General features: G+C 45.4%; 1 protein-coding gene and 1 long non-coding RNA gene across 3 annotated transcripts; one reads left to right on the top strand and one right to left on the bottom strand.

The window, feature by feature from the left end:
* Nucleotides 1-45,738: 45,738 nt before the first annotated feature.
* ACYP2 (acylphosphatase 2) lies at nt 45,739-278,476 on the top strand. Of its 2 annotated transcripts, XM_077485550.1 has the most exons (5): nt 45,739-45,898; nt 59,608-59,624; nt 68,196-68,305; nt 77,199-77,325; nt 278,138-278,476. In XM_077485550.1, exons 1-5 carry the CDS (start codon nt 45,784-45,786, stop codon nt 278,180-278,182), a joined length of 414 nt encoding a protein of 137 aa, XP_077341676.1. In that variant the 5' UTR covers nt 45,739-45,783; the 3' UTR covers nt 278,183-278,476. The 2 variants fall into 2 exon arrangements, with proteins under 2 accessions (XP_077341676.1, XP_077341677.1); XM_077485551.1 differs by lacking the exon at nt 77,199-77,325 and having other exon boundaries at nt 45,747-45,898.
* LOC143987067 (uncharacterized) lies at nt 114,907-138,860 on the bottom strand. The gene is made up of 2 exons (XR_013276590.1): nt 138,749-138,860; nt 114,907-115,102 (listed from the first exon to the last, which is right to left on the bottom strand). It is a non-coding gene; the product is annotated as an uncharacterized LOC143987067 (long non-coding RNA).
* Nucleotides 278,477-288,358: the final 9,882 nt, after the last annotated feature.

The following is a 288,358-nucleotide window of genomic DNA, read 5'->3' as shown; positions in this document are numbered from 1 at the left end:
TTACAGGTTACTGGTTTAAAGTTACAGAGGAGGTCTAGTGATAGAATTATTGCTCTCACTCTAATGATGACAGCGATAACTCACATGTGTGGTTTGAACACCATATGTGGGCGCGACTAATGTATGCGTTCGCTTCTGCGTGCGAGCATGGAGGGACGGGGCGATTTCAATATTTTTTTTCTTATTTATATTACTTTTCTTTATTTTATTTATTTATATATATTTTTTTTTACACTGTCCCTTCAATTTTTATTTATTTTTTTGATCACTTTTATTCCTATTACAAGGAATGTAAGCAATGTAAGCAGGACAGGGCCTCTTAATTGAGAAATCTGGGGTCAAAAAGATCTCAAATCTATCATTTACCTTTATCATCCTTTAAAGGCCAAAAGGCGGAAGTGGCGTTGGATGTCGTTTCGGTCCTCCAAAGGCATAAAGCCGAGTAGGGGCTATCTTCCAGCTTTCTGCCCAGCCACGGATTAGCTCCGGGCTAACTGGCAGGATGGGGAAGCCCAGAGATGACCGGGAAGCTAGCTGCTGCCATATCAATGGTATTTAATGTCAAAGTACTGACGTATATATACCGCGGGCGGTCTGCAAGTGGCTACTGTACAGTAGATGTGCCCAGTTTCTGGGGACAGTCCCAGGACTGAGGACACTGTCCAAAGACCTTGTCTGTCCCTGGTTTTGTCCTCGTTCTTGTAGGGCCGATCCTGGGTGGGCAGTTTCCCGGGGGCTGCGTTGCTTGTGAGAGGAGCCAGCTTTGTGCACTAGTGCAGTAATACAGAGGGGCAGAGTAACTGGAGAGGAAGAGCTGGAACGGCTCCAGCCTGACTGTGTGCTGCTTGTAGCCACCACTCCTCCTCCGCATTTGTCAAGAAGAACTGCCGGATGCAATCCCGGGACACATGACCGCCCTCTCCCAGCATCCCATCCCTCTCATTCTATATCTGCTCCCTCCTCCCATCACTCTCCTGGCAGTGGTAGTACATAGGGGTGAGAACAGAGCACAGTGTTCCTCCCTCCCCTTCCCTCCGGTACTGTAAAGAATTAGGGGTAATGTAGTCCAGAAAGGCGGGATTGCCGTGAAAATGAATGGAGCTACAGACTGAGTGTAATAGCCACAAAGAGGAGGTGAGTTTCTGTTCCTTCACTGATGGGCTCTTATGAGGTGGCACTGATAGGCTGCACTGATGGGCATAGATAGGCTGCACTGATGAGGCAGCACTGATGGGCACTCATGAGGCAGCACTGGTGAGGTTCAAAATGTAGAGAAGACTGTCACCACAGGGTAGCACTATGGACGGTACAAAAAGGCATACTATGCCACGTCCTATTATGCATGATTAAACCCATTGAGAAACAAGACGGAATGGACTTTATAGGCATATTTAAAAAAGACCTGCTTCTACCTATTTCTAGTCTTCTGATCCCTAGAAATAGAGTATCAACATATTTTGAACTGGCTTTATAAAATACCTGGTTTATGATTGCAGGGTTATACCCCTTCAGGTAATGTATTATCCTCTTTGGGGTATTGTTACCTTTAGGCCTCTCTAGGGCCCTCCAGTTCAGTAAATTGAGTCCTTTGGGACTTTGGGCTGCTGGGTGGTCACCTGAGATACCAATTTGATTTTAGTCACCATCACCGATTAATGTGTTTTTTTTTTTTTATTAAAAATTCTTGTCAATGTGCTTTTTTCATATATTTTTAAAAAAAATATGAGCACTAATGAGGCGGCACTAATGAGATGGCACTGATGGGCACTGATGGACACTGAGAGGTGGCACTGATGAGGCGGCACAGATGGACACTGAGAGGTGGCACTGATGAGGCGGCACTGATGGGCACTCATGAGGCAGCACTGATCATGTGGCACTGATGGGCACTCATGAGGCAGCACTGATGGGCACAGATGAGGTGGCACTGATGGGCTAGGGGTAGTCATATCCCAATAAATTCTAAGAAGTATATATTTTTTTATCTCATGGATGAAATGTGAGAAATAATGTATATATCATGCAATCATTCCATATACACTGCATATATAATTTGAGGAAAGTATGCTTATAATATAGTATATCTCTATGACAGTGCATAATATTAAAGCGGGAGTCCGCCGGGACTCCGCGTTTTTTTTTTTTTTTTTTTTAAAAGCCAGCAGCTACAAATACTGCAGCTGCTGACTTTTAAAATAATGACACTTACCCGCCCAGCGCGCCCGCCATGTCGGCACCCGAAGCCGATCTCTCGATCGTCTCTCGGGTGCTGCCGCCGCCATCTTGGGTATGGGAATCAGGAAGTGGAGCCTTTCGGCTTAATTTCCCGGTTCCCTACTGCGCATGCGCGAGTCGCGCTGCGCAATAAGGACGGTCCCCGCTGCCTCTGGGATCTGTGTGTTTCCCAGCAGGCAGCGGGGGACTTTCGGAAAGGGGCGTAATCTACGCCCCTTTCCGCAGAGAGCTATCCCGGAAGTGGGTGCAGATACCTGTACTGTACAGGTACCTGCACCCCCTCCCCCCAGAAAGGTGCCAATTGTGCCGCCGGAGGGGGGGAGGGTTCCGATGAGCGGAAGGTCCACTTTAGGGTGGGCCTCCGCTTTAATATTATTAGTAGTAGTAGTAGTACTAACACCTTAACAACAAAATAAATAAGTAACAAATAACCCTATGTCAACCAGGAAGCTAGTTCAGCTAATACTAATTCTCATACAGCTAATGCCAATTCTTCTGCAGGTAATGCCAATTCTTCTGCAGGTAATGCCAATTCTTCTGCAGGCAATGCCAATTCTTCTGCAAATAATGCCAATTCTTATGCAACTAATGCCAATTCTTATGCAACTAATGCCAATTCTTATGCAGATACTGCTCATTCCCATACAGCTAATACTCGTGCACGTGTACCAGCACACAGACAAGCTCAGGCTAATATCCAGTGTGCACTTAGGCCTCTTTCACACGAACGATCCGATCAGGTCCACCTGTCAGTTTTTTAGGCGGACCTGAACGAATGCTCCGTAGACCTCTATGGAGCGTCTGATGTCATCGGTGACATGTCCTCTGACATCCAACCCGCTCCGAGAAAAAAAACGACCTTTTCATCCATCTGAGGATCGGATCAGGTGATGACGGACTCTATGGTCCCTCGTCATCCGATCCCCCATAGGGGAGAACGGCGCTCTGACAGGTCCGTCCCTGCACAGTGTTCAGAGACAGACCTGTCATCTTCCTGCTCAGCGGGGATCCCCGCTGAGCAAGCCGATGTTCACAGGGCGCATCATCGCGGATCCGTCCCGTGTGAAAGGACCTTACACGTAGGTTCCTCCTGACCACCCTGTTGTCTTACTGTGTATAACCCGACCCACCTTGACTATGTCCCTGACTTTAGCAGACACCTGCTATTAAGCTACCGGCACCTGGGCTTCTTTGAGCCTTGTACCTCTGTCACCACATTCAGGGAAGCCCTCTCGTCAGCTCGTCCTCCGTACATGACACCCTAACCTCAACTCCTAATCCTAGCCCAAACCTAACCTGAACTCTCACCCCTTACCCTAACAAAAAAAAAATTATAATAAATGAATAATAATAATTAAAAAAAATAAAAGCTAATGAAAAACTTCTCTATTGGCTAACAAAAAAACAGCAAAGCTCAAAGATGCTGTATAAAAAAGCGAACGTGACTCATAAAAACATGCCTAAATTGTGCACAAAAACATGTGACAAAAGCATGAAAACGCTCAAAGATGCTATGCTCAGGAGTGAATGCAACATCAACAGCATGGGGCGCATACTCTGCCTTATTTGGTAATCTGGCACTGCTCAACTCCATACGTACTGGCAACAAATTGTAAATTCAACTGACCTGACCTCTTACACAAATCTTTGAATTGATCCAAATGTTTGCTTATTAAGTATGATAAACGAGGAAGCTTTTCTATGTTTCTATCAGGGGGGCCTGTCCATTAAGGAAGCATGGGTGCCATCACCCCTTTCCATCGCCTCCGCCACCCCCTATTCTTGTGTCCAGCCCCTTTCCGGATGCCGAGCCCATGAATTAGTGGCCGTTTTTTTTTCAAGCACCTGATTAGAGCCAGAGGCTCTAATAGGCTTCAAAATAGGGTGGGCTAGGGACGTAGAGCATTGCTCTCGAAGGAGCCTACCCAGGTGTGTTAGAATAGGGAATGAATATTCTACACTGAATCGCCTCTCCACCAATCAGGAAGCGTGGGTGTGAGACGCGTTTATCGAATGGCTGAAAGGAGAAGCGTTCTGATTGGCCGCCGAGGAGGAGGAAGGAGACGGAAGCTGCCGAGCAGGGGGAGGAGATGCCCTTTTGACAGCGGAGGATAGCCGAGGAAGCAGTCCGTAGTTGAGGTAAGTGCACTGACCAACTAACTGACTCGACCGCGGGGGTGGCAGGTGCACTGTTTAGGCCCCTCCCCCAAAAATACCAGCAGCCGCTACTGGTTTCTATTATCAGATTATTGCTTCAGGCACCTATACTGCTTGCCCAAAAATAGATATCTTCTAATGTGGCCCCTTTCACACTGGGGCGGTGCGGGCGTCGGCGGTAAAATGCCGCTATTTTTAGCGGCGCTTTACCGTCGTTTTAGCGGCGGTTTGCAGACACTAGCGGGGAGGTTTTAACGCCCGATAGCACCCGAAAAAGGGTTAAATCCGCCGGGAAAGCACCGCTATATGATATTGATTTCAATGGGTATGAGCGGTTTAGGAGCGGTGAATACACCGCTCCAAAGATGCGGCTAGCAGGACTTTTTTCACCATTCTGCCAGCGCACTGCTCCAGTGTGAAAGCCCTCCGGCTTTCACACTGGAGTGAAAGGGACCGTTTTTTTCAGGCACTACACAGGCGCTATTCTTAGCGCTGTAGCGCCTGAAAACAGCCCCAGTGTGAAAAGGGCCAATGTGACATTTGAAGAGTCAAGAGTTCAAGTGTTAACTATAACATATATATATATATATATATATATGCCAAATACTTTTGAGAAAATCTGAAACCTTTTGCCTGGCAACCCCAGATCTATTACTATTCTCCCTGATATTTCATAGGATGTTCTCTTGAACAAAGAGACATCAATTTGATACACTATATTCTAAAAGTATTGGGACGCTGGCCTTTACACGCACATGAACTTTAATGGCATCCCAGTCTTAGTCTGTAGGGTTCAATATTGAGTTGAACCACCCTTTGCAGCTATAACAGCTTCACATTTTCTGGTAATGCTGTCCACAAGGTTTAGGAGTGTGTCTATGGGAATGTTTGACCATTCTTCCAGAAGTGCATTTGTGAGGTCAGGCACTGATGTGGGAATGGGATGTATGACTCGCAGTCTCCACTCTAATTCATCCCAAAGGTGTTCTGTCGGGGTGAGGTCAGGACTCTGTACAGGCCAGACACGTTCCTCCACCCCAAACTCACTCATCCATGTCTTTATGGACCTTGCTTTGTGCACTGGTGCGAAGTCATGATTTTGAAATTGTACAAAATGTCGTGAGATGCCTTAGGAGATCCCTTCACTGGAACTAAGGGGCCAAGCCCAACTCATGAAAAACAGCCCCACACCATAATCTCCCCTCCATCAAATGATTTGGATCAGTGCACAAAGCGAGGTCCATAAAGACATGGATGAGTGAGTTTGGGGTGGAGGAACTTTACTGGCCTCAAAAGAGTGCTAACCTCAAGATAGAATACTTTTGGGATGACCTAGAGAGGAGACTGCGAGCCAGGCATTCTTGTCCACATCAATGCCTGACCTCACAAATGTGCTTCTGGAAGAATAATCAAACATTCCCATAGACACCCTCCTAAAACTTGTGGACGGCCTTCCCAGAAGAGTTGTAGCTGTTATAGCTGCAAAGGGTGAGCCAACTCAATATTGAACCCTACGGACTAAGACTGGGGCCGCGTACACACGGGCGGATTGTCTGTCCAACTTAGTCCGCTGAACCGTGTTTCAGCGGACAATCCGCTCGTGTGTGGGCTTCAGCGGACTTTTTCAGCGGACAATCTGACGAACAAAGTCTTACGGAATTTCCGTAAGACAGTCCGTTCAAACTTGGTTTTGTCCGTCCAAACTTGGTTTCAGCGGACAGTCCGCTCGTGTGTAGGCAAGTTGGACGGACTAAGTATGGCGCATGCTCAGAAAGGATTTACACGGCCGAAGGTTGCATTGCAGTGTATTGGACGTCGTTTTTCTAGTCCCGTCGTACGTGCTGTACACGTCATCACGCACGCTTTCAGCGGACTGTCTGCTCATCGTGTGTGGTCAAGTCCGTTCATGCAAATTTTGAACGGATTGTCTGTCGGATTGTCTGACGAACTTAGTTGGGCAGACAATCCGCCCGTGTGTACGCGGCCTGGGTTTCCATTAAAGTTCATGTGCGTGTGTAAAGGCAGGTATACCAATACTTTTGGTAATATAGTGTATATAAGAGCTCAGAAGCAAGTTAAACAGACTTCCTTATGTATATGGCTGATCCCTGGATATCATCACCGGTTCACTGAATGATGTTATTTGGTGGAGTTGTGTTGTACAATGTAGCTCGGAGTCTGTACATGTCTTCTGAGCTCCGAGGGGGTAAAATCTTTGATGCTTCACAAGTGTAGACATGTTTCATTGAAGAACTTTCTATTTAATCCTCCCAAAATGTCACGCCATATTTTGTACACAGAGTACAGTCTTAAACGTTCTCTTATCCATCCAATCCCACAAATCCAGCATGTTTTTCGGCGTGGCTGGACATTTGATCGGGACATAAAAATGTCCATCATCATCATCAGTGACCACCTTTGCGGTGCTCAGAGAAGTCATGAAACGTGATACATTTTTGTGGCTGCTATTTCGAGAACACGAGACAACGGTAAGACCCTGGTATGTCTATTAAAAGTAACACATATGAAGCAAATGTTATATTTATGTGATAGCGACTGAATGCGGTATGAATCACATATGATTCTTATACTTGTTGTAGGTGGATTACATCAATGCATATCATTCTAGATGAGAAACAGAAGAGGTGGGTAATTCTTCATTGTTGGCATTAAAAAAAATGATAATAATACATTCATAAATAAACTTAAAATTGATATTGGAAATTACGGATGAAAGAACATGGAAGCTGACCTTCAAAAATGCTGCTTGAGTGTCTCTGGCTTCAGCCCTCTCTAGTCACAAATCTGGAATAAAACATGCATAACTTCGAGTTATGCCGCGTACACACGATCGGAATTCCAGCCAGAAAAAGACCGATGAGAGCTTTTCATTGGAAAATGCGCCCGTGTGTATGCTCCATCGGAATTTAGCTGTCCGAATTTCCACCTAGCCAAAAATTGATAGCATGTTCTCAATTTTCCAGACCGAAAAACTTTCCATCGGAAATTCTGATCGTGTGTATGCAATTACGATATGCCAAAAATCACGCATGCTCAGATTCAACTACGAGACGGAAGCTATTGGCTACTAGGTATTGAACTTTTTTTTTCTAGTCCCGTCGTACGTGTTGTACGTCACCGCGTTATAAACGATCGGAATTTGGTGTGACCGTGTGTAGGCAAAACAGCTTGAGCCGAATTCCGTCGGAAATTCTGTCGGGAAAACCATCAGAGCTTTTTCCGACGAGAATTCCGATTGTGTGTACGCGGCATAATAGTTACATAGTTTAACAGGATTAAAAAAATGGCACATGTCCATCAATTTCAACAAAAAAAAATAGCAACTTTTTATCATTAGACCCCTATACCTACAATTGATCAGAAAAAAGGCTTGAAAAACTTTTAAAGTATGGTCCAATCTGCTAAATTAACCACTTACGGACCGCCGCACTACGATATACATCCTTACTTCGAAGAGGAACATCGTTGTTATGGCAGAAGCTAGCTGCCATAATCTCAGTATCCTCGTCTTCAGCTTTTCGATAAGAGTGGTCTCTGCGGCGGAATCACCGCAAGATCACTTTTATCGGCAGCAGGAGAAGGACCCACCGCCCTTCCCGCCGCGCTCCGGTGCCCTCTTTTTTTTATTGCATTTGGCTGTAAATATGAGATCTGCGGCCTTTTTGACCGCCAATCTAATTTTTAAGAGGTCCTGTCACACTTTTTTTTATATTACAAGGGATATTTACATTCCCTGTGATAGGAATAAAAGTGACACAATTTTTTATTTTTTTTAAAGAAAAGTAAAAATAAAAAGTAAAATAAATATGAACATTTTTTTTTTTTTTTTTAAACATGCTCCAACTCGCTGAGCTCGTGTGCAGAAGCGAACACATACATGAGTAGCACCTGCATATGAAAACGGCATTGAAACCACACAATGTGAGATATCGCCACGATCGGTAGAGCGAGAGAAATAATTCTAGCCCTAGAATTTTTTAAACGTCGCCTATGGAGATTTTTAAGGGTAAATGTTTGTTGTCATTCCACGAACTGGCGCAATTTTTAAGCATGACATGTTGGGTATAAATTTGCTCGGCGTAACATTATCTTTCACAATATAAAAGAAAATTGGGCTAACTTTACTGTTGTCTTATTTTTTAATTCAAAAAAGTGTACTTTTCCAAAAAAGTGCGCTTGTAAGACGGCTGCGAAAATACGGTGTGACAGAAAGTATTGCAATGACCGCCTTTTTTATTCTCTAGGGTGTTAGAAAGAAAATGTATAATGTTTGGGGAGTCTAAGTAATTTTTTAGCGAAAAGAAATGTTTTTAACGTGTAAACAACAAATTTCAAAAAGAGGCTTGGTCCTTAAGTGGTTAAAGTGGAGTTCCAGGCTTATTAAAAGTCAGCAGCTACAAAAAGTGTAGTTGCTGACTTTTAATAAACAGACACTTACCTGTTCCACGGTCGAGAGATGCAGCCGAATGGGATGTCACTCCTCTCCGACGGCACCTCCATTGCCACTCTGGGCACCCGGCCGTGACAGCTTTTGGCTTCACGGCCGGGCATGCGCGAGTAGTGCTGTGCTCCCTGAGTGTATAGGCGATCTCCTGGGACCTGTCACGTGTCCCAGGAGATCGCCTAGAGGGAGGGGCTGCCTAAGGCGAAAAGGAGGAGTCGCCTTGGCGGTCCCTGGGTGGAAGGAGGAAGTGGGACAGGAAGTCCCCCTCCTAATGAAGCCCCCACTCCCCCCCCCCCCCCACCAAAAAATTACATGCGAAATGTGGCATGTAAGGGGGCGAGGAGTGCTTAAAGCGGAAGTTCCATTTTTGGGTGCAACTCCGCTTTAAGGATAAAATTCCTTTCTCTTCCCCAAGCAGATACCCTAGAATTGACATTCTATAAAGTTTGTTTCTTATCGAAAATAACCATTTATATTTTGTACATTTGGAAACACGTCTAACCCCATTGATTACTTTTTAAATAATACTAAAACCAGAAAAAATAAATAAATTCTGAAATTTCCAAAAACAAATAGATAAATCATCTATTATCCAGAAACAAAGGATATTGTGAGTATAAACAATACAGTATACAAAAAGTAAAAAGACAAAAGAAAAAAAAAAAAACAGGGAAAAAAATGTCTATTATGGAGTCATACTATTATTTTTATCATTCTGTATCCCAGGTCCTGAGTTCTGGAGAGAGACAAAAAGAGAGCCATGGGGTCCATGTGTTTAAAAACTGTTATGTTTTATAATTTCCCTGTGACAACAGACATTCAGGATCACAAGTGGCATCTAATTTCACCACCCATTGATGGTATCATTGTAGACTTCCAATGCCAAGGAATTACAGCTCTTGCTGTCAAAAGGAAATGCCTAAGGATATATTTTTTAGTTGATCTAATAGGGCCTGGAATGATAGGGAGTAATACTACTTTGGTCATATTATCAACTTGGGTCCCTGTTAACTTGCAGTACAACTTAACAATCGTTGTCTTTAATCGTTGTGTTTGAGGGACACTAGTTTGTAATAACGTCCATAATGGATCCTTGCCTCATCTGGACAGGTCCAGTGAAACCTAGGAGGAAACCACCTAGGGGGACAACATTTTTCTATCTTTGAGCCTCCTATCCCAAGGATTCCATCTATGGCCCTCAGTGGGTCTGGATTCTTTTTCACACACACAGGAAAACCCCTCATTTTGGGCTTCCCTAGGACATTTTGAATATTGATATCCATTCATACAAAATTGAACCCACATTTGTTTTATGGGGATAGAGGGGCGGCAACACCCTATGGCTGCGCTGTTTCTATTTTTAACCTACGTGGAGTAACTGTGTTTACTCAACTGTAACAACTAGATTTGATATCTTACCTAACCCTGAGGAAGGAGTGTCTAACAGACTCTGAAACGCATCGGGTAAAGGATATCTAAGCATCATGTTGCATAAGTTGTAATATCAGTTGTCATTGTAATGTATACTTCATGTTATTGGTTTTTATGATGCATTATCAGTTAATAAATACATTTTTTATGCTATTATGATTGTACACCCATTTAATGTTCCGGTAAAGTCCAAATCCCAAGGGGAAATATCTTTTCTATATCTTATCTAGGATATTGGCACTATGAATCAATCACTGATATTCTGTATATTTATAATTTATATACAATTATATAAATCAGACCTAAAGGAGGGACAAATGAGGAGGAAAGAAGGACAGAGGGACATTGTTCCAAATCAGGGACAGTTGGGAGCTATGCATATGAGTAGGTCAGAAGAAATACAGAGTATGGCAGAAGGAGCACATATTTTACACACCCAGAAGTGTGGTATACCTGCAGTGCCCTGGAAACAGGAAAGCGCCAGTTGCTGAAGACATGGGCCACCAGAAAGGTACGTAAAAATGCTTTTTTTTTTTTACAGGGTTTACTTGGTTTATAAAGGATCACTTTAAGCTCCAACTAAATATTTAAGTTTATACATGTGTAAAGGGGACCCCGCATAGCTGAAGGTGGTATCTGCACATTTCAGATATTCACCAATCCAGTGGATCCAGCGTTGTCCCTCGTAAATCCTCTCAACCCGGGGCCACAGCTCCGTCCTCCGCCACCATGTTCATTCTGACGTCATTGAGAGGCCCACCGGATCTTCCCGGTTCAGCAGACGGGCCTTTCAAATACACTCCAATAGGACCGCCCCTCCTCCTTTCTTTGAATGGATGGCTATGCCATATGTGACGTGCATATCCCGGGAGGCACAGCAGGCAGGATACGTGTCATTCGCCTAAGGAGAGTGATGTGTATAGGGAGAAGGGACTTTTTTCTGAAAAGAAGAAAAAAAAAAAGCCTGAACTGATACTTCTGCAGGATGGGAGGAGGGGTTTAATAAAGAAGCTTGAGGAAGAGGGTGAAGGTCATCTTTAAACTGTTGCTTTATATCAGGGGGCCCCAAACTACAGCTTGCAGGCCACATCTGGCTAGGGTTGCCACCTGTCTGGGATTCTCCCGGACAGTCTGGGCTTTAAATCATGTGCCCAGGTTTCATTCCTCCTGAAACCCGGACACATTATTCAGGCCAGACTGTGGTTGAGGGATGGGCAGTGTTTGGGTACTCAGTATCATTCAGGGGATGATGGGAAGGATGATCAGTGGTTCCCCTTCTCTCCCGGTCCCCCTCCCCGCAGTTTCTGGCTTTTCATCCTCAGGTATTGTGGCCAGACACATTATTCCGGACTGTGGGTATTGCTTCAGAGGGCCTTTGCCATCTCCCTGTCACACATTTACTAGAACCGATTGGCTGCATTTTACTTCTGTAGCAGCTCAATGTTGGCTTCTCCTCCTACTGGAATTCAGCTGCTGCAGGAGGAAATTACAGAGGATCTATTCTAGTAAATGCCACCTCCACTGCCCTTCCTGTCCAGCTTTCTCCTCTTTCTGCTGCCCCGGGGCTCCTGTGTGCTCCCCTTTGCTGTGTGCCTCTAAAGTGTTTGGGTTTGGCTTGAAGAAAAGGTGGCAACCCTCCATCTGGTCCACTACTAGATTTTATCCAACCTGCAGCCACTGTCCATGGAAGTACCACAGGCCATGATGGGCACTCCTGGATGTAAAGGAGGGATTATTTATACTTTTTTTTTGGCCCGCAAATAATTGTAAAAGCCGCAAGGTGACCCTCATACTGAAAAGTTTGGAGATGCCTGATTTATATCTATTCTTGATATATTTTGATTGAATGCGATTACTTTAGTCCAGACTGCAATCCGCCCCTTATTAACCACTTGCCGACCGCCGCACACCGATATACATCGGCACCATGGCAGCGGTGGGCAAATGGGGGTACCTGTACGTCCCCTTTAAATTGCGGGGCTAGTGTGTGCGTGCGGCAGCCGCGTACATCGTGACCGTGCCCGTGGGACCAGCAGACTCAATGTCCGCTGGTCTCCCGGTGATCGTGTCACGGAGCCGCAGAACGTGGAAGTGCCTATGTATACAAGGCATTTCCCCATTCTGCCTTGTGCCATGACAGAGATCATTGCTCCCTGTTATCGGGAGCAGTGATCACTGTCATGTCAGTGGAAGCTCATCCCCCCACAGTTAGAACCACTCCCTAGGACACACTTAACCCCTTGATCACCCTCTAGTGTTTAACCCCTTCCCTGCCAGTGTCATTTACAAAGTAATCAGTGCATTTTTATAGCACTGATCACTGTATAAAATGACAATGGTCCCAAATAGTGTCAAAAGTGTCCGATGTGTCTGCCATGTCACAGACACAATAAAAATCACTGATCACCGCCATTACTATTTTAAAAAAAATAATAAAAATGCCATAAATCTATCCCTTAGTTTGTAGACGCTATAACTTTTATGCAAACCAATCAATATATATATTTTTTTTGCCAAAAATATCTAGAAGAATACATATCGACCTAAACTGAGGGAAAAAAATGTGTTTTTTTTATGTAGCACTGACCCCCGAAGGAGCTGCTGATTTGAATTGGGCCTGCACTCTACTGAGAAACCCCCCTTCTGAATGACTCTGTCCTCTTGGCACAGCTGTGGTGCAATAATAATACAGTACAGTGTAAACAGTATAATGTACCTGAGTCTATCCCTCAGGATCCTCTGGCTCCACCTGGTGGGGAAAGACAGTAAACCACACACTTGTACTCTTAAACAGGAATACTTTTACTGAAAATATAGCAAATAGATGGTTACAGAGTTTGCACTGTCGTTCCAATGTAGAACGTCAGCACAACATAAGTCAACAGGCAAATACAATAAATAACATGCAAGTATGTTACTATCTAGACCTGGGAGCTCCCCTTATTTAAAGTCTACGTGAGGCCTCACTTAATGTATTTCTTCCTTTGTCTTCTTTCTTCGCTAGCTTAAATAGTTCCTCAAATAATTGTAATCCAAAGGGGTAAGTAGAGAAAGTTAACTTAGAACACTCCAGGTATAATTCCAGAAACTTGTAATCACACTTAGGTACTAAAGTGAAACGGGCCTCGAGCCTATTAAGTGTCAGTTGCTAAATTACACTTCCGTGGAACAACAGGTCCCAGCAAGGCCTATTAGTAAGTCTAAGTACGTGTAATAGATTAAACAGTGGGCCGCAACCCGCTCACCAATCGGATCAGAGTTCTCAGTGATGGCTTGAGTCCTACAACTGCAGCTTGCTTCCGCTGACTAGGCCAGATGCTCCGTGTCACTCCACCGGCTGGATCCGGCTCTCCGCTGCTCTAAAAAGCGTCTCCGATCCCCGTTGGTCTGATCACCAGCTCTTGGCTCCGTCAAGTCACCCAGCAAACAGTCCGGTTTGCACTCCGCGGTGAATATCTACCGATGCATCCGAGAACCTTACACACAGTTCTGCACAGGCAGGCAACGTGGTTCCAAGAGACCAAATATGGCCGCTGCAGTCCCTTTTATACCCTACCCAGCATGCACTGCATATCCAAGTGTTCATGGGTAGGTCACACAGACTCCTGGGAAGATGAGGTCAAATGACCAAAGTAAACACAGTCACTTCCTGTTATCTTTCCAACACCATGGAAAAGGAAAATAGCTAAAGTCCATTTCCAGTTTTGGTCACTAGATGGCATCCAATACTAGTGAATAACATTGTCCATAGAGTTACATTGTACTTCACATTAATTGCATTAATACACAATTATATCCCCGCTACATTTAATATATTTTTGGGGGATATTTATTATAGCAAAAAAGTAAAAAATATTGCTTTTTCTTTCAAAATTTATGCTTTTTTTTGTTTATAGCGCAAAAAATTTTAACCGCAGAGTTGATCAAATACCACCAAAAGAAAACTCTATTTGTGGGAAAAAAAGGACGTCAATTTTGTTTGGGTGCAACGTCGTATGACCGCGCACTTGTCAGTTTAAGTGACGCAGTGCCGAATTGCAAAAAGTGCTCTGGTCAGGAAGGGGGTAAAATCTTCCTGGGCTGAAGTGGTTAATGTGAGTTTCCAAAGCGTCAGCATTTGTCTGGTCATCTCAACCACTTCATACAGACGTGATCCTTCTTTTAAGCACAGTGCTAATATAACAATCTCTGGGCTCTGGCAGCATCAGACATACCAGAGACAGCATGGAATGTTCCATTGCCTGCCTCTGATTTACAATCTTTGTCTAAGTAATAATACAATGTACAGTACAACATCGCCTATATAAAGATGAACTCTGGACAGGACACAATCATACAAATAAAAAGCTGATTTATCAATGCTGATGAAATTTGTTTTAGTTTTGAACTGTATATCAAGAACACAATTCCTGCTTTTACAATGGTACACAGGGCCGGACTGGCCTACCGGGATACCGGGAAATTTCCTGGTTGGCCGCCTGCCCTGGGGCCACTTTGAGCGACGACTGCAGCTCTCTGCTCCCCTCTGCCCTCCGGCGCTCGTATATCATGGAGCTGGGTCTGTGTGCAAAATCCCGCCCCCCTAGACCGACTCGTGTGATAGTAGATTGAATCACTGTTCCGCCTATCACACGAGCCGGTCTAGGGGGGCGGGACCTTGCACACAGACCCAGCTCTGTGATATACGAGCGCCAGAGGACAGAGGGGGGAGAGAGCTGTTATCCAGAAAATGGTGAGGCTGACAGTGGGCACAGAGGCTGCAATTGGTGGGCACAGAGAGGCTGCAATTGGTGGACACAGAGAGGCTGCAATTGGTTGGCAAAGTGAGGCTGCATTCATGGGCACAGAGAAGCTGCATTGGTGGGCACAGGGGGAAACCTTTATATCAGTGCCCCCTTATATGATTGTATTCACTCCCCAATTACATCAGTGACCCCCCTCAGACTTGCCTGGTGGCACTTTAACTGACCTCCTCTCAGGTGCAATGGGCAGGGCTCAGTTAGACGGCTCCAGGTTGGTGGCTCTGGTTTTATCCTATAGTCTCCTCTCCACAGTCCACACACATCTGACTTCTCCCATGACCCCCATCCTGGTGGCACTCCCACTCTTAACTCCTCTCCAGACTCCCCCTCAGAGACTGCAGACATGATATAAGACAAGAGATGGTCAGAGGTTGCGGACATGATACAAGTGATGTTTAGAGACTGAGGACAGAATACAAGAGATGGCTAGAGACTGAGGACATAATACAAGAGATGGTTAGAGACTGAGGACAGGATACAAAAGATGGCTAGAGACTGAGAACATGATACAAGAGATGGGTAGAGACTGAAAACATGATAAAAGAGATGGCTAGAGACTGAGGACAGGATACAAGAGATGGGTAGAGACTGAGGACAGAATATAAGCGATGGGTAGAGACTGAAAACATGATACAAGAGATGATCAGGGGCTGCGGACATGATACAAGAGTTGGTCAGAGGCTGCAGGCATGATACAGTAGATGTCAGAGGCCGCAGACATGATACAGGAGGTGTCAGAGGCTGCAGGCATTGTACAGGAGATGGTTAGAGACTAAGGACATCATACTAAAGACAATCAGAAACTGCAGACATGATACAAGAGATCAATGCAGCCTCATCAGTGCCCATCAAACGCAGCCTCACTGTGCCCATCAATGGTGCCCATCAATGCAGTCTCACCATGCCCATCAATGCAACCTCTCTGTGCCCACCAATGCAGCCACACTGTGCCCATCATTACAGCCACACTGTGCCCATCATTGCAGCCACACTGTGCCCATCAAATGCAGCTTTACCGTGCCCATGAATGCAGTCTTACTGTGCCCCCAATGCAGCCTTCCTGTGCCCACCAAAGCAGCCTCCCTGTGCCCACCAATGCAGCCTCACTGTGCCCATCATTGTAGCGTCATGGTGCCCATCAAAGCAGCCTTTCTGTGCCCATCATTGCAACCCGACTGTGCCCATCATTGTAGCTTCATGGTGCCCATCATTGCAGCCTCTCTGTGCCCATCAATGCAGCCTCGCTGTGCCAACCAATGCAGCCTCGCTGTGCCAACCAATGCAGCCTCACTGTGCCAACCAATGTAGTTTCTCTGTGCCCATGAATGCAGCCTCACTGTGCCTACCAATTGCAGCCTATCTGTGCTCACCACTGCAGCCTCTGTGTGCCCACCAATTGCAGCCTCTCTGTGCTCACCAATTGCAGCTTCGGGGTGCCCACCAATGTAGCCTCACTGCGCCCACCAATGCAGCCTCACTGTGCCCACCAATGCAGCCTCACCATGCCCGCCAATGCAGCCTCACCATGCCCACCAATGCAGCCTCACCATGCTCACCAATGCAGCCTCCCTGTGCCCATCAATGCAGCCTCCCTGTGCCCATCAATGCAGCCTCCCTGTGCCCACCAATGCAGCCTCACTGTGCCCATGATTGCAGCCTTACTGTGCCCATGACTGCAATTGCACTGTGCCCACCAATACAGCCTCCCTGTGCTCCCCAATGCAGCCTCACTGTGCCCATCATTGCAGCTTCATGGTGCCCATCAATCCAGCCTCACTGTGCCCACCAATGCAGCCTCTCTGTGCCCATCACTGTAGCCTCTCTGTGCCCATCAATGTAGCCTCCCTGTGCCAATCATTGCAGTTTCACTGTGCCCATCATTGCAGCTTCATGGTGCCCATCAATCCAGCCTCACTGTTCCCACCCAGGCAGCCTCTGTGCCCACCAATGCAGCCTCTCTGTGCCCACCAATGTAGCTTCACTTCATTGCAGCCTCACTGTGCCCAACAATCCAGCCTCTGTGCCCACCAATGCAGCCTCACTGTGCCCACCAATGCGACTTCTCTGTACCCATGAATGCAGCCTCACATTGCCCACCAATTGCAGCCTCTGTGCCCACCAATTGCAGCCTCTCTGGGCCCACCAATTGCAGCTTCTCTGGGCCCACTGTCAGCCTCACCATTTTCTGGATAACAGCGCGCTCTCCCCCTCTGTCCTCCGGCGCGCCTTTATCACGGAACTGGGTCTGTGTACAAGGTCCCACCCCCTAGACTGTCTTGTGTGATAGTAGATTGAATCAGTTTGTTCTGCCTATCACACGAGCCGGTCTAGGGGGCGGGACCTTGCACACAGACACAGCTCCGTGATATACGAGCGTCGGAGGACAGAGGGGAGCGGAGCGCTGCAGTCGCCACTCAAAGCGGCACCAGGGTAGGCGGACTACCGGGAAGTTTCCCAGTATCCTGGTAGGCCAGACCGGCCCTGGTTAGAATCACTCCCTAGGACACACTTAACCCCTTGATCGCCCCCTAGTGTTTAACCCCAGTAATGATATGCCTAACTGCTGGCAACCAATTGCAATTTCTGCATGATCTGATACAGTAAACTGATTTTAAGTCTAGCTGCTATTTATTGTATTTCTCAGAGCAGGTGGAGAGTGAAATTGCATGGGATGGGGGGGGGGGGAGCAAGAAAATTTTTGCCCAGGGTCAAATCAATATTAAAGACAGCCCTGTTTATAGCGCAAAAAATAAAAACCACAGGGATGATCAAATACCACCAAAAGAAAGCTCTATTTGTAGGAAAAAAAGATGTCAATTTGGTTTGGGTGCAACATCGCACGACCGCGCAATTGTCAGTTAAAGCGACGCAGTGCTGAATCGCAAAAAGTGCCCTGGTAAGGAAGGGGGTAAAATCTTCCGGGGCTGAAGTGGTTAAAAAATGTTTTAAATGGTTATAATAAAATTGTGATTTTTTTTTTAAAGGAACATAGTGTAAGTTCCTTTCTATATGATCCATTTAAACTACATCTGCTTACAGTTACAAAAAATACAGGTGAAGTCTGACTGTATGTGGACAGTTTAATATGTTCTTCTTGTGAAGAGATTATACCTTTATAAACTGGTATGCACATTGCACAGCGGGCACCTCCAGGGGTGCCGCACATTAGCTCCATTTTCCCGGGGAGCACCTCAATTGCCCCAAAATCCAGGGTGCTCTGTTATGCACATAGTGATCAGTTTCTATGATTAAAGTTTGTGGACTTACCCCTCTTGATCCTCTCATAAGTGAGTACAGGCATACCCCACTTTTAAGTACACAATGGGGTTTATTTACTAAAGCTGGAAAGTGCAAAATCAGGCTCACTTCTGCAAAGAAACCAATCAGCTTCTAACCCCAGCTTAAGCTTTGGTAATAAAACTTGGAAGCTCATTGCCAATGAGTCATTGGTTTCTATGCAGAAGTGAGCCTGATTTTCCACTTTCCAGCTTCCAACCCCAGTGTGTACTTAAAGCGGAGGTCCACCCTAAAGTGGACCTTCCGCTCATCGGAACCCTCCCCCCCTCCGGCGCCACAATTGGCACCTTTCAGGGGGGAGGGGGGTGCAGGTACCTGTACAGTACAGGTATCTTCACCCACTTCCGGGATAGCTCTCTGCGGAAAGGGGCGTACATTACGCCCCTTTCCGAAAGTCCCCCGCTGCCTGCTGGGAAACACACAGATCCCAGAGGCAGCGGGTCCATTCTTATTGCGCAGCGCGACTCGCGCATGCGCAGTAGGGAACCGGGAAATTAAGCCGAAAGGCTCCACTTCCTGATTCCCATACCCAAGATGGCGGCGGCAGCACCCGAGAGACGATCGAGAGATCGGCTTCGGGTGCCGACATCGCGGCGCGCTGGACAGGTAAGTGTCACTATTTTAAAAGTCAGCAGCTGCAGTATTTGTAGCTGCTGGCTTTATAAAAAAAAAAAAAAAAACGCAGACTCCCGGTGGACTCCCGCTTTAAAAGTGGGGTATGCCTGTATTGTACTAATTAGGTAGTAAGGCTACACGTACAAATACTGTAAAGGCAGAGGGAAGACAGCTGGCACCCCCTGCTGGTGATATGGAAGCTGTGCACTGACAATAACCAGAAAGCAATGTTGGCTCTAGAAGAAATCTTTGGCTACCACCACCTGGAATTGCTTAGACCTTGTGTACCCTGGTTCGCCCAGCTCTTCTGAATGCCTTTTCTTCTGGCAGGAGAAAAGCAGCTGAAAAAATGTGCCTAAAGCAGCGTTTTGCAAATGCGTTTAGGCACATTTAGACGTTCAGTCATTCAATTGGCCAGAATATTAATTTATTCAGGCCATTGAAATGAATGACTGCACAAGGTCTAAACATGCCTAGGACTGAGAAACATTTATTTTTTGTTTTTGCTCAAATGCTCCTTTCCTGAACGCGCTGCTGATGGGTTTTTTTTCTGCCTATGAACGCTCCTCTTCAAATACACCTGTAAACACTTATGTGTGCAAGGATAAATAGGCTATCATGGAGGGACATTTGGAGACAGAACAGAAAAGCACCAAACACCTTTAAAAGCAGCTTTTATTTTTTACATCCCGTGTGCATGCAATGTGATAATCTCCTTTGCTACAGCAGTGGTCATCAACCCCGTCCTCAGGGCCCACTAACAGGCCATGTTTGCAAGATAACTGTAATACATTACAGGTGATATAATTTGCTGCTCAGTGATTGCAGTATTCTAGTCTGCATCTCCCTAAGGTAATACATAAAACGTGGCCTGTTAGTGGGCCCTGAGGACAGGGTTGATGACCACTGGCCTATACTATACGTCAAAATAACAGGTTCTCTTTACAGGAGTTACTGCAATCAGTCCTTACTTACTTTCACTTGACCACTTGACTCCCTCGCCAGTTTTATGCGTCTAGTAGAGATGCTATGTAGCCAGGCTGGCTGTAGGTCTTCCATGTGCACAGCCATGTAGTAGAGAACCATATGCCCTCTTTAATTCACTCCTGACTTGCATTGGTTGGATCTTAGGGCTCCATGAGGTGCAGTAGCCTCAGGTTCCTTCCCATGGTGCAATAACAGAGGCATCCATTAGGAAGGCCAACCAGCACTGGGGGTTGTCTGTCTCATACCATCCTCAGGTCGCAGGCTCCCACCCCCCCCCCCCCCCCCCGGTGCTATAACAGAGGCATCCCTTGGGAAGCCCAACTTGTACCGGACAGTTGCCTGTCCCACACCATTCTCAAGACTTAAAGCAGTGGACTATAATAGCAGGCCTTCTAGAACAAGGTTTTGTTTCCAGAATACGTTAGGTTAGGAGAGTAGCAGCCTTTGAGCTTTTTAACAGTTGATAACATTTTTCAATCCTTTAAACATCCGACAAGAGGATATCACAATCCTTCAGTTGTAAGCAAATAACAGCAGAGTTGGGTTAGTTGAAGAATAACCCATACCTCTTTAAGAGTTTGTCAGAGTCCTACATCCCATACCCAAGGGATGTATGTAGTCCTATTGTCCTGCATCTCTTGGCGCTTGCTTCCCCACTAGGGAAGATTTCAGGATATGGGTCCTCAAAGATTACATCTTTGCTGCTTTGGTCTACACATTGCTTTTGTTGACCAAGAGACCCCCCAATGGACTCCGGGCAGGCTATTTACCGTATTTACAGCCCTCAATCCAAGATGCCCACCACTGGCAGAGGGAAGGCTGGCACTCCCTTGTTATCTATGATGTACCCCACCTTACTACTCTGAGGAAGTTTACTGGCTACCCAGGCAGCTGCAGACTCTTCACTCCAGGGTTACCAACCCTAACTATGGTGACATCTTGTGGTCAATCTGAGGAACAACACTGGGCCCCTACCGTACTGGATCATACCTCCCAACTTTCAAAGATAAGAGAGCAAGATACGTTATGGCATTAGGTGTGTTAACAAAGGGCACAGCACAGCCACACCCTCAATAATGGCTAGATCCTTATGACTGGTGTACATTTTGGTGTTTCTACTGCATGAACAGAAATAGTCAAGAACAGGGGTGTTGCTAGGTCTACAAAAGATCTGGGGCTAAAGCCCATAGCAGCGTAGTAAAGAAGGTCATACACTTGGGTGGGCATACACATATAATATACGTGTGTGTGTGTGTGTATATATATCCCCAGAGAGCCCCCCCACTTACATCAGGGTCCCCAGAGAGCCCCCCCCACTTACATTAGGGTCCCCAGAGAGCCTCCCCCTTAAAATCAGGGTCCCCAGAGAGCCTCTCCTCCCCTTGGGGACCCCTACAAAGACTCGGGGCTATGGGCCCCAGATTCGGGGCTATAGCCCCAAAAGCCACCCCCTAGCAATGCCACTGATCAAGAATCACTCATGGGTCTACCTGTCTGTAACCACAATGGGAAATCTGCCACACTGGGAAAGCTGTACCCAACTCCCCAACTTACCTGTAGTTCTCTTCAAAGCACATACTCTACTCACCTGCACAGCAGATCCGCATTTGGGTGACACACAGTGGGTCCTGCGTTGCCACCTTTATCTTATTCATTTTGCTGCCTCTTTTGGGCGCCAGCTCGGATAAAACGCTGGACCTGCCCCCCCCCCCCCCTTCCCTGCCCAATTTGTGTGTTTCTCCTGCAGGCTCCTGGGAGATGTGATGTGCAGTGCCTTAAAAAAGTATTCATACCCCTTGACATTTTCCACATTTTATCATGTTACAACCAAAAGTGTAAGGGTCCTTTCACGCGGGGCGGATCAGTGCCGCACTCCCCTATGGGAGATCGGATGAGTGTCCATCGTCAACCGATCCGATCCGCAGACGGATGGAAAAATAGCTTTTTCCTCTGTCACACTTTTTCGGATCGAAGCAGGTCGGATGTCAGCGGACTTGTCACCGCTGACATCCGACGCTCCATAGAGGTCTATGGAGCATCCGTTCAGGTCCGCCTGAAAAACTGACAGACGGGCCTGAATGGATCGTCAATGTGAAAGGGGCCTTAAAGTGGTTGTAAATCCTTACAAACCACTTTGACCTACAGGTAAGCCTAGATTAAGGCTTACCTGTAGGTCCAAGAAATATCTCCTAAACCTATAAGGTTTAGGAGATATTTGCCCGAAGACAGGCACCGCTGTCTACGGCGCATGCACCGTAGACAGCGGCGCGCAGGCGCACTGAGCGCGGCATTTCCAACAAAGGAGCTGCCGGGTGTGTCGGCTCCCGTGCGCATGCGTGGGAGTGACATCATCGCGGCTTCGCCGAATGACAGCTGCGGAGCTGCGAGACCCCACCGAAGAGATGGATGCGCCGGACTACAGGGGACAGCTGTGACATCGCTGGCTCCTGTGTCAGGTAAGTGACACATAATGGGCTACTATACGATGCATAGTAGTCCATTATGCTTTGCCTTTGCAGGGAATGAAAGAGGAAGTAAACCCTTCAGGGTTTACTTCCTCTTTAATGTATTTTATTGGGATTTTATGTGATAGACCTACACAAAGTGGCACATAATTGTGAAGTGGAAGGAAAATGATAAATGGTTTTCCAAATTTTTTCACAAATAAATATGTGAAAAGTGTTGTGTACATTTGTATGGCGCCCCCCTGAGTCAATACTTTGTAGAACCCCCTTTCTCTGCAATTACAGCTGCAAGTCTTTTTGGGGATGTCTCTACCAGCTTTGCACATCTAGAGAGGGACATTTTTGCCCATTCCCATTCATACTTTTTCAAGGCAATGTAAGTATCCTAGGAAGCTGAAAGGCCAGGTACACATCATTATGGTGGCAAGGCTAAAAATGAAAAACATTTTAAAAAGTTGAACCAAAAAAAAAAAAAAAACTTAACAAGTCTGCTTAAGTAGGGAGGGAGTGTTAGGCTGGATTCACACCTATGCATTTTTAGTGCTTTTTGCATTTTGCACTACTGTCCATTTAACATGGTTTCCTATGGAACACGTTCTGTAGTGTAAATCTGCAAAATGCAAAAAGCACTAAAAATGCATAGGTGTGAATCCAGCCTTAAAGCAGAACTAACATTTTGGGAGTTCAGTTCTGCTTTAAGCATGCCATCATTCATCCTCACTAACCTACTCCCCTGACAGGGTCTCTTTGGAGGAAAGTGGAAGTCCAGACAGAGTGTTGAGGGCTTTAATAGGCTGCACTGGTATTTTATGGACTAATATTACTGATAGTTTTTTTTTTAATCCATATTTCTCTTATGCCCCGTAGACACGATCGGACTATCCGGTGGACTTGGGGGACAAGACCCCCGAAGTCGGAAGAAGACCCCCGGACGGCGGCGACAAAGAAGAAAGCCGGGCTCCTCCGCCAATAAAAGAGCTAGTAAAAGAGCAGAAGATAGCGGAGGAGTCCGGCGAGAAGACCCCCCAAGACGGAAGACCACCGGAGCTGTCTAATAAATTATTTTAAAAACTTGTGTTGTGTTTTTTTATTTACACTTTTTTTCCCAGGTGAATGGGTAGGGGTACATGGTACCCCATACTCATTCACATAGGGTGGGGGGCCGTTATCTGGGGGCCCCCTTATTAAAGGGGGCTCCCGGTTTCCGACAAGGTATTTTGGGGTGGGGGGCTGCAGGGAAAAGCACCCCCCGTGTTGAGGGCACGCGGCCTGGTGCGGCTCAGGAGGGGCGCTTGCTCGTCCCCACCCGCTTTCCTGACCGGCCAGGCTACGTGCTCGGATAAGGGTCTGATGTGGACCTTGGGGGGGACCCCCACGCCATTTTTTAGGCATAGGGCTTCCGCTTTAAGTCCATACCAGGTGACGGGCTAGCGACGTGTCAATCTCACCGATGGAGGCAGCGACATTCACTTCCTTCGCTAGTCCCGTCTACCTGGAGCCGCATTCAAAATGAACGGACTTTTCTCCGTGTGTGGGCAAGTCCGTTTATTTCAAAAGTCCGGCGGACTCCCGCCATAGTCCGCCGGAAAAGTACGGTCGTGCCTGGGCAGGTCCGCTCACTCAGAAAGTCCGGCGGGCCTCCGCTTCAAAGTCCAGCGGTTTGTACGCCGGACTATGTCCACCGGATATTCCGATCGTGTGTACGCTGCATTAGACAATGTCTTATCACTATCTTTTTATGTTTCCCACACTACAGCATCAAGCCTGACCAGTTTATTTAGATGATGATTGTGCAGCACCCTCTAGGTTGCTAGGTGAGTAAATATTTTTTTTTTTCTTGTGAAGAGAGGTAAATTGTCGGGCTTGGCTAGCAGCCAAGCTAGTGTGTGTTTTTTTTCTGGGTCAGGGTTGAGTGACTCAGGCAGAGCTGGGTGACTCATACCCAGCATCACTGACACCTCCTACTTCCAGACATTCCAACCTGCAAAAACTCATTTCAGGGAGGTGACGCGATGCCGCCCCCCCCGACATGTTAGTATGTGTGAACATTTTCTGTGTGTGTGTGTGTATAATGTCACTCACATGCAGCCTATGTTAAACATATACATCTCATATCACTCACACACAGCCTATGCATAGCTCCGAACTGTCCCTGATTTTGAGGGACTGTCCCTGACTTGGAGCAATGTCCCTCTGTTCCTCTTTCCTCTTGATTTGTTCCCCATTTTTTTCTGATCTATATAGTTGTATATAAAATGCACTTTTTATCTTTCTAAACCTAAACCTTTCATCCTATTTCTAAATTGCTGCATTTGTGCATTTTAAAAGCCAATATAAAGGAATATAGTGGTAAAAAAAAGCACTTGTGGATTTAATTAACCTTTTGTTTGGGGTCAATTCTTCTTTAAGGGGGTGTGTCAGGGGGCGTGTCCTATGCCTACATACATTTGCTAGTAGGTGTCCCTCATTCCCACCTCAAAATGTTGGGAGGTATGCCTATGTAGGCTGTGTGTGTGAGTGATGTGAGTTGTATATATGGAAGACAAACTACAGGGAATGATCAGAGACTCAGGACATGATACACTATTATTGTTATTATACATTTATATAGCTCTGACATATACTGCAGTGCTGTACAGAGAACACTGAGCCGGTCACATCAGTCTCTGTACCAGAGGAGCTTACACTCTAATTTATACATTCTTTTCTTCTCTCCTAGTGTCCGTCACTAGCAGAAACCCCTCTGATTGTTGTTTGGCAACAAATGATAAGAAGATCCCCTACAAAATCATCAGCAACTACAAGCATCAGGGTATGCTGTCCGGCGGCAACATTGCTGCTATTGTGTAAGTATCTGAAAACAATAAAATTATGATATGGGGGTGGGGGGGGGGGGCTCAACTGAAGCCACCAACATCACCGCAGGGCCACATATAAAATTCTGTGAATATCACTATCAGAGACACACAATAGGATAAAGTCAACAACTATGGGCATATACAGGAGATGATCAGAAACTGCAGATATACTACAGGAGATGGTCAGAGACTGCAGACATGATACAGGAGATGATCAGAGACTGCAGACATGATACAGGAGATGGACAGAGACTGCAGACATAATATAGGAGATGGTCAGAGACTGCAGACATCCTACAGGAGATGGTCAGAGACTGCAGACATACTACAGGAGATGGTCAGAGACTGCAGACATAATATAGGAGATGGTCAGAGACTGCAGACATCCTACAGGAGATGGTCAGAGACTGCAGACATACTACAGGAGATGGTCAGAGACTGCAGACATAATATAGGAGATGGTCAGAGACTGCAGACATCCTACAGAAGATGGTCAGAGACTGCAGACATACTACAGAAGATGGACAGAGACTGCAGACATAATATAGGAGATGGTCAGAGACTGCAGACATCCTACAGGAGATGGTCAGAGACTGCAGACATGATACAAGAGATGATCAGAGACTGAAGATATGATCAGAGACTGCAGATATAACACAAGAGATGATCAGAGACTGCAGACATTGTACAGGAGAGGATCAGAGACTGCAGACATAGTACAGGAGATGATCAGAGACTGTAGACATGATATAGGAGATGAGAGACTGCAGACATCCTACAGGAGATGGTCAGAGACTGCAGACATCCTACAGGAGATGGTCAGAGACTGCAGACATCCTACAGGAGATGGTCAGAGACTGCAGACATCCTACAGGAGATGGTCAGAGACTGCAGACATACTACAGGAGATGGTCAGAGACTGCAGACATACTACAGGAGATGGTCAGAGACTGCAGACATGATACAAGAGATGATCAGAGACTGAAGATATGATCAGAGACTGCAGATATAACACAAGAGATGATCAGAGACTGCAGACATTGTACAGGAGATGATCAGAGACTGCAGACATAGTACAGGAGATGATCAGAGACTGTAGACATGATATAGGAGATGAGAGACTGCAGACATGATATATATAGGAGATGGTCAGAGACTGCAGACATGATGCAGGAGATGATCAGAGACTGCAGACATGATATAGGAAATGGTCAGAGACTGCAGATATGATACAGGAGATGAGAGACTGCAAACATGATACAGGAGATGGTCAGAGAATGCAGACATGATATAGGAGATGGTAAGAGACTGCAGACATGATATAGGAGATGATCAGAGAATGCAGACTTAGTACAGGAGATGGTCAGAGATTGCAGACATGATACAAGTGATCAATGCAGCCTAACCAGTTCCCATCATGCAGCCTGCCAGTGCTCATCATATACAGCTTGCCTGTGTCTGGAGGCAGCCTCACCCATGTCCAAATCAGAGCGGCAATCTCCATGTGTCCTGGAGTTGTGAATTGAATTGCCCGGGCGGCTGCAGTAACAATGTCCCGCCTCCTGTAGTCACGTCATGCTGATTCAATGTCCCGCCATTGGATCCGTGTGCCGTCTGTCACAGGAGGTGGGACATTGTTACTACAGCCGTCCGGGCAATTCAGCTACGTGACACACAGAGATCGCTGCTCTGTAGGGAGGGAGGAGAGGAGTAGGGAGGACTGGGGCGAGTCAGGAAGACACCAGTGGGCAGCACCAGGGGCGGGCGCCCTCATTTTCGGCCCCATTATTGGCAAGATTTGCGCCAAAAACACCCTTTTCGGCCCGATATGTTTCGGCGGCCGAAATTTAGGTGCATCCCTAGTGTTTAGTATGCGATTTTTTTTAAATGAAATTTTGCACATGGGATGTGCACTTTATGGTAATTGGCAATCATTCACTAGAGCACAACACCACATATTGATTCTCATAGTTGCCAACATTGTAAAAAAAAAAATTCGGGACACTTTTTTGGCAGTAGGCAGAGTTGTATTATAATTAGGGGGTGGGGCATGCGGATATAGGATTGGCACAGAAAAAGGTGAAAATGTGGTGCACAAAATATGGGCGTGGTTTACGTAAAATAGTGGGCGTGGCTTACATTGGGCGTGGCTCGAAGGGGTGTGGGTAGAGTCTGAGATGAATGCGGGATGGAGAGGGAAAGGGGGGGGAGGGATGGAGGGACAGCAGCTCCCGATCCTACACCACAGTAGCAATATGTGTTTTCCAGAGTTTGACAATCAGCAGCTCAATCAGCTTCAATCATCCCGGCGCCATGATTGTTATGAAGTCAGGATGATTGAAGCACATTATTTCTATTGTAATATAAAATGAAATCATTCAACTCAAGATAATGCAGAACCAGTGGGAGCCATGAGCGCGTCACTAGCCACGTTGCCTGCCGCTAGATGCCATCAGGTGCCCCCAGCAGAGTCCCTCCTTGCATCAGGTGCCCCATCAGAGCAGCCTTCCTCACATCTGTGTCTCCATCAGCGGAGCCCCTCCTTACATCTGGTGTCCCCATCAGTCCTCCTAACATCTGGTGCCCCTCTGACATCCAGACTGGCCCCTGACATCCTCCAGACTCTGACAAGCCCCCGACATCCTCCAGACTCTGATTGGCCCCCGACATCCTCCAGACTCTGACTGGCCCCCGACATCCTCCAGACTCTGACTGGCCCCCACATCCAGACTCTGACTGGCCCCCACATCCTCCAGACTGACTCTGACTGGCCCCCACATCCTCCAGACTGACTCTGACTGGCCCCCACATCCTCCAGACTGACTCTGACTGGCCCCCGACATCCTCCAGACTCTGACTGGCCCCCACATCCTCCAGACTCTGACTGGCCCCCACATCCTCCAGACTGACCCTGACTGGCCCCCACATCCTCCAGACTCTGACTGGCCCCCACATCCTCCAGACTCTGACTGGCCCCCGACATCCTCCAGACTCTGACTGGCGCCCACATCCTCCAGACTCACTCTGACTGGCCCCCACATCCTCCAGACTCTGACTGGCCCCCACATCCTCCAGACTCTGACTGGCCCCCGACATCCTCCAGGGGCCCGCAAAGCAGCGATCGTTGTTGTGGTGTGTCAGTCTGACACACCGCAACTCTGATTTAGGTAAAGAGTCTCTGTTGGAGACTGTTGACCACATGATCTGCCATGTCCAATCACAGCTGATCACAATGTAAACAGGAAGAGCTGGCGATCAGCTGCTCCTCTGATGGGGGTCTGTGCTGATTATCAGCGAAGCCCCCTGAAGATGCCTACACTGGACCATCAGGGATGCCACCAGGACCACCAGGGATGTCACCACCTGGTATGCCACCCTAGACCACCAGGGATGCCAATCAGTGCCCACAATGGATGCCAATCATTGCCTACAATGGGCATTACTGATTGGCAGGCATTGTTTGGCACTGATTGGCATCCATCAGTACCATCTATCGGTGTACATCAGTGTCACCTGTCAGTGCCCATCCATGCCGCCTATCAGTGCCCATCTATGCCACCTATCAGTGCCCATCGGTGCCACCTATCAGAGCACATCAGTGCCACCTATCAGAGCACATCAGTGCTGCATATCAGTGCCACATATTAGTGCTGCATATTAGTGTCCATCATCAGTGCCACCTCATTGGTGCCCATGAGTGCCGCCTTATCAGTGCCCGTCAGTGCAGCTCCATCAGTGCCCATCAGTGAAGGAGAAAACGTACTTATTTACAAAGTTTTGTAACTAAGTTTGGGCGATGCTTAAATGGGCGTGGCTCAAAGGGGTGTGGTTTGAGTCTGAGATGAATGAGGGATGGAGGAAGGAAGGAAGGAAAGAAGGAAGGAAAGAAAGGGAGGGAAGGAGAGAGAAGGGATGGAGGAACAACATGCCCAGATCCTACACCACACTAGCAATATATGTATTCCAGAAAGTTTAACAATCAACAGATAAAGATACTCCAAACACCTGGTGTTAGCACTTCAATCATCCTCACCTGTGCCCAATGCAGCATGACCAGTGCCCAATGTGGCCTGCCTGTTCCCAATGCAGCGTGGCCTGCCCCTGCCTAATGCAGCCTCACTTGTGCCCAATGCAGTCTCACCTGTGCCCAATGCAGCGTGACCTGCCCGTGCCCAATACTGCCTCACCTGTGCTCAATACTGCCTCACCTGTGCCCACTTGTGCCCAAAGCAGTGTGACCTGTGTCCAATGCAGTGTGTCCAGTGCCCAATACAGGCCTCACCTGTGCCCAATGCAGTGTGTCCAGTGCCCAATGCAGTGTCTCCAGTGCCTAAAGCAGTGTGGCTTGTGCCCAAAGCAGCATGACCTGCCTGTGCCCAAAGCAGCGTCATTGTCAGAAACCATGAATAAGACTGAGACAGAAGTACAATTAAATCACACTTGTTTATTAATAAAAATAAAAAGGTAAATAGAAAAAGCGTAGTCAAGCATAGCCAGAGTCCAGTAACCAGATCGGGTTACCAACCAGGCCAGAAGTCAGGGATCCAAGTAGAGCACAGCAAGCAGGATAAGGAGCCAGAAGGGATGTTAGCAAGCCAGTCTTTAAACAAACCGCAGGAGATGGTATCAGTGATGTGACCAAGGCGAAGGCAGAGGTGACGTGAGCTGGACAGCTTTAAGTAGGCAGGTCAGACGAGCATCATCAGGAACAGCTGGTAACTGTGGAGAGAGAAGAGAGCTGGCAAATAGCCGACAGCTGAGCGGCCAGCCCAGAGAAGGAAGGGCTAAGCCAGCCCTGACAGTCATCTGCCTGTGCCCAAAGCAGCCTCACCTGTGCCAAATCTGGCCTGCCTGTGCCCAATGCAGCCTCACCTGTGCTCAATGTGGCCTGCCTATATCCAATGCACCCTCACCTGTGCCAAATGTGGCCTGCCTGTGCCCAATACAGCCTCACCTGTGCCTCAGAGTGGGGGGGGGGAGAGCACCGCCCGCACGGTCCCCCAGCCAGGGGAAATGAGGAGAAGGCCCTTGATGACGTCACATGTCCCGCATTGGACGGGTGTTCTGTCTATCAAAGGCGCCGGGGGAAGAGGTAGGGCTATGTGATGGTGAGCCTCGGGAACACAGGAAATTCAAGTGAAAGCTATTACACCTCTCTGCTCATACGGACAGCTTGCCTCTTCCTCTCCTCACTTCCCCTGGCTTGGGGACCGTGCGGGCGGTGCTCCCCCCCCCTGCAGTATGCATTCCTCATCCTCCCCACGGCCTTCTCTCAGCTGCAGCCCCCATAGCGCCCGCGTGGGTCCCTATGACGGTAGTTCCGCCACTGACTGATAGCAGTGTGGAGCAGCAGTGATCACCGACACAATGCATCTCCTCCTGAGTCACAGTGAGTCTCTCTCCATGCCAGGGGGTCCCTTCAGTCTCTTCCAGTCCAAACAGCACTGATAGTCCCACTCCCGGTTTGCCTTGCTCGCATCCCGCAGACTCACACACAAGGCTCTGGCCGCTCGGCTCCCATGCACCATGCTCCCATGACATCACACAAAACGCTCAGGCACCAGACCAGCCCCCCACCGTTACCGCCTGAACAGACTACAGCAGACACTTTGATGGTCCCAGCCAGCTCTGGACCCGAGCTGTGCATGCCCAATTCTGAGCCAGGCATCACAGACATATTTTTACTGGCAAACTTAAACTCTTACTGGCATTTACTGGCAGGAGCAAAGTGCCCGTTTTTTACTGGCTGCCAGTAAAAATACTGATGGTTGACAACACTGCCTCCAGCCCTTCGCTGCTAGACATTTCCTCAGCCAGCCCCGCCTCCTGTTCACAGCAAAGCCCCTGAGTGACAGACTCAGCTGGGAGATTGCCTGGTGCTCTCGGGTGTCCGTGAGCCCGCAGTCAAATGAAGGAGACTCCCGCAAGACGCAGGAGACTTGTGTAGCACTGACTCCCGAAGGAGCTGCTGGTTTGATTTAGGCCTGCACTCTGGTAATAACACCCCACTAACTTGGCTCTCTATCCCCTTGACACAGCTGTGGTGCAATACAATACAGTACAATATAATACAATGCAAGGTACCTGTATTATAACCTCAGGATCCACTGGCTCCACCTGCTGGGAGAAAACAGTATTCCACACAACTGGATGCTTAAACAACAGTGTATTTTACTGCGAAAATATTCAAAGAGGTGATTACAGTAATTGCATTGTCATCCCAACATAGGACGACGGTACAATGGAATTCAATATAAACAATATCAAACAATATACATATAGATAAATACCTGGGAGCTCCCCTTACTTTTTAAGCTATGCGTGAGATCTCACTTAAAGTATTTGGTCTTCTTGTCTTCGCTAGCTAAAATAATTTCTTGTGATTTGTAATCCACAGGTTAAAGTAGGTTAAAGAGCAATTTCACTGTAAAAAAAAATTATTAAAAGCCAGCAGCTATAAATACTACAGCTGCTGACTTTTAATAAATGGACACTCACCTGTCCCAGGGTCCAGCGATGTCGGCAGCCGAGACCGATCGATCGCTCGGCTCTCGGCTGCTGCCGCTGCCATTCTAGGTGAGGGAATCAGGAAGTAAAGCGTTGCGGCTTTGGTTCCCTACTGCGCATGTGCAAGTCATGCAGCGCAATAGGAATGGTCCGCGCTGTCTCTGGGGCCTGTGTTTGTCCCAGCAGACAGCGCACCAGGACAGGAAGAGGCATAGACTCCCATGGGATTCTATGCCCAGAAGTGGGTGCAAATACCTGTCTTAGGTAATTGTCAGATCATCCACGCGGTCGGACATTCCGACAACAAAATCCGTCTGATTTTTCTGACGGATTTTGTCCTAAACTGGTGTTGCATACACACGGTCAGACAAAGTTGTCGGAAAATCCGATCGTTTGGAATGTGATGACGTTTGTTCGTTATGACGGGACTACGTTGAGGCTAGTAGCCAATAGCTTTGGTCTCATAATTTGATCTGAGCATGTGTGGCACTTTGTCCAATCGGAATTCTCTTCAAACGATCAGAAAAAATCTGAAAAATCCCTATCCAAGTTCAATACCCCTAATAAAAAGACACAAAAACAAAGCTGCAAGGACTGTTTTCTGACTACAGTGTGCTGTGGAAAACTTGTGATCCTGGCTGTGCAGGGTGGGGGATCCCCTATTCACCAGCGGTAGCTCTATGGCTGCTTGTAGGATTGGCTCACGGGTCGAAAAGAATCCATCTTCCCAAGGTCCTCAGTCTTTTGTTGTCAATCATTCTGCCATTAAGAGGATAGGTCCAAACTCTCGCCCACTGTGTCACAGGCTCTTGACCAGTCTAGGTTGAAGCTTTCCTGTTCTGACCAATCCCCAAAACTAGCTGACTAGTCTGTGGCAGCATAGGCGGGTGCAGGGGGTGTGCCAAGTGTGCCTGGGCACACTAATCAAAACGTGCACCAGGGCCACTGATGATGCAGTATAGCTGGCCCTATTACGGGCCCAGGTCCTATCAGTTCAAAAGGGGGGCCCAGGTACCTGCCAAGTAGGAGTACCAGCTGCACTGCCTTATTGCAGACACTGATTATCTTGTTCCTCCCCCTCAGCACTACCAGTTTCATCTCATCTTCCTCCCTCCAGCTGTGCTGCAGGGGGAAGGGGCAGGTAAATGTAATTTACTGGACCCTTCCTGTTCTGAAGGAACACAGTGAGCAATCGGTACCCATCGCTCTTGTGTCTATTCATCGCTGAAGTATATTAAACTGTTTACTATACTTCACTTTGCAAATTAATAGGAAGCCTGTAAGTGCTTCCTGATCATTCAACTGTGCAGCTGAGGCTCAGTCTTAAATGTGAGACATCATGGGTCTGTTAAGACCCCTGATATTGCACCAAAGCCCCCCAACAGGGCAAAAAAAATAAATAAAAAAAGTAAAAAAAAAAAATTACAAATTCTAAAAAATATTGTTTTGCTCTGTATAATTGGCATTGCATGACAGCCGTGGCATGTGCATACCCCTAGCCGCTGTCTCTGTTGCTCTGTGTTTGAGCTAATGCAATAGGCTGCGCACACCTATGTGTGGCAGCATAAAGTTAAGTCGTTACCCAATGTCTCACAGATTGGGGGGAGACCATCTTTTCCAGTTTTTACACCTGGGTAAGAATCTTCCCTCATTCTCCTCAATGTATTTCCACAATTTTTTTTTGACCTTTCAGGATCTCATCTCTTTTAAGGAATTGCTGTTCCTCCTTCCCTTCAGGAATACTATCAGGGGTTCTGTTTAAATCTATTTACTGTTTAAATCTATCAGAGATTCCAAAGATGGACAAGTCAGTATGTTGCTTTCTGGATCTGAAAACTCTCAGCTATGCGATTCATTCAAAATTCTAAACAGGTGTCATGCTTACCCCTAGCGCAGCTGGTCAGACACTATAGCTGGCTTCTGTGTTCTTCTCCTTTAGCATCCCCCTTTCCCATAAGGAAAACAGGCTTCCCTGTACTCAGGCCTTATACATAATGCTATAGTGCCTGGCCACCACACCGAGGCAGGAGCAAACTGAGCAAAGCAAGCGGGTACTTGCGGTTGGCAGACAGTCAGAGTGGTTCAATAACAGTCCAGGTGCAAGGGAGGCAAGGTTCAGAATAGTCGGCGTCAATCCATAGTCAAAAGACAGAGTTCATAAAATAGTTAATATCTGATCCAAGGTCATAAATAGGGGAATGCAAACAGCAGAGCAGGTCAGACAGACAGACAGAGAGCTTGCATGTATTACATAAACTATCACAAGTATGAGACTGCAGGCTTGGCTGACCTAAATCAGGTTTGGTCTCCACCCAGAGACTGGCCACATTAATCAGCTCGCAGGTGGATTAACAACAGACAGGGATGCATTATAGCCAAAACCAGGATACTGGAATGAGACCAGCAGCAGTCAAAGAACAGGGGCGTTTACATACACTCCTGACAGGTCACTTCTGACCTCCCAGGAAATTCCTGATGCTTACCCCCATTTCACCTGGGAATCTGCAATTTTTGTCTCCGCCATTTGGGCTGATCATAGCAGAAAAAGTCTTCACCAAGACTCTAGGTTTAAAGGACTTGACTGCCTTCCTTTCAGCTGCTTCTTGAGATTTCAGACACAACAAAAGATCCTTGAGCACTATAAACTGTCAGCCATCTGTCGAAGTCTGTGTGACGAAACCGGTCAGGGCTTGGCTTACACGTCACTCCAGCGGTGACGGTCTGTGCTCCACAGCCCTCCAAGCTCTAACCGGTGTCTTGTAAAATAGTGTCCTCCGTCAGGTGGTGTCCCCTGCGTACTGCGCATGCGCAGTACACAGGAACACAGATTCCGAAAATTGCAGAGGATGAACGGCGCCTGCGCCGTGAGTCCAGGTTCTATCCCCACTATCCAAGTGGACATAGAGTTAGAATAAAAAAGAGCCGAGCGGAGCGAGGCCGAGCCCGAAGCGTGGCGAGCGAAGCTCGCCCGCGAGGGGCCCTCTAAAATTCTTAACTCTATGTCCGCTTGGATAGTGGGGCTACCCCCTCCACTCACGGCGCAGGCGCCGTTCAGCTTCGGAGTTTTTCCGAAGCCTCGTCTGCTCCCTACTGCGCATGCGCAGTACGGAGCGGACAGCATTTGATAGGCGGACACTATTAGGCAGAACACCGGCAGTGTGGAGACACTTCCTGCAGGACGAAAAGTGCTTTTAGAAGGCTGATTATAGCGAGAGCGCCCTCTGCATGTTCTGATTCATTGATGCTGGTTTCTTTTTATGTGAAGTACGCAGCTTTTACCTAAGGGATGGTTTTAATTGCATGGGGAACTTTGTTGAAATAAAAGGTATTATTCTATGTGCACATTTGTTTGCCTTTTTTGTTAACCCCCGCATTCCTGGTAAAACACGGTGAGGAGGAATTAGGAGGATTTCTCTGATGTTGATTACTTAAGGAGAAAGGTCTTAACCCCTGCGAACCTGGCTGTCCCTGATAAAGATGAGGAAATAAGACATGGCTAATGGTCTGCATGGTTTGATTGAGAGCCATTTTATTCAGTTTTATCTGGTGAGTTTGCCCCCCAGGGGGAGTGTGTGACACGTGGTGAGCTGTATATATGGTGACAGGTACACTCTCTGTGATTAACCCTGAGGCGGCCGGCTTGATTAAACTCCTCACTTGAACTGTATAATACTTCACTGCATATCTAATGTTGATTGCAAAGTGTATGGGATCTTTTAGCTCTGTTTTAGTAATATTTATTGCTTCTGCAAATCCCTACAATTTTTTAATCATTGACAGTTGTTTTTATCCCTTCAAGAGTGCATCAAATAAATTAACAGTTTTTTTTACTTGGATATATGTTTGCAAGTCTTTATGCTGGACCCATTGAGCACTGCTTTTGTTTTAGTGTCTTGTTATCCACCTTTTCCAGTGGTTGGTGGCTGCACAGGGATACTTTATCCAGGATATGTATATCTACATAGATGGCTGACAGTTTATAGCACTCAAGGATCTTTTGTTGTGTCTGAAAGCTCAAGAAGCAGCTGAAAGGAAGGCAGTCTTTATGTTGGACCCATGGAGCGCTACTTTTTTTGTTTTAATTTTCTGAGATTTCAACCTGGTTCTTTGTGCTTGCTTTTTTAGCCTTTTTTTGGACCCCCTTTGCTCTTTTAAAAGGTGGCTGTTACCTCTTACTCAGTTAGTGATCCTTCCTTGTTAGTCCCGTCTTTTAATTCTTCATAAGGGCAAAGTTGTCCTTTGTCTTTTACCATCCTCTTTCCCCAAGGTTATCTCAACTTTCCACATCAGTGAAGGCACTGGGGTTTATTTACTAAAGGCAAATCCACTTTGCACTACAAGTGCACTTGGAAGTGCAGTCACTGTAAATCTGAGGGGGACATGCAAGGAAAATAAAAAAACAGCATTTTTGCTTGCACATGATTGGATGATAAAATCAGCAGAGCTTCCCCTCATTTCAGATCTTCCCCTCAGATCTACAGCAACTGCATTTCCCAGTGCAATTGTAGTGCAAAGTGGATTTGCCTCTAGTAAATCAACCCCATTGTCTTGTCATTTCCATTACAATCTAATTTTAATATGTACATGATGCAGGTCCTCAGGTTTACTGCCTCCCTTTATAAAGTAAAACGCTGCACAAACTGTTGGCACTATATAAATCCTGAATACTACTACTAATATAAATAACAATAATTTATTATTATTATATATATTTTTTTTATTATCCCTTGAAATACAGTGGCTAAGTGGTTAGCACTTCTGTCTAGCAGCACTACTAGGGTTGTCAGCTCAAATCCCAGCAACAGCATTGCCTGCCTGGAGTTTGCATGTTCTCCCTGTTCCTGCGTGGGTTTCCTCCGGGTACTCCGGTTTCCTCCCACTCTCCAAAGACATGCTGGTAGGTTAATTGGCTCCTGTCTAATTTGGCCCTATTATGTGTATAAATGTGAGTTAGGGACCTTAGATTGTAAGCTCCTTGAGGACAGAGACTGATGTAAATGTACAATATGTATGCAATGTCATAAAAAAAAAATGTATAAGATGCAATAAATGTTGATGTGAGCTGCATATTCCTATTTTGTCACTAGATGGCAGTAGGTCCTAAGGAAATATTACCTGATATATAACAGTGTCAGTGTGACCTTTTCCATCATCTGCCCCAGTAGTAAAAAATACCAAGAATAGAATCTCTGGATTTCACTAATCTATACAATGCAATCCCTCTTTTTCTGCATATTGTATTCTGTCTTTATTGTATATTAGCATACTTGAGTTTTTTTTTTAAAGGCAACATGAAGGATACAATCATATTTATACTACAGTTTCATAGACATGGCTTGATTTGATATGTAATGCATGCTTACCTGATGTAGAGTACCACACAGCTCCCCGGTGATCAGTGCTGCCTTCCAGGCCTCCTATTGTTTCTAGAGTTTGTGGGAAATGTTGCCAGTTGCCTATCAGACACTAGTGGTTAGTGAAGCAGCAGTGGCAGGGATTGATCCCATTTGAAAGCAGCACTTCTATTTTTCACGGTTTTATTTTATTTATTGCTCATTTAGGGTTCAGGGTCAGGAGAAGTCAAAACTGAACTCTGTGCAGACACACTTTAACCATTTGCCAACCGCCGCACGCCAATATACGTTGGCACAATTGCAGCGGTGGGTTAGAGGTATTGGTCAGATCCAGAGGACAAACAGCTCCACAGACTGGATCCAGCAACCATCGGATAGGCCTCTCTCACTTGACCCAGCAGCCAATGAGATGCTCAACAAAGTCTCTGCCACAGACTTGTCAATTAAATTAAGAAATCTTGTGAGTTTTGAAGAACTACCATACAGTACCAGTTTCTTTCAGCCGAACCAGCGATACTGTATGGGTATTGATCCGGGTTGCATCCTCCAACTGAGTTTCCAGGCTCCTCTAGAGACACCAGCCTTGCGCTCGGTCCTCTACTAGAAAAGTCCTCCCCTGGATCTTCCAGTTTTCTTGGCCTCTCTCCACAGGCGAGATAGCACAGGACCACCCCTGGATCACTAGGCCCCAAGACTTTTCTGGGCCTACCCTCTCAGTTGCAAAGCCTCGGGCCAGCCGGCCCCGAGGCATAAGACCATGCGACACAGACCCCAGGCCAGGAGGGCCATGAGGTCAGGATAGTGGACCCCGGAAAACAGAACCACCAAAAATGGCGTCAGTACCTTAAATACCTTCTCCCAGAATGCACAGCAGGCAAGCCACTCCCACTGAGCTATTCCCGAGCAAGAGGTGGTATTCAATACATCCAGCCTGCTGCATTTCCACACTCACTGGTGGTGACAGCGACACCTACGGTCAAGTGGGAACCAGTGCAACCCAGCTGGACTGGTACAGAAACCAGAACTTTTTAGGAAAAATTAGCCTGAGCCCAACTGCACCTTCAGACAACTAAATTTGAAAAATAATAGCGTCTGCCCATTAGGAGCAGGGAGCTACATACATATTACCTGATTCAAAAAAGAGGCAATAAGATGGAAATGGGATGGTAAAGAAAGAAAAAAAATGGAAAGAAAGCTATGGTAATTGTTTCTATGGTAAAACTATGGTAAATCTTTCTTTTTTGCTCTCCCTATTAGATATCGTTAGATATACTGTGTCCACTGTACAAGATGTTATCCCTTATCCAGAATTGATATTCCCAGCCATATGGGTGCTTTAAGACCTCATTTTTTACTGCCACAATGCTTCCATGTTGGTGTGTACGTAAGACCCCTTTCACACTGGAGTGTATTGCAGGCGCTATAGCGCAATCCGCCCTTAAAGTGCTTTCACATTCACTCCAGTGTGAAGCCCACAGTGTTGCACTAACAGTATGGTAAAAAAAAGTCCTGCTAGCCGCATCTTTAGAGCGGAGAAGAAGCGGTGTGTTTACCACTCCTTCACCGCTGCTGCCCATTGAAATCAATGGGACAGCGCGGCTATACATTATATGGAACAGCAGTATTTGCACTGTAAACCTTTTTTATTTATATAAAGTGTTGGTGAACTTAAACTGCATTGATATGCTGTGATTCCTGTAGGCTTTCCGTGCGTGCGTGCGTGGGGGGGGGGGGGGGGTTGGGGGGCCTCCATGTCCATTTTGCTTGGGGCCCCCAAATTCCTTCAAACGGCCCTGTGCGTGACTGTGCCGTGTCGATGTCCGTCGGTCTCCCGGCGATCGTGTCACGGAGCGGGGAAGTGCAAACAAGGCATTTCCCTGTTCTGCCTTGTGTCATGACAGAGATTATAGAGCAAAAAATAAAAACCGCAAAAAGAACATCCATTTTCTTTGGGTGCAACGTCGCACGACGGCACAATTGTCAGTTAAAGCGACGGAGTGCCGAATCGCAAAAAGTGCTCTGGTCAGGAATGGGGGTAAAATCTTCCGGGGCTGCAGCTGTAATTCTTAATACATCACTAATGTATTTTTTTTTAATAAAAGCAATGTAAGAACCTCAATATGACCTGGAATGAGTCTCCTGCGGTCCCTGTACAGCAGAGCTGCTAACAGGAGGAGAAAGAAGAGTGACAGAAAGATGAGCTCATCACTGTGCTGCTTCTCCTTTCACTGTCCAGTCACAGACTAGGGGCAGGTCCAGGATGACCTGAGCTCAGAGGAATGGGTTGACTTATGCTTGCCATCAGACTGAGGACAACTAGTGTTAGAGAAAAAGTACTGTGGGGAAAATCTCTGGACTGAATGTGAATATTGCAGCAAATGCAATAAATACCACCGAAAGAAAGATCTATTTGTGTGAAGAAAATGATAAAACATTCACATGGTTACAGTGTAGCATGACCACGCAATTGTCATTCAAAGTATGACGGCTTTCAGCTGAAAGCTGAAAATTGGCCTGGGCAGGAGGGGGGGGGGGGGGGGGAAGTGCCCGGTAGACAAGCGGTCAAAGCACCATTTTGTTCTGGCGGTTTATAACAATATACAAACGGCTTTTGTACACGGGCGTTTTTTTCCCGCATTTAAATGTAGGTCATCAGATTCCCAATGGCCTCAATGGAGAAGTGTAGATGACATTTCAAAGGCTGTTTCTGGCCTGCTTCGTGTTTCATTTCTTTAGACGCAGCAGGTTCTATTCAGGTGCATTTGGAAGGTCAAACACAGACTTTCCTTGTCAAATGCTGCGTTTTGATCTTTTGCTTTGAAATGGAAAAGGCTGTGAACACCCGGCGCCACAAATCCTAATAGTGTCAGCTAGTTACTGTTACTACTGTAGTAGTTACTAATGTTACTATTTTATATACATGTTTTATAATTTGTTTTTTTATTGCAAATTGATACAAAGCAGATTTTAATTGGTCAGTGGGTTGTACATAATAGCTAAGATGTTGCAATTACTGGTTATTCTGTAATTAAAATAGAAATAGAGTATAGAATAAGGCAGAGTTAGAACCCCTGTTGGTTTATTTTTGCCACCTGTGCCCCATTGGAGAGATTTACGTTCACTTCCTGTCCCATAGTCAAAACAGGAAGTGAGAGGAGGTCCCTGCATATTAAAGCGGAATTCCACCTATAAAAATAAGTTTACATAACTGTGCAGCAAATAACATAACAAATGACCATTGGAGAATTATTATTTTTTTTACTTACCTTTTAATCCCTGTTGCTATGCGGTCCCTTCTAATCTTCCCCTTACTCACCGCGGCTCCTGACATCCCTTCCAACGACGCCGCCCATTGTGATGGCAACCTGTACAGTTTATATTGCCACTACGTGATATTACTGCGCACGTGCGAGAATGGGCGGTGCATGCTGGGAATACAGCAGCCCTGTATGCCGGAACGATATGCTTGTGGGCTTCTCCTGCCCACAAGCAAGATGGAGATTCACAAGAAGAAGTTTTTTTGCTAGAAAATTGCTTAGAACCCCCAAAAATTATACATTTTTTTTTTTAACACCATAGAGAATAAAATGGCGGTCATTGCAATACTTTTTGTCAAACTAGGCTTCAAAATAGGCTGGGCTCAGGATGCAGAGCATAGCGCTTGGAGCCCACCCAGGGTGTGTTAGAATAGCGACTATCCACCCTTCTCCATACCATAGCAGGGCAGAAGCAATGTCAAAATGTCTAACACCATAGAGAATAAAATGGCGGTCATTGCAATACTTTTTGTCAAACCGTATTCTTACAAGAGCAAAAAAAAATTCATTTTTTGAATAAAAAAATAAGACAACAGTAAAGTTAGCCCAATTTTTTTTATATTATGAAAGATAATGTTATGCCGAGTAAATTGATACCCAACATGTCACGCTTCAAAATTGCGCCCGCTCGTGGAATGACGTCAAACTTTTACTCGTAAAAATCTCCATAGGCGAATTAAAAAAAATTCTGCAGGTTGCATGTTTTGAGTTACAGAGAAGGTCTGGGGCTAGAATTATTGCGCCCGCTCTATCGATCGTGGCAATAACTCACATGTGTAGTTTGACCACCGTTTTCATATGTGGGCGCTACTCACGTTTGCGTTTGCTTCTGCGCGCAAAACTTGTCAGGACAGGGTGCTTTAAAACAAATATTTCTTATTTATTTTTACACTGTTTTTAAAAAATTTGGGTCACTTTAATTCCTATTACAAGGAATGTAACTATCCCTTGTAGTAGAAAAAGGCATGACAGGTCCTCTTAAATAGGAGATCTGGGGCCAAAAAGACCTCAGATCTCATATTTGGACTTAAATGCAATAAAAAAATTAATTAATAAAATGTTGTCATTTGAAAAAATGACACCAGAAAAATGTCCCTTTAAGACATATGGGTAGAAGTGACATTTTGACATTGCTTCTGCCCTGCTATGGTATGGAGAAGGGTGGATAGTCGCTATTCTAACACACCCTGGGTGGGCTCCAAGCGCTATGCTCTGCATCCTGAGCCCAGCCTATTTTGAAGCCTAGTAGAGCCTTTGGCTCTAATCAGGTGCTTAAAAAAAACCCTGCCATTGTAATTCATGCGCCCAGTGCCCTGAAAGGGGCCAGACGCGTGAATAGGGGGTGGTGGTGGCGATGGAAAGGGGACCCTTAATGGACGCACCTGGCACCTGCAATCAATATACACTTATTGTGATTTGTTTTACCAAAAATATGTAGCAGAATACACATTGGTCTAAATTTATGAAGAATTTAGATTTTTTTTTTTTTTAACTACTTCTCGCCCAAGGCTGTCATATGACTTCCTGGACTTTGAGTGGAGATATCTGAATTTCTGCCAGTGATTCCCTGCTAAGGTAAAACAAACAATCATAAGGGCTTGATTGTTTTTACAGGAGGCGACCCCACCCACCGCCCTACGGTGCTCCTACTGTACGATCAGCGAGCCAGAGAATTAATCGCCCAGCGGCCTCCATTTACCATAGAGCTGACCAAGATCCAGATGGTCCCTGGTCACCTCTATGATCTTTGGAGGCCGGGCGTGACATTATGATGTCACTTCTGGCCTCGGCAGATGTAAACGATGCCGTGTTTTTAGCTGGAATGGCTGAGATCGTTTGATTTTTTTTTTTCTTTTATCCCAATCTTTCCAGCTTAGAGGAGAGATGTGAAGTCTTAGCTTGTACACACGGTCGGATTTTTTCCAACGGATTTTGGTCGAAACTGGTGTTGCATACACACGGTCGGACAAAGTTGTCGGAAAATCTGATCGTTCGAAACGTGATGACGTTATTTAGTTACGTTGGGACTACGTTCAGGCTAGTAGCCAATAGCTTTGGTCTAGGAATTTGATCTGAGCATGCGTGGCACTTTGTCCGATCGGAATTCTCTACAAACGAACGGACAAAGTCCGATCGGATCATATTGTCGGAATTTTTATATATCCAGCTCTAAAACTTTGTTGGTCGGACACTCCGACGGAAAAAGTCAGATGAAGCCCACACACGGTCGGATTATGCGACAACACGGTCCAATCGGACATTTTCCGTCAGAATGTCTGACCGTGTGTACAGATCTCTCTGTAAAGAGATGTCATGCCCTATTCCTAATACAGGCATACCCCACTTTTATGTACACAATGGGGTTTATTTATTAAAGCTGTAAAGTGCAAATTCAGGCTCCCTTCTGCATAGAAACCAATGAGCTTCTAACCCCAGATTGTTCAATTAAGCTTTGATAATAAAACCTGAAAGCTCATTGGTTTCTATTCAGAAGGGAGCCTGAATTTGCACTTTACAGCTTTAATAAATAAACCCCATTGTGTACATAAAAGTGGGGTATGCCTGTACAAGGGATGTTTACATTCCTTGTAATAGGAATAAAGTAATAATAACAATAAAAAAAAGAAAAACGAAGGGAAAGTGTAAAAAAAAAAAAATATATATATATATATATATATATATATATATATATATATATATATATATATATATATATATATATGTACACATATATAAAATAAACAACAACATTTTTTTAAATCCCATGCTCGCACGTAGTAGTGAACGCACACATACAACGCGCTCCCTCATATGTAAACTGTGATCAAACCACACATGTGTGGTATCACCACAAACATTACAGTGAGAGCAATAATTCTAGCACAAGACCTTTTAAAGGGATTGTAAAGTCTTGTTTAATTTTTTTTTATAAATAACAAACACGATATACTTACCTGCTCTGTGTAATGGTTTTACAGAGCAGCCCTGATCCTCCTCTTATCTGGTCCCTCTTCGCTGCTCCTGGCCCCTCCCTCCTGTTGAGTGCCCCCACAGCAAGCAGCTTGCTATGGGGGCACCTGAGTCGAGCTGCAGCTTTGTGTGTCCATTCAGACACAGAGTTTCCGTTCGGCCCGCTCCTCTCTCTCCTGATTGGCTAACTGATTGGCACGACGCGCAATTGTCAATTAAAATGATGCAGTGCCGAATCGCAAAAAATGGCCTGGTCATTAAAGCGGAGTTCCACCCAATTTTAAGAGGTGGTTTTATACAAAAGACCACATTCTCCACCCCTCATTTTTGGATATTAAAATTATTATTTTTTTACTTTCTCTCGTACCTTTTTTGGAAGTACTAACAGTACTTCTGATCCACCGAGGAAGTCACATCCTCTTCTGCGGCGAACTGCCCCGTTGTCTTCTGGGACATGTGTGTCCCAGAAGACAAACTGGCCATTTACAAAGCGCCGCGCGACTCGCACATGCGCAGTCAGAAACCGCAGTCGGAAACCGTCAGTGGAGCTGCAAAGCTCCACTGACGTTTCCCTTAGTTGGAATGGTGGCACCTGCACCCGCACCCGATCCGATGGACAGATCGGCCTCATGGGGCCGACATCGCAGGCTCCCTGGACAGGTACGGTAAGGCTTGGTTTCCACTAGTGCGACTTTTCATGCGATTTGGGACTGAAAAGTCGCATGACAAGTCGTACCCCATGATTTCCAATGAGTACCGTTCATATCTGTGCGACTTCAAGTCGCAGCGACTTCAAAGTAGTCCCTGCACTACTTTGGTCCCACTTTGATGCGACTTGAGGTAAGAAAAGACCTCAAGAAAACACAGGCATTGCTTCAAGTCGCGGAAAAATTTTTGCGGTAAAATCGTGGCAAAAAACACGCGACTTTGGGGTTGCAATAGTGGAAACTAAGCATCCTTATTAACCATTTGCTTACTGGGCACTTAAACCCCTCCTCCCGTACAGACCAATTTTCAGCTTTCAACGCTGTTGCACTTTGAATGACAATTGCGCGGTCATACAGCGCTGTACCCAAATGAAATTGTTATCAATTTTTCCCCACAAATAGAACTTTCTTTTGGTGGTATTTGATCACCTCTGCGATTTTTATTTTTTGTTAAAACATTTTAAAAAGACCGATTTAAAAAAAAAAAAAAAAACATTTAAACTTTTATAACAAAAAAAAAACAAAAAACTGGTAATTTTTGTCCATCTTTGATGTACGCTGATGAGGTGGCATTGTTGGGCACCGATAGGTGGCAGTGTTGGGCACTGATGGGCACTGATGGGTGGCAATGATGGGCACTGATCAGTTATACTGATAGGCAGCACTTCTAGGTGTCACTGGTTGGCACCACTGGTGAGCATTGATAGGTGGCACTTGTGGGCACTGTCAGATGGCATAAATGGGGCATAATTGCTGTCAGTGTGAGGAGAAAAAAAAAACGATCACCAAGCTTTTGTTTTGATCATGTGATCAGCTGTCATTGGCTGACAGCTGATCACATAGTAAGGGGCCGGGACCGGCCCCTTACTCGGATCGGTGATCACCCGAGTCTCAGTGACTTGGTGATCATGGCAAGCGCAGGGAGCGTGCACAGGGGAGGCCGTCATATGAATTCAGATCCGCGCTGTGGCCGTCATTCGGCTATAGCGCGGACATCAAGTGGTTAAAAGTGAGCGGCTAAAGTGTTTGTAGTTGGTGACTTTAAAAAAAATAAATAAATCTCTGCGGGACTCCGCTTTAAGGGGGAAAATCCTTCTGGTCCTTAAGTGGTTATGTGCTTATAGATTTATTTTTATTGGATGTGTTTTAAAGCAAAAAGTAAAAAGAAATAGTTTTTTTTATTTTGCAAAATTGACGCTTTTTTTGGGGGTTTATAGCGCAAAAATTCAAAAAAACACAGAGGTGATCAAATACCACCAAAAATAATATAAATCTCATGTGAGTACAGCGTTACATGACTGTGCAATTGTCAGTTAAAATAACGCAGTGCTAAAAAGCAAACAAATGGCCTGGTCATGAAGGGGGGGGGGGGGTAAATCTTCTGGAGGCCAAGTGTTTAATATGGGAAAAGCAGGACTCAGCGGTACAAAGTGTTCTGGTCAGCACTGATAAAGCCCTTTGTTCAGAGCGGTCTGGGACTTCATCGGTTAAGAGGAACGAATGCCCAGATGGTCGCAGGACTGGCTGAAATCACGCTCCCCTCTGATTGGTGGCTCCTCTGCATGGTGACACCTGTAAGATGAGATGTCACCCTTTGGAGCTCAGCTGCTGCCTCCATGCGTACAGCCTGGATCCTGGCGCTTGCTTTCATATGCATGACCATGTCTGGCCTGACCAAAGCCTCCAACACTCTGAAATCTGTAGATTATGAAGTTTTTGGCCGTGTTCAGGGTAGGTGGGAATTTTTATGCTTCATTTTCATTCGATGGAGGAGCGGGCTGACATTGACAGCGTTCCCGAGAGAGCAGAGCGGATTAGGGAAAGTCAGCCAATATCTAAACATAGCTTGTTGTAGGGAGCAATCCGGGCTGAATACAGAACAGGGCAAATAATTGGTGGGGTGGAAATGTGCAGAAACTTCCCGAAAAGAATCCATCCCGGCATGAACCTAAAGCTGGACTCCGGGCAGATATTAAACATACATGATTGCAGCTCTGTCATTATGCAATTACAGGTGTGACTATGGCCTACTACATTTGTAAAGTTATATTAACCTCTTCAGCCCTGGAAGGTTTACCCCCCTCCCTTCATGGCCAGGCCATTTCTTGCGATACGGCACTGCGTTACTTTAACTGACAATTGCGTGGCGCGGTCGTGCGAGGCTGTACCCGAAAAAAATGAATGTGTTTTTTTTTCCCCTCACAAATAGAGATTTTTTTGGTGGTATTTGATCACCTCTGCGGTTTTTATTTTTTTGCGCTATAAATAAAAAAAAGACAATTTAAGAGAAAAAGGTAAAAAAAAAAAAAAAAAAAAAAAATATTGACTTTCTGCTACAAAACATATCCAAGAAAACAATTTAACCACTTCAGCCCCAGAAGATTTCACCCCCTTCCTGACCAGAGCACTTTTTGCGATTCGGCACTGCGTCGTTTTAACTGACAATTGCGCGGTCGTGCGACGTTACACCAAAACAAAATTGACATATTTTTTCCCCCACAAATAGAGCTTTCTTTTGGTGGTATTTGATCACCTCTGCGGTTTTTATTTTTTGAGCTATAAACAAAAAAACAGCGACAATTTTGAAAAAAATGCAATATTTTTTACTTTTTGCTATAATAAATACCCCCAAAAATATATAAAAAACACATATTTTTCCTCAGTTTAGACCGATATGTATTTTTCTACATATTTTTGGTAAAAAAATAAAATAAAAATAAAATCGCAATACGCGTATATTGATTGGTTTGCGCAAAAGTTATAAGGCCTACAAAACAGGAGATAGATTGATGGCATTTTTATTATTTTATTTTTATTAGTAATGGCGGTGATCTGCAATTTTTATCAGGACTGTGACATTATGGCGGACACATCGGACACTTTTGACACTATTTTGGGCCGATTGTCATTTATACAATGATCAGTGCTATAAAAATGCACTGATTACTGTGTAAATGACATTGGCAGGGAAGGGATTAAACACTAGGGGGCGATCAAGGGGTTAAGTGTGTCCTAGGGAGTGATTCTAACTGTGGCGGGGGGTTGGCTACTACTCACATGACAGCGATCACTGCTCCTGATGATAGAACTATGTTGATGTCCCTTGTTAATTTTACATTGTATTATTTTTAATGTAACTGCCTACTCCCAAACTGTCATTTGAAGTAAAACACATAGCCAAGTATTATTCTCCACAATTTTTTTATTGTGCATTTAAAAAAAAGAAAACAAATAAAATTAGACGAGATATATATATATATATATATATATATATATATATATATATACACACATATACAATATAACAAATCAAATAATTATTATTCAATCAAAAAATAAAATAAAAGCCTCATGCATGTGTCCTGCTTCTTAATATAGGGGATCAACAATGCCAAGACTTGGTGAAATCAGGGGTCCCTCATCCGGAGATATTTCCAAAATCATCCGGATTATTCTCCTGGAGCTCCCGCAGCAAAGGCATATGACATAATTGGTCACGATTAATAAAGCAACCAATTTCCGGTCCAAGAAATTCTCCTCCTCCTGTTCCTGGACTGGATGTGGGTCAAAGCAATAACTCCAAGGCCAATAATAAATAACACGTTATCTCCTCCGATTCCACTACATGGCTTGTTGATGAACGGCTGTTCAGAAAAGCGCAAAATGAAAAGCGCAAATCAACACTCACCAAACTTCTACTAACACAAAATTAGCAGAAGGAGCCCAAAGGTGTGTCGCTAAAGAGCTGAAAAACCACGTAGTACGTCACTACGTTCGTGTTTGTTGGCCGAGAATTCCTTGCCGTTTGTATGCAAGACAAGATCCTGGCCAATGCCCTTCGGACAAAAGTCCAAGATTTTGTTTGCGTAAAATCCGATTGTGAGTACGAGGCTTTAAAAAGGAACTGAAGTCTACTCAAATAATTTGGAATGTTTTTGATGCGTTTTTGGTGCATTTTTTACCCCTCTTTTTTCCTTACCTTAAATAAGGAAATGTTCCAGTTAAATGTTGGTGCATTTCTGGTGCATTAAGGTGCATTCCACTGAGTTTTTGATGCATTTTACAGCGTTCCAGTACAGTCCAGTGCAGGAAAAATGGCGCTTATTCTACTTTTTTTTTTTTCTGGAACTGCAAGCACTGGTGTGAACTATGCCACTGAAAACCATCTAATCTACTTTCCATGCATTTTTGATGCAGAAAAAAAACGCACTGGACTGCATGTGGTGTGAACTGGCACTGAGGCTTTCTTACTTTTATTTTAATCTGGTGATCCAGGCACTAAGTCAGTTACAGGGATGAGACAATCCATTTACCATTAACAGGGGTGCTTACAATGATCAGCTTTTATTTATTTATGTAAAAACCTTTATCCTAGAAGGGAAAACACTGTTGTTATAACTGTTTATAAAGTATTAGCTTCAGTTTGGCTTCAGTTTCTTAGTGTATTCAAATCTGCTAATACATTTAGCATTCTCCTCCCCCCCATACTACTGTCCAAAGGTGCCCTCTGTGCTCCTTCATCCAGAGTGGAGACACTAATACAAGAGGTGTGTTACTGGTCAGATCACCAGGGGAAAAAAGCCCCCCCCCCAAAAAAAAAACAAATGCAGCCACCACATCTAATGATTGATAAACTGCTATATATTTGGGTTTGAGTTCAATACTGCTTTATTAATCTGGGGGGGGGGAGTGTTAGATGTACTAGCAGATTTAAATACACTAACAAACTGAAGCCAAACCCCAGCTAATACTTTATAATCAGTTACAGCAAACTGTTTTCTTTTTCCTTTTGGGATAAATGTTTATATAAATAAATAAAAGCTGATCATTGTAAGCACACCTGTCAGTGGTAAATGGATTGTCTCACCCCTATAACTTCAAGAGAGCTTGTGCTTTATAAAAACAACAGGCTTAAGCCCCGTACACACGATCGGATTTTCCGCCAACAGCCTGTCATCACACAATTCCCGTTGGAAAGTCCGATCGTGTGTAGGAGGCTTAAAAGAGGAACTGCAGTCTGCTCACATAATTTTTAATAAAAACATCTTTGCCATTCTGAAGCTTCCCTCCAACCACTTTGCATATTATTTTATATATACTGTGGTTCTGTACTTGCCAAATATGCTGCAGAAATCTCCCTCCACTGAGTCTGGCTGCAACCATTTTAACTGTGGGCAGCTGAAGCTGCTGCCTGTTCACTTCCTGGATTTACACAGACACACAGGGACACACTTCCAGCTCTGCAGCTCTCATTGGCCCTCTTATGACTCATACCCACCCCTCCCTTACTGGAAAGCTCTCACTGAGAGAGGGAGCTGTGCATGATGTCATAAGTCTTATTACGCAGTCATGCTACACTGTACCCAAACTAATTTTTAATCATTTTGTTCCCACAAATAGAGCTTTCTTTTGGTGGTATTTGATCACCTCTGCGGTTTGTACTTTTTGCGCAACAAATAAAAAAAATACCGAAAATTTCGAAGAAAACACGTTTTTCATTGTTTCTGTTAAATTTTTTTGTAAATAAGTATGTTTTCTTCTTCAAAGACGGGCACTGATATGGCTGCACTGACGGGCACTGATAAGGCGGCACTGATGAGGTGGCACCAATGAGGTGGCACTGACGGGCACTGATGATGGGCACTGATAGGAAGCACGAATGGGCACTGATAAGCGGCACTGATGCACACTGATAGGTGGCACTGGTATGCTGCACTGATGGGCACTCGTAGGTGGCACTGATGGGCACTCATAGGCAGCACTGATGGATACTTATGGGTGGCACTGATAGGTGGCACGGATGGGTGCTGATAAGTGGGCACTGATGGGTGGCACTGATGGACACTGATGGGTGACACTGATTGGTGGCACTGATGAGTGGCATTGCTGGGCATCATGTTATATAATGCTGCCAGTCAGTGCCCATTTGTGGGCACTGATTGGCACAGATTGGGCATAATTTGCACATATGGATGGCCATGGGGTACATACCTGGCCATCCACATGTTGCCCCCTTCCCTGGTGGTCCTGGTGGCTCTCCTGGTGGTCTAGTGTGGGCATCCGAGGGGGGGGGCTGAGCTGATAAATAATCAGCGCAACCCCCCCCCCCAATCAGCTCTCCTCTACTTGTGTCTGTCAGGCGCGATTGAGAAAAAGCCGATCAACGGCTTTTCTTGTTAACATCGTGATCAGCCGTGATTGGACACGGCTGATCATGTGGTAAAGAGCCTGTGATCGCTGCGATTGCGCACCCCCACGGCGGCTGTTATCCTGAAGGATGTCATATGACGCCCAGTCAGGATAACTGAACCACCGCCTGGCTTTCATTTTGCTATAGGCCGAGCGGGAAGTGGTTAATGGTCAGATCATCAGATGAAAATAGAAGAAAGAAAGCCTAAAAAAAAAAAAACTAAAGCAGCCACTACATCTAATGATTGGTAAGCTGTAATATAATGTTTTCTTTTACGTTTAACCGCTTCAGCCCCGGAAGAATTTACCCCCTTCCTGACCAGAGCACTTTTTGCGATTCGGCACTGCGCCGCTTTAACTGACAATTGCGCAGTCGTGTGGCGTTGCACCCAAACAAAATTTACGTCCCTTTTTTCCCACAAATAGAGCTTTCTTTTGGCGGTATTTGATCACCTCTGTGTTTTATATTTTATGCGCTATAAACAAAAAAAGAACAACGATTTTGAAAAAAAAGCAATAATTGAAAACAGAAGGGGAAAAAAGCTTAAAAAAAGAAAAGAATGCAGCCACCACATCTAATGATTGGTAAGCTGCAATATATGACATTTTGGGTTTTGGGTTTAATATCACTTTAACCCTTGCAGTATGAGAACAGCCCCAATGCAAGGAAAATTTGTATTTATTTTTTATTTGGAGTTTGGCTTTAATTTTCTTCAGCCGTCCTTACATACCGATGAAAATTTACGTAAGTTATTTTGATCTGCCTGGTGTTTGCCAATAAAGCACTTTTACTTAACCTCTGTGCAACCTACCCCAGCCAGCCGATCCATTAATATTCTGGGTGGGGAGCGCAGAGCCTTTCTGAATAATATTATTTCATAGAAGTGAGAGCGGGGAATCGATGGAGGAAATGAACTGATTGCGAGCTTCTAGAACCCCGCAGAACATTTGTAACTGTCCGCTGTGTGGATGGAGCTTTCTAGGTGGGCTGCATTCATTACTTATGTCATCCTTACAGTCTGTATATAAACTGTAAGACTGGATAATACCGACATTTATTAGGTGGTCCTGTTGATCATTAAAGGACATCTGTCACCAATCTTTGTCTTTCCAGTTTGGTAAATATTATTTGCTATTGCATGACATGTGAAGGACTTATCCCCCCAGTCTCTTCCATCCCCCTAATAAAATCTCCAATCCCTCCCCACAAAAAACGTAACAAGGTATTGGAGTAAATGGCCTTGCCGGCCTTTTATTAACAAAATTAACATAAACATAAATAAATAACATTTTAAAATAAACTTTATAATAACCTTCTCTGTACTTTTTATGGGTCTTGGAGGGGGAACACACACCACTGGTCACTGCGACAAACTTCGTATCAACTTTTAGGTCTCCAGTCGCAAACCCCTGACTGTAAGACGGTAGCCAACCTTCGCAGTGACCTACCTTTTCCACCCCTTCCTGGTTAACCCCTTGTATCCGGAAGGTACCTGATACCCCAGCTGGGTAACAACCATGTTATATCTCCATATAACATACATCTCCTCCTCCTCCTCACAGACCCAAACCACTGCCACAGCACGCAAGGAGTAAGACCTTACTATTGCGAGCACCTCCACACCCTCAAAGCGCGTTGTACACCCTCCTGCAAGCCAAGAGCCCAAAGATCGGTTCCAACTTCATTAAGGTGTACCCCGTCACTTCTGAGGTACCTCCATGTGTCCACCTCCAACTCTCTATGCCATATGGTCACCTCCCCATTCCGAACAATGAACCTGCTAACCTCCTTGTTAACTTTAACTCTGGCCCTATCAACCTTTTTAGCAGACCAAGCCCATCACCAGGACGTCCTGCCCACCATATCCGACCATACGATAACCATGCCCGGGAATGCTGCCTGTAGCCGTAAATAATCACATTTTATGTCCCTTATCAACTGCCTCATGGACCTAGCTCCCATGTCATTCCCCCCCACATGTAGCACCAAAACATCCGGTGCCCTATCTAAGCGGGCGAACCTGTTGACCTCTGACTTCACCCTGCTCCAAAGCATGCCCGGAACCCCGATCCATCTGACCTGAGCCTCGTGTCTGGGGATACCCAACTGCCTACCATTCGGCCGAACATCAGCTCGCCTGGCACCCCAGTAAACGAAGCAATGTCCCAAGATCCAAACCAGGCCCACTTCCATACCTGTGAATAAAAGATGACAAACACAAAATAATGAGTTACCCCCCCCAAAAAACCATACGAATACCAACAACTACCGCTTAACAAGTCTGTAACAAATGCGGCCGAATGTAAAGTTTGAATCTGTCCGAATCCCACCTCCCGATACGCTTCACCACCTCTTGGCTAAGCCCAGCCCTAGCTGCCTCCGTCGCAGCGCCTATGCGGAAAGAATGGGATGCATAGTTCGTAGGATCGTAACCAGCCGCGGCCAAACCTCGTTTGAACACTGCAATGAATTGAAACTTCGACAAGGCCGACCCATCTGCATGCATCAAAAATGAACCTTTAAACCCCGGCCGCAAGTCCCTGTAATATTGCACCGCGCTCACCGGACAAATGTGGGACCCAGGAAGACGAAAAATTTCTATCTGCATGCCCCTACCCGCCTGGTCCGTCTTTGACCGGGTTATACGTATCCTGATCGAATCGGGTAAGTACTCCAAGTCCCCTGCCTGTAGCCCCCCCTGTGCCCGTTTAGAACGGCTGACTAACTCCCCCACCCGTAACGCCCCAAAAAACGCCAATGCAAAGGCCGCTTGGAATAAGGCACCCTCAAACTCCGAACTGCAAAGGGTGGGGAGCTGCCGAAACAGACCATGCAGTACTCCAAATGACACAGGGCGCCGCCCGTCCCTTTTCCTATGTGCTCTCCTGTAACCCTTAACCGTCTGCCTCACCCAAAATTCTTTTGTATAGTCCCGTTGCCCCTGCAACTTGAAAAGAAAGGCCAAACCTGCCAGTTTCTTGTCGATGGCAGCTGCCAAGATGTCCCGCTCAAAACCCAGGTTGAGAAAATAGAGAACCGCGTGGACTAACTCCTGGCCATGTGGGGAGATCTCCAGACTGCGCAAACATGCATACCATTCCTGCCATACCTTGGAATAGGCGTCCCACGTGGCCTTACTCACTGAGCGCTGAATCCACCTAGCTGCGTCCCCAAGGCAACGTTCCACATCCAGACGGGGCAGGCGACCCCCTGCTGCTCCGCGTCCGGGGGCAAACTCCCGAAACCTGGTCCACTGGAAAACGAGACAAAGCGTCAGCTACAGTGTTCTCCACCCCCGGTAAATGCACAGCGTAAATGAAAACATTCAACTTCAAACACTGCAGTACCAGGTGTCTCAGCAACCTGACCACCGGCACCGACTGGGCTGACAACCGATTGATCACTTGCACAACCCCCATGTTATCACAGTTGAGCCGCACTTTCAGATTACGGAACGATTCCCCCCATATTTCCATTGCCACCACAATAGGAAACAGTTCCAGGAGGACTAGGTTCTTCAAGAACCCAGCTTCCCCCCAAGACGCGGGCCACCTGGCTGCGCTCCAATGCCGTTGAAAAACGGCCCCATAGCCCGTGGATCCCGCAGCATCCGTAAACAATTCAAGATCCCAATTGCTGATGGGGCCCGACATCCACAAGGCGCGCCCGTTAAAAGATTCCAGGAAATCGTGCCACACCCGCAAATCTTCCCTGTGCTCACGGGTCAGACTCACAAAATGAGTGGGGGCCTTGACCCCTGCTGTTGCCGCCGACAACCGCCTGCAAAACACCCTGCCCATGGGAATTATTCGGCAAGCAAAATTTAGCTTCCCCAACAACGATTGTAAGTGTCTCAGCTGCACCCTCCGCCCGATGGTCCCACGTACTGCCTCCTTGAGATTCTCCAGTTTGTCCAACGGCAATCGGCACTCCATACCCATGGAATCCACTTCAATTCCGAGGAAAACTATGTTGGACGTTGGGCCTTCCGTCTTGCCCGGGGCTAACGGGACCCCAAACCATTCCGTTATGTGCTGCAACGTCCCCAAAAGGACGGCACAAACGTTGGAACCCGGTGGGCCGACACATAAAAAGTCGTCCAGATAGTGGATAACCGAGTTAATGCCAGAGACGTCCCGCACCACCCATTCCAAGAAGGAGCTGAACGTTTCAAAGAAAGCACATGAGATCGAGCATCCCATCGGGAGGCAACGGTCCACATAGTATGCCCCATTCCACGTGCAACCTAGCCAACGAAAGCTTTCAGGGTGAACCGGTAAAAGCCTGAAGGCGGATTCAATATCCGCCTTAGCCATAAGGGACCCCTGGCCGTATCGACGAACCCATGATATCGCCGCATCGAATGAAGTGTATGTTACCGCACACTCTTCCGGTGCAATCGAATCATTGACAGATCCCCCTTTCGGGAATGACAGGTGGTGAATCAGTCTAAATTTATTTGGCTCCTTCTTGGGAACTACACCCAAGGGGGATACCACCAGGCCCGACAGAGGAACTGAAGCAAACGGGCCAGCCATGTGCCCCAATTTTACTTCCTTGTCAATTTTTTCTGTGACCACTGCCGGATGCAGCAGGGCTGACCGTAAATTATTCACTATGGGAGGGGTTACCGCCAGATGGCAAGGTATTTTAAACCCCTGCGCAAAACCTGACTCCAATAGCTGGGCCGCTTGTCAGTCGGGGTACCTACTGAGGAAAGGACGCATCCTTTCCACCCGCACCGGCGTCGTCCCTTTTATTCGCAGGCTCTCCGCCACGTCCCTTCCCTCTCCTGAAGCACTTGGCGAGGGCGTGTGATCCCCCGCAGCCGGAACACGTGTGCTTAAATCGACAGTTGGCGCCGAACCTGCAGGTGCCCTCGTTGAACTGCCAACAGAAGCCCCATTTCTTGTCGGTCGGCTGTCCTGGAGCTGCGGTACCTCCGACCCCCACCTGAAAAAACTGGTTAGGAGCCCTCGCCGCCATCATTAGCTTCATCCACAGGCTAATATCCTTATGGTCCCATCGAAGTGACGGTCGGACGGCATTCCGCTGACGAAATTGCTCATCATAGCGCAGCCATGCCACGCCGCCATACGTCCGGTGCGCCTCACTATACGCCTCAAAATACACGAACAACGCCGAGCAATGTTCGGGGGCCTTTTCCCCCACCACGCTCGCCAAGATGGCGAATGCCTGCAGCCAATTCGAGAACGTCCGCGGAATCAGTCGGTATCTGCGTTTTTCCTCTTCCTCCTTCTTGCTCTCCTCCGGTTTCAATCTATCCAGATTGAACTTCTCAAGCGGCAATAATGTGAATATCTCCACATATTCCCCTTTCCAAATTTTTTCCTTCACTTCCGTTTTGAGATGGGCTCCCAAAGGGCCCTCAAAACAAACATAAACCTCGCTCTTGGCAGAGTCCGCCAACCTGACGGACTCCGTCTTCTTCTCCCCCGTCTTCTCCTGGCTAGCTGTAGCTGTAACGCTGGCCGTTGCCGCGGGCGTAATGTCCACCGCCGTCACTGTGTCCGTTGTGCTCGCCACGGCCTCCACCCTATTCGTGACCGCGGTCATTGGCAGAACTGTTGGCGTACCCTCCTTACCCAGTGACGGGACCCACGCCTGGGCCGGCGATGAATTGTCCCCCTGTCGGCTCAAAGCGCTGCACCAGCTCCCGCAAACCATCTGCCTTACCCCGCTCCAATAACTGTTCTAATAAAGCTGAAACAGATAAAGTAGGAATGCACTCACTGGGCTGCCCAGGACTGGGCCCATCAGCCGCCACACCGATATCCACCGCTGACGAATGTCCCTGGTCCTCGTCCCGTTCCGACCCGGACAGTTCTCCCTCCGATCTGTCGCTGGCCTCCTCCTGCTGCATGACTGCTGTCTGCACCCCAGAGGGTCCCGCTCTGGCTGCTGGGGATCTGCGGCGTGTCTCGCGTCCTCTGTGCCGCCCCGTCAGACCCGTTCCTTGGCCGCCTGGATGGACTCTGGCTCCTCCGACTGCTCTGGGCCCGTGGCGTCCCCGCACTGCTCCTGCACACCGCCGTCACCGCGCTCCTCACGAACCTCCCTCTGGACCTGGCTGGGCTGCTGGCCGCTTCGGCCACCTGGCCAGCCCCCCGAAGCGTTGCTGCACTCCGCTGGGCCGCCTGGCTGTTTGGGCTCCCTCCTGCAGCCACGGCCGACTGCTCACGGCACCAGCGACGAGCCGGGGGGGAAGATCCCTGTGTCGCGCTGGTCTCACCCATCACCGCGCTCCGGCCTCTGCGCTGAGCCGTCCTGCCGTCCCCCCTCCTGGATCCCTGGGGTTGGTGGTCTCTGGGGGGTGCTTGGCCATTACCTCCCCTCCGCTGCGTTTGCGTGCTCCGCTCACCCTGCACCGCATCCGGGCTGTAGCGTTCTGGCGGCCGGGAACGCCGCGCACGTGGAGCCTCCGCGACCCCCCCGCTCGGAGCCGATCCTGTGTCCCGGATTATGGCTGCGACCTGGGCGTGCAGCCAGTCCGCCCCTTGCGCTGCTGCCGCCTCCTGCAATTGCGCTACGAGCGCCGTTAGCGCCACCGGAGCCGCCATTATTACTGGGAAGGAGGACAGAGCGGTGGGAGCGTGTTAATCTCTCTCCCCGCCGCTCACGACTGACGTCACTTCCTCCCCTTGCCTCCTTCCTCTCCCGGCAAACAGCTTTTTTCCTGCTGAGGCACCTCCCCTTTTCTTAAAGGGAACATGCCTCAGCCTCCCCCCTGACAGCGTGACTGTGCAGTCCGCACATGTCATGCTGTCCCTGCGCTACTGCTCTGCTCCGGGACTCCCTTTAGAAATGTTCAGTCTGTTTGTGACAACTTTTGTCTTAAAGCTGAACTTCAGGAAAAGCTTAACCACTTGCCTTCCGGGCACGAACACCCCCTTCCTGCCCAGGCCATTTTTCAGCTTTCAGCGATGTCTCACTTTGAATGACAATTGGTCATGCTACACTGTACCCAAACAAATTGTTTATCATTTTATTCACACAAATAGAGCTTTCTTTTGCTGGTATGTAATCCCTGCTGGGTTTTTTAATTTTTTACAAAAAAAAGTCCAAAAATTTTTGAAAAAAAAAAGTTATTTTTCGCCTTCACTGATGTGCGCTGATGAGGCAGCACTGATGTGCACTGATAGGCTGAACTGGTGGGCATTGAGGAGGTGGAACTTATGGGCACTGATGAGGTGGCACTGATGAGGAGGCCCTAATATGGCGCACATATGGGCACTGATATGTGGCACTGATGGGTACTGTTAGGCAGCCCTGATGGGCACTAATAGGCGGCACTGGTGGGCACTGATAGGCGGCAGTGGCAGGCAAGGATAGGCGGTACAGATGGGCACTGATGGGCATTGATAGGTGGCACTGATGGGCATTGATGGGTGGCACTGATGGGCAACACTGATGGGCATTGATGGACAGCAGTGATGGGCATTGATGGGCAGTACTGATAGGCAGCACTAATTGCCAGCACTGACTGTCATGGCTAATGAGCAATCATTTGTGGCACTTGTAGGCACTGATTGCTGCCACTGGTGGGCTCTGATCACTGGCATTGGTGGGCACTGTATGCTGGCATTGGTGGGCATGGTATTTTTACACTGTATTTATATATTGTAATCAGGGCACTGATCATCAGTGCCATGATTACTTCCCTGGCTGTCCCCCTGTGAGGAGATGCCACTAATCGGCTCTCCTCTCCTCACACTCTGTCATTGTGAGGCGAGGAGAGCCGATTACCTGCATCTCCATGTTTACATGTGACCGGCTGTGATTGGACACAGCTGATCACATGGTTAATGAGCCACGAACGGGGTCCTAGCAACACGGTGCGGCCACATTCGCCGTGCTGTGCGCCCCAGTGGGCGCCCTGAGAGTCGCCGTTCTGGGATGCCGTCATATGACAGCGGCCCAGAACAAGAGCTGCACCGCCCCACCGTCATTTGAAGGTGGGCGGGCAGCAAGCGGTTAAAGACATACATATTGGAAATTTGTGGGATCTTTTGGATGCATATTAAATCAATAGGAAAAATTCATTAAAAAGTGTAAATTTTATTAATACATAAAAACAATGCAGTTGCATTAGAAAAGACTCATACAGTACAGTCCTTAAAGGTACAGCACGATGGTATGGTTCCCAACATGTTTCGCCCTAAAATGGGGCCTCCTCAGGGGACGGTGCGCAAATGAATATCAGAGCATTAGAGTCAGTTTGAAAAGAAAGTGAACACTAGGATGAGAAACTCCTATTTGGGGACACTCAGCACATGATCTGAGGTCCTGTAGGGAATGCGTGTCTCTCCTTGTGGTTTCCAGAAAGACACACACTCCCTACAGAAGACTGGAACCCTCCCTGGGGAGGAAAGAAGCCACTGCTCGGGTCTCCTGCACATTTATCACCTCCCCAGCCACCTTCTGGATGTCCTGGCTGGGGCATCAACATTCAACTGATCATTTGAATCGAATGTCCCAATGCTCTGGAGACTTCTTTTAGAGGCATGGGAAGTCATCAAATTCTCAGCTCAGGAAACTCTGAGCAGACCAACACAATTCATTACTTCTCCATTCACTACAAAAAAATGGACCTAACAGTCTAACTAGAGGAGGGCCCTTCACATGACTTGGGTACCATGCTTTGCAGAGGTGCCTTTATGCAACAGTGTGGCTTTACATATATGTGCAAATGTATGCAACAAATATCACTGTTTTTAACAAAAATTGATAAAGCAGTTTAGACTTTGATTTTTTTTGCTGACTAGCTGGTAAAGTTTTGTTTACGCCAGTGTAAGTCGGTGAAAAGTAAATTGTGGTGGATCGCTTTTATCTTTATTATTTTTGTCATATACTATACTTTTCTGCAACTGCAACTTGGTAGTCCAGCCAACTTAAAATCTTTGGAGCCCACGCTGGGAGATCTAAACAAGTCATATACTGAGAACTAAACTATACTTTACTGAGAAGTATAAAATAAACTGTACTAAAAATAAAATCTAAAATTGCTGACATTGAAACATTGAAAGATGAATTGGCAAAGATTTATCAAGGCAGGAGCAAAAAAATAAAAAATGCACTCATCCAATGAAACAAAAATGAACAAGGAAGTTTTAATACTTTATGATTCCTCTGCCACTAATTGTGTATGTGTATATATATATATTTCAGAACCAATAACATCAGATAAAATATCATTGACTAATGCCTGTTGTTTCTCCTTCTCTTACAGGTGTATGCTTCCGAATGGTAAGTTTTCTTATGATTTGGTTGATTATAATTACTGATTAGGGATCAGCTTGATGTTCCGGTCAAACAGCGAACATTATGGGGCAAATTTGAGCGCCGCAGAATACCCCATAATGCACTGTGAGATTGCATTGATGTATGATGATTCAACAAAGCATGCACGTGACCTGCATGCTTTGGACAATCACAGCGCCCTCTGCTAAGAGAGCCATAATTTGGCCAATCATGGCTCAGGGGGACTAAGTCCATGCCCCACACTATATAAGGAAGCTTACACGGCAGCCCTGTGTAGTATTGTTGGTGTGGACAGAGAGATAGCTTTAGTTAGATTAAGCAGGTTATTCAGTTAGTGGCAGTGGATTTGATATACTGTATATACTCTGCATTCAGCATAGCCTATACATTCAGTGTTTACTCTATATTCAGTCAGTGCAGGCAGTGTATTAATATATACAGTCTCGTATGTATGTGTGTGTGTGTGTGTATGTATATATATATATATATATATATATATTCTGCATCCAGTGTAGCCTATATCTACAGTGCAGTCTGTGGTGTACTGTTTGTAATACACTTCACGCTGTGTACACAGTATCTAATACTACACTTTTGGTGGTGTACACAGTAGACAATACAATGCAGCCGTAGTACAGTTGCTAATACAGTGCAGGCAGTGTACACGGTATCTAATACAGTGTGTACAGTTTCCACTACACTTCTCGTGGTGTACTCACTACACAATACAGTGCAGCCATAGTACAGTTGCTACTACTTTTCTGGTGGTGTAGACAGTATCTAATACTGTGTGTACAGTTTCTACTACACTTCTGGTGGTGTACACAGTACACAACACAGTGCAGCCATAGTAAAGTTTATACTACTTTTATGGTGGTGTACACAGTACAGAATAAGTGCAGCAGTAGTATAGTTGCTAATACAGTGCAGGCGGTGTACACAGTATCTAATACAATGTGTACAGTTTCTACTACACTTCTGGTGGTGTACACAGTACATAATACAGTGCAGCCGTAGTACAGTTTCTACTACTTTTCTGGTGGTGTACACAGTATCTAATACAGTGCGTATCGTTTCTACCACACTTCTGGTGGTGTACACAGTATAAAATACAGTGCAGCCATAGTACAGTCGCTAATACAGTGCAGGCGGTGTACACAGTATCTAATACAGTGTGTACAGTTTCTACTACACTTCTGGTGGTGTACACAGTATCTAATAGAGTGTAGTGGGGTGTTACAAAACAAAATATACATAATGTCCGGAAATCCACCAAGGAGAGGCAGATGCTCACAGGCCACTAAAAGAGGGCAAGTAGCCACTGTGTCTACAGTCAACAGTGCTGGTTGTGGACATGGTGCATCCTCTTCAGGTGGCCGTGGGGCACGCTTGTACTTTTTTTCTGCTGCTGGCTGTGTTATCGAGCCAGGACATGCAGAAGAGTTGGTGAATTTGATAACAAAGCCATCCTTATCCTCCTCATCCTCTGTCACCCAGAGTAGTTTACCTTCCAACGTAGCTGCAAAAGAGGCCTATTCCTCCTTGTCCACAGTCACTTCTTCTGTAGTTCCACCATCACGCACGGAGAAATCCCCAGAATTATTCGACCACAGTGTCGGGTACATGCTGTTGGAGGATGTGCAGTGATTTGAAGGCTCCGATATTGGTTCCCAGGTTGAGGAAGGGAGTAACATGAGCCTAGAGTGAGGGGGTGCCCAAGAAGGACAATAAACGGGCAGTCATGTTCCCCAGCTGCAGCATACTGGCAAGTTTGCTCCATTGACGTAGAGGGAGGGGATGATGAGGTCACTGACTGTACTTGTGTGCCTGGAAGGAATAGGAAGCACAGCTCCAATGAGGCAGGATGTCCTCTAGGGGGCAGCTTAAGGGCAGCCACCCTTTTGCATCACACCATAGAGCTCCGCAGGTGCATGTGCTGTTGGCTCCCCGTTGACTTTTAAGTTACTTGGTGTGGGCCTTTTTTCAACATGTGTGCAGCAGATCGCACCGTTGCTGTTTGCAACCCATGTCTGAAGCAGATCAAGCATGGCCAGAACAGCAGCCACTTGGGCACCACATGCTTGACCAGACATATTATGACGTGCCATGCAGTCCGTTGGCAACAGCACTTGAAAGACCCACATCAAAGAAAAAGGCAGACCTTGCTCTTCATTTGGGATCTCCAACCCCACTATACCTCCAGTCCAAAAACCTGCACTGAGAGCAATCAAGGTATAGCAATAGGTGTCCCAAGTACTTGCAGCCAATCTGCTAGCAGTACACCACCATCTGATTTTAGTAGGCAAATTTCCCTATCCCAGTTGCTGAACCGTAAAAAGAAATTCAGTCCCAGCCATCCACATGCTCCGCATCTAAATTCTAGCTTGGCCAAATTGCTAACACTGCAACTGCTGCCTTTTCAGCTGGTAGATTCTTCCCCCATTTTGTGGAATGTGCTATACCTCAGTGGCAGGTTCCAAAGCGCTATTTCTTTTCAAGGAAGGCCATTCCGGCTCTCTACCAGCATGTGGAAGGCAATGTTTTGGCTTTGTTGGAAAGGGTGGTGGACAGTTAGGTGCATATTATCTCTGACTCATGGTCCAGCAGGCATGGGCAGGGACGTTACCTTTCCTTCACGGCGCACTGAGTAACTACTGGCATCTGGGAAGGATGCAGGACAGGGTCCAGTATTGTTGGAGCTTGTTCCGCTGCCACGCCTCCAAAATGCTAGCGGTGATTCTGCCACAGCTCTCTCCTCCAACCCCTCCTCTTCTTCTTCCTCTATGGCCTCTACTGCAGATTTATCCTCTGAACCAGCGGTGCTCCGTAAGCTTTCAAAGGGCTATGCAAGCAGTCAGGAAAAAAGATGCCATGCGGTGCTTGAGTTCGTCTGCTTAGGGGACAGGAGGCACACTGGGGCAGAGATTCTGTCAGCTCTGCAGGGGCAGGCTCAGAGGTGGTTGATGCCATGCTAGCTTCAACCAGGAATGGCACCAACTTTCTCCCTGCCCTCCGACAGGGAAACTTGACCCATGTTCCATGTTTGGCACACATCTTGAATTTGGTGGTGCAGCGGTTCTTGAGCAGGTACCTAGGCTTACAGGATCCCCTGAGGCAGGCCAGAAAGGTCTATGGTAATTTCCGCCGGTCATTCAATGCCAGTGCTCAGCTGGCTGACATTCAAAGGGAATGAACCTGCCCACCAACCGTCTCATTTGTGACAATCCCACCAGGTGGATCTCAACGTTGGCAAGGCTGCAGCGGCTGCACATGCAGCAGAGGGCCATCAATGAGTATCTGTGTGAGTATGGCACCAGGACAGGGTCAGGGGAGCTTGGCTTTTTTTGCCACGCCAGTGGCTACTGATCAAGGATGCATGCACTGTCCTGTCACCATTTGAGGAGGCCACAAGGATGGTGAGCTGCGACAATGTATGCATCAGTGACACTGTCCCTCTAGTCTTCCTGTTGGAGCACACACTTTATGGAATACTGGACAGGGCACTTGAGGCAGAACAGCGGGAGGAAGAGGAGGACTTCCCTACTTCCCAAGGCCCCCTTTATCAAGATAGCATTCCTGTGGGCCCACCAAACACACAGGAAGTAGAGGAGGAGGAGGATTGTGTCATCATGGTCGTGGACGATAACACTCAGCAGCAGTCTTCAAGGGATTGTTTTCAGTCCCCAGAAACCCAAGGAGTTGTACGTGGATGGGAGGAGGTTGTTATGGATCATATGATCCTTAGTGACCCAGAGGACTCAGAATCGAATGCCTCTGCAAACTTACGCTGAATGGCCTCCCTGATTCTGCAAAGCCTGCGAAAGGACCCTAGGATTGGTGGTATCAAGGAGAGGGATAATTACTGGCTGGCAACCCTTCTTGATCCAAGTTACAAGGGTAAGGTTGTAGAACTCTTTCTGCCTTGGCAGAGGGAGCAGAGGATGAAACATCTTCAGGAGGCTTGAACAAAGGTTTGTGCAATACATTTCTGGATCCTGGGAGGTTACAATTTCCTGGTGCTGGACAATGTGTTGCTGAGGCTTCGTTCAGTCAGAGGAACAGCGGTGGAGAAGGTGGCTGGCTGACCGATGCATTTGAACAATTTTTCAGTCCTCAACCCCAAGGTCTGATCGATTCAAGCAACCATCACCAGTGTCTGCATTACATGGTTCAGGAAAATCTAGAGGCAATATTAGACTTGGAGACCTTTCCAACAGAGCCTCCATGGGGTTTATTGGGTCTTGAGGATGGACCACTGGCCAGAACTTACTCAATATGCAATTGAGGTACTGGCCTGTGCTGCATCCAGCGTTCTTTCTGAATGCACATTTAGTGCTGCTGGAGTTTTTGTAATGGATCATAGAGTGCGCCTGTCCACAGATTCTGTTGATAGGCTCACATTCATAAAAATGAATCAGTGTCAGGTCACCTTGAGCCCAGGTGACAGATGCACACCGTAGGGATTAGGAGTGCACCGCAAGGTTGTGGACCCTACGGCTGACTGCTGCGGACGGGGGTCAAGGTGACAGGGAGGCAGGGCCGCCAGAACACCAAGATAGATCCCACCGGGGTTAGAGCGTAAGATTCCCTGGGGTGCGGAGTCTAAGAGCCAGCAGGTGTTCACCAGAGCCTCGAGTGGTGAGGATGGACTTGGCTGCAACTGGCTCCAGGTCGCGACCCCCAGGGTCCCCCAGCTCACACCCACAGTAGGCAACAGGAGGATAGGGATGGTGAGGGACAAAGCCAAGGTCGGGGCCACAAGCAGACAAGAATAGTCGGGGACACGCCAAAAGGTCAGGATCACAGGCAAACGGGGATAGTCAAAGACACGCCAAAGTCGGTAACGGAAAACAGTAGAAGAACACACGGCAGGTAACAGGAAGCTAACACTCAAAGGTTGATCAGCAGGATTGGCTTGCAGTGCACAGGTTAATATAGGGTTCTCTGATAGGAGCTAGGGTGGAGCCATGCCAGAGGATGGATTATAAAAGCAGTCAGGTGAGGGTCGGCTGGTCTCTAGAAATGAACACATGGAGACAGGTAAGCAGACGAACTCTATTGCATAACCATGACAATCAGTCATGGATCAGCAGCTATCAAGCACCTGATGCTGATGTAACTGATTACATTTTCTATGGATGTGGGATCCCTTGAAGACTACCTATTCTGACTATCCTATTCCTCCTCAATCTTGATGATGCTAGCTTCCAACAATATTTTTGGTTTAGGGCACCACCACCACCCAAGGCCCAATTTTTCTTCCTCTGTTTAACAAGGGCATGTAATAAAAAACTTTGATATAATATTTCAACGCAGGGCCTGTTCCTGTACCCAACAAGGGTAACTGTAAGGGCTTACAGTTTTGTGGCACCACCACCCAAGGCCCATTTTTTCTGCCCCTGTTTAACAGGGGCATGTAAATACAATTTTTGATATAATATTTCAATGCAGGGTCCATTCCTGTGCCCAACAAGAGTATCTGTGAGGGGTTACAGTGTTGTGAAACCACCACCCAAGGCCCAATTTATCTGCCCCCAAAGGGTCTGGTAATGGACTTGGCAGGGGGACCGATTCCATTTTTTTCCATGATTTTCATCTATAGTGCCAGGACCCGAAAATAAATTAACATTTCTCCTTTTAGAAAAGTCATTTTGCTGTGGTATTGTTCTAAACACGGGAAAACTATGCCACTTTACAGGTAGACTAAGGACACCCCCCAGGCACGATATTTAAAGGAATATTTTTTTTTGTTTCACTTTAAGCAATATTAAAATCACTGCTTCTGAAAAAAACATTGTTTTTTAAAACTTTTTTGCATTGATACATGTCCCCTGGGACAGGACCCCGTCCCCAAACACTTTTTATGACAATAACTTGCATATAAGTCTTCAAAATGATCACTTTTGATTTTTCACGTTCTTATTTGTAGACGTTAATGGTGTTCGCATGTTCAAACAAATTTTTTGCCTGTTCGCATATTCTGCTGCAAACCGAACCGGGGGTGTTTGGCTCATCCCTATTACTGATACATATATGGAGTGATTCTGCCAACAGCAATTATAATAGACTAGAGCAGGAGTCTCCAAACTTTCTAAACACAGAACCAGTTTACTGTCCTTCAGACTTTACGGAGGCCAGACTGTGGCCATTGGGAGTAGAAGAGGTCCTGACATTAGTGGGAAAAAAGTAACATCCCATCGTTTGTTTCAGTCTGAGTCATTTTGTTTCATCATTGATGTCAGTGGGAGGAATTGTACCCTATTGTTGGTGTCATTGGAAGAAATGTGCACCCATCATTTGTGTCATTGAGCCACATTGTTGGTGTCATTGGGAGGAATTGTGCCCAATCATTGGTGTCATTGGGCCCCAGTTTGTGTCATTTGGAGAAACTGTTCCCCATCATTGTTGTTATTAGACCCCATTGTTGGTCTCATTGGAAGGAATAGTGCTCCATCATTTGATGTCATTGGGCCCATTGCTGGTCTCATAGGGAGGAATAGTTCCGCATCATTGGGTGTCATTGGGCCCCATTGTCAGTGTCTCTGGGAGAAAAAGTGCCCTATTATTGGTATTAGTGGAAGGAATTTTGCCTTTGTTTGTGTCCGTGGGGAGAATTATGGCCCCAATGGCCGGATAAAAGCAAGCAAAGGGCCTCCGGGTCATAGTTTGGAGACCACTGGACTAGAGCATTCATTAATAACTAGCCAGAGTGGAATCTTGTTTCTGTGTTGTTGGTTGGTAATTGGAAAATGTTCCCTCATATTTCCAATACAATACAGTTTGGACATTAGTGGCCTAGGTGAAGGGTCTCATTAATAATATATACTTAATATTGAAATATTTTGTTTGATTAATTGGATGCTAAGAAAATAAAATTGTATTAAACATGATTTTTTTCCAATCGCTTACTAAGTATGCAGCTTCTTTAGCTTTTTCCCCTTGCCCATATTCCAGTATAAGTTGGTGCCATGACCACTGCCCCAGGTTTCCTGTGTCAAGGTGGCTCCTTTCTCTTTCTACAGTATCCTATGGAGCCACCCTTGCATGTGTTGGAAGAACAGCAATCTGCTTACATACTGTGATTGTGTATATGCGTTATAGCTGTCTATACCAGCAGGTGGTGCTGCAGCATTATAGTGTGTATACTATGATATAATAATGTACTCAGAGGAAGTACCATCCTTATTGTGTTATATGCACTTGCTTATGTTCTCTTCCTGTTCCATCATGATAAAGATATGTTCTGATATTTCTCCATGACAGTAAAGTATTCTCTGTATCCAAGAAGCTCCTAGAGTTGTGTCTCCCTACACTATGTGCATCAATAGAAACCCACTGCCCCATAGCTAGGATGGCAAGGCATTGCCCTGCTCCTCCCTTCTCCAAGCTAACAGAATGGCTGGAGACTGCGCTGTCCACTGTTGACTCTTGTTAAGACCATAAGATCAAGGAAGCAGCTCAGGGAGAACAGGAGCATTGATAGTTGTAAACTACAAGTGCTGGGGCAAGAATTTTAACAAATAGTTTACTGGTGAATGTTTATTTTATTGTTCTCAGTGTGTTAAATTTCAAAAAGATGGGGGTAAGCTTGCAGTGGTTCTTCAGCCCTTTTTTCAAAAATGAAAAGTCAGAAGCTACAAATTCTGTAGCTGCTGGCTTTTAATAAAAGGACACTTGCCTTTCCAGGGGTCATGCTCACCTGAACCGCTCCTTCATTGGTCATCGGGTCCTGGCACCGGCATGTTTACTTTACGCAGGCGGCACTTTACAGCCAGGTGTTATATCTTGCCACTTCACATCCGGCTGGCTGTTATTCATGGCGGCTTCACAGCTGGCTGCCCATTGCAGGTGTGCGAGCCACACTGCACTTTGTGAATGGTCCCACAGGCTTCTGGACCTGTGATATATCTCAGAAGGTTGCAGGGGGGTTAGATCACCTTTCAATGCCAGGTCCCCCCCCCCCCCCTTCAAAATATGCCAACAACAGAAGAAGAGGTGGAGAGGATGCATAAAGCAAAACTTCCTGTTTAGGATGAAGCTCCACTTTAAGAATGCTGGGGTTTTAATACTAGTTTAAAGCTGCCATGAATTCATAAATAAAGCAATAAATGTATTCTTAATGCAACTAATGTTAGTAGTTAAATATGAGTTTGGATTATTCTCTTATCTCTTGTACAGCCACACTCAGAATGGGAGAGGTAGGACTGGAAACAAATTAGGTGTGCTGCAGGCAAATATTCTGACGAGGAGCATGCTCACAGGAGGAGCGCTTAGAGTGAGTGAGCAGACAGATGACCATATTAGTCTGCTGCTACTCTTTCACTGTCCAGTCAGCAGGGGGCGGAGCACAAATGTATTTCTTCTAAAATCTATAACTGTAACAGAAAAAAGTGGCATCATCCATCTGGCTGTGCTGTGTGAAGTGACAGAGTAGGATAGACAGAAATATTTAGTAGGTAAAACAGCTGAATTTGATATATTTTGTGCTTTTAGCTGTTTGCTTGGAATGCACCTTTTTTATGCATACTTACTATCACATATGTTTATATTGTGTAGTATACAGAAGATGAAGCCAAGAAGCTTGGAGTGGTTGGATGGGTGAAAAATACACGGCAGGGGACCGTAGTGGGCCAGGTACAAGGTCCTGAAGACAGAGTCAACTCCATGTAAGTGTCCATAGAGCACAACATACCTTACACTGAAAAGCCTTTTACACCTGAATTTAAAGTATGGCTTGCCATCACCGTCCCCTCATTAGACTATTGTCAGAAACCTTGAATCAGACTGAGACAGAAGTACAGTTAAATCACACTTGTTTAATAATAATAAAAAAAAGGTAAGCAGAGTAAACAGAGTCAAAACAAAGCCAGAGTTCAGAAAGCCAGAACGGATAGTCAGACAAGCCAAAATGTAAGGGAGCCAGAGATGAGTGTAGTAGAACAGCAAGCAGGATCTGGAGCCAGAATGAATGTCAGCCAAGCAAATCTTTAATATGAACACAGGAGAGCATCTCTAGAGATGTGACCAAGGCGAAGGCAGAGATCATCTGGGCTGGGTGGCTTAAGTAGGCAGGACTGACGAGCGGGATCAACAACAGGTGAGTCACTGTGGAGCGATAGGAGCTGGCAATTAGCCGACAGCTGAGCAGCCAGCTTTGAGAAGGAAGGGCTGAGCCCAGCCCTGACAGCTATCTATCTTTTTATTGACTTTGTAGTTCTAATGAGATATGAATACTAACTAGCTCAGTTTCTTCTTTCATTTTATGTACAAATCGCATACGGTTTGCTGCACCGCTCCTGTGTGAACCCAGACTTGGGGTCACACAAGAGCAGTGGGGGAAACCACATGCGATTTGGACAGGAATCACACCACATTCCTGTTCAAATTGAAAGTGATTCTTTGCAGTGCAATTTGAGCCCATTCATTTTGTATCAATTCTTCTGCAGTATTTCTTACATCTCTAACCAAACCTGTAGCATGTCCACAGTCTCTAACCATTACTTTTTCTAGTCTGTCTGCATTCTCATTACATATTCTGAACATTATGTGTGGCTTCTTGGTGATCTCAGGGATGGTAGTTGAAGCCCCCTTTACCATTACCCGGTATCGATGAGTACTCGAACAAAAGTATCGGCACGTGCCAGTAAAAAAAAGCTCTGTTAGTGCATCCCCATTCCTAGCTTGCCAGGCTCTTCCTACCAGGGGACATCATGACAATTAGACATGTGTAATTCGTTTCGAATTCGTTTTTTAACTAATTTCGACAAATTCATTAATTCGGAAACATCCAAATTAACAAAAACCTGTTAGACCCCTTTCACACCACACCGTACCTTGCGTCGGCGGTAAAACGCCGCTATTTTTAGCGGCGTTTTATCGCTGGATTTGCGGCGGATTTGCGGCGTATTTCGGCTGCTAGCGGGGCGCTTTTACCCCCCGCTAGCGGCCGCGAAAGGGTTAAACCCGCCGGCAATACGCCGCAATAGCGGCGTTTTGCCGGCGGCATTACAGCGCTGCCCCATTGATTTCAATGGGCAGCAGCGGTGAAGGAGCGGTAAACACACCGCTCCAAAGAAGCTGCTGGCAGGACTTTTTTCTGACGTCCTGCCAGCGCACCGCTGTAGTGTGAAAGCCCTCAGGGCTTTCACACTACAGACAATGGTGCAGCTTCTTTAGGGCGGATTGCAGGCGCTATTTCTAACGCTATAGCGCCTGCAAAACGCCCTGGTGTGAAAGGGGTCTTAAACAAATTTTTCAGAATATTCATAAATTCTTATTATCAAACTCTTAAATTTGCAAAATTCTAAAAAACCGAAAATTAAACCATAGGTATTGGAATTTCCTTTCAAATTTGGCTGTTAGTGAACATAAGGAATACGAATTTATCCAAAGTTATGAATTATCTGAAATAATGAATGTCATATCTAAACAAATGGAACATACTGAATTAACCACTTCAATACAGGGCACTTAAACACCTTCCTGCCCAGACCAATTTTGAGCTTTCAGCGCTGTCGCACTTTGAATGACAATTGCGCGGTCATGCTACACTGTACCCAAATGAAATTTTTATCATTTTTTTCCCACAAATAGAGCTTTCTTTTGGTGGTATTTGATCACCTCTACGGTTTTTATTTTTTGCGCTACAAATAAAAAAATACCGAAATTTTTTAAAAAAAAAATGTTTTTTTTGTTTCAGTTTCAAAACTTTGTAAATAAGTATGTTTTCTCCTTCACTGATGGGCACTGATGGGGCTACACTGATGGGCACTGATAAGGTGGCACTGATGGGCACCAATGTGGCACCAATGAAGTGGCACTGATAGGCGGCACTGATGAGCGACACGGATGGGCGACACGGATGGGCGACACGGATGGGCGACACGGATGGACACTGATAGGTGGCACAAATTGGCACTGATAGCTGGCACGGATGGGCGGCACGGATGGGCATGGATAGGCGGCACAGGTGGGCATGGATAGGCGGCACAGGTGGGCATGGATAGGCGGCACAGGTGGGCATAGATAGGCGGCACAGGCTGGCATAGATAGGCGGCACAGGTGGGCATGGATAGGCGGCACAGGTGGGCACTCATAGGCGGCACAGGTGGGCACTCAGGCGGCACAGGTGGGCACTCAGGCGGCACAGGTGGGCACTCATAGGCGGCACAGGTGGGCACTCATAGGCGGCACAGGTGGGCACTCATAGGCGGCATCAGTGTTATAGTAATGGATGCCAATCAGTGCCAAACAATAATGCATGCCAATCAGTGATGCCCATTGTGGCCACTGATTGGCATCCGTTATGGGCACTGATTGGCACCCATTGTGCTGACTGGCACCCTGGTGGTCTAGGGAGGATTATGGATTGTTATTACCTTTTCCCTGGTGGTCTAGTGGTGTCCCTGGTGGTCCAGTGTGGGCATCCTCGGGGGGGCTGTGCTGATAATCGATCAGCACAGACTCCCCCTGTCAGAGGAGCAGCCGATCGGCTCTCCTCTACTCGCGTCTGACAGACGCGAGTGAGGGAAAGCCGATCACCGGCTCTTCCCATTTACACTGTGATCAGCCGTGATTGGACACGGCTGATCACATGGTAAAGAGTCTCCGTCGGAGACTCTTTACCGAGATCGTAGTTGCCGGGTGTCAGACTGACACCCCGCAACAACGATCGCCGCGATGCGCGCCCCCGGGGGCGCGCAGCGGCTCATTATCCTAATCACGTCATATGACGTCCGGTTAGGATAATGAAACCACTTTGCCGCCGTCAATTTGTAATAGGGCGGGCGGCAAGTGGTTAATAATAGTCAATAACAATAATATTAATAAAAACTTGTTATTATTATTTATTATTCATCCGTTCCGTTCCATTTGTTTAGATGTGGCATTCGTTATTTCATAAAATGTGTAACTTTGGATAAATTCATATTCCTTACGTTCACTGTCAGCCAAATTTGAAAGGAAATTCCAATACTTATAATTGAATAGCTTGCTATTATCAGTTAGTTAGCTATTTAGGATTTTCGGATTTTCGTTCTTTTGAATTTTCCGATTTTCTTTCTTATTTTCGGATTTAAGAAATTTACGAACTGTGATCATAACGAATGACCCAAAAAACAAAAAAAAACGAATTAAAGGAAAACGAACAAATTTTTTCGGCAGTGCACAGGTCTAATGACAATAACCTCTTCCCGGGACTCTTTAGAAGTAAAGTGAAGATGGTCATACATGGCTCTTTTTTTTTGCTCAGCCAGAAGGACACATAATCTGCATCCAACATTGTTCTTCTAGTTTCACTCTCTATTAAAAAAAAACGAAACATTTTCTGGGAACTAGCAATTAAAGCCAATAATGGTGGTGACATTGTAAGTCCGACTCCCTGGTGCCCAACCTACTTGTTGTGTGGCCCTTGGGCCCCAGCAGTCTTTGGTTGCAGTGGGAGCATTGAAATGTGAAAAGGTAATAGCAGGATCTCTGATAGCCTCGTGTTACATGTCCCCAGTCTGTAAGACTTCACTGTTTTCTGCAGTATTTATTCTGCCTCTAACCAAATCTGTAGCATGTCTAGTGTCTCAGACCATTACTTTTTCTAGTCTGTCTGCATTCTCATTACATATTCTGAACATTATGTGTTGAAACCCCCTATACCGTGTAATTTGAAAATCTTTGTTGTATGTTCTACCATATCACCAGTGGTTGACAAACTTTTTGTGCAAACTGTACAGCTGCATAGAGGCCCTCTGGAACTTAGAGGAACTTAGGGTTTTATTGAGTCCAGATGGACCTGTCATGTAGACACGGGTACTGCTCACTTCTAGGGAAGATGAGAATTGGAAGTCAACATTTATGGTGTTAGCCAGTGAGCACCTTCTTTATTCCTTGCCTCTCATCATCATCTGGGATGGAAGTGAAGTGATGTTTGCCGTCTGGACCCAGTTGCATATTATAAATCACAAGGGACTAAGTGTTTGTACTTGGGCAGTGTAAAAAGAATGGAAGTCCCAAAAATGTTGGGACCCTCTGGTAACTTTTTCCATGACTGGTCAGCACTAGGTCTAGGACCAATCCTACTATTTGTATCAATTTTATATCCCTTTAAAAAATTTGTACTGAAAAATATTTGCTGTTTTGACTGCAATTGGTGTTATATGGACCTGCATAGAGTACTGTGATGTATTCCCTGATAGTAGCACATAAAGGCTGCAAAACAGCAGACTGATTTGCTTTGAACTTCCAAACTTGAACATGTAGCGCCACCCTCTAGAGGTCCGCTGGATTTTGGGTTCCCCTATTCCTGCACAGCCAAGCAACGTGCAATTTTCCAACTTCAGTAACCAGTCCATGGGCTTGTTTTTGTTCTTTTATTGAGGAAAATCAACTTGGATAGGGATGAGGGATTATGGGATGCCCACTTGGTAGAACAATATGAGGACTAAGTTATTCTCTATGTACAAAAAAAATGCAGATCGTGGACTATTCTCCCTCTGGAATAATGTCAGTCTCTTGATGAATTAGTAGCCAACTTCCAGGGCTCACAATCCTCAGACTCAGCACTCCATCTTCCAACCGACAACATCTACCTGGCCAGGCTCTTCAATATTTAAGGGCCGTTTCCCTACCTTCTAGGCCTATCTTGCCTAGGAACTTTCGGAGATCCCCTAAATATTCAGGCTTCCATTTCCATACCCCACCCCACTAAGTTCTGGAAGTTTCCAGAAGCTCCCAGAAGCCAGAGGGAGGTACTAGAAGCCCAGCCTGCAAGACCTGCCTGATAACCTGAATCTGAACCCACAGCAATTACCCAGACTCAACCAAACTACTGTGAGTCAGCTAAATTTTCTTAACTTACACTGTACACTAGAGGGTGCTACACACATGCAGTCAGATGTGGGAAAACTCCTTCCTGCAAAGAAATGCTTCCCTCAGTGAGCACCCGGCATGAGTTCAAACCATAGAAAGTTGTGCCAGACCAAAACAGCCAACATGTTTCGGAGGCAACATCACTCCCCCTTCATCAGGGCTACAAACATAAACTATAGTCTAATGATAAAACATTAACTCTAAATATGCAATGGGTTCCCACTGGTTGAAGAAACTAGAATTTGTGGTATAAAGTCATATGCATGCATAATTGGCCATAATGTTACATCATTATTGTTATGTTTTGTATTTATTCCTGTATCCTAGAGGTAGACCTCTATGAATAAACCCAATCATGGTGAAATGCATCGGAGGGGCGTGGCTTATGGTAGGGACTTTGTCCTAAGCCAACTACACTGGTTAAACTTCATGGTGTGACTTTTATGGAATGCAGCTGTGTTTTTTTATTTTGCTATATATGTTGTGTGGGATGATCTTTTGAAACCTGGAGCCCGGAGCAGTGAGGGACCTGAAGCGCGTATTCGGGACTTGGAGCAGTGCAGCCCTTTCTGCTTCTTTACAGCTGTTTTTATATATTTTATATATGAGAATGTCATTGCTAATTAGAAATGCTGGGGCCTACAACAGCTGGTCAAACAAAGAAGTACATTAAAAGTCATCTGTAACACAAATATTATTTCAGTTGTGTAATCCAATCATTTTTTAAACCATGACATAAATCTAGTCTGGGAATACAATATTAAAACTGGTCCCTGCGTGCTGCTCATAGAAATAGAGAAAGGAGTGCCAGACTAAAAGCAGATGAAAAAGTCCATGATCATTTTAATTGTTGGTAAATCAGTCATATAACAAAAAGTAAATGCGTTTCGGGGCAACACCACTCCCCCTTCTACAAGAATAAACATAAAACATAGTCATAATAATAAAACATTATATCTAAATATGCCTGCATATGGATATATACCAAACATTATAGTTGGTCTAACCAGTTGGAATTCTGCTTACAAGGACATTCTACTGGCCATCATTCAACCAGGAAGTGGGCATAGAAAAGGAGAGAAGGACAAGACAAAGGGCAACTCTGGAACATGGAGGAGAAAGTCAATCTATATACACTATAATACCAAAAGTATTGGGACGCCTGCTTTTGCACGCACATGAACTTTAATGGCATCCCAGTCTTAGTTCATAGGATTCAATATTGAGTTGGTCCACCCTTTGCAGCTATAACAGCTTCAACTCTTCTGGGAAGGCTGTCCACAAGGTTTAGGAGTGTGTCTATGGGAATGTTTGACCATTCTTTCAGAAGCACATTTGTGAGGTCAGGCACTGATGTTGGAGAGTAGGCCTGGCTCGCAGTCTCCGCTCTAATTCATCCCAAAGGTGTTCTATCGGGTTGAGGTCAGGACTCTGTGAAGGCCAGTCAAGTTCCTCCACCGAAAACTCGCTCACCCATGTCTTTATGGACCTTGCTTTGTACACTGGTGCGCAGTCATGTTGGAACAGGAAGGGGCCACCCCCAAACTGTTCCCTCAAAGTTGGGAGCATCAAATTTTCCAAAATGTCTCGGTATGCTGCTGTCTTAAGAGTTCCCTTCACTGGAACTAAGGGGCCAAGCCAAACCCCTGAAAAACAACCCCACACCATAATCCCTCCTCCACCAAATGATTTGGATCAGTGCACAAAGCAAGATCCATAAAGACATGGATGTATAAGTTTGGGGTGGAGGAACTTGACTGATAGAGCACCTTTGGGATGAATGAGAGTGGAGCCTACCTGACCTCACAAATGCGACTTCTGTAAGAATGGTCAAAAATTTCCATAGACACTCCTAAACCTTGTGGACTGCATTCCCAGAAGAGTTGAAGCTGTTATAGCTGCAAAGGGTGGGCCAACTCAATATTGAACCTTGCAGACTAAGACTGGGATGCCATTAAAGTTCATGTGCGTGTAAAGGCAGGCATCCCAATAATTTTGCTAATATAGCATATATATTCACATAAATGCATAATTAGACATAATGTTTTATCATATTGACTATACTTTATGTGTATTCTTGTAGCCCTGATGAAGAGGGAGTGGCGCTGCACTGAAACGCGTTGTTTTTTTTTATAGGATTTATTTACCAACAATTAAAATGGTCTTGGACTCTTTCATCTGGTTTCAGTCTGGCACTCCCTTCTATATTTTTTTGGGTAGCACATAAAGTTTAGTATTGTATTCCCAGACTAGATTTCTGTTTGGGTTAAAAATGATTGCAAGACAGGATTAGATAACTGAAATAATATTAGTGTTACAGATGACTTTTTAATGTAGTTCTTCATTTGACCAGCTGTTGTATGCTCTAGCATTTCTAATTAGCACTGACATTCTTGATTAAGCACAAAGTATCAGCCTACATGTCTTATAAAAGACATTCCAGAACTGTAAAAACATTTCATGAAACCGTTCAGCGTAATCTCAGATGTTGTGACAAGTATAAAAGTATAACTCCCAGCCCAAACCTTTTTATTCATTTTTAATGGGCGGGTTAGGTTTTCAATGGTATGTCTGGACCCACTGGGGAAATTTCCTCTCACTTCCTGTCCCAGTGACATTCCAAATCTCCAGCAAAGCCCAAAAACATTTTTTTTTTTTTACTTTTGCATATGTGAATCTTAAGGCGAACTCCTATTAAAGCTGAACATATAACCCTGACATACATACAAGAAGGAAATCCTACTGGCTGGTAGGGATGAGCTCGGTGTTTGAATATCGGCCGTTCGTCTAGCGAATTCAGAACTTTGTGGACCGTTCGCACAAAATTTGTGTGGCACGAATGGCCCACAATGCACTACGCCATCGCAGTGCATTGCTGGCTCATGATTGGTCAAGCATGCACTGTGACCCCGCATGCTTGGCCAATCACAGCGCCAGCATCGAGGAGAGCCATAATTGGCCCCAGGCAGGATGCCTGTGGCCAATTATAGCTCAGGGGTTTAGTACACGCCCCACACTATATAAGGCCGCCAGCACGGCGGCCTTGTGTAGTGTGTTCCAGCGTGCAGGGAAAGAGCAAGATAGGCAGGGACAGTGTGTTCTTTTCTCAGGCATCTGCAGGAGTTAAAGTGGGTGTTGTGTGCCTCCAGCACAGTATACACCTGTATCTACACTTTTTTGCTAGTGTTCTCTAATACAGGCATCTGCAGGAGTTAGTGGATGTTGTGTGCCTCCAGCACAGTATACATCTGTATCTACCCTTTTATGCTGGTGTTCTCTAATACAGGCATCTGCAGGAGTTAGTTGATGTTGTGTGCCTCCAGCACAGTATACATCTGTATCTACCCTTTTATGCTGGTGTTCTCTAATACAGGCATCTGCAGGAGTTAGTGGGTGTTGTGTGCCTCCAGCACAGTATACATCTGTATCTACCCTTTTATGCTGGTGTTCTCTAATACAGGCATCTGCAGGAGTTAGTGGGTATTGTGTGCCTGCAGCACAGCACAGTATACACCTGTATCTACCCTTTATTGCTGGTGTTCTCTAATACCCACCTGAAGATACCCCTTATTGCTGGTGTTGTCTGTTGCATATCTTGCATATTAGCCTTTAAAATTAGCACTTTTGATTTTGAACGTTCGAGTCCCATAGACTTTAATAGGGTCCTAAAATTCGTACAAATTTTTGGTCCGTTTGAAGGTTCTGGTGCGAACCGAACTGGGGGGTGTTCGGCTCATCCCTACTGGCTGGTCACCGTTCAAGCAGGAAGTGGGCATGGATAAGTGGAAGAGGAGGACACAGAGGGCAGCGATGGAACATGGAGGGGGTAAGTAAAACTATCATTGTTTTCTATTTTTATAACAAGGAAGGAGAGTGGGAAAAAAAAAACATGGGGATTTGGAGTTCTGCTTTAATGCAGACATTCAGAAGTATCTGCACATATTATAAGATCTGCTACAGCTAACTAGGATCTCCAAAATTGGAGTGCAAGAAAGTTGGCCATGTGACCCAACTCCACCCTGCTGCCGTGTCTCACTATTGGCTTATGGCTAAGCTCCCATTGGAGTGAAACACGTAAGATGAGCAGGTGAACGCTATCAAGACATGTGCAGTTTGTTTATTTCCAAATTAGTTTTTTAACGAATTTCGACAAATTCGTTAATTCGGAAACATCCAAATTAACGAAAACTCGTTTAACAAATTTTTCAGAATATTCATAAATTCAAAAATTTGTCAATTCATAGAATACTAAATTCGTAATTTCATAAAACCAAAAATCTGAAAAAAATCACTGTTAAATTATAGGTATTGGAATTTCCTTTCAAATTTGGCTGTTGGTGAATGTAAAGAATACTAATTTATCCGAAGTTACGAATTATCCGAAATAACGAATTCTGTATCTAAATGAATGGAACATAACGAATTTGTTAGAGAAATTGGATGCATGCTTATAAACATTTATGCCTCCTTGTAAAAGACTGCTTAAAAGTAGGATTGTTTCATGTAACCCACATAGTAGTTTTGATTCCTTGAAGTGCATATAAAGCACAGGAGATAATCGTTTTGTTTTACAAAGAAATGATTTAAGTTTCCTGAAATATACGTAATCACAGATTTTCTGCTGATTTTTTTCCTTCAGATTTGCCACAACCATGTAGTGCAAGGGCCTGCCTGATTGCATACAAATTGAAACTCCTCCTTTTTTTGTTGTTTCTTTTCCCCCCATATTCATATGGGGTTGTTTAAATCAGCATTAACTTCAATTTCAGACTTTTGTTTGATTACGACCCTTCTCTTTAAGTAACTCTTGGGCAATTTGGTACCTTCTCTACCCCCTGCAGTCACTTGGTATGTGAGGCTGGTTTGCTTTCCTCCCGGTGAGACTGCCCCATTCATCTTGTGCTGAAGATTGAGCAAGGGGTAGGTATATTCTAGTGTTTTTTGAGTCACATACACACTATTTTAGTGAGCACTTTGGGTTAATACATTGTCTGATCTAATTCAATCCAATTATGAGATCTCTTTGATTTAAGGCCCAGCGGCACACAACAATGAACTTCGTTTAACAAGTTCTGTTTTCTTTGTTATGTTTTTAGTTTATTTTTTTGTCTCTTCTTGGGTCGAGTGCTGGTTCCCCTGAAGAAGCCATTGTAATGACGAAACATGTTGGGATATTCCTGACCAGCAAGTAATTACACGCTCGGCGACATCTTTGATTTAGTAGACGTGTATTTTAATCTAATCATTCCTATATACCCTATCTATGTATTTAGATGATCTTTTTACTGTATTTAATTAAAAAAAAAGTTTTTTCCTTAGAATTTGTACTGTACACTCTTTGTTTCCTTTAAAATCAACTCGTTGTCGCACTGCAATAATCCCATTTCCCCTACTACCCCATCAAATTGAAATTCTGGGATGAGGTGCTTTAATGAATTGGATTCCCCCGCCTGATCTCTCTGAAACTCCTAAGGTTTGACCTCATATTGTATGGTTTTGGTAAATCTGAAGGAAAAAAATCAGCAGAAAATCTGATAGTGTGTATGGGGCTTAAGATTAATTTTTCTTATAGTTTGTAAGACTGAGCATGCCTACTTCTAATGCCGCATACACACAACCAGTTTTCCCATCAGAATAAACTCTGGAGGTTTTTCCGACGACGTTCCGCTGAAACTGTCTTGCGTACACACGATCACACCAAAGTCCGACCGTCAAGAACGTGGTGACGTACAACACTTACAAGGGGACTAGAAAAAGGAAGTTCAATAGCCAGTAGCCAATAGCTTTCGTCTCGTACGTGCTTCAGAGCATGCGTCATTTTTGGTCCATCGGGACAGCATACAGACGAGCAATTTTCCCGATAGGAATTTGGTTCTGTTGGAAATATTTAAAACATGTTCTATTTCTAGGTCCGTTAGAATTTTCGGGAAAAAAAAGTCGGATGAGACATACACACGATCGGAATATACGATGAAGAAGAGCTTCCGTCTGACTTTTTCTGTTGGACATTCCGCTCGTGTGTATGCGGCATAAGATATGAAAATAAAGGTCAAGTCCAGACATAAACGTCAACCAATCATGTCTAGGAGAGGTGGCTAAGTCAGGCTTGTAAAGGTATATTAATGCAAGTTTTTCAATTGCCAGTCAGACAAGTCAGATAGGCGCTGATCAGGCTGACCTCTATAAATGCTGCCCTATCGCACGGGTCATGGAGGTCAGAACTAATAGGCAAATATCTGTCCTTTTGTTGTAACTTGTCTCCTGGTACGAGAATAAACTTCTTAACGTGATCCGGAGTACAGTCTAAGGTGAATTTCCCTCACAGAATTTATAATAATTAATAACAATAATAATAATAAAAACTTTTTATTATTATTATTTATTATTAACTTGTTACGTTCTATTTGTTTAGATGCGACATTCGTTATTTTGGATAATTCTTAACTTTGGATACATTCATATTCGTTGCGTTCACCAACAGCCAAATTTGAGAGGAAATTCCAATACCTATAATATAATAGTTAGTTATTATTAGTTAGTTAGTTATTATTTAGAATTTTCGTTCTTTCAAATTTTCTTTCTTATTTTTGGATTTTCGCATTTACGAAATTACAAATTTTTTAATTTGCAAATTGCGATCATAACGAATGACCCAAAAAAATGAAAAAAACAAAACGAATGAAATGAAAGTGAACACATTTTTCGGCAATGCACCTGTCTAAATGAAGGCTCCTTTCACACCTAATACCGATACAGCTCACAGCAGGGGTTCTGTGCTCCCTCGTTCACCATTTCAGGTCCGATTTCTGCCCAAATTTTGGGCTGAATTCGCATCGGAGCCAAATAAGAGATATGTGAACCAGCTCCATAGAGAGCTGATCACATTCTCCTGCTATTGCAAATTGGATGCACCCAGGGGTGTAACCAAGAGCTGTGCATTCTTCAGTAAAAAAAAAAAAATTTGAAAAATCTGCATTTTTGATCAGTAATTTACCCCTTTATTCACGCAAATGTGCGTGATTGTGCACAAATATTATTGTGCATATTATGCAGAACAAAAACAAAAGAATACGTTTTTGCTCATGCACGTGAATTTGCATGGAAATTGGGCAAACGTATATGCACGAAAATAGTTACATAGTTAGGTTGAAAAAAGACACAAGTCCATCCAGTTCAACCTTAAAAACAAATAAATAAAATAAAAAATAATCGTACAATCCAAATACCCAATTTTATGCCCACAATTGATCCAGAGGAAGGCGAAAAAAAACCCCAGCAGAGCATGCTCCAATTTGCTACAGCAGGGGAAAAAAATTCCTTCCTGATCCCCCAAGAGGCGATCGGATTTTCCCTGGATCAACTTTACCTATGTTAGTACCTAGTTATATTATGTACCATCAGGAAAGTATCCAGGCCTTTCTTAAAGCAATCTACTGAGCTGGCCAGAACCACCTCTGGCGGGAGTCTATTCCACATTTTCACAGCTCTAACTGTGAAGAAACCTTTCCGTACTTGAAGATGAAATCTCTTTTCCCCTAGACGTAAAGAGTGCCCCCGTGTCCTCTGGGTTGACCGTACAGAGAACAATTCAACACCAAGTTCACTATATGGACCCTTAATATATTTGAACATGTTGATCATATCCCCCCTTATTCTCCTCTTCTCAAGAGTGAATAAATTTAGTTCCTCTAATCTCTCCTCATAGCTGAGCTCCTCCATGCCTCTTATCAGTTTGGTTGCCCTTCTCTGCACTTTCTCCAGTTCCCCGATATCCTTTTTGAGAACTGGTGCCCAAAACTGAACTGCATATTCCAGGTGAGGTCTTACTAATGATTTGAACAGGGGCAAAATTATCTCTCTCTCTGGAGTCCATACCTCTCTTAATACAAGAAAGGACTTTGCTCGCTTTGGAAACAGCAGCTTGGCATTGCATGTTGTTATTGAGCTTATGGTCTACCAAAACCCCCAGATCCTTCTCCACTATGGATTCCCCCAGTTGTGCTCCCCCTAGCTTGTATGATGCATATTCTTAGCCCCCAAGTGCATAACTTTACATTTATCAACATTAAACCTCATCTGCCACATAGTCGCCCAAGTAGACAGTGTATTGAGGTCGGCTTGTAAATTGGAGACATCCTGTAAGGACGTTATTCCACTGCATATCCTGGTGGCCCCTGCAAAGACAGAAATGTTACTTTTGATCCCAGACCCAATATCATTTATAAAGATGTTAAAAAGTAAGGGTCCCAGCACTGAACCTTGGGGTACACCACTGATAACCTTAGACCATTCAGAGTAAGAATCATTAATTGCTACTCTCTGAATTCTGTCTTTTAGCCAATTTTCTATCCATTTACAAACTGATATTTCCAAACCTGTAGACTTTACCTTACACATGAGCCGTGTGTGGGGAACTGTATCGAACGCTTTTGCAAAATCCAAGTATACCATGTCCACTGCCACCCCTCTGTCCAAGGTTGTCCTTACCTCCTCATAAAAAAAATCAGATTTGTCTGACAACTTCTGTCTTTCATGAATCCATGTTGTCTGTTGCTTAAAGTGTTTTTGTTCAGCAAGAACTCGACAATGTGGTCTTTTATTAAACGTTCCAGTATCTTCCCAGCTATAGAAATTAAGTTAACAGGTCCATAGTTACTTGGTAAAGACTTTGATCCCTTTTTAAATATAGGCACCACGGTCACGCTGCGCCAATCCAGTGGGACTATTCCCGTCATTAATGAGTCCCTAAAAATTAGATACAATGGCTCTGAAATTACAGAGCTTAATTCTTTTAGGATTCGTGGGTGGATGCCATCAGAGCCAGGTGCTTTATCCACCTTTATTCTGTCTAAATATTTCTGGACCATATCACTTTTGAGCCATTGTGGATCATTTGGGGCTGTGTCACTATCACCCCCATTATGGACATGCGCTCCCCCATGCTCTTTTGTGTACACAGAGCTGAAGAAAGTGTTTAATAAATTAGCCTTTTCTTTGTCCCCAGTCACCAACTCTAGATTATTTTGTAAAGGGCCTACATGGTCAGACTTGACCTTTTTACTATTAATATATTTGAAGAATTTTTTGGGGTTTGTCCTACTATCTTTTGCAATCTGTCGTTCGTTTTGAATTTTTGCATCCTTGAGTTCCTTTTTACATATTCTGTTAAATTCTTTGTAACATTTAAATGACACTAGTGATCCTTCATTTTTATATTTTTTAAAAGCTCTTCTCTTATAGTTTATAGCTTTTTTAACTTTGGCCGTGAGCCACATAGGTTTTGTTTTTAGGCTTTTAAACTTATTGCCCATGGGAATATACTTTGCAGTAAGGTCCCAAACAGTCTTTTTGAAGAATTCCCATTTCTGTTCTGTGCCCATTGAAGCGAATATTCTCTCCCAGTCTAAGTCCTGGAGAGCAGCCCTCATCCTTGGAAAATTTGCTCTCTTGAAGTTAAGTGTTTTTATCTTACCCGTATGTATTTCTTGTTTAGCGCTAACATCAAAGGAAATCATGTTATGATCACTGCTACCCAGATGTTCCTTTATCTGGACATTAGTAATAAGCTCTGCATGGTTTGAGATTACCAGGTCCAACAGAGCTTCATTCCTAGTTGGGGCCTCAATAAACTGGACCATAAAATTGTCCTGTAATAGGTTTATCATTTTTTGCCCTTTAACTGTCCCAGCAGTCCCATTACTCCAGTCAATTTCTGGGTAGTTAAAATCCCCCATTATTATCACTGTCCCAGCCCTTGCAGCCCTTTCCATCTGTGCAAGGAGCTGAGTCTCCACCTCCTCATTCACATTGGGTGGTCTATAACCAACTCCAACGATTAACTTTGAACTACACCCATCTAAATGCAGTTCCACCCATAATGCTTCAGACTCATCACACTCTCCATCCACCAGGTCCTCTTTCACACTTGCTTTGAGATCACTTCTCACATAGAGACAGACCCCGCCACCTTTCCTTTTTACCCTGTCTCTCCGAAAGAGTGCATAGCCAGAAATATTAATAGCCCAGTCATGTGAGGATTGAAGCCAAGTTTCAGCAATACCGATTACATCATAGCTCTCCTCATGCACCACAGCTTCCAACTCACCTATTTTGCTTGGCAGACTTCTGGCATTGGTGTACAAACACTTTAATGCATTATTATATTTTGCTCTGGTGTTTTTCATATTATTTTTAGTAGTACAAATTGCACTATAGTTTTCAATGGCTGTTTGCAACATGGGAAATTTCTTGTCACCTGCAGTATCCCACCCCCCATCTATACCCATTCCACCCTCCATTAATGTCTGACCCCTAACTGACCTGTCTGCCCAATGTAATTCGGGTTCACCCTCCCCCCTCAAACCCAGTTTAAATACTCCTCCAGCCTTCCCATAAACCTCTCCCCCAGCACAGCAGACCCCCTTCCATTCAAGTGCAAACCATCGTTAGCATATAGGTTGCACCCCAATGAAAAGTCAGCCCAGTGCTCTAGAAACCCAAATCCCTCCTCCCTACACCAGGTCTTTAGCCATGCATTCAGCTCTCTAATCACCTCCTGCCTTTCCTGTGTTGCACATGGCACAGGCAATATTTCAGAGAATATCACCTTGGAGGTCCTTCCCTTCAACTTGCAGCCTAGTTCTCTAAATTGATTCTTAAGGAGCCTCCACCTTCCATGTATACGGTCATTGGTTCCAACGTGGACCAAGACTGCTGGGTCATACCCAGCCCCTCCCAGTAATTTATCCACCCGGTCCACCACATGCCGAACTCTAGCACCAGGGAGACAGCAAACTATTCGGTTGAGGCGATCCTGGCGACAAATTATTCTATCAGTCCTTCTGATTATAGAATCCCCTATAACCACCAACTGTCTAGGCCTATCTGCACTCCCCTCACCTCCTCTACTAGAGGGGCTGCTCTCCCGGCTGTTAGGGGGAGCAGTGACATCTAGGGCTGCCACCTCTGTGTTTGCCACCTCCACATTTTCACTCAACTCGGCAAATTTGTTTTGATGCACAAACACAGGACTGGCCTTCCTGTTCTGCGAGCCCCTTCCACTCCCTCTAACTACATTAACCCATCTTCCTATGTGATAATCCTGACTTGCCCCTCCACCCTCCACATCAACCCTATTGACCACCTGCTCAGCAAGCAGAGGACCCCTTTCAAGGTTGTCCTTTCTGCCCAGTGTTGCAACTTGCTCCTCCAGATCTCTAATGCGAGCTTCCAGAAGGGCAACCTGCTCACATCTGTCACAGCGGTATGCATCCTGGAGCTCTTGCACCAGTTTTGCATACATGTGGCACACTGTGCACTGAGCAAAACCTTCAACCCTGCTAGCACTCATTTCCCAGTTACAATACAATTACTTAAAGGAAGTTTAAGATGTTACTTACAGGTTAGAGACCCCTGTCTTAACTCTCCACTCTCCACAAAATGCGTGCAAATACACAAAAAAAAAGGCTGAAAAAGTAGATGTTGAAACAGGAGTATCGTGTGCAAGAGGCATTAAACTTTGACAAAAGATAACTGGAATCTGATTGGTTTCTATGCAGAGCTGCACCGGATTTTGTACTCTCCAGGTTATTATTTTTTGTCTCAATTAATTTTATTCAAATTTTCACAATAAGGAGTACAAAAGTGTTCATTATGAATTGGTACAGTATAAAATATTAACATAATGTATAATTATCCAAACATTTGCAGAACAGAGTATCATCTTTTTCAATGTACGTTCATTCAAATTAGTGGTCCCTGCTGAGGATATTGTTGGTATTTTCCATATCTCTATGTATTCATTTGTCATTCTAAATGTAACATTATCAGAATGTTTCTCAATCTTCATGTTTTTTAGACTAAACAACCATTATCTCACATAAATTCAAATTAACAATCAGTTTATGACACTCAGCAATTTGCAGATATGCTGAGTATCTATCTGTCTGATCTTTTCCTGTAAGGAGTCTACCCCTTCAAATGAAGAGATCCCATTTCTTGACATCCTGAATAATGACCTCAGCAAGGGAGTAGTTCCCATTCTGGCCACGTCAGAGAGTGTGTAAGATGACCCTCATTATTTTATATCAGCGATCAAATAGGGTTAAAGAGAGGAAGGATAAGGAATGAGAGAAGAAAGAAGAAAGGAGAAGCAAAGAAGTAAAGAATGACCCCACTCTCCAATTCCCACCACCCTGAGGCCGCTCTACCCTGGCATAGATCGGGGATCCCTGTCAGATACCGGACTCATGGGTCCCAGATTTTCTCGAACATCTGCATTCTGTTGTTTAAGGTTGTTGTCATACGCTCATTGAGCATAATCCAGGAAAGTCTGTATTTGAGCTGGTCAAATTACACTATCAATGTTTTTCCAAGATTTGGCAATTATAATTTTTGCTGACGAAAATATAAAGGCTCTGGGTCGTCTCTGGGGTTTCAACACTGATTCCACCTTACAACCCAGCAGTGCCTCTCTTGGGGACTTGATAATGTTTACTTACTTGGGTGAGAGTGTAAATAAAGTTATACACCCTAATCCAGTACCGCCTCACCTTAGGGCACTGCCACCACACATGGTACATCGTTCCCTCCTGTCCACATCCACGGAGACATAAGGGAGACGCCCCCGGGATAAAGGTAGCCAGTCTTGCAGGGACAATGTACCATCTTAGTATTGCTTAATAATTTGCTTCTATTATTGTTGTGTTTATGATGGATTTCGAGGCCCCTTGGGCTATGGTATGCCATTCATTCAGCTCAATACCTTCCTGGAAGTCTGCTTCCCATCTTTCCATGTACTCTAGCTTTACAGAGGAGTTAGTCAAAACAGTGTAAATTTCAAAGATATGTCTCTTGATGTTATCGAACTTCTGACACAAATATTCCATAGGGGACATAGTAGTTATATCAGAATTCCACAATATGGTATTCAAGAAATGTGTTATCTGTGTATATTGGGAGAACTCTGAGGTTGGCATTTGATATTTCTCTTCTAGAACTTTTCTTGTCAGTATGCCCTTATGATCGCATAAGTCTGCTCTACGTAATAGACCTTTGTTGGTCCACCATTCAAATGGTCTGGGGATGAGGCCTGGGGTGAAATTCTCATTTCCAAGAATAGGAGCCAGTGGGTATGCTTGGATTTAAATTTATGAGAGTTCGTCAATCTGTCCCAGATGTTCAAAGAGATGGAGAGAGCCGGACATAAAATTGGGGACCTTTCCTTTGGCGATAGCCCAAGGATAAAGTAAATTGACCTCTTCTGACAGGCACAGGCCTCTATCTGCAGATTGGGTGGGGCTGCGTACTGTGGAATCTGACTAAGTGGGCCAACTGAGCTGCATAGTAAAATTTTGGTAGGTCTGGGACCCCCAACCCCCCTCTTCTCTTGGGGGTAAATAATGTACGCTTGTTCAGCCTAGGCCTATTACCTCCCCAGATAACAGATATAAGTTTTGTCTGAAATATCCTCAAGTCAGATCAGTCCAGTGCCACTGGAAAAGATATAGCACTTTTAGAAGTTCATTCATCTTCACTGAATGTAGTCTGCCAAACCACGACGGCGGGTGGAGCAGCCATCTAGCCAGATCAGCCCCTATGCGTTTAAATAATGCAGAATAATTTTGTGACTATAATGTGCTTCAGGACGGGGTGAGATTAATGCCCAAATATGAGAGGGCTTCTGCTTGCCATATGTAGTTATAAGAATATTTAAGGGTGGAGAGTTTGCTTTCCTCCGGTGAAATGTTCATAGCCTGTGACTTACCATGGTTTATTTTGAGACCTGAAATTATGGAGAATGGCTTGAGTATGGTATATAAGTTGGGGAGGATGGTGATAGGGGATGAAACCAACATCAAAATGTCGTCTGCAAAAAGGATGCATTTATGTTCACTATTACAACATTCTATACCTCGAATATCAATGGAGGTACACATTTTTATTGCCAACGGTTCTAGGGCCAGGACGAAGAGGCACCCTCCAGTTTTAGTAAATCAACCCCCATAGTGTCCAGTCTCCAATTCATGGCAACCGCATCACATGGTACTTTTGTATCACGTGATTCAGTGAGGGTCAGTGCGGGCAAACGCACCGTGTTTGCAACCTGGGTTTGGGATGTTGATATCTTTGTACTGACCCTGGCAGCAGATCTCAAGGGCAGTACGAATGCAGTTTTCCTGCACTGCGTTATAGTGGGTACAGCCCTTATGCCGCGTACACACGTAGCCAACTATCTGGTGGACTGTCCGCCAGACTTTCCGAACGAGCTACTTGCCCACACACGGCACTTTTTCAGTGGACTAATACGGCGTACTAAGTCCGCCGGACTATCCGTACACGGCTCGGGGGGGGGGGGGGGGGTGTGCTCGCTCGTCCCCACCCACTTTCCTGGCTGGCCGGGTAGCGTGCTCGGATAAGGGTCTGATGTGGACCTGGGGGGGGATTTTTCAGCGTAGGGGTTCCCCTTTAAGTCCATACCAAGTGACGGGGCCAGCGACGCCTCCTTCGCTGGCCCCGGCTACCTGGAGACGCGCTCAAAATGAGCGGACTTTTCTCCGCGCAGGAAAAGTTCGCTCATTTCAAAAGGACTAGCACACACACGGCCGTACTGTCCGCCGAAAAGCGAGTCCAGCGGACAGATTGGAGTGCAAAAATACTTTCTAAAGGCCCGTACACACGGTCGGACTTTTTGACAACAAACATGCAAATTAGCTGTTTTGGAGCAACATCCGACCGTGTGTACGCTCCATCGGACAAACTTTTTCTGTTTTCATCGGACTTTTGTTGGCTGTGCGAACGGACAAACTTTCTGGCAACAAAAGTCCGATGGAGCAAAGTCCGACCGTGTGTATGCAAAAGCATCGGACTTTTGTACAAGGTACAAACACGCATGCTCAGAACCAATGCAAAAGATCAGACTACAATACAGAAGTTGACCAAAGGTGGCGCTGGAGTCATTGAACGTCCTCTTTTGAAGCGGCGTCAGTACGTTGTGACGTCATTACGTTCGTGTTTGTTGTCAAAAAGTCCGACCGTGTGTATGAAATACAAACTTGTGGACCACGCCCTTTGTACAAAAGTCCACGGAAAAGTTTGTACAAAGTCCGACCGTGTGTATGGGGCTTTAGTCCGCCGTACTTTTGGGTAAAAAAAGTCCGCTGGAGGCTACACACGGGCGGATTGTCCGGCGGACTTGAGTTTGCCGGACTTTTTCCACCGGATTGTTTGATTGTGTGTACGCGGCATTAGTGTTACTTTAACATTCCATTGCCAGTTTTAATTTGTAAGAAATTATTACAATTACACTTTCTTTGATGTCCCATGCTTACAATTGGATGTGACACCACTGTTTGTTTTTGTAATGGTTGTAGTAGTTTGTTGCAAGTAGGAATTCTGCCTAAAGCCTCGTACACACGGTACGATTGTTGGCCAACCGAGCATCTGTTTTTTGTCAAAAGGGCGTGTGCCAGGATCTTGTCTTGCATACTAAAGGCACACAATTGTCCTGCAACAAACGTAGTGACGTACTACAAAGAATTTCAGCTCTTGAGTGCCACCTTTTGGGCTCCTTCTGCTCATTTTGTGTTTGGTGAGCATTGATTCCGAGCATGCGTGTTTGTACTTTCGACTTTTGTGTGACGGATTTGTGTACTGACCATACGAAAATCTGACAACAGACCTTTGTCCACTGAAAATTTACTAGCCTGTCATCCAACATTTGTTGGCCGAAAGTTGGACAACAATTGTCAGAAGGAGCGTACTAACGGTCAGATTTTAAGACAACAGTCTGTCAACAGACAATTCCCTGCCAACAATCGTACCGTGTGTACGAGGCTTCACCCTGGTGTCCCTGAAAGATACAAGGAGCCACAAAGCAACTAATCTGCAAGCAAGTGAAACTAACCTGTAAAGCTAAACTCCAGGTAGATATAAAAGGCAAAAAAATAATGCAGCTCTGTCATTAATATGTCATGTAATGTACTTACAGACCGCCCGCCTTCGTTATACATCGATACTTTGATGTTAAATACCGTTTTTATCGCAGCAGATAGCTGCCATAACCCCGGTATTTTTCTCAACACTGGGAGGTCTGCTTTAAGTTAAAAGTGGTCTCCGCAGCGGATTCGCCGCAAGATCACTTTTATCAGCGGCGGGAGAGGTGACCCCCCCTTCCGCCACGTCCTTGTCGTCTCCGCCGCTTACCAGATCCATTGGTAGCGACGGAGATGATCCCATCCCTTTTCCCTGAAGAGCAGGAAGTTGAGGGAGGGAATGACTATGCCATTGGATGACGGGAGCGACGTCAAATGTCACTTTCACCCATGGTCTTAAAGGGACATTTTTTTTTATAGAAAAAAAAAAAGTATTTTTATTTTATTTTTGTATTGCTTTTAGAGGTAAATATGATCTGAAGTCTTTTTGACCCCAGATCTCACATTAAAGAGGTCCTGTCATGCTTTTTTTCTATTACATGGGACGTTTACATTCCTTGTAATAGGAATAAAAGTGATCCAAAAACTTTTTTTTAAAGAGATGGTGTAAAAATAAAAAGCAAAATAAATGAGAACATTTAAAAAAAAAACGCCCCGTCCCTCTGTACTTACGCACAGAAGCGAAAGCATACGTAAGTCACGCCCGCATATGTAAACAATGTTCAAACCACACATGTGAGGTATAGCTGCAATTGTTAGAGTGAGAGCAATAATTCTAGCACTAGACCTCCTCTGTAACTCAAAATCAGTAATTTTACACATTTTTAAGCGCCCCCTATGGAGATGTTTAAGTGTCAGTTTATCGCAATTTTGAAACGTGACATTTGGGTATCAATTTACTTGGTGTAACATTATCTTTCACAATAGAAAAAAAAAATTGGGCTAACTTTATTGATTTCTTATTTTTGTTTTATTAAAAAAAAGTGTATTTTTTTCCAAAAAATTGCTCTTGTAAGACCACTGCGCAAATACGGTGGGACATAAAGTATTGCAACGACCGCCATTTTATTTTCTAGGGTACCTGATAAAAAAAATATAAATATATAATGTTTGGGGTTATAAGTAATTTTCTAGCAAAAAAAAAAAACGTATTTTAGCTTGTAAATACCAAGTGTAAAAAAAATAGGCCTGGTCCTTAAAGTGGAGTTGCACCCAAAAAAAAATAAAATAAAATTCATGAATGTTCCCAAAATTTCGATTTTTTAATTTTTTTATTTACTCACCTCTAAATGGCTGTTGCTAGGGGGTCCCTCGTAGTCTGCCTCGTTCAGTGCCTGGGCTGGTGACATCACTTCCCCTCGGAGCAGGAAGGGCTCAGCTCTGCCCCCTCCCTCTTGTCAATCATCTGAGACATGTCTCAGGTCCCAGATGATTGCGCGGGCCAATCACGGCATGCGGATTGTGCATGCACAGTGGGTGCCCGGCTGTGAAGCCACAGCCGGGCGCCCGCAGTTACAATGCCGGCGCCGATGAATGGAGGGGGGAGACGAGCGGGGCTTCGATCCCCCTCATCGCTGGACCCTGGGACAGGTAAGTGTCCGATTATTAAAAGTCAGCTGCTGCAGTATTTGTAGCTGCTGACTTTTCTTTTTTTTTTTTTTTTTTTTAAATGGTAACACCACTTTAAGTGGTTAATGCAGTCAGTGCACAGTGTACAGCAGGGATATGCAATTAGCAGACCTTCAGCTGTTGCAGAACTACAACTCCCATGAGGCATAGCAAGACTCTGACAGCCACAAGCATGACACCCAGAGGCAGAGGCATGATGGGACTTGTAGTTTGGCAACAGCTGGAGGTCCACTAATTGTATATCCCTGGTGTACAGTCTGTGCAGAGTGAGGGAGAAGAAAGCAGCACAAGGAGCCAACTGGGTGTGCTGCAGTACAACAAGCATGCTGATAGGCAGAGAAAGCAGAGAGATCAGTGTCCTACTTCCCCTTTCACTTTGTAGGAATGGGGAGGGGACCTGTAGGTGAAAGTGAAACTGCAGCACAGAAAGATCAGGTCCCCTTCCCCTGCTAGAAAGGGCTGTGCTGTGGAGCAGAGCTGTGTAAATCTGAGAACTGGATGGACAGAAATTCTTTGGCAGATAAATCCAAGCTTTAAATAAAAGGAAATAAAAGGTTAATAGCCTGAGCCAGGCGTGGAACAGTACAGTAGAAATGAGGATGAGAAAATTATAATCTAACAGCCGGACTCCCTAGCTGGTGAGCGGCGAGTGTTGAAAGGCGTAGAGCAGATGTTGCCTTTCCTTTCCTAGCGTGCTTTGTCTTGTTTCCCTGACATAACACACACCCTTATTTTGACAACGCCATAGCTGCCCACTGAGCGCACACAGACTGCGCGGCTGTTGTTCTACCTCCAGGAGGGCCACACATTATAATTACTTACACATTTCCTCCAGTATTGCTGCTGACTGAAGAAACGCGTCATTAATATTCAGTGTGGGATCATTTCCCAAATTATGCTCTGAGGGTATATATAGTGTATATTATGGATGATGCCATTTGTGGCTTCCTTGCATCTCCCAGACTGCTTATGATGCAAAGAATGCTGGCTCTGTGCAGTGCACACCTGTGCTATATATTGTATATATACAGTATTTCTAATTCTGTTCAGACGGTGTGGTGATTCACAAACCCTGTTGCACTGCATAGCCAACAACATTGATGCTTTCTACTGCATATCTGCAGTCACCCGCTTGCTCATTACCACTTTGCCGAGTCCCTCCCAGGTCTAAAGTGGTCATAAGTAACTCAGAGTGCAGGGGTCAGTTTTAAGTAACTCAGAGTGCAGGGGTCAGTTGTAAGTAACTCAGAGTGCAGGGGTCAGTTGTAAGTAACTCAGAGTGCAGGGGTCAGTTGTAAGTAACTCAGAGTGCAGGGGTCAGTTGTAAGTAACTCAGAGTGCAGGGGTCAGTTGTAGGTAACTCGGAGTGCAGGGGTCAGTAGTAAGTGATGGAGAGGGCATTGGCCAGTAGTAAACCATGCAGAATGCAGGGGACCTTAAAGTGGTTGTAAACCCTTACAGACCACTTTTACTTACATGTAAGCCTAGATTGAGGCTTACCTGTAGCTGCAAGAAATATCTCCTAAACCTACATAGTTTAGGAGATATTTGCAAAAGACAGGCACCGCTGTCTACGGCGCATGCGCCGTAGACAGCGGCGCACAGGCACACTAGCGGCGATCATGCCATTAGTGGCGGCTCCCGTGCGTATGCGCGGGGGTGATGTCATCGCAGCTCCGGCCAATCACAGCGCCAGAGCCACGATACCCGGAAGAAGATGGACGCTTCGTGGAAGAGGGGACAGCGGTGACTTCGCTGGCTCCTGTGTCAGTACAATGCAATGCATAGTAGTCCATTATGCTTTACCTTTGCAGGGAAACAAAGAGGAAGTAAAACCAGGGTTTACTTCCTCTTTAATAGGTAATACAGAGTGCAGGGGTCAGTAGTAAGTAATGCAGAGTGCAGGAGTGAGTAGTAAGTAATGCAAAGTGCAGGGATCAGTAGTAAGTACTGCAGAGTACAGGGGTCAGTAGTAAGTAATCAGACAAAAGATTTCCTAGCACACTTAGCATATACTGCAGGAGGCAGTAGTAAGTAATGCATAGTGCAGGGGTCAGTAGTAAATAATGCATAGTGCAAGGGTCAGTAGTAAGTAATGCATAGTGCAGTGGACAGTAGTAAGTAATTCAGAGTGCAGGGGTCAGTAGTAAGTAATGCAGAGTGCAGGGGTCAGTAATGAGCATAGGTGTGCGCAGCCTATTGCATTAGGGTGTGCACCTCAACTGTAATAAAACATGGACAGTGTTAGTAGAGCTGGGGACTTGTCAGTAGGACAGAGGTTGTTTTCAGTAGGGCAGTGGATGGTGTCAGTATATTTTTATTTTTATTTTTTTACAATTCTTTTTAGGAGCCCTGTTTAGGAGCTTTAGTGAACTATCAGCAGGGGAAATCTGCACCACACAGGGTGATTAGAGTGTGCCCAGGCACACCAGGCACACCCCCTGTGCACGCCTATGGTAATGAGCAATGCAAAGTGCAGGGATCAGTAGTAAGTACTGCAGAGTGCAGGGGCCAATAGTAAGTACTGCAGAGTGCAAGGGTGAGTAGTAACTACTGCAGAGTGCAGGGAGTCAGTAGTAATCAGACAATAGATTTCTTAGCACACTTACCATATACTGCAGGAGTGAGTAGTAAGTAATGTTGAGTGCAGCGGTCACTAATGGGTAACGCAAAGTGCAGAGATCATTAGTAAATTATTATTATCCATGATTTATATAGCGCCAACAGTTTACGCAGCCCTTTACCATGTAGAGGGGAGGACAGGACAGTACAGTTCAGTTCAATACAGAAGTAACAGAAGGGCCCTGTTCGTAGAGCTTATATTCTGAAGGGAGGGGGTAGTGGTACAAAAGGTAATAGATGCAGGGAATGATTTGATGGTGGGTGGCTCGGGGACTGTAGTTAGGTGGCTGTGGGATTAGCTTCTCTGAATAAGTGAGTTTAAATAATGCAGAGTGCAGGGGTCAGCAGTAAGGAATGCAAAGTGCAGGGGTCAGCAGTAAGGAATGCAAAGTGCAGGGGTCAGTAGTAAGTAATGCAAAGTGCAAGGGTCAGTAGAAAGTAATCAGACAAAAGATTTCCCAGCACACTTACCATATACTAAGGGGTCAGTAGTAAGTAATGCAGAGTGCAGGGGTCAGTAATGAGTAATGCAATGTGCAGGGATCAGTAGTAAGTACTGCAGAGTGCAGGGGTCAGTAGTAAGTAATCAGACAAAAGATTTCCCAGCACACTTACCATATACTGAAGGGGTCAGTAGTAAATAATGCAGAGTTCACGGGTCGATAATAGGTAATGTAGAGTGCAGGAGTCGGTAGTAAGTAATGCAAAGTTCAGGGGTCAGTAGTAAGTAATGCACAGTGCAGGAATCAGTAGTAAGTAATCAGACAAAAGATTTCCCAGCACACTTTTTTTGCTAAGCAAACATAAAAAAATACAAGTTGTCTTAGTTTCTGTTGTAACATTTTGTAAATAAGTAATTTGTCTTTTTTGCTAATGTGCACTGATGAGGACGCACTAATAAGGCTGCACCAATGGGCACTTGATGAAGCTGCACTGATGGGCATGGATTAGGCTGCATTGATAGGCACTGGTGAGGCTGCATTGATGGGCACTGATTAGGCTGCACTGATGGGCACTGATAAGGCTGCACTGATGGGCACTGATAAGCCTGCACTGATGGGCACTGATAAGGCTGCATTGATGGCAGGGGAGGGCTGGTAGCCCTAGGCCTGGGGGGCAAGTCCAGTCAAGTGGCCCATTGAACCACTGAATCAGCTCACCACCCATCTACACCACATTCCCCGTACAGAGAGAGAGGGAGACTGCTCCACATTGCCCCAAAGAGAGAGAGACTGCTTGACACTGCCTGCACAGAGAGAGACTGCTTGACACTGCCTGCACAGAGAGAGAGCCCGCTTCACACTGCCTGCACAGAGAGAGACCGCTTCACACTGCCTGCACAGAGAGAGACCGCTTCACACTGCCTCCACAGAGAGAGACCGCTTCACACTGCCTCCACAGAGAGAGACCCCGCTTCACACTGCCTGCACAGACCCCGCTTCACACTGCCTCCACAGAGAGAGACCGCTTCACACTGCCTCCACAGAGAGAGACTGCTTCACACTGCCTCCACAGAGAGAGACCGCTTCACACTGCCTCCACAGAGAGAGACCCCGCTTCACTCTGCCTCCACAGAGAGAGACCCCGCTTCACACTGCCTCCACAGAGAGAGACCCCGCTTCACACTGCCTCCACAGAGAGAGACCCCGCTTCACTCTGCCTCCACAGAGAGAGACCCCGCTTCACACTGCCTCCACAGAGAGAGACCCCGCTTCACACTGCCTCCACAGAGAGAGACCCCGCTTCACACTGCCTCCACAGAGAGAGACCGCTTCACACTGCCTCCACAGAGAGAGACCGCTTCACACTGCCTCCACAGAGAGAGACCCCGCTTCACACTGCCTCCACAGAGAGAGACCCCGCTTCACACTGCCTCCACAGAGAGAGACCCCGCTTCACACTGCCTCCACAGAGAGAGACCGCTTCACACTGCCTCCACAGAGAGAGACCGCTTCACACTGCCTCCACAGAGAGAGACCGCTTCACACTGCCTCCACAGAGAGAGACCCTGCTTCACACTGCCTCCACAGAGAGAGACCGCTTCACACTGCCTCCACAGAGAGAGACCGCTTCACACTGCCTCCACAGAGAGTGACCGCTTCACACTGCCTCCACAGAGAGAGACAGCTTCACACTGCCTCCACAGAGAGAGACCGCTTCACACTGCCTCCACAGAGAGAGACCGCTTCACACTGCCTCCACAGAGAGAGACCGCTTCACACTGCCTCCACAGAGAGAGACCGCTTCACACTGCCTCCACAGAGAGAGACCCCGCTTCACACTGCCTCCACAGAGAGAGACCCCGCTTCACACTGCCTCCACAGAGAGAGACCGCTTCACACTGCCTCCACAGAGAGAGACCCTGCTTCACACTGCCTCCACAGAGAGAGACCGTTTCACACTGCCTCCACAGAGAGAGACCGCTTCACACTGCCTCCACAGAGAGAGACCGCTTCACACTGCCTGCACAGAGAGAGACCGCTTCACACTGCCTCCACAGAGAGAGACCGCTTCACACTGCCTCCACAGAGAGAGACCCCGCTTCACACTGCCTGCACAGAGAGAGACCGCTTCACACTGCCTGCACAGAGAGAGACCCCGCTTCACACTGCCTCCACAGAGAGAGACCGCTTCACACTGCCTCCACAGAGAGAGACCCTGCTTCACACTGCCTCCACAGAGAGAGACCGCTTCACACTGCCTCCACAGAGAGAGACCCCGCTTCACACTGCCTCCACAGAGAGAGACCGCTTCACACTGCCTCCACAGAGAGAGACCCCGCTTCACACTGCCTCCACAGAGAGAGACCCCGCTTCACACTGCCTCCACAGAGAGAGACCCCGCTTCACACTGCCTCCACAGAGAGACCCCGCTTCACACTGCCTCCACAGAGAGAGACCCCGCTTCACACTGCCTCCACAGAGAGAGACCCCGCTTCACACTGCCTCCACAGAGAGAGACCCCGCTTCACACTGCCTCCACAGAGAGAGACCCCGCTTCACACTGCCTCCACAGAGAGAGACCCCGCTTCACACTGCCTCCACAGAGAGAGACCGCTTCACACTGCCTCCACAGAGAGAGACCCTGCTTCACACTGCCTCCACAGAGAGAGACCGCTTCACACTGCCTCCACAGAGAGAGACCCCGCTTCACACTGCCTCCACAGAGAGAGACCCCGCTTCACACTGCCTCCACAGAGAGAGACCCCGCTTCACACTGCCTCCACAGAGAGAGACCCCGCTTCACACTGCCTCCACAGAGAGAGACCGCTTCACACTGCCTCCACAGAGAGAGACCCTGCTTCACACTGCCTCCACAGAGAGAGACCCCGCTTCACACTGCCTCCACAGAGAGAGACCCCGCTTCACACTGCCTGCACAGAGAGAGACCGCTTCACACTGCCTCCACAGAGAGAGACCCCGCTTCACACTGCCTCCACAGAGAGAGACCCCGCTTCACACTGCCTGCACAGAGAGAGCAGTCACTTTCTGTGCAGGCACTGTGAAGCAGTCAGTCTCTGTACAGGCAGTGTGAAGTGGAGCAGTCTCTCAGAAAGAGACTGCATGATTGCCCCCAGAGAGAAAGAGTAAAAGAGCTTGCCCCTTCCCCACACCCAGTACACTGACCAATGAGACTGCAGGAAGATGAAGACTAAAGACTGTGCTGTCACTGCCACCACACTAAGCACTACCTGTGGAGTCCGGAGCTTCTCTGGTGAGTGAGCACCACACCACTGGGCAAGCCAAGCAAGCAGAGTAGCTGAGAGTCACAGTGAGCGCAGCAGGCTAAACACGCAAGTCCTGCTGTCTCCCCGGCATGAACACCAGATTCACCAGGGTGCAGGTTCCTCCTGTCTCAATTGTGGATAGTAAGAAATGCACATGCAGGCGCATGCCGGAGCACAGGCCAGATTAAGGGCATTGTGGGCCTGGTGCTGCAGTGGAGCAGGTTCAGGAGTGGCAGGGATATGAGGTAAGTAATGTCATATCCCAGCTCTTGCCCAGACTTGGTCATAGCCCCACAGGGCTGTAATGTTAGGGAAGCCCAGAACTTGAATTACCAAGCTTCCGTAAGAGCCGTGTGTCGGCGTGTGCTCTGAGGTGAAAGTTTCCAAGCCATCAGAATACAGTGATCACTGCTGGCAGCTATAGCAGCCAGCACTGATCGCTAAAAAACATAAAGAGACGCTGGTTGTACTGTCAGTTGATGGAGTCAAATTCTGTACAACCAGTCTGCACAGAGATAGATTGAAATGTCTGCTGAACCGGCAGAATTTCAATCTGTCTATTGTGGCCTAAGTCCACCAGTCTCTGGGTTTAATAATATCCTCAAATCTTCTGAAAGGGGGGCTCCACTTAGGTGTAGAAATTCACTTTGAACTCCACCTTATTTCCAGAACTCTCTTTAGGGTCCTTTAACACTGAAGGCGCTGTACAGGCGTTTTAGTGCTAAAAAATAGCACATGTAAAGCGCTTCTTATGCCACCCCAGGTTTACCACTGGGGCGGTGCGCTTGAAGGACATTCTGAAAAGTCCAGCAATCAGCATTATTGGGGCGGTTTGGGAGAGGTGCTCAGCCCATTGAAATGAATGCAACACAGCCGTTTTTAACACTTTCTTTGGCCACTAGTGGGGGTTAAAAGTGCCCCGCTAGCACCACTAAAACAATGATAAAGCGCCACTAAAAACGAGCAGCGCTGTACCACTACCGCCCACATCGTCCCAGTGTGAAAGCACCCTTTGGTATTAGATGCGCAAACAAAAAGATGAGACCACATCTAATGCCTACAGAGAGTAATGGAAATAAGGTGGAGTATTTGGGGCATTTAGGGGGGTTAAAGCAGGCAGGGATGAAATGTGATATCAACTATTCACTGCCTGTCAAATGCCTCTGAAAAGTGACCTGAGCATGGATCACTTTTCAGAGGAGTGGCAGTGGCTGCTGCAAGTGAATACAAGCATTTAGGCTCACACTGGTGTGCTGCGGTTTGGCTGCAGTGCGGGTGTACTGGCGGGTGTCACACCCCCTCAGACTTCTTTTAGGTTACTCATTGTTGCTGCATGTTCTGAAAGTGCACCAAACATGCAGCATGCAGGACGTTTTGTGCACTTTCAGAACATGCAGTAAAAATGTGCATCCTCTATGTCCCAGGGGCACTGCAGCCAAACTGCAGCATGTCAGTGAGAGCCCTCATCATACCACCTAGCCCTAGGAGGGCAAGGTACTGGCACAGGTTGCTAGAAAAAAACTCTTTGGCTGCAGAGAGGAGGAGAGAGGAGGAGCTCACTTACTTGGATGGTCCCAGCCTCCCAGGAGCCTCACTGGATTCCAGCCAACTGCTCAGATTGAGCAGAGAGCAGGTCCAGCCTCTGCCAGCCAATGGTGTGGAGTAGGGAGGGGCTGGGCGGGGCTGTGCTGTGTAACACAGGCTGTCAGCCCTGACATGAAGACATCGCTGGCTCACAGTACTGGACTCGGCCAGCTCAAGAACTGTGCATGTTGCGGTTTTGAGTTGACGACAAAGCAGCCTTTGCCACCGCATATCAGAGCAGCCCAGGGGGCAATTGCATCCCTGCCCCCTGGCCCAGCCCTCCCCTGATTGATGGGCACTGATGAGGCTGCTTTGATGGGCACTGATTAGGCTGCATTGATGGGCACTGATAAGGCTGCATTGATGGGCACTGATAAGACTGCACTAATAATCAGGGCACTGTGTATCAGTATAAATACTGTACTCATATATAAGCCATCCTTTCCTCAACGATAACCGGCAATGGAATTGTGTGTGTGTTTACACTGTGACAGCTGTAATTGGGCACAGCTGATCACATGGTAAAGGGCCACTGTGATTGACCCTTTACCCTGATCCAAGGCACACAGTGGTCACAGAGCGCTGCAAATGTATCCCCGAAAACTGGATAGTAGCGCTGTAGACGTTTATCAGCTTTAGTGCGTTGTTAAGGTCTACCTAGTCTTTCAGCTTCCAGGATGATGAAGACACCCCAGTTACATATGGTGGTGCAGTCTGTGTATATAATATAAAATCCACTATGTATAGCCCTAGCTTGGGACCCAGCATGATCAACAGATATGAATATATCACTAGTCCCATTGATCGTTCGCCTTAAAGCCCAACTTCAGAAAACCTTAAAGTTGTCTCTTGCAGTGGGGCTATTTGCTCATTTAGTCTAGGGGAGAGGAGAAGCTCTTTTACTCACCTGATCCTCCACCCCCCGATGGTGCTCCTCCACACTTCGGCAGTGGACTGTCCATCAGCATCATCCCATTCAGTGCAAGGCTATGGACCCTGCATTGGTCACAATAAAGCCAGGACGTTAGACCGCATGACTATGAAGGCAAAGATTCTGTAGGGACCGGTCCAGCAGAGCTTAGTAGTAAAGAATCAGGTTAGTAAATCTTCTTTTAAGTGGTTGTAAAAGCTGAAGTTTTTTTTACATACACGAAGGTAAAAAACCTCCAGCATGCAGCTCCCTCCACAGCTCCTCCTAATACTTACCCGAGCCAAATCACAATCCAGTGATGTGAATGATCCAGCCTCCTGATTGGCTGAGAGACAGCAATGGGAGCCATTGGCTCTTGCTGCTGTCAATCACAGCTCACAGCCAGTGAGGAGGGAGCAGGGGCATGGCCATGCCCCATTCTGTGTGTCTACTGGACACACAGAGCAGGGCTGGGGAGCGAGCACACACTAGTGCCCCAGTAGCAAGCTTCAAGCAACTTTCTACGGGGGTACCCAGAGATGAGAAGAAGCCAGGATCGCCCGTAAGGGACCTGAGAAGAGGCAGATCTGGGTTGCACTTGGCAAACCCATTGCAAAGAGCAAGTAAGTACACTATATTACCAAAATTATTGGGACACCTGCCTTTACACATACATTAATTTAAAGTGGGGTACCCCCTAAAAAAAAAAAATTAAAAGTCAGCAGCTACAAATACTGCAGCTGCTGGCTTTTAATAATCGGACACTTACCTGCCCCAGGGTCCAGCGATGCGGGGGAACGAAGCCCCCCCCCTCGCTCCCTGCTCCGCTCGCGGCGCCGTCATGCATACTGTGGGCACCCGGCTGTGGCTTCACAGCCGGGCACCCACTGCGCCGTGATACGCCGTACAGTCACCTGGGACACATGACAGGTCCCAGGTGAATGTGCGGCGCGAGGGGAAGTGATGTCACCAGCCCGGGCAATGAGGAAGGCAGATTACGAGGGACCCCCTAGCAACCGGTATTTAGAGGTGAGTAAAAAATTTTTTTTTTGCCAATTATTTTTTTTTTTTTTTTTTACGAACTTTAAGCAGTTTTAATTTTTTGGTGGCAACACCACTTTAATGGCATTGCAGTCTTAGTTCGTAGTGTTCAATATTGAGTTGGCCCACCCTTTTCAGCTATAACAGCTTCAACTCTTTTGGGAAGGCCATCCACAATGTTCAGGAGGATGTCTATGGGAATATTTGACCATTCTACCAGAAGCGCATTTATGAGGTCAGGCACTGATGTTGGAGGAGAAGGCCTGGCTCGCAGTCTCCGCTCTAATTCATCCCAAATATGTTCTATTGAGTTGAGGTCAGTCAAGATCCTCCACTCAAAACTCACTCATCCATGTCTTTATGGACCTTGCTTTGTGCACTGGTGTGCAGTCATGTTGGAACAGGAAGGGGCCATCCCCAAACTGTTCCCACAAAGTTGGGAGCATAAAATTGTCCAAAATGTCTTGGTATGCTGACGCCTTAAGAGTTCCCTTCACTGGAAATAAGGGGCCATTCCAACCTCTGAAAAACAACCCCCACACCATAATCCCCCCTCCATTAGAAAATGATTTGGACCAGTGCGCAAACTATGTAGAGCAGGGGTCTCAAACTTGCGGCCCGCTAGCTGTTGTGAAACTACAAGTCCCATGAGGCATTGAAAAGCTGACAGTTACAAGCATAACTCCCACAGGCATGATGGGACTTGTAGTTTTGCAACAGCTGGAGGGCCACCAGTTTGAGACCCCTGACGTGGAGGGTTCTTTACTGTAAGAGCAGCAAGGATGTGGAATTCCCTTCTTCAGGCGGTGGTCTCAGCGAGGGGCATCGATAGTTTCAAAAAACTATTAGATAAGCACCTGAATGACTGCAACATACAGGGATATACAATGTAATACTGACATATAATCACACACATAGGTCGGACTTGATGGACTTGTGTCTTTTTTTCAACCTCACCTACTATGCAACTAGACAAAACAAGGTCCATAAAGACATGGATGAGTGAGTTTGGGGTGGAATACTGACCTCAACCCGATAGAACACCTTTGGGATAAATTAGCCCTTGTACACACAGTCGGAGATTCCGTCGGAATGTGTCCTATCGGACCGTGTTGTCGGATATTCCAACTGTGTGTGGTATGTATCGGACTGTTTCCGTCGGAATATCCGTCGGACCAAATTTTCCAACTTGCTGGAAATATTTTCCAACAAACTGGACTCCGATCATGTGTAGAGAATTCCGATCGGACAAAGTGCCACGAATGCTCAGATCAAATTCCTACATCAAAGCTTTTGGTTACTACCCTGTTTCCCCTAAAATAAGACCTAGCGTGATTGTCGGTGTTGGCTGCAATATAAGCCTTACCACCCAAATAAGCCCTACTCTGTTTCCTCAAAAATAAGCCCTACCCTGAAAAGAAGACCTACAAGGACTTTAACTAGGGCTTATTTGGGGGGTAGGGCTTTTATTGCAGCTATCACCGACAATCACATTAGGTCTTATTTTAGGGGAAACAGGGTAGCCTGAACGTAGTCCCATCGTAACGAAATTACGTCATCATGTTCTGAAAGATCGGATTTTTCGACAACTTTGTCCGACCGTGTGTATGCAACAGTTTCGGCGGATTTGGTTGTCGGAATCTCCGACCGTGTATGCAAGGGCTTAGAGCGGAGGCTGTGAGACGGGCCTTCTCGTCAAACATCAGTGCCTGACCTCACAAATGTGCTTGTACAAAAATGGTCAAACATTCCCATAGACGCACTCCTAAACCTTGTGGACGGCTTTCCCAGAAGAGTTGAAGCTGTTATAGCTGCCAAGGGTGGGCCAACTCAATATTGAACCCTATAGACTAAGACTGGGATGCCATTAAAGCGGAGGTCCACCCTAAAGTGGACCTTCCGCTCATCGGAACCCCCCCCCCCCCCCTCCGGCGCCACAATTGGCACCTTTCAGGGGGGAGGGGGTACTGTACAGGTATCTGCACCCACTTCCGGGATAGCTCTCTGCGGAAAGGGGCGTAGATTACGCCCCTTTCCGCAAGTGCCCGCCCCTTTCCGCAAGTGCCCCGCTGCCTGCTGGGAAACACACAGATCCCAGAGGCAGCGGGGACCGTCCTTATTGCGCAGCGCGACTCGCGCATGCGCAGTAGGGAACCGGGAAATGAAGCCGAAAGGCTCCATTTCCTGATTCCCATACCCAAGATGGTGGCGGCAGGACCCGAGAGACGATCTAGAGATCGGCTTCGGGTGCCGACATCGCGGGCGCGCTGGACAGGTAAGTGTCACTATTTTAAAAGTCAGCAGCTGCAGTATTTGTAGCTGCTGGCTTTTAAAAAAAAAAAAAAACGCGGAGTCCCGGCGGACTCCCGCTTTAAAGTTCATGTGTGTGTAAATGCAGGTGTCCCAATACTTTTGGTAATATAGTGTATAACATGTTTGTTATTTTTGAAAAATAAAAAAAATACTTTTAATATCACTTTAACAAGTCCCCTAGGTCTAAATGAGCAATTAACCCCTGCATTGCAGGAACAGCCCCACCAGAAAAAGGGCGACTCTCCGGTTTCTTGGAGTTGGGCGTTGCGACGTGTTTTCCCGTTTTCTCACTTGTACTGTATGCACGCCGGATCTCTAGATCCTTATAATCTGTGCTATTAGTTCACAAGTAATACTATACCCAAGATGGGGTCTCTCCAGCTCCTGCTCTTTGTAGAACGGTGTCTTGCCAGTGCGCCCAGCTGTGGATCTCATCAGCATCGCAGATGTTTGTGCAGCTGTAGAGATATCGTCCATTGTAATGTGATAGGTTTGGTGATAGTCCAGTGCGAATAACAAAGTACGCCTAAGGGTGAGTCTCCAAACACGGCTCCTCTCAGTCATCACTGGCTGGAAATATGAAGGAATATACTGGAGGATGCAGCCGAGCTCGGAATATTATAGAGTAATAAAAAATGTACCATACGCAGCGAAAAGGTTTTCTCCGCTTCCTGTGTGGATTATGAACATTTTGCATTTGATGCTCCTTCAGAGGACAAAGACTATCTAGTCAGTGGCTCTAATTTTCTTGTTCAAAGAGCTTTATTAAATTTTAAAGAGATAAAGCAAGGTACAGTTACATATTTATTGCACAGTCCTCATTTTCGCTCTTGTAAAAGCTATTTTTACACAGCGCATTGTGAATAAGGAATGAGCGCCGTTGTGGAAAGCTCCCAATAACACGGCTTAAAGGAAAGCCATGCTGATTTATTGGCAGGCCAGACTCGTGTTTAATGAGGTGGCATTTGAAAAATATCACAATTTTCTTTTCTTTTAAAGAACTGAAAGCATTTTACTTATTTTTTCTATGTATAAATGAACGGGCGGATCTTTGGTAGAAAAGCATGTTAGCATGGGTGTAGCATAAGGGGTTGCAGGGGTCACAATCGCAACCCCCGAGGTAATCCCTGTCCTCTGATGTAAAGAGGAACTCTGGGAACTCAAATCTTTTAAGCCACTTTGAGTATCTTGGCATGGAGTGGATGTATCTGCATGCACGTTGGAAGTAGTGGGGGTGGGGGTGGGGGGCCCAGGTCAACTTTTGTATCGGGGCCCACAAGCTTCAAGCTACGCCTCTGCATGTTAGTGTATAGGTGTGGTACAGCGCGGTGCCGCGGAATAATGCATTCAGTCCCAGAGCTATGAAGGAACTTATATTGAAATGAAGATCACAACTAATCCAGGGCAAAGCAGCCCAACCAGGAACACAGTTCCAACAGCATGTAGAGAGCAGAGTGCAACCGAATTGTCAACTTCTGTAGAGAGGGGAAAAATTTGGCCTAGCTGTCTTGTGCCCAACGGGCAAGTTGTAAGCCCTACACTTTCCCTCCTCATCAGGAACCTTTCCCTGCCGCTAGTACTGTTCCTACCAGTCACAGTAGCGGTTCCTTCTCTACCAACTTGCAAATGTGTGCCAAACCTGGGCCCTAAACAGGCTCTGCCTGACCCAAGATGGCTGTCCAACTGTCAGTAGAACAGGGTTACACTTTGCCAGACCTTTCTATTCCTCATTTCTAGGAGTGGAAGCAAATTTTCAGTATACCTCTTTGTGGGACTTTTGCATGGCAACCAATATAATCAAAAAACATATTTGCATAAAAAATATAAATTTTATAGTTCAAAATGTTTAAATAAACCTCAATGAAGCTCATATGGCTCCATAAAAAAAACATCAAAGGCAGATTTTGATATAAATGGTTACATGACAGTTTTATGTGCATAGGGATTTCCTTCTACATATAAAGCTGTCATGTAACCATTTGGATTATACATGGTGTATATGTACAGTGAGGGTAAAAAGTATTTGATCCCCTGCTGATTTTGTATGTTTTCCCACTGACAAAGAAATGATCAGTCTATAATTTTAATGGTAGGTTTATTTTAACAGTGAGAGACGGAATAACAACAAAAATATCCAGAAAAACACATTTAAAAAAATTATAAATTGATTTGCATTTTAATGAGTGACATAAGCATTTGATCCCCTATCCAGAGGCGGCTCTCTAATTAGGCAAAGTAGGCGGTGGCCTAAGGCCTCGCCCTCCCAGGGGCCTCGCGGACCTCCTACTTTGCCTAAAGAGTCTCCTTTGGCTATCCTCATACATCAGTCCAAGGTCCAATCAGCAGAGGTTTGTGCCGCCTCGTTCAGAGTACAGTCCAGTCATTCTGCCTCCTCTCTGCTCAGAAACACCCTGCCCCACCAGGGCACTGCCCAGTCTCCAATCCTGTCAAGAAAACTCCTGTCAGAACACTGGCAGACACACACACACACACAGGCCGTCAACTGCCCTGCCGCCCCGCCCCACCCCGCCCTGCCAGCAAATCCTGTCCCTCCATTCAGCCAATATCTTGCAAGGGCACAGCTAGCACCTCAGCACAGGATTGCAGAGTCCACCCTCCTTCCAGGGCGGGGATTCTGTGGTGGAGGCGGAGCCAATTCCAGTACGCTGTGTGCAGCCTACTGACTGAGCTGTGAGGGGACAGAGCCTTGCTATGTGTGAGTTACATGGGCGGGGGGGGTGGATGTGACTGGAGGGGGTGGTACATGTGACTGGGGGGGTGGTATGTATGACTAGGGTGGTACATGTGACTGGGGGGGTGGTATATATGACTAGGGTGGTACATGTGACTGGGGGGGTGGTGCATGTGACTGGGGGGTGGTGCATGTGACTTTGGGGTGGGGTACATGTGACTAGGGTGTGCGGTACATGTGACTGAGGGGGTGGTATATATGACTAGGGTGGTACATGTGACTGGGGGGGTGGTGCATGTGACTGGGGAGTGGTGCATGTGACTGGGGGGTGGTGCATGTGACTGGGGGGTGCGGTACATGTGACTGAGGGGGTGGTATATATGACTAGGGTGGTACATGTGACTGGGGGGTGCGGTACATGTGACTGGGGTGTGCGGTTCATTTGACTGAGGGGGTGGTATATATGACTAGGTTGGTACATGTGACTGGGGGGTGGAACATGTGGCTGAGGGGGTGGTATATATGACTAGGGTGGTACATGTGACTGGGGGGGTGGTACATGTGACTGGGGGGGTGGTATGTATGACTAGGGTGGTACATGTGACTGGGGGGGTGGTATATATGACAAGGGTGGTACATGTGACTGGGGAGTGGTGCATGTGACTGGGGTGTGCGGTACATGTGACTGAGGGGGTTGTAAATATGACTAGGGTGGTACATGTGACTGAGGGGGTGGTACATGTGACTGGGGGGGTGCATGTGACCGGGGGGGTGCGGTACATGTGACTGGCGGGTGCGGTACATGTGACTGGGGGGTGCGGTACATGTGACTGAGGGGGTGGTACATGTGACTGGGGGGTGGTACATGTGACTGGGGGGTGGTATATATGACTAGGGTGGTACATGTGACTGGGGGGGTGGTACATGTGACTAGGGGGTTGTACATGCGACTGGGGGGGTGGTACATGTGACTGGGGAGTGGTGCATGTGACTGGGGGGGTGTGGTACATGTGACTGAGGGGGTGGTATATATGACTAGGGTGGTACATGTGACTGGGGGGATACATGTGAATGGGGAGTTGAGAGCACTGACAACAGCACACAGTACTAAGTATTAATTCAAATTAATTGCATATATTAAGAGCCCTGGTGTCAGTGTGCTCTATCTCAGTGCTGGTGTCAGTGTGCTCTCAGTACTGGTGTCAGTGTGCTCTATCTCAGCGCTGGTGTCAGTGTGCTCTATCTCAGTACTGGTGTCAGTGTGCGCTCAGTGCTGGTGTGATAGAGCACACTGACATCAGCACTCTTAATATATGCAATTAATTTTTATTGCTTCAATTATTTTTTCCCCATTTTAGAGGTGAGTGGGGCCTCACGTCCAGGTTATGCCTAAGGCCTCACAAAGCCTAGAGCCACCTCTGCCCCTATCAATCAGCAAGACTTCTGGCTCCCAAGTGTCTTCTATACAGGTAACAAGCTGAGATTAGGAGCACTCTCTTAAAGGGAGTGCTCCTAATCTCAGCTTGTTACCTATATAAAAGACACCTGTCCACAGAAGCAATCAATCATTATCATTCAGATTCCAATCTCTTCACCATGGCCAAGACCAAAGAGCTGTCCAAAGATCTAAAGGACAAGATTGTAGACCTACACAAGGCTGGAATGGGCTACAAGACCATCGCCAAGCAGCTTGGTGAGAGGGTGACAACAGTTGGTGCGATTATTTGCAAATGGAAGAAACACAAAATAACTGTCAATCTCCCTCGGTCTGGGGCTCCATGCAAGATCTCACCTCATGGAGTTTTAATGATCATGAGAACAGTGAGGAATCAGCCCAGAACTACACAGGAGAATCTTGTCAATGATCTCAAGGCAGCTGGGACCATAGTCACCAAGAAAACAATTGGTTACACACTGCGCCCTGAAATCCTGTAGTGCCCGCAAGGTCCTCCTGCTCAAGAAAGCCCATGTACAGGTCCGTCTGAAGTTTGCTAATGAACATCTGAATGACTCAGAGGAGAACTAAGTGAAAGTATTGTGGTCACATAAGACCAAAATCAAGCTCTTTGGCATGAACTCAACTCACCGTGTTTGGAGGAGGAGGAATGTTGCCTATGACCCCAAGAACACCATCCCCACCGTCAAAAATGGAGGTGGAAATATTTTGCTTTGGGTGTGTTTTTCTGCTAGGGGACAGGACAACTTCACTGCATCAAAGAGACGATGGACGGGGCCATGTACCGTCAAATTTGGGGTGAGAACCTCCTTCCTTCAGCTAGGGCATTTAAAATGGGTCAAGGATGTGTATTCCAGCATCGAGTTCGAGTTACCAAATGTCGGCCTCGAAACCTTAAAGACTTGGAGAGGATCTGCAAAGAGGAGTGGGAAAAAATCCTTAATGAGAAGTGTGAAAACCTGGTGGCCAACTACAAGAAACATCTGACCCCTGTGATTGCCAGCAAAGATTTGTCACCAAGTACTAAGTCATGTTTTGCGTAGGGGTCAAATACTTATTTTGTCTCTCACTGTTAAAATGAACCTACCATTAAAATTATAGACTGATCATTTCTTTGTCAGTGGGAAAACATACAAAATCAGCAGGGGATCAAATACTTTTTACCCTCACTGTATATAAACCATGTATAATCCAAATGGTTACATGACAGCTTTATATGTAGAAGGAAATCACTATGCACAAAAATGTGTGGGAAACAGCGTTTTATATATATTTTTTTGATACATCTGTTTGATTTACCATTTGAGAGACCTTTTATACCCGGATTGATGAGATGGTGCATACTTTTTAAATCATTTAGGACTATTACCAGTGACATATTCTGTTTTGCCTTGAATCACTTATTATTGTATATATTGATTTCTATATATTTTTTATATTATTTATTATACACTATTTTTGCGCAGGATCACTATGTACTTTATTCATCTATGTAGTATTATGTGAATACTATTAGCCCTTGTACACACGGTCGGACATTCCGATGGACAATGTCCGATAGGACCGTGTTGTCGGATAATCCGACAGTGTGTGGGCTCCATCGGACTGTTTCCGTCGGAGGATCTGACGGATCAAGTTTTCTAGCTGGGCTATAAAATTTTCCCACAACATGATCCGAGCGGACTTTGTCCGATCATGTGTAGAGAATTCCGATCGGACAAAGTGTCACGCATGCTCAGATCAAATCCCTAGACCAAAGCTATTGGCTACTAGCCTGAATGTAGTCGCGTCCTAACGAAATAACGTCATCACGTTATGTACAATCGGATTTTCCGACAACTTTGTCCGACTGTGTGCATGCAACAGTTTTGGACAAAATCCGTCGGTCAAAATCCGACGGATTTGGTTGTCGGAATGTCCGACAGTGTGTACAAGGGCTTAGACCCTACTGCATATATATAGCACTTTAGGTGTATTTTTTTACGTGTATATTTTTATATCACTTGAAGCACTTTATTACCTATGCTATTTATTTGTCTTTAGTGCACTGGTCTCATGCTACCAGCACTGAAAATAATATTTTATCTATATTATTATCTACAGTACAGACCAAAAGTTTGGACACACCTTCTCATTCAAAGAGTTTTCTTTATTTTCATGACTATGAAAATTGTAGATTCACACTGAAGGCATCAAAACTATGAATTAACACATGTGGAATTATATACTGAACAAAAAAGTGTGAAACAACTCAAAATATGTCTTATATTCTAGGTTCTTCAAAGTAGCCACCTTTTGCTTTGATTACTGCTCCGCACACTCTTGGCATTCTGTTGAAGAGCTTCAAGAGGTAGTCACCCGAAATGGTTTTCACTTCACAGGTATGCCCTGTCAGGTTTAATAAGTGGGATTTCAAGCCTTATAAATGGGGTTGGGACCATCAGTTGTGTTGTGCAGGAGGTGGATACAGTACACAGCTGATAGTCCTACTGAATAGACTGTTAGATTTTGTATTATGGCAAGAAAAACGCAGCTAATTATATAAAAACGAGTGGCCATCATTACTTTAAGAAATGAAGGTCAGTCAGTCCGAACAATTGGGAAAACTTTAAAAGTGTCCCCAAGTGCAGTGGCAAAAACCATCAAGCACTACAAAGAAACTGGCTCACATGAGGACCGCCCCAGTAAAGGAAGACCAAGAGTCACCTCTGCTGCGGACGATAAGTTCATCCGAGTCACCAGCCTCAGAAATCGCAGGTTAACAGCAGCTCAGATTAGAGAACAGGTCAATGCCACACAGAGTTCTAGCAGCAGACACATCTCTAGAACAACTGTTAAGTGGAGACTGTGTGAATCAGGCCTTCATGGTAAAATAACTGCTAGGAAACCACTGCTGAGGACAGGCAACAAGCAGAAGAGACTTGTTTGGGCTAAAGAACACAAGGAATGGACATTAGACCAGTGGAAATCTGTACTTTGGTCTGATGAGTCCAAGTTTGAGATCTTTGGTTCCAACCACCGTGTCTTTGTGCGACGCAGAAGAGGTGAACGGATGGACTCTACATGCCTGGTTCCCACCGTGAAGCATGGAGGAGGTGTGATGGTGTTGGGGTGCTTTGCTGGTGACACTGTTGGGGATTTATTCAAAATTGAAGGCATACTGAACCAGCATGGCTACCACAGCATCTTGCAGTGGCATGCTATTCCATCTGGTTTGCGTTTAGTTGGACCATCATTTATTTTTTCAACAGGACAATGACCCCAAACACACCTCCAGGCTGTGTAAGGGCTATTTGACCAAGAAGGAGAGTGATGGGGTGCTGCGCCAGATGACCTGGCCTCCATAGTCACCGGACCTGAACCCAATCGAGATGGTTTGGGGTGAGCTGGACCGCAGAGTGAAGGCAAAAGGGCCAACGAGTGCTAAGCATCTCTGGGAACTCCTTCAAGACTGTTGGAAAGCCATTTCAGGTGACTACCTCTTGAAGCTCATCAACAGTTCGGACTGACTGACCTTCATTTCTTAAAGTAATGATGGCCACTCGTTTTTATATAATTAGCTGCGTTTTTCTTGCCATAATACAAATTCTAACAGTCTATTCAGTAGGACTATCAGCTGTGTACTGTATCCACCTCCTGCACAACACAACTGATGGTCCCAACCCCATTTATAAGGCTTGAAATCCCACTTATTAAACCTGACAGGGCATACCTGTGAAGTGAAAACCATTTCGGGTGACTACCTCTTGAAGCTCATCAACAGAATGCCAAGAGTGTGCGGAGCAGTAATCAAAGCAAAAGGTGGCTACTTTGAAGAACCTAGAATATAAGACATATTTTGAGTTGTTTCACACTTTTTTGTTCAGTATATAATTCCACATGTGTTAATTCATAGTTTTGATGCCTTCAGTGTGAATCTACAATTTTCATAGTCATGAAAATAAAGAAAACTCTTTGAATGAGAAGGTGTGTCCAAACTTTTGGTCTGTACTGTATATCTATTTTAATAATATTTTTATAATATATATAATAATATATTTTAATCTATAATAATATGATATCTATTTTATCTTTATCTATATTTTATTTTATCTATATTTATTCTAATTTGATTCACTTTTCACTATTTATTACACGTAGGACTATCCTATTTTATTTAGTTGCGCGAAGGCTATCTGCGCGAAGGCTATCTATTATTATCAAATACTTTGTTCCCTCACTGAATATGGTATTGGGTATCACCACCGAGTATACCATTTATATCAAACTCTGTCTTTGATGTTTTTTATGGAACAATATGAGCCTCATGGAGGTTTATTTTAAAATTTTTGAAAAATAAAATTTAGATTTTTGTACAAATTTGCTTTTTTGATTATATTGGTTGCTGTTTAAAAATCCCACAAAGAGGTATACCGAAATGTGTTTGTGCTAATTGAAGGGATGAGGGCAACTCTGATCCAACACTGATGAAACTATTGTTTTCATTTCTAGGAGTGGTGATGCAGAGAATGCAAACTAGTCGTCCCCGGGTTCAGTATGTCTTGTGTGGATCTGATATCCCTACTTGTTAGCATTAAAGCGGGAGTCCGCCAGGAGTCCGCCGTTTTGTTTTTTTAAAAGCCAGCAGCTACAAATACTGCAGCTGCTGACTTTTAAAATAATGACACTTACCCGCCCAGCACGCCCGCTATGTCGGCACCCGAAGCCAATCTCTCGATCGTCTCTCGGGTGCTGCCACCGCCATCTTGGGTATGGGAATCAGGAAGTGGAGCCTTTCGGCTTCATTTCCCGGTTCCCTACTGCGCATGCTCGAGTCGCGCTGCGCAATAGGGATGGTCCCCGCTGTCTCTGGGATCCATGTGTTTCCCAGCAGGCAGCGGGGGACCTTCGGAAAGGGGCGTAGATTCTGCAGAAAGGGGCATACCTTCTGCAGAATCTACGCCGGAAGTGGGTGCAGATACCTGTACTGTACAGGTACCTGCACCCCCCTCCCCCCTGAAAGGTGCCAATTGTGGCGCCGAAGGGGGGGAGGGTTCCAATGAGCAGAAGGTCCACTTTAGGGTGGACCTCCGCTTTAAGCTAAGACCAGCAAGTTGACTAGTGTAGAAGAGGGGAGGCAAAGGATAGTTGGCCTAGGGCAGTGGTTCTCAACCTCCGCCCTCAAGTACCCCCAACAGGCCATGTTTTGGGGAATTTCTCTTAGATAAAATAGCCAAAATTACCAAGCCATTGACTCTGATTTAAAGCAGCTGTGCAAGATATAGGAAATAATTAGATGAGTAGTAGCAAAAACTACTACAATTAAGTGATAGTGAAACATTCCAAAAGGAGTTAAACCATCCAAATCAGTCTCTCAGAACCTTCCAAAGTGATATTACACACGACACCCAAGAAGATGTGCCATAGTATAGTAAAAGGATCCTCCACCAAACAAAAGTACTGCCGCTTGCCAGCTATTCATATTCCTTGTTTATGGGATTCTAATCATGACTGTGGCTTTTCCCCTGCCAGGGTCTCCGTGTCAGATTGGCATGATCACTGTCCTCTGCTTCACTTAGAAAGGTAACGGAGTCCTCCAATACATACACCTTGTGGATTATTGCTCATTTCCCATATAATAAAACAGAAGAACCGCCATAGTGTAATACTGTAAACTTCTTTAATAAATATAAAACAACGTATCACACTTACATTTCTCCCGTATATAAAAAGCGTGTCGTTTAAAATGTTTTAGCCGGCCGGCTATTCAATCGCTGCCCGCCGCTTCCGGGACTAGCGTGGATTCGTGGTGACATCAGCACGCCACTCCTCCCTACGCCGTTTCGTCAAAAATGACGTGTTCCACGTCTTATATGGGAAATGAGCAATAATCCACAAGGTGTATGTATTGGAGGACTCCATTACCTTCCTAAGTGAAGCAGAGGACAGTGATCTTGCCAATCTGACACGAAGACCCTGGTAGGGGAAAAGCCACAGGCATGATTAGATCCCCATAAACAAGGGATCTGAATAGCTGGTAAGCGGCAGTACTTTTGTGTGGTGGAGGATCCTTTTACTCTACTATGGCACATCTTCTTGGGTGTTATGTGTAATATCACTTTGGAAGGTTTTGAGAGACTGACTTAGATTGTTTAACCCCTTTTGGAATGCGGATTATATACGGCTATTTGGACATTGGAGTTGTTTGTATACATTTTTGGTTTATCATTGCACTGAATTGAATTGCTTGGAGCTGTTTCACTATCACTTAATTGTAGTAGTTTTTGCTACTACTCATCTAATTATTTTTGTATACACTATATGGGTCAACTGTATAAGCTTTTCTCTTTGCAGGAATTTATAGTGCAACTTTTCTTTTTAGTTTATGTTATTTTGTGTGTATCTCACATCAAGTTTGCTGCTTTTTCTTTCACATATCGTTTCCTTTAAGATTTTATTTATTGGAGGAACAGATTAGACAGCGCTGTATTGCCACTTTTTCCAAGATATAGGAAAACCTGAAAACATGGCCTGTTTGGGGTACTTGAGGACTGAGGTTGAGAACCACTGGCCTAGGGGACAGGGAATATAAATACAGCCATGACTAGCAGTTAAGAGTAATAGAAACAGGATTCCTGTGGTCTGAGCTCCAGAAAGTTGAGCGAATCTCAAAAATGCTTGCACCTTCCCATCTTCTTCCTTCACTTCATTGGCTGGGTCTACCTACAAATTTTCATAAAGAAAATGGTACCAAAAAATGTCCTTTCTTGGTTTGGTGTTGCCCTAAGCACTTACCATGTGTGGTTCATAGTAACTATTGCAATGAGAACAGCTCCTACTACACTGCTTAGGGACATTGTGCTGCTCACTACTAAGGAAGAATGGAAGCTACCATTGTTGACTTCTCATTCTACAAACGCTGGCTGTTGTTCAGATTTTTTGGCTTCTTGATACATTGAATTCCTAACTAGAACAAGTATGCAGATATAAAGTTCTGACATTACTGTGACTTTTCAGATCCGAATACTTGTTTCAGGTCAGTGACTCAGAAAGTTATGAAACTAGACGATTAACATAGTAGTCAGGCAACTGCCATTTTCAGAGGAATGCCAGAAATGGCAGTCGCCAAAAAAAAGTTTTTTTTCCTACCAAGCAAACGCTCAAGCTCACATACGTCTTGGCATACTTCAGTGGCAGAAGTTTGCAGAAAGTGAGTTGGAGCAATTTGGGTCAGATCCTGGTTGTAACAAATAATCTTATTTCTATATGCTTCAACGATCGTCGTGGAAAGTATGTCGTGCTGGAATGGAAAATAAGGTGTAATGGAAGATGAGATTAATGGTGGAAGAAGTGAGAAGCTAAATGAAGCAACCAATGTTTGTGTGCGCACCAGTGTGGAGAAAAAAAAAAGATGGATGAGGTCATTGACAGGATATACAAAAAGAACACAAAAGCCCTCCTGGATTTTCATTTATGAATTATTCATACAAGCAAAAAATGTTTGCGAGCCCAAATACAAAAGTTAACAAAAGAATCTTCAAAATTTATTTCACTTGAGAAGTCCATATTGAAGCATTTGCCATTTTCTTCTGAAAGTAAAGATGGCCTTGCAAAAACAGTATTACATTTGTTTTAGGTGGATGGTAGTAGAGATGACTTGCAGGGGCGGACTGACCATTGGGGCTGTCACGTATCAGATAAGACCAGAACTGTGTGGACTGCAACAGAGGAAACCCAAATGTGTATTAGTGAAATATAATGATTTATTAAGGAAAGTGAATAATATAAATACAACCACACAGTGCAATAAATCAACCAACAGAGACCCCCAAATAACAGACAGATATGTACAATAAATGGGAAATACCAGGGTCGTAAACGATAGGCAGGCCAGGGTCATGCACAGAGGATCAGTAGATAAACAAGGGCAGTCCAGAATCAGAGATACAAGCCAGGCCAAGGTCATACATGGGGAGATCAGCAGATGGGGTAGGAACACAGGACAGGGAGAGGATGGACGGATCAGACTGCAGGGCAGGGATGATGGTAACAGGTGGGACAGGATAGGGACCAGGATCAGAAATACGGGTCACAGGTTCAGGGCACAGGAACAAGATCACAAGCAGCAGGGCACAAGGACAATACCAAGGCAAACATGTGAATGCTTGCCAGCTATTTATAGGCCTGTGATTGGCCTCAAGTGACACCTGATTGCAGGAGGTGCTGTCTGCTCCACACTGCCAGGATCCATCCGTTGGTGGACGCCAGTACTGCAGCCCAAAGATGACATAACATCAGCAGGAAAAAGCTCTCCTGACAGTTCGAAACTGCCAGGAGACACCTGCTGGTGGACCTCAGTACTGCACGGCAAAAGACAGCTATTATCAGCGGATGGAACATTTCCTGACAGGGGCACTCGGGCACTGCCCAAGGGCCCCATGCCACTAGGGGGCCTCATCAGGGTTGCCAGCCTCAATAAAACCAGGAACAGTATGTGTCTGTGTGTGTATACTGTATGTGTGTGTGTGTGTGTGTGTGTGTGTGTGTGTGTGTGTGTGTGTGTGTGTACTGTGTGGCCCCATAATCTCCTATTGCCCGGGGGCCCCATAATCTTCTATTACCCAGGGGCCCCATAATCTCCTATTGCCCGGGGGCCCCATGAGTTGTCAGTCCGCCCTTGCTTGAGTGTAAAATTAAATAAAGCAATCAGTGCTCCTGATTATACTGATTTACTTGTGATTATAGGGCTGTTTTGCCAATAGTGGTAACAAGCTCTTCTGGCAACAGGTCTTGAACCTTTTCTCTTCTATGTCGAATGTCTACGTGTCTATAGTCCGATTTACTATTTCATCTAGGCTGTTTAGTATTCATACCCCTTGAAATTTTCCACATTTTGTCATGTTACAACCAAAAACGTAAATGTATTTTATTGGGATTTCATGTGATAGACCAACACAAAGTGGCACATAATTGTGACATGGAAGGAAAATTATAAATGGTTTTCATTTTTTTTTTACAAATATATATCTGAAAAGAGTGACATTCATTTGCATTCAGCCCCCTTTACTCTGATACCCCTAACTAAAACCTAGTGAAACCAATTGCCTTCAGAAGTCACCTAATTAGTAAATAGAGTCCACCTGTGTGTAATTTAATCTCAGTATAAATACAGCAGTTCTGTGAAGCCCTCCAGAGGTTTGTTAGAGAACATTAGTGAACAAACAGCATCATGAAGGCCAAAGAACACACCAGACAGGCCAGGAATGAAGTTGTGGAGAAGTTTAAAGCAGGGTTAGGTTATAAAATAAAAATATAAATATAAATAATAAATAAAATATCCCAAGGTTTGAACATCTCACAGAGCTCTGTTCAATCCATCATCCGAAAATGGAAAGAGTATGGCACAACTGCAAACCTACCAAGACATATCCGTCCACCTAAACTGACAGGCCGGGCAAGGAGAGCATTAATCAGAAAAGCCTCCAAGAGGTCCATGGTAACTCTGGAGGAGCTGCAGAGATCCACAGCTCAGGTGGGAGAATCTGTTCACAGGACAACTATTAGTCGTGCTCTCCACAAATCTGACCTTTACGGAAGAGTGGCAAGAAGAAAGCCATTGTTGAAAGAAAGCCATAGGAAGTCCCATTTTCAGTTGTGAGGGACACAGCAAACATGTGGAAAGAGGTGCTCTGGTCAGATGAAAAGGTGCTCTGATCAGATGATACCAAAATGTAACTTTATTGCCTAAAAGCAAAACGCTATGTGTGGCAAAAAACTAACACTGCACATCACCCTGAACACACCATCCCCACCGTGAAACATGGTGGTGGCAGCATCATGTTGTAGTGATGCTTTTCTTCAGCAGGGACAGGAAAACTGGTCAGAGTTGATGGGAAGAAGTATGGAGTCAAATACAGGGAAATCTCAGAACAAAACCTGTTAGAGTCTGCAAAAGTTTTGAGACTTGAGAGGTTCACCTTCCAGCAGGACAATGACCCCAAACATACAGCCAGAGCTACTATGTAATGGTTTAGATCAAAGCATATTCATGTGTTAGAATGGCTCAGTCAAAGTCCAGACCTAAATCCAATTGAGAATCTGTGGCAAGACTTGAAAATTTCTGTTCACAGACGCTCTCCATCCAATCTGACAGAGCTTGAGCTATTTTGCAAAGCAGAATGGGCAAAATATTCCCTCTCTAGATGTGCAAAGCTGGTACAGACATACCTCCAAAAAATTGCAGCTGTAATTGCAGCGAAAGGGGGTTCTACAAAGTATTGACTCAGGGGGGCTGAATACAAATTCACGTCACACTTTTCACATATTTATTTGTAAAATAAATTGAAAACCATTTATCATTTTCCTTTCACTTCACAATTATGTTCCACGTTTGTGTTGGTCTATTACATAAAATCCCAATAAAATACATTCATGTTTTTGGTTGTAACATGACAAAATGTCAAAATTTCAAGGGGTAGGAATACTTTTTCAAGGCATTGTAATTGGTTCCTTCTCCTGCTTCTTCCTCTCACATCCTTGCTCTTCTGTACGGGGACTGCAAGAGGCTGATACTAGGTCACATTGAGGCAGGGGCGTCTTTAATATTGATTGGACCCTGGGCAAACATTTTCTACGGAGGGGCCTCTGGACTGGAGGTGGCAGTCTCCCCATGTGGTAAGCCCTGGACTGGAGGTAGCAGTCTCTCTATGGAAGTCGTCCATAGAGAGATTGCTACCTCCAGTACAGGGGCCCCTCAGTAGGGAGACAGCCACCTTCAGTTCAGAAGCCGAGACCCCTCGTATCTCCAGTCCAGGGACCACTCCTTTTGTAGGGTGGCATTAAAATGGAAAGCCCCTGAGATAGCAAATCAGTGCAGACTACAGTAACAGTAGTGCAGGAACACTGTGACCCCTGCAGTGTATTTGTTGAAGTGCCCACCTGGTGTGTGCCCTCTATGTGGTCTCATCTGAGCTGACTAAGTTGAGCCCAGTCCAACCCCCCCCTCCTCCTCCTCCTCCTCCACCCGCGAGCAGGTGCCAGTCAGGTCTGTCAGTATGGGCACAGGTTGGTATGGGGCTCTTGCTGTGAAGGGATTGGACACTATTACAGTAGTGCTCGGGAAGGGGGGGGGGTAAGAAAACAGATGGCCCCAGACTCTCAGAATGTGGTGGCGCAACAGCAGTGCCCCCAGTTGAAGTGAAGCTGTGCAGGAAGAGACAGAGGACAGGTTACTCTGACTGCTACTTCCACGGCCGGTGCCAGAGATTCTGGTCAGCTTGGCCTCAAGGGGCAGCTGCTTTGGACCCCACAATAATGTCTGGGCCCGGGTCAGCTTCCCCTTTTGCCCTGCATTAAAGATATCCCTGCATTCAGGTACTTACATTGTTTAAAAAATATATATTTAAAGATGTGGTAATCATAAGCAAGCTACATTCAACTGTGTCTATTATATATGCTTAGATTTCAGCTTGGAAACTATTATAGTCAGTAACTGCTGATCCAGAATATGGAAAACCAAACACCTAATGACGTACCTTCTGTTTTATCCTCTAAGCCAAGAAATAAGAAAAACCCTCTGTCATCAGAACAGAGGCAGTCAGATTAAATTTCAGGATCAATCAACCTCATGGCTTTGAAATATAAAAAATATAAGCACCTTTTAATAATTCTATCCTTTTCCTTAAACTCGCTTATATTACTTTTATTATATATTCAAACACCGCGAGCGGCACATCTTACTGGCCCCGCGCACAAAAGCAAAGCATATTCTACTCATTAGCCACAATGATTACGTTGCGGTGATTAGAATTTGATTGGCTTAGTGTCGGCATGAGATTTCGGTTGGTGCAAAGTCTTTGAAGTATGGAGCTTCGCTGAGGTTCTTTATATAAAAAAAGGTCGCTTCTCCCATGGATACCTACCCTGCTTCATCACACTGACACTAAACCAAAAATACAAAATGGGTCCATATACAAGAAATAACAGCTAATTGGCTCATATAGTAACTGTTTTTTATTTCTATTATGGGCCAATTCTGACATCCCTCTCATCCATGTAAAAAAAAAAAAAAATGTTTTTGCTAGAAAACTACTTAGGAACCCCAAACATTATATATATATTTTTAAGCAGAGAATAAAATGGTGGGTGTTGCATATTTTTATGTCACACGAGTGGTTTGAGAAAAAATACTCTTTAGGCTGGATTCACATGTGTAGCGATGACACTTTGGACAAGGTGTCTGTCATGTGTAAATTAAATTTTTGCCTCAGAACAGTAAAGGGGTTCTTTGACATCAGTTTGGCTGGGCTGTGTTAGAGTTCTGCCTGGTCATGTGTACAGTTAGGTGCACATGACAGGCTCAGAACCAGGCCTGGTTGGACGCTTTGGGTATCGGCTTTCCCCGGGAACCAATCAGTGGGTGTGCCGGGTCCCGCTGAGGAGTCTGGGGAAGGGAACTTAAGATGTTGCAGTCACGTGTTGAGGTTCGTTCATGAGGCCATAGCGGCCTGTTCCTGATACTGGGCCTGATATATATATATATAGCACTGACCCCCGAAGGAGCTGCTGAAATTTTCTGGGCTTATCGATTACCTCCTCCAGCTCGTACTCGTTGCCCTTGTCTAGGGGTTCCCAGGGTTGATAACCCAGTAACTGTAGAGACCGACACTTGAATTCCTTGTTAGGATTTTTATTTTGCATAAAACGGTTGAACAAACTCTCTAACTTTGGAATAGAGGGTATCAGGGTAGAGTTTAGCCAAGGTGCTTGGAACTGTTGACTTCAATAAAAATCTCTCTCTATGTACACAGTCCAGGGAACAGCCGATCGCAACTGGACTCTTTAACTGTTGGATAAATCCTTAAGTTTTGGGTTTAGCAGCCAACAGGTAATTCTAGCTTTTCAAAGTCTCTCACGCAGACTTGATTGGAAACTTAGTAACAACTGGAAGGCCGCGTACACACGGGTGGACTGTCTGCCCAACTAAGTCCGTCAGACAATCCGACAGACAGTCCGTCCTACTTTTGAATGAACGGACTTGACCACACACGATGAACAGACAGTCCGCTGAAAACTTGCACGATGACGTGTACAGCACGTACGACGGGACTAGAAATACGACGTCCAATACACTGCAATGCAACCTTTCGCCGTGTAAATCCTTTCTGAGCATGCGCCATACTTAGTCTGTCCAACTAGCCTACTCACGAGCGGACTGTCCGCTGAAACCAAGTTTGGACGGACAATATTACGGAAATTCCGAAAGACTTAGTCCGTCAGACAGTCCGCCCGTGTGTACGTGGCCGAAGGGTAGAAGTAGGAACTTTTCTTACTGTACCAGAATCTTTCAGCCGGTCTGGTGATACCGTAAGAATTGTGGATTCAATCAATGTCCATGGCAGCTCAGCTTCCAAGCTCTTACCGAGCAGCCAGCCTTGTGCGTGACTCTCTTACCGAAGAGTCCTCCCCTGGTCGCGTGTAAAGTTGCTGGGCCTCTCCAAAACCCAAGACCGCACCGGAACACCTTAGAATCCTCCTTCCAGTTACTGAGCCTTGAACTAGCCAGTTCTGAGGCTAGGAAACGGATGGATCCGCACCGCTGGTCAGGAGGATGAGGACCATGGAGTCAGCAACAACTTCTGGACCGGAACCCCGAACCATGTGACTTTGGCACCTTAAGTACCCCTTCCGGGATTACGCAGTGAGACAAACTCCCACTGATTGGTTCTAAGACAGAGATTGGTACCCAATGCCTTCTACAGGTGTACAACCCCACCTATGACCAGGCAGAACTTCTATACAGACCAGCCAAACTGATGACAAAGTACAATTTAGCACAATTATCCACAAAACTCATTACAGTTTTGGGCAAAAATTAAATTTAACATATAGCGCGTACTCGTTAGGAGTACCGGCGCTACATATATAAATAAATATGTATAATATACTTTTTGTTTATAGTGAAAAAAATAAAAACCACAGAGGTGATGAAATACCAGCAAAAGAAAGCTCTATTTGTGGGGGAAAAAAAGGATGTAAATTTTGTTTGGGAACCACGCAATTGTCAGTTAAAGCGACACAGTGCCGAATCGCAAAAAGTGTTCTGGTCTTTGGCCAGCCAAATGGTCCGGGGCTTAAGTGGTTAAGGAATTTTATATTTCTGTTGATTGCTGATGCCAAAAATTAACAGATGGATTTATTTGTTCCTGCCCCCACGGCCGTCTTTAATATGGTTTGGGCCCTGGGCAAACATTTTTTTGGGCCCCCCCCCCCCAATGCAATTTTGCTCTTCACCCCAACATCTCAAAAAACAGACACACACATAGAATTATCCCAAAAAAAACTTTGCGGACTCCCTTCACAGCAGTCCCACGGCGTCCTCCGTTCCCTTTCATGTCACAGCACTCCATTACATTGCAGCCTCTTCACATCACAGCGCCTCATTACATTGCAGACATTTTCAAATTGTAGTGCCCCTTTAAACATCACAGCACCCCCATTACATTGCAGCCATTGTCACATCACACATTCACATGTATGTGTTTTGGCCGCCCACATTTGCGCAGGCACAGTAGCCCATTCATTTGAACGGTCTGCCATGCCTGCGTTTCCTGCAGAAAAAAAAGGTGCATGCAGCGTTTTAAAATTGCAGTGGCCTTGAAATCCATTCTGCTTTTGCACCATGCGACTTACCTGCAGTTCCTGCATACATAAACTTACTGTGTTTTTAAAAGCGTGGCCTAAACATCTAAAAATGCAGCAAGTTTGCCAGTGTAGGAACTGCAGGTAAGTCACATGGTGCAAAAGCAGAATGGACAGACAGTGCTGTATTTCACTGCTTGATGGGCATAGGTGTGCGCAGCCTATTGCATGATGCATGCACCTTTTTTTGCAGGAAACGCAGGCACTACTGTGCCTGCGCAAATGTGGGCTGCCAAAACACATACATGTGAACCAGCCAGGCCCAAAATAAGCCCATTGAGCAGTTAAATGCAGACAGTAATGCCATGCACTGTAAATTATGCTGTGTACACTGTCATAAAAAATACAGCCACAGCCTCACTCACCTGGACTGCAGGTCTGGTCAGTGTTTTTTAAACTTTCTACTATTTAAATATGGCATGGGGATGGGGAGCACGAGCCAGGGGAGGAGAAAGAAGACTTACCTTGTCCTGGTAAGCTCAGCTCCGATCAATTCTCCACAAACACTGCTAGTTTCACTTGACCAGGCACCAAGCAGCATTCCAGTCCGCGCCGTGGTCTGACTCCTCCTACTGAGGCCTCCGCTCCTCAGATCGGGTACACTGTGCACGCATAGCAAGGGGCGAGGCCAGAGCGTCAGTGGAGCACAAGGCCCACCCCCCCCCCACTCGCGGCCCACTCCTTGATCGGGAAAATGCAGCACTGGCACTGCTGCACTGTGCGCGCACCGCTGATGACAGTGACAGACTGTCTATGTGTGAGGATTTTCAGCGCCAACGTGCCGATTTGCGGACGCCAAGTGGGCTTAACGGGCAGCTCTGCTTTGGGCCCCAAACAGTAATAGGGCCCTAAGCAGCTGCCCCGTTTGCCGTGCGTTAAAGACAGCCATGCCTGCCCCCAATCCTTCCTTTGCTCAATGCCTGGACCACATACCCTCATCACTGCTCTATATGTTTTCTGCTGCACCACTGGCATGGTTATATCCTTAGTTATATCCTTAGTCAGTCCTCTCCATAAATTTAGCAGAAATTTGTGCTTAAAGTAGGACTATAGGCAACACATTTTTTTCATTTTGGATAGAGTAAGTGAGGGTTATAGCCCCTGCCAGTTTATATTTTGCCATTTTTGTCCCATTGTGGAGATTCCTCTTAATTTCCTGCCCCATAGCCAAACAGGAAGTGAATGAAAATTAAAGTAATTGCCCATCCCAAAGGCCCTTAGAAGTAGCGTCCCCACTGGTAAATGTCAGGGCTGGTCTTAAACTAAAAAGTGGTGCGGTCCTGTCAAAAATGGGTGGGTCATATTTAAATTAAGGGGGTGCACGAGTTTAGTCATGCCTAGGGCAGCATAAAATCTACGTCCAATTCGCATATGTGTAAACCCAGCCTTGATGAATTTTAATGCTCAAAAACACAATATAATACCCAATTTGTGGTAAAATATAAAATATGAAGTTACGCTGAGTAAATAGATACCAAACATGTCACTCTTTAGAAAAGCGTACACCCGTGGAAATGTGTCAAACTATGGTACCTAAAAATCTCTATAAGCTACATTTAAAAATCCTTTACAGGTTACCAGTGTAGAGTTACAAAGGAGGTCTGGAGCTGGAATTATTGCTTCCACTCTGGCGTCCGCGGGGATACCTCACATTTGTGACGCAATGGACATTTACATATGCGTATGGGACTAGTGCACACGTTTGCATTTGCGCACGAGCACGGGAGGAAGGAGCTCTTTAAAAAAAATATATATATTATTATTTATTTTATTTAAAAAACATTTTTTACACTGTCTCTTTAATTTTATTTTTCAATTAACTTTATTGCTATCACAAGGGATGAATAGCATCCCTTGTGATAGCATGGGCTGAGACAAGTCCTCTTTATGGAGAGATCTGGGGTCTATTAGAAAGAAAAGTGAGTGCTGGACTTTGTAAGGGACATTAAAGTGTATGATTAATATAACTTTTTCTTTGCATAGAGTAGCAAAATGTTAGAACCCCTGTAAAGGTTTTATTGGTTCTGAAGATTTGCCCTAATTGTCCTGCTGACCATTGCACCAAGAAAGAAAATGATGGGAAATCCACAATTTTACAGTTGTCGCCAAAACAAGAAGTTACGTAAAATCGTGCAATTGGGGTGATCTGTTCTGGTGAGGACTATCTAACAGGAAAATTGCCCTCAGTTTGTAAAGACTTCCTCCTACTTCGTGTTGCATCTCCAGGAAGGGGCACAACAAAATGACAGAAGTTTTAAACCTTCCCAACTCTATCAAACACCTGTTGAGATGGATATAATATTATTTCTGCTTTCAGTGGTTGTTAAGGACGCCGAATGCTGCAGGCACCACCAAGTCCTTAGCAACCATTGATGTCACCATCCCTATTCACTTGCATGGCCAAGAATCCCCAGCTATGTAAGCAAATTAGTCAGGGGTAGTTAAAAAAAAAAGTAGGGTTTCCCCCTAAATCTTACCAGGCCCTTCTGGTCTGGCGTAGATTTTGAGGGGGAACTCCATGCAAAAATCAAGGGAAAAAAAGAGTGTGGATCCTTCCAAAAACCCATACCGGTCCATTATCTGAGCATGCTGCCTGGTAGGCCAGTTAAGGGGGCAAGCATGGGCACCCTCAAATCATGCCAGGCCACATGCCTCCAGCATGGGGGGGGGGGGGGGTTACTTTATTGATGAGAACAAATGCATCTTCCGCACAACCCTGGCCGGGTGTTTGTTGGGGTCTGCAGGCAGGAGGCGTATCAGAATCTGGAATCCTCCTTTAATGATGAGGGGGCTCAGAGATATCAGGCCCCCTATGAATGAGTAGTGGGTATTTGAAGAGTAAAAAAATCACGCATACACAGTCCTTTAATACAAAATCTCAAAAATTGTCCCAAGATTTACAGCTATCCTCAATAATATTGTCCAGTGAATCCATGTAATTTATGATGCCTGCCGAAAAAGAAAAACGCTGCCCACCAACACATAACTTACCTCCCGCCTAATGACAGGTCCAGCAGATGTCAGCTCATACTTGGGGTCTCCTTGGTGACATCATTGACCAACTATGGACATCAATGGATCACAATACTCTACTCGTCCACCTCACAAAAGTAGCCGGAGTCCAAGACATAGATCTCCAATGGTTCGCGTCCTTCCTAGGAAATCGGTCACAGACAGTGAAACTAGGAAAATTCCTCTCCGATACTCGGGCAGTCACCTGCGGAGTCCCTCAAGGCTCTCCGTTGTCACCCGTTCTCTTCAACATTTACATTCGCCCACTCCTTCAAATCATCAGATGCTCAGATCTCTGCTTCCACTCTTACGCTGACGACGCGCAACTTTATTTCCGGATCAATGGAAAAAAAGATCACCAACAACAACTTGAAAACTGCCTCAAATCAATAGAGGACTGGATGACCACTAACTCCCTCCAGCTGAACGAATCAAAGACAGAGCTTCTTATCTTACACCCAAATCATAATCCCGCAACCAAAACCTCCTGGTCTCCACCAACCGTCTTTGGGCAGACTATCTCCCCAAAGACCAAAGCGAAGAGTCTCGGGGTTATTTTAGACGCACAAATGTCAATGGATGCGCAAATAGGATCTGTAGTCAGTCGATCTCACCATCTGCTGCGCATGCTTCGCAGACTCATCCCTTTTATCCCAAAGAATGACAAAGCAGTGGTAGTTGGAACAATCATTAATTCACGACTGGACTACGCAAACTCGCTTTACATAGGATTACCACAATATCAACTTGCGCAATTACAACTGATCCAAAACACGGCGGCAAGGCTGATAACAGGAAAGAAACCCTGGGAATCCATCTCTCCTTTGCTGAGGAGCTTACATTGACTAACCGTAAAAAATCGGATCACGTTCAAGACCCTGTGCCTCACCCACAAATGCGTGCATAGAGAAGCTCCGCAATACCTAATGGAGAAAATAAATCATTACACACCAAACCGCAGTCTTCGATCAGCCAACAAAAACCTCCTCCTCGTGCCCAAAGCCCGGTATAAATCCAAGGGGGATCGGAGATTCGCTGTCCAAGGGCCTCGGCTATGGAATGCTCTACCAATCAACATCCGCCTGGAAGAAAATCACCTGGCTTTTAGGAAAAAACTCAAGACCTTCCTCTTTTAGCAGATGATCAAAGCTCGCCACAGCGCCTAGAGGCGATTCAGTTCGTATTTCATTCATTCATTCATTCATTCAATGTTGGCATGTGCATCCCAGTAACTTTAATGGGGTCACTCATTCTAAACAAGCTCTTCATGGTGTTGCTGAAAAGTCAGATTAAGCAGGCAACTAATGTAACATTATAACTGAGATATCCACCTCCCGCTCCTCTTCTTGTTTTGTTCTCCAATAGTATGGCAGAATTCTTCCTGCAATGTTAATATGTTCTCTCAGAAAACAATTAATAATCAATAAGGTGACAGTGAATAACAAATACAGATCCAGAACATCTCATGCTGCAGACAGAGAAGGTTATGTGGGGCCAAGCTGACCAGACGGATGCACAGATCATTTCCAAGCCTACACTTAACATTATATTCTTGTTGTGTAAAATCTCATACGTCACGTACTGTGTTTAAAGAGGAACTTCAGTCTACTCACATAATTTGTAATAAAAACATCTTTTCCATTCTGGAGCTTCCCTCCAACCACTTTGCATATTATTTTATATATACTGTAATTCTGTACTTGCCAATTATGCTGCAGGAATCTCCCTCCACTGAGTCTGGCTGCAGCCATTTTAAATGTGGGCAGCTGAAGCTGCTGCCTGTTCACTTCCTGGATTTACGCACAGAGGCACATCTCCAGCTCTGCAGCTCTCATTGGCACTCTTATGACTCATCCTCCCTCCCTTCCTGGCAAACTCTCACAAGAGTGAGAGAGAGAGCTGTGTATGATGTTATAAGCCTAGGCTAATGACCAGACAAGAAACAGGAAGTGGGCTGTATAAGGTATTTACTGGCAGAGAAAAAAATGTTTTACTATCCAAAGCTAAAACAGCAAGGGCAGAAGATTTAATAGATGGAAAGATTAATAAAATGACTGGAGGTCTGCTTTAACAACATACAGTACAGCGTAGTTACTATGACACCTTTTGTATTTGCAAGATGTATAGCGGTTTTGTATATCTGTGTATAGTCTCTTTGTTTACTATAGCAAAGGTAAAAAAATATATATATACATATATAATATATATATATATATATATATATATATATATATATATATATATATATATATATGTATATATATATATATATATGTATGTATATATATATATATATATGTATGTATATATATATATATGTATGTATGTATGTATATATATATATATATATATATATATATATATATATTTTAGTCAAGTAAATATAACATAGTGCATATATTGTCTATTTTCATAAAAACCTAGGATTCTTTGCTGAAAATTGGTGGACAGGCTGTGGCCCTCAGGATCACCTCACCACTGGACTGATGGACACAGAGGTCAAGATGTGGAGGCAGATCAATAGCAGCAGAAAATACAGTAGCTAGGTCCAGGCAGAGGCTGAGGCAGGTGGCAGGCAAGAGAGTAGTATAGTCCAGGCAGAGACAGGCAACAGGCACAAGAGAAGTCAGGTCCAGGCAGAGGACAAAGCTAATGGGAGACAATACAGTGGTCAGGTCCAAGCAGAGGTCCAGGCAGGTGGCAGGCAAGAGGAAAGCCAGGTCCAGGCAGAGGTTGAAGCAACCAGAAGGCAAGGGAGTAGTCAGGTCCAGGCAGAGGTTGGAGCAGGCAGCAGGCAAGAGAGTAATCAGGTCGAGGCAGAAGCTGAGGCAGGTGGCAGGCAAGAGGCTAACCAGGTCAATGCAGAGGTTGAAGCAAGCAGCAGGCAAGAGAAAAGTCAGGTACAGGCAGAGGTTGGAGCAGGCAGCAGGCAAGAGAGTAGTCAGGTCTAGGCAGAGGCAGGCAATAGGCAAGAGAATATCAAGTCCATGTAGATGTCAAGGCAGGCAGCAGGCAAGACAATAGTCAGGTCCACTCAAAGATCAAAGCAGATAGCTTGCAAAAGAGCAGATTAGACAATCCAAGCCAGCAACAGGCAAGCAACAGCAGGTTCAGTATTATAGGAATCTAACTCTAGAGTAGCTGGTGAAAGGACACAGCACCAGCCACTTCAAAGGCTGGTTCGAAAATACCCTTCTGGTCAGAGAACATGCCCAGTATCAACAATGTGCGCTTATGCACGCTGATGCATGCACATACAGGTAGCCTAGAAAACCTGGAGATCTTGGAAATTCTTGAAAGCCCGGAGGTCCTAGAAATCCTGAATGTACTGAAAGTGTAAGTACTGCAACACCCAGGTTTTCCTTGCGGCACTACACCTCGGTGTTACACTCTCTACCCTGATGTCAGGGGCTGACTACAGCAACTTGCCAACTTGCAGGCATGCTGCACACAGGAGGATGACAACACTAACCCAACATATGTAGCCTATGGCTAATGTAGTCACCCTACCGGGAAGCACACAGGGATGACAGAAACAATAGGTATCGTATTAAAGCAGGCATATGCAATTAGCGGACCTCCAGCTGTTGCAGAACTACAAGTCCCATGAGGCATAGCAAAAATCTGACAGCTGCAAGCATGACACCCAGAGGCAGAGGCATGATGGGACTTGTAGTTTTGCAACAGCTGGTGGTCCGCTAATTGCATATCCCTGTATTAAAGCTTTACTAACATCAGTAAAAAAAAAAACTTGCAGTATTATATTTATCAAGCACAAAGGGAGCTTTGTATAGAAATTAGGTATTTGGGTTTACATGCATTTTAATGGTATGCATTATATGGAATAGATTTAAAGGATCATAGTATATTGTTATCTGTAATATATGTATCCAATGGTCTCTTATGGGAATACAGACAGATGAACCATTCTATGTCCCAATCAATATAAATAAAAAGGCAGGTCTATAGTAAATGTGTCTACTAAGGTATAGTGCTACATTATGGGCTATGCTGAACACATTAAAAATATTGCTAATGCTGTGAAAGATACCCCATTATTGTACATGTGTAGGTTTCGTCAACGTCACTTCTGTTGCCATGGCAGCAAATGATATTGGCAGGAAAAGAAGCCATTGTAGATTTTTTATTTTTTTGGAAGAGAATATAATCTGCAGTCATCTAGACATCCAAGGGTCTGTGTTCTTAGAAAATGATATTACAGCATGTTAACCTAAAACATATAGTATCTCATGCCATGGTTAACCCCCCATGATTTTTTTTTTGTTTTTTTAAAAGTAATGCATAGTAGTTTTGTACATTTTTATATATTTTTTTTTTCTTAAGGTTAGTAAAAAAAAATACAAATTGTAAACATTTTTTTATTTGCCAGAGAGATATGACGATTTGCATATTATTTTTTGTCATTCTCTTCTGAGCCAGCAGATGGAGCTTTAGGTTTCCTCTTAAAATTTCCAAATATTTTCAACACACACAAGGGGATCGCTTTATACAAAAAATATTGCATAGCCATTTGTCTAGCGAAGTATATACCGACATTCCTTAATTCATGGCAAAGAATTTCCAGAGCACTACTGGTTAGCTAAGGAGACAGATGAAGCAGCCTGCCTTGATGATCTATTTATTTCTTTAAACTTTGGAAGGAGCCATCCGATTAGGGATAAATACATTTTGGGGCCTGTTTATAAAAAAAATTTGATAGCATTTGTCCAGTGATTCTGCATGTACATTCTTTCCATGGAAATTGGATAAAAGAGAATGCTCCTTAGGAGTGGTGGCTGGTGCTCAAAAATTTTTTTTTCTTGGGGGGAGGGGTGCAAACAAACTGAAAAATACTGGAAAAGAAAACATAAATTGCAGCCTCACTGTGCCATCAAATGCAGCCACTGTGCCCTAATTGCAGCCACTGTGCCCATCAATTGCAGCCACTGTGCCATCAATTGCAGCCACAGTGCCCGTCAATTGCAGCCATGGTGCCATCAAATGCAGCCACTGTGTAATCAATAGTAGCCACTGTGCCATCAGTTGCAGCCACTGTTCCCATAAAATGCAGCCACGGTGCTATCAAATGCAGCCACTGTGTAATCAATTGCAGCCACTGTGCCCATCAATTGCAGCCACTGTGCCATCAATTTCAGCCACTGTGCCCATCAAATGCAGCCACAGTGCCCATCAATTGCTGCCACTGTGCTATCAGTTTAAGCCACTGTGCCCATCAAATGCAGCCACAGTGCCCATCAATTGCAGCCACTGTGCCATCAGTTGCAGCCACTGTGCCCATCAAATGCAGCCATGGTGCCATCAAATGCAGCCACTGTGTAATCAATTGCAGCCACTGTGCCCATCAATTGCAGCCACTGTGCCCATCAATTGCAGCCACTGTGCCATCGATTTCAGCCACTGTGCCATCGATTTCAGCCACTGTGTAATCAATTGCAACCACTGTGCCCATCAATTGCAGCCAATGTGCCATCAATTTCAGCCACTGTGCCCATCAAATGCAGCCACAGTGCCCATCAATTGCAGCCACTGTGCCCATCAAATGCAGCCACTGTGACCCTCCCCCCTGCTCACCCACCTGCTCACTGTCCGACCGGCACTTACTCCGTCTTGGTGGAGGGTCAGGCAGCAGGTGATGGCGGCGAGCTGTGGGACGGGCAGCAGTGAGCTGTATCCTCCATGCGCCTCTTCTTTCTTCCTGCTAGGCATTCAATAGGAGTGCCTGTCCTTTCAGCCAATCAGGTGATGGGTATCAGACCCACGCTTCCTGATTGGCTGAGAGGAGTTCCATGTTAGAAAAGCAAATATTCACTTGCTTTTCTAACACACCTAGGTGGGCTCCGAGCGCAATGTTCTGCGCGCCGATGCCGCTCTATTTTGAAGCTTATTAGAGCCTATGGCTCTAATCAGGTGCTTAAAAAATCCTAAAAGGAGCTGAACGCTTGAATAGGGGGTGACTGCCGCGGCCATGGATAGATTCATGCTATGCATAAATCTATCTATTATGCATAAAGGGGGTTGGCGTCATAGAGAGGGTGACACTCGTTTGCCTTTAATGAATGGGCCACCACTGTTCCTTAGGCTATTTTCTCTTCTGAATAAATGTTCTTTTATTATGAGCAGTAGTAAAATACTGTATTATGGTCATCAGATGGAGCTGAGGAGCAAAGGAAATACATAATTCTTTGTAACAAGAGGTACAATGTAACAATTAGAATACACTAAAAAGAATTAGCAAATAAATGTAACATTAATTCTTAGTAGCATTTTCTAGAATTGTTACATTCTATCTCTTGTTACAACAAATTATGCATTTCCTATGCTCCTCGGCTCCATCTAGTGGCCATAATGTGGTATTTTACTAATGGCTATAAAAAAAGAACATTCATTCAGAAGAGAAAATAACCTAAAGAACATTTGCTTTTACCCAATTTACACAGAGAGAATTTTTCATGTAGATTCACAGGACAGATAGCTATGCAATTTGTTTTTATAAATAGACCCCAAAGTGTATGATTCATCTCTAGTTAGATGCCTTCGTCCAAAGTTTTAAAGAGACAAACAGAGCCTCAAAGCAGGCTGCTTCCACTGTGCTGTCTCTTTAGCTAATCAACAGTGCTCTGGAGATTCTTTATCATTTATTAAAGAATGAGATATACGTACAGTATCTAAAAATAAAGAATGAGGTATAGGTATGTAAGTGTATTTTTAAAACTTTAAAAAGCAACTAAAACAAAGCCGACCTGATGTTACACTCCCCTGATGTTTAAAGAGTCAGGTTGGGGAATCCAGCTCCAAAAGGGTGACACTTTCATAATGGATGTTGGGGAAGGAGGGAGACACTACCTGCTGCCTGCCTTACATATGCAGTAGATAGACATCGCTTTCAGAGGGTGTTTGACAGGAAGCGAGGAGGCATTATGTTGCATATTCACCATCTCTTTTAACCTCTAAAAGGCTGCACCACAGTGCCGCAACCTCTTGCATTGTATGCAGGGGTGGTTGCAGTGCAGCACCATTCACTTGAATTGGTTGTGTTTGGCATGCATCATGGGCAGGGGGTTTAAATGTACAACCCTGTCTGCTGCCTTGCAGCTTAAAGGGGTAGTAAACTGACAGAAAAATAAAAAGCAATGTTCCCTCCTGCAGGATTAAGTAATACTGTACTAGTTTGCACTACAGTAAGACAGACTTACCTGTACACGGTGCCCTCCAGCGCAGTGCTGTCACAGTTCCTTGATGCTGCCATCTTCACATGGTCTTCCTTCTGGGTTCGTGGGCTCTGGCTGTATGAGTGTCCAGGGCCGCGATGACATAACTCCCATGTACATGCCATCCTGTCAGAGCGCATGCGCCAGTGACATCACCGGCTGCTGTGTGTGAATATCTCCTAAATCAGGGGTGCCCTACTGGGGAGCCCTCTGATGTGGCTCCTGCTCTGGGATGGCGGGTCAGCAAGCCTGGAACGCGGGATGCCGATCCGCCATCTCAGAGATTCAGTGTGAATGCAGCTGTAGGTATAGGAAGCATGCAACTGTGGAGCAAATCCGCATAAGCCGATGCATCCTGTATAGTGCCAGCTTCTGTCACTGGCAGAGTGATGCCAAATGTACTCCACCTGGGACAGCAAAAGGACGCAATACCTGAATGGAAGACAGTCTATTAGTAAAATCACAGTGTATATATGGGCATTATCTCTTCTGCAGTGCTTACTGCATACCTCCCAAATGTCCCTGATTTCAAGGGACGGTCCCTCTTTTGGAGCAATGTCCCTCTCTCCCTCATTCCTCCTCATTTGTCCCTCATTTTGGTCTGATCCATAGAGTTGTATATATAATGCACTACTTATCTATCAAAAACTGTTTTCCAGTGCTAAACATTTCATTCAATATCTAAATTGCTGCATTTGTAATTTCTAAAAGCCAATATAAAGAAATAGTAGCAGTAAAAAAAAAAACTTTTTTGTACAATTCTCCTTTAATTGGACGTGGCAGGGGTGTGTCCTATGCCTACGTACATTTACTAGCAGGTGTACCTCATTCCCATTTCAGAAAGTTGGGAGGTATGTTACTGGGCTGCTTTCAAACTGATCCGCAGGTACAGGGAGCAGTGGAGGCCCGACAATAAAGGGTGCATGGCGCGCTGCCTCCGCTATCCATGCGTCCAGCACCCTGATCTACATATCAGAGCACCGGACCATGGATTTCAGTGCGGCGTGGGTGTTTTTTTGAAGCATTCGATTAGAGCCAGAGGCTCTAAGGCTACTTTCAGGCTGAGGCGCTGGGCGTGCTGGCGGTCAAGCGGCGCTATATTTAGCGGCGCTTTACTGTCGTTTTAGCGACGCTTTTTGGCCGCTAGTGGGGCAGTTTTAACCCCCGTTAGCGGCCGAAAAAGGGTTAAAACCGCCTGCAAAGCGCCGCTTTGCAGGCAGGTTTGAGCGCTGCCCCATTGTTTTCAATGGGGAGGGGAGCTTTAGGAGCGGTAAATACACTGCTCCTACAGCGCTCCAAAGATGCGGCTTGCAGGACATTTTTCTGCATCCTGCAAGCGCACCGCTCCAGTGTGAAAGCCCTCGGGCTTTCACACTGGAGAGACAGCAGCGGCTGTTTGAGGGCGCTTTGCAGGCGCTATTTTTAGCACTCTAGCGCCTGCAAAGCGCCTCAGTGTGAAAGGGGCCTTATAGGCTTCAGAAAAGGGTGGCCTCGGAGCACAGTGCATTGCGCTCCGATCCCACCCGGTTGTATGACGATAGCAAATTCATTTTCGCTATTTTTCGCGCTAAAGTTCCTCTCCGCCAAACTGGAGGCAGGTCATTAAACCTGTTTCCCGATTGGTCAAAGCGTCAGGCGATCCTATTGGATGAGAAAGGCTAGACACAGGAAGCGCCACCTTAGTGTAGTATGTTAAATGCAATTTATTAGCAAGGTAAGTAATGTACTTACAAGAAATAAGTTAAAAACAGGCTCATCTGTATGGGGTGGTGTTGTAGGTGTAGTCCGACATCTGAGACAAGTGTTCACAGGTATGGCAGATGTATAGAGCTGCAATCTGTCCTGTGGCCACCAAAAGTCAGCCTGGGCTGTCGTGGAACGCAAGGAGATGACATCACCAGAAGCAGAGAAACACCAAGGGAAGAACAACTGGGTAAACAAGGCTATATGCTCGGAACATCAGCTCCTACTACAGGCCTCATCCTATTGGATGCCTAGTGCTTTGGCGGAAGAGGAGACGCAAGCTTGACACAAGACCCAAGCTTGAGGAGCAGGCACCAGAGCCGCCACTGCCCACACTCCAGGAGAGGAGGAGAGGAGACCACAGCCCCGCCACATGAGCTGGTAAGTGCCAGACTGCCCACAGGGGGGTGCTGTCAGTGCCGCGCTGCCGGGGGGGGGTGTTGTTTGTTTGCCACCCCCCCAAAAGTAGAACCCACCAGCCGCCACTGGCAGGGAGTGCGCCTGCAAGTTACCTGCACTGTGCCATAGACTTCTGTTATTACCTGCAGGTTTGGTGTGCTTTCTTAAAGTTCACTACATCTGCAGGATATAAGAGAAGTCTATGGCAAAGTGAATCTAATCCGCAGGAAAGCCGCAGGTGCACTACGCCGCACCCACAGTGTGGGTAAACCGCAGCGCATCATTGTGAAGCAGCTTTAGGCTCTTTTCACACGATTGGTCCGATTGGGCCTGCCTGTCCATTTTTCAGGCAGACCCAATCGGACCCTCCATTCACCTCTAAGGAGCGGAAAATGTAACCAGACTTGTGCGGGGATCCGTCCCTTCCGTCTGGGCGGATCCGATAAGAGGGCCCATAGAGTAGAGCGGGCTGTGTCCATGTCCACTGTGCATATGCAGAGCGAACATGGATCTGTCAACCGCCCACTCCGCTCATTGCGGCCCGTGACCGCTTACCAAGTCGCTTAAGTGGCCCTCGCTCTTCAAAAGTTTGGGCAACCCTGTGCTAAACAGGGCACGCCAGGAGATATTCACTGTACCTACAGGTAAGCCTTACCTGTAGGTACAAGTTCAAAAGTGGATTTAAATTCCACTTCAAGGGGAAGCAATTAGGGGCAGTGAAACATGTCCCCCCTCCACCCTCACCCATATTGCCAAGTGTATATGAGTCCATACAGCCTCACTCAACCAGTAGGAAAGAAAAACATTTCATAACAGTTTGGTGACTTCAGTTTATTTCTTATAAAAGAATGCTGTCTTAGGATCCAAAATTTCTCCAAAATCCAAGTAATGAATAAATTGGCCAGTCCACAGGAAGGATGCATACGAAGCCAAATAAAATGGGATGCAGCAAAATGGATTTGATTGGCTCCAAGGGGGAGCATTAATGCTGAGTATTATGTTTGCTGTGGGACAGTTCTCTGACCTTTTCATACATAAGGATATACTCTTGATTAAATGTGTCGGGTGGAGGACACAGAAACTTTGAGTCATTAATGGTCTCCACAAGTGACGGAGATTTGATACCTGGACTGTATCATCCAGTTCATATAAGTATAGTCACTTAGGATGGAATTGCTTTGTCATAGATTCAAGAATGTGTTTTCCACTGCATAGAGAGCCCCAAACATTCAATTAATAGTCAGAAAATAATAAAGACCAGTAGAGAATAAGATCCTCAATATATCATCCCACTCATATTGATTTTAATGTTTAAAGTGAACGTGGCGTATCTTAAAACTTTTCTAAGATAACGTCACATACCTGTATAAGGAGCTGGAGATGATACGGGCAGCTTCTTGCCTTATATTCATCCAAGCAACCCTGAAAGTTGAGACAGGGACTGCTGAGGCAATGGACAGGCACAGGTGGCAGGAAATTGGAACTGCGGACGTAAACTTGAGACTGCTGGTGTCCGGTAAGCAGAAGCACTGCGATGAGTATCTACACATTGCAGGTGTTCCATCAGAATCGGCGACCCATCAGATTAGGTAACGGAAGTGATGTTCCGTCAGATGAATCCTTAGTGGGCATGCGCAGGTTTGCTGATCTGATAGAACACCTGCAGTCATAAGATGCCAGGGGACATCTTATTACACCCAGCTGCATCTTGAATTTCATAGTAATTTTACCAATAAAGTGAGCGTATATAAATAAACATAGTATATTCAGATCTGTTACATTTTCAAAGCGTAAAGGTTTAGCACTGAGCAGCTTGGGGTGTACCAACATGGCCTCCGCCACCTTCCTACTGCTGGTGCCCAGCTTCTTTCAAAATGTAACATTAAAAACATGCAGTACTGTCCATCAAAGATCCTTCATTTGTGCATGTGTTGCAAGTAATCGCCTTTCCAAATAGAAACATGGCCATTGAGTATTCAAAATGGAGGCATGGCCATTGAGTATTCCAAATGGAGGTATGGCCATTGATTATTCCAAATGGAGGCATGGCCATTGAGTATTCCAAATGGAGGCATGGCCATTGAGTATTCCAAATGGAGGCATGGCCATTGAGTATTCCAAATGGAGGCATGGCCATTGAGTATTCCAAATGGAGGCATGGCTACTGAGTATTCTAAATAGAAGCCCCACTATTCTTTATTCTAAATGGGTGCAAGACTATTGAGTATTCTTAATGGAGGCACTGCTATGGAGAATACTAAATTGAGGCATGGTTGGGTATTCTAAATGGAGGCAAGATCACTGAGTATTCTAAATGAAGGCTCAGCTATTGAGTATCCTAAATGGAGGAATGACTATAGAGTAATCTAAATGAAGGCATGGCTATTGAGTATTCTAAATGGAAGCATGGACTATAAGTGCAGTAAAACCTTGGATTGCAAGCATAATTTGTTCCAGAAACATGCTTGTAATCCAAAGCACTTGTTTATACAAGCAAATTTCCCCATAAGGAATAATGGAAACTCAAATTCCTTCCACAACCATTTATTCATAGGTCCTTCAGTTTATAGTCCATATAAAAAGATCATAGCAATGTGACCAGGTTGTGTAACCATAAAATGTCCATCCACAAATGGAAGCCTCCACAAGGGGATTAGAAGCAAAATCCAGCAGGAGCTACAGAGTATAAAAGAGAAGAGAGGAGCCTGTGTAGCAATATGTGACTAAAGGTTTACCTTCATTAAATGTAACCATATTGCTACACTTAGAGGCGCCTCTCTTCTCTTTACTACACTGTTGTGGCATGATGAAACTTGTATATCAAGACATTGCTTGTATATCAAGTCAAAATGTATTTAAAAATGTTGCTTTTCTTGCAAAACGCTCTCAAACCAAGTTACTCTCAAACCAAGGTTTTACTGTATTCTAAACGGAGACATGGTTATTGATGATTCTTCTAAATGGAGGCATGACTATTGAGTATTCTGAATGAAAACACAACTATTAAGTATAGTAAATGTCGAAAAATATAGTATTCCAAAGATAGTTACATAGTTTGTTTGGTTGAAAAAAGACCATCCAGTTCAACCCACAAAAAAAAAATATACCAAAACACACACAAATCAAAAACCTCCATATACACAATCCTATACCCACAGTTGATTCAGAGGAAGACAAAAATAAAAAAAAACAGTAAAGCATGATCCAGTTTGCTCCAGCACGGAAAAAAAATCCTTCCTGATCCCACAAGAGGCAGTCAGATGTTCCCTGGATCAACCTTACTGATAAATATTAGTATCCACTCATATTTTGTGCATTTATAAAAGAATCCAGGCCTTTTTAAATCAACCTACTGTGCTGGCCTGAACCATGTGGAGATAAAATCTCTTTTACTCCAGATGTAAAGAGTGCCCCCCTTGTCCTATCTGATGACCTTAATGTGAGTTACTCAACACCAATTTCACTATATGTATCACTAATGTATTTATACATGTTGATCATATCCCCCTTAATCTCCTCTTCTCAAGAGAGAATAAATTCAGTTCCTCCAATCTTTCCTCATAGCTGAGCTCCTCCATGCCTCTTATCAGTTTGGTTGCCCTTCTTTGCACTTTCTCCATTTCCTAGATATCCTTTTTGAGAACTGGTGCCCAAAACTGAACTGCATATTCCAGATGAGGTCTTACTAATGATTTGTACAGGGGGGCAAAACGATATCTCTCTCTCTGGAGTCCATATCTCTCTAAATACATGAAAGGACTTTGCTCACTATGGAAAATGGAGCTTGGCATTGCATGCTATTATTGAGCTTATGATCCACCAAACCCTCCAGATCCTTCTCCACTATGGATTCCCCTCAGTTGTACTTCCCCTAGTGTGTATGATCCATGCATATTCTTATCCCCTCAGTGCATAACTACATTTATCAACATTAAACCTCATCTGCCACATAGTTGCCCAATTAAACAGTGAATTGAGGTCAGCTTTTAAGTTGGAGACATCCTTTAAGGACGTTATTACACTGCATAGCTTGGTGTCATCTGCAAAGACTGAAATAGTACTTTAAATCCCAGACTATAAGACTTTTGAGCATTGTAAATGAAGGCACAGCTATTGAGTATACTAAATGGAGGCATGGCTACTGAGTATACTAAATTGAGGCTCAGCTATTGAATAGTCTAAATGGCGATACGACTATTCAGAATTCTAAACGTAGGCACAGCTATTACATATACTAAATGAAGGCACAGTTATTGAGTATTACTGAGGCAGCACATTTACCTTTCAGCCGTGGAAGTGGATCATGCCTGCAAATCAAGAGTTAGATGTTATAAATATTGTATAACCCAATTACCCCAGTAAGCCAGTACTGAACGGCCGGCCATACGAGAGAGCTGGGAATCAGAGAAAGGATGATTCCCTTGATAAATGTGTCCCTCTGTGTGTTTAATGACTGTCATCTATTTCCTGAAATGGACATCATTATGGCAGGAAGCTGGGCGCAAGCCATGCAATGCTTCTGCACTATATCTCTTAACAAGACAACTCACTCTCATGTCTCATTTCCTGCCAGAAAAGAATTTGTACTCAAAATACTATTTAAAGGTCAAATCTAATAATTGTTTGCTATGGAATAGCAATTAATTTCTAATCAAACTGTGCTGAAATAAAAAAACTTAAATTAATAAAAGTTTATTGTATGTCAAAGGATGTTTTAAAGAGACACTAAATGCTGGTTTATGGTATACAAAATAAAAAAATGTATTTAGGTATTCTTTTTTTTTTTTTACTGCCATTTAAATGCCATATAGTTCTGTGTGCGTTACTGTCAGTTTAACGCCATATAGTTCTGTGTGCGTTACTGCCAGTTTAACGCCATATAGTTCTGTGTGCGTTACTGCCAGTTTAGCGCCATATAGTTCTGTGTGCGTTACTGCCAGTTTAACGCCATATAGTTCTGTGTGCGTTACTGTCAGTTTAACGCATATAGTTCTGTGTGCGTTACTGCCAGTTTAGCGCCATATAGTTCTGTGTGCGTTACTGTCAGTTTAACGCCATATAGTTCTGTGTGCGTTACTGCCAGTTAAATGCCATATAGTTTTGTGTGCGTTACTGCCAGTTTAACAACATATAGTTCTGTGTGCATTAATGTCAGTTTAACGCCATATAGTTCTGTGTGCGTTACTGCCAGTTAAATGCCATATAGTTATGTGTGCGTTACTGTCAGTTTAACGGCATATAGTTCTGTGTGCGTTACTGCCAGTTTAACGCCATATATTTTTGTGTGCGTTACTGCCAGTTTAATGCCATATAGTTCTGTGTGCGTTACTGTCAGTTTAACGCCATATAGTTCTGTGTGCGTTACTGCCAGTTAAATGCCATATAGTTCTGTGTGCGTTACTGCCAGTTTAACGCCATATAGTTCTGTGTGCGTTACTGTCAGTTTAATGCCATATAGTTTTGTGCGTAATTATGTATTCTTAACTAAAAAAAAGTTCCTTCTATTGCTCTCTGCCTCCTCCAAAACTCCAAATTTCTTATTTTTTTTTTTTTTTGCTGCTGTGATCTGACTTCCTTTTAGAGGGTGGCTATGTTAATTCTCCATGGTCCCACTGTGTGTATGAAGATAGCCATACTCTCTTTCCCACTCTTGAGGTGGGCTAGGGGATTTTTAGTGTGCATAGAGCGGTGCATATGATCGCAACTAACATCCACTGCTTATTGCAAACAATCTGAAGTGGAGAGGTTTGGGAACTCACAGAGGATGTTACAAGGAGGCAGAACAACTTAGAAACGATTTAATGAAAAATAGATTACAAGGCCATTAAAGTGGTTGTTACCCCCCAAAAAAATGGATCCTGTTCCCTTTAAGCATGTTATACAGCACAGTGCTTGTGCTGTGTAATTTTGCCCCCGTATCATATAAAATACCTGGTTGATCCTGCCTAGTTCTGCCCTCTGCCCTTGTAAACTGACCAGTTTATGTGCCTCTGTCATCCGCAGCAATCTGCAGCTCTCCTTTGTCCTCCTCTCCTCCCCCCTCCCTGTCTGTCAGCTGTGTCAGTGCTGCTCTGCACCCCGCCCATTCTCTTCCTGCTGCTAAAAAAAAGCTATCATATGATAATACAACCCCCTCTATTAAATAAGGACATGACTGTATGTGTTTTGGAAAAAAAGTCGATTTCTACCTTATTTCACAGCTCCACCTGGCACTGCTCTCCTCCTCTCCTGACGTCAGCGGGAGTTGTCCCTCCCGCTGTAGCTGTCAGCCCAGGAGAGGAGAGAGGTAAACAGTCACGTGAGCACCATGAGACGCTCTGAAATAAGGTAGAAATCGCCATATTTTTTATAAGACACATGAAGTGGAGCACATATCTCTATTTAACAGAGGGGATTGTATGATCATATCATAGTGGCTTTCTAACCAATTTAAGTAGTGGATGTGTATGGATTATTTTTTGAGATTAAGAATATTATTTAGTGTCACTTTACTTCCCGCCCATCAGTTCTGCCTACAAGTGCCCTTCAGTGCTTTCTATTAGTGCCCATTAGTGCCAGCTCTCAGTACCACCTGTCAGTGCAGCCTGATCAGTGACCACGAGTCCTGCCTCATCAGTGCCGCCTCATCATTGCCACCTCATCAGTGCCCATCAGTGCAGCCTCATCAGCGCACACCGGTGAAGTAAAAAAATTACCCGTTTGCAAAACTTTATAACAAACTATGAAAAACTTTATTTTTTTCAAAATTTTTCATCCTTTTTCATTTTTTTTAGCAAAAAATAAAAAACCCAGTGGTTATTAAATACCACCAAAACAAAGCTCTATTTGTGTGAAAAAAAAATCAAAAAATGTCATATGGGTACAGTGTAGCATGACCACGCAATTGTCATTTAAATAGTGACAGTGCTGAAAGCTGAAAATTGGCCTTTGTATTAAGGGGCTAAATGTTCCCAGTAGGTAAGATGTTAAATCCCAACTCCAGCCTAAACTCTTTTAGGTTGGGTTCACACTGGAGATCGCAGTGGGTCACAGCAGGAATCTGGTGCGTCTCCATTCACCATTTTAAGTCTGATTTCAGCCTGAATTTTGGGCTGAATTTGGACCAGAAATAGACCAAAAGACGCACAGGGCTCCCGTGCAATTCACACCTGAGCCGCTGCGGGGATGTGTGAAACGGCTACTTAAGCCGCGTACACACGGGCGGACTGTATGGCCAACTTAGTCCGTCAGACAATCCGACGGACAGTCCGTCATACTTTCGAATGAACGGACTTGACCACACACGGATGAACAAACAGTCCGTCGAAAGCTTGCGCGATGACGTGTACAGCACGTACGACGGGACTAGAAATAGGACGTCCAATACACAGCAATGCAACCTTCCGCCGTGTAAATCCTTTCTGAGCATGCGCCATACTTAGTCCGTCCAACTTGCCTACTCACGAGCGGATTGTCCGCTGAAACCAAAGTATGACAGACAGTATTACGGAAATTCCGAAATACTTAGTACGCCAGACTGCACGCTGAAAAAGTCCGCTGAAGCCCACACACGAGCGGACTGTCCGCTGAAATGTGTTTCGACGGACTAAGTTGGCCAGACAGTCCGCCCGTGTGTACGCGGCTATAGAGAGACGGTCACAATCTCCTACTACAATTTTCGAACGCAGCCTTAAAGTGGAAGTAAACCCTCCGTACAAATGTTATCAAGGTGCAACATACATACATGACATTCCTCCAAAATTCTCCAACACATTCCCCTTTCCTTATTATCATCATATATGTTTTTATACTTTATGGGCTCAAGACAGGGCCACCGATGGGGGGGGGGGGGGGGAGCCAGCCAACCTGGGCATTTACAAGTGAAGTATACCTGCGTATGCCAATTGTGTCCTTCATTTTCTGAGTCCCTGCTGTACAGGGATCTCCAGAGTGTTTACTGGGATGAAGTCAGCCTTCAGCTTGGGCTCAATCCCGATAGTTCTCCTTGCGGGAAACCGCATATTCTTCTGCCCGGGATTGGTTACTCATGGGTGGAAGAAAGCATGGAGGAAGTAGGTGCGGTGCTGGAATATAGCCAAGACATTCTGTACCTCCCAACCTTCCCGGATTTCAAGACAATACAAAATCCCGATGTCTGGCAGGTCTGTGTTGTGCCCCAGAACCCAGTGATGGAAAACTCATTCCAACGTTTGGCTCCACTAACTTACCTTGCAGTACTCTGGAAGACTCCCCCCCTTCAGACCACCTCACTTGCTCCCAGCCAGCATTGCTGAGATTTCTTATGGTTCTTAACCATGGCCGACATATAAACATTGCGAGAGAATGAGGTAAGGGATGGAAGTAAGGGCAGGGAAGCAGCCATGAGATCACAGCAGGAGCTCAGCAGGAACACCAACCACTGTCAGGCCATCCAGAAAGGGCGGACTTTAGACTTGCATCATATCAGGTCACATGACTGTGGTCGGGAAAGTGTAAGGAATGCTCTTGCAATGGGCGTACAGTGCACGTGCCATTTAAATGTCAGGTAGAAACTTGAGACCTTAAATTTTTTTTCTATAGTGAAACAATAACAAATAGTCACACCTTGACCATGAATGACAACATCCCTAAATCTTTAAATTTAACTAATTCATGAATTTTAAATATAAGCCTACATGTTACCGGTTCTCTTTAAGTAAGTGACAATGCCAAGCACAGACAGAATTCTTCTACTAACTGAGAGCCTTGAACCCAGCAAGTGCTGATGAACAAATGTAAAAGCTTCAGCCGTGAAGTTTTTGGAGATGAGAGAATTCCTTTTTGGCCTCCACAGTTCAGGGTCTCACGTTGCCAGAAGGTCTGTTTTCCAGATGACTGGCACTGCACAATGTTGTTACTGTTACAGATGCTCTGGTGTTCTCTAATTGTAACCTTTGAAGAACCCTCGTAAAAGTAGATGAGAGAGAATTGTTTCAACCCTACTAAACATTTGTTTAAGGGTGGCTGAAAAGTAGATTGGAACATTGCAGCTTATTATTTTTATGAGAGATGTTGCCAATGGACCAGTAAACCTAAAACCATAAACTTGCAAATAACATTTACAAAATATGTATTTTAACAGAACCTACTTCTGTAGAAACTAGTGTTGTACATAGTGTGCACTTGCAGCTTGCCACCCATGAATCCTTTCCTTCATTTGGCTGTCGCCTTTGAGCCTGTTCAACAGATCTGTAGCTGCCCACTTGACTGGGACACAGAAAACTGAGGGTGTGGCAAAGTTGTGCCAGCAGTGGAAGAGCCTTAAATCTTGATCTTGCATACAGAGTGCAGGGGTCAGGCGTATGTAATGTGGAGTGCAGGGGTCAGGCGTATGTAATGTGGAGTGCAGGGGTCAGGCGTATGTAATGTGGAGTGCAGGGGTCAGGTGTATGTAATGTATACAGTATGGGGGTCAGGTGTATACATAGTGCAGGATTCAGGTGTATGTAACGTGCATAGTGTAAGGGTCAGATATATTTAACATATAGAGTTCCAGGGTCAGGTGTATGTAATGCACAGTGTGCAGGAGTCAGGTGGTTGTATCATACACAGTGCAGAGGTAATATTCAGAGTACAAGGGTCAGGTGTATGTAATGTAATGTACATGGGCGTCCACAGGTAGGGGCAAGGGGGGTCAAGTGCCCCCCCTGGAATCAGGGAACGGATCTTAAATTCAGCACAGTTGCGTCGCTATCGGGGTGCGGGCAGCCCTCACCTGTGTGCCACCCACCAATGGGGTGTCACCATTAAGGTGCTGTCAAGCCCCTCCATCAGTGTAGTGTGACATTGTACTCTTTTCCCTGCTCAGTCCAGCAGAGAACTCGGCAGCACTGTGACAGGAGAAAGGCGAGGTGCAGGCTATCAGAGGCTTCCCCCACTCACCCACCCCCCCCCTTCTCCTGTCAGGGAAAAGAGACGGCGGCTCTTACCAGGTTCCCTGGCCAGCTTCCTACCTGCTCCATTCCTTTCCTATTGGCCATAACTGAGGGCCAATCAAAGGAGATTAGGAGAGGAGAGCATCATGGAACATGTAGTCCCAAAGATTGGGGGCCCCATTTTCCACAAGGAGGAGGCTACAGCTCGATCAAGAGAGAGATTGAGAGACTGCAGCCTGGAAAAAAGCTGAGGGAGAGAGCACCACAGGGCAAAGAATAAGAAGTGTGGTGGGCGGAAGCCAGAGAGAGAGCCACGCTGCCCAGGGCCACCAGAGAGAGCCACGCTGTCCAGCGCCACCAGAGAGAGCCACGCTGCCCAGCACCACCAGAGAGAGAAAGACTGAGCCACTAACACGTTACAGACACACTACACTACTAACCAGAGTCACCCCCGGGGAACCTAGAGTGAGCGATTGTCCAGCTGGAGGGATCACTGCTGTAGCTTCTCTGGATCTGGTAAGAGGGTCTGTTGAACATTATCCATTAATTATCCTAGGGACCATACTACGTCTGCAGTCTCTGACCATGATAATGTGATAATTATACTGTCGAAAAGGGGCGGTGCATAGGTGACCCTAAAATGATGCCCCCCCCCCCCTGAAAAAAGTTCTGCGGACACCCATGGTAATGTACCAAGTTCGTAGGTCAGGTGTAAGTAATGTACACAGTACAGGGGGTCTGGTGTATGTAATCTACAGAATGTAGAAATCAGGGTTTTGTAATGTACAGAGTGAAGGGGTCAGGTGTATGTAATGAACCAAATGCAGGGAGCCAGGTGTATGTAATGTACATAGTATGGGGGTCAGGTGTATGTAATGTACATAGTACGGGGGTCAGGTGTATGTAATGTACATAGTACGGGGGTCAGGTGTATGTAATGCACAGTGTACAGAGGTCAGGTGTTTGTACCATACACAGTGCAGAGGTCAGGTCTATATAATATTCAGAGTGCAGGGAACAAGTATTTGTAATGTACACAAAGTAGGGGGTCAAGCATATATAACATACACTGTGTAGGTTTACGATGTATGTAACATAAACATATAACATAAACAGTGTAAGGGCCAGAAGTATTAAGTAGAGAAGGTGCTGTCCAGTGTAACCCCACACAAGTGATGTATTTTCCGTCTGACCCGTTGATTGACATCCCCACTAGCTAATCACGGCGCGATAGTGCTATCAAGTGGCTATTGAACAAAACGATGTACAGGTACGTTGTTTCGCGCAATAGCGCCACATTGTCGCAGTAAATGCACGGTGGCTGGTCGGCAAGTAGTTAAAAACTATGCAGCAAAATGCCTTTGTTCTACATTCCAGCTTTCCTATGTAATATAGCATTAATGTACTTATTTTTCAAAAATGAAACAGCTTTGCGTTTATTCTACCCACACTCTTACCTCACTCTCTTCATGGGTGTTTAAAAAAAACTGCTTGATTACTTCATCCTTGCTTCCTGAACATACTTTAGGTCATGACACAGGAAGGAGTTGACCAGCTGAGGGTAGATGATGATGGGTGTGTGCTACTGAGATCAACTGGCCAACTCCTTCCTGTGTCGTGGCCTAAAGTATGTTCAGGAAGAAAGGCAGAAGTAATGGAGCAGGGTTTTTATACCCATGTAGAGTGAGGTAAGTGTGGGTTGAATGAATGGAAACCTGTTTTATTTTTGCAGAATAAATACATTAACCACTTCAGCCTCTGAAAGGATTTACCCCCTTCCTGACCAGAGCACTTTTTGCGACTCGGCTTTTACTGACAATTGCATGGCCGTGTGACATTGTACCCAAACAAAATTGATGTCCTTTTCCCCCACAAATAGAGCTTTCTTCTGGTGGTATTTGATTACCTCTGCAGTTTTTATTTTTTGCGCAACAAAAAAAAAGTGTCAATTTTGAAAAAAAAAAGCAATATTTTTTACTTTTTGCTATAATAAATATCTCCAAAAAATATATAAAAAAAATGTTTTTTCCTCAGTTTAGGCCGATATGTATTCTTTGACATATTTTTGGTAAAAAAAAAAATCGCAATAAGCGATGAGTGCTATAAAAATGCACTGATTACTGTGTAAATGACAGTGGCAGGGAAGGGGTTAAACACTAGGGGGTGATCAAGGGGTTAAGTGTGTCCTAGGGAGGGATTCTAACTGTGGGGGGGATGGGCTACTACTCACATGACAGAGATCACTCGTACCGATGACAGGGAGCAGTGATCCCTGTCATGTCACTAGGTAGAATGAGGAAATGCCTTATTTACATAGGCATCGCCCTGTTCTTCGGCTCCGTGACACAATCGCGGGCACCTGGCGGACATTGAGTCCGCAGGACCCACGGTCACGGAGCACGCGGTGGGCACGCACGCGCCCACAATGCCGCATCTTAAAGGGGACGTACCTGTGCGCCCATTTGCCTAGCCGTGCCATTGTGCCGACGTATATCGTCATGCGCTGGTCGGCAAGGGGTTAATGTTATATCTCTATATCGCCCGCAATGACAGGACAGTGGGTTCTATGTGGGTTCTGATGTGATTGCGCCAACCAATTACAATTCTCCTAAACTTTCCTCCTGACGAGGTACATTTAGGAGATTAAACCAAGGGGATTTCTAAGCCCCGTACCGGTGAGGCGGCTATAAGAGGTCTCAAGCAGGGAGATTGCCGCGCTCCAGGTCAGCGGGACCAGGTGGGAAAAGGAGGGGGCCCTGTGTAAGTTCACCTTACAGATTTTTCTGTAAACGTGAACTTTCCCTTTAAGTGCCATGTCCACAGAGGGTGACAGATTAAAGTGAACCTTAGGGGACCACATTTTTAAGTCAGAACACCATGGATCTTCAAAATAACGTCCAAATGTTTATTAAACTGATCACATCACAGCAGTAGAGGTGCAACGTTCCAAAGCCATGCATGACCCCTTCATTAGGCTAGCCTGATGAAAGGGTCCTTCATGGCCTCAAAGCCTTCCACTTTTACTGCCGCGATATGATCGCTTTAACAAACATTTGTAACTTATTATTAAGATCCATGGTGTGCTGGTGAGATGACTTGTGCTGACACTGGTTTCCAGCTGGTGGATGCTAAAGCATCCTCTTACTTCAAGGCTTTTCCAGAAACGCGTGGTGGGAATATTCGGCATGCAAGATTGATAAATGACCCCTGTGCATGCTGAGATATTACTTTCCAGGAATAGTTCTTAGAAGTGAGTATGCTTCATACCAGTAAATAGGCTTCTCAATGTATCATAATGATGATAATGATGAAGATCTGAGAACGCGATGTTGTGTTTCTTATGCTCCTTCGGGTGGAAGTTTATTGTGTTGTTGCTTGTAGGTGGCATGCGGGGATAAGTGGAGTTATTTTGAAATTTAGTGAAAGATCGCTGAAGAGCAAGTTTTCCGTTTCAGTCATTGAGCTGCTTAGAAAAAAAGTTCATATTTATTCCCCTTTTTTGGAGGATGGATTTAGTGTAGCTTATTTTATTAAAGTCGGCGTAAAGTTCCCTTGATTGGCTTCTACCTATAGGTAAGCCTATATTAACCACTTCAGCTCCGGAAGGTTTACCCCCCCCCCCCCCCATGACCAGGCTATTTTTTTGCGATAGGGCACTGCATTATGTTAAAGTAGTTGTAAACCAGGGGTCTCAAACTTGTGGCCCTCCAGCTGTTGAAAAACTACAAGTCCCATGAGCCTTTGCAAGGCTGACAGTTAAAAGCATGACTCCATCAGGCAGAGGCATGATGGGTCTTGTAGTTTTGCAACAGCTGGAGGGCCACTAGTTTGAGACCCCTGTTGTAAACCCTTATAGACCACTTTGACCTACAGGTAAGCCTAGATTAAGGCTTACCTGTAGGTCCAAGAAATATCTCCTAAACCTACAGGGTTTAGGAGATATTTGCAAAAAGACAGACACCTCTGTCTACGGCGCATGCGATATGCCGTTAGTGGCAGCTCCCGTGCGCATGCGCGGGGGAGACGTCATCACGGCACCAACCAATCACAGCGCCGGAGCCATGGTACCCGTAAAGAAGATGGACGCTTCGTGGGAAGAGGGGACATCGGTGACTTCGCTGGCTCCTGTGTCAGTGACACATAATGGGCTGCTATGCGATGCATAGTAGTCCATTATGCTTTACCTTTCAGGGAGACAAAGAGGAAGTAAACCCATCAGGGTTTACTTTCTCCTTAAGTGATAAGGCGGTGGTCTTAGCGGTGGGGGGGCATCAATAGTTTCAATAAAACTATTAGATAAGCACCAAAACGAATGCAACATACAGGGATATACAATGTAATACTGACATATAATCACACACACAGGTTGGACTTGATGTCTTTTTTCAACCTTACCTACTATGTAACTATGTAACAATTGCGCGGTCGTGCGATGCTGTACCCAAATAAAATTGATGTCCTTTTTTTCCCACAAATAGAGCTTGCATTTGGTAGTATTTGATCCCCCCTGTTTTTTTTATTTGTGCTATAGACAAAAAGACCGACAACTTTGAAAAAACTATATTTTTTACTTTCTGCTACAAAACAAATCCAATAAAAAAATAAAAATAAAAAAAATCCCTTCATCAGTTTAGCCCAATGTGTATTCTGCTATTTATTTTTGGTAAAAAAAAAATCCCAGTAAGTGTATATTGATTGGTTTGCGCAAAAGTTATAGCGTCTACAAACTATGGGATGTTTTTATGGAATTTTTATTTATTTCTTTTTACTAGTAATGTTGGCAACTTATAGCAGGACTGTGACATTGCAGCGGACAAATTGGACACTAAGTGCCACTTTTGATACTTTTTTGGGGACCAGTGACACTAATGCCCCGTACACACGATCAGACATTGATCGGACATTCCGACAACAAAATCCATGGATTTTTTTCTGACGAATGTTGGCTTAAACTTGTCTTGCATACACACGGTCACACAAAGTTGGTCGGAAATTGCAAACGTCAAGAACGCGGTGATGTACAACACGTACGACGAGCCGAGAAAAATGAAGTTCAATAGCCAGTGTGGCTCTTCTGCTTGATTCCGAGCATGCGTGGAACTTTGTGTGTCGGAATTGTGTACACACGATCGGAATTTCCGACAATGGATTTTGTTGTCGGAAAATTTGAGATCCAGATCTCAAATTATGTGTGACAGAAATTCCGATGGAAAATGTCCGATGGAGCCTACACACGGTCGGAATTTCCGACAAAAGGCTCCCATCAAACATTTTCCGTCGGAAAATCTGACCATGTGTACGGGGCATCATACACAAGGTTGCTTGAGCTGCAAGCCGAGCGAAAACGAGGCTTGCAACGCATGCCGGAACAGGGAACACGAGGTGACATCTATTCACCCATTCGAACGGCTGGATGAGCTTGGTGCCGGCCTAAGGGCACCATAAAATGTGGGTGGAAAGTCTCTTTTTTAAACAGATTTTAAATAAACAGTGTAAGTTTTTTGCGCAATGATCGCTGTTTGTATTTATGAGGATAACACTGCATACCTATAGTGTACTGGGGACAGCAAGGATAAAACATCAAAAAGGGGAGTGGTTATCCCTTCTTAAATGAACCAAAGGGGCATTTACACCAATCTCTGGTGAGTGGCCAATTCATGTGGTGGTGGTGTTATCACTGAAGTGGTGGAATAAGCATAAGTAATCACGAAAGGAAAACTGAGAACACAGGAAATTTATATACACAGAGGATAGCGTGCACGGGGATCACTAGTGGAAACTGGCATGCTGCACATTAATTGGACAATATAAAATAGAATTAAATGCATGAATATTTGACATTTATACTGGTGTTATGTTAAATTATATGTTGATTGACAGAGTGTGACACTTATACGATAGTGGGTGATAATATCACACACTACCGTGCACAATTGTTATTCATATATTACTTTGATTTTTTATATATATATATATATATATATATATATATATATATAGGAACTAAGTGGTTTATATAACGATTAATAATAGTGGTGTGCATATGTTTGATACAGGTGTAGTACAGCCAACACCATTTTTTTTATATTTTTTACATCCACCAATCGGAAGTACATATTTTGACTGCAGCAACCAGTTATATATACGTTTGGAATTATTAGACAAAATTAAGAGTTTTTTTTTGCATCGGTGACTCACATAGGTTGTCCCTTACTTGTTTGGAGAGTTGCTTGGTCTTCATGGCAGTGTTTGGTTAGTGGTGCCTCTAGTGGTCTAGACCAGGGATATGCAATTAGTGGACCTCCAGCTGTTGCAAAACTACAAGTCCCATCATGCCTCTGGCTGTCAGTCCCATCATGATTGTGGCTGTCAGAGTCTTGCTATGCCTCATGGGAATTGTAGTTCTGCAACAGCTGGAGGTCCGCTAATTGCATATCCTTGGTCTAGACCAGTGATGGCGAACCTTGGCACCCCAGATGTTTTGGAACTACATTTCCCATGATGCTCCACTACAATGCAAGGTGCCAGAGCATCATGGGAAATGTAGTTCCAAAACATCTGGGGTGCCAAGGTTCGCCATCACTGGTCTAGACCAACCTTTATCCACCTTTTTAACATGGAGGAACCCTTTAAATTACTTTTCAATCCCTGGGGACCCCTGCTATTATTTATTATATATACAGCTCCTTACATTTGTGGTCATTTGGAAGAATTCTACCCTTACAGATAGCTAAAAGGATCTTTGTGGTCAGTACTTACTTATCTGTGAGTCAGAAATTGCTCATTGCTTAAGGAATCCCCAGCAACCGCTGAAAGAATCCTAGGGTTCCATGGAATCCTGGTGGAGAATGGCTGATCTAGACTGATTTGTTACCTGTTACTGAGCATGTGCACACCTGACGGTTACCATAGCAATGCCTTTTAGGAGATCTGAACAATTCCAGCAAGCTAGAGGCATATTAATCTGTTGCACACAATAAAAAGGTTGGACACCTTTGCAAATGGCCATGATTGTACAGCACTGGGTGCGGAATGGAAGGAGAAGGAAGAGAGGAAAATTATGCTGTGTACACACGACCGGACATTTCGACAGCAAAGGTCCGACGGAACGAATCCGCTGGACAATTCGATCGTGTGTGGGCTTCATGGGACCTTTGCTGTCTAAAAATCAGACGGACTTTAGATTTAGAACTTTTCAAATCTTTCCGATGGACTCGAATCCGGTCGAAAAATCCATTCGTCTGTATGCTAGTCCGACGGACGAAAAGCAACACTAGGGCAGCTATTGGCTACTGGCTATGAACTTCCTTAATCTAGTCCGGTCATAGGTCATCACCATCGATTCCGTCGGACTTTGGTGTGATTGTGTGTGGCCAGGTCCGTTCGTTCGGAAAGTCTGTCGGAACTCCGCCGAAAGTCCGTCGGGAAGACCGTCGGAACTAGTCTGTCGAAAAGTCCGGTCGGCATTAGCTTCATGCTGAAATCTTAGCAATGATTTCAATGTCAAATGCCTGAGTGCAAAATATAGAGTGGGATGAAGGAAGACAGCGTGTGGTACAGCAATGAGAGAACCATGCTGAAAATGATTATTTCAAGTGACAAGTACTGATTCACCACATACTTGTGTCTTCAGAAAACCTCCCTTAGCTTTTCAGCAATTTTCAACGACGTCCGCCGCATTGCACGATTCACAACACAGGGTTCAATGCAAAGTATACCAATTTATTTAAAATATAGCCCTTGTTGGTGTGATGAGCAGCATTGTGGTAGCCATGGCAACAAGACTTCATCTCTGCGGGGGCAGATCCAGTCACAAATCTGAGGGTGGTGAAAGATTGAACAAGAGAGTAGAATGTACCACTGAGATCTAACTCAATCTGTTATTGTTATTAGTAGTGGTGGAAGCATTTCTTTGGCTTATATAGGAGGATGGTACAAAGAAAGACATGCACGTAGCTGCAACATAGTGTAGGCAGAGTGCAGACATGACAGGGTGCAAATCTTACTGTAAACTAGTTTTAGAGGTGTGGTTAGTAACATAGGAACTTACCTTATTGGCGTAATGTTGGGTGGGAGGAGTATAGGTTAGTTGGTAAGGGGAGGGCTGTAGGTCAGCAGTCCGGAGTCAGCAGGATAGGAGAGAAGTTCCCACCCGCCCGCCCGCCCTGAAGATGGGTAGGGAGGGTGGCTTAATTTGTGTTGGATTGGTGGTTTGCAGAGGTTCCCTGATGGCAGATAAACAGTTACCCAGTTAAGTTGAGGTATTGAGAAAGTTAGGACCCATCACAGGTATGGAGTCCTCCCGGTTAGGCTGGCGGTTGGCCAGACTGACGGGTTAATAAGTTGGGGGTCTGGGGTCAGTTGGCAAGTCTCTGAGGCGAGTTGGTGGCTGGGGACGAATTCCAACAGAAAATGGGACTTCAGACTCAAATAATAGGGGTCGTCAGGGATCTGCAACTAATAAGCTGGATAGTTGTTTTGATTAGATTCATAGTCATAAGAAATGGTTGTGTAATAAAGGTTAAAATCTTGAATAAAAGTTAAGATTTTGATTATTGTTAATAAAGGCCGGACAGGCCATTTTCATCCAGCAGGTTTCAGTGTCTTTTTTATATAGTACTAAGTAGCGTAAGTGTTAAAGAAGAAGTAAACCCTGATGAGTTTACTACCTCTTTCATTCCCTGCAAAGGCAAAGCATAATGGACTACTATGCATCGCATAGTAGTCCATTATGTGTCACTTACCTGACACAGGAGCCAGCGATGTCACCACTATCCCCTGTAGTCCGGCGCATCCATCTTCTCGGTGGGGTCTCGCTGCTCCGCCGCTGTCATTCAGCGAAGCCGCGATGACGTCACTCCCGCGCATGCGCACGGGAGCCGACACGCGCGGCATCTTCGTCGTTGACGATGCCACGCTCAGTGCGCCTGCGCGCCGCTATCTACGGCGCATGCGCCGTAGACAGCAGTGCCTGTCTTTCGACAAATATCTCCTAAACCATGTAGGTTTAGGAGATATTTCTTGGACCTACAGGTAAGCCTTAATCTAGGCTTACCTGTAGGTCAAAGTGTGTTGTAAGGGTTTACAACCACTTTAACCACTTTCAGACCGGACCAATTTGCTGGTCAAAGACCAGACCACTTTTTGCGATTCGGCACTGCGTCGCTTTAACTGACAATTGCGCGGTCGTGCGACGTGGCTCCCAAACAAAATTGACGTCCTTTTTTTCCCACAAATAGAGCTTTCTTTTGGTGGTATTTGATCACCCCTGCGGTTTTTATTTTTTGCGCTATAAACAAAAATAGAGCGACAATTTTGAAAAAAACGCATTATTTTTTACTTTTTGTTATAATAAATATCCCCCAAAAATATATAAAAAAACATTTTTTTCCCTCAATTTAGGCCGATACGTATTCTTCTACATATTTTTGGTAAAAAAAATCGCAATAAGCGATTATTGATTGGTTTGCGCAAAAGTTATAGCGTTTACAAAATAGGGATAGTTTTATAGCATTTTTATTAATAATTTTTTATTATTTTTTTTTTTACTAGTAATGGCGGCGATCTGCGATTTTTATTGTGACTGCGACATTGTCGGGGACCCATCGGACATTTTTGACACATTTTTGGGACCATTGTCATTTATACAGTAATCACTGCTATATAAATGCAGTGATTCCTGTGTAAATGACACTGGCAGTGAAAGGGTTAACCAGTGGGTGGCAGTGTAGGGGTTAAGTGTTCCTAGGGGTGTGTTACTAACTGTGGGGGGGTTGGGCTTTCATTTAGTGTACACTGATCTCTGCTCCAATCACATGGAGCAGAGATCAGCGTCACTAGTTGCTAGGCAGAATGAGAAAATGTTGTTTATACAGCATTTCCTCCATTCGGCCGCTCCGTGAGACGATCGCGGGGATGCCCGCGGCGATCGAGTCCGCGGGTCCCGCGACCGGACTCACGGAGGTCCCGACCAGCGCGGGAGCGCGCCGCCGGCGGCGCGCTCCCGATGGCACGGCGGCAACGAATATTGGACGTACATGTACGCCAATATGCCTGCCCGTGCCATGCTGTCGACGTACATCGTCGTGCGCTGGTCGGGAAGTGGTTAAACATGTATGGGCTTGGGTAGTAAGGTATCTGGCTACCCTAGTCATGATTAAGCTTTGCATAATAGAGTTACTGTTATATTGCACTGTTTCTTTCACACAAGATACATCTACTGTATATCAGTTTCTGTCATGACTTAGGAATCTGCTCCCAGTAGAGGTGGAGTGGTTGACCAGGATTGGTTGAGGCAATGGGGAAGATGGTGGCAAAAAGTTACAGAGTTGACACGGGGGGGGGAGGGGATTTACTAAAACTGGTGCACTCAGAACCTGGTGCAGCTGTGCATGGTAGCCAATCAGCTTCTAACTTCATCTTGTTCAATTAAGCGTTGGCAATAAAACCTGGAAGCTGATTGGTTTCTCTGCAAAGCTGCAACAGATTTAGCATGCTCTGGTTTTAGTAAATAACCTCCAGAATGTTTGGAGTGCCTGCTCATTTACAGATAGTGAGAGCACTGATAAGGGCCGAAGCGCAGTGTCAAAGGTACTGTCTGGTCTTCAAAAGAACAGTTGGAGGTGGAGTAGGGTTGCCACCTGTCCGGTTTTGACCCGGACAGTACGGGTTTAGGAGGCTATGCCCGGGTTTTCCTCTGCCTCACACCCGGACAGCTGACAGGGGTACCATGGGGCCTCCTTTTACGAGCCCCAGCACACAGGGGGACCTTGACAGCAGGGGCATCGGAGCGGCGGGCGGGGGGAGCAATTACAGAGCAATCAAAACATAAGGGAGAGAGAGGCGACAGACAGCTGCTGGTGCGGAAGGTTTTAATAAAATAAATGCTTAAAGAGGAAGTAAACCCTGATGGGTTTACTTCCTCTTTTTTTCCCTGCAAAGGTAAAGCATAATGGACTACTATGCATCGCATAGTAGCTCATTATGTGTCACTTACCTGACACAGGAGCCAGCGAAGTCGCCGCTGTCACCTGTAGTCCGCCGCATCCATCTTGGTTGTGGCGTCTCTCGCAGCTCCGACGAATGACAGCGGAGAAGCCGCGATGCCGTCACTCCCGCGCATGCGCACGGGAGTCGCGTCTCGGAGCTCCGACGCTGCCATTCGGCGGAGCCGCGATGACGTCACTCCCGCGCATGCGCACGGGAGTCGACAAATTAGGCAAATCCATTCTTGGACTTGCCGCATTTAGTGCGCCTGCGCGCCGCTGTCTACGGCGCATGCGCCGTAGACAGCGGTGCCCATTTTCGGGCAAATATCTCCTAAACCATATAGGTTTAGGAGATATTTCTTGGACCTACAGGTAAGCCTTAATCTAGGCTTACCTGTAGGTCAAAGTTGTTTGGAAGGGTTTACTTCCATTTTAAAAGCAATCCACTCACTCTCCATGTCAGAGCTGTATATGTCAGTCTGTGAAGTTGGACGTCCCATCCCCCCCTCCGATCTGCTCTTATCACTGAATCGCTGGAGGAAGCCGAGGATACAGAGCTGCGGGGAGACTGCAGTGAGCTGCCAGCCTGGGATGCTGTGACCAATCAGAGCATTCCAGAGGCTTAACCACGCCTCCATCATCAGAGGCTGACAGTTCACATGAGTTTCCCGATTCAGTGATAAGAGCAGCGTGGAGCGGAGGGGAGGATGGGACAGCCAACTTCACAGACTGACATATACAGCTCTGACATGCAGAGTGAGTGGATTGCTTTTAAGCATTTATTTTATTAAAAACGTCTGCACCAGCAGCTGCCTGTCGCCTCTCTCTCCCTCAGAGGCGGCTCTTTAATTAGGCAAATTAGGCGATTGCCTTAGGCCTCGCCCACAGGAAGGGCCTCGCCATCGAGCGATTGCCTAATTTGTCTCTGAGGTGTTGTGCTGCACTGTCTGCTGCTGTGTGGAGTGTCTCTCAAACGGCGGGGTGAGCGAGCGGCGGGCGCGCTGCACACAGCTGCAGACAGAGTGAGCTCCGCGGCGGTGGATGAGGGGGGTGATAAGAGTATGTCCGACTGTCTAATATGCATGGCTTAGGCTGCCTGTGTGTCCAATAGCAGCAGCGCTGTCCTCCGAGTCCTAGCCCTTCCTTCCCCTAACGGCGGCCCCATTGCATGCCGGGAATTGTAGTTCTCCCACAGAGCACAGGCACATAGACTTTAACATGGCCGTCTGGTGCCTGTGCTCTGCAGAGACTACAACTCCCAGATTGCACTGCAGGGCAGAGCTAGAACATCATGTGTTGCTTCTCCAACTGAGTCCTGCTGCCTTTACCAATTTGTCACCAAGGCGAGGAGCAGGATCATCAGGTACAGTTTATATATAGGTTTTTCATATATATATATATATATATATATATATATATATATATATATATATATATATATATGAAAAACCTAACAACAATGCACCCCCACCAAATCTAAGAGTCCAAAGGCCATATTAACTCTGCATTGACAAGACAGTTTTATTTTCACACATTCTAAAAATAACTTTTCATCTGCTTTACTGAGGATGCTTTACAGTGGCTGTGTTTGATGGCATGGTGGCTGCAATTGATGGCACAGTGGCTGGGTTTAATGGCACAGTGGCTGCAATTATTGAGCACAGTGGCTGCGTTTGATGGCACAGTGGCTGCATTTGATGGGCACGGTGGCTGTGTTTGATGGCACAGTGGCTGCGTTTGATGGCACAGTGGCTGAGTTTGATGGGCACAGTGGCTGCGTTTGATGGCACAGTGGCTGCGTTTGATGGGCACAGTGGCTGCGTTTGCTGGCACAGTGGCTGCATTTGATGGCGCAGTGACTGCATTTGATGGGCACAGTGGCTGAGTTTGATGGCACGGTGGCTGCAATTGATGGCACAGTGGCTGCATTTGATGGGCACAGTGGCTGAGTTTGATGACACGGTGGCTGCATTTGATGGGCACGGTGGCTGTGTTTGATGGCACAGTGGCTGCAATTGATGGGCACAGTGGCTGCGTTTGATGGCACAGTGGCGGCGTTTGATGGCACAGTGGCTGCGTTTGATGGCGCAATGACTGCATTTGATGGGTACAGTGGCTGAGTTTGATGGCACGGTGGCTGCAATTGATGGGCACAGTGGCTGAGTTTGATGGCACGGTGGCTGCAATTGATGGGCACAGTGGCTGAGTTTGATGGCACGGTGGCTGCAATTGATGGGCACGGTGGCTGCAATTGATGGGCACAGTGGCTGCATTTGATGGGCACGGTGGCTGTGTTTGATGGCACAGTGGCTGCGTTTGATGGCACAGTGGCTGCATTTGATGGCACAGTGGCTGCGTTTGATGGGCACAGTGGCTACGTTTGATGGCGCAGTGACTGCATTTGATGGGCACAGTGGCTGAGTTTGATGGCACGGTGGCTGCAATTGATGGCGCAGTGGCTGCATTTGATGGGCACGGTGGCTGCATTTGATGGGCACAGTGGCTGAGTTTGATGGCACAGTGGCTGCAATTGATGGGCACAGTGGCTGTGTTTGATGGCACGGTGGCTGCTTTTGTTGGCACGGTGGCTGCGTTTGATGTCGCAGTGGCTGCGTTTGATGGGCACAGTGGCTGCGTTTGATGGGCACAGTGGCTGCGTTTGATGGCACAGTGGCTGTGTTTGATGGCGCAGTGGCTGCAATTGATGGGCACAGTGGCTGCGTTTGAGGGCACAGTGGCTGCGTTTGAGGGCACAGTGGCTGCGTTTGAGGGCACAGTGGCTGCATTTGATGGCACAGTGGCTGCATTTGATGGCGCAGTGGCTGCATTTGATGGGCACAGTGGCTGAGTTTGATGGCATGGTGGTTGCAATTGATGGTGCAGTGGCTGCATTTGATGGGCACAGTGGCTGAGTTTGATGGCACAGTGGCTGCAATTGATGGGCACAGTGGCTGTGTTTGATGGCACGGTGGCTGCTTTTGTTGGCACGGTGGCTGCGTTTGATGTCGCAGTGGCTGCGTTTGATGGGCACAGTGGCTGCGTTTGATGGCACAGTGGATGCGTTTGATGGCACAGTGGCTGTGTTTGATGGCGCAGTGGCTGCATTTGATGGGCACAGTGGCTGCAATTGATGAGCACAGTGGCTGCGTTTGAGGGCACAGTCGCTGCGTTTGAGGGCACAGTGGCTGCGTTTGAGGGCACAGTGGCTGCGTTTGATGGCACAGTGGTTGCGTTTGATGGCACAGTGGCTGCGTTTGATGGCGCAGTGGCTGCATTTGATGGGCACAGTGGCTGAGTTTGATGGGCACAGTGGCTGAGTTTGATGGGCACAGTGGCTGAGTTTGATGGGCACAGTGGCTGCAATTGATGGGCACAGTGGCTGCGTTTTGGCACAGTGGCTGCGTTTGAGGGCACAGTGGCTGCGTTTGATGACACAGTGGCTGTGTTTGATGACACAGTGGCTGCGATTACTGGCACGGTGGCTGCTTTTGATGGCACAGTGGCTCCTGTATCATTGTCCGCCCACAGTCTCTGACCATTTCCTGTATCATTATCTGCGCACAGTATCTGACCATCTCCTGCATCTTTGTGGCATGATTGTCTGTCAGCACCCTGTCAGTGGCTCCAACTTTTCATACCGTGTTAGCCAGGTAAGAGTTTGCTTGTTATTACCATAATAAAACCGTCTCCTGTATCATTGTCTCTGCAAGTCTCTGACCGTCTCCTGTATCCTTGTCCACACACAGTCTCTGACCGTCTCCTGTATCCTTGTCCACACACAGTCTCTGACCGTCTCCTGTATCATTGTCCACACACAGTCTCTGACCGTCTCCTGTATCATTGTCCACACACAGTCTCTGGCCATCTCCTTATTCATTGTCCACACACAGTCTCTGACCATCTCCTGATTCATTGTCCACACACAGTCTCTGACCATCTCCTGATTCATTGTCCACACACAGTCTCTGACCATCTCCTGTATAATTTTCCGCAGTCTATGACCATCTCCTGCATGATTGTCTGTCAGCACCCTGTCAGTGGCTCCAACGTTTGATACCATGTTAGCCAGGTAAGAGTTTGCTTGTCATTACCATAATAAAACCATCTCCTGTATCATTGTCCACAGTCTCTGACCCTTGCCTGTATCATTGTCTGCACAGTCTCTGACCGTCTCCTGTATAATTGTCTGCATAGACTCTGACCATCTCCTGTATCATTGTCCACACACAGTCTCTGACCATCTCCTGTATCATTGTCCACACACAGTCTCTGACCATCTCCTGTATTATTGCCCGTACACAGTCTCTGACCATCTCTTGTATCATGGATGTGAGGTCGGTGACTGTCCTTTAGCTGGATTGGACTGTCTCTTAGCTGGGCTGTCTCTTATCTGGGACTGTCCCTTAGCTGGATTGGATGGGTCGGACTATGTCTATCAGCTGGGTTGGACTATGACTATATCCCTCAGCTGGGACTGCTCCTTAGCTGGATTGGACTTGTTGCATTAAACAGGTTATGTTTTAGAATATGTTGTAAAATTACTTTTTTTTTTGTTTTATACTTTGTTGACAAATTAATTTCACATTTATGAGACAGCACAAAGGATAATGAGTAGGCAGCTGCACAATTTGATCTATATCTGTGTGCGTGTAACATATATACCCACCCACCCTATGTTTAATGATATTTGATTAAAGAATAATTGGCTAGAGAAATTTATAGAAACGGTGAATTCATAGTTCATAGGAATTAAGTTAATATATGCATTCATACAGTTAATTTTTATCATTTTTATAATATTTTTCCCATTATGGGCGTGAGTGGGGCCTCATGTCTAAGTTTTGCCTAAGGCCTCAGAAAGTCTAGAGCCGCCTCTGCTCTCCCTTATGTTTTGACCCTTCTGTGTTTGCCACCTCCTCTGTAACTGCCCCCCCTCCTCTGTAATTTCCCCTCTCCTCTGTATTTGCACCCCTTTCATCTGTAATTGTCCCTCATTTCTCTGTAATTGCACCCCTCCTCTGTATTTGCACGGGCCCCTCCTGTCACACCGCACCCCCTCCTGTCACTCTGCACCCCCTCCTGTCAGACTCTGCACCCCCTCCTGTCACACTCTGCACCTCCTCCTGTCACACTCTGCACCCCCTCCTGTCACTCTGCACCCCCTCCTATCACTCTGCACCCCCTCCTGTCACACTCTGCACCCCATCCTGTCACATCGCACCCCCTCCTGTCACACTCTTTACCACCTCCTGTCACACTCTGCACCCCCTCCTGTCACACTCTGCACCACCTCCTGTCACACTCTGCACCACCTCCTGTCACACTCTGCACCACCTCCTGTCACACTCTGCACCACCTCCTGTCACACTCTGCACCACCTCCTGTCACACTCTGCACCACCTCCTGTCACACTCTGCACCCCCTCCTGTCACACTCTGCACCACCTCCTGTCACACTCTGCACCAACTCCTGTCACACTCTGCACCACCTCCTGTCACACTCTGCACCACCTCCTGTCACACTCTGCACCCCCTCCTGTCACACTCTGCACCACCTCCTGTCACACTCTGCACCACCTCCTGTCACACTCTGCACCACCTCCTGTCACACCGCATCCCCTCCTGTCACACCGCATCCCCTCCTGTCACGCCGCAGCACCACCTCCTGTCACACCGCAGCACCACCTCCTGTCACACCGCAGCACCACCTCCTGTCACACCGCAGCACCACCTCCTGTCACACCGCACCCCCTCTTGTCACACCGCACTGCACTGCCCTACTGACACTGTCAACTGCTCTACTGACACAATTTACTACCCTACTGACACAATTTAGTGCCCTACTGACACTGTCCACTGCCCTACTGACACTGTCCACTGCCCTACTGACACCATTTACTGCTTTACTGACACTGTCCACTGCTCTACTGACACCATGTACTGCCCTACTGACACCATGTACTGCCCTACTGACACCATGTACTGCCCTACTGACACCATGTACTGCCCTACTGACACTGTCCACTGCCCTACTGATACCATTTACTGCTCTACTGACACTGTCCACTGCCCTACTGACACCATTTACTGCCCTACTGACACAATTTACTGCTCTACTGACACTGTACACTGCCCTACTGACACTGTCCACTGCTCTACTGACACCATTTACTGCTCTACTGACACTGTCCACTGCCCTACTGACACCATTTACTGCCCTACTGACACCATTTACTGCCCTACTGACACCATGTACTGCCCTACTGACACTGTCCACTGCCCTACTGATACCATTTACTGCTCTACTGACACTGTCCACTGCCCTACTGACACCATTTACTGCCCTACTGACACAATTTACTGCTCTACTGACACTGTACACTGCCCTACTGACACTGTCCACTGCCCTACTGACACCATTTACTGCCCTGCTGACACCATTTACTGCCATACTGACACCATTTACTGCTCTACTGACACTGTCCACTGATCTACTGACACAATTTACTACCCTACTGACACCATTTACTGCTCTACTGACACTGTCCACTGATCTACTGACACCATTTACTGCCCTAATGACACAATTTACTGCCCTAATGACACCATGTACTGCCCTACTGACACTGTCCACTGCCCTACTGACACTGTCCACTGCCCTACTGACACTGTACACTGTCCTACTGACACTGTACACTGTCCTACTGACACCATTTACTGCTCTACTGACACCATTTACTGCCCTACTGACACTGTCCACTGCCCTGCTGGCTGACAGTGTCCAATTTTAAGGTAGGCTATTGTCACTGACATTTCTTTTATTAATCGAATCATATTTTATGGGTACACTAAATGCTTTTGTTTTATTTAATCATGCCCATTTAAGTCCCTCCACTGTTAATGCAATTTGGCTATAGCAACTGTTCTGTGTAGCACACTTCATTACTACTCTTTTTGGGTAACCCAAGGTATTTTACAATCCTATAGCGTGTATGTCACGACCGTCCTGGCGTCCCGATCGTTCTTGGAAGATCTACTCACAGAGGTCCCATGTTGAGAACCCGTCGTTCCCCTTTAGCGCGTGTCAACGCGAACGGACGCACACGGTTGCGTCCCGGTACGACCAGGCGCACGCGGGTGCGCGACGTGGCAAACGAGCGCACGCGGGTGCACGACGTGGCAAACGAGCGCACGCGGGAGCGCGGGGTCACGAACGGGCGCACGGCCTCCCACGGGGGCACGCAGACCCGTCGTGCGACCGTTTTGGCACCCTAAAGGCTTCTTAAGGACTCGGTTTCCACTCCCCCCTCGCTGTCCAGTCTACAGCGTGTCCGGAGATTCTGTTTACCAGTTACCTGCTATCTTGATTCCTGTGACCCGGCTTGTTCTTGACCACGTTTGCTTGCTGCCTGCCACCGACTACCTGCCTGCCTGACCACGTCTCTGCCTCTGCCCTTGTACTGTGTTGCCCGCCTGCTGCCGACCCTGCCTGTACCCGACTACGCTGCTGTCTACTGATCCACCTGGATCTGCTTGTGCCTGCTGTTCCTGCCTTGACCTGCCAGTGTCCGCTGTCTCCACTGACAACCGTCATCTTGCCAGTCCACCAGTCTGTTCCTGCTGTCTCCTGCTGACTGCTGTCCGTGTTGCTGTTGTTGTCCGGACCTGCCTACACCTGCCAGGCACTTGTGCCCCCTGAACTTTCGAATCTCTGTTACCACCTCCAGGGGTTCTTGAGCCAGGGGCTACGAGGGGCCGCTCCCTGCACTCCAGGCTCGTCCACCAGGTACGTGACAGTGTACTACAAAAAAATTGCCGTGCGCCGTGAAAATGTTCGGGTTTGGCTTGAAGAAAAGGTGGCAACCCTAAGGTGGAGATGTAATGCTGCAGACGATACCCAGGCTCACTTGAGCAGGCTGCAACTACGTTGATGCACTGGACTCAGAAAGAGGCAGGTAATACAGGAGAGATGGCAAGTTTGCCCAGAAGTATTACATGCCTCCTTGTGAGTCCAGTGCACCAACCAACTCTGTATCCTGGCCTAGGCCGACAAGGCCCAGGCCTAGGGCAGCACTTTGCAGGGGGACAGCATGGAAAGAGTCCCCCTTGACTTGCGCTACACTGTTACTGTAGCACAGTCCTATGACCGGAAAAATTTGTCTAATTTTGACTGTCCTATCACCCTGGACCACAGACCTCCCTCACTGTGCTATATGTTTTCTGCTGCACCATTGGCATGATTATATCTTCTTAATCCTCTCCATAAAATTATCAGAAATGTGTGCTTAGAGTAGAACTATAGGCAACACTTTTTTTGTTTTGGAAAGAGTAAGGAAGGGTTATAGCCCCTGACAGTTTATTTTTTACCATCCCCGTCCCATTGCAGAGATTTCCCTGCACTTCCTGCCCCATAGCAGAACGGGAGGTGAGAGGAACTCTATGTAAATTAAGGAAATACATTGCCCCCCCCCCCCCCCCCCCAGGCCCTCAGAACTAGTGTCCGCACTCGAAAATTTCAGGGTGGGTCTTAAACAGCAAGGGGTGTGGCCTTGACAGGAAGGGGTGGGTCATATTTAAATTAGGGGGTGCACAAGTTTAGTCAGGCCTAGGGCAGCACAAAATCTAAATACACTACTGGCACCAATGTAATTGCAGCCTGCTCGGGTAAACCTGGGTATCGTCTGCAGCATTACATCTCTACTTCTAGATACTTTGTTCCTTGTTAGAGGTCTCGCCATCTCTAAATGAGCAGGCATGTCGAACTTTCTGTGTCATTTCCATGACTTTTGCCACTATCTGCCCCACTGCCTCAACAAGTCCTGCCTTAGGAATCCACTCCCAGTATCAGTGGAGTGGTTAAACAGGACTGGTTGAGGCAGCAGGGCAGATAGTGACAAAAGTCATGGAGTTGACACAGAATGTTTGGCATGTCTGCTCATTTAGAGATGATGAGAGCCATGACAAAGGCTGAACTGAAGCGTATAAGGTACCTTCTGGTCTTTACCAGACCATCTAGAGGTGGAGATGTAATGCTGCAGACTATACAGGGCCGTCTTTAATGCAGGGCAAAAAGGGCAGCTGCCCTGGGCCCTGTCATTGTTGTGGGGCCCAAAGCAGCTGCTTCATACTTGCCAACTATCCTAGTTTAAATTCCCTTGTCCTTTGAAGTTTTAGTCCTGTGCCGGCCAGCTGTATTGATATGTAAATAAAGGTGGCATTCATAGTTATATCATGCCCTCGCTGCAGTGAGGAGATGATGTGCTGTGACCTCATGCAACCGATCTGTGAGCAGTAATACTGTACCGTAATCTCTAGAAACCAATTAACAAGCAGAAATCATTTGCTGTAACCTCTAGCAACTAATCAGTGAGCTGAAATGTGTGCTGTAACCTCTAGCAACCAGTCAGTAAGCAGTAATGATATACTGTGACCGCTGGCAACCAATCGCAATTGCTGCCTGATCTGATATAGTAAACTGATTTTGAGTCTAGCTGCTATTTCTTGTATGTCTCATAGCAGGTGGAAAGTGAAATTGAATGGGGGGGCAAAAAATTTTTTGCCCCGGGTCCAATCAATATTAAAGATGGCCCTGAGACTATACCCATGTTCACCTGAGCAGGCTGCAACTATGTTGGTGCACTGGATTCACAAGGAGGCAGGTAATAAAAAAGAGATAGCAAGGGTGGCCGAAAATAGTAGAGACACAGTCAAGACACACAAGGCTAGAATCAGGCTGGGACACACTGGGAACACAAGGCTGGAAGCAGGCTGGGACACACTGGGAACACAAAGCTGGATGCAGGCTGGGACACACTGGGAACACAAGGCTGGAAGCAGGCTGGGACACGCTGGGAACACAAGGCTGGAAGCAGGCTGGGACACGCTGGGAACACAAGGCTGAAAGCAGGCTGGGACACACTGGGAACACAAGACTGGAAGCAGGCTGGGACACACTGGGAACACAAGGCTGGAAGCAGGCTGGGACACACTGGGAACACAAGGCTGGAACACGCTGGGAACACAAGGCTGATAGCAGGCTGAGACACACTGGGAACACAAAGCTGGAAGCAGGCTGGGACACACTGGGAACACAAGGCTGGAAGCAGGCTGGGACACACTGGGAACACAAAGCTGGAAGCAGGCTGGGACACACTGGGAACACAAGACTGGAAGCAGGCTGGGACACACTGGGAACACAAAGCTGGAAGCAGGCTGGGACACACTGGGAACACAAGGCTGGAAGCAGGCTGGGACACACTGGGAACACAAGGCTGGAAGCAGGCTGGGACACACTGGGAACACAAGACTGGAAGCAGGCTGGGACACACTGGGGACACACTGGGAACACAAGACTGGAAGCAGGCTGGGACACACTGGGAACACAAGGCTTGAACACGCTGGGAACACAAGGCTGGAAGCAGGCTGGGACACGCTGGGAACACAAGGCTGGAAGCAGGCTGGGACACGCTGGGAACACAAGGCTGAAAGCAGGCTGGGACACACTGGGAACACAAGGCTGAAAGCAGGCTGGGACACACTGGGAACACAAGGCGGAAGCAGGCTGGGGACACACTGGGAACACAAGACTGGAAGCAGGCTGGGACACACTGGGAACACAAGGCTGTAAGGTACATCCTGGGCCACCCCTGAGTCTATCATTAAGCCCTTCCTGGTGAGGTGAAAAAGGTTAGGGAGGAACGACCCTAGGTGGTGTTATGACGTACTGTTATGACATCCTAATCTGCCCTGGTAAGTCTTGGGATGCTCCTCCCTCTAACATGTTTCACCTGGAAGGGCTTAATCATAGAGATTCTATGATTAAGACCTTCCTGATCAAACATGTTAGAGGTGCAGCCCTAGGCGGGGGTATAATGTCCTGAGCAACGACAGGTTTCAATCAGACAGGGGTCTCAGACTCAATTTAATTGCAGGCTGCATCAGCATTATGGTTGCCCTCAAAGGGCCAGTTGTATCAATAACACTAGCTATTCAGAGCATCAAAAAAAAAAAAAAAAATTCCCAGCTCACTTGCCAACTAACCTGCAACAAAACCAAATTGTCCCTGTTTAACAATTCACTTTAAAAACAAGGGGTTTACTCACGCACATTTGTAAACTTATGAGTAAGCCGCAGTGGCCATGTCAAGGCACCCCAGCGTATTTCAATCCTAACTCTATCATTTTGGAGCAGATGTAGCAATGGATAGATTAATGGCAGGTTTGCCTGGAGGGAGCCAGCAAGGACATAATGCGAGTAAACCTCTTGTTTTTAACGAGAACAGTTACACAGGGTCAGTTTGGTTTTGTTGCAGGCTAGCTGCTAAGTGAGCTGGGAATTTTTGTTTGTTTTTGATGTGTGTTGCCCTTCCATGTGTTGCCCTTCCATGTGCTCCTTGCTGCAAAAGCTAATATTAAGTTGGAGTGATTTCCATTTGATTGTACAGTAGATGTCCAGAGCACCCCATCCCCCTACATCAGATTTTAATAGCCCACTGCCATTAGTAGTCAAGCGTGTCTGACCCTTTCTTACATCACAGTGCACCACCTTATCTCCTCCTGCAGCTGGAAAGAAGATGGGGCAGAGCAGAGAAGCAGAAAGTGCGGGGTCTGGAGGAGGACCAGAGGAGGGCTTTCCCGAGAGGTACAGGATCTGTAGGAGGAGTCCTGTACTCCTCTCTGCTGCCGACTGCTGACATGGAGGGCAAAGATAAGCCTCTCTGCAGCTGCGTAGAGAAGAGCAGGATCTGGCAGAGGAGTTCTGTCCTCCTCTCTGCTGCCAAATGCTGAGACAAGGTGGGGGAAGAGATGAGGGGGGTGCCGCAGCTGCAGGAGAGGTCCACATGAAATGGCCTAGTGGGCCGAAATCAGCCTGCAAGCCTTGTGTTTGACATGTGTGCACTAAGATTATGTCCTTATTAGTGAAATATGTTAGAGAGGAGCTGCTCTAGGTGGGGTTATGCTGTTTGTGACATCAAAGGAGTGCAACCCTTTTTGTTTGTAGTGAGATTCTGTCAGGGCTGGGCTCAGCCCTTCCTTCTCTGAGCTGGCCGCTCAGCTATCTCTCCACAGTTGCTCAGCTGTTGATGATATCCTGCTTGTCAGTCCTGCCTACTTAAACCGTCCAGCCCAGAGGAGCTCTGCCTTTGCCTTGGTCAACATCACAGAAACTATCTCCTGCAATCCTGTTCAAGACTTGCTTTGCTGAAATACCTTCTGACTCCAGATCCTGCTTGCTGTTCCACTACATTGATCCCTGACTTCTGGCTTGGCTGACTATCCATTCCGGTTGCTGAACGTTGGCTATGTTTTGACTACGCTTGTTCTTTTTACTTTTATTATTAAACAAGTGTTATTTAACTGTACTTCTGTCTCGGCCTGATGTCATGGTTTCTGACAGATACAAGTGAAATTCATGTGCCTTGATCGCATAAAACATTTGCAGTGGTGCGCACTGCGTAAAAATGTGACATCTCTGTAATTTTAACGCAGCGCAGCTTGAATGAAATGTCATTTTGTGACATTTCAATAAAGTAAGGCCGCGTACACACGGGCGGACTGTTCGCCCAACTTTGTCCGCTGAACAGTGTTTGGGCGGACAGTCCGCTCGTGTGTGGGCTTTCAGCGGACAGTTTCAGCGGACAGTTTGACGGACAAGGTTTTTCGGAAATTCCGTAAAACTGTCCGCTGAAACCTTGTTTCAGCGAACAGTCCGCTCGTGTGTAGGCTTGTTCGTCAAACAAAGTTGCGCGCATGCTCAGAAAGGATTTTCATGCCGAAAGTTATAATGCAGTGTATAGGACGTCGTATTTTTCGTCCCGTCGTACGTGCCGTTCACGTCATCGTGCACGGTTTCAGCAAACTGTTCGTCCGTCGTGTGTGGCCATGTCCGTCCATGCTAAGTTTGAGCGGACTGTTTGCCGAAACTGTTGGACGGACAAAGTTGGGCGAACAGTCCGCGCGTGTGTACGCGGCCTAAGAAAAAAAAAAAAGAGCCCCAAATGTAGAATGCATCTTTGCGCTGTGTGTTAGAGTTTATTTGTGATTGTCGGAGTGTTAACAGATCTTACCTGAATTTTATTGCGGTGAAGTAGTGAGACTCACCTTGTGTTTTGGGTGCTGTGTCAGTGATGTTTCCTTTATGCAGTAAGTGTCAAGGTTATTTGTCCACTAGTCTGGGAAAACCTTTAAATCCACCTAGAGTGGGAGGAAGGCAGAGCGTATCCTGTTGCTGCAGCGAATAACCATTACCGTGCAAGGCTAAAAATACACATAATAGCTCCTGCCTGGCTGTGCAGAGAAAAAAAAAACACTCTTCCTAAATCAATTTGCTTGTTGTCTGATATCCACTCCACCCATCAAAATCATCAGGAAATGCAAAAACGTTTAGGACATCAGCTTTTTTTTCCGCACATAAGAGGTTATTTATCAAGGCACATAGCTAATAAAAAGATGCCATCTTGTCCTGACCCCTGAATGAATGATACATTACTATAGTACAGTAATGATAGTGTATATAAATGCAAACTTTTTTTTTAGTTTTTGATTAGAGTGGGGATGAATTAGACCCTTTGCCTAGTTTTTATTATCTGTGTCCCCACTAGGTAAATCCACCCCCTGTTTGCCATGGTGACCCACTATCACGGAGACAGAATGTCTAGAAGAAGAAGTGCATTTGTTTGTGCATTTGCAAGATGCATTGGGGTGCCATTATTCACCTGCTTACTGAGCACTTATACCCCCTTCCTGCCCAGGCCAAGTGCTTGCAAACAATTTGAATGACAATTGCACAGTCAAGCCACACTATACTCGTATGAATTTTTTATAATTTTTTTCACACAAATAGAGCTTTCTTTTGGGGGCATTTAATCACCACTGTTTTTATTTTTTGCTAAACACACAAAAAAAGACTGAAAATGTTGAAAAAACAAAAACAAACCGTTTTTCATATTTTGTCATTTTTCTCATTCACTGATGGGCACTGATGAGGTGGCACTAATGGGCACTAATAGGCTGTACTGATGGCCACTGATGAGGAGGCACTGATAGGTGGCACTGATGAGGCAGTACAGGTGGGCACTGATCAGGAGGCACTGATGAGGCTGCACTGATGGGCATTGATAGGTGGCACTGATAGGGGACATGGAGAGGTAGCACTGAAAGGCTGCACTGGTAGGCAGCACTTATAAGCGACACTGATGATGAGGCACTGATGGGCACTTATTGGCAGCACTGATTAGAAGTACTGATAGATGGAACTGTAGGGCACTGATTAGCAGCACTGGTGGGCACTAAGGGGACAAATGTCCCTCTGACAGAAGCCAGTTAACAGCTTTCTTCTGTAGCAAGGTCTTTTACCTCTTTTGGTCTAATGAGGACCTCCAAGGCCAAAGATAACTGACATCCTTCAATATGTGGTAGGTTGTGAGGCATAGTGGGTGCAAAAATGGTGAAAGTCATTTGGCGCCAGACACTTCTTGGATGTAAAAGGTTTTATTTCTTTTGACAGTCCTTTTTATATATTTTGGGGGAAAGAGGGTTGGGCCAGGATACCCTTAGATAGTTGCAAACTCAATTGGCAGACTCTGAGACTTCAATAGCCGTACAGGGAAAGGGCCCAGCAAGGCGCCATTCCTGCATGTGCAGGATTGCTGTCTCCTATGGTAACAGTCCTTTAACAGTTCCTAACTCAAACATAACAGTTCTTTCAGCTCCACTACAACTGCTTCTTGTAGTTCTTCAACACTGAGCTCCTGGTCTCTCACTAGACCCTCTGATTTACTGACTATGAATCCCTTGAGCTCCTCCAAGGTTCGTGGTGGTATCGCCCTCAAGCGTAACCCCTGCTTCTCTGCTGAGTCCCTAGCTTGGCACTTCGGATACCTTCAAGCTTCACACCTGCTGACCAAGGTCGGTCCCTAGCTTGACACACAATGCTGCTCTGCAAGCGTCACCTCCACTGGTTGGGTCCTTGACTTGATCACCGTCTGAAGTTTCCTAATTCTCCAATATGCCCTTTCTGTGAGAAAATGATTCCGGTACTTTCTTCAGTTACTCGCTGTGGTCCCTGTTAAAGGCAATTGGCCCCTTCGTGGCGACAACTTACCTTCAACCTCCAACCACTGATAGGTTCTCCGGCCGGCAGAACCGTCACTTCTGGTTGGACTGCAAGCCGCAGTCTCAACCCTGGACTGCCCTCTTACTTCTGGATAGGTCCTCACACAGCTTGGCAGCTAGATTCCCCCGGGATAGGCCCAATCTGTGGCCTAGCAGCCCATGGCAGACAACACAGGTCCACCCAGACAGGTCCGGGTGGCACAGAACACAGATCACCTGACTCCACCCACATATATAGGCTCTCCCAGCAGGCCAAGGGATTAAAGAAAACCCCTGCCTATTGGCAGGGACACCCACATACCCATAACCTGACCTTAGGTTGCCCTTCTTGTATCTGGTACCACCAAGTACTCGGCCACCTAGTGGTAGAAGAGAAAAGTGCAACAAGACCAAGCTTAGGGAGAAATCAATAGATCCCTATCAATCGACCAAGATAACTACTCTTGGTAAATACATTTGTGAGGGGTTCCCTGACTAAACTCCAGGATGCTACACTTCTTTTCTTCATGCTGACAGCGTGAGGGGAAAAAAAACAGATGACCGGCTTCTGTTTACTTCCGTGATCATCTGTCACTGGCTGACAGCTGAACACATGGTAAAGGGCCTGCTGTGATTGGCCCTTTCCCCATATCTGTGATCAGCCACGTCCTAAGGACTCACACCAACTACAGTACTCAGATGCAGCTGCAGCGACGCATTTTAAAGCTGAATTCCAGGTGTGGCTATTTTTTGCAGAGGTCTAGCTTGGACCAAAGTAAGTATGCCTACACCTTACGTGTCCAAGCACTGCAGTAGGCATTGTGAACACAGGAGATCGCTCCATTCAGAGAACACTTTGGCATTCATTTACTAAAACTAATTTCCGATGGAAACAGTCCGATGGGAACTTTTCATCAGATTTTCCGATCTTGTGTATGCCCATCCATCTTTTTTCTGTCGGCATTTCCTACGGTCTTTAGATTGAGAGCCTGTTCTTAATTTTTCAGACAGAAAACCTTTCTATCGGATTTTGTGTGTATGCAATTCCGACACGCAAAATTCCGAAGCATGCTCGGAAACAATTTGACGCATGCTCGGAAGCATTAAACCTCCCTTTTATAGTGCCGTCAAACGTGTTGTATGTCGCGGGGTGTTATTGACCATTGGAATTTGGTGTGACCGTGTGTAGGCAAGACAGTTTGAGCGAAATGCCATCGGAATTCTGACAGGGAAAACCATCAGAGCTTTTTCCAGGGAGAATTCCGATCGCGTGTACGTGGCATAAGAGTACAAAATCTGGTGTAGCTCTGCATAGCATCCAATCAGCTTCCACTTTTGTTGAAGCGTAATTGAACAAGCTGAAGTTAAAAGTTGAATGGCTACCATGCACAGCTGCACCAGATTTTGTACTCTCCAGCTTTAGTAAATCAATCCCTTTGTATTGGCGGCACAGTGGTGTAGTGGGTAGAACTCTCACCTAGCAGTAAAAAGGGTCGCTGGTTTAAATCCCAACAACGACACTACCTGCCTGGAGTTTGCACGTTCTCCCTGTGCCTGTGTGGGTTTCCTCTGGGTACTCCAGTTTCCACACTCCAAAGACATGCAGGTAGGTTATTTGGCTTCTGTCCAAAAAAATTGGTCCTAGTATATTAATGTGGGTTGGGGACCTTGGATTGTGGGCTCCTTTGGGGTAGGGACCAATGTGAGTGTGCGATGTATGTGTGGAACGTTGTGTAAATTGATGACGCTATATGGGTACCTTAAAGCGGAGGTCCACCCTAAAGTGGACCTTCCGCTCATCGGAACCCTCCCCCCCTCCGGCGCCACAATTGGCACCCTTCAGGGGGGAGGGGGGTGCAGGTACCTGTACAGTACAGGTATCTGCACCCACTTCCCGGGATAGCTCTCTGCGGAAAGGGGCGTAGATTACGCCCCTTTCCGAAAGTCCCCCGCTGCCTGCTGGGAAACACACAGTTCCCAGAGGCAGCGGGGACCGTCCTTATTGCGCAGCGCGACTCGCGCATGCGCAGTAGGTAACCGGGAAATTAAGCTGAAAGGCTCCACTTCCTGATTCCCATACCCAAGATGGCGGCGGCAGCACCCGAGAGACGATTGGGAGATCGGCTTCGGGTGCCGACATCACGGGCGCGCTGGACAGGTAAGTGTCACTATTTTAAAAGTCAGCAGCTGCAGTATTTGTAGCTGCTGGCTTTAAAAAAAAAAAAAAATGCGGAGTCCCGGCGGACTCCCGCTTTAAATAACAGATGAGCATCTTAATGAGATGCAATGTATAGAGATAGGGACAATTGTAGACACCCACCCATACTCACTTGAACTGGATGGACTGGTGTCTTTATTCAACCTTACTATTTAACTATGTATTTTCTCAACGAATGCAAAGTGTTCTTTAATTGGACGAGATGGAGCGGCAGGGTGGTGATGCCACAATCTCTGCATCATCCAATCAAAGAACTCTTTGAGAAAATGCAAAGCGTTCTATGAATGGCACCTGTGCCCAGTGAGTGACCTCCTGTGTTCACTAAACAGCAGGGCAGCCACTGGGCACAGGACCGGCCAGTGGCAATCAGTGTAATAGAGGTGCCTAGTACAGTCCTTATCCTACTTCCGTGGGGATCCTACAGGTAAGGTACATACATACTTACATTGATCCAAGCTAGACTAGAATGTATCTATGTAAAAATAGCCATACCTGGAATTCAGCTTTAAATGGAGATAAACAATGGGAACAAAAGGTGACCGTTCTTAGCGAAACCCCAACTTTAAGCTGTCAAAAATAAAGGGCATATGTGTTGAGGGCAGGGACTGATTTGAATGTAATAATAATGTAAAGCATGATATAAATTGATGATGCTATATAAGTACCTATAATAAATAAAATAAGTAAATAAATAAATATGGGTGTGTGCTGCAATTGACATTGGTTTTATGAAAGTGCCCCTGTAAAACCTCAGACAGAAAAATAATACCTTCAGAAGCATAATTTCCTGTGATCAGGGATAGTACTAGATATTTTGAGCTCAGCAGCAAATTACCATCCAAACCCCCAACACCCCATTCAACCTCTAGTCTACCATCCACCCATACTGCTCCATCTGGTTACCTTTTCTCCTGCAGTTCAACATTTGCTCACTAGATGTCAACCTCATAGTAACAACTGTTCTTCCAATACCCGATGGAAACAAAATAAAATGCATCCCTAGTGAACATTTTGTTTTGCTATATGCTACATCTATAGATCAGTCTGAATCTCGGAAATTTTATCGAAGAGAAAACTGTTAATGAACACCTTGATACATGGACTTTACGATAAGATTAAAGTAGACGTCCCGTTAAAAGCTAACTAAGCTTAAACCTTTCTTCCACCCCCATTCTAGTTTCTATACTAACTACCCTATAAAGCCCTGGTGCCCAACCTGTGGCCCTTTGGTATATGGTGTGTGGCCCTCAGACCTCAGCAGTTTCTTAGTGGGAACTGATTGGGTTAATAGTATTGATCTCTGCAAGCCTCATGTAACATGTTCCAGTTTTATATTGTCTTACACAGCATATCCCCAGCCAAAAATGCTGCATGTCCACACTCTCTGACCCTCATTTCCTGTATTAGATCTGCAGTTTCTGGCAGTCCTTTCAATCGTTACATATATTAATGTAGCGCTGGCTCCTGACAAGCAGGCGCTTTGGTTTTTCAAAGTAAAATTTTCCTGAAACCACAGTTTGGTTTTGGGGTTAATTCTCAAAATTTCTGGTTTCAGTACCAGTCCAGTTGGGTTGCACTGGGTTCTCCTTGACCGCAGGTGTCGCTGTCACTGCCGACAAGAGTAAGAACGCAGTCTAGCTGGGTGTATTAAATGCCACTGTTCTTTCGGAACCAGCCCAGTGGGAGTGTTCTCCTGCTGTGCATTCTGGGAGGTGGTATTCAAGGTACTGACATCACGGGGGTTCGAGGGAAGGTTATTTTCTGTCTGTTTGGTTCTGGTCCTCCTGACCAGCCCCATGGCCCTCCTGGCCTGGGGTGCAGAACCATGCATTTGGATTCTCGGGCTGGCTAGCCCGAGGCAACGCAACTGCAGGGACAGGCCTGAATGGATTTCAGGGCCTGTTAATCCAAAGGTAATCCGGTGCCATCTCATCTAAGGGAGAGGCCCAGCAACTGGAGAAACCCCAGGGGAGGACTCTTCAGGAGAAAGCCGTGCACAAGGCTGGTTTCTCTGAAGGAGCCTGGAGGCTCAGTTGAAGGACACTACATGGATCTACACTCATACGATATCACCGGATCGGCTGAGAGATACTGGTACTGTATGATAGCTCTTTAAACTTGTCTATGTCCTTCAGTAACGCTCAAGTCTGTGGCAGAGACTTTATCAAATATTCTACACTCAAGTCTGTGGCAGAGACTTTGCGTAACACCCTACCGGCTGCTAGGCCTAGTGAGAGGAGGTCTATCCGGGGGTTGTGAAATCCATTTGTAAAATGGTTGCTATTCTCTGGATTTTTTCTATAAGGGACTTTCTATTTTTGCAGTCTAAAGTACCTGAACTTAATCCTAACCCTCTACCCCTATCTAAAGACTCTGTTTCTGGTTCAAATAAATAACCCAAAAGAAGATTCAGTGTCAGTTTCCACATTTCTTTGGGCCATCTACCACGGGAACCCCTAGACGGAGAAGAGGTCAAGAAGGTAACGGTAAGCCCAATAAAACCAGCAGCTCCTTCGGGGTTTAGTGCTACATTAACAATGTGCAGCCCTTTGGTGATGTCAAGGGCCAGATTTGTGGTCCTCTTTAGCTCCTAAGTTGACAACCACTGCTGTAAAGGAAAGATGTGTATATGTACCTAGTATAAGGATGCCATGGTCCGGTCACATGATCTCCACAGTGACCAACTTCAGTTTAGAGGAAAGGCAACGACAATGGCTGCAGAGCCTGTTTGGTTACATCACCCATAGACTTACTATGAGGCATCCATTGTCTTTCCTTTCCTCTGAAGCCAGTGCTGGGACCCCAATCACATGACTGGACTGAAGTGCCTTTAGATTGGGTAAGTATACATATCTTTTCTCTACAGGGGCTTAGAATGGGGGTGGGAACAGGTTAAACCTCTGGCCAACCATGCTATAGCTGAATGACAGCTACAACGCAGATGCGCCCCCGGTACACACATCAAGAAGGATCTGTGATTGCTGTGTGCCTTGGACACAGCGAGTCACAGATCACAGTAAAGGGTCAATCACAGTGGTCCTTTACCATGTGGTCAGCTGTGTCCAATCACAGCTGATCACAATGTAAACCCACTTGCCGGTTATTAGCAGTAATTTCCACACTCGCTGTCACAGCGTGAGGAAAGCAGAGCCGGTAACTGGCAAGTGTGACAGGGGACATGCACACAGATAATCAGGGCATTGATCTTCAGAGCCCTGTTGATCAGTACATCCCCATCAGTGCCAATCAGTACTGCCGATAAGTGCCCATCAGTGCCACCTATCAGTGATGCCTGTCACTGCATCCTCATCAGTGCCACCTATCTATGTCTATCAGTGCCGCCTATCAGTGCTGCCCATCGGGGCTGCCTATCAGTGAAGTCTCATCAGTGCCTCCTCATCAGTGCCCATCAGTGTTGCCTTATCAGTGCCCATTGGTGTGCCTACCAGTGCCCATCAGTACCGCCTATCAGTGCCCATCAGTGCAGCCTCATCAGCGCACACATCAGTGAAGGAGACAAATTACTTATTTGCAAAATGTTATAACAGAAACTAAAAAAAAACCTTTTTTCAAACTTTTCGGTCTTTTTTCGTTTGTTTAACAAAAAATAATAAAAACAGTCATGATTAAACACCACCAAAAGAAAGCTCTATTTGTGTGAAACAAGATATTAAAAAATTCCATTTAGGTACAGTGTTGCATGACTGCGCAATGGTCATTCAAAGTGTGACAGCGCTGAAATCTGAAAATTGGCCTGGGCAGGAAGGGTGTGAAAGCGCCGGTGTTGAAGTGGTTAAGCTTAGTTAGCTTTTGACTAGACTTCTACTTTAAATCGACAGATTGCTGAGTTTAGCAGCGACAATAGTTGTCAAAGTAAATTGGTTGTTTTCAATGCTAATTAGAAACATTTTCCATGTTTTAGAAAGGTGCGTTGGCCGATAAGACAGGAAGTGACATCATTAGGATAATCAAAACAAGGAGTGAGTCATCCTGGTGACTAACAAAGATGGCAAAACACAAAAGTTAAGGTGCTTTACTGTAGAAATACAATGCTGTTCCATTTAATGCATGCTGAGCCATTAATTTTACATAACATCTGATAATCCAAAGCTGCAGGAAGAACCTGGCTCAAACGAGAATACAAGCAATGGGAGTTCACAAATTTTTTTTTGGAAACCCCTTTACAAGTACTACTAATAAATGCACCCATATTGATTTTTTTAAAAATGAACACAGGTTCAATGCATATGCTCCTGCAGACTATTCCTCCACCCACAGGACCATGCCAAGGTGAGGATTTTCATTATGAGGATGGAAGAAGTTATCAATAGATTACAAGAGTGGTGACATCACTGCACTTGTGCTGCATTGAGATCTGTGAGTCTGTAGGTGGGGTGCAACGTGGTATGGTGGCAATAACAAACACAGTCCAGGTGCGATGAAAGAACTTGTAGTGAAACAATGCAAAGACAGTTCACAATACATCCAGCGGGAAGGCAACCAGACTGGGAACACTCGCAAGTCCAACAGCGCATAGAGAGCAGGTTTCAGCCAAATTGACAGCACATGTTAGAACGGGCAGAATGCGGCCTGGCTGTCTCTTGCCTAAGCAGGAAGATATCCAGAGAAGTTGTGAGCCGTATGTCTTCACTCCTCATCAAGAACCTTTCCCTGCCTAGTTCTATTCCTACCAGGTGGGGTACTTGTCGCTACTCCACCCACTCATAAAATGCACAGCAAGCCTGGGAGCCAGGTGCTTTAAAAAGGCTCTGCCTGACCCAAAATGGCTGCTAGAGTCACATGGGGAGGCAGCATCTAATTGGATAGCTTCCCCAGTGACCCAAGAAACTATAGAGGAACCACATTCCTCTTGACTTCCTCTCCAACTGCAGTGCCACTGTGAAAGGGCACCACCTGCAATGGAGAAAGTTGACTGCACCTGCCTACCGTCCCCCCTCTTTAACAGATGCTGTCCTCGGCATCACAACAACATGGAAACAACAATAACAATGGTGATAAAAGCACAATCAGAGTATGTTTAAGGCAGAACAATACACAATTTCAAACAAAATTGTCAGAATATCTTGCAGGTTAGGCCGTAAAGCACACCAGGTCTCTTGATTCTCTGCAGAGTTACTTGGCAAATGTTCAACTGCAGACAGTGACTCAGGGGCCTCATGTGGAAGGGGACCAGACTTGTCTTCTATTTTCTCTTTACATGAGCCCAAGGTTGAGTCCTCCGATGAGTCAGTACAGTCTTTGGTACTGAATAGGATGGATCTAACTTCTGGGCTCCTAACTCCAACGTCATCAGGCTCAGGGCCGTGAGAGACCAGAGACTTGAGCATGAGGTGCAGCAGAATCTAGTCAGTTGGGGCTTCACACACCGGGGGAAGATCCACAATGTCAAATGCCTCCCATCCATCAGTAGGTTTTCTGGCAGTCCTCACTTTGCACACAAGGCCTCAGGATATTTCAATGTGGTCACTTCTTAATGGGCTCAGGCCCCTCCAAGACCAGATCATAGACAGAGGTAGGTGGAAAAGGCTGCCTCATCATCTAGAACACAGGGTACAGTCTCACTTGACCTCCAGCTTGCTTCCTCAGAAGTGTTTGGCAGTCTTTACCAACATCCGGTCCAGATGTTTAACGCGTTCTTCAAATTTATTGGAGAAGATGATGTTATTATTGATGTAAACTTACATAGTCTCGAAATTGAGGTCTTCAAGACATCTTTCCATTAGGTGCTGGAAGGTGCTGGGGATTATACTGAGGCCGAAGGGCATGCAAATAAATTAAAATAGTCCCAAGGGCATGATAAAGGAATTCTTCTCTTGGTCCCGCACTGGGAATTGGCAGTAACCACTGGCCAGATCCAAGGTGGAGAAGAACGTGGCTTGTCCAAGGGCCGTTAGGGATTCCTGGACCCAAGAGAGTTGGTAAGCATCCCTGTTGGTGCAGGTGTTGAGCTTACGGCAGTCTACACAAAACGGTAGGACTATCATTCTTCTTTCTCACCAGGATGACAAGAGCGGCCCATGTACTGCGGCTTTCCTTGATCACTCCACTCTGAGGCATGTTGTGGAGCAACTCCTTGACCCCTTGGCACAATTCTGGGGGAATGTGACGGTACTACTCCCATATGGGCTGTGCGTCCCCCGTGTGTATGGGGTGATCGATCAATGGCTTTGGTGAACCCGCAGACAAAAGCAGGTGTTTTTCCAGCAGCTGGTGAAGGAGCCTTTGTTGGGGTAGAGAAAAGTCTTTAAAGGGGATATCCAGCTGCTTTAGTAGAGACCTGTATTGGGTCTCGTCCTAGGAAGCCATAGCTGCCTGCAGAGGGGCTCAGATCACTTCTACCCTTTGCTGTGCCTCACAGATACAGTGGTGAGGCACTGCGTAGAGATCAGCCAAGGTGGCGTGCCTGGGCAGCGATATTGGTGCTGTTCCCGGGTTGATTTTCACTCTTGCCCGATGAACCTAGGATAGGTTACAGCCAACCAGACACCAGACATCTCTTGATGTCACGGCATCTTTGAAGGGTTCTACCAAAACTGTAGCTCCCTGTAATTTCTGGTGGGCCTCAACAGGGAGTGACCAGACCACCTCTTGCAGGGGTGCCAATAGTAACCTTTGCTTGGGGAGTGTATGGAAAACTCCTACTTGCACCGGTTGCTTCTTGGTTGCTCAGCACTGGGTTTCATAGGCCTGGAGCACTCAAAACCACACAGCTCACAGGCCACAGCTATGCTTCCGCTGGCCCGATTGTTCATATTTGGTGATGCCTTTGACCAGAATGGGTAGATTATTGGCCCGCTCTGAAGTATAGCCAGCAAGGGTCTAACTGTTCTCATGCTCCAAATCTCTGCACATAGAAATCGTATTCCATGACCATCACCTCTGACCTAGTGCCAATCAGACATGGGACTTATTGCCTGCTAACTAAAGCGGCTACCACTAGGCCTGACTCGACCATGTCCTCTGACTTGATGGGACTTTGTGTTGTTGGTCCTGGGCGTCGTCCCTCTGCCCCGGGAGTCAGTAGTGTAATGACGGTCTGAAGGGATTTCTGAATTGAGACCACCCACAGTTCTTGGATATGTGCCTGTAGCAGCTGCACCACTAGCATTTTCAGTCCTACTGGGAGTCCCTGCTCGGTGGGTTCTTGCCCCTCTGAGTTTGGCATTGGTTGGCATTGGTTTTACATTTAAAACATCTTTTCTCAGCTGGATAAAATGAATTAAACTGACAGCATATTAGCACCACTGTGGTATCCGTAGGTATGCTATTTTTAACACTTTAAAGCTGGGACAGAATCCCATCCAGGTACTCCACCTCCACTGAGTGATCTCAATGGGTGGAGAACTTTCCCTGCTCCAAATAAACAAAGAACATTGAGTACTAGATCTGATTTCATTTGAGGAGGAGCTTAACTACAAATGAGACAAAATCAGGCTGCAAAAAATAGATTTATTTCCAATTGTCTGACCATGACCCAACCCAGACATACAATGGGCTTGTCTACTGTATGGAAAAATAGTGGAATGCTCTTCTGACTGCACATAGTTTTAATGTGTGAGCGTTGACAGTGCTTCGGGATCCCTAATGACTCTTACTAACCCCACCTTTCCGTTACTTGGCAAAACACATCAATTTTCATTAACATCAACTTTAGTTTTTTAAAAGGCCAGTAATTCTCAATTGTGTAAACCATCAATCACTTTCATTTCCTGGTGTATGTAAAGGTTTCAGGAATTTATGAGTAATGAAAAATACAAATTGAGAAGTTCTGGTTCTGAGCTGTAGCATTCTCTTAAACAATGTTTACTTCCTGTACTACAATGCCCCTAAATAAACAGTGTAGACAACAAAAGGTAAGCCAATTTAAGGTTAGGATGGCTGATTACCTGTAACTCATATACACATGTAGCACACTGATGTTTAGACAGGGTTGCTATTACATTTATTTGACAAGTGATAGTTGCCTTGGCCAATTGATAGGAGGTCAATTAATTTCCCCCTAATTCTTGAATTGCTGCACTTCTCTCTTCTGTCGCTAGATGGCCATGTATCTGTTGACATTGGATAAGACAAGGGCATTGCAAGGACAGATTAGGAATGAATGGGGTGTATAAGCCAATGGGCAGGAATTTTCTTGGGTCCCTTGGCCTGCTGGGAGAACTTATTTATTTGGGTGGAGTCAGGTGCTCTGGGTTCTGCGCCACCTGGATGGCTGTCTGGGTGGATGTGTGTTGTATTGCCCCAGGCTGCTAGGGCAGAAACCAAAGGCCTATCCCAGGGCCTAACCAGAAACAGGAAAGTAGCGTAAGGTTGGGACTGTGGGCTTATAGTCCAACCAGAAGTAATGGTTCCCCCGGCTGGGGAACCAGTTGTAGTTGGAGGTAGAGGGAGTGCTGTCGCCACTAAGGATGCACCCACCTTGCTACCGGAGACCACTGTGAGTAAGCTGAGGCCAGTAAGGATTGGAGCAGACTTCTCGCCAGCCGAAGACGGTGAAGAAGTGGGAAAACTTCAGCAAGTGCCAAGTCAGGGACCCAGCAGGACAGCAGAGATAACACTTGGGGGGGGGGGGGGGGTGCCAAGCCAGGGACCTAACGTATCAGCAGGGGTGAAGAGTATCTGTGAGTGCCAAGCCAGGGACCCAACAGGGAAGCCGGGGTGACACTTGAGGATGGTACTGAGTTCTACAGTGAAAGAAAGAGCTCAGGGGATCCAGTGGCTAGTGGATCTGAAGTCTAGTGAGAGAGACTGGGAGCTTGTTGAGTGAAGACGCACAGTGAGTGAGTGTGGGGTAAAGAGAACTCTTCTTGTTGCAGATAGTTGAATACTTTTACTGTTAGTAACAGCTACAAAATGTGTTGCCATAGGGGACAGCACTCCTACCTATACAGAAGTGGTGTCTGGCTGGAGGCCTTCACCTATATAGCTGTCTACCCATAGAAGCGTCAGAGTCTGCTAATTATCTTTGCATCTACAAGGGTATCCTGGCCCTAACCCTCTCTCCCATAGTTCTGTTTAAGAGACAATAAATCTCTGCATTCAAAAAGTGTCTGGCGCCCACCTGTTCATCTTGCATTACGCCCACCATGCATTGTAACCCACTCTACACTGAGGGATGTCAGCTCTCCCTAACTCTGGAGGTCACCATTAAGGCAAAAGATGCCCGGGACTTTGCTACACACACAATGGGGGATATCTGTGCCAAGACTCCAGTGCACTGTACCATCTGTCACTGTCGATGTGTTCTGCTCCACCCACCAGTACCATATACTGTAAGTCAATGACATCCCTAGAATTATGACTGTCTGGCAGTAGAGCATAAAGGGGTGTCTTAAGGCAAGCCTAGCAAAAAGGTAAAAAGGAGTCCAGAGCTCCACCTGCAAAAAGGTAAAAATTTAACATTCTTATGCATTATTTCATATGTACAGTGCCTTGCGAAAGTATTCGGCCCCCTTGAACTTTTCAACCTTTTGCCACATTTCAGGCTTCAAACATAAAGATATAACATTTTAATTTTATGTGAAGAATCACCAACAAGTGGGACACAATTGTGAAGTGGAACGAAATCTATTGGATTTTTGAAACTTTTTTAACTAATAAAAAAATGAAAAGTGGGGCGTGCAAAATTATTCGGCCCCCTTGCGTTAATACTTTGTAGAGCCACCTTTTGCTGCGATTACAGCTGCAAGTCGCTTGGGGTATGTCTCTATCAGTTTTGCACATCGAGAGACTGAAATTCTTGCCCATTCTTCCTTGCAAAACAGCTCGAGCTCAGTGAGGTTGGATGGAGAGCGTTTGTGAACAGCAGTTTTCAGCTCTTTCCACAGATTCTCGATTGCATTCAGGTCTGGACTTTGACTTGGCCATTTTAACACCTGGACACGTTTATTTGTGAACCATTCCTTTGTAGATTTTGCTGTATGTTTGGGATCATTGTCTTGTTGGAAGATAAATCTCCGTCCCAGTTTCAGGTCTTTTGCAGACTCCAACAGGTTTTCATCCAGAATGGTCCTGTATTTGGCTGCATCCATCTTCCCCTCAATTTTAACCATCTTCCCTGTCCCTGCTGAAGAAAAGCAGGCCCAAACCATGATGCCGCCACCACCATGTTTGACAGTGGGGATGGTGTGTTGAGGGTGATGAGCTGTGTTGCTTTTACGCCAAACATATCGTTTTGCATTGTGGGCAAAAAGTTGGATTTTGGTTTCATCTGACCAGAGCACCTTCTTCCACATGTTTGGTGTGTCTCCCAGGTGGCTTGTGGCAAACTTTAGACGAGACTTTTCATGTGCAGTAATATAAGAATAAATGTTAAATATTATATAGGGTATAGCAACCCTATATATATATATATATATATATATATATATATATATATATATATATATATATATACGTGATGCAGAACACATAGGTGTTAAGATTTCTAACCAAAAATCCCACCACTACAATTTAACACATGTAATAAGAGTCCATGACATACACCTGTAATATAAAAAGTAAATATATAAAATATAAACACCCAGTGTATGAACAATGAATCCGTATAAGAAACACAAGAATAGGTTAACGTAAGACTGAATGAAAGTCCTCTGAATATAAACCACAATGTTCCTGGGGATCCAAATATGGGAGAAGTTATGTTCAATCCACCACCAACACACTATAAGATTTACTGCTTACCAGATACAAATGACCCCCACTACAGAGGGTCACACGGAGCTTTATGAAAATGGATGCCACTTCCAACCACGAGGGAAAGGGGTTCCTCGATGTCTTCCTGGCTTCGCTGTTTCAGGAAATCTTGGGAAGGAAACTCACTCCCGGACACTCAACTCAAAAGTCCAAAAAGACTCAGAGCCAGAGGCATCAAAACCATAGAGGAAAAATAAAACTCAAAATAGTGTAAAACCCTTTTTATTTTAAGGATAAAAATATAAAAATGCACTTACAAGTGTGTAAAAGAAAAAGCGCCTTAAGTCCATGGCGCCGGCCGGACGCACACGGACAGACCCGTTCTCCTGGAACCCATCACAAACACGAGGTGATAAGTAGCGCACCGCTCAGCCCTACGCGTTTCGCAACAAAATTGCGTCATCCCTATTCTTGTGTTTCTTATACGGATTCATTGTTCATACACTGGGTGTTTATATTTTATATATTTACTTTTTATATTACAGGTGTATGTCATGGACTCTTATTACATGTGTTAAATTGTAGTGGTGGGATTTTTGGTTAGAAATCTTAACACCTATGTGTTCTGCATCACGTATATATATATATATATATATATATATATATATATATATATAGGGTTGCTATACCCTATATAATATTTAACATTTATTCTTATATTACTGCACAAGTAATTGGTTGCATTTGCTTTTGTATTTGTTTAGCGCGGCTTATGATTTTTTGTTTACCTATTTGTATGTATGTGACATAGTGAAGCCGCAGCTGAATATTTTTATATATAAGAAATTCACATATATCTATATATTTCACATATTCACATATTTATTTTTACCTTAGCGCAGTTTTTCTTCTTTTTTTTCTGAGACTTTTCATGGATATCTTTGAGAAATGGCTTTCTTCTTGCCACTCTTCCATAAAGGCCAGATTTGTGCAGTGTACGACTGATTGTTGACCTATGGACAGACTCTCCCACCTCAGCTGTAGTTCTCTGCAGTTCATCCAGAGTGATCATGGGCCTCTTGGCTGCATCTCTGATCAGTCTTCTCCTTGTCTGAGCTGAAAGTTTAGAGGGACGGCCAGGTCTTGGTAGATTTACAGTGGTCTGATACTCCTTCCATTTCAAAATGATCGCTTGCACAGTGCTCCTTGGGATGTTTAAAGCTTGGGAAATCTTTTTGTATCCAAATCCGGCTTTAAACTTCTCCACAACAGTATTACGGACCTGCCTGGTGTGTTCCTTGGTCTTCATGATGCTCTCTGCGCTTTCAACAGAACCCTGAGACTATCACAGAGCAGGTGCATTTATACAGAGACTTGATTACACACAGGTGGATTCTATTTATCACCATCAGTCATTTAGGACAACATTGGATCATTCAGAGATCCTCGCTGAACTTCTGGAGTGAGTTTGCTGCACTGAAAGTAAAGGGGCCGAATAATTTTGCACGCACCACTTTTCAGTTTTTTATTTGCTAAAAAAGTTTAAATTATCCAATAGATTTCGTTCCACTTCACAATTGTGTCCCACTTGTTGGTGATTCTTCACAAAAAATAAAAATTTTATATCTTTATGTTTGAAGCCTGAAATGTGGCAAAAGGTTGAAAAGTTCAAGGGGGCCGAATACTTTCGCAAGGCACTGTATCTGACTAAAAAATAGAAAAAAAAACATTTTTAACCACTTCCCGACCAGCGCACGACGATGTACGTCGACAGCATGGCACGGGCAGGCATATTGGCGTACATGTACGTCCAATATTCGTTGCCGCCGTGCCATTGGGAGCGCGCCGCCGGCGGTGCGCTCCCGCGCTGGTCGGGACCCCCGTGAGTCCGGTCGCGGGACCCGCGGACTCGATCGCCGCGGGCATCCCCGCGATCGTCTCACGGAGCGGCCGAATGGAGGAAATGCTGTATAAACAACATTTTTCCATTCTGCCTAGCAACTAGTGACGCTGATCTCTGCTCCATGTGATTGGAGCAGAGATCAGTGTACACTAAATGAAAGCCCAACCCCCCCACAGTTAGTAACACACCCCTAGGAACACTTAACCCCTACACTGCCACCCACTGGTTAACCCCTTCACTGCCAGTGTCATTTACACAGGAATCACTGCATTTATATAGCAGTGATTACTGTATAAATGACAATGGTCCCAAAAATGTGTCAAAAATGTCCGATGGGTCCCCGACAATGTCGCAGTCACAATAAAAATCGCAGATCGCCGCCATTACTAGTAAAAAAAAAATAATAAAAAATTATTAATAAAAATGCTATAAAACTATCCCTATTTTGTAAACGCTATAACTTTTGCGCAAACCAATCAATAATCGCTTATTGCGATTTTTTTTACCAAAAATATGTAGAAGAATACGTATCGGCCTAAATTGAGGGAAAAAAATGTTTTTTTATATATTTTTGGGGGATATTTATTATAACAAAAAGTAAAAAATAATGCGTTTTTTTCAAAATTGTCGCTCTATTTTTGTTTATAGCGCAAAAAATAAAAACCGCAGGGGTGATCAAATACCACCAAAAGAAAGCTCTATTTGTGGGAAAAAAAGGACGTCAATTTTGTTTGGGAGCCACGTCGCACGACCGCGCAATTGTCAGTTAAAGCGACGCAGTGCCGAATCGCAAAAAGTGGTCTGGTCTTTGACCAGCAAATTGGTCCGGTCTGAAAGTGGTTAAAGTATTATTTTTCAGTACTAATATGGAACGTACAATAATTGCTAAAAAATAAAATGTACATATGGTACATTCCCTTTAATTAATAATAGAATACATTTCCCCATTCATGGTACGTTACATATTTGAAAAAGCTATGTACTGATATAAGGGTTCCAAAAATAGACATCTCCAAAAAGGGTCACATCAGGGCTTAAAATGTCACAACATTCATTTGTAAAGAACATAAACCTTCTACTGTGCTGGAAGACTTTTTGAATGCATTAAAATATTTTCCTCATTCAGAAATATCTTTGTATAACCAGGGCCCGGAGAGAAGCCAGAATTGCATTGGTGAAGTTACTTTCTGCCATCACTAGCACTAGTTGTTCCTCTCCCTCCCAAGCCTCATCCTTGAGGTTCCTCTATACAGCCTACCCTCAGTCAACTTAGTGTTGTGTCACTCATGTTACGCAGATCTCCTCTCTCCTCTTAGGCCCTTTCCATACCTAGTGTAGTGAGAATGTGCACTTTTGCGCGTCATTCATGTGTTTTTGCGCAATGCGCATAGAACAGCCTATTCACTAGAATTGGCTGCACTGCATATGACAAATGCGCCACGGAAGCTCTTGCACCTTTGCAGATGAAGAGCTTTGCGCATTCTGGTGCATTTGTGGTGTGTTTTGCCACGTGCAAATAACCTGCATCTGCTACCCATGTTTGGGATGACATTAAAAAATGTTCACGCATTTCTGTATGATTCTGTGCACAATCTGTGCCTTATGCCGCCTACACACGATCGAATTGTCCGGCGTACTTAGTCCGCCGAAACGCATTTCACCGGACAATTTGATCGTGTGTGGGCTTCAGCGGACTTTCTCAGCGTAAAGTCCGGCGGACTTAGAAAGTATTTTTGCAGTCCAATCTTTCCGGACTTGTGTTCGTCAGTATGCTAGTCCGGCGGACTAAAAATGACGCATGCTCAGAAGCAAGTACGAAAAGGAAGCTATTGGCTACTGGCTATTGAACTTCCTTTACCTAGTCCCGTCGTACGTGCTGTACGTCATCGTGCTAGCAAACGCCAGACTTTCTGTGTGTCCGTGTGTGGCTAAGTCCGTTTGGTAGAAAGTCCGCCGGACTATCCGCCAGAATTGTTTGCCAGACTAAGTACGCCGGACAATTCGATCGTGTGTATGCGGCATAACTAGCACTTCATTATCTGAGCTAAAGGACTACTCATGGGAACAGGATTGTCAAGTTGTTTGCTTGACTCACAGTCCCACCATGGGTGAAAGTTGTCAAACAGACGTAACAGATGCCAACGCTTTACAGTGGGACAACCCCCACAGGCAGTTGGTCTGAAAAGACAACAGAAGGGTCAAGGCAATAGTGAGAACAGATACAAAACAGTATTTCAATATAGTCCAAAATACATAAGTGATCCTGAAGAGTGCAGACAGAAGTCACAGGTTGAATGGGTGGCAGTCTATTTAAACACTCCTCATTGGGGCAGGTGTGTATTTACAGTGTGACTTAAACGTACGTGCTAAGTAACGAACAAAAAATGAGAAAGGCTCAAAGCTGTTATTTACTCCATGATAGGTAATGATCATGTTACTCAGATTTGCTGTCTTCTCTTACTAGTAATTTATTATCTGAGCAGAAGGGCTAGTCATGGGAACAGGGTCATCATGGAGTTAGTTGGACTCATAGTGTTATCATGGGTGAAAGTGGACTAACAGATATGACAGATGCTAAGGCTCTACAGGAGGACGAAGTTCACAGGTGGGTGGTCTCAGAAGACAACAGAAAGCTCAAGACAATTGGAGACAACAGATGTAAAACAACATTGCAATATAGTCCAAACTACAGGAGTGATACTGAGGAGTAAAGACAGAGAAAAATCAAACACAAACTGTTGATCTGGCACAGGCTGAATGTACTGTATGTTAGTCTATCTAAGCATTACTGATTAAGACAGGTGTGCATTGAAGTGTGACCTGGACTTCAGTGATGAGTAACGGCCAAAAGGTGAGGAAGGCTCAAAGCTGTTACTTACAGGAATTACACTGTGATATGTAATGTTCATGGTACACAGATCTCCTCTCTCCAATTACTAGTATTTCTGAGGAGTGCTGACACACAGAAGTCAACCAGAACCTGTTGCTCAGGCACAGGTTGAATGTCTGGCAGTCTATTTAAGCATTTCTCATTTGGGCAAGTGTGCACCGCAGTGTGACCTAAACTTCAATGCTGAGTAATGACCAGAAGGTGAGGAAGGCTCAAACCCGTTAGTTACAGGGGTGACTACATACAGTAATAGGTAATGGCTGTTAAGCTAGCAGGTAAAGTGGGAGTCTTGTCTTAGCCCTGTCATATTACCACCTGAAATGACATTTTCCACTAGTATATGAACCAGAAACACATGACCTGAAACTCCAGAAACCAGAAAAACATGACATAGACTAAGTTATAGGTGACTCAGAAGACAAGAATACTGGCAACTACAAAAATTCAAACAGCAGGGCGGCCAGATGGAGAGGTTGAATGACAGGATAAAAATTAGAACCACTTGGCATGGTGGCTGTGCATCCCCTCAGTCTGATTATAGCCGAAACATTGCTGGTTATAGTCGAGTCATGCATTAAATTAAAACAAAAAAATGAAATATACACTGAACTATATACCAGAATATATACCAATATACCATATATATATATATATATATATATATATATATATATATATATATTTATATATATTTATATATATATATATATATATAGAATATACCAGAACTAAAGGCATTGTCCAGATTTTGGAGATTTTGAAGTATTTTTGTATGTTTTTCATGTGTTTTCAGGCTTCAGGAGTTTTTGTTTTGGCCAATGGAAGACAGCATCACCTGTGGGAGCATATGTTGTCATTCTTGTATCTGCTTCCTGTTTTTTCTGTGTGGTGTTGTGGTGCCTTAACCTATTGGAGCTCTTGAGCCATGTCTGCTATGCCAGTTTCTTGTATTAGCCATCACTGGGGTTGTAGGGGTTTTTGTATTGGCCATCACTGGGGTTGTAGAGGTTCTTGTATTGACCATCAATGGTATTGTAGAAGTTCTTGTATGGGCCATCACTGCGGTTTTGAAGGTTCTTGTATGGGCCATCACTGGGGCTGTAGAGGTTCTTTTATTGATCATCACTAGAGTCATAGAAGTTCATCTATAGGCCATCACTGGGGTTTTGGAGATTCTTGTATGGGACATAACTGAGGTAGTAGAGGTTCTTGTATTGATCATCACTGGGGTCATAGAAGTTCTTGCATTTGTCATCACTGGGATCGTAGAGTTTCCCATATTGGCCATCACTGGGGTCATAAAGATTCTTGAGGGCCCTCACCAGGAAACTGAAAATGTCCACATCTAGTATGGACACTCTTGAATCCTCCGATTTGATCACAGGCCTGAGGTTGGTAGGAGGAGGAGACCAGTTGTTAAAGCCTAACTCCAGGTTTCATTTAACTTTTAATAATTTTGACCAAACTGTTTCAAACAAACTATTTCCTTCAATAATACATCAGCTACATACAGTACTGTGGTCCGGCAGTGGAATGGGGACCTACCAGCCCATTTCTGGAACAAAATTAAGTTGGACAACCATTCATAGGAGGCCTTGTAATTTTATGAATGAAAACAAGGCTTCCTCTGATTGGCTAAGTTGGAGAAGTGGACATCAGTGAAATTACTTTATTTGTTTTTTGCTTCTCGTTCATTATCAGGTCAGTAGTAACTGCAGATGAGAAAAGTGGGGCCACCAAATAAGCAATGCTGAGTTGGATTCAAAGCCTAACCCTCTACTCTTTGCTTTTCCCTTATGGCCCTCACTGGCTTTTTGATTTTTGTATATACATTTTCTTCAGACCGATCATGTGAAGCCACAGGGTCATCTTCATCACATCTTCAAGTTAAGCAGTCCTACTTGAGGGAAAATAGCGCTGACATGATGATGTCAGCACTAAACTATGCACCAGGACATGGTAAATGAAGAGCACTGTGGAGATGCCCCCTAAGGGGGGGCAGGGTGATGGCCTTGGTCATGGCCACGAGTCCTCAGTCTTCCAGTGTGAGCCACGCTGGCCATTATTTAACCTGGAAGACTGAGCCCATTGTTTAGTCAAGAAAAAGTACTTAAGGGGTAGCTCTGGAATAAAGGTGAGTATTGTTGTCAGTGCAGGGGTGGACTGACAACTCATGGGGCCCCGGGCAATAGGAGATTATGGGGCCCCCAGGCAATCCGAGATTATGGGGCAACACAGTAAACACACACACACACACAGTATACAATCACACAGTACACATGTACACACAGTATACAGACATGTTTCTATTGGCTGAGAAGGTACTGGACAGGTGGGGCAGCTATAATCTCAAAATTTTTAGACCAAAAGGATGTCGGTAAGGGACATTTTAGAGACAGATGTAAAAAAAACACAGATCTTTACATACTGTCCCTGGTTTTACTGAGGCTAGCAATCCTGACGGGGCCCCCCTGTGGCTCAGGGCCCTCGGGCAGTGCCCGAGTGACCCAATGGTCAGTCCGCCCCTGTGTCAGTGCTGTTTTTTTCATCACCTGGGGAGAAAATAAAGGTTTAGCCTAAAATTGGGCTTTAGGTGGACTTTTAGGAAAATGTATTGGATATAAAAATACCCATAATGAAGGATCATGTGATAGAAACTATTCCCTAGAAAGAAAAGCTGGAAAGCTGTTTCAGCATTATTACCAGAATATAAAATGTTGCTATTTTCCCTGTTTATTTTCTTATATCATATTCTGTTTATACGAGATGATAATAAAAAAATAAAAAATTCAACAGTTTTTGCTAAGGCTCACGCCCCGTCAAAATCATTAGGTTCTCTTTATCAACATCCTGGTTTTAAACTGACTGATCATATAAACATAACTTGGCTTTTATTTAGTTTCTTCTATGGAACATAATAATACAATAATTCCCTAAATGTTTCCAGGCTTCACAATTCCTGTATGGCTCCAAACACTCCCAACCTATGACAGCACCTACGTGTTTAAAAAAAAAAATTCAATTCAAAGCATTTGATATATGTAAGCAACAACAACACTTTTAACATTTAACAATTTTAAAGAAAAACATAAAACACAAGAACAATTTGTAATATCAACATACGCCTACATCTAAATTACAAGAGCATTAGGAACTTTCAAAAGCACTGAAATGAAATAAAAGATATATATAGAATAAAAGTTTTTACTACTTGTGTTGGGGGCAATTTTTTTAATTTTTCACCCACATGTTAAAATCAGCAATCTTTGCTAGAAAATTATTTAGAGTCCCCAAACAATGACATATTTTCTAAAAGCAGAGACCCTGGAGAGTAAAATGATGGGAATTGCATTTTTTATGTTGTACAATGTTTGCACAGCTGTTTATGAAATGCATATTTTAAGGAAAAAAATACACTAAAATGAATTTCAGTGCTCACATACATAATATAACATCCACTTTCTGCATGCATTCTCTGCATTAAAGCAGAGATCCACCCAAAAAAAAAAATACATACTGCAGCTGCTGGCTTTTAACAATAGGACACTTTCCTGTCCTGGAGTCCAGCGATGTCGGCATCGCAGCTGATGTTTACATCAACTGTCGGGTGCTGCCGCCACCATTGCGGGTAAGGGTACCCGGCAGTGTAGCCTTTCGGCTTCATGCCAGGAACCCTACTGTGCATGCGCAAGGCCCCGCACCTCTCTCCTACTGGCCTGGCGACAGGGGGAGGAGCAGGGAGCCCCGCAGTGAAGTCATGGGCCGCAGCGCAGACTCCCGGAAGTGGGAATGGGATACCTGTCAAAGACAGATATCCTGTCCCCCATCCCCCCAGAAAGGTGCCAATTGTGGAACCGGAGGGGCAGAGGAGACAAATGAGCGGAAGTTCCACTTACAGCCTACCCATGTCACCTGACTGCTCCCATCATGTCCCTACTCGTGTCATCTGACTGCTCCCACCAAGTACCTTCTCATGTCACCTGACTGATCCCACTAAGTCCCTACACCAGTCACCTGACTGCTCCCACCAAGTCCCTTCTCATATCACCTGACTGCTCCCACCAAGCCCCTACACGAGTCACCTGACTGTTCCCACCAAGTCCCTACTCGTGTCACCTGACTGCTCCTACCAAGCCCCTACTCGTGTCACCTGACTGCTCCTACCAAGTCCCTACTCGTGTTACCTGACTGCTCCCACCAAGTCCCTACTCGTGTCACCTGACTGCTCCTACCAAGTTCCTACCTGAGTCACCTGACTGCTTCCACCAAGTCCCTACTCGTGTCACCTGACTGCTCCTACCAAGTCCCTCCCTGTGTCACCTGACTGCTCCCACCAAACCCCTACAAGAGTCACCTGACTGATCCCACCAAGTCCCTACTCCTGTCACCTGACTGCTCCTACCAAGTCCCTACTCGTGTCACCTGACTGCTCCCACCATGTCCTTAGTCATGTCACCTGACTGCTCCCACCAAGTCCCTCCCTGTGTCACCTGACTGCTCCCACCAAATCCTTACCTGTGTCACTTGACTGCTCCCACCAAGTCCCTACTCATGTCACCTGATTGCTCCCACCAAGTCCCTACTCGTGTCACCTGACTGCTCCCACTAAATTTATATTTTCTTGTACAAACATCACACTGAATAAAGAAGTCATTATTTCCAGCCTGCACCACAATGTCTTCTCATCCCCACCTTTTACCCAAATCATAGCTGTCTAATCATGACCCAAACATCTCCATCCTGTCATATCCCAAATCCATCCACATGACACAAGAGTTGGTCAGAGAGTGTGCAAAAATTATACAGCAGCTGCAAAATGTGGGCATGGCTTAAATTGTGCAGCGTTACCCCTGTAGGGGCTGCTGAGTATAATGGTCCGTCTGTCACCCTGCCCAGCCAGGCACACACTTATTCACTCCTCAGAGACAATAAAGCAGTCCTTGCATTTTTTTTTATTGAGGGGATATTAAACTTGGATAGGGATGGGTACTCATGAGATGTCCAGGTGGTCAGACAGTGGAACATGGGACTCTATATACAGCCTGTATATACTTAATTTCTCCTCCTGCATATCACTTCCTCTCTTCTAGGTATCACTCCATACTCCTCCTGCACATTGCTTCCTCTCTTCTGAATATTCCTCTATACTCCTCCTGCACATTGCTTCCTCTCTTCTGAGTATCCCTCTATACTCCTCCTGCACATCGCTTCCTCTCTTCTGAGTATCCCTCTATACTCCTCCTGCACATCGCTTCCTCTCTTCTGAGTATCCCTCTATACTCCTCCTGCACATTGCTTCCTCTCTTCTGAGTATCCCTCTATACTCCTCCTGCACATCGCTTCCTCTCTTCTGAGTATCCCTCTATACTCCTCCTGCACATCGCTTCCTCTCTTCTGAGTATCACTCCATACCTCTCCTGCACATCGCTTCCTCTCTTCTGAGTATCGCTCCATACTCCTCCTGCACATTACTTCCTCTCTTCTGAGTATCCCTCTATACTCCTCCTGCACATTGCTTCCTCTCTTCTGAGTATCCCTCTATACTCCTCCTGCACATCGCTTCCTCTCTTCTGAGTATCACTCCATACTCCTCCTGCACATCGCTTCCTCTCTTCTGAGTATCGCTCCATACTCCTCCTGCACATTACTTCCTCTCTTCTGAGTATCCCTCTATACTCCTCCTGTGCATTGCTTCCTCTCTTCTGAGTATCACTCCATACTCCTCCCGCACATCTCTTCCTCTCTTCTGAGTATCACTCCATACTCCTCCTGCACATCGCTTCCTTTATTCTGAGTATCGCTCCATACTCTTCCTGTCTTTCGTTCTTCAGATTAGCTAGCACTGTAGGCCTGACAGTGACTCAGCCAGGCCTAAAGCAAATGCCCTTCACAGGCAGGGACCATGGGCCCCTATGGTGTAGCAAAAAGAAAATAATAAGTTCTGGTACTAGCTGTCCCACATGCGGCTACTGATCCCAGGCAGGCCTCTTCAGGCCCTGCCAGCTCTCCTGGCTGCAGCTGCCCGACTCCACTGCCCACAACACCACAGTCCTCTCCTCCGGTTCTACACCCATCTCCAACTGCACTCTCCCAATCCTTTCAGGTGTGCCCCCCCAGTCCTCCTGACTGTGCATGCTACTCACCAGCCCTCTTGGCTTCAACTGATGGTTCCTCTCCCTGGAGACTTACCCCTCAGTACTCTCTCCCACTGTCCTCTCTTGCTCCTCCTGTGCCTCCTGTCCAGGACACCTCCTTGTCCGCCCGCACCAGAGCCCAGGCCAAAGGTCACCCCCCCCCCCCAGACTGGGGAGCTCCCTCCAAGGCCCCGACAGCCTCAGTACTCCATCTCCAACTCTTCCACCAGACAACTTCTCCCAAACTGGGCTGACCCTGGGTATTTGAGGAGGCCTGCCCCCTGCCAATTCCAAGTTGGGGATTGATCAGGGCTCCTCAGAATACCCCAGGCAGCTCCACTATCCCTCTCCTCCTCTCTTTCCAGAACCTTCTAGAGAGCTCTGAAAAGAAGAGGGAGGTCTTGGTGATCTTGCCTGTGAGTCACCCGGCTTCTACCCTGAGCCACTCCCAGCCCAGCTCAAACAAAAACATACAGACCTGGCTGTACCTACTCTAACAACTCTCTCTCTTGCACCTACACTACTAGAGGGTGCTACAATTTGCATAAAATATTGGACGTTGGCTTAAAGGGATGTGGTTTAATACAGTCTGAGATGTCTTACATAGCACAGAATGTGGTGATGGTAAATAGAGAATGTACAGTGCAGAGTGGACAGCGGTGGGTAGTAAATGCAGGAGAGGGGTATGCAAGTGGGTAGTATGTGCAGGGAGAGGAGTGTGGAGTGTATGGAGGTGGGTAGTATATGCAGGGAGAGGAGTGGGGAGTGTATGGAGGTGGGTAGGATGTGTAGGGAGAGGAGTGCAGAGTCTATGGAGGATACAGCTGTCCCCGCAGCACCGATCATTCATGTGTATGTGTGCAGGACTGACAGGGGGCCATGAGCTCTGCTTTTGCTCTGAACGTGCTCTACCTCCTGTGCACGCTCTGGCCAAGGGGAATGTAGAGGTGGGCGGGGAGTCTGCTGATGTCACAATTCCGGTCACCGAGCGCCGCACAACAGACCACTGAATTCAGCGTTTTTCGGGGCTCCAAATAGAGAAAGGGGAGATATTTGAAAGGTAAGGATACATGCAGGAGGCATGTATATCCTTATAGTTCAGCACTATTTCATTACTTTATAATTGATGAAAGTGGGTTTACATCCACTTTAAGGTTAAAAAAACCTTCAAGTGATTGTAAAGTCTTGTTTTTTTTTCTATAAAAATAACAAACATGTTATACTTACCTGCTCTGTGTAATGGTTTTGCACAGAGCAGCCCAGATCCTCCTCTTTGGCCCTCCTGTTGAGTGCCCCCCACAGCAAGCAGCTTACTATGGGGGCACCCGAGGCGAGCTGCAGCTCCATGTGTCCATTCACACAAGGAGCCCCGGTTCGACCGCACCCCCTCTCTCTCCTGATTGGCTAACTGACTTTGATTGACAGCAGTGGCAGCCAACAGCACGATGTTGGGTCTCAGCTAATCAGAAGGGAGAGTCAAAGAATGCATCAAGATAAAAAACCTTCTGCCTCTACAATCACTTTTAGTATGCAGCTTCCCCAACGAGCCCCCGTTAAACAGAGGCTTCCGCTCCTTTATACAGAGGCTTCCGCTCCCGCTCCCTTATACAGAGGCTTCCACTCCTTTATACAGAGGCATTCGGCTCCCTTATACAGAGGCTTCTGCTCCCGCTACCTTATACAGAGGCTTCCGCTCCTGCTCTTTTATACAAAGGCTTCTACTCCCACTCCCTTATATAAAGGCTTCCGCTCCCTTGTACAGAGGCTTCCGCTCCCTTATACAGAGGCTTCCGCTCCCGCTCCCTTATACAGAGGCTTCCTCTTCCACTCCCGCTCCTTTATACAGAGGCTTCAGCTCCTTTACACAGATTCTTCTGCTTCCGCTCCCTTATATAGAGGCTTCTGCTCCCGCTTCTTTATACAGAGGCTTCCGCTCCCGCTCCCTTATACAGGGGCTTCTGCTCCCATTCCCTTATACAGATGCTTCCGCTCCCTTATACAGAGGCTTCCGCTCCCGCTCCCTTATACAGAGGCTTCCTCTTCCGCTCCCGCTTCTTTATACAGAGACTTCCACTCCCGTTCCCTTAAACAGAGGCTTCCGCTCCCGCTCCTTTATACAGAGGCTTCCGCTCCTTTACACAGAGGCTTCTGCTCCCGCTCCCTTATATAGAGGCTTCTGCTCCAGCTTCTTTATACAGAGGCTTCCGCTCCCGCTCCCTTATACAGAGGCTTCCGCTTCCACTTCTTTATACTAAGGCTTCGGCTCCCATTCCCTTATACAGAGGCTTCTACTCCTGTTCCCTTATATAGAGGCTTCCGCTCCCTTATACAGAGGCTTCCTTACGCTCCTTTATACAGAGGCTTCCGCTCCTGCTCCCTTACACAGAGGCTTACGCTCCCGCTCCTTTATACAGAGGCTTCCGCTCTCGCTCCCTTATACAGAGACTCCCGCTCCTTCTCCTTTATACAGAGGCTTTCGCTCTCGCTCCTTTATACAGAGGCTTCCGCTCCTGCTCCCTTACACAGAGGCTTACGCTCCCGCTCCTTTATACAGAGGCTTCCGCTCTCGCTCCCTTATACAGAGACTCCCGCTCCTTCTCCTTTATACAGAGGCTTTCGCTCTCGCTCCCTTATACAGAGACTCCCGCTCCTTTATACAGAGGCTCCTGCTCCCTTATACAGAGACTTCCGATCCTGCTTCCTTATACAGAGGCTTCAGCTCCCACTCCTTCATACAGAGGCTCCTACTCCCTTGTACAGAGACTTCTGATCCTGCTCCCTTATACAGAGGCTCCCGCTCCTTTATACAGAGGCTCCTGCTCCCTTAGACAGAGACTTACGATCCTGCTCCCTTATACAGAGGCTTCTGCTCCACTCCTTTATACAGAGGCTCCTGCTCCCTTAGACAGAGACTTACGATCCTGCTCCCTTATACAGAGGCTTCTGCTCCACTCCTTTATACAGAGGCTTCCACTCCCACTCCCTTATACAGAGCCTTCCGCTCCCGCTCCCTTATACAGAGACTTCCACTCCCGCTCCATTATACAGAGCCTTCCACTCCTGCTCCATTATAGAGAGGCTCCTGCTCCTGCCCCATTATACAGAGGCTTCTGCTCCTGCTCCATTTTACAGAGGCTGCCGCAGCTCCTGCTCCTTTATACAGAGACTCCCGTTCCCGCTCCATTTTACAGAGGCTTCCGCTCCCGCTCCCTTATACAGAGGCTCCCGCTCCTGCTCCATTATACAGAGGCTTCCACTCTCGCTGCTGTCGATCACAGCCAGGACAAGCAGAGCAGAACACACAGAGAAAGCTCGGTAGCGAGCACGCACGAGTGCTTTATAGAAATCAGCTTGCCGTGGGGGCATGCAGCGGGGGGTAGGAGCAAGGAGAGCTGGCGGGGGGAACCCCAGAAGAGGAGGATCCGGGCTGCTCTGTGCAAAACCATTGCACATAGCAGGTAAGTAGTATAACATGTGTGTTTTTTTTTTTTTTGAACCTGTACCTTTACAATAACTTTAATTAAAATGAACACAAAATAAATGAATAAAAAAATAGCTTACTAAGGTGCGAACGTTAAAAAAAAAAGAGAAAGTAACGGATAAACGGTTCTTTGCAGTGTTACGATGCACCCCCCACTGCCGACACTTTACAGACACCGGTCCTCATGTTAAATAAATTTGTTTTACTGTACAACTAGTATGAACGAGCCCTTAAAAAGGTGCCTCTGGGTATATGGCCAGATTTTACCAATTACTGCTGATTAGGGGTCCTAACTGCAATCAGACTCAATTACATTCTGTTGTCATATGCAAATAGGACGTTAACGCGTTCCTTATGAAGTAACCTATGCATAATAAGCTATTTCAACATTTAGGATCTGAAAAAACATTTTCAACATATTGAAATATTTAAATATTTATACATCATTTCCAGATAAAATATATATATACTCCCTATCCCCCCCCTTTTGACGGGGCGGGGGATAAATGTAATGACAATTCAATCGCTATAAGATTTCCTATCCCCTGTAGATTTTATAAATATTTACAGCGAGTCTGGAAATCATTTATTTGGCTTATTCTGGAGTTAAACGTATTTTACATTGTATGTGCTGAATTCCATCCCACTGGATGTGTTCCCTATGTAATTATCTAATACAGATCATATGGCTGGAGAAGTGTTAACAAAAATGTGTTAAAGGGGCAGGCCGACCTTTCCTAGACAGGAACAGAGAATGGGGTGTATGTAAACAGCCCGCACATCTGGGTGAAGAATCCAAAATATTGTATTAACCGCTTGCCGACCGTATACAGTATATATACAGCTACAAGGCGGCTTCCCTGTGGAAAATCATGTACGGGTACGGAATTTGCTTTTCCGGGCAGTGCTGTTTCTTGGCTTAGGCCAACAACCCCCCCACACGAAAAAAAGCTCCCCACCTCCTCCCAACGGCCGTACAAATACAGTCCCCATAAAGTCACTGGCAGGAGCTGTCTCCGCTTGGCTGGGCTCGGTTGAGGTGGAGCAGAGGGGTGGTCTCTGCTCACCTCTGCTTGGCTGTGCTCGGGTGGGGGGGGTCTCCACTCGGTTAGGCTCAGCTGGGGTGGAGCAGAGGGGTGGTCTCATCTCACCTCTGCTTGGCTGTGCTCCGGTGGGGGGGGGGGGGGGGCGGTCTCCACTCGGTTAGGCTCAGCTGGGGTGGAGCAGAGGGGTGGTCTCAGCTCACCTCTGCTTGGCTGTGCTCGGGTGGCGGGGGGCGGTCTCCACTCGATTGGGCTCAGCTGGGCTCGAGCATAGGGGCGGTCTCTGCTCACCTCGGCTGAGCTTGGTTGTGCTGCTTGGGCAGAAGGTGGGCAGGCTTGACTCCCCTTAGCTTGGCTGGGCTCGGGTGGAGGGGTTGATCACAGTGATGTAAGTAATGATAAGCAGCAAATGTATTAGAAGAAGGACGATGATCATGTTAGAGAAGATGCTGATCATGTCCGCAGCCTCTGATCAACTCCTGAGGTGGAGCTCTGATAGGAAGAGGTGGAGCCTAAAGAGGAAGGGGTGGAGTTTACAGATGAAGGGGTGGATCTTAAACAGGGAGGGGTGTGGCAAATTCAGATGGGTGGGCTCCCGATTTTAGTCTTGCCTAGGGTAGCACAAAATCAAAATACATCACTGCTACTGGGGCAGAGGTGCGCGTTCCCTGCAGGCGACCCGCTCCCACTATGGTTGGACACAGCGGGAGCCAATCAGGACCCGGCAATCGTTCCCGAGAGAGACAGAGCGACGGTCTGCCTATGTAAACAAGGAAGATCGCTGTTCTGTGACAAGGGAAGATATAGATCTTGCGTGTCTGCTAAGCAGGAACACGGATCTCTCTGTCTTCCACAGTTAAAGCACCTCCCACACAGTTAGCAAGCACTCCCGGGGGAGTATTACTGGGTTTAGTAGCACTTTAAAACTTTTTTGGGGGTTTTGCTAACCTTTTTTTTCATCACATAGATCAGTGTTTCTCAACCTTTTACGGCGAATTCCCCTGCAGGTCTAAACAAAAGTACCCCTGTCTAGAGAAAGTGATGGGCACTGATAGGAGGCACTGGTAGGCAGCACTAATAGGAGGCATTGATGGGCAGCACTGATATAGGTGGCACTGATGAGGTGGCACTGACTGGAGGCACTGATAGGTGGCACTGATAAGATGCACCAATAGGAGGCACTGATGGCTGAGCATGCTGGCATGTGTAGTTCCTGAGCAAGCAGGACTCTTTTTCCTGTCTGCAGTAGCTGGCTATGTGCAGGATTGCAGAGTGGAGTGGAGATCAGGGAGCCGCAGCAGGCATCTTGACATGTGGCAGGCAGGACAATCCAAGGCATGCTGGAGAGGGGGAGCAGTCTGGAAATGGGAGAACATGAGGACGCCTACTGACCCTGGTCAGTCAGCCCTTGCCGGGGAAACCCCTAGACTAAATTAATATTTAACCATTAAGGCACTGTGGGGGGGGGCGAAGGAAAGGTGAGCATGTGCAGTTATGCAAGGGGGCATTTAGGCCCAATTCACACTTGCGTACAGGGCAGTTTATGATTGGGTGCTGGAGAAGCAACGGGAGTTCCCTGTGATTAGCTGTGGGTGAGAAGTCCTATTGAAAGTTGTAGGAGGTTACCGGCAGCATATCTCATGTAATCACCCATGCAGCCATTACTTGCAAATAATCGCCTCTAGACAGTCCGTGGGGCTTCTCCCCTGCAGCTAATCGCAGGGAACCCCCTGCAGTTGATCACGAATGCCCCATTTGCAAATGTGAATGGGACGGAAATCCAACCTGTTGCTTTGCCCTGCATAAGTTCTATTCCTTATTACCCCACAGCGAGCGTAACTACACTATACAGTACTGATATAATCAGGATCGCTGTTCCAGATCTCTCTCTAATTCCCTGACAGAACGGGGATCTGTCTGTTTACATCGACAGATCCCCATTCTGGCTCTCTGAGGAGCAATCGCGGGTCGCCGGCGGATATCGCGGCCACGCGCATCGGCTCTGGTGTCACGCCAAGGGCGTGCCCCTTATAGCTCTTAAAGTGTCCGACGTACACCTGCGGTGATGATGGCGGCTGGTCGGCAAGCAGTTAAACAAAAAAAAAGCAAGACTTTAATTTCACTTTAATGGCCAGATCACCAGGTGAAAAAAAAGAAAAAAAAAGCCGAAAATAGAAAACAAAAGCAGCCACCACATCTAATTATTGATAAGCTGCAATATAATGTATGTGTATAGATGTATAAAACCCTCTAGATTCCCATTAATGTCTTACCACTCTTCTCTCTAGCGGAATCACAGGAGTTAAGCGACTGAAAGAGCTAAATGGAATTTACAAGTGTTTACTTCCATTGTCCCGTCTCCTGACCTGGCGGAGGTGGGGTTCTGTTTAATCCCTTGTTTATGAATCGGAATCTCCGCCATTTCCTCTTTCCTGGCATAACTCAGAAGGTGTTCTGTGCTCACGTCAAGTCATATTCAGCAGGACGCTGCACTAAGAGCTGATTTATTGGATGTTTAACAATGTAACCGGTATTTTAACACAATGTAACATAACACCCTATTCGGGTCAGGATATGAAATAACTTTGTAGCAGCTAAAGGATGTTATAGAACGCGGGCAGTTATGGTCGTTATGGTCGTCTTAGTTGTCTGTAAAATGACGGGGATCAGAAAAATGGTCTCAATGCTTACAGTGATATTAAAGTGGAGTTCCACCCAAAAATGGAACTTCCGCTTTAAGGGAAGGTGACCCCCCTGACAAGCCACATTTGGCAATTGGCATGTCATTTTTTTTGGGGGGGGGGCGGATACCCTCTTTTTAGAGAGTTTCATCTCCCACTTCCTCCTGGCGAACTGGAAGGGAGATCACCTCTTCCCCCCCCTCCCCTCGGCAATTATCTGGGACACGTCACAGGTCTCAGATGATGGCCCGACCAGTCACCGCGTGGCTCGCGCATGCACAGTGGGTTCCCGTCTGTGAATCCACAGCCGGGCACCCACAATGACAATGCCGGCGTCGCAGAGAGGAGGGGGGGGGCGAGCAGGGCTTCGTTCCCCCACATCGCTGGACCCTGGGACAGGTAAGTTTCCAATTATTAAAAGTCAGCAGCTGCAGTATGTGTAGCTGCTCACTTAAAATTTTTATTTTTTTTAAGGGAACTCCGCTTTAAACCCTCCGTTATTAAAGTGCTTCTAAAGGCTCAAGGTTTTCTTTTTTACCTTTATGCATTCTATACATGAAGGTAAAAAACCTTCTGTGTTGCAGCCCCCCCACCCCCCCCCAATATTTACCAGAGCCCAATCACAATCCAGGGGCGTGCACGGGAGCCTCGGCTCTCCTGGGTCTCTCCCTCCTCATTGGCTAAGACAGTAGCCCTTGGCACTTTTTGTGACACCCTGCCAGCGTGGCACGCCAGCGTGAAAGCCCTCGGGCTCTCACACACTGGGTTTGCAGCTGAGGTTTTTTTCAGGCGCTTGTTTTAGCGTTGTAGCACCTGAATAAGGCCTCCAGTGTGAAAGGGGTCTAAAGGGATGCAGGCCCAGCAGATTTCCTCAGTAGTGCTGTGCAGGTGCACAGCTGATAGATAATAATGAAACCACTCCCATTAGACCGACTGCTCAGAGGAATAAACAGGGATTCCTTCAGAATAACAAAAAGGTAGGAATCTGCAACAAAGGCTGTTGATAATCCCTGCAAAGTAGAGAGATCCCCCACAGGGGAATGTTTTTTTCTCAACAAAAGTGGTGTTACACTTTAAGTTTTGCTTTAAGAATTGTTAAATAGATATGTGCTATACTACCTGATTAAAAATACAATATTTATTTTATTTTTGGAGGTTTACTAGCTAGAAACTGAATTTAAAGATATGAATTTGAAGGATTATTCACGATTATTATACTGACTTCATGTATTTATCAAACATGCATTCGCTATACTATGTAACTGTAATGGTGTGAATCCTGCTATACTTTTCTTAATGTCTTTGTTATTTTATGTTCTGATAACTAAATAAAAAATTGAATGTTAAAAAAAAAAAATACAATATATATATATATATATATATATATATATATATATATACTGTGAGGGGTTAGCTCGGCAGCGGGTGTGTGTGACCCCCTGGATGGGTTCACAACACAAAATCAGGCACAGCAGACAGCGTTGTAAGTGGAAAAAACAAAAGGTGCGGTTTATTCATGCTACATGCAGTAAAAAATATAACAGCCAAAACAAAAGAAAAACATGAAAATAAATCCTGGTCAGCTTGACCTCTAATTACACACTTAGTTTCCCTGTCTAACAACTGAGTGCAGCCTTGTGCTGCACCAGTCCCTGTCTCTGTTGTAGAGGTTTGCCACACAGGTGTTAACTCACCGCACAGAACAGGTCTCACACTCCCCAGTCTATGCACACAAAACTGGTTCCAGGATGGAGCATCTCCCTAAGCATGCTGGGGTTTTTTGTAGAGGTCTTAATGAGCCCACTTACTTCAGCTGGGCTCATTAACTCTTCCCCTCTAGTTGTACAAGTCTGCATAAAGCCTGAATCTAGGGCACACATATTTCCCATCCTGGATACAACCAGGTGATTTTACCTGCCTGCTGCCACAATATATATATATATATATATATATATATATATATATATATATATATATATATATATATATATATATATATATTTTTTTTTTTTTTTTTATGTGTCCTGATAAATATATAGATTGTCCTATTAAGGAAAGAATCTCAGAAATATTGATACATTTCCTCCTTCAGATATCAATCTAATTAGTGCCTTATTTCTCTGCTCCGAGTATCTCTGGAAGGAACGCCGTATTATTTTTTGCACGCAGTTAAGTGGGAATGTCATTTGGTTGCTAAGGCAGTGTTCTGGCAGTTCCAGAAGAACATTTGAGGAATGTACAGCCTCCCAATGGTATTTTACAAAAATTAATAATAACCTGCTTCTCTCTTCATCAAACAATTCGAGGTGGGAGTGCTACGCACGTACAGAGTTTGGCAGGCGTAGCACTGCGAGGAATGCGGCTTGAAAGTGAACAGTCTGCTATCTTAAACAGTTAAAATGTGTTGCTGGATTCTTTAGGCCTGGTCTGCTTTTAATTAATGTCAATTTTGTTTTGTTTTTTTGGGGGGGTTGATTTGGGATACCAATACATCTCATCACTACATTGTGCACAAAGCATGAATTGAGTCCTCCTAGCATGATCTCCAGCCGTGAAGAAGGAAAGCCTGTAATAAGATGTATAGAGACTCTTTCAACAATATACGTGCTAGGAAATATCTGACAGCCTGACATGTCTTGATGTTATCTAAGTAGCTTTTTACTAATGCTAAGGGAATCCAGATGTGAAAGTGGCATTCTTGAATTAATTATCGGAGGGCTACCGACACTTTTCAAAGGGGCGTCTTGTTTCGGGATGAGATACGGAGAGAACATTTCATTAGGCAGCACAGTACTGAAAATCTGCATCCGTATGTGGAAACCCCACAATAAACTGTGAATGAAAAGATGCCGCAAATCATTTTAATGACTTGCAGCTTATTGCATACCTCCCAACATTCTGAGAAGGGGGGGAGGGATGTATTTTAGCTCTATCCGCCCAATATTTTTTTTTTTTGTTCAATAGCGCCATACAACACAAAAGCAAAAAATGTTGGGTGGACAAAGCGCGTTGGGACCTGGATGCTGTCCTGATAGCGGCAGTTCAGAGTGAGGGAGAGCCTCCTTCCCTGGTCTGGTCATATGAATGAGCAGAGAGGAGGACTTTCCTCTGTCTAAACTACATCTGGTCTGGTGAGTTTAGGGAGTGGTGAGACCTTTCCTGGAAGGAAGAGATGAAAGATGGGGGTATGAGAGAGAGAGAGACAACCTCAGCCTGGGCTCCCGCCAGGCCACGCCCCCATGACTTTCCATCACCATGACTTAGCTCTGGAGGGTGGAATGAAACGTGTTGGGGACATGGCCTGGTGGGAGCCCAGGCTGAGGTGGTCTCTCTCCCATACCACCATAGGACTCCGTGGATGCGGGGCACTAGGGATCTTTCCTGTCTTCCTTCCAGTGACTACAGGAGCAGGGATAAGTTCCATCCCTTGCTGGCACTCCTGCAGTTGTTGCAGCATCACCCACACTACTCCCTGTTGTGATCGAGTCTGAGCGGCACACTAAACAAACTGTGGGTTACAACGAGTCCTCTCCTTCCTGGTCTGTACTAGCATAGTCGGGAAAGGGGGGTGTCTTTGTACTGAGAGGTCTATACTGAGGAAGAGGGTCTTTACTTAGGGTTCTGTACTGGGGAATGGTCTGTACTGAGGGTTTTGTACTGATGAAGGGGGTCTGTACTGGAGGGGGATGACTGTTCTCAGGGGTCTGTACTGGGGTCGGGGTTCTTTACTTAGGGATTTGTATTGGGGGGTGTCTATACTGAGGGGTCTATACTGGGGAGGAGGGTCTGTACTTAGGTTTCTCTACTGGGGAATGGGGGTCTGCATGGAGGGTTTTGCACTGGGGAAGGGGGTCTGTACTGGGGGAGATGACTTTTCTAAGGGGTCTGTAATGGGAGGTTCTTTACTGAGGGATTTTTATTGGGGGGTGTCTAGTGGGTGGTTTATTTGGGGGGAGCGGCAAACAATGCACCAACAGCCACCCACCCTCCCCCCCCCCCACGGTCAGTCCTGTACTTACCCCATCTATGACGCGGCTTCCCCAGCGTCTCCTCCTCAGTTTTACGGTGGAGTGCTCTGCACCCCGAGCCCACCCTTTTATGAAGCTCATTGAAGCTAATCACGTGCTTCAAAAAAACAAAAAACCCCATTGGAATCCATGCGTATGGCTCCCTGCATGTAGATTAAGGGGCGAGGCACATGGATAGGTGGGCAGCTATGCACCTGCACCCTGCAAAACAGGCTGTCACTGGGGTGTCTATACTGAGGGGTATGTACTGGGGGGATGTCTGTATTGAAGGGTCTGTGCTGGCATGCTGTAAGGTGGGGGGGAGATAGTCTGTACTGAAGCATCTCTACTGAGGTGACTACACTGGAGAGGGGGGGGGGCTGATTTGAGGGGACTGTAATGGAGGAGAGCTATACGGAGGGTTTTTTACTGGGGGGTATATATTGAGGAATCTGTACTAAGGCGGAGGGGTGTCTGTACTGAGGGGTCTGTGGTGATTTGGGGGTCAGTCTGTACTGACCCCCAACTGGGGAGGGGTGTCCTTACTGAGGATTCTGTACTGAGGGGTCTGTGCTGGTGAGCTATGTGGGGGGGGGGGGGGTGGCCTGTACTGGGTGGGGGGGGTCTGTACTGAGGGGACATCACCAGGGTGTGTATGTGATATAGGCTTGGTGGGAGTAGGCTCAGGTTTTATTTAACTATGCCATTTTAAGCCCCTCATGCTGCACACACCATGTTGGGGGTGTTTCCAAAGACAGAATAATTGCCAGCAAAGGCACAGCCCTACCATTCTCCAAGTGTCATGGACCCCAAGGTCCAAAAAAATGATTGGCTATACCCAAAAGTGCTTATTATTTATACTTATTTTTCTTTCTAATAAGTTAATACTTTATTGTCATCATATACATACAACAAAATTTAACAGGGTACTCTTTAAATTTTACATCAGCAATTCAGCAAATATTTGAACAAATATAAAGGTTGGATGGACTATTTTGTGTAATAAATCACTTTTCACGGTACATCTTGTTAAAAGAGAAGAATATATATATTTTTTAAATCATACTTACTTAGGTGGATGCAGCATCGGTCTCCTGCGCTCTCTAAGGGCCGGTTCACACTGCAGGCGAGGCGAGGCGACTCCGACTTGCCTCGCCGCGACCTGCCGCGACCTCAGCGGCAACTTGCAGATGACTTCTGTATAGAAGTCAATGCAAGTCGCCCCGAGGTCGCCCAAAAGTAGTACAGGAACCTTTTTTCTGAGTCGGAGCGACTCGAGTCGCTCCTCTCAGAACGGTTCCATTGTACAGAACGGGGGCGACTTGCGAGAGCGAGGCGAGGCGAGTCGTGTCGCCTCGCATCGCCCGCTGTGTGAACCGGCTCTAACACTGAGACCAGAGCGATCAAACACAGAGCTCGGTGAGTAGAGAGCTGGTGACTGTCAGTCACCGGCTCTCTGCTCTTCTCCCCCCACGTTCACTGGAGCGCTGGGCTGTGGAAGGGGGAGGAGTGGCCAGCTCAAGCTCTCAGTGGCTCGCCCATGTGGGTGGATCCTGACCATATGGTCGTGATCTTGCCTGGGCTGGCTCTGTGACTTCAGCCAACAGCGGGCTCCAGCCTGTTGTCGGCTGAAAACGGATCAAAGAAGCGTAGAAATAACTGAACTTTGGCTGTACTTCTCCTTTAAAGAGGTCTGTATGTTAGAAAAAAAAAAAGAGGGGCAACTGAGGACGAAAGAAGAACATTCCCTCCAAATGAGAGACATTTGGGAGCTGTGCTTATCACCCATAAATGTAATAATGCATATGAAGCATTCTACCTGGTTCTTTTCTACTACCTGGTGAATCTTTGCTGTGTCCAAATATATCTCTGCTACTAGTTGTCATTGACATGGCAGTAAATGTCACATCTTAAGCGACCTCTGACCCCTGACACCAGCTGACAAATCAGAGTAAATAAAGCTAAATTTGAGATCAAAGACTTCACAAGACCACATATTCAAGTTCCCTCATAACAGAGGCGGCTCTTTAATTAGGCAAATTAGGCGATTGCCTTAGGCCTCGCCCACAGGAAGGGCCTCGCCATCGAGCGATTGCCTAATTTGTCTCTGAGGTGTTGTGCTGCACTGTCTGCTGCTGTGTGGAGTGTCTCTCAAACGGCGGGGTGAGCGAGCGGCGGGCGCGCTGCACACAGCTGCAGACAGAGTGAGCTCCGCGGCGGTGGATGAGGGGGGTGATAAGAGTATGTCCGACTGTCTAATATGCATGGCTTAGGCTGCCTGTGTGTCCAATAGCAGCAGCGCTGTCCTCCGAGTCCTAGCCCTTCCTTCCCCTAACGGCGGCCCCATTGCATGCCGGGAATTGTAGTTCTCCCACAGAGCACAGGCACATAGACTTTAACATGGCCGTCTGGTGCCTGTGCTCTGCAGAGACTACAACTCCCAGATTGCACTGCAGGGCAGAGCTAGAACATCATGTGTTGCTTCTCCAACTGAGTCCTGCTGCCTTTACCAATTTGTCACCAAGGCGAGGAGCAGGATCATCAGGTACAGTTTATATATAGGTTTTTCATATATATATATATATATATATATATATATATATATATATATATATATATATGAAAAACCTAACAACAATGCACCCCCACCAAATCTAAGAGTCCAAAGGCCATATTAACTCTGCATTGACAAGACAGTTTTATTTTCACACATTCTAAAAATAACTTTTCATCTGCTTTACTGAGGATGCTTTACAGTGGCTGTGTTTGATGGCATGGTGGCTGCAATTGATGGCACAGTGGCTGGGTTTAATGGCACAGTGGCTGCAATTATTGAGCACAGTGGCTGCGTTTGATGGCACAGTGGCTGCATTTGATGGGCACGGTGGCTGTGTTTGATGGCACAGTGGCTGCGTTTGATGGCACAGTGGCTGAGTTTGATGGGCACAGTGGCTGCGTTTGATGGCACAGTGGCTGCGTTTGATGGGCACAGTGGCTGCGTTTGCTGGCACAGTGGCTGCATTTGATGGCGCAGTGACTGCATTTGATGGGCACAGTGGCTGAGTTTGATGGCACGGTGGCTGCAATTGATGGCACAGTGGCTGCATTTGATGGGCACAGTGGCTGAGTTTGATGACACGGTGGCTGCATTTGATGGGCACGGTGGCTGTGTTTGATGGCACAGTGGCTGCAATTGATGGGCACAGTGGCTGCGTTTGATGGCACAGTGGCGGCGTTTGATGGCACAGTGGCTGCGTTTGATGGCGCAATGACTGCATTTGATGGGTACAGTGGCTGAGTTTGATGGCACGGTGGCTGCAATTGATGGGCACAGTGGCTGAGTTTGATGGCACGGTGGCTGCAATTGATGGGCACAGTGGCTGAGTTTGATGGCACGGTGGCTGCAATTGATGGGCACGGTGGCTGCAATTGATGGGCACAGTGGCTGCATTTGATGGGCACGGTGGCTGTGTTTGATGGCACAGTGGCTGCGTTTGATGGCACAGTGGCTGCATTTGATGGCACAGTGGCTGCGTTTGATGGGCACAGTGGCTACGTTTGATGGCGCAGTGACTGCATTTGATGGGCACAGTGGCTGAGTTTGATGGCACGGTGGCTGCAATTGATGGCGCAGTGGCTGCATTTGATGGGCACGGTGGCTGCATTTGATGGGCACAGTGGCTGAGTTTGATGGCACAGTGGCTGCAATTGATGGGCACAGTGGCTGTGTTTGATGGCACGGTGGCTGCTTTTGTTGGCACGGTGGCTGCGTTTGATGTCGCAGTGGCTGCGTTTGATGGGCACAGTGGCTGCGTTTGATGGGCACAGTGGCTGCGTTTGATGGCACAGTGGCTGTGTTTGATGGCGCAGTGGCTGCAATTGATGGGCACAGTGGCTGCGTTTGAGGGCACAGTGGCTGCGTTTGAGGGCACAGTGGCTGCGTTTGAGGGCACAGTGGCTGCATTTGATGGCACAGTGGCTGCATTTGATGGCGCAGTGGCTGCATTTGATGGGCACAGTGGCTGAGTTTGATGGCATGGTGGTTGCAATTGATGGTGCAGTGGCTGCATTTGATGGGCACAGTGGCTGAGTTTGATGGCACAGTGGCTGCAATTGATGGGCACAGTGGCTGTGTTTGATGGCACGGTGGCTGCTTTTGTTGGCACGGTGGCTGCGTTTGATGTCGCAGTGGCTGCGTTTGATGGGCACAGTGGCTGCGTTTGATGGCACAGTGGATGCGTTTGATGGCACAGTGGCTGTGTTTGATGGCGCAGTGGCTGCATTTGATGGGCACAGTGGCTGCAATTGATGAGCACAGTGGCTGCGTTTGAGGGCACAGTCGCTGCGTTTGAGGGCACAGTGGCTGCGTTTGAGGGCACAGTGGCTGCGTTTGATGGCACAGTGGTTGCGTTTGATGGCACAGTGGCTGCGTTTGATGGCGCAGTGGCTGCATTTGATGGGCACAGTGGCTGAGTTTGATGGGCACAGTGGCTGAGTTTGATGGGCACAGTGGCTGCAATTGATGGGCACAGTGGCTGCGTTTTGGCACAGTGGCTGCGTTTGAGGGCACAGTGGCTGCGTTTGATGACACAGTGGCTGTGTTTGATGACACAGTGGCTGCGATTACTGGCACGGTGGCTGCTTTTGATGGCACAGTGGCTCCTGTATCATTGTCCGCCCACAGTCTCTGACCATTTCCTGTATCATTATCTGCGCACAGTATCTGACCATCTCCTGCATCTTTGTGGCATGATTGTCTGTCAGCACCCTGTCAGTGGCTCCAACTTTTCATACCGTGTTAGCCAGGTAAGAGTTTGCTTGTTATTACCATAATAAAACCGTCTCCTGTATCATTGTCTCTGCAAGTCTCTGACCGTCTCCTGTATCCTTGTCCACACACAGTCTCTGACCGTCTCCTGTATCCTTGTCCACACACAGTCTCTGACCGTCTCCTGTATCATTGTCCACACACAGTCTCTGACCGTCTCCTGTATCATTGTCCACACACAGTCTCTGGCCATCTCCTTATTCATTGTCCACACACAGTCTCTGACCATCTCCTGATTCATTGTCCACACACAGTCTCTGACCATCTCCTGATTCATTGTCCACACACAGTCTCTGACCATCTCCTGTATAATTTTCCGCAGTCTATGACCATCTCCTGCATGATTGTCTGTCAGCACCCTGTCAGTGGCTCCAACGTTTGATACCATGTTAGCCAGGTAAGAGTTTGCTTGTCATTACCATAATAAAACCATCTCCTGTATCATTGTCCACAGTCTCTGACCCTTGCCTGTATCATTGTCTGCACAGTCTCTGACCGTCTCCTGTATAATTGTCTGCATAGACTCTGACCATCTCCTGTATCATTGTCCACACACAGTCTCTGACCATCTCCTGTATCATTGTCCACACACAGTCTCTGACCATCTCCTGTATTATTGCCCGTACACAGTCTCTGACCATCTCTTGTATCATGGATGTGAGGTCGGTGACTGTCCTTTAGCTGGATTGGACTGTCTCTTAGCTGGGCTGTCTCTTATCTGGGACTGTCCCTTAGCTGGATTGGATGGGTCGGACTATGTCTATCAGCTGGGTTGGACTATGACTATATCCCTCAGCTGGGACTGCTCCTTAGCTGGATTGGACTTGTTGCATTAAACAGGTTATGTTTTAGAATATGTTGTAAAATTACTTTTTTTTTTGTTTTATACTTTGTTGACAAATTAATTTCACATTTATGAGACAGCACAAAGGATAATGAGTAGGCAGCTGCACAATTTGATCTATATCTGTGTGCGTGTAACATATATACCCACCCACCCTATGTTTAATGATATTTGATTAAAGAATAATTGGCTAGAGAAATTTATAGAAACGGTGAATTCATAGTTCATAGGAATTAAGTTAATATATGCATTCATACAGTTAATTTTTATCATTTTTATAATATTTTTCCCATTATGGGCGTGAGTGGGGCCTCATGTCTAAGTTTTGCCTAAGGCCTCAGAAAGTCTAGAGCCGCCTCTGCCTCATAACCTCAGTTGTGAACCCTATAAAAAAAAAAAAACAACAACCTGTTAGCCCTTGTACACACGGTCGGAGATTCCGTCGGAATGTTTCCTATCAGACCGTTTTGTCGGATATTCCGACTGTGTGTGGTCTCCATCGGACTGTTTCCATCAGAATATCCGACGGACCAATTTTTCCAACTTGCCGGTAAAATTTTCAGACAAAATGCTCCTATCGGACATACTCCGATCATGTGTAGCCTACTTCGACGGGCAAAGTGCCACGCATGCTCAGATCAAATTTGTAGACCAAAGCTATTGGCTACTAGCCTGAAGGTAGTCCCGTCGTAACGAAATAACGTCATCACGTTATGTACAATCGGATTTTCCAACAACTTAGTCCGACTGTGTGTATGCAACATCACTTCTGGACCTCTTCCGGAATTAACTCCGTCCGAATTACTCCGACGGATTTGGTTGTCGGAATCTCCGACCGTGTGTACAAGGGCTAAGACAAAGGCATAATGAGCTAGTATGCATTGCAGTCCAGTGTAGTACATTGATCACTGTATTGGTGTCACTGGTCCCCCAAAAGTGTCACTTAGTGTCCGATTTGTCTGCCGCAATATCGCAGTCCCAATATAAGTTGCTGATTGCTACCATTACTAGTAAAAAAAGAAAGAAAAATTCCATAAAAATATCCCCTATTTTGTAGACACTATAACTTTTGCACAAACCAATCAATATACGCTTATTGGGATTTTTATTACCAAAAGTATGTAGCAGAATACATATTGGCCTAAATTTAGGAAGAAATTTGAGTATTTACATTTTTTTTATTATTATTGGATGTGTTTTATAGCCGAAATTCAAAAATATTTGTTTATAGCTTAAAAATAAAAAAACGCAGGGGTAATCAAATATCACCAAAAGAAAGCTCTATTTTTGGAAAAAAAAGGACATTCATTTTATTTGGGTACAGCGTCGCATGACTGCGCAATTGTCAGGGCTCATTTACACTTGCTTCAGCTTCAACACACATTAACGGCTAGTTTACAATTGCTTCAAACAGGATTTGTTAAAGCTCTCTGAACGCCAGTCAAAGCTCCTGTCACTAAATAAAATGGTTAGCTTACAGTCCTGTTTACACCTTGCTTTCGCTTTGCTTTGCTTCGGCTTTGCTTCAAAAATTATACCCCATGTCGCTTTAGTGGTGCTTAAAAGCGTTTTCAAAGCCTCCATAGAAGTTTATAGCAAAGAAGTCTATGAAGCCCCACCAAAGCCTCACCGAAGCCCCATGAAACCTCATCAAAGACTCAGCAAAGCCCCACCAAAGCCTCATCAAAGCCCCACTAAAGCCTCATCGAAGCCCCACCAATGCCCCATGAAAGCCTCATTGAAGCCTCACCGAAGCTCCACCAAAGCCTCATCGAAGCTCCATGAAAGCTTAATTGAAGCCTCAGCGAAGTGCCACTAAAGCTTCATCGAAGCCCCACTGAAGCTTTATCGAAGCCCTACGAAGCCTCATCGAAGCCTCTCATTAAAGCCCCATGAAAGCCTCATCGAAACCCCATCAAAGCCCCTCATCAAAGCCCCACCAAATCCTCATCGAAGCCTCACCAAAGCCCCATTGAAGCCCCACAAAGCTCCATGAAAGCCTCATTAAAGCCCCACCAAAGCCTCATCAAAGCCCCACCAAAGCCTCATCAAAGCCCCACCAAAGCCTCATCGAAGCCCCACCAAAGCCTCATAAAAGCCATGTGTAAAAAGGACTGTAAGCTAACCATTTTATTTAGTGACAGAGGCTTTGGCTGGCGTTCAGAGAGCTTTAACAAAGTGTGTCCAAAGCCTTGTTTTTAAGCCGTTAAAGTAACACAGTGCCGCAAAAAATGGCTTGGTCATAGGGGGGGGGGGGGGGGTGTAAATATGGGGCTGAAGTGGTTAATATACATATTTGTGATGGAACCAATCCCACACTCCGATTGAGTGCTTCCGTCAGTATACCACTTCCTAAGTCTGAATATAGATATCAGATATTTCAACCGCTCACGAGCACAAAACAAGACGGTACTTGCTTAGCTGCTCAACATGGACTCATTTATTAGAACCAAAGTATTTATAATACAGTAGAAGACTAAAACCTAACCTAATTAGCATGAGCTAATTATCTAATCATTGACTCAGACTAGTTGTCTGTGAGATAAGACTCTTCAGGGTAAGACTTTGTCTCCTAGCTCACTGACTGACTATTCAATATACATTACCATAAACATCAACACAGGGTTAATTAGCACAACCAACAATGTGTGGAATATTCTTACAAGCCAGACTAGACTTATTTACACAACAGACAGGTGGCTGGAGTTGATGACATTAGCATCTAACAGTTTGTGTCCCAACAGTGTGATTCAGTCTATTGCTAATATGGCCAATACATATCCAGAGTCTGTGTGTCTTGGGGGGGGGGGGCATGGATCTGAATCTGTGTCCCATAATGATGAATTATATGTAATAAAATGAGAAAAACTGCTGATCCGGGACACCTCACCCACAATCCTTCCCTGCCACCATGTGTTATCTGCTTCAGCCCCAACACACCTTCCAGAAAAATGTTCTCAGGTTCCACATACAAACATGGGAGAATTTTACTTTGAATTTCTAATAATACAATATACTTTATCTGGCTTTGGCAGCGGAAAAAGAACACCGGTATCATATACTGTATATCTATGGAATTGCATTTATTTATAGATAGTGCAGACATGTAATGATTACAAGTGACTTATGTTAAAGGAGAACTTCAATAATAAATATTTATTCATATATTTATATATTTATTTAAATATATATATTTATTATTATTCATATATTTATTTCATGACCAGGCCATTTTTTGAGATATGGAACTGCGTTATTTTAACTGACAATTGCGCCGTTGGGCGACGCTGTACCCAAATAAAATTTTTGTTCTTTTTTTCCCACAAAAAGAGCTATCCTTTGGTGGCATTTGAACGGTTTTTATTTTTTGTGCTATAAGCAAAAAAAAAAAAAGCGACAATTTAAAAAAATAAAGGAATTTTTTACATTCTGCTATAAAACACATCCAATAAAAAATGCAAAAAATGTAATTTCTTCATCAATTTAGGTAAATATGTATTCTGCTACATATTATTGGTTAAAAAAATCCCAATATGTGTATCCTGGTATGCGCAAAAGTTATAGTGGTCTGCAAACTATAGGTTATTTTTATTTATTTATTTATTTTTGTGGTAATGTTGGGGATCAGTGACTTATAGCAGAACTGCGATATTGCAGCAAACAAATTGGAAACTAATTGACACTTTTTGGGGACCAGTGACACTAATACAGTGCTCAAAAACATGCACTGTCACTGTACTAAGGACACTGGCTGCAAAGAAGTTTACATCAGGGGAGATCAAAGAGTTAACTATGTACCTAGCCTGTGCTTTCTCATTGTGTGGGAGGTGATTTGACTAGGGGAAGGCATTGATCCATGTTCCTGCTTTGCAGAAACACAGGATCAATACCTTCCCTTCTGACAGAACAGCAATCTGCCTTGTTTACATAGGAAGATCGCCGTTCTGCCTGTATACTGTCTAATCGGCAGGGCCCGGCAGACATCGAGTCCACGGTACCTGCCGCTGAGCTCCCGCTGTGATCACATACAGACCCAGAAGTGGCAGATGATGTACTAGGTACCTGATCTGGCATAGAGTGGCCACCCTGCCACCATATATGTACAGTGGGAGGTCCGCAAGTGGTTAAAGTGGTAGTAAACTCAATGTTTTTTTTTACCTATAGGTAAAGTTATAATAAAGCTAACTTGTAGATAAATTGAATATCTCCCGAACGTGCAGTGTTTTTCAACGTTTTTTTAAGTCGTGGTACCTTTTAACCACTTGCTTACTGGGCACCACAACCCCCCCTCCTGCCCAGACAAATTTACAGCTTTTAGTGCTGACACTCTTTGAACAACAACCCAAATTACATTTTATATAATTTTTTTCCCACAAATAGAGTTTTCTTTTGGTGGTATTTGATCATCTCTGGGTTTTTTTATTTATTGTTAAAAAAATTAAAAAAGGCCACATTTAAAAAAAAAAATACAAAACCGTTTTATATTTTGTTAATACATTTTTCAAACAGGTAATTTTTCTCCTTCATTGATGTACGCTGATAAGGCTGCACTGATGAGCACTGATAGGCTGCATTGATGGGCACTGATGGGCACTAATAGGCAGCACAGGTGGGCACTGATGGGTGACACTGAAGGACATTGATAGGGCGCTAATAGCTGGCACTGATAGGTGGCAGTGATGGGCACTGATCGGCACTGGTAGGTGAGACTGATAGGCAGCACTGCTAGTTGGCACTGATGAGGCACTGATTGACACCACTGGTGGGCATTGATAGGTGGAACTCGTGGGCATTGATAGGTGCCACTGATTGCTGGCACTGTTATGCACTGGTGAGCACTGATTCGTGGCACTGTGGCCACTGGCAGGCGGTAGTGGTTGGCACAAATGTGGCGGCTTCACCTCTTCCTCCCGTCAGCAAAAATTTGATAGCATGTTCTCAATTTTCCCGATGGAAAAACTTTCTATCGGAAATTCCAATCGTGTGTATGCAATTCCGACACGCAAAAACTCACGCATGCTCAGATTCAACTACGGGATGAAAGCTATTGGCTACTAGGTGTTGAATGTCCTTTTTCTAGTCCCATTGTATGTGTTGTATATCACCGCGTCCTTGGCGGTCGGAATTTGGTGTGACCGTGTGTAGGCAAGACAGCTTGAGCGGAATTCCGTCTGAATTCCGACAGGAATACCATTCGAGCTTTTTCCGACGAGAATTCCGATCGTGTGTACACGGCATAAGACCTCCACACTTTCTGAAACTCCATGTGTGAAACCCCATATTTTTTTACTGCACATGCCCGAGATTGCTGTTATGACATCCATGAAGGGCAGAAGCAGGGTAGGGGTTATCAGTAGGAGGAACATTCAAACATGGCTCCATCTTCACCTGTAGCAACAAGAATAAAAGATATTAAACAAGTAAGGATGATTAGTTGAGGCTGTAATTAAATTAATAACCATACGGCTCATATTGCATGTGGAGTGCAGTACTAGGTTTAATTAGCTTCAAGCTTAAATAAAAACAGGTTTTGTTTAGCATGGGTGCTCAACCTGCGACCCTCCAGTTGTCGCCAAACTACAATGCCCACCATGCCTCTGCCCATGGTAAATTAAAGTTATTGGTTTTAATGTGAGATTCCGATAACCTTGCCACTTTGTAAATCTCTGGTTCGGCCACATCTGGAGTATTCCATCCAGTTCTGGTCACCAGTCCTCAGAAAGGATGTGCTGGAACTGTAAAGAGTCCAGAGAAGGGCAACAAAGTGAATATGGGGGCTTTAGGACCTCAGTTGCGAGGAGAAGAAATCCTTGAGAGGAGATATGATAGCGATATATACTAATATCTCAATGGTGATCCCAGCCTAGGAAGAAAACTATTCAGTCCCAGGAAGGGTAAGAAGACACGGGCCACACAATGAGATTGGAGGAGAAGCGGTTTAACCTTAACCGCTTCAGCCCCGGAAGATTTTACCCGCTTCCTGACCAGAGCACTTTTCGCGATTCGGCACTGCGTCGCTTTAACTGACAATTGTGTGGTCGTGCAACGTGGCTCCCAAACAAAATTGATGTCCGTTTTCCCCCACAAATATATCTTTCTTTTGGTGGTAGTTAATCACCCCTGCGTTTTTTTTTAAACAAAAAAAAAGAGCGTAAATTTTGAAAAAAACACATTATTTTTTATATTTTGCTATGATAAATATCCCCCAAAAATATCTAAAAAAAATGTTTTTCCTCAGTTTAGGCCAATACGTATTCTTCTACATATTTTTGGTAAAAAAAATTTTTTGCCGCAATAATTGTTTATTGATTGGTTTGCGCAAAAGATATAGCGTTTACAAAATAGGGGATAGTTTTATGGCATTTTTATTAATAATTTTTATTTTTACTAGTAATGGCGGCGATCATCGATTTTTATTGTGACTGCAACATTATGGCGGACACATTGGACATTTTTGACACATTTTTGTGACTATTGTCATTTATACAGCAATCAGTGCTATACAACTGCACTGATTCCTGTGTAAATGACACTGGCAGTGAAGGGGTTAACCACTAGGGGGCAGGGTGAGGGTTAAGTGTGTCCTGGGGCGTGTTTACAACTGTGGGGGGGTGTGGCTACATGTGACATGTCACTGATCTCTGCTCCCAATCACAGGGAGCAGAGATCAGTGACACTGTCATTAGGCAGAACAGGGAGATGCTTGTTAACATTAATATCTCCACGTTCTTCCTCCCCGTGAGACGATCGCGGGTATCCCCACGGCGATCGAGTCCATGGGACCTGCGACTCGACTCACGTCGGTCCCGGGCGGCGCGCACACACGATGCCATGGCGGCAAATTTAAAGGGACGTACAGGTACACCCATTTGTCCAGCCGTGCTATTCTGCCGACGTACATCGGTGTGCGCCGGTTGGGAACCGGTTAAGCTGCGTAGGGGGTTTTTCACTGTCGGTTGGTAAGGATGTGGAATGCAATGATCGTTTTAAAAGACTCTTTGATGTGCTACTTAGTGAAAACAATATACAGGGATATGTGAAATGATTATCGACATGAACACACATACACCAAGTACACATGTACGGTTTAGGAGATATCTCCTGTATCAGCATGTGCCAACGTCATCGGCATATGCGCACTGAAGCAACGGCTCGTTTGTGCCGTTGCTTCTACTGATGTGCCGTTACCGGTGGCTCTCGCGCGCATACGCAGGAGTGATATCATCACGGCTCTGTCCAATCACAGCGCCAGAGCCCGTGATACCCGGAAATAACTCTGGGAGACATGTTGCCGGGCAGAGCAGTGTGCTGGAACTGCTGCGGGGGCTTCGATCTAAGGTGAGTATTTCATAATGAGCTAGTATGCTATACCCTTGTCTTGCAGGGTTTTTTTTTTTTTTTTGTGGGTTTACAACCAGTTTAAAAGATTTTGAATGGAATGTTGACTATAGGTGGATCACTTGTGACGTCATAAGCTTCTATTCATCAATCCCCCACTCTTTAGGTTTGCAGTCAATCTCTTTCTTTCTAGAGAGGTTTAGCGGCTACTCACTTGTCCATTGGGAATTTATTTTATCAAGGTTAGAATACCTGTTTACTCATAATTTCTTTAGGTTTGAAGTGAACTGCTATCTGCAGAGATGCGGGGCTTCTATGGGGGCTACATTTTCCCCCACCCTGGCTAATCTCTACATGGGATGGTGGGAGAGGTTTCCGCATCTTTGGACCTAGCAATCCCTGCCGTATAGACACCAAGTTCTACTGTCGTTAAATAGATGATTTATTGTTCATTGTCTCGGGTGATGTAGATGGTCCGGATGACTGGTTGCAGTATATGAACAACAATGATCTGAATTTACAATTTACAGGGCACTGGGACTTGAAGTCTATAGAGTTTCTTGATGTCCTACTGACAGGTGAAGGCAGTAGGGTGATTTCTAATCTCTATAGAACAGTGGTTCTCAACCCTGTCCTCAAGTGCCCCCAATAGGCCATGTTTGCAGGTTTTCCTTTATCTTGCACAGGTGCTTTAAATCAGAGTCAATGGTTTGGTATTTTAGACAGAAATTCCCAAAACATGGCCTGTTGGGGGTACTCGAGGACAGGGTTGAGAACTACTGCTATAGAAAACCGTCTGCAGGTAATGCTCTTTTGAGGACTGATTCTAGCCATCCAAAACACACCATAAAAAGTAAACCTGTAGGCCAGTTCTTAACATTAAAACGTATTTGTAGCAAGAATATAGCCTTTAAGGTAGAAGCAGCAGACATGGTGCAACGATTTATGTATAGAGGTTATTCCAGGTCTGTCCTTAATAGAGCCATTAGTATTGCTGAGGACACACCACGTAGCAGTTTGTTACTAGATAAGAACAAAAATAACATTTCTTAGCAAACCATCACTCTTGTGTTTACGTCTTTCAGTATGGAATTTGGGAAAATCATGAATATTTTTCTCAAATATTTACACGTATTGTTTAACCACTTAAACCCTGGAAGGATTTACCCCCTTAATGACCAGAGCATTTTTTACGATACGGCACTGCGTCACTTTAACTGAAAATTGTGCAGTCGTGCGATGCTGTACCCAAACAAAATTGATGTCCTTTTTTTCCCCACAAATAGAGCTTTCTTTTGGTGGTATTTGATCACCTCTGTGGTTTTTATTTTTTGCGCTATAAACAAAAAAGACTGACAATTAAAAAAAAAAAAATTTTTTTTACTTTCTGCTATAATACATATCCAAAAATATATATATATATAAAAACTAATTTATTCATCAGTTTAGGCAGATATATATTCTTCTACATATTTTTGGTAAACAAAAAACGCAATAGGCTTATAGTGATTGGTTTGCGTCGACAAACTATGGGGGAGATTTCGAGACTTTTATTTATTTTTATTGTTTTTACTGATAATGATGGCGATTTGCGATTTTTAGCGGGACTGTGACATTGCGGAGGACAAATCTAACCCCAAATTACACTTTTTGGGGACCAGTGACATTATTACATTGATCAGTGCTACTGATCAATGTAAAAATGACACTGGCAGGGAAGGGGTTAACACTAGGGGGTGATCAAGGGGTTAAGTGTGTTCCCTCAGTATGTTCTAACTGTAGAGGGGGGATGGGCTTACTGAAACATGACAGAGATCACTGCTCCCGATCACTGGGAACAGTAGATCCCTGTCATGTCACTAGGCAGAACGGAGAAATGCCTTGTTTAGATAGGCAATTCCCCATTCTGCCTCTCCTCGCAGCGATCGGGGGCCACCGGCGGACATCAAGTCCACAGGACCCGCCGGCACGCTCCTGCAGCAATCAGCGGGTGCTCGCCCACTATCCTGCTTTTGCGCACTGACATACAGGTACTTCAGTTTGCGCCGGAGAGCCGACCTGCCATAGTATACCTGCGTGAGCAGGTCAGCAAGTGGTTAACAATACTTTGTATGCCCAGATTTTATGGAAAGGAGTAAAAACAGTCTCTCGCAACATACCCTAGGCAGAGTTTTATCCCCTAGCCTGTATACCAGCACAAAACCTCTCTCACATTGGTTGCAATTTAAAGGCACCTTTTGTTGTGGCATGAGTGGATGTCCGTGTTGCCCTTGTATTAAAAGGGGGGATACTATCCATTCAGTGTCAGAAACCATGAATCAGACTGAAACAGAAGTACAGTTACATCTTACTTGTTTAACAACATTTAAAAAAGGTAAACAGAGTAAACGTAGTCAAAACATAGCCAGAGTTCAGGAACCAGGACGGATAGTAAGACAAGCCAAAACGTCAGGGAGCCAGAGATGAGCGTAGTAGAACAGCAAGCAGGATCTGGAGCCAGAAGGAATGTCAGCCAAGCAAGTCTTTAACAGGAACTCAGGAGAGCGTCTCTAGAGATGTGACCAAGGCGAAGGCAGAGATCATCTGGGCTGGATGGGTTAAGTAGGAAGGATTGACGAGCAGGATATCATCAGCAGGTGAGTCGCTGTAGAGAGATAGGAGCTGCCAATTAGCCGACAGCTGAGTGGCCAGCTCAGAGAAGGAAGGGCTGAGCCCAGTCCTTACATTCAGCCACAATCGACAAGAAGCTTAAAATTTCATCTTTTTCTACTTTTAACACCAAATATTATTCTATATCATCACCTGCGAGTCATGCTGAATCCAATACGTGGGACGGACCACTCGTAGACTGCGAAACCATCTCCACGACTACCTTTATGATGTAAAGAAGAATCATACCGCCAATGTAGCCAAACATTGGAATGATCGTCATAACAAGGATATATCTAGTTTTGGTTATTCGTGGGCTTGAAAAAGATTCATAGGGTGCTCTGCAAAAAGGAAATATTTTGGATCTTTAGCTTCAATACTAAAAAGCCGGCTGGCTTGAACTTTGAGTGGGACGGGTCACATTATTATGAGTGAACATGGTGGACTATTTCTAATTTTTATTTTTATTTCTGTTTTTGTTTCTCTTTCTTCCTCCTCTCAGTGTCCGTATCCCCAACATGTTTACAATTTCTATTATGATAATTAGTATGTGGGTTAAATCGCTGGACATTATGTACCTTCTTTGTCAGGTTTTGAATATTGCTTCTGCATTTTACACTGTATTATATTTAGCATTTGATATGTTTTATACTGTGCATCTAATGCTTTTTCCTGTTTTTGTATTCATACTATACATTTTTTTATTGTAAAAGAATGAAGAGACGACGTACCAACCTTGCGCGTTGCCCAAGTAATATTTATTAAAATCAAAAAAAAGGGGACCATACCGTATATACTCGAGTATAAGCCGAGATTTTCAGCCCCTTTTTTAGGCTGAAAGTGCCCCCCTCGGCTTATACTCGAGTCACCGCCGTCTGCCTACCCGATCAGCGCGTCGTGCAGACAGACGGCGGGCATTCCACTATTCAAAAGCCGCGCCTCCCTGTCTGTGATAGGCGGAACACTCAATTTCCCAGCAGTCAGTGTTCCGCCTATCACGGACATCCGCTCATCCTCATACTATGGACGAGGATGAGAGGATGTCCGTGATAGGCGAGGAGAAGAGGTGCGGCTTTTGAAACCTGGCATGGCCGCCGTATGTTTTTTATACATGCAGATCGGTGCAAAATGGCACACAGAGGCTGCAGAAGGACAAAGAGGCTGCAGATTGGCACACGGAGGCATGCACAGGACACAGGTAGGCTGCAATGGACACAGGGATGGACACAGGGAGGTATGCAGCTGTAGATGGGCATTGTTGACCCTCTTTTCCACTCTTTTAAGCTGTAACAGTAGCTGCTGCATGTCTCACCCTCGGCTTATACACGAGTCAATACGTTTTCCCAGTTTTTTTGTGGTAAATTAGGGGCCTCGGCTTATATTCGGATCGACCTATACTCGAGTATATACGGTACTCACAAACAAGTGGATAGTAAAAGCATATAGGAGTCCACAATGGAAAAAAAGCAACCAGGTCACCAAGACTATGTCCGACACTCTGGAGGACCTTCCAGATGGCTGACGTGTTTCGAGGGGGGATATGTCAGAAACCATGAAATCCGGTCGAGAAAGAAGTACATTTAAATCACACTTGTTTAATAATAAAAGTAAAAAGAACAAATGTAATCAAAACATAGCCAAAGTTCAGTAACCGCAACGGATAGTCAGCCAAGCCAGAGGTCAGGGATCAATGTAGTGGAACAGCAAGCAGGATCTGGAGCCAGAAGGGATGTCAGCAAAGCAAGTCTTGAACATGATCGTAGAAGTTTCTATGATGTTGACCAAGGCGAAGGCAGAGAACCTCTGGACTGGATGGCTTAAGTAGGCAGGACTGACCAGCAGGATATCCTCAACATCTGAATAACTGTGGAGAGATAGGAGCTGGCAATTAGCCGACATCTGAGCAGCCGGCTCAGAGAAGCAAGGGCGGAGCCCAGCCCTGACAGGATCCCCTCTTCCTCAGAGCCAGTGACCTGGTTGCTTTTTCTCCATTGTAAACTCTAATATGCTTTTACTATCCACTTGTTTGTGAGAATGTTTCCTTCTTTTTGATTTTAATTAATATTACTCGGGTAATGCGCAAGGTTGGTATCCCCTGACCCTTGGAGGGCAGCAAGGCCTGTGCATGTACTGGGAGCCATAGGAATTCCAGGCTTCTTCCATTGCCATCGCACTACTGTTGAGCGCAGGAGATTTTGTTTGACTGTAAAACATTTTTTCATCCTTCTGAATCGACATCTCCATTGCGGAGTTCTTCCATTTTCTCTTTTGGTTGTTACGTGTATGCTAGGGGATTTGTTTTTTGTAGGTGCCTTTGTGGTCCTGTGTTATAAATACATTCTAACGAGATCTTTACTTTGCTTCCATATGCATATATCTCCCTTGCCATATACACTATACCAGGGGTGGCCAACCAGTGGCCCGGGGGCCCCATGTGGCCCGCGGAGCCCTTTGATGTCTCCCGCGACCTCCTGCTCTGGAATTAGCGGGTTTGAAAGCTCAGATCACAGGTTGCCGACCCGCCATACCACAGCATCAGTGTTGTGAATGAAGCTGATGGTAGAGGAAGAAAACAGCTGCAGAGCAGAGCCCATAAGCCGATGCTTCCTGTACAGTGCCGGCTTTTGCCACAGGCAGAGTCTATGGCAAAGTTCAGTTAACCCACAGCACTACCCTGCATCCGCAGTGTGGGTAATTATCAGTGTGAAAGCAGTTTAGGCCCTTTTCACATGATCGGCCCTACCCAATCGGACCCTCAATTCACCTCTACAGAGCGGCAGATGTAAACATACTTTTGTTTGTTTACTCCCGCCTGCCTCCAATCCGGTCCTAAAAATCTGATAAAAAAAATAGAAGGGAGTTTGCCCCCTTCCATCTGGGTGGATCGGATTGGAGGGCCTATAGAGTAGCCGTGACCTGTCATCCTCACGCTCCACTTATTGTAGCCCGCGACTGTTGCTTAAGTGGCCCTCACTCTTAAAAAGGTTGGGCACCCCTGCACTATACTATGAACACTTTTTATTCCTGTTGATTATTATTTCTATTTTCTTTTTTTCAATTTTTCTTTCTATTCTTTTCAATTTTGAATGCTTTTAAGGCAGTGCTCTATGTAATAAAGGGTTAATGGTAAACTTTTACAACATATGAGCCGATTTGATTGCTTCTAATTAGTCGATTACCTTTGCATGTGTTAGATGGGCTGCATATGACAATGTTCAGTTGATTGGCCTTCCACATTCATATAGATATTGGTGTTCTTAGCTTGTCATTTTAGCTATGAATAAGCACCAGTAAAGCCCCATACACACTATCAGATTTTCTGATGATTTTTTCCTTGAGATTTACCAAAACCATGTAGTAGAAGGGCCTGCTTGGTTGCATACAAATTGAAATTCCTAAGGTTTGACCTGATATTATATGGTTTTAGTAAACCTAAAGGAAAAAAATCAGCAGAAAATCTGATCGTGTGTATGGGGCTTTAAGGATGTGAAACGTGTTAGCTACAGCTCTGTGATGTGTCCCAGAAGGCTGCGGGTGAGGGGGGGACGGGGTAAATTTCCGCTTAGATCACCGCGGTGATCTGGGGCAGAAGTGGTAGTGGGTACTTGTCATAGCCAGGTAACCGCCCCCACCCAAAATGGCAAATGGTGTAGAGGGGGGCAGGGAGGCAAACAGGGGAAATTCTATTTTTGGCCAAAGTTCTGCTTTAAATAGTAAAAGTGCTCAGAGAAAAACTAAAATGGCATTGTTAAAAGGCAACAGAGTAGTTGGAGAAGTGGCATACATTTCTACATAGGAAACCAATTCAAGTACAAGGAGAACATGTTAGCTCCTCCTCCTCCTCCTCTTCCTCCTCCCTTTACAACATAAGGGCAAACAGTACGATTACAATACAATTTAATACAGGAGAAATCAGAAGGCCTTAACATGAGGGTTTGCACCCCTGATGGGTGGAGGTTCTTATACTGTCCGCACCTGTCCCATCTGACTGCAGAGACATTTTGAGAGATACAGTGTTGAGCGCTGATTTTCTCCAACAGTTCGCAACTCCACTAGGATGCTGGCTGGTTGCTATGGGCATGACCAAGAGTGTCAGTGGGTGCCCTGTGCTGTAACGCTGAGTGGGGGGGCCATCTTTGCTCCGGGCACTAGGTGACCTGATCTTAGCACTGAGTGTAAGTTCAAAGGAGCAACAAAGGTGGGACTTTACATGAAGTGCGTGAGTGCCATAAAATCAAATTTGGTGAGCAATTGGGAAAATGTTATTAATTGGTTCATAAAATTAATCAATATAATTACAGTATACATTTAATATTATCAATTCCATATACAAAGATATTGGGTACAATCAAGTAAAAATGATGAACATTTATACAGAGTAATATGAACACCAGAAAATTTTCCACCGTACACCAAATTATGTTAATGAAAAACCATAGATTTAAGGTAGTGCCTGCCAGACAAATGGCTCAGATATCCAATTGAAAAAAATATTGATAAAATATATAAAAAATTGGTCATAATTAAAGATAAACACGACAGTTGATAGCTCTACGCGTTTCGTGGCTGAGGTACCACTCTTCAGGAGCAAGCGCGTGTCTTCTCTAAAAATAAAAAAATAGAATAGAAATGGTCTGTTATCAGCAGACTGGCAATAAAGGTGGGGCAATAAGAAAAGAACCCACCCAAAGTACATTCTTACGTAAAATGGTGAAACATTAGCACTGAGTGTAAGTACCTGAATTTTACTTGGTGTCAGCCTCTTGCAACTGTCAGGGATCTCATGCAGCAGGTGCTCCTTCCTGTTCAGCAGATGCTCACTTTTATGCACATGTGCAGAGTCAAGAGCATAGAAGCCCAAGATGAGAAAGGACTAGAATGCGCATTGGCGCATACGTGCGGGTACATGGAAGTCGTGCACACACACCCACAGATTCTAGGAAACTGAGAGTCTGCCTGGATTCAGTGCTGGACTGCTTCGGTTCCTGTGTTCCTAATTCTAATCCATGTCTGCTAACCTTGTTCCTGACCCGGCTACGTCCGACACCTGATCACCCGCACCTGCTATAGCTGCTACAGACCCGTCTTGGACTTATGACTACATCTCCACTTCCTGATTTGGCACCCCACCGCCAACATGTTATTGACTTCTGCCTGTTTCCGACCTTGAACCTGATCCTGATTCTGCACCTGTCTGCCTGGCTCCTGCTGAACAAGGCTTGTGACCGGACTCCACCCCACCACTGGAAGGACTCCTGTGTCTCCAAGCTACAGCTCACTCCTACAGCTTCCTGACACCTGCGCCCTTCCACTGCCCTAGCAGTCTCTGTCTTCAATACCAGGGGTGCTTGTACCAAAATTGTGCAAGAGGCCGACCTCATTATGTTGGGCTCCACAGTCAGGTACGTGACAGCAACCCAGAGCTCAGACTGTGCAAGGAACCAGTGATTATTGGCTAACAAACATGCTGATAGAAAGAGAGAGTAGACTGGAAGAGATGAACTCATCAGTCCACTGCTTTTCTTTTCACTGTCCATTCACAAGCTGGAATATGGTTAAAACTTGTAATGCCCCGTAGACACGAGCTGATTTTCTGTCGGAAAAACCTTGGATGGTTTTTCCGACGGCATTCTGCTCAAGCTTACCTTGCATACACACGGTCACTCAAAAGTTCTCTGAACTTTCGACCGCCAAGAGCGCGGTGACGTAAAACACTACGACCAGCCGAGGAAATTAAGTTCAAAGCTTCTGAGCATGCGTCAAATTGTTTCCGAGCATGTGTAGGAATTGTGCATATCGTAATTTGTACAGACGAACGCATTTTCGGATAGGAATTTTTCCCGACCAAAAAATAGTGAACATGCTCTCAATCTGGAATTCCCCCAGCAAAAGACCGATGGAGCATACGCACAGTCGCATTTTTCAACTAAAAGTTCTCATCTGAGTTTTGCTGGCGGAATCTCCGATCGTGTGTACGCGCCATTAGTGTTACTTATCTGCAGCAGCGGAAAACCAGGTTTCCTGCCATACCAGACACGCCCTGCTATTTAGCTGACAGCCTGAAGTTTACCTTTAACATGTTAACGTTTATATGAGATTTTAGATCTACCTTAAATCATCCCATAGTGGACAATTCCTTTAATTAAAGAATAATTTTATGAAAAGTACAAAGATGCAATTTGTTTAAAAATCAGAAACGTGTAATAATTAAGCCGTCTCTGTGTGCGCTTCCCCCATCACCCTGCCCTTGTTAGAAATGGATTTCCAGGCAGCTCAGCACAAAATGTTACACTTTGTAAAACAATGGCTGGCGGCAAATCAAACAGTAATTACTGAATCCCTGTCACGAACGTATGAGAATTTCTACATACATAAACATAACCCTGTGTACTTTGAGATAGCTCTCTTGATTTATCTCAGGTCCTGTAAAACTTTACTAGGGCCGGTTATTGTTCCATTAACTCACTACCCCTTCTAAATTACTTTTAATTATGGCTCACCCCGATGTGACTTTTGTGAAACATTTCCTTTATTTAATTGTATTTATTAATAGAATCTTAATGTTTAGTTTTAGCAAAATGTGTGTAACAATACGGGAAGCCCTCCCATACTATTTGATCTATAGATCCAAAATCAATAAAAATCGTCTTACAGTCAAAATAAAAATCATGCTCTTTAAGCCCTTGTACACACGGTCGGAGATTCCGACGGAATGTGTCCTATCAGACCGTTTTGTCGGATATTCCGACTGTGTGTGGTCTCCATCGGACTGTTTCCGTCGGAATATCCGACGGACCAAGTTTTCCAACTTGCAGGTAAAATTTTCCGACAAAATGCTCCTATCGGACATACACCACTAGCCTGAATGTAGTCCGATCGTAACGAAATAACGTCATCACGTTATGTACAATTGGATTTTCCGACAACTTAGTCTGACCGTGTGTATGCAACATCACTTCCGGACCTCTTCCGGAATTAATCCGTCGGTTGTCGGAATCTCCGATCGTGTGTACAAGGGCAATTTTATATATTTTTTTTTTTATAAAATCTGCATTTTTGCTAGAAAATGAATTGGGACCCCCAACTATTGTATATTTTCTGAAAGCAGTGGTCCTAAAGAATAAAATGGTAGCTGTTGCAAATATTTACAGTTAGTTCCATATACAGTATCTCACAAGTGTATACACCCCTCACATTTTTGTTATTATTTTATTATAACTTTTCATGTGACAACACTGAAGAAATGACACTTTGCTACAATGTAAAGTAGTGAGTGTACATCTTGTATAACAGTGTAAATTTGCTGTCCCCTCAAAATAACTCAGCACAGCCATTAATGTCAAAACCGCTGGTGCCAAAAGTGAGTACACCCCTAAGTGAAAATGTCCAAATTGGGCCCAAGGTGTCAATATTTTGTGTGGCCACCATTATTTTACAGCACTGCCTTAACCCTCTTGGGCATGGAGTTCAAAAGAGCTTCACAGGTTGCCACTGGAATCCTATTCCACTCCTCCATGATGACATCACTGAGCTGGTGGATGTTAGAGACCTTGCACTCCTCCAAGTTCCAGATGCTCAATAGGGTTTAGGTCTAGAGACATGCTTGGCCACTCCATCACCTTTACCCTCAGCTTCTTTAGCAAGGCAGTGGTTGTCTTGGAGGTGTGTTTGGGGTCATTATGTTGGAATACTTCCCTGTGGCCCAGTCCTTGAAGTGAGAGGATCATGCTCTGCTTCAGTATGTCATAGAACATGTTGGCATTCATGATTCCCTCAATGAACTGTAGCTCCCCAATGCCGGCAGCACTCATGCAGCTCCAAACATGGCACTCCCACCATGCTTGACTGTAGGCAAGATACATTTGTCTTTGTATTCCTTACCTGGTTGCTGCCACACACGCTTGACACCACCTTATCTTGGTCTAATCAGAGCATAGGACATGGTTCCATTAATCCATGTCCTTAGTTTGCTTGTCCTCAGCAAACTGTTTGCAGGCTTTCTTGTGCATTAACTTTAAAAGAGGCTTCCTTCTGGAACGACAGCCACGCAGACCTATTTGATGCCATGTGCAGCGTATGGTCTGAGCACGGACAGGCTGACCCCCCACCCCTTCAACCTCTGCAGCAATGCTGGCAGCACTTATGTATCTATTTCCCAAAGACAACCTCTGGATATGACGCTGAGCACGTGCACTCAACTTCTTTGGTCGACCATGGCGAGGCCTGTTCTGAATGGAACCTGTCCTGTTAAACCGATGATCTTGGCCACCATGCTGCAGCTTAGTTTAAGGGTTTTGGCAATCTTCTTATAGCCTAGACCATCTTTATGTAGAGCAACAATTCTTTTTTCCAAATCCTCAGAGAGTTCTTTGCCATGAGGTGTCACGTTGAACTTCCAGTGACCAGAGAGAGCGATAATACGCCTGCAGCCATGTTCCTGGTATTAACCAGTAACCATCAGGACATTTTTAAAGTGGAAGTGTTTCAAGTGAAACTTAACTGTATCTGAGCACCATAATCTGAAAACACAATTTTATTAATTTCTAATATTCAAAGCAAACTCCTCCACCCATCAATGTCTCTGTTTTATTTTGTTGAGAAATCACTTTGAAAAATACCCCCCTAGCATTTCTAGCTGCAGCCATCTTGAGTAAGGGCAGGTGATTCATGTAGCATTACTTCCTAGCATCCATCTGCACTTAGCTCAGGCATGCAGGCAGGAGGGTGTTCTTAGCTGAGAAAGCCCTCCTCCCCACCTCCAGATAAAATAAGAAAAAAATTCCTTGAAGTTCCTGGGACGTATGACATCATTTTGGCCAAGGCCAGAAACCAGGAAGCAACTGAACAAAATGTAAAAAAAAAAAGAAAAAGTTGAAAACAAGTAAATATAATATACCTTCCTATATTTTTACTAATGCTAGCAGCATAAATATTAAAAATAGTTCATGTTAATTGAGAGAGTTTAGTTCCCCTTTAAAATGAGCCTTTACTTTGATCACGCAGGGCACCTAAATCCCCTTTATTTAATTATTATATTAGAAATACTATTGCTGTTTTTTTGCTCATTGTGATATTACATAACAGCAAATTGCAATCTGTAGGAGTAGAAAGCATGCATTGTAGGTGCCAGGTACTAGTAAAGTAAAAATTCCAGCTATTAACTCCAGCCAGTAATGAGATAAGACATCTGTCTCTGGACATAGGGTGGGGATGTTGAATGAAATTAAGAAAATACATTTAAATCACAACAGTTTCTGAATAATCTATGGCAGCTTTTGTCAACCAGGGTTCTGTGGAAGTCTTGGTTCCTTAAGTAATGAGCATTTTTTGCCTCTCAGACGAGTAACCACTGACAGCAATCATCTTTTGACCTATCTTTAAAAGGGACATTTTTCCCACTGACCACCAATGTAGGGATTATTCTTCCCATTGACCACCAATAAAGAGATCACTCTTCCCACTGACCAACAATGTAAGGGGCATTCTTCCCATGGCCCAATGTAAGGGGCATTCTTCCCACTGACCATCAATGTAAGGGGCATTCTTCCCACTAACCCGCAATGTAAGGAGCATTCTTCCCACTGTCTACTGATGTAAGGGGCATTCTTCCCATTGACCATGAATGTAAGGGGCATGCTTCCCGTTAACCCCCAATGTAAGGAGCATTCTTCCCACTGACCACCAATGTAAGGAGCATTCTTCTCACTGACCACCAACGTAAGGGGCATTCTTCCCATTGACCACCAATGTAAGAGGCATTTTTCCCATTGACTACCAATGTAAGAGGCATTCTTCCCATTGACCACCAATGAAGTAGAAAAGATGTAGCTGGATAGCCGCACTCCAAATTATTTAACTTTATTTTTAAAAATCCTACAGTCGCCGTGTTTCATCCTCAAGATTTGCCAAAAACTTTTTGGCAAATTGGTCCTAGAAATTGTATTAATACAAAATGTAGTACAATTAAAAAACATCCATTAGAATCAACAAGTTCATTCTATAATACAAATCACAGACGTCTTAGTGGATGATGCATTGCACATACAAATTACTTCCTCAGGATCAACTTGCTTGTGTTGTCTTAGCCCTTGTACACACGGTCAGACATTCCTATCACCAAATCCGTCGCATAATTTCTGACAGATTTAGTCTGGAACTGGTGTTGCATACACACAGTAGGACAAAGTTGTCAGAATTTCTGGTCGTCAAGAATGCGGTGACGTAAACCGCGTACAACGGGACTATAAAAGGGAAGTTCAGCACCACGTGCGGTACCCTTTGGGCTCCTTCTGCTGATCTCTTGTTTATCGCGTGTTAGTAGAAGTTTGGTTGGAGATGATTCACGCTTTTCAGATGTGTGCTTCAGATCGTTACTGCTCTTCAGTTTGTGCTTGTGGGTGCGTATCTGCTTATCAGTGCGTGTAGTCAGTTCGCATTTGTTGGTCATTGCGGACTATATCTTGGTATAGTACGCTTTGAATTCCAGTGCTTATTGTCCGCTCGTTTCTGGTTTTCATTTAGTTCTTTCAGGCCTTGCTGTTTATCGGTGCTTTCTGTTTCGGTTTGAAGCCATGTTTCGTGTACGTACTTGTCTTAGAGTTCGTGCTGTGCAGGGGCTTGGTGTTGGGCTTTTAACTTTGACGCAAGCCCAGTAAATGAACAGGGCGATGAGGAGTTCATGGAGCAAGAATTGGTTGCTCCAACGTGACCAATTCTTGCACATGCCTTTGCTTCATGAGATCCGGGAGAGTAATCCTGATGATTTCAGGAATTATCTCTGGATGACGGACCCCGTTTTTCACCGTCTGCTGGCTTTGCTGTCCCCTTATTTCAGCAGGGAGGATACCTGCATGCGGCAAGCCATCGCTCCGGAGCAGAGGCTCATCGCCACGTTGCGCTACTTGGCGACAGGGAGAAGTCTTTAGGACCTCAAGTTCTCGACAGGCATCTCCCCCCAGGCTCTGGGGATCATTATTCCAGAGACCTGTTCTGCCATCATTCAGGTCCTGCAGAAGGTAAGGTAAGGTAAGGTAAGGTAATATTATTAAGGTAAGTTTTCTCCTTTAACATCACATTCTATGTATTTAATGTTTGCTAATGTATTGTATTTCTTTCCTCATTCCCTAATTACCATGATTGCAATATGCTGTAATTGATATGCTCTGCCCCTTTGCCCTCATGCATACTGGAAGCTTTTAAAGTTCCTTTTTTGTCCTTCATGCATATTTGCCTTCACTAACCTCCCCAGCATGCTCTTCTTGGCCCATACACCTATAGCCTAGTCACTTAGCAATGTATTTTGTCAGCTCCATAGTATTGCTTTCCCCTAAATACCCCCTAAAATGTGTACAAATGTTATGTGTGTGCTTAAATTCATGCAGAGTGCCAGAGGTTTTTTTTTTTTTTTGGTGGTCCAAACTCATTGGGAACCCCCCTTCCCCCAACTGCTAGGTCAGCTGATAGCAATCCTCTATCTGCTGACTTTGCCAAACCCAATATACACTATACCTACCTCTTTTTTGGTCAGATTTATGGATGAATTCACCAAAACATGTAGTGCAAGGGCCTGCCTCAATACTTTCAAATGCTACTGTTTAAAGTTTTTTTTTTTTTCTCCTGTTATTATCTTGATAGGTAATAGCAGAAAGTAAAAATGTGCTTCCGGTGGGCTGCCAATAGTGTAAGTAAGGAGGGGCTGGCCAACGTATCACACATTATTTATGCATTCAGCTCTCAGTGAAGTGGAGAGGGTTACCTGTCCAAAACATCCCCCCCCCTAATTTTTTTGCAATGGGCCATCGAATGGGGGGGGGGGGGGGGGGGTGAGGAATCTGATAAGGGGACCTTATACTTTTGCCTTTAAATACTCATTTCCAAAAATGTTATACTGATCTTGGGCAAAAATGTTTGTGTCTAATCTGCTTGCAATGTTGATGTGCAAAATGACAAAAAAAATTCTTGTTTGACTCCACAGTTTCCTTTAACGCCACAGGAATGGCAGACTGTGGTCTCCCACTTTGCCACCCGTTGGGACTTTCCCAATTGTGGAGGTGCAATTGATGGGAAACACGTCCGCATCATCCCACCCCCGAACTTGGGGTCCTACTATTATAATTACAAGGGGTATAATAGTATTGTGATGTTGGCGGTGGTGTCAGTGACATATGACTTCCTGTATGTGGACGTGGGGAAAAATGGTCGGATGTCGGATGGTGGAGTGTTCGTGCAGACGGAGTTCTACTGGCGTCTCCAGAGTGGCAGTCTGGGCTTGCCACCTCCAGAGGAGAATGTGGAAGGACTCCCCTTCGTTTTCATTGCGGATGAGGCGTTTGCTCTGGCAAACCATCTGATGTGGCCTTTCCAGATGAGGACCCTCACCCTGGACCAGAGGATCTTTAATTTCTGTCTGGCCAGATCCAGAAGAGTAGTGGAGAACACTTTCAGGATAATGGCCAGCCGGTTCCGCCTATTTTTGACTCCAATCCACATGGTGGAATATAAACTCAATCATATTGTACTTTCGTGCTGCATTCTGCACAATTTTTTGAAGAAACACTCAACTATGTGGCCTCATTTGGGCCTGATGCAGAATTACCTGAAAATGCCAACCTGACAGCCCTTGAAGCTGCCCGTCCTGGCTTGCCCCCCCCCCAAAGTGCCCGCGAAGTCAGAATAAGATACGTGGAGTACTTTATGGGTAGGGGGGCCATTGATATGCCAGACAATGTCTGAGAGGCATTTTTTTAATACATTTTTCTTTCAAACTCCAATAATCTTTGTTTTCATTTAATGCTTGGCTTTGTTTTAGGTGTCTCCTAGGTTTTTTGTGTGTTTTTTTGGGCCTTTTTCTACAACAGTGCAAACCCAAGTTCTGAGCGAGATGAGGTGACAGTCTCTTCTTCAGATAATATTATTATGTTGTGGGTCTGCTACACACACACCTTGTTTTTGTTGTTAATGTATGTAGTGCATTACTGACAAAAATATTGCTCATTTTCAGCACCATGGCAAAAAAAAGTGGGGTCATGAAAATGGCGTGATTGGGGAAATTTAAAAAGCACTGTCGGTGTTATTTACTAAAGGCAAATCCACTATGCACTACAAGTGCACTGCAAAAGTGCACCCGAAACTGCACTTGGAGTGCAAAGTGGATTTGCCTTTAGTAAATAACACCCATTGCCACAGAAAACAACAACTTTACTACAAACACTGCTTTTGCGCATTGAAAAAGGAAGCCACACATTGTTGATAATTTAACTTTTTACTCAAAGCACATTCGAATGTGCGTTTAGAAAAGGGTTTTACAACAAATCATCATATTTGGTGTATATAAAACATTATTTTTGATAACATTTATCTAACTTGGCGTTTTTGTGTAAACAGGCATTTTTCAAAGCATAACATACAGAACACAGGAACTTACAAAGTTCAACTTTGAAAAGCGAAGACAATATCAAACATGAGTATGTATAAACTGTGTTGACATTGCCTTCATCACATGGGGTGTCACCCCCTGTAAAAGCCAAATTTGGAAGATGCACACAAATTGTGAATCAAAAAGTGGCCATTTTCCTCCTGATCCCATGCCTAATGTCAACATGTGCCCCATCATGGGGTATCAATGTACGTGTTTTGGGGGTGCAACCCCTTCATCTCAGCCACTTTAGTAGCAAGGAAGGGGTTGCACCCACAAAACTCATACATTGATCCCCCATGTTGGGAGATAGCACATGTTGACACACTGTGTGCATCTTCCAAATTTGGCTTTTCTAAAAATATAAAAGTGTTTTTGAAAAATTTAAATGGATGCTAGCTAATTTTGAGTGTTTCAGATTCTCCCTAAAATATCAATGATGTTCTTCATTTTTTGCTGAACATCATTGATGTTTTACTTGATATTATCTAAATCACGATTGCACCCCATTATCTCCCCAATGAGGATCTGGGCACTTTCAATGGTAAAATGTGATTCTTCTTCCACAACATACACATCACCTAAAAATAAACCAAAAAAAACACAGTGTATTATAAATATGCAGGTATATATTGATTAGCTTACCTGAAGCTGTGGTCTCAGACACTCACCTGTTGTGGGGCCAATTTCGCCAATCTCTACAATCTCTCCTTCCTCCTCCTCCTCTGCTTCTGGTGTTGGTATTTCCCCTTCTTTGGGAGGTGTGGGGTCCCTGGTGTCCTCAGACATCTCGAATATTCTCTCCCCTATGAGAATGTAAAAAAGGAATACTTAGCACACAGATATTTGAGGGCAGAAATAGGAATATGAAACATTGCTTGGAAGTGTCGTACAATTGTGTTTTTTGGCAGAGTTCAAAGGTGAAAACATTATTTTTGACACTTTCTAAAGCTGGAATACTTACCTGTTGAGTTAACAAATGTAGTCAAGTGCAACTTGCCAAAACATCGTCTTTGGAGTGGGCTAACGAACAATGTTTATTACGAATGATTGAACCCATGAACAGGAAAGTGGCCATTTTAAACTGTACAACATTAAATCAAAGCACATGGAGCAGTATGCAAGCAATAATAATAATATGGACACACGACAACTACTTACTTTTTTAAAGAACTTGCTTGATCCTTCTGTACTGATCGTGCTCCCTCAGTTTCAGGTCTGACCAGCATTTTCTCAGTTGATCCTTGGATTGTTGTACCCCAAAAGTCTTCTGAAGACTCTTCACAACTTTAGTCATGATCTTGGCCTTTCTGACATTTGGGTTCGGGTAAGGTCCATACTTCCCATCATAATCATTCCTCTTCAATATGCCCACCATCTCCAACATCTCTCCAAAAGACATATTTGAGGCCTTAAATCTTCTCCTCCGGGATCGGGATGTTTCTGGCTCCGGGCTTTCCTTGTCCTCCTCCTCGTTAGTGGAATTATCATGCCCCTGCTGTGTCTCTGCCATGTGCTCTCCCCACTGCGCCAAAAGAGAAGGGCGGGGAATAGACTACAAAGAACGTCAGGGGAGGCGGGGTTTAACGCATGCACACTGCATATAAAACGAAACACGCGTGTGTCGTACGTACGATCTTTGAGCAGAGGGAGGAGCTTGCGCGTTGGTCATTCAAACAAAGGTATAAATTTAACTTGGTACATCACTTGCCTATACTGCTTCTAGATTGAGACCTATATTGGGACAAAATTAGGAGAGTTTAGCCTGACATTAGGGTTTGTCTTGTGTTGTGTCTTGCAAATAATAATATGGATGGGTTTAAAGCGGGAGTCCACCGGGACTCCGCGTTTTTTTTTTTTTTTTTAAAAGCCAGCAGCTACAAATACTGCAGCTGCTGACTTTTAAATAGTGACACTTACCTGTCCAGCGCGCCCGCGATGTTGGCACCCGAAGCCGATCGCTCGCTCGTGCCGCCGCCATCTTGGGTATGGGAATCAGGAAATGGAGCCTTTCGGCTTCATTTCCCGGTTCCCTACTGCGCATGCGCGAGCCGCGCGGCGCAATCCGGACGGTCCCCGCTGCCTCTGGGAGCTGTGTGTTTCCCAGCAGGCAGCGGGGCACTTGCTGAAGGGGGCGGGCGCTTGCGGAAAGGGGCGTAATGTACACCCCTTTCCGCAGAGAGCTAGCCCGGAAGTGGGTGCAGTTACCTGGATTATCCAGGTAACTGCACCCCCCTCCCCCCTGAAAGGTGCCGATTGTGGCGCCGGAGGGGGGGGGGTTCCGATGAGCGGAGGTCCATTTTAGGGTGGACCTCCGCTTTAACGATGACAGGTTTCTCCCCCTGTTCATCGACAATACAGGGAGCTGCCCTGTCTGTGGCAAGCTAAACATCCCCAATACAGCAACAAATTAAAGAGACAGGCAGCAATGGAGAAACTGCTGGAGTTTGTGAAGCCGGTGGTCCCCAGGGTAGACATCACCTATTTAAAAATGAAAATTGGTGGCCTGAGGAGCACATATCTGAGGGAGAGCAAGAAGGTGCTGGAGTCCATGAAAACTGGAGCAGCAACAGATGAAGTTTATGTCCCCAGGCTGAGGTACTATGAGAGGATGCATTTTCTGTCAGACCAGGCTGAGGTCAGGGAATCCCTCTCTACTCTTCCTTCCACGCCTTCCTTCTATGGTTCATTCCACCCCTGCTGAGGCTTCCGACGCCCAACCTAGGCCTTCCAGTCAGGAAGGTGTGGAGGAACCCAGCTTGAGCCAGGTATAGTATTGTTCTAAATATTTTTGGAGTAATTTTTATGATGTTAACTTGATTTTTGCTCACTAATTGCTGATTTTAGAAAGTGTTTCAAATATCAATAGACAGTAGTGGCCAAAATATTTGGGCCAAGAATGAAAAATGCTGGGCTGAGAATGATAGTCTTTTCTATTTGTTAACAATTTGCAACAGTCAAGAGCTGAAAATTGCATAAGTTTGATGAACCAAAAACTAAAACTTTGTCCCTTTTTCATACACAGGAAGACCTCAGCCAGGAGGAGGGTGTGGAATGCGGCAGCCAGGAGGTGGCTGTGGAATGTGGCAGCCAGGAGGAGGCAGGGGTAAGTGGCAGCCAAGAGGTGGGCAGGCCTAGGAGCCTGACTCAATCACAAGTCCCTCTCCTCAGCCTTCCACCCAAAAGGGCCAGAAGGGGGGGAATGTGGAGGAGTCAGCACTCAAGCTAATTGGGGAGGCTTCTGCGGCACTCAAAGCCACCCCCACATATCAAGAGGCCTTTGCCGCCTTGGCTGTGTGCAAACTGCAGCAAATGGAGGAGGGGCAACAACTCATGTGTGAGGAGCTAATTATACAAACTCTGAATAAGGGATTGAAGGGCCAAATCACACAAAAAACACACTTGTGTGACTTGGCCCATGCTCCTCCTCCTCCTTCTGCCACACCTCCAGCACCACAGCCACAGTCTGGAAGGAAGCGTGGAAGGAAGACCAGAGAGTGATGACTTGGGTTCAGTCTGGTCTGACAGAAGATGCTGGCTCTTGTATGACCACAGCCTGGGGACATAGATGTCATCTGCTGCTGTTCCGGGTTTCTTGGACTTCTGGACCAGACTGTTCCCCCTCAGATATGTACTTCTCAGGCCACCAATTTTTGCGTTTAAATAGTTGATGTGTGCCCTGGGAGCCAAAGGCTTTGCTAATTTCCCCAGTTTCTCCAGCGCTGCCTCCCTCTTTATTTGTTTATGACACCTAAATAAAGGTTTTTTTTGGTTCAAGAAATACTTGCCTATGTGTTTTACTTCAAAAAGGAAGTTAAAAAGTTTATTAGTGAGTAGGCAGGTACATTTTAAAAATAAAAAGTCAAATTAATAACAAGGGGCACAAACACCAAACATCCTCCTAGAGATTAAAAAAGAAAACAATAAAATAAAAAGAAAATAATGGTGTTGTGGTAAGTTGACACACAAAACACACCAAATAAATTACGAAGATGAGCAAAATGTCATAAAAGGAGATCTTGATTAAAAAACCAACCACAAAATTTACAGAAAAAAAAATCAAAATGATTGGGGAGATGTGACAAATTAAAATATTGTATTCATGAAATCAGGAAAAAGAATAAAGAAATAAGTTTTGGAGAAGTGTGTGTGAATATGAGCAGCAAAACAACTTCATTCTTGTAGCATTATAAAGAAAAAGAGAATGTGCTGCATTAAACAATTTTTAACATTGCAGTGTGATGAATGTGCTATATCGATTATGAACGGTAGTTTTACCTGACCGAGCGCTTCCATCTCAGAATTTATTCTGAGCATGCGTGGCACTTTGTCTGTCGGACTAGGCTACACACGATCGGAATTGACACGCATCGGATCATGTTGTCGGAAAATTTTATATCCAGCTCTCAAACTTTGTTGGTCGGACATTCCGACTGAAAAAGTCAGATGGAGCCCACACACGGTCGGATAATCCGACAACACGGTCCAATCGGACCAAGTCTGGCCAATATATAACACCTACAAAGCTCAAAAAAGGGCCAATGCACTCACCACCACTAAATATGGAAGGAGGGCAAACCTCACAAACTGAGTGTCCCAGACAGTGAGTAATCCTCTGTCTTATGTAGATGGTGTTCCCCCTTCCCAGCATCATAACTGCAAACTATCACCTCAACAGAAAATGGTTGCTAACTAAAATATATAAACTCCATGATCCCATACCCTCTTGCAGCCCAGTTGTCTTTCCTTTCAATCCAAATCCAGTTCTCGTTTTTTTTTTTTGTTTTTTGCTGCACATGGTCAGGACATGATCAGGGCTTGATCACTCCCATCTTCTTCAGGAGGCTGATATTAGACGAAGCAATAAAACAAGCATGTGCTGGGATGATAGATTGGTTAGCACAAGGTGACCATCGTAACGAGATCCATGTCAACAGAAAATACAAAGCTAAAGGTCACCTTTATTCCTATAGGTTTCTATTTCTTCGGCTTACCGGCTATTTTTGGCACAACATGACTACAGTTTTTTGACCCAGTTACCTAAAAAGATACAGACTATAAATATGTACAAGAACCGTTATGGAAGCCTAGGTGGCAGATTCTAGGGATCTACTGGAGTCCACCACGGTCTACAGGACAATGTTTGTACAGCTAGAAGAGTATCCACGGAGGCACAGGTGTCTGCAAGGCGCCGCACATCCTGCACACATCTAGTTCTCTGCCATTTCTGTTTGCCTCCGCTATAGAACTAGAGATGCATAATGCACTCAGTGTCTGAATAATTTATAAGGCGAGTCCATGCTGCAGGAAAGCTTCTCTGCCTGTTCTCTGGCTCTAGACTTCTCTGCATGGAGCAAGGTTCAGTGTCTCAAGTGTCAGCAGAAATGACTGCAAGCCCAACCTGGCAAGACTGTACAAAAAAAATATTCAGTTCTACGAATGAGCAGTTGTAGAATTTCTACTGTAACTATGGATTCCTACCTGTGTCTGTTTGTCTATCCCCATTCACACTTAGCATGAGCATTTTTCGGCAATTTTGGTGTATTCTTTTTTTTTTCTTGTACACTAATTTTTGGGTTATTCCGGGCGTGAGCATTTTTATTTTAGCCAATAAAAGCTAGTTACTAAAAGAAAGAGCAGAAAGGAATTGCACAAAAATGTGTGTTATACATGTTTTCAGGTGTTCCTCTTGAAGTCTATAGGGCAGTGTTTCTCAACTCCAGTCCTCAAGGCGCCCCAACAGGTCATGTTTTCAGGATTTTCATCAGATGAAATAGCTGTTGTAAGAACTAAGGCAGTGAAACTGATCAAATCGCCTGTGCAAAACAATGGAAAGCCAGAAAACATGACCTGTTGGGGCGCCTTGAAGACTGGAGTTGAAAAACACTGCTATAGGGACTGTGGTATTGGGATGATTATACTCATGGTGGATGCTTTCCCAATGAGTTTTGCCAGTCCAAACTGTATTTTAGGGTATGGCAGCCCATTTTTGGTGCCACGCATGCTCAGATCAAATTCCTAGACCAAAGCTATTGGCTACTAGCGTGAACGTAGTCCTGTCCTAACGAAATAACGTCATCATGTTATGTACAATCGGATTTTCTGACAACTTTGTCCGACTGTGTATACAACAGTTTCGGACAAAATCCAAGGATTTGGTTGTCGAAATGTCCAACCGTGTGTACAAGGGCTAATAGGAGCAGACCTGACTCCTAGGACAAGACTTACTGTTTCCTGGCTGGAGCGCTGACCCTTGTGTGAGACCTCTTGACTCTTGGCTGGGGCTCCTCTGACCACTGAGTGAGACCTCCTGTCTCCAAACTGGAAGCCCTGAGCTATCCTCAGGCTTGAGTACATAATGACCTGCACATGCGATGCATAGTAGTCCATTATGCTTTGCCTTTGCAGGGAATGAAAGAGGAAGTAAACCCATCAGGGTTTACTTCCTCTTTAAGCCTTAATGCAAATCCTGTCATTTTCTCAGTGGCATTGCCTCGCACTGTCATAAAAGCAACATCTGCACCAAAGAACCTAGTGTATTTTTTGGAGCATTGAGTGACAAGTGTCATGATGCTCAGGTGTGAGCAGGCACCATTGAATATAATTGGAATCTTGATATTAAGCTTTTAAGCACTTTATGAAATGTGCTTCAAATTGCTCAGGTGTTAATAAGGTTCATTTACACCAGATGCAGGCAAGTGCATTTTAAAATGCAGTATGTTCGCATAGGCAGGAAAAAATGATGCATTTCAGTGAGCGTAGTCTACACCAGGGGTCTCCAGACTTTCTAAATGAAGGGCCAGTTTACTGTCCTTCAGAGACTTTAGGATTGCCGGACTGTGCCCAGTAGAAGTGGAAATGGTCCCGACGTTAGTGGGAAAAATAATGAACCATTATTTTTTTTCAGTGAGAGCAATTGTGCCCCATTATTGGTATAAGTGGGATGAATGGTTCCCCATCGTTGTTGACATTGGGCCCCATTGTTGGTGCTATTGGCTGGAATTGTGTCCCATTGTTGGTGTCAGTAGTAGGAATTTTGTCCCATTGTTTGTCATTGGGAGGAAATGCGATGCTTCATTGGTGTCAGTGAGGGGAATTGTGCCCCTTTGTTGGTATCAGTGGATGAAATAGGGCCTCAAGGGCTGGATAAAAACAAGCAAAGGGCCGCATCTGGCCCCTGGTCCGCAGTTTGGAGACCACTGGTCTACACTATTGTTGTGCTTTCATGCGAGTTTAAAAAAAATAAAAATAATAATAATATAGCATGCTGCATTTTTTTGTACATATACACATGTAAACTCAGTAGAAAGTAAAATTATGCCCAAGAAAAATAAAACGTGTTGCAAAGGAACTGTAAATGCATTACAAGTGCATGTAAATGTGCATGTGGAATCGCACACTGAACGCAGGAATTGCTTTTTTAAATGCTTTTTCATACTTCCTTCATGCATTTTTCATGTGCACCTGTTGAAGCCAAACATGCACCATAAGAAGGCATACAGAATTGTCCTTGTACTATAAATATATCAGAATATAATATAATTACAGCCTGAATTTGAGGAAGGCTAAATGCTAGAACAATGGCTAATATATCCTACACCCACTCCACAACAAATTAATAAATAGTACAACAAGCCATGCATTGTTATGTGAGCTACACGAGTCGATGGATGGATGCCAAGAACTAACAAATTCAATTGTGCCAACTTTTATAAAATGAAATAAATTGCATGACATATAGTTGTTTTCTGTAATATGTCACAATGATTGTAATGTCTGTGATTTGTGTACACATTTAGTGGTGCAATGCTATAATGCAACAAAATTTAGCAAAGTTATTATTTTTTTAGCTTTGGCTAGAGCAGGGAAGAGTTAGAACCTCTGTTAGGTTTGTATTGCTATAAAGGTGTGTCTCGCCCACCACTTTAGGTGGGTGCTATTAGTTTAGAAGTTAGGTTACATTGCCAGTGCCTTACTGTAATTTGTACAGGCCTGGAGGTTTTTTTGGGTTAGGGAGGAGTAATAGGTTAGAGTGGGGTGTGACCACCTGTTAATCACCCTGAAAAACACTCCCTTGCTCTCCAGAGGAATCTTCTGGAAAGGAGGCGGGTCAGGCTCTGACGGACAGGCAGTGTGTATGCGCTCTTGTCCAATTGTTAATTTGCTTGGTCAGGGGCGGGGCTCATATATATACACTGGGGTCACATGTTCCCTGGGGAGTTGGAGATGGGAAGAGGACTAATCCACACAGGCATAAAGATGTGACGTTAAGGCCTAGGGCCTCTATGCCTGGAAATTTAGAGATTCCAAAGCTGGAAAGCCACAGATCTTCGCTGGAAGGTGATGGAGGTTTAGAGATTCCAGAACTGGAAGGTCACCATGTTCAGAAGCAAGAAGTAGCTGTAAACCGACTGGAGTGAACCAGGGTTGGCCTGGACCTTTCCTGAGCTGGACTGGGAAGAAAAGGGCAGGGGGAGAAGGCAGGTGAGGCCTGGGCCTGCTAGCGTTTCAGAGTACCACATGCATTTCAGTGGGGCATGCCTGTCAGCTCACTAAAGGAGAGGGACTATCACTCACACATATCAATCCAGAGGAAACTCATATCTGTGTGTAGCGGCGGCTCCTGAAGAGCATGCACTATGCGTTTTTGAAAGTTAAAGTTGTGCCTGAACTGCAGTTTGGTTTGGGTACAATTGTCTAAATTTGGACTTCAGCATCAGTCTGACTGGACTGTGAGATGTTCAGCCTGGCCACAGGAGGCACTGTCTCCTCTGGCAGGTATGGAACTATGGTCTGGTTAGGTGCTTAAGTTACTCTCTCTCTGAGCCCGCCCAGTGGGAGTGGCATTCTTGTTGTGCTTTCTGGGAGAGGGTATTTAAGATGCGGACGTCACGTGGTTCAAGGTTCCGGTCCAGAATGATGTACTGACTTCATGGTCCTGGTCCTCCTGACCAGCCCCCAGGAAGGCTATGGCCTGGGGTGCGGATCCACCCTATCTTTATGTCTCGGGGCTGGCTAGCCCGAGGCAAGGAAACTAAGGGAGGATTCTGAGGTGGTTGGGTGCCGTCTCCGGTTTGGGAGAGACCCAGTAACTTCAAGCATTCCAGGGGAGGACTCTTCAGAAGAAGACCACGTACGGGTTGGTTTCTTAGTAAGAGCCTGGAAGGGCTGAAGTACCCAAAAGAATCCGGTCTTGTGGATATCGCCAAGCTGGCTTAAAGAGCCAGGTATCCTACGAGTGTTCTTCAAGTTTAGTTTCCCTACGTGTCAAAGTAAGCAAGTTCTTCAACATTTTGACTTTGACATTAAGAGTACCTGAATTTCCTTTCCAGCCCTCTGATCCCAATTTAAGAGACTGTTCATTGTTTACGTTTTGCAAATAAAATCCATTCAACTGGATCTGTTGTCAGTCTCTCGAGTTACTGGGCCATCTACCACGGGACACCCCTAGAAGTGAAGCAAGTAAAGCAGAAGGTAACAGAAAGCTAACTAGCAGCTACATGTGCATCACTGAGGTGATAGTACCTGCCAGAATCTGGAATAAGCTGAAGTTTATCCATCTCAACCCAGTAAATGTATTTTATTGGGATTTACCAACAAAAAGTGGCACATAATTGTGGAGTGGAAGGAAAATGATAAATGGTTTTCAACATTTTTTACAAAATATTTCTGAAGAGTGTGCTGTGCATTTGTATTCAGCTCCCTTTACTATGATACCCCTAACTAAAATCTAGTGAAACTAGTTGGCTTCAAAAGTCACCTAATTAGTAAATAGAGTCTACCAGTATGTAATTTAATCTCCGTATAAATACAGCTGTTCTGTGAACCCCTCAGAGATTTGTTACAGAGCCGTGGTGAACAAACAGCATTATGAAGGCCAAGGAACACACCAGACAGGTCAAGGATAAAGTTGGGTTTGGTTGTAAAAAATATCCCAAGCTTTGAACATCTCACAGAGCACCATTCAATCCACCATCCGAAAATGGAAAGAGTATGGCACAACTGCAAAACCACCAAGACATGGCCGTCCACCTAAACTGACAGGCTGGGCAAGGAGAACATTAATCAGAGAAGCAGCCAGAAGGCCCATGGTAATTCTGGAGGAGCTGTAGAGATCCACAGCTCAGGTGGGAGAATCTGTCCACAGGATGCTTTTCTTCAGCAGGGACAGGTAAGCTGGTAAGAGTTGATAGGATGATGGATGGAGCCAAGTAAAGGGCAATCTTAGAAGAAAACGGTCAGACTTTCCAGTAGAAAAAGTCAGACGGAATCATTTCATTGGATATTCCGATCGACAGACCTAGAAATAGAACATGTTTTAAATCTTTCCAACGGAATCAATTCCTATCAGGAAAACCATTCGTCTGTATGCTGTTCCGACGGACCAAAAACGACGCAAGGGCAGTTATTGGCTACTGGCTATTGAACTTCCTTTTTCTAGTCCCGTCATATGTGTTGTATGTCACGTGCGTTCTAAACGATCGGATTTTGGTGTGATGGTGTGTAGGCAAGTCCGTTTCAGCGGAACTCCGTTGGAAAAGCCATCAGAGTTTATTATGACAGAAAAAACGGTCGTGTGTACGCGGCATTAGAGTCTGCAAAAGACTTGAGACTGGGGTGGAGGTTCACCTTCCAGCAGGACAACTACCCTAAGGCTGCTTTCACACTGGGGCGGTATTCAGGCGTTACAGCGCTAAAAATAGCGCCTGAAAAAAACCGGCCCCTTTCACTCCAGTGTGAAAGCCGGAGGGCTTTCACACTGGAGCGGTGCGCTGGCAGGACAGTGAAAAAAGTCCTGCTAGCCGCATCTTTGGAGCGGTGTATTCACCCCTCCTAAACCGCTCCTACCAATTGAATCAGCAGCGGCGCTTTGCGGGCGGTTTTAACCCTTTTTCGGCCGTTAGCGGGGGTTAAAACCACCCCGCTAGCGCCCGCAGACCGCCGCTAAAACGACGGTAAAGCGCCGCTAAAAATAGCGGCACTTTACCGCCGACGCCCGCACCGCCCCAGTGTGAAAGGGGCCTAAACATACAGCCAGAGCTACAATGGAATGGTTTAGATCGAAGCATATTCATGTGTTAGAATGGCCCAGTCAAAGTTCAGATCTAAATCCAATTGAGAATCTGTGGCAAGACTTGAAAATTACTGTTCACAGACACTCTTCATCCAATCTGGCAGAGCTTGAGCTATTTTGCAAAGAAGAATGGGCAAAAATGTCCCTCTCTAGATGTGCAAAGCTGGTAGAGACATCCCCAAAAAGACTTTCTCTGCAGCTGTAACTGCAGATAAAGGGGGTTTTACAAAGTATTAACTCAGGGGGGCGCCATACAAATGCACGCCACACTTTTCACATATTTATTTGTAAAAAAAAAATTGAAAACCATTTATCATTTTCCTTTCACTTCACAATTATGTGCCACTTTGTGTTGGTCTATCACATAAAATCCCAATAAATACATTTACATTTTTGGTTGTAGCATGACAAATTGTGGAAAATGTGCAAGGGGAATGAATACTTTTTCAAGGCACTGAACTTGAGGGAATATTCAGTTTAGTTTTGTTGGAGTCCTGTACCACCACAAGAGGACCCTATAAACCCCCTACTGGAATCTGCTGGCCAGGGACGCTTTGTGGTAAAAGTGAAGGATTCTTTCCTTCTAATGTTTTACATTCTTCACCATGAGCACATTTGGTAACAGTGCAGGAGAGTATATGGAAGACAGGGACCGATCGTTGTCACCCCATGGCAGGTAGTACTTGAACAAGGACTTTCATGGCAAGATTACCATGTATTATACTAACGGATTTTGAAGACCAACGTTTGAAAATAGCTTTTGAAATTATATGAATATTTATGTTTGTAAAGATAAAGCAATTGGTCTTAGACCCCTTTCACACCAGGGCGTTTTGCAGGCGCTATAGCGTTAGGAATAGCGCCTGCAATCCGCCCTAAAGAAGCTGCACCATTGTATGTAGTGTTAAAGCCCGAGGGCTTTCACACTACAGCGGTGCGCTGGCAGGACGTCAGAAAAAAGTCCTGCCAGCATCTTCTTTGGAGCGGTGAAGGAGCGGTGTGTTTACTGCTCCTCCACCGCTGCTCCCCATTGAAATCAATGGGGCAGCGATGTAATACCGCCGGCAAAACGCCGCCATTGCCGCGTATTGCCGGCGGTTTTAACCCTTTCGCGGCCGCTAGCGGGGGGGGAAAAGCTCCCCGCTAGCAGCCGAAATGCGCCGCAAAAATAAAAATAGCGGCGTTTTACCGCCGACGCAATGGGCGGTGTGGTGTGAAAGGGGTCTTAGAGCTACTTTAACGCAGTGAATGTGACTTTCAACAAACATTTACCGCAGGTAAATCTTATTGATGCATGGTTTAAATGGCAGTGATTGGCTCATCTGCAGTGAATATTTAGTAAAGGTCACATTCGCTTCTTTATCAAAAAATACTCCTAATGCCGCTTACACAATATCAGACTTTCCGCCAACAAAACCGTGTTTTTTGTTCGAAAGATGTTGGCTCAAACTTGTCTTGCATACACACGGTAACACAAATGTTGGCCAAAAATTCCGAATGTGGGAACGTGGTGACGTGCAAGACGTATGATGAGCCGAGAAAAAGGAAGTTCAATAGCCAGTGCGGCTCCTTCTGCTTGATTCCGAGCATGCGTAAACTGTTGTGCGACGGACTTGTGTACACACGATCGGACTTTCCGTCAACAAGTTTTGTTGGCGGAAAATTTGAGAACCTGCTCTCAAACATTTGTTGGCGGAAAGTCCGACAGCAAATGTTCAATGGAGCATACACACAGTCGGACTTTCTGACAACAAGCTCACATCCAACATTTCCCGTCGGAACATCCAACCGTGTGTACGTGGCATAATGCCTTGTACACACGGTCGGACATTCCGACAACAAAATCCGTCTGATTTTTTCTGACGGATTTTGTCCGAAAATTTGTGTTGCATACACACAGTTGCACAAAGTTGTTGGAAAATCCAATCATTCTGAATGAGGTGACGCCAAACACATACGTTGGGAGTATAAACAGGCCAGTAGCCAATAGCTTTCATCTCTTAGTTTATTCTGAGCATGCGTGGCACTTTGTCTGTCGGCATCGTCTACACACGATCAGAATTTATGCGATCGGAATTTGTTGTTGGAAAATTTTAGATTCTGCTCTCAAACTTTGTGCATCAGAAAATCCGACAGAAAAAGTCCGATAGAGCCTACATAGGATCGGATTTTCCGACAACATAATCCGATCGGACGTTTTCCATTGGAATTTCCGACCGTGTGTACGCGACATAAGAGTTAAGCTGGCCATACAGGGCTTCTTTTTTGTTTGAACGCATGTAGAAAAATCATTCATTAGAACATTCTTTATTGCCCTCATTGAGTCCACTAATTTAATTAATAAAATACAATTTCACCCAGAACTGCTGTTGGAATGGAATCCCAGAGGTGATATTAAACAGGTTTCCTTGTTTTTCCCAAGAAAAAAACACATTCACAGCTAGAATTTCATATATTCACAAATCATTTCCCCATCACTACGGTAAATTTTTGGTCAGAGATTTCTCTATTCAGCCTACATGCTGAACAAAGGAATTTTTAACAGATTCCTCTATCCGTGGTAAATACTGCAGGTGGATATACATTATATTGCCAAAAGTATTGGGACACCTGCCTTTACACGCACTTTACCTTTAATGAGAGCCCAGTCTTATGCCCCATACACACGATCAGAAATTCCGTCAGAAAAAACGTGGATGTTTTTTCCGACCGAATTCCACTCAAGCTTGCCTTGCATACACACGCTCACACAAAAGTTCTCTGAACTTTCGACCGTCAAGAACGCGATGACGTACAACACTACAACGAGCCGAGAAAATGAAATTCAGTTCTTCCGAGCATGCGTCAAATTGAGCATGTATGATTTTTTGCATGTCCGAATTGCATACAGACGAACTCATTTTCGGAAATAAGAACTTTTTCCGACCGAAAAATAGAGAACCTGCTCTCAATCTTTTGCAAGCTGGAATTCTGACAGCAAAAGTCCGATGGAGTATACACTCGGTCTGAATTTCTGACCAAAAGCTCACTTTCGACTTTTGCTTGCAGAATTTCTGATGGTGTGTATGGGGCATAAGTAAATAGGTTTCGATACTGAGTTGGCCCACCCTTTGCAGCTATAACAGCTTCAACTCTTCTGGGAAGGCCGTCCACAAGGTTTAGGAGCGTGTCTATGGGAATGTTTGACCATTCTTCCAGGAGCGCATTTGTGAGGTCAGGCACTGATGTTGGACGAGAAGTCCTTTATCATCACTTTACATTTTAGTTTACTTATTAGTAAAACTGATTTTTTATTTATTTTTTAGTCCATGAATATTTGTAAGTTATAAGATTTGGCCCTTGTGCTAAAAAGTTTGGAGATTTCCTGGTTTGGGTGTTGGGGACATCGTTAACTCCAAGTTTAAAATAAGAGTACCTATATCATCAGGACAACCATAAGGCCATGATCCTCCTTATCAATAAAAGGCACAATCTCTTATCACTGCTTTAAGGTTGGATTTCTCTACACACAACACTGACTTCCATTTGGCATTGAAATAATGATACAAAATTGTCAGCGTTCCTTTCATTAGGACAAGTGTTTTGATTCTGTTCCTTTTCATCATCTCGACTCCAGGTAACCACATTCCATCTCTTCTCGGCGCTGAGCACATTTCCTCCAGTCTCGGTTATTCTCAGCTCTCTTTGACCATCATTCTTCACAAAAAAAAATTGCCACTTATGAATGATTAATTAGCAGTGTAAGCAGAACTGAACATTCCTAGTTTATTTTAGATGTCCGCGAGATTTAGCATTTTACAAGAACAGAAGACTACAATCTTCTGCAAGATTTTATTGGAACATAATGGTGGGACTGATGCCGCGTACACACGATCGGACATTCCGACAACAAAATCCATGGGATTTTTGCTGGCGGATGTTGGCTCAAACTTGTCTTGCATACACATGGTCACACAATGTTTTCGGAAATTCCGAACGTCAAGAACGCGGTGACGTACGACGAGCCGAGAAAATAGAAGTTCAATGGCCAGTGTGGCTCTTCTGCTTGATTCTGAGCATGCGTAGAACTTTGGGCTTCGGAATTGTGTACACACAATCGGAATTTCCGACAACAATTCGGAAAATTTGAGACCCAGATCTCAAATTTTGTGCAATGAAAATTCCAATGGAAACTGTCTGATGGAGCCTACACACAGTCGGAATTTCCAACAACAAGCTCCGATCGCACATTTGCCATCGGAAAGTCAGACCGTGTGTACGCAGCATTAGAGTGGAACTCGAGTTTAAAAATAAAAAATATAAATAACTAGGCAGGTCGGAAATGGAAAAAAATAAAAACTTTTGCTGCAATACTCTGATTGCCAGCATTACTCGTCCCACCTACTGCAAGCCCAGGCTGTCATGGACACACCCTCTCGACGTCTGCCACCATTTCAGCCTGGTCTCACATTGCTCTGTTTCAGATGCTACTTTAGGCATTGACATACCTCCTAAAGACCCATACACACTATTATGCCGCGTACACACGAGCGGACTTTTCAACATCCAAAGTCCGACGGAATGATTCCGTCAGACTATTCGATCGTGTGTGGGCTGCAACGGATCTTTTGATTCGCAAAAGTCTGACGGACTTTAGAAAATGGAACATGCTTCAAATTTTTCCGACGGAACTCCGCCGGACCCGGTCCCTTCGAAAAATTTGCTCGTGTGTATGCTATTCCGACGGACTAAAACCGACGCTAGGGCAGCTATTGGCTACTGGCTATGAACTTCCTTATTCGAGTCCAGTCGTACGTCATCACGTTCGAATCCGTCGGAGTTTGGTGTGATTGTGTGTGGCCAAGTCCGCTCAGTCGAAAAGTCCGTCAGAACTCTGTCGGAACTCCGGCAGAACTCCGGCAGGACTCCTTCGGAAGTCTGTCGGACATAAGTCCTCTCGTGTGTACGGGGCTTTAGATTTTCTTCAGATTTTTGTCTTCAGATTTACCAAAACCATTTCATATGAGGTCAAACCTTAACCACCTTCAGACCGGACCATTTTGCTGGTAAATGACCAGAGGTCTTTTTACACTTTGGCACTGCGCTGCTTTAACTGGTAATTGCGCGGTCATGCAATGTTGTACCCAAACGAAATTTGCGTCCTTTTCTTCCCACAAATAGAGCTTTCTTTTGATGGTATTTGATTGCCTCTGCGATTTTTATTTTTTGCGATATAAACGTAAAAAGACCGCAAATTTTGAAAAAAAATTATATTTTCTACTTTTTGTTATTAGAAAAATCCAATAACCCCATTTTAGAAAGTAGACACCCCGCTATTTGCTGAGAGGCATGTTGAGTCCATGGAATATTTTATATTTTGCCACAAGTTGCGGGAAAATTACAAACTTTTTTTTTTTTTTTTTTTTTTTTCACAAAGTTGTCACTAAATGATATATTGCTCACACATGCCATGGGCATATGTGAAATGACACCCCAAAATACATTCTGCTGCTTCTCCTGAGTACGGGGATACCACATGTGGTCGACTTTTTGGAAGCCTAGCCGCGTACGGGGCCCCGAAAGCCAAGCACCGCCTTCAGGATTTCTAAGGGCATACATATGTCATTTTACTCCTCACTACCTATCACAGTTTTGAAGGCCATAAAATGCCAAGATGGCACAAAACCCCCACAAATGACCCCATTTTAGAAAGTAGACACCCCAAGCTATTTGCTGAGAGGCATGTTGAGTCCATGGAATATTTTATATTTTGCCACAAGTTGTGGGAAAATTACAAACTTTATAAATTTTTCACAAAGTTGTCACTAAATGATATATTGCTCACACATGCTATGGGCATATGTGAAATGACACCCCAAAATAAATTCTGCTGCTTCTCCTGAGTACGGGGATACCACATATGTGGGACTTTTTGGGAGCCTAGCCGCGTACGGGGCCCCGAAAACCAAGCACCGCCTTCAGGCTTTCTAAGGGCGTAAATTTTTCATTTCACGCCTCACTACCTATTACAGTTTTGAAGGCCATAAAATGCCAAGATGGCACAAAACCCCCACAAATGACCCCATTTTAGAAAGTAGACACCCCGCTATTTGCTGAGAGGCATGTTGAGTCCATGGAATATTTTATATTTTGCCACAAGTTGCGGGAAAATTACAAACTTTTTTTTTTTTTCACAAAGTTGTCACTAAATGATATATTGCTCACACATGCCATGGGCATATGTGAAATGACACCCCAAAATAAATTCTGCTGCTTCTCCTGAGTACGGGGATACCACATGTGTGGGATTTTTGGGGAGCCTAGCTGCGTACGGGGCCCCGAAAACCAAGCACCGCCTTCAGGCTTTCTAAGGGCGTAAATTTTTGATTTCACGCCTCACTACCTATTACAGTTTTGAAGGCCATAAAATGCCAAGATGGCACAAAACCCCCACAAATGACCCCATTTTAGAAAGTAGACACCCCAAGCTATTTGCTGAGAGGCATGTTGAGTCCATGGAATATTTTATATTTTGCCACAAGTTGCGGGAAAAGTACAAACTTTTATTTTTTTTTATTTTTTTTTCACAAAGTTGTCACTAAATGATATATTGCTCACACATGCCATGGGCATATGTGAAATGACACCCCAAAATAAATTCTGCTGCTTCTCCTGAGTACGGGGATACCACATGTGTGGGACTTTTTGGGAGCCTAGTCGCGTACGGGGCCCCGAAAACCAAGAACCGCCTTCAGGATTTCTAAGGGTGTAAATATTTGATTTCACACCTCACTACCTATCACAGTTTTGAAGGCCATAAAATGCCAAAATAGCACAAAACCCCCCCAAAATGACCCCATTTTGGAAAGTAGACACCCCAAGCTATTTGCCGAGAGGCATGGTGAGTATTTTGCAGCTCTCATTTGTTTTTGAAAATGAAGAAAAAAAAAAATAATGTATATTTTTTTTCTTTTTTTCAATTTTCAAAACTTTGTGACAAAAATGAAGGTCTGCAAAATACTAACCATACCTCTCGGCAAATAGCTTGGGGTGTCTCCTTTCCAAAATGGGGTCACTTGGGGGGATTTTGTGCTATCTGGGCATTCCATGGCCTCCGAAACTGTGATAGGCAGTGAGGAATGAAATCAAAAATTTACACCCTTAGAAATCCTGAAGGTGGTGCTTGGATTTTGGGGTACCGTACGCGGTTAGGCTCCCAAAAGGTCTCACACTTGTGGTATCCCCGTACTCAGGAGAAGCAACAGAATGTATTTTGGGGTGTAATTTTACATATAACCATGGCATGTTTGAGCAATATATCATTTAATGACAACTTTGTGCAAAAAAAAAAATAATAATAATAATAATAATGTATTTTTTCCACAACTTTTGTCAAAATATAAAATATTCCATGGACTCGACATGCCTCTCAGCAAATAGCTTGGGGTGTCTACTTTCTAAAATGGGGTCATTTGGGGAGGTTTTGAACTGTCCTGGCATTTTATGCACAACATTTAGAAGCTTATGTCACACATCACCCACTCTTCTAACCACTTGAAGAAAAAGCCCTTTCTGACACTTTTTGTTTACATGAAAAAATATTTTTTTTTGCAAGAAAATTACTTTGAACCCCCAAACATAAAGTGTTTTTTTAAAGCAAAAGCCCTACCGATTAAAATGGTGGGTGTTTCATTTTTTTTTTTCACACGGTATTTGCGCAGCGATTTTTCAAACGCATTTTTTGGGGAAAAAACACACTTTTTTTTATTTTAATGCACTAAAAATCACTATATTGCCCAAATGTTTGATGAAATAAAAAATATGATCTTAGGCCGAGTACATGGATACCAAACATGACATGCTTTAAAATTGCGCAGAAACGTGCAGCGGCGACAAACTACGTACATTTTTAAAAGCCTTTAAATGCCTTTACAGGTGACCACTTTAGATTTACGGAGGATGTCTACTGCTAAAATTAGTACCCTCGATCTGACCTTCGTGGTGATACCTCACATGCATGGTGCAATTGCTGTTTACATATGACACCAGACCAACGCTTGCGTTCCACGTTGCGCCTTAGCAGGGGGGGACAGGGGTGTTTTTTTTTATTTATTTTTTTTTATAATTTTTTTTGCTTTTTTATTTTATTTTTAAACTGTTCCTTTCATTTATATATATTTTTTTATGATTTTTATTGTTATCTCAGGGAATGTAAATATCCCCTATGATTGCAATAGGTAGTGACAGGTACTCTTTTTTAAAAAAATTAGGGTCTATCAGACCCTAGATCTCTCCTCTGTCCTCAAAGCATCTGACCACACCAAGATCGGTGTGATAAAATGCTTTCCCAATTTCCCAATGGCGCTGTTTACATCCCGCAAAATCTAAGTCATGAAATGCTCGTAGCTTCCGGTGTCTTAGGCCATAGAGATGATTGGAGCCATTCTGGTCTCTGATCAGCTCTATGGTCAGCTGGCGGAACCACCGGCTGCATTCTCAGGTTCCCTGTTGGGACAGGAGAGCCTGAGAAAACCATGGAAGATGGTGCGGGGGGGGGGACATTCCCTCCCACTGCTTGTAAAAGTAGTCTAGAGGCTAATTAGCCGCTAGGATTGCTTTTACATAAAAGCCGACCGCTGGCTGAAAAGAATGATACCAAGATGATACCTAAACCTGCAGGCATCATTCTGGTATAAGCACTCAAAGTCCCGCAACATACCAGTATGTTGCTGGAACTGGTTGGGCATATATTGTAATTTTTTTTTCATGCAGCCTGTGGGCTGAACGAAAAAAAAATATTGATCGGTGGGTATGCCCACCATTAGATACCTCCCTTCATCCACCCACTTCTAATGGTGGGCATACATGCACCATTTATATATGCCGAAGCATGGGGGCATCCTCCCGCAAAAGGTAGGAGCAGATCGCTCCTCCACCCCTTATGCCCCCATGCTTCGGCATATATGCTCTTTTTTAACTGTGGTGGTGAAATCACCCCCGACAGTGCTGGAGTCGCGGCTTTATGTATTATGGGAGCAAACGCTGTTGCTGTCAAGATAAATAAATCCGCGCTGCAACTGAATGGCGTACCTGCTAAGCAAATGATGGTTAACAATAAAACAAAGTAACATTACAGTATAACAGTAAGACGTACCATACCTGCAAAGCAAATACAAAAAAAATAGCAAAAAATAACACATTTAACACAATCTGTGCCTAAAATATATATATGCCGAAGCATGGGGGCATCCTCACGCAAAAAAGTTATGCCGCATACATACATTCAAACTTTTCCACGGGCAAGCCCTCCGTCGGAATTTTGACTGTATGTACGTGGCATTAGGAGCAAAATTGCTCCTCCACCCCTTATGCCCCCATGCTTCGGCATATATGCTCTTTTTTAACTGTGGTGGTGAAATCACCTCCGACAGCGCTGGAGTCGTGGCTTTACGTATCGTGGGAGCAAACGCTGTTGCTGTCAAGATAAATAAATCCACGCTACAGCTGAATGGCGTACCTGAAAACAAAAAATGGTTAACAATAAAACATTGCAGAATAGAATACAGTACAAAGGAGCAGAACAATAGAGAGAGAATAGAGAGAGAGAGAGAACAATAAAACGACAACTATTTTTGGTTTTTTTATTTTATTTATTTTTTGGTTTTTTGGTTTTTTTACTTTTTTTTTTTTTTTAACACTTTTTTATGTAACTTTAACACTTCTGTTGTAACGGTTCCAGCGGTTTGGGTCTCTCAAAATGTGATGGCATCTTGGGAGACCCTGTGAACGTGTGCCTAGCCTGTGCAATGCTGTACCCTACGCTAATACTCAACTAGTTCATGGTAGCGTTCAAAACACTCACCCTGACAAAGACCAGGATTGCCAGGACAGCGTGGACAATAAGAACGGGTGTCACGCCTAAATCCGCGCTTTCTGCAGACACGACATTTTCTTTGGGGGGCTCGTTGGGTAGGGGTACTTGGGAGGACATAAGAATAATGCCTCTCATGCAGCCGGCTTACTGCATCTGGTAGGGGAAGGTGAGGTGGAGCACCGCCTGGGTACAGAAGGGCTCTGACGATATCCTCCTGGAATTTGAGGAAGGATCCAGTCCGTCCTGAAGCTTTGTGTAGTACATAAGCATTCAGTATAGCCAATTGGAATAAATAAACAGACACTTTTTTGTACCAGCGTCTGGACTTACGGGCAACTAGATACGGCGCCAACAACTGGTCATTGAGGTCCACCCCTCCCATGTTAAGGTTATATTTGTGGACACAGAGGGGTTTCTCCACAATACCAGTCGCCGTAGGAATTTGGACCGTCGTGTCTGCATGAAGGGAGGTAAGAACGAAAACATTCTTATTATCCCTCCACTTCATAGCGAGCAAATTATTACACCGATAGCAGGCTCTCTCCCCCAGCCTAAGACCGGAATCTACAAGCCGCTGGGGAAAGCCCCGACGATTAGGTCGCACAGTGCCACATGCTCCAATCTGCTGATCAAACAAGTGACTAAACAGTGGCACGCTTGTGTAATAATTGTCCACGTACAAGTGGTACCCCTTTCCGAATAAGGGTGACACCATGTCCCACACTATCTTGCCAGCGCTTCCTATGTAGTCAGGGCAGTTCTCCGGCTCTACGTGACTATCTTTACCCTCATAAACCATGAAACTACGTGTATAGCCTGTGGCCCTGTCACAGAGCTTATACATCTTGACCCCGTATCTGGTACACTTGTTGGGGACGTATTGTTTGAATGACAAGCGACCAGAAAACTTAATCAGGGACTCATCAACGCAGACAACTTGATGGGGAGTAAACAAGTCTGCAAAACGTTGATTGAAGTGGTTTATGAGGGGCCGAATTTTGTAGAGCCAATCGTATTCAGGGTCTCCACGAGGACGACAGAGTTCATTGTCGCTGAAGTGCATGAACCGCAAAATCATCTCGTATCGTGCCCTGGACATGGAAGCAGAGAACACGCGCATATGGTGAATTGGGTCAGTGGACCAATATGACCGCAACTCACTCTTTTTGGTTATGCCCATGTTGAGGGAGAGGCCCAGAAAGATTTTAAATTCGGAAACCGTAACTGGTTTCCATTGTCTGGCAAGGGCGGACTGGGGAATAGTGGCGATGTGTTGAGCAGCGTACAAATTGGTTTGGTCCACAATAGATCTATAGAGATCTTCGGTGAAAAACAGTGAGTAAAAGTCAAGTGTCGTAAAATCAACTGTTTCCACGTTAATGCCAGGTTGGCCAGTGAATGGGGGAAGTACGGGTTCTGCAGAAGTGGTGGGCACCCAAATAGGATTGGCGAATTCTGCAGGAAGGGCACTATGGGTACGACGGGCCTGTCTTTGTCTTCTTCTTGGTGGCAGCGGGACACTACTTGTGCTTGCCACCTCGCCAGCTTGAACTGCACTTATGGGACTCGCCACGTCACCACGTGTTACTGCAGTGCTGGATGTAGGTCCAGGGTGTACTAGGCCGCTGGTGCTTGCCAGTTCACCAGAAGGATGAGCGGCTCTAGTACGTCTCTGCTCCATACGAGTGGCCTGCGGTTTATGCACCTCAACAACAGAATACATTCGGGATCGGGCACACCTGTCCCTAACAGAGGCCTCATCTCCGTCGTCAGAGCTATCTGTCATGGAGCCGCTGTCCTCTACAGGATCGTATTCTGAGCCTGAATCTGACAGATGAGTGACGTCCTCTTCACTATCTGTCATGCTCAGAAACGTGTAGGCCTCTTCACTAGTGTACCTTCGCTTTGCCATTTTGGGCTCTAAATTTAGGGGTACACTAGTGAGACTCACAGGTAAAAAAGCACCTAGCCTGTCAGCGACTGTTTCAAAACGCTACAAAAAAAACTGTTAGCGATCGCAGGGATCAAGCCTGACTCTGCGAACGCTGCAGTTATGTGTGTTGTGTTTTGTAAGTGACAGTGATCGATCGATACTGCACTTGGGTGGGCTGGGCTGGGCTTGGCGGAGGGGCTAAACGCAGGTGCTAGCAGGTATCTGGGCTGATCCCGCTAACAATGCGTTTTGGGAAACCTAAAATGCTGGCAACGCTAATATAGATCTGATCAGATACTATATTACTAAGGGAGGTGTATGCTTTGCGCGTGGGTGTTAGCGGTACTGGCACTAACCTGACGCTGGGGCGACGCAGGCCTTATCTGACCCTCAAACTTATATCACCCGCCGGGTGATCAGGGGGTTAAACCTTTATTAGGTAATAAATGGCGGGTGCCCTGAAACAAAAAAAAAAAAAACTAACCAACCAGCGTCACCTGTAACAGTTATATGGTGATCACTGGTGAAAGGGTTAACTGGGGGGCAATCAGGGGGCTATGCGGTAGTATATGGGGGTCCCTGACGCTATAAAAAGCTGCAGCGAACCTAAATACTTACCTGCCTAACTAGCGTCACCTGTGACACTAATACAGCGATCAGAAAAACGATCACTTATTAGTGACACTGGCGACGGGGGGTGATCACGGGGTTAAACCTTTATTGGGGGGTTAGGGGGGCACCCTAGAGCTAAAGGGGGCTAGCCCTAACTGCCCTAACAGTTATTACAGTCACAAATGACACCAATGCAAAAAAAAAATAAAAAAAATAAAAATAAAAAAAAATGCAATTGGTGTCACTGTGACTGGGGGGGGGCAGGGGTGATTGGGGGGTGATTGGGGGGTGATCAGGGGGGTGAAAAGTGTGCCTGGCGTGTTCTACTGTAAGTGTAGTGTTGGTGCAACTCACTGATCCTCTCTCCTCGGTGTCGGAACGAAAAAGACCGACACGAGGAGAGATTACTTCACTTCCTCTGCCTGTGTTTACATTACAGGAGAGGAAGTGATGTCACCGAGCATTTTCATTCGTCGGGAGCGATCGCGAGGGGGTGGCCATGAATGAATGGCCGTCCCCTCGTCAGGGATCGCTCCCGAACGAATACCGACCGCCGCAGGCACCGGGCGGGGGCCCGATTGGGCCCCCGACCCGCGGGCAGGCAAGGACGTACATGTAAGCCCTTATGCCTGCCCGTGCCATTCTGTCGATGTACATCGTCGTGCGGCGGTCGGCAAGTGGTTAAAGCCTCGTACACCCGATCGGATTGTTGGCCAACAAAACTGTGGACTTTTGTCCGAAGGGAGTTGGCCCAAACTTGTCTTGCATACACATGGCACACAATTGTTGGGCAATAATTACAAATGTAGTGACGTACTACATGGCTTTTCAGCTCTTTAGCGCCACCCTTTGGGCTCCTTCTGCTAATTTCGTGTTAGTAGAAGTTTGGTGAGTGTTAATGTGCGCTTCTCATTTCGCTCTTTTCAGTTCGTTTCTGGGTGGCTCTTCATCAACCAGACATGTTGTGGAATCGGAGGAGATAACGTGTTATTTATTATTGGCCTTGGAGTTATTGCTTTGGCATTATTTTTTTGGTTGAATAATGGTTTGATTTGGTATATTTTCTATATTTTTGGATGCATATAATGCACTTTTTGGTTAAGTTCTATTGGCAGATAGCATGTCTAATTTTATTTGTTTTCTTTTTTTAATGCACAATAAAAAAAATTGTGTAGAATAATATTTGGCTTTGTGTTTTACTTCAAATGACAGTTTGGGAGTTGTCGTATAACGACGGCGGCTGGTGAGCAAGTCGTTAACTGATGATGTCACCGGTTGTTAGGATGCCTAGACAGTCTTAAAGCGGAGGTCCACCCTAAAGTGGACCTTCCGCTCATCGGAACCCTCCCCCCCCTCCGGTTCCACAATTGGCACCTTTCAGGGGGGGAGGGGGGTGCAGATACCTGTACAGTACAGGTATCTGCACCCACTTCCGGGATAGCTCTCTGCGGAAAGGGGCGTAGATTACGCCCCTTTCCGCAAGTGCCCGCCCCTTTCCGCAAGTGCCCCGCTGCCTGCTGGGAAACACACAGATCCCAGAGGCAGCGGGGACCGTCCTTATTGCGCAGCGCGACTCGCGCATGCGCAGTAAGGAACCGGGAAATGAAGCCGAAAGGCTCCATTTCCTGATTCCCATACCCAAGATGGCGGCGGCAGCACCCGAGAGACGATCCAGAGATCGGCTTCGGGTGCCGACATCGTGGGCGCGCTGGACAGGTAAGTGTCACTATTTTAAAAGTCAGCAGCTGCAGTATTTGTAGCTGCTGGCTTTTAAAAAAAAAAACGCGGAGTCCCGGCGGACTCCCGCTTTAATGGTGCATAATGAAAACCGTGGCTTTGTGTAACTAAAAGGCTGGCTTAAAGTGGTTGTAAACCCTTACAACACACTTTTTGCTACAGGTAAGCCTATAATAAGGCTTACCTGTAGCTACCCTGGATCTCCTAAAACATGTATTTGCATGTACACATGTGCACTGAAGCAAACTGAAGCAATGGCATGTACATGCCATTGCTTCAGTGAGTGCGCCGTCACTGGCAGCTCCCGCGCGCATGTGCATGAGTGACGTCATTGCAGCTCCAGCCAATCACTGCGGCAGAGCCCACGATACCCGGAGGTATACGTATAATATACGGCTGCAGGGGCTTTGATCTCAGGTAAGTAATTCATAATGAGCTAGTATGCTATGCATACTAGCTCATTATGCCTTTGTCTTGCAGGTTTTTTTTTTGTCCCAGGGTTTACAACCACTTTAACCACTTGCCAAATGCCGCACACCGATATACGTCGGCAAAATGGCAGCAGTGGGAAAATGGCCGTACCTGTATGTCCCCTTTAATTGGCAGGGTTAGTAGGCAATTGCCACGTATAGCGTGACCGTGCACACAGGATCCGCGGACTCAATGTCTGCCGGTCTCCCGTCGATCGTGTCACGGAGCTGAAGAACAAGGAAGTGTCTATGTAAACAAGGCATTTCCCCGTTCTGCCTTGTGACATGACAGAGATCTCTGCTCCCTGTCATCGGGAGCAGTGACATGTGAGTAGTAGCCCAGCCCCCCCCCCCCCACAGTTAGAATCACTTCCTAGGACGCACTTAACCCCTTGATTGCCCCCTAGCGTTTGACCCCTTTCCTGCCAGTGTCATTTACACATTAATCAGTGCATTTTTATAGCACTGATCGCTGTATAAATAACAATGGTCCCAAAAGAGTGTCAAAAGTGTCTGATGTGTTCACCATAAAGTCGCAGTCACGATAAAAATTGCAGATCGCCGCCATTACTAATAAAAAATAAATTAATAATAAAAATGCCATAAAACTATCCGCTATTTTATAGACGCTATAACTTTTGCGCAAACCAATCAATATACGCTTATTGTCATTTTTATTTTTCGGAAAATATGTAGAAGAATATGTATCGGCCTAAACTGAGGAAAAAAAATGTTTTTTTAAAATATTTTTTGGGAATATTTATTATAGCAAAAGGTCAAAAATATTGAGTTTTTTTGCAAAATTTACACTTTTTTTAATAATCAAATCAAAATAATCAAATGCTCAAATACCACCAAAAGAAAGCTCTATTTGTGGGGAAAAAAAGGACGTCAATTGTGTTTGGGTGCAACGCCGCACGACCGGCGCAATAGTCAGTTAAATCGACGCAGTGCCGGATCTCAAAAAGTGCTCTGGTCAGGAAGGGGGTAAAATCGCCAGGGGCTGAAATGATTAATCCCCCTGCTGACATGTATACAATTTTTGATCGATTTGTAGGCATTGTTCCAAGGCACCCCTGAAGAAGCCTCAAGGCACCCTGGTTTAAAAAAAGCTACTCTATACCCAGGGCCGGATTATGATCATCATGGGCCTGGTGCTGAGGATTTTGAAGGGCCATTTTTATGGTTAATAAATAAGATTAAACACAAATGTTTTTTATTATAACAAATTATGTATTTTAAACAAACTGCTCATTCACACTGTATGTGCAAGAGAACCCTTTTGAATGAGCCCAAATTTTACATTTATACATTTTTTTCAATTATTTGTTGCAATCTTTTATTGTTTACATTGTTATTTTTGTTTTTTTATTTTATTTTTCACAATTGAACTTTTTTTTTTCCACAGTGCATGGTGGGGGCAGTGGAGGGTGTCAGTAGGGCAGTGTATGGAGTCAGTAGAGCAGTGGACAGTGTCAGCATTTTTAAAAATATTTTTATTTCATTTTTTAAAATTATTTTTTACAATTTCATTTGTATTTCATTTTTTTTTTCAAAATGCATTTGGGGCTGAGTTTGGCAGTGGACGGCATCAGTAGGGCAATGGCAGTGCCCAAATGGTCAGTGCAACCCTGATGGGCCTATATTAACCACCTCAATACAGGGCACTTAAACACCTTCCTGCCCAGACCAATTTTGAGCTTTCAGCGCTGTCGCACTTTGAATGACAATTGCGCGGTCATGCTACACTGCACCCAAATGAAATTTTTATCATTTTTTTCCCATAAATAGAGCTTTCTTTTGGTGGTATTTGATCACCTCTACGGTTTTTATTTTTTGCGCTACAAATAAAAAAATACCGAAAATTTTGAAAAAAAAAAATTTTTTTTTGTTTCAGTTTCAAAACTTTGTAAATAAGTACGTTTTCTCCTTCACTGATGGGGCTACACTGATGGGCACCAATGTGGCACCAATGAAGTGGCACTGATAGGCGGCACTGATGGGCGACACGGATGGGTGACACGCATGGGCGACATGGATGGGCGACACGGACGGACACTGATAGGTGGCACAAATTGGCACTGATAGCTGGCACGGATGGGCGGCACGGATGGGCGGCACAGATGGGCATGGCTAGGCGGCACAGATGGGCATGGATAGGCGCCACAGATGGGCATGGATGGGCACTGATAGGCGGCACAGGTAGGCACTGATAGGCGGCACAGGTGGGCACTGATAGGCGGCACAGGTGGGCACTCATAGGCAGCACAGGTGGGCACTCATAGGCGGCATTGGTGTTATACTATAGTAATGGATGCCAATCAGTGCCAAACAATAATGCATGCCAATCAGTGATGCCCATTGTGGGCACTGATTGGCATCCATTATGGGCACTGATTGGTACCCATTGTGCTGACTGGCATCCCTGGTGGTCTAGGGAGGATTACCTTTTCCCTGGTGGTCTGGTGGCATCCCTGGTGGTCCAGTGTGGGCATCCTCTGGGGGGCTGTGCTGATAATCGATCAGCACAGACCCCCCCTGTCAGAGGAGCAGCCGATCGGCTCTCCTCTACTTGTGTCTGACAGACGCGAGTGAGGGAAAGCCGATCACCGACTCTTCCCATTTACACTGTGATCAGCCGTGATTGGACACGGCTGATCACGTGGTAAAGAGTCTCCGTCGGAGACTCTTTACCGAGATCGTAGTTGCCGGGTGTCAGACTGACACCCCGCAACAACGATCGCCGCGATGCGCGCCCCCGGGGCGCGCAGCGGCTCATAATCCTGATCACGTCATATGACGTCCGGTCAGGATTATGCAACCACTTTGCAGCCGTCAATTGCCTATAGGGCGGGCGGCAAGTGGTTAAAGTAGAGGCCTGGAGCTGCAGCTCCAATAGCCCCTACGTTAATCTGGCCCTGTCTATACCAACAGTATATTGTAGAAAGGGGCTTAAAAAACAAAGCGTATTATTTTAGCTTTCTTTTCCCAATATATTTTGCCACTGTAAGTATTGACACAACACACTGATTTATTGTGTTGGCGCTGTGTGCGTTCAGTAAGTGAATGAATGATATTCCAGTAGCTGTGTAGTAGTTGACAATCCCCCCCGTCTCCGCTGAACAGTGCATGCTCCAGTTACCTCTGCTGGTGCTAATGGAATTATTCAGTAACAATGAGACCGGAAGTCTACCGAGAGGAAAAGCATAAGAGGTTCACAGGACCAAATAGAAACAAAAGGAAGCCGAGTTTTCATGAGCCGGCGATGTGATGACAGAGCGCCGAGTAACATAACATTCCACGCCAAACCTCCATGCAAGTTTTCTTATGATACAAGTAGAACCCGCAGATTTAATCCATGGCTATTTTTGTCATTTAGTTAATTCACTTTGTTAGATATTAATCCTGGAAATCCGCGGGCATTGAATAGCGTAATCTTGCCTGGGGCCATGCCCCTTCTTTATTTACACCCTGTCCCCGTGTGACCGCCGCAGATCTGCTGGCTTTTACACAACCTTGTGAAGATGATGGACAAATGTTGTTTCTCCGATGAGACCCCCGTACCTGTGCCCTGACCTGGAGCACAAGTGTGTTTTGAATGGAACAATGCCATGTAGAGCTTACCACTGACCTAAAGCTCCTATTATTTGTTCTATAGATTGATATGTTTAGTTCCCAGGCAGGAAGCAGCCTAAGGTCTCTTCCATAGACAAACCTTGGCCAATATTTTTCAGCAGCCAATTAACACGACAGCAAGTTTTCGAAAATTTTTGAGGAAACAGATGTACCCGAACTAAACTCATACATGCACAGGAAGAACATACCTAGCCGAAGAGAAGATGTGTTAAGAAATGAACCCAGGACCCCAGCAATATGGAGGCAGAATTCTGTTGATGGCAGTATGGTGCATAGCATAGCTCCCAACTGTCCCTGATTTTAAGGGACTGTCCCTGAATTTGAACAATGTCCCTCTTTCCTCCTCATTTGTCCCTCATTATGGTCTGATCTATACAGTTGTATATAAAATTCACCATTTATCTCTCCAAAAATATGATACAGTGCTAAACCTTTCATCCAGTTTCTCAATTGCTGCATTTGTACATTTCAAAAGCCAGTATAAAGGAATAGTAGTGGTTAAAAAAAGCACTTGTGGGTTTAACTAATAATTTTTTTGTATAATTCTCCTTTAGGGGGGGCGTGGCATAGGGTGTGGCCTATGCCTGCATACTTTTTTGCTAATAGGTGTCCCTCATTCCCATCTAAAAAAGTTGGGAGGTATGAGCATAGGTGTGTGCACAAGGTGCATACCCTAATCACCCCATGATGGGCCGATTCCCCCAGCTTCCTGTCGCCCCCTATCTCCCGTCTGCAGTGCTACCAGCTTCCCTCCTCTCCTCTCCCAGAGACTGCTATGGGGGATGTTTCAGGATAGAGAGCAGGGGAAGGGGTCAGTAAATATTTTGTTTATTGGCCCCTTCCTTTTTTTGAGTAAACACAGTGGGGGTTATTTACGAAAGGCAAATCCACTTTGCTGTACAAGTGCACTGAAAGTACACTTGGAAGTGCAGTCGCTGTAAATCTGAGGGGAAGATCTGAAATGAGGGGAAGCTCTGCTGATTTTATCATCCAATCATGTGCCAGCTAAAATGTTGTTTTTTATTTTCCTTGCATGTCCCCCTCTGATCTACAGTGACTGCACTTCAAAGTGCACTTGTAGTGCAAAGTGGATTTGCCTTTAGTAAATAACCCCCAGTGAGTGATCTGTACTAATCGCTCCTGTGTTCATTCTTAAATATCATAGTAAACTAAGCGGCTAAAAGGACTGCCAGCCAGGCCTACAGATAGATCAATAGCACGGTGTTGATTAAAGTGAAGGTGTGCTTTGTCGACTCACCCCTCCCTTACAGCTGCGTTTATTCAACATTCTGGTTAACCACAGAAAATAAATCCCCATGTTACTGCACTGGGAGACTCAGCAGCCAATCGCTAAGCACCAGTGTTGTCTATTGGGAATGAGACACGTTTCCACATACGTAAAAGTACAATTTTTTTGTTTTGTTTTTTTTACTTCCACAAGCAGAGTACTGGTGGAACAAAGGGATGGCGAGTTTAAGCAGCTGCTGAGGAACGGATTACTGGATACCTGTAGTTTTCTGCTGGATCTTTCAGTTTTTTTCACAATTTTGTCATTTTTTTCTGGTCACCACAAACAAACAATCTGTATACAATGGAGCAGCTAAGTCACCCTAACCTGATGTTACTGCCGTTCAAGCACAATGGCCAAAACGCTTGACACGTCATATCCAAAACTTTGCAGACTGTGGCAGTGCAAGGCCACTGTAAAAACGTTGGAAAAAGTGTGGAGAGTGCGGGGCTTCAGAATGTCAATTCTGAGTGGAGAACGATGGGTTTGCATCTTTCTCCGGTTTTGTCATTCCCAAATCAAGGTCTGGTGATTAGGGACACCAAAGTGCTTTTCGGAGGGATGGAGTCTCCAACCCAGTGTCCTGTTTTGCCAGTAATCAGCAGGCTGAGTGGGCAGGTATTCACAGAATTTATATTTTAGGATATGACAGCAGTTCAGGGCTCCACCCAAGAGACAGGAGGTTTCTGTGTAGGGGCCAGGAGGACCCCAATCCTTCCCCAGGAGTCAGAGAGGCCAGTGCATGTACACATGTAGCACCCTCTATGTACAGTGTAGGCAAATTTAGTTGGGCTCCTCTGTAGGCAGAGGAGTTGGGGTTAATTTGTTGCATCCCCCCCCCCCTGACTTCTGAAACTGACTAGATGATTTTAGAACTTAGGAGGTGGAGGAGCAGAGACTAAACCTGAATATTTATGGAGTATCCTCTAATCCCTGGGTAGGCAAGGCCCAGAAGGTGGGGAGATAGGCCATAAATGTTCTGGAGCCTGGCCATGTGGGAGCAGAGTCCGGGGTCCAGTTGCCTGGAGGAGACCCCTGTGCTGGGGGGGGGGGGGGGGCTCTGCCCCTGGGCAGAAGAGAGAGCAGGAGAACTAGAAAGAGAGAGAGGTCACGAGAAGTCTCACATTCCTTTCCAGCCTCAGCTAGGCTTAGCTGAAGCCATCCTGGAAGTCAAGACCAGGACCTGTTTAACAGAAGGTCTGTGCACCAGTCACTTGAGCATCAGGATTCAGCACAGGGCCTGAGTGAGTAACTTTAACCACTACACCCCAGAGCCTGATAAAGGAGAAGCAACAAGGTGCCACCCTACACCTCTTGCTTGGGGATCTGAGAAACAGGTGCACTAGCATCTTCCACAGGAAGACCATCTGCACATTTGGAACATTTTTGCTTCCAGTTAAGCTGATTCGGTAATCCTATGGGAGGACAGCGCAGTGATTCGTAGCAGCCGGAAAGTTAGCACGTCCTCAGTTGGCATTCAAGTTACAGTAATGGGCATCCCATGCCTTCCCTTATCTAAATTCATCCTTTAATAAACCTAAAGTAAACAAAACACCCTGGTCTGATTCTTAAATCCTGTATGAGTGCTGGAAAATTCATGTTGCCTGGATGTGCATGAGAGGGGAGACCCCAAAATCCAGTGGCCCTTGCAGGGGAAGCACAACACACTTAGCTATACCTTGGCTATCTTTCAAAGTGTGTACATGAGCACTGAGGTGCTGTGTTTGATGGCCTTGAGGACCTGGGCAACAGGATTGAGCAGTGGTGCTCAAAGACCCACTAGTTTGTGTTGATAGTAGAAACCCCTGAGTGGGAAACGGGCTTTCTGCGTGAACGTCTTTTCTGTATTACAAATAAAAGTGGGCCTTAAACAGCATTTCTGGAGTGGACTGAACTCACTGAGAACCAGCAAAATTGAGCTAAAATCCTCAAACCATCACAAGACAATTTGGTTGCCTTTACATGGGGTGATGAACTCCACTGAAGACCCCTTGGTCATGTCTGGTGTCTCTTGCCAGTTTTAGTCTGTGCCATGTATCTATGATCTATTTTTCGAAGATCAATGTATTGCCCTTTCTTAACATGAAACAATGATACTATAAAATACCCAGCTTGTTTTCTAAGAAAGTCTCTTTACTGGCATGTGAGGAGAACTTGCCTAATGTAATTGCTATGCCTTTGTACTATTGACAAAATCGATGTTAATTTCTTCACAAGCATAAATAGAGTCTTTGTCTGTGAAATTCTCTCATATGTAAGTAGCAGAGGACCCATTCATCATTGTTCTGTGCACCTGTTACCAGTCTGCATTTACAGTTCCTACGCTGAAACCCAACAACGGGCGACCTTTGTAACTCAGACTGGTACTGGTGTATTATACACTACACTGAAAAAGTATGTCCCTTTCTCTATTCAGTCTTACAGTGTGGTGGCATGTATTATTTAACTCCATTCCAAAATCTTAACCGTGTTACATTTAAAGGAGAAGTACGGCCAAAGCTCGTTTGGTCGTACTTCTGTGAATCACAAAAGTGAATTTTACACTCCTGTGACCCAATTCAGCAGACAGCGGGCTGAAGCTCGCTGTTGGCTGACATCACAAAGCCGATCCAAGCTTGGTCAAGATCGTGACAATGAAGTCAGGATCTGCCCACATGCCTGGACTGGCACCTGGCTTAGCCTCTCAGCGTAGTGCTGAGAGCTTTAACTGGCCGCTTCCATCCCCTTCACAGCCCAGAGCTCCAGTGAGTCGGGGGGGGGGGGGGGCAGATCACTGAGTGGTGAATGATAGTCACCAGCTTTCTGCTCAGGGAGCCCTCAGAAGCGAGCAATCAGCGGTGTTTTATCGCAAGGTTCTCAGTGTTACAGGCAGCAGGGGACAGATGCAGCATTGGACCGATGTTGCATCCACCTAGGTAAGTATGAAAAAAAAAAAACTATACTGGCCTTTAAATTCTATAGCAAAATCTGCAGCTCCGATACTATCATACCCCCTATTTATTTAACCACTACAGATCCGCGCTATTGCCAAATGACGGCATTAGCGCGGACCTACATTTCCGGGACTACGTCTATTGACGTCGTCCCGGTTACGAGCGGCCTTGCGCGCCCCCTGAGGGGCGCGCGCGGCGCGCTCTGTGATCGGCGAGTCCGTGAGACTCGCCTGATCACCGATCCGTGTAAGGGGTCGATCCCGACCCCTTATCACGTGATCAGCTGTCAGCCAATGACAGCTGATCATGTGATAGAACGGAGCCGGTAATCGGCTATTATTCCTCCTCGCGCTGACAGCGCGAGGAGAGAAAAAAAAAGCCGATCACCGGCGGCCGTGATCGGGACATCAGTCCCGATCACGGCCATCAATACAAGGGACCACCTGCCACCTGCCTGTGCCCACCTGCCTCCCGCAGTGCCATCCTGAAGTAAAATAAAAGCAAAAGTAAGTGCCCCCCGTCAGTGCCCATAGTGCCCACAGTGCCACCCACAGTGCCACCCACAGTGCCACCCACAGTGCCACCCACAGTGCCACCCAATCTGCCTCAAAGGTGCTGCACCCCAGTGCCGCCCATCAGTGCCCAGCAGTGCCGCCCATCTGTGCCCAGCAGTGCCGCCCATCAGTGCCCAGCAGTGCCACCTATCAGAGCCACCTATCAGTGCCACCTATCAGTGCCCATCAGTCCCATCTATCTGTGGTACCTATCAGTGCCCATCCGTGCCACTTATCCGTGCCACCCATCCGTGCCATCTTATCTGTGCCCATCTTTGCCCATCAGTGCCGCCTTATCTGTGCCCATCGGTGCCGCCTTATCTGTGCCTATTAGTGCCGCCTTAACTATGCCTATCAGTGCCCACCGGTGCAGCCTATCAGTGCCCACCAATGCAGCCCATCAGTGCCCACCAATGCAGCCCATCAGTGCCGCCTAATCAGCGCACTTCAATGAAGGAGAAAAATGACCCGTTTGCAAAATTTTATAACAAACTATTAAAACATGATTTTTTTTTTTTTTTTTTGCATCTTTTTTTGTTTGTTTAGCAAAAAATAAAACTCCGAGCTGTAACTAAATACCACCAAAAGAAAGCTCTATTTGTGGGAAAAAAATGATAAAAATTTCATTTGGGTACAGTGTTGTATGACCGCGTAATTGTCACTCAAAGTGCATCAGCGCTGAAAGCTGAAAATTGGTCTGGGACTGAGGGGGGTTTAAGTGCCCAGTAAGCAAGTGGTTAAAGTGTAAGTTCAGCCTAAAACTAACTATCTCTAAATCTACTCGCAGCCACATTTTAAGACTAACCTATCTGACCCTGACTTCGCTGGCTCCTGTGTCAGGTAAGTCACACATAATGGGCTACTATGCGATGCATAGTAGTCCATTATGCTTTGCCTTTGCAGGGAATGAAAGAGGAAGTAAACCCATCAGGGTTTACTTCCTCTTTAATAAAGAAAGAATTCATGTATACACAGAAAATTTGGAGGTAAGGGACTTTACGGTACCAATGGGTCAAACACAAAAAGAAAACCATATGGTAAAAAATATGAATTTATTAAATTATACTAAAATTACTCAGCCATATAAAATCTAACATTTATTCCAATTCCTTATGGTCTATAACAGAAACCTGATATGAAAAAGCAGGTAACATTCTATTATGAATCAGCATATTCTCCATCCCAATGGGTTCAACATGTTTCACCTTAATAGGCTTCCTCAGGAACAAGGGACTAGGAGTATCCAATCCACAGAGAAGTAATGTGTTACAGTCTAAATATACATGAAAGAAAAGGAAATAATAAATAATAAAAGGAAAAAATAACACACACAGCATAACAAAATATTACAAATCATAATTGCAAATGTGTAAAAAAAAAAAAAAAGGGAAAGCTCCTCCCTCCAAAAATAGGCTTATACACAGCTAAAATGTTGAGTAATCCCCTTACCTCCAAACAAAGGGGGAAATACCAACACATTAGGGGGTTAATTCCCATCAAAAACAATCCCCATCACTACCACCGCAAGCGATGCCGGACAGCTTCCAATACATGGCCAGATAGCCCGTAGAGAGGGTTGCAATTCCTACATGTGTCTCTGAAAAATATATGCAATAATACCTGAACAAGCAATCACAAAGATAAAACTCTTCTTAAACTAAGTAGGTATGGAGGTGGAGGCGGACAAGGACCCTAATCAGGTTTAACATTAAAGGGACCACACCTCCCTCCCAAATCACTTCAACAAAGTTGTTGTGGATCATGGAGCTCGGGTTAAGGACTTGAGCCTACAGATAGAGATCATCCACAGGATCTAATGAAAAGGGAGACAACAAGCACACATATGGCCCTCTCAGTATCACTATAATATGTGCCCCAAAACATATCCAAACGAAAAAGAAAACAAAAAAACACAAAAATGCAACAAAAAAAAAACTCAGGAATCAAAATCTCTCACCTCTAACGGTTCTGAGCTGCTGATAATTAGCTTCTTCAATTTCCCAAAGGTTGGAGAAGGAGGGGAAGAGAGGAAAGTGATGGAGGGGGAGACCCTCACCCCCAAACGCAGCCACCCCACAGTGCCCAAACAAAGCCAAATCAAATCCAACCTGCGGTCTATATATCTAATTTGGAACAATGATACAAGACACAACCCATGAGAAGTGTATAGTGCTAAAACACACGGCCACAAAAATAATTTTTACATATCAAGTGTCCACACAGCGAAGTCCCGAGCTCCCAAACACTCCCGGCTTGTCACATGGCACACCGGGTTTAAATAGCCCTCTCCATGGCGCCAAAACGTGACATGTGACATCACAGCGTCATGCCATTTTTATTTTTCAAATAAAGAAAGAATGTTATTTTGCATCTCAGTGTGCAGTATTCTTGTAGCATTGATTGTTTGCATGGAGACGAGGTCAGCCGGCACCTGAGATGTGATCGTGGAGTGTGGAATCTGATCTCTTGTGGAGCGGCACATGAAATCATTTTTTTTTTATTTAAGCGACTGTTATAGTGCTGTTTGCACTTTCTATATGTGAACAGTTTTTTTTATTGTTTTATGTAATTTCGTTTAACAGATATACATTATATAAAGTTTATTTTGCATCATTTATCTGAAGTTGCTATACGAGATCTTACTCATCTGATGAATAGAGGAAGAGAAGCGGTGAAAGGTTATTCCCTGATTATGATGTAAAAGATGTAAAAGAGGACATGGAAAGCAAAAAGCAATTATCCATTAAATTTTTTTTACCTTTTTGTAATTTCGAAGGTAGTAAAAATGGTGAGTGTGTTTCCAATTTGTCACACAAGAGCACTGATCTGGAGGAACACTGCGCACATTGTGTTGAGTGAAGAGAACCACAAAATTATATAAGAGACTTTCACTAAAGATATGTATATACATATTTGTTTTTTGTACAGTGGTTCTTGCACTTTAATAATTTATAATGCAATTCAATATTTAATATACAGTATATAGAGAGTATGATGGTATAAGTGCTGCAGAATTTGGTATATGACTTGTTATTACTTCTGGCAGCATACTAGCTGATCATTAGCATTTATGAATACGAGTTACTTTTAAGGTATAGGTGCAGCTAATATAAAAGACGGTTATTTTGAGTTTGGTAAAATACATCTAAACCCAAGAACAAAAATTAAATAATTTGCAGTCTACCAGTCCCTAGATGTGGTGGCTGCGTTGGGATTTTTTAGGCTTATTTTCCCTTTATTTTCATCTGGTGATCTTGGCAGTAACACACTTCCTATTCCACGGTGACAACGCACACACACTGTGTAGGCAGGTGCAGTCTGTACTCCGCACAACAGGTGGTGCTCGACCGATGTGGCAATGTGGTAATGCAGAATTTGGTTCCTCTATGACTTCTTGTGGTCACGGGCAGACAGCTGTATGCATAGTTGCCAACATTGTAAAAAAAAAATTTGGGACACTTTTTTGGCAGTAGGCGGAGTCGTGGTATAATTAGGGGGAGGGGCATGCGTTTATAGGTGTGCCATAGGAAAAAGGTAAAAATGCGGCGTGTGAAGTGCGCCGCTGCAAAAAAATGGCGTGGTTTACGTAAATAGTGGGCGTGGCTTACATGGGGTGTGGCTCAAAGGGGTGTGGTTAGAGTCTGAGATGAATGCGGGATGGAGAGGGAAAGGGGGGACAGCAGCCCTCTGATCCTGCACCACAATGGCAATATGTGCTTTCCAGAGTTTGACAATCAGCAGATAAAGATACTCCAAATACCTGGTGTCGGCGCTTCAATAATCCCGGCGCCATGACTGTTATGGTGTCAGGATGATTTAAGTGCATATAATATAAAATGAAATCATTCAACTCACCATAATGCAGAATCAGTGGGAGCCCTGAGCGCGTCACTAGCCACGTTGCCTGCCACCAGATGCCATCAGGTGTCCCAAGCGGAGTCTGTCCTTACATCAGGTGCCCCATCAGAGGTACCTTCCTCACATCTGTGTCCATCAGCGGAGCCCCTCCTTACATCCACAGACCGCCCCCCACATCCTGCACAGACCTGCCCCCACATACTCCACAGACCTGCCCCCACATACTCCACAGACCTGCCCCCACATCTCCAGACTGGCCCCCGACATACAACTGGCCCCTGACATCCACAGACTGGCCCCCCACATCCACAGACTGGCCCCCACATTCACAGACTGGCCCCCAACATCCACAGAATGGCCCCCGACATCCACAGACTGGCCCCCCACATTCACAGACTGGCCCCCACATTCACAGACTGGCCCCCAACATCCACATACCATGACTGGCCCCCAACATCCGACTGGCCACCGCCCCAACATCCACATTGACAGACTGGCCCCCGACATCCACAGACTGTCCCCCACATTCACAGACTGGCCCCCAACATCCACAGACTGGCCCCCAACATCCACAGACTGGCCCCCACATTCACAGACTGGCCCCCACATCCACAGACTGGCCCCCGACATACCACTGGCCCCCACATTCACAGACTGGCCCCCACATTCACAGACTGGCCCCCAACATCCACAGACTGGCCCCCGACATCCACAGACTGCCCCCCACATTCACAGACTGGCCCCCAACATCCACAGACTGGCCCCCAACATCCACAGACTGGCCCCCACATTCACAGACTGGCCCCCACATTCACAGACTGGCCCCCAACATCCACAGACTGGCCTACGACATACCACTGGCCCCCACATTCACAGACTGGCCCCCACATTCACAGACTGGCCCCCGACATCCCACTGGCCCCCAACATCCACATACCATGACTGGCCCCCGACATCAGACTGTCCCCCGACATCCACATACCATGACTGGCCCCCGACATCCACATACCATGACTGGCCCCCGACATCCAACTGGCCCCGACATCCGACTGGCCCCCGCCCCGACATCCACATTGACAGACTGACCCCCGACATGCCGCCATTGCCGCATGGAGAAATTTAACTGTGGCGCCGCCCACCACACTTTACACTGACACAAACACACACTAGCAGCGGGGGTGGGCGGCACCACAGGTGTAGACCAACTTCTGGTCTTCTTAAAAATGGCCTCTAGTGGCCGGCGGCAAAAAAACGGAAAATTCAATTTCCCGGGACAAACCGAATGTCCCAGTGACTCAGGAGGCATTAAAGCCAATGGTTCAGAAAGGCAGCCAGGAAACTAGCATGTTAAAAACGAATGGTCAGCAATAATAACTTTCATGATTCTTTAGTGTAGGGTGAACAGACATCCCCGGTTTCCGGGGACAGTCCCCAGATTGAGGACACTGTCCCCGGGCCAAGTCTGTCCCCAGTTTTGTCCCTGGACCAAGTCTGTCCCCAGTTTTGTCCCTGGACCAAGTCTGTCCCCAGTTTTGTCCCCGGATTGGATCTGAACAGGGGTTAGGGCAATTTCAAAGACAGGCAGTGCAGAATAAAAAAAAAAAATCTGAATTACACACCCCTGCTCCACCGCTCCTACTAGCTTAGAAATGTGTAATTTTTTCCATTATCTGTACCCCTCTCTGATGATCATGTGCTGGCCGGAGCAGAGGGAATATTTCTTCATTTTCAGGTGCATGCCCATTCAGCTCCGTTCGCATGCTCTTCCGCCTTGGCTCAAGTCCCTGCCAGCCGCCTGCCTGCTTATCTTTTTTCCTTCCCTGGTGGAATGATCTTCTTCCCCACCCAGTAGTAGCCGGGGCCAAGAAAGTAAACGGTGGTGGCGAAGGACAGAGAGCCACTGATAGCCGCCATTACTAGTAAAAAAAAAAAATATGTCCCCGGATTTCATTTAAAAAATCCGGTCACCTTACCTTAGTGATAGGTTTCCTTTGCTACATATGACTGTGTAGAGGACGCAGAAGACATCTGGTGGGGGGGAAACATGTGGGACTAGTGAATAAATACTATAGGGAATAAGGGCTGTCTCCTTTTGGCACAAATGGTATTTTCTCAAATGTAGCAAGCAAAAACATGCACACAAACTCATATATCCATATTCCATAATCAGAGAGGTACAAATATATATAAATCATTACCTTCGAAGCCTACTGCTTTGAATGGGACAAAGGCCCAGTGAAAGCTATTTTTCTTTAAGCATTGCAACCTAATAAAGTAGTTGGGAAGGTGCAAAGAAAGGCCTCGGAAGGATGGAGAACAATTGTCTCGCTCATATAATGGGTAACAAGAGACAGTAAACTGGCACTAATAGAGGCACAACCTTTTCAAATTAGAGAGACCAGGTCTATGCGTACCCTTTCTGCAGGTCACTTTGTGATAATGGGCTACTTCTCTGTATTATTTCCCGAAGTACAAAGCCAGCATTAATCAAGTGACCTAAGACTTTAGTATAATATATCTAATATATCAGTTACTGGTCCAGCCAAAGACACGTTGGCTACCACCGCCATTGTATGCTTTGTTCACAAAGTGATAGGACAAGATTCAAGTACTTGAGTGGAGAAATCTGCTGTAACCGAGAGAGAATCTTTGCATTAAAGTGTTACTAAACCCACAACAGTAAAATCAGTCTGTATATACAGTAAAGCATGCCTGTTATACTCAATGTGGAACCTAAAGGGTTAATCCTCTGCATTATGTAAAAAAAAAAAAAGGGTGCCTGATCCTGTCTTCTCTGATCCCCCCCTTCTTCCATAGGCATGCACACAGGTGTGCCGGTGTGCCCAGGCACACCCCAATCATCCCTGTGCATTGTCTGTGCTTTCATCGCCAGTGCTAGTGCTAACTGCTGCCACATGTGTAACTCATGGTCACCACTCTTGTTGGGTCCAGGCTGGCAAAAACAGTGGGAGGTGATTGAGCAGGGACGAGGGACCACAGCTGCGGAGTAATCCAGCCACATTTTCCGATGCAGCTTCTATAGTTCCGGCTGGTGCCGGCGGAGTGATATACATCTGCATTCCGCCTGCCCTCCGACCTCTCTCTCATTTGGAAGAAGCACCGGTGGGTGGCTGCAAGATCGCGGTGAGCAGTGAGACTGAGCACTGAGCAGGGCAGGCACATGGACCAAAAAAGGCAACAATTCAAATCCATGTGAACCCTGGCTTGTCAGCAAAAAAAAAAGTGAGCATTTTATATACACACATATATATATATATATATATATATATATATATATATATATACATATACACATATATATATATATATATATATATATATATATATATATATATATATATATATATACACACACACAGACGCACATGTGTTTGAGCTTTGGTTTGAGGTCCACACCCTAATGCAATAGGCTGCGCACTCCTATGCAGTTGTAGTGGAGCTGAAAGAACTGTTACGTTTGAGTTAGGAACTGTTAAAAGACTGTTACCATAGGAGACAGCATTCCTCCATGTACATATGTGGCGCCTTGCTGGGGCCTTTTCCTTGCACGGCTGTCTTCCTATTGTCCTTGCTACATATGATCTCTACAGTACTTACTACTGACCCCTGATCTCTTTGTTACTAACTATGACCTCTGATCTCTGTTACTTGCTACTGACTCCCTGATATCTGCGTTATTTACTACCGACCATGGTTACTACAGATCTCTAAAATCTGCATTACTCCTGACCCCTGCATTGTGTGTCACGTACTAATGGCCTCTGAACTTTGCATTGCTAGTGTCCTCAGAACTCTGAGTCAGTACTGACTTCTGATCTTTGCTTCACTTGCTACTGACCTCTAAACTCTGTGTTACTCCTTACCTCTAAATCCATTTTAACATACTTTTGTGTAGGGTGCAGTGTCGTCTACCGGCAGCAAGGATACACTCAGAGGCCAAAGTGGATGAAAACAGTATATTGTGAGAGTTCCAACAACATACAAACAGGCCTGGTGGGAAGGCACAGCCCATTGGAGCCACTTACAAACACTAGTAGAGGATCAAGATCCTGGACTGATGCCGACTCTGCAGCAAGGAGCGGAAATGCTGCCTGGCCGGTACACACACCGAAACAGGAGGTTTCCTATGAGGAGATTGCATAGTCTTGCACTTGCCTTACTCCTCAGGAACCTTTCCCTGCCACCAAGCACTGTCCCTGCCAGACAGGGAACCTGTCCCTACACTAACCACTCGCAACCATTCCGGGAGCCAGAGTCCTAAATAGACTCGCCCAAGATGGCCACTGAGGTCATGTGGGGCACCAGCAACCAGACAACAGTCTCCTAGCAACCGCAGGAAGTCATAGAGGAACCGAGTTCCTCACAACTTCTTTCTCCTTCCTTCATCGAAACGTGTCAGGATATTGTGTACTATCAGCATTTCTGACATTGAATGTTGTGTACCCTTGTGTTCAGCCCCATTTGTGTTGGTTTTAGATCTCCTGTACCACAGCTCATATTTTAACCGCTATTGTCAAGTTTTTATATAATTGTCATTAATAAAATTCAATTTAAAGGGGTTGTAAAGATTCGTTTTTTATTTTCTAAATAGGTTCCTTTAAGCTAGTGCATTGTTGATTCACTTACCTTTTCCTTCGATTTCCCTTCTAAATGTTTTTTTTTCTTTGTTTTCTTTGTCTGAATTTCTCACTTCCTGTTCCTCCTCAGTAAGCTGTTCAGTAAGCTGTTCTGGCTGACTAAACACCGCTCAGATGATGGTGTGAAGTTTACTGAGGAGAAACAGGAAGTGAGAAACTCAGACAAAGAAAAAAAACATTTGGAAGGGAAATCGAAGGAAAGGCCGCGTACACACGCGGGGACTGTTCGCCCAACTTTGTCCGTCAAACAGTTTCGGCAAACAGTCCGCTCAAAATTAGCATGGACGGACATGCCCACACACGACGAACGAACAGTTTGCTGAAACCGTGCGCGATGACGTGAACGGCACGTACGACGGGACGAAAAATACGACGTCCTATACACTGCATTATAACTTTCGGCGTGTAAATCCTTTCTGAGCATGCGCGGAACTTAGTTTGACGAACAAGCCTACACACGGGCGGACTGTTCGCTCAAACAAGGTTTCAGCGGACAGTTTTACGGAATTTCCGAAAAACCTTGTTCGTCAAACTGTCCGCTGAAACTGTCCGCTGAAAGCCCACACACGAGCGGACTGTCCGCCCAAACACTGTTCAGCGGACAAAGTTGGGCGAACAGTCCGCGCGTGTGTACGCGGCCAAACGGTAAGTGAACCAACAATGCACTAGCTTAAAGGAACCTATTTAGAAAATAAAGAACAAAGCTTTACAACCCCTTTAAACTTTCAATTCCATGTAGTATCTTTTATTCTACCACCTTCGCTGCCTAGAAAACCCCACATGGAGGACATTTCCCTTTTAATATTTTATTCGGGGTGTGCAGCATCCTTCTGTTGTCCTAGAAGTGTCTTTTTCCTTTTACCTACCTACATACTGACCTCTGATGTTAGCAACACTTTTTTATTGGCCATTCCTCCTAACAAATATTACCGTATCTATCAATAGTAATGATAGTCGTAAGACCACTAACATGGTTACATTACCTCTATATAATTTTATCTTTCAGGAAGGCTTGGCTGAGCAAGGTGGGCAGTCCCAGTTCCCGGATTGATCGAACTGTATTTTCTGATGAAAAGGATATCTCTCAACTTCAGTACAAGGGATTCAGCACTAGACACTGAAGCAATGGCATCTGCAACTGGTGGATAACAATTCGCAAACTGTCACTGATCTATATAAAACATGATATCACATTGATAATCTCTGAATAACGAACTGAAAATTCGCACAACAGTTGTTGTTTTTCTAGCTATGACCCATATTTGCATAGCAAGTATTACCCTAGATTCCAATGTCTGGCATGGTGTGATTAATCTAATTGTTCTAATAAAAGCTTAATACTGCATTGCTATGGTTAGACTGGAGTTATGTACCAAACTAGTACCAAAGTTCACAGTGTGCCTGAGATAAAGTGCCAGCGTTGGAGTGAAAAATGTGTGAATTGTAAATACCGGGTGTAAAGTTTCTTTAGCAAAATTTGTGATGTGTTATATTAAATAGATAGTGTCATAAAAAATGCAGTTTTTATTGGACAGATTGCTTAATGAACCATACAAGGTGAAGTAACAATTCCATCTAAATTGCTACCCTTCCTCGCTTATACTCATGTAGTGCCACCCCCCGTGGGAGTCGCTAAGAAGATGCCTGGGTCCTTTTCCCATTGTTTCCTCGCAGCCAAGCACACGGTTCTATTTGTTTTTTTTAGGCTCATTAACCAGTCTAGGGGTATGCTTTTTATGATGCTTTAACCACTTACCGACCAGCCGCCGTAGTTTTACTGCAGGAGATCGCCATGGGTGGGTGAAACAACGTTATGTAACATTGCTTCGCCCTGTGGCCACTAGGGTCGTGCACCCGCCGCTCGCCCACGGAGGTATTTATAGCTGCTGGCTTTTAATATTTTTTTTTAGGTGGAATCCCTCTTTAATGACCAGGCCATTTTTTGAGATACGGCACTTTGTCGCTTTAATGGACAATTGTGTGGTCGTGCAACGTTGTACCCAAACAAAATTGATGTTTTTTCCCCATAAATAGAGTTTTCTTTTGGTGCTATTTGCTCATCTCTGCGGTTTTTATTTTTTGCGCTATAAACAAAAAAAGAGCGATAATTTTGAAAAAAAAACAACAATATTTTTTACTTTTTGATATAATAAATATCCCCAAATTAAAAAAAAAAAAAAGTCATCAGTTTAGGCCAATATGTATTCCTCTACATATTTTTGGTAAAAGAAATCGCAATAAGCATATATTGATTGGTTTGTGCAAAAGTTATAGTATCTACAAAATAGGGTATAGATTTATGGCATTTTTTAATTATTATTATTTTTTTTACTAGTAATGGTGGCGATTTGTGACTTTTGGTGGGACTGCGACATTGCGACGGACAGATCGGACACTTTTGACACTTTTTTGGGCTCTTTGACATGTATACAGAGAACAGTGCTAAAAATATGCACTGTTTATTTTGTAAATGTCACTGGCAGGGAAGGGGTTAACACTAAGGGGCAATCAATGGGTTAACTGTGTTCCCTCATGTGTGTTTCTAACTGTAGGGGGGTGGGACTGACTGAAGGAGGAGATAGATCGCTGTTCCTAAATACTAGTATAGCGGCCATAACCCTTGGCAGGACGGCCTTAACCTTTTGGGCTTAACGGTTACCTCTGCTTGGTTTGTTTTTCCACGTCTAGGGGTTCCCAGGGTAGATACCCAACAACTTTGGACGCTGACACCAATAAAGTCCTTTTGAAAGGTTTTTATTTGCAGGGGTAACATCCAACAACACAGTCTCGTATAGGAACAGAGGGCAAGGGTGAAGAACTCAGGCACCTTGAACTGCAAATATAACAAAGTCTCTAGTACCACCCAGAGAGTAGCCACCCGCAGCTGGGTGTTTCAAGGCGGAACAAATCTCTAGCCAGAGATTATGGCAGTCAGCACTTTGACTCAGAACTTGTGAAATCTCTGACCTTGAACAAGTTGTAACTGAAAGTGAACAAGAACCTTTTTCCTCAGTACCTGGAACGTTCTCTGTCTCCTTGGTAGTACTGGAAAAAACGTGGATTCGTCAATGTCCTTCCCAACTCAGTAACCAGGCACTTCTCAGGATGCCAGCTTGTTGGCTTTCCTCCGAATAGTCCTCCCCCAGTCACTTTCACGAGCTGCGGTGCCCCTCCAAGCCGAGAGCACACCCGGGCACCTTGAATCCTCCCTCAGTTGCTGCGCCTCAGACCAGGCGGTTCCGAGACTCGGGAACAGACGGATCCCTACCCCAGACCAGGCGGGTCTATTGGGGTTAGCCAACCGAAGCATGTTGCGGAGCGACGAACGCTCCCGTGACCCCTCGCGGGGCTACCCCGGTCCAAAATCAGGAACGGACTGCTAGGGCCTTACGAACAAACCACACGGAACACGTGACCTCAACATCTTAAGTACCCTTCTCCAGACTCCTCAGCGGGGCCCGGCAGAGCAGGGATTTGTGTGTTTACATACACAAATGGCAGACATCACGGGCGCCGGCCACACGCATCGGAGCCCCCGTCGTGCAGCGCACACATGCCTGATATGGCTCTTAAAGGACCCGATGTACAGGTACGACGAAACGTGGGAACGAGCTGACCTGTTACCATATAATGATGGGGGCTGGTTGACAAGTGGTTAATAAGAACTTGGATAGTTAGTGGGTAAGGATAACATACCCCAGTAACCCTTAGTAACAATTTGAGAACACTGAACCTTCTGTTGTAGAATTATGAGCCCAGTCCCTGCACAAGGAAAGGATGGACTGAGCTTTGTAGTAGAAACTTGAGGAGATTTATCTTCCGCTCTGGAGAGTCCAAGCAAAGTCCTTTCACTAAGAATTAAATAGACTGAACTCTTCAGGACACCGGACACAATGTCCTCTACCAGCTGACTCTAGCACAAGAGGGATGGCAACTGCACACAGTCTCTAGGATCTCTCTCACCAGTCTGTACTCACAAATGAAAAATTGTTTGGCTCCTTCCAATATCCTCTAGACACTTTCACCCTGTGATACCAGACCAGATCCTCAGATGACAGCCCGTCAGTCAACTTCAGCAACTCTAAGCAAAGCAGGTCTCCAGGTAGCCCAACTGAGGTCTTGACAACCCACAGGCACATGGCAGAATGACCTAGAGGGCTAACAGCCCCCCTAGGCTGCAATCACCTACTCAGGGGAAAAGACCAGGCTTCTCTCAGTCTCAGAGTATTTATACAGACTCCCAGTCACCATCTGGGCATCTCTCCCCAGGGATTGTTCGGGGCGGTATGAATATTTTACCTGCTGAGTAGACTCTTCCTTTCATAACATTTCTGGACCAACCAGGAGGAAATAGGTAATCCTCCAGCCACTGAAGCACAGAACAGACCACAACAATCAAACACAGAAAAGCTGAATAGAGCAAGCCAGAACAACATTTTCCCAGCAACGCAATGCAACTTCACTGGATACAGTGAGCAAGATCTAAGTTGACCTAATCCTAGCACCTATATAGGAGGTTGCTATACTCACTTTTCCTTGGCTCTTTGCATCCACTGGATCAAAGAGGAATTCAATGTAAGATCCAAGTCATGCTTGTCAAGCTTAAGTTTAAATTAAAGTGAATGTGAAGCCTAAAAATTTTTTACCTTAATACATTCCTTGTATAAAGCGGAGTTCCATCCAAAGTGTTTTTTACAGGTACCTTGTCCCCACTTCCGGAAGACAAGGCCGTGGCGCATTATGTCAGCAATTCGGCCCCCCTCCTCTCTCCCCTTCTGCCGGGCCAGTGAGAGAGCATGGCGCACTTCGCGCATACGCTATAAGGGCCCAGCTGTGAAGCCGAAAGGTTGAGACTACCTGCAATAGTGGCGGCAGCAGCACCCTACCAGCCAATGTAAACATCAGCTGTGCCGCCTACATCACTGGACTCCAGGACAGGTAAGTGTCCTAATGTTAAAAGTCAGCAGTTACAATATGTGTAGCTGCTGACTTATAATTTTTAAAGGGGCGGGCGGAACTCCGCTTTGTGGTAAAACATTTTTAGGTGTCAGCATCGCCCCCTTAGCCCCTTATTACTTACCTGAGCCCTCATTTGATGCAGCGCCATGCACATCTGCAGATCTTCTCTCCCCTCACTTCTGGGTCTCGCTGGCTTTGCTGGGGCACCGGGAGCCATTGGCTTCCAGTGCTGTCAATCAAAGCCATTGACTATTGTATTCACTCCCCTCCTTACATCAGTGACCCCCCTCAGACTGGCCTGGCGGCGCTGTCACTGACCTCCTCTCAGGTGCACCTTGCAGGGCTCAGTCAGACTGTTCCAGCTTGGCAGCTCTGGTTTTATTCTATAGTCTCCTCTCCACAGTCCACACATGTCTGTCACTTCCCATAACCCCCATCCCGGCGGTGCTCCCACTCTTGATTCCTTTCTAGGATCCCCTCAGAGACTATAAAGATAAAAGACAAGAGATGGTCAGAGGCTGCAGACATGATACAGGAGGTGGACAGAGGCTGCAGACATGATACAGGAGATGGACAGAGGCTAAGGGCATACTACAGGCAGTGGACAGAGGCTGCGGGCATTATAGTGTCTTCCTCACCCCCTCACAGTAGCCTCCTCCTCTGCCCACCATCATATTACTTCCCCACATCATCAGTGTGCTGTGTCTTCCTCCTGTTGCCTCTTTCATATGACCTGTGGAGAGGTGAAAGGGCACAGGAGGAGTACACAGCACACTGATGATGTGGACTGGAGAAGTAACATGATGGTGGACAGAGTACATCACCAGTCTCTGTCCCCTGCATGGCATGGCTTCAGCCTCCCAGCTCCCAGTAATGTCCTCCTCTCTCTCTGTCTCCCCACAGTTTCAGTCACTCTCTTGCTCACTGCACCACAACACAATGTGCCTCTGTGTTCAATGGCAGAGCTATACACACGCTGCTACTTTTAGTTCCTCCAGTGCCATGTCGCAGTCATTCCAGGACAAAGAGGCGATTACACACAGTGAGGGCTCCTCTCACCTGTCACCGAGTCCTCCTCCTCACCATTACCCCTGGCTGCTCGGCTCCTCCGCCTATGATGAGTGCACTGCAGGACAGGAGTCGCTGGGAGCCGCGGTCTCTCATGCTCGATCCTTTATTCAAAAATGGCACAGAGCGGTGCAGTTACATTACTGCACATGCGCCGCTGAGCACGTGCGGCCAAACACTTTCCAGGACCCGGCCAACTTTGGAACAGTTGAACGTTCGGCTTGCGGCCATCTTTTTGACTGACTTTAACGGGCAGCCCGAAAACGGGTTACATTTATGGGCTGCCGGTTGGCAACACTGGGACACAGGGGAGGGGTCCGAGAGTGCTGGCGGGGGACCTGAATAAAGGAGGTTCACGGCCGCTCTCTGCAATGCCATTGCACAGAGCAGGTAAGTATAGACATGCTTGTTATTTAAAAAAATTAAATAAATTACCTTTACAATCCCTTTAATGATATGTAAAGCATCACCTATGGCAGTGTTTCTCAATTCAAGTCCTCAAGGCGTCCCAACAGGTCTTTTTTTCAGAATTTCCCTCAGATGAAACGGCTGTGGTAATTACTAAGGCAGTGAAACAAATCACCTATGCTAAATAATGGGAAGCCTGAAAACATGACCTGTTGGGGCGCCTTGAGGACTAGAGTTGAGAAACACTGACCTATGGACATCATTGGGAATTGTTGCTCGTCGCCCTTTCTCGCACACACTCAGTTTTGATGTGGTATCCATTTTCTCGACATTGTAAACTTTTATATTTAAATTCAGAGATTATATTGCGTTTGTGTGCATAGTTAGAATTTACGCTTTACTCTCTACTATCTATGGTAACTGAACACTAAGCCCTTGTACACACGGTCGGACATTCCGACAACCAAATGCATCGGATTTTGTCCGACGGATTTTGTCCGAAACTGTTGCATACACACGGTGTAACGACAACAAAGTTGTCGGAAAGTCCGATCGTTCAGAGCGTGATGACGTTATTTCGTTACGACGGGACTACGTTCAGGCTAGTAGCCAATAGCTTTGTTGTAGGAATTTGATCTGAGCATGCGTGGCACTTTGTCCGATCGGAATTCTCTACACATGATCGGAGTATGTCCGATCGGAGCATTTTGTGGGAAAATTTTACCAACAAGTTGGAAAACTTGGTCCATCGGATACTCCGACGGTCCGATCGGACACATTCCGTCTGAATCTCTGACCGCGTGTACAAGGGCTCAGACACCCATCACTGCATTGTCACTTGAGTCACGTGTTCCAGGGAGCCAATGGGGGGGCAGAGGAGTGAAGGGAAGGCAATAATGAACCTCAACCCCTTACTTGCCAATACCTAACTGGAGGAAGAAACTCAATAGCTTATCTGCCCTCTCCTACAACTCCTATCTCGGGATCACTTTAGGCTTGAAATATTGTTGCAAATTTACAGCATTTATCCAATGCAAAGTATTCCTTTAAATGATAAATCCACAGAAAGTTCATATTTCAGTTTCACTCATCAACAAAAGCTTGTCATAAGACCGATGGTGGACTGCCACGATGGATCCTTCATAATGCTAAATGATCAAATAAGTAGGGTATTCAAATGCAAAAAAAGTGAGAACTTTGTTTTTGCCTTTTGTGGGGGGGGGGGGCATGCACATAATATTACTGCAAGTAAGTCTGGCCATTGGAGCAAATGAAAGATTTAACTAGATATGGGTGATTAAATTTATAAACTCTCACCCAATAATGATATATCAGTCCATGGTAGAGATGCCCTTTAATTAGCAATCTGTCACCTATGGCAGATGGTAGAAGTGCTGGTGTATCTTAGACTAGCTGTGGCTTTAAGTGAACTCCTGTGGCAGCTCACCTTCTAGACCTGTTGGAGCATCTAAGGCAGGGATCCTCAAACTATGGCCCTCTAGCTGTTGCGGAACTACGCATCCCATGAGGCATTGTAAAACTCTGACATTCACAGACATGACTAGGCATGATGGGAATTGTAGTTTCTGAACAACTGGAGGGCCATAGTTTGAAGACGCCTGATCTAAGGTCACAGAACATGGTCCCCAACACTTGTAACAGTAGCGTTGCCAGACACTTCGAAAAATATACTGTATACAGTGGGCCTGATCACAACCTGTAGCAATCTTCTTAAGGCCGTTTTCACATATGTGCGGCCACAGGTTCATGCTTGGGTTTTCCAGTGTGTATCTGTTCATTGGTTCAGGTATGATCCAGGTCCAAATTTTTCCCTGAATTCACCTGAACTGGACCCAAAGACGCACAGGATCCTTCTGCAATCCGGACCGCCGCCACCCCAGACCGTCACCTTTGTGAACCACCTCCATTGAGAGCCGGTCATACTCGCATGTTATGTTATGATACCCGCATCCAATTTGCATATATGTGAACCCAGCCTAAAATATTTTGCATGCACAATGTACATTCTCTTACATAAGACATAGACAGTATATAGGCTTAGGTGATGTGCAATCAATAGAACCCCATCACAATGCCCTTCTGTAACACATGTGCATGTAAATTTCAGCCAAACCATTTAGACACCCAAAAATTTTAGGTCAACTGGTGAGATGTTAGCGTCTACAGCAAGAGCGACTCATATTAAGGTGTCTGCACACGTCTACACATTTTCTTTTCATCTGTTCCAATCCTTACCCTTAATCAGTGTATCTTATCCTGTACCATATTCTTCTGCTGCCAGAATTTTTGACCAATCAGGCAATGCCGGGACAAGGGCATTTAGAGCCCAAGACAAACATGCCAAATTGTGCCCTTGTGCCCAATTTTCTACTCTATGTAAACTAAAAAGAAAGTTTTGGCTATGCAATATACTTTAAATAAATGTTGTAAATACTTTAAAATTAGAAAAATCAATAAATAAAGTTCTTCAGTGGCTTTTATTACAACAGCCAGTTTGCAGCTCAGAGAAGTCATAGTAAAATCAGAACTCCTTGTCTACATACATAGGCATCCCCTCTCTCCCCCCTTTCTCTCTCACCCCCCCCCCCTCACACCCCTCTTTCTCTCACTCCCTCTCTCACCCCCTTTACCCCTCCTATCCCCCCTCTCTCTCACACACCCCTCTTTCTCTAACCCCCTCTCTCTCATCCCCTTTCACTCTCCTATCCTCCTCTCTCTCTCTCACACCCCTCTTTCTCTCACCCCCTTTCCCTCCCCCTCCCCCTTTCCCCCTCTCTCACCCCCTTTCCCTCTCTCTCTCACCCCCTTTCCCTCTCTCTCTCATCCCCTTTCCCTCTCTCTCACCCCTTTCCCTCTCTCTCTCTTTCACCCCCCCCCCTCTCTCTCTCACCCCCTTTGGCCCTCTCTCTCACCCCATTTCCCTCTCTCTCTCTCTCTCTCCCCTATAAGATGTAAAATGTATTAAAACATTAAAACTTTTTTTTTTATACATTTCAAAATGTCTGTTTACATTTCCTTAAAACACACATATCCATGCATGTGTGTTTGGGCTTTGGGGGGCACACCCTAGTGCAATAGGTTGCTCACACCTATGTGTACATACTTGTCCCATTACAGTGACTTTGTCATGTACCTGGTAGGGGAACCTGAAGTGATGAGGACAGCCTCTCTTACCACCTCTGGCTCAAGGCCCCTGGTAAAGTGAACAGGTGTGTCAGGTGCACAGAGTGGCAGGAGTGCCTCATAGTTCTTGCCAACAGCTGGTATAGGTAGATAGGCTGAACGTGAACAGAGTCAAGCCAGGCAGCAAGCAGAAAATCAGCAGAGACTGGCTGGGCAGCAGACATAAGATCGGCAGAGACTGGCTGGGCAGCAGGCAGAAGATCAGCGGAGACTGGCTGAGCAGCAGGCAGAAGATCAGTGAAGACTGGCTGAGCAGCAGGCAGAAGATCAGTGGAGACTGACTGGGCAGCAGGCAGAAGATCAGTGGAGACTGACTGGGCAGCAGGCAGAAGATCAGTGGAGACTGGCTGAGCAGCAGGCAGAAGATCAGTGAAGACTGACTGGGCAGCAGGCAGAAGATCAGTGAAGACTGGTTGAGCAGCAGGCAGAAGATCAGCGAAGACTGGCTGAGCAGCAGGCAGAAGATCAGTGGAGACTGGCTGAGCAGCAGGCAGAAGATCAGTGAAGACTGGCTGAGCAGCAGGCAGAAGATCATTGGAGACTGGCTGGGCAGCAAGCGGATGACCAACTAAAAATGACCGGGGAGCAGGCAGAAGATCAGCGGAGACTGGCTGACAGATGATCATCAGGGACTGGTTGGGCAGCAGACAGATGATCAGTGGAGACTGTCTGGGCAGCAAGCGGATGATCAACAGAGAGAATGGCTGGGGGGGGGCAGGCAGAAGATCAGAGATTCCCTAGGCAGTAGCCAGAAGATCAGTGGAGACTGGCTAGGCAGTAGACGGATGATCATTGAAGACTGGCTGGCTGTAGGCCAGTGATCATCAAAGTCATGCAAAGCCAGAACAGTAACTAATGATCAAACTGAATATAATTATGTAGGCAACAGCATAGTCGGAATTCAGGACAGAGTCGGTACAGGTGGATAACTGGATAACTGGATCAGTCAATAAAGGCCGGGTCAATAACGGATAGTCATATACAGAGTTGCAAAAAGCAGATTACACAGGGACGCTGTAGACAAGACAGCACTGGTCAGGTGCAGCATATCAGTTTAAATAACCCACTTGGCACCAGCATTGGTGACAGACGCATGCACACTTTCTCGTGCATCGTGCGCATATGCCTATGTGCCGGCTACAACCTGCACACAGGTATTCTTCCCGATGCACTATTCCATACACTGGCATGCCACTCCCAACAGACCTACAGTATCAAAGCAAGAGAGTCAACATAACAAACAAGAAAGTGGCATCTGCAGAAGAATAGTAAGAATGAAGAATGGAAACCTCCATGTTTCTTTCAAGGCAGGTGTAATTTCAAAATATCTTATTTGCAAACCGTATCAATAAATTGCACCATAGCAGTGATCAGATCAATGACTTGTCAGACGTCCAAGAAAAAAAGCCATTCCTTCTCACATGTAACTTGCAAAATACTGGATGATACGGCACATATAATGAATTTAGGCAATCAGCACTCCAGCTTTCAGTCTGAGGATTAGCAGTGACAAATGCTGCATTTAGCCCTATTCATCCGCTCTCTCATTCATTGTTATGAAGGCACATTAGTCACTAGTCATCAGTTT

This window comes from Lithobates pipiens, unplaced genomic scaffold (genome assembly GCF_037356315.1).
Source record: "Lithobates pipiens isolate NorthernLeopardFrog02 unplaced genomic scaffold, aLitPip1_a1.2 Scaffold_18, whole genome shotgun sequence".
NCBI lineage: Eukaryota > Metazoa > Chordata > Amphibia > Anura > Ranidae > Lithobates > Lithobates pipiens.
Note: the sequence above shows the minus strand (reverse complement) of the source record. Positions and strands in the feature narration are given on the sequence as shown.

What these genes read in the sequence shown, in the direction of transcription:
- ACYP2 (XM_077485550.1), top strand. Translation starts at nt 45,784, where the DNA reads ATGCGTACAGCCTGGATCCTGGCGCTTGCTTTCATATGCATGACCATG. An exon ending in GAAGACAGAGTCAACTCCAT is followed by an intron (nt 68,306 to 77,198) that starts GTAAGTGTCCAT and finishes GTCCGTTTGAAG; the next exon opens with GTTCTGGTGCGAACCGAACT. An exon ending in AGCGATGGAACATGGAGGGG is followed by an intron (nt 77,326 to 278,137) that starts GTAAGTAAAACT and finishes TTTATCTTTCAG; the next exon opens with GAAGGCTTGGCTGAGCAAGG.